This window comes from Poecile atricapillus, chromosome 15 (assembly GCF_030490865.1).
Source record: "Poecile atricapillus isolate bPoeAtr1 chromosome 15, bPoeAtr1.hap1, whole genome shotgun sequence".
Taxonomy (NCBI): Eukaryota; Metazoa; Chordata; class Aves; order Passeriformes; family Paridae; genus Poecile; species Poecile atricapillus.
In genome coordinates this window covers 8,560,346-8,819,051 of record NC_081263.1, presented here as the reverse complement: position 1 = coordinate 8,819,051, position 258,706 = coordinate 8,560,346, and the positions used below count along the sequence as shown (strand labels likewise).

Sequence of the window (258,706 nt, the reverse complement as noted above, 5' to 3'; positions counted from 1 at the left end):
CTCGGCCTTCCTGGACTTCAGCTGGCAATTAACGTTTAATTCGTTTGTTTTCTTGTAAACTCCATCTCTACCAGCCCCATTTCCAGTGCCAGCAGCAGCTGCCCTGCCTGTGCCTTCCCTGTGCCCCACAGCCATCATTGGGGTCATTACTGAAAGTAAGTTTAGTTTATTGGCAAAAGAAAGGTGTTGTGAAGTGCCCAAAGGGACCACTGTGGGACAGAGTTTGTGCTTGGGGCAGGGAGGAGCTTTATTTATCTGTAGTGACCCTCACGGAGTGAACCCTGGGTTACCAATGAGCTTTTATGCTTTTATTGCACTGACTTGGTTTTCTATCAGCAGTGATGGGAGAAGGGAGTTGCAAAAGGTTATCTGTTCTGCATCTTGCAGAAAACTGGAAAATATCAATTTCCTGCAGACATCAAGTCCTAGACTATAAAAATGTATAGTTTTTTATAGTAAAGTTCACTGAAAAAAGCTACACCATCTCTCTTGTATGCACAGTATTTAATATACACACAGTAACTGCCATCACAGAGCAGCCACTGCCCAAAAATCATGGCAACAGCATTCCCAGATTTTTCAACAGTGTCACCGTCCCTGCTCCTTGCTTGTATGTTTTTTGTTCATGTTTCTTTTTCTTTCCTCTTAGTGCTCGTCTAGGTCTCCAACTCACATTTATTTCAAAAAATTCCCTTAGTTCAGTTCTGCCCTCATGGCATCAGTGGGCAAAACAGAACTTGGTCTTATTGCCAAGCTCAAGTCAGGCTGGTTGCCAGGAGCTCCCCACTCCCACCACAGAAATCACTGATGATGTGAGATACCAAAATAAACAGAAAAGACAACTGCATCAATAATCTGCAGTTCCTTCAGAAAGAGTACACTGCACTTTCTGCTAATAAAATGCCTCTATTTCCATTTCATTTGTCTTTCCCTCTTTCCTTTCATTCCTCTTTCCACATCTTATCTGCACCTCCTTGTATTCATGGCATTTTTGAGTGATATCCAGGTATAGACCAAGATCAAGCAGGTGCTGGAAAGCCTCTGGAAATGAAGCTGTTTCCAGCAGGCCTGGAGCTGATGCCCTGAGACAACAATTCATTCTTAAAAGCAAAAAAAAATCAAGCAGTAGAAAGACCCAGAGTGATCAGCTGTACATCCAGCACACAGCTGTAAATACATCGTGCTCCAAGGTTTTCCCTGAACTCACAGATTGTCCTGGTGCTGGTGATGGTGGCAGAGAGACCCCCAGTGGCTTCATGCACCACCAGCCACCACTTGTGGCATCCCACAATCTCGGGGTCCCCCCAACAGGCAAGCAAGAAGGTTTTGGAGGGGCTGAAGGACAACACAGCCTTTGGGGGAACAGCCCCTCTGGGTAGGACAGGGTAGGACATCACCACTTCTGCCAGCATGGGTTATAAGGACTTTACAAAGTCAGGCCAAACTCTGAGAGAATATTGCTGGCTCAAAAGTGGATTTGCAGCAGATAAACTACAGGAGTCCTATTTACCTTTCAAGAATGCACATGCACTGGACATAACGCCTGAGTGTTAACAATGCAAGGGTAAATTATTTTAATAACAATAATAATAGTAATTCAGCGTTGCTCATGACCACAGAGGTGCACAGAAAGCTGACACAGCAGCATGTCAAGCTATTGCCAGCCAACAAAAACTGGAACCTCCACCTGCCCTGTGAACCAGTGCTTTTCATCCAAGGAACTGCTGCTGCAGACGCAACTCATCCCAGAATCATGGAGTGAGTAGGAAGGGATGCCCAAGGATCATTGAGTCCAGATCCTGATGGATTGATACAGCTGAGGCTGCAAGAAGTGTGGGTGGACACTTTGCAGGTCCAGACTGCCCTTTTTGCTGGACATGCACCTGCTGAGATTTTTCCACCTTCAAACAGCAACAGTTCAGCATTCCCTACAGCAATCCATATGACACACCAGGCTGATCAAGAGGCAATATCAACAAGCCCTAACACAGATGTGCAGAAAGTGACACTTATATAACAAGGAGGGGTTTATCATGCAGTGAAAAAACAAAACATTTTGCTTTTCATGACCAGTAATGTCCTGCTTTGTTTTGAAGCTCGGTCGCAGAGCTGATTTCAGCAGAGCCGGTTCAGGAGCCCCTGTTGGAAGGGCAGTCCCTGCAGCAGCTCCCCGGGAGGACTGGCCTGACCACGGGCTGCCGACCCCGGCTCAGGGCACCGCGCCGGCCCTGAAACCCTCCCGTGGATCAGCTTTGTTTCTGCTCCGCTGTCCCGCGGGGAGAGCCGCATTTTAACAAACACCACCATAGCTGGAAACAGACTTCTTCAAAGGGCTTTGCAAACAGAACTCAATCCTGGCATCACCGGGAGACGGGAGAGCGCTGTTTGTACAGATGGGGGACGGCGGGCAAGATGGGGTCAGGCTGCTGCCTGCCCTCAGCGGGGCCGCAGTGCAGTCTTCGGGGCTCCGATCCCTCCGTAGCTCACTCCCACCTGCTCCCACAGCTCCAGCAGCGCTCCCGGGCAGCACCGAGCAAGCGCCCGTGTGCGCTCGGGCAGCGCCGTCGCTCTCCGGGCAGGGAGAAGGTGCAGCAGCAGCAGCTCCTCCGCAGAGGATGAAAACAAAACAGCAGGACAAGGGGTGCCGCTCCCGCAGAGAGCGAGGGGCCAAAGCTGTAGCTGGGCGGTGGAACCCGGGGCCCCACACGCCGGGGTCGGGCACTCGCCCAGAACGGCTCCTCTGGCAAGGAGTGAAATGCGCACCGGGCACGGGCAGCCCGCCGCGCTAGGACACTTGCGGGACGCGAACCGGCCACCTCCGCGCCCAGGGGCGGCAGCGCTGCGCCGGCGCCACCGCGCGGAGTGAGACTGCGGCGGCGGAGGCGCCTTGTGGTTCTCGGCGCCGCCTGCGCGGGGTCCGCCCGCCCCGTCCCCGCTGCTGGAAGCGGCGAAGGAAAAGCGCTCATCCCTCCTGCCCTGCCCGGCAGAGCAACTGCTCACAGCTGCCTTCTCCCCGCAGCGGATCCATTTGTCCGTGTGTCCCCAGGATCCGTACGGGACACGTCCGTGGCCGTGCAGAGGTGAGGGACTCCGATCCTCTTTTTTATGAGCAGTTTCAGAGCACAAGGGACTGCACAAGAGAACAGAGGATCTTCCCGATGGATAAAGGCTGCCCAGCACAGCACATCGCTCAGCAAGTTCACCGTTTCTCTCTGTCATTACCCGAAGACTCTGATGCTCCTGCATTCACCCAGCTCACATCCCAACCTGCTCACAAAGCTGATATCTTCTAACCCACCCACTGCAAGGTGTGCAAGATTTTCCTCTGGCACATCTTCCATTCTATTAGATACAATAAGCCAGAAAAATGAAGTAATCTAGAGAAAACATTACAAGAAAAAGAGTATCACCATCTACTTCTGCCAACCGCCTACCTGGCCAGGCAATGGCAATACCAGCAGTCCCCCTCATAAAGCTCCAAAAAATTAAATTTACAGCAAACTTCTTTCTTAAAGTGCAAGTTTCTCAGTAGAAAACTATTCTGGATTAACAAATTTTATATTTCCTTAAGACTGTACTATTGATTGAGAGTAAAAATCCCAAAATTTACTAGTGGATGAAAAAAAAAAAATGGTTTATGTTTAGTGCGGTATTTCAGCATTACCCATGTTCCAGAATTCAGTTCTGAAAATTTTCAGGATGTGTTGAGTCATTTATAATAGACTGAAACCCTTTGTTGTAAAGTCTTCTGAGAAAAGCAACATACTCGTTCTTCTCAGTTACCTTTTGTAGATGCTGTTTTGTAGTCTCTGAAGAACCTCCCACAAATTTATGGGCTACAGGCCAAGAAAGATTGTTCTGAATGATTCTAACCACACAAAGATGGGTAGAATGACACTGTAAACTACTTTGTATTAGAAATATTTAACATTTAGGGAAGAAGTGAACTCTAGTTGTTTCTCTCTTGCTGTGCCCCAATTTCACAATTACTTCAGTTACTTTATGACACTTAAAACTCTTTCAAGTTTATTTATTTGAAGACACAGTTATCAAAATAGTGATCTGTGAAATAAAACCAACTAGAAATATAAATAACCCTATCTGCAAAACCTACTATTTCTCCATCCCTAAACCCATTCTCTTCTACCCAATCATGGACCTCTTCCTTCCCCTTAGCCGAACCTCATCCAACTTTTTGATCACAGGACCAGATTTTTTAGACGTGGCTGCATAGGCCTTTAGCAGAGCTTGGAACATTGTTTCAGTATCTGGATGTGTGCTGATGAAGGCTTTTTCCAGAACATACAAATCAACTCCTTTATCCTCTGGAAGACCTGAAATAAAACTGAGTCCAAAGTCTATCAACACCAAGTCCAGCTTCTCCATGGGTGGCCGCAGGAGGAGATTGGCAGTTGTAAGGTCCCCATGGATAATATCCTCATCGTGCATCCTTGCTAACAGCTCACCCATCTTCTCTGCTAACTTATGGAGGCCACTGGTATCATTTCCACTCTTTTGTACAGAATAAATATGATCCTGAACAGTAATCGAGTCTACAATATCTTCAAGATAGATGGAGTTGGTGACATAATCCACGAAGTAGACCACTGGAGCTGGAATCCCTATTAAAAAGAACAAATCAAATGCCAGCAGTTAATTTACATGATTCCCAGCTTTATTTTAAGAACAAAACACAACTGAAAAAAGCCTTAAGCAAAAAAGCCAGTTGAAATCACACCCAGCCACTGATGATCCACCCCTTGGAATGGCCCGGCTAACATTCACTTCCAAGCCATCTGCGCTGCCCTGCGGTCTTACACGGAGCTGGCAGCTCAAACCAGTCCCTCCTGGGGCGAGCCTCGCCGATAAAACACGTTCTGGGACACAGCGAGGGCAAGCTGAGCTTCAGGGGCACTCTGGAAGAGCAGAGCGTCTCGCCTCGGGCTCTGAAGAAGCCCCCGCATCCTTCAGGATGGCGCAGGAAGGCGCCAAGCGCCCCAGATCTCTCAGCGACCTGAAGAGCCGGGGCGATGGGGCTCACACCGCCATGGGGTGTCTGTCCGTGTGTCCTGCCGGGGCTGCCCCGCTCACCGCGCCCCGGGATGTGTGTGTCTGTCTGCCTGTCCGTCCGTCCGTCCTGCCAGGCAGCCCCGGCCCGGTCCGCCCGCCCCCGTGCCCACCTGCCCGCCGGCACCGCAGCAGCGACCGCGCCTCCTGGGCCATGCGCCGCCGGCTCAGCCGCTCCTCCAGCGCCGGGTGGCGGTACCGCTTCGGGACGCGGAGCTTCGCCACGGCCGCCCTGCCGAGGAAGAGCCCGCGGTACACGTGCGCCTCAGCGCCCTGCTGCACCAGCCGCAGCCCCGGCAGCGCCGGCGGCGCCGGCGGCTCCTCCGCCACCGTGCCGGCGCCCGCCCCGCTCTCGGGACCGTCCCCGGCGGGGCCCGCGGCCTCCAGATCGCCCATGGCGGAGCCCACGGGCCCCGCGTCGCCCATCGCAGGGCCCGCGGCCCCGGCCATGACCGAACGCGCACCGCCCGCCTCCGCCTGGGCCGCCGCCATCACTGCGACCCACACAGCGCATGCGCGCGGCGCCTGCTCGGCAAGACTCGGTACTCTCCGGCCATCCTCGGCAACGCTCGGCGGGCCGTGACGGAAAGGCACGAAGTGCCGAAGTCCCGGCCGGCTGTAGCGCTCCGCTGGCCTCGCTATAACGCGCCCGGTGCCGCTCTGCTCCTGGGGCTGCGGGCGCTGCTCCCTCCAAACCCCCCCGTGCTCCCCTCCCGCAAATCCTGCTGCCCTCTGCTTCTCTCTGCCGTGGCGGGGATACTGGGTAACTGCAGCGTGCTGGGGCTTGAGCATCATTCCCGAGCCGGAGCGTGCTCCCCTGGTTTTGCCGGTGCAAGAGCGAGACCCGCAGCTATCCCAGGGCTTGCAAGGGAAATGCTGGATGCGCGTTTTCCGGAGGTGCCAAGTGGGAGCTCGTGGAAGCCCCACCTCCAGGGCATCATCCCCGGGACACCACTGCCACGGCGTCACCATGGGGACTCTGTCTCATCACCACCAGGATGGTCCATCACTGGCTCTTACTCCTTCGTGTGCCAAGAGCCTCTGCTGGAGCCTGTGCAGACCCACTGCAGCTGCCCAGTTTTGGGTGGGAAGGAGAAGGGATTTTCCCGTAAGTGCAGGGATCAGCAGCCTGCAGCAGGGCATGGTGTGCTCTCGGGTCCCCACACTGGGCACCACCAAAGCTTCTACCCCAGGTCTGTCATGGGCCACTCATGCCGTGAGTTCCCCTTCCTCGAGCAGCCAAGTCCCACATTGCCGTCTTATTACGAGATGGATAAACCTCATCATCCTCACAAACCTCATTGGAGCAATATTTGGGTTTTTCTGGCACCCTGAAAACCCACTGCCTTACTGGGTGATCTGTGCATGCTTCAACTATGTTCCTCAGAAAATACAAGAGAATTCAGTCCAGTCCATGTAAATGTTTTCAATTGTTGCTTTTGCGGGTGCCTCAAGTCCATTTTGTCTTTGTTTTCTCACCCACAACATTTGTTTCCTTTTCAGAACATTTATATTTTATTACCACATTCCACACAGCTTTCATGTCATTGCACGGTGGGATCATGCCTGGCAAATATTTATCTTGCTTCACTGACAACTTTTAAACAACGTTCCCAAGTTTTCAATGATACAGATAATCCATCCTGCGATTCTGCCCACCTGTGGCACCCTCCTGCAGCAGGAGCCCAGCAACTTGCCCAGGGAATGGGGTAAATCCATGATCTTTGTAGCTGGAATTTGCAAATGTCTCACTTAAATAAAGCAAAAGTTTTTCTTGTGTTGTGAACAGATTTTATCAGAGCATCTGTGCACAGATACCCCCACAGACACACATATACAACCTACAAGCAAGTGCACACACATAGCCTGCGGTTCATTATTCTGGCAAACATGATGGTTTTCTCTCATGCTGGCCAAAAACCTCCTCCAGAGCTTTCAAAATATGAAAGAAAATATTTTTGCTTTATTTTCCCATTTATTTTATTTATTTAAATTTTATCTTCCCCGTGATTTCACTTATTCTTTTCTCTGTTAATGCAATAAACAGTTGACATAGCCCTTGGAAACTAACTAGAGCCATTTACAATATTTATGGTATCACCCAGTATTTTTATTGGAATATTGACTCACCCCAGAGAACTGCTCTGAAGCCACAGACTGGTAAATGGTTTCATTATGTAACTTTGTGCTCCTGGTGACAAGCATTTACAAACTCTCACAAACAATGTAATGAAGTTAAAAACTGCAGTACAGCAAACCAAGCTAATGGGAACCAAGGCAGGTCTCATGGGCTCGTCCCTGTTGCCCTACAGATCTCTTGGCATCAGGCAGGATGCAGCCCTGGAAGAAGCTCTCCCATCCTTGCCCAGCTTATTTAGGGATGGAGGCTGCCATCCTTAGAGCTGGACAGATGGGAAAAGGGATGAATTTGAGTTGTTGCAGAGTGCCATGCTGGAGGCATCCCTAAAATGTGCAAGGAAACAAGATTCCTGCTGGGACCAACACTGCTGACCAGCATTGTCAGGGAACCCCCCTGCTTTAGGACAATTGTAGCCTGGCATGAGGAGGAGAAATCTCTCTGGGATATGAATGAATGTGCAATAAATGCAGGTTGCTCCATCCCTGCCAGCTGTGACACTTCTGCCTGCCCAGGGACCATCACTTCATCAATAACTGAATTGAGTTTGGCCACTTTGGTCCCCCAAGCCCCTTCCTAAGGGTCAATCAAAATAGAAGAAAATACGCTTCAGGGTGTGATGAGGATTCCTGAACACCATGCCTTCCTTTTTCCAGGATGGACTTCTTTCTGCTCTTGTATTTGTATTTCATTTTGTGATTTTAAAGCCTCCTTCAGCTGCTCCAGCTCAGAGGTAGAGGGTAACATTTCCAGTAATCACAGGCGGGTTGTGTTACCAAACACAGGCTGCCATTCCCAGGGCGGAGCTCTCCAGGAGCACATTCCTGCGGCTCAGCCCTGGGGATGTGCTGTTTGGCAGCCGGGCAGGAACGCGCCCCGCAAGCCCGGCAGCCAGGAGAGAGATAAGGATCGGATGGGGAAACGGCACTGCCAAGACACACGGACTGGAGAGGAGGAGGAGGAAGGCATCGCAGGAGGGAGCAAGGTCAGGAACGTGCCTGCAGGCATGAAGCATTGGTGCATCCAAACCCCTCAGACCTTCTCATGTGAAGCTTAGGGACAAAGGTGCTGCTTTCAGCATACCCCCTGCCTACAAAAGCTGGGATAGGAAACCTGTACTTTAAGGACCCCAAAGAAAGATTTCCCCCCCACCCCCCCACCCCCCCACCCCAAATTATCCCTGCTGTACATCATGGCAGGTTTTCACCCTTTTTTCCAGAGGACAATAACCCACAGCCTCCAGTGTCGATGTAACAGCTGCATTTCTGTACAGACTGACATCATCTTTTTGGCCGCCTTTGGTAAACACACCATAAAGTTCTTCCTGTCCTCCCCAAGACCTCACCTTCTTATTGTCAGTGCTAATAATATTTCTTGCCCTGCCAGAGACCAAGAAGCCTCCAGAAAATGTTCAGATGGCAGAAAAATAAATGCTGAGTGACCATAGAGAAAAATATAATTTCTTCCTTCTCACACTGAAATAATTTCAGAAGGAAGGAATTGTTCAGGCAAATTTGAGCTCATGTAGCCAAGAGTGAGTTTTCCCTGAGGCTGATGAGGACTCTAGGTTCTCTCTGGCTCTCTGCCTGGTGTGGTGGGGGAAAATGCATGGGAGACATCTTTAGTTCCTAACACAGCTCAGCCAAAATGCCTTGGCTTGAGCTCTGGGGGCCAGAGGTCATGGGCAAGATGACACTGTGTCCCCTGCATCCCCCTGTGCTCCCAAATGTGGAACATCAGCCTAGACACAGAGATGTGGTCTTTGCTGTCTGCCATGAACTGGTCTCGTGTGGGTGTTGGGGAAGAGAGAAAATTGGAGTAATTTCTCCCACTGCATATGACAAGAGTTGGTTGTGATTTCAGAGCTCTTTAAACTGATCTGATATGAAATGCAAATGCTATTGAAAAGCTCTTCCCATGAACACCATGGGTTTCTGTTGGCTGGTGTTTGAAGCAATTCTTCACCAAGTTTGTGATCCCCGTTGCAGCTGTCAGGCTGTATCAGATACAAGGTTTTAGAAAAGGTGTTTTCACATCCTGTATTCCCACTAAAATTACAGCATATGAATGGGAAGCTTTTATTTACTCTGTAAACCAGGTACATGATTTGACACACTTTTCGTATTCTCTATGACTTTGAGAAGAAACAAAACCAAAACATTTGCTCAACTGCTGCTCCTGTTGCAGCCAGATATCCAACAGACTAAAGCTGAAAGGATGTACATGATCCAATATGGTCCATCTCGAGCATCCCAAAACTATGAGTTGGAATGAGTTGGTACCACTGCTCTACAGAGCAGAGACATGAACTGTATCCCCATACTTGGAAAAATAACCATTTTTAAACACTTCTCTTAAATTTCCTAATAAGTTAACATGGGGGATGACTGAAAAGGCTGTTTAAAAAAAAAAAAAATCACGTACTTACATGTTCTTTACTCTTCACCCAGCTTGTTATTTTTTGCCTGTGTCAGAGGCACAATGGTCACTGATGCAGACCTTCCCCAGCTCAATTCTCTACTGGGGCAAGAAGCTTTACCAGCACAGGCTCCACAGAGTGCTGTTCTGGAGCTTGTGTAGTTATGACATACTAAATGTTAAAATTCAATATAGATTTTTAATGAAGTATTACCTGCAATCACATGCCAGCTCACAAAGCAGGTTTGTGATCATCTGCACTTACCCTTCAGTGGCAGTGTCTGCTGCAAGGCTCTGGGCAGGCTGTGCATGTCTTCCCACCTGTGACACCACCTCTCTTCCTCACAGCTCCCTTTGCTCCATCACAGCAAACTCCTGAACATCTCGTGTACTTCAGCACAGCTCAACCTGCCCAGCAGCTGCCATTCACATGAACAGCACCAAGGGCCAATGCCTGCCTCATGTTAAAGAGGTTTGGAAACACTTTGAGGTGTATCATGCTTTGAAAAATCTTTGTCTAACAAACTAGACTTTGGGACACGTGAAATTAGCCTCAGAAAATAATCTTGTATCCAAGTGCAAGTCCCAGTGTCTTTTATGCAGGACGGCAGGAAGGTTCCTGTTCCACTCAGCAGGAAAAAAAAAAAAAATGTTAATTGCAAAGGAAGCTGAATACTGAGTATTTTGTCTGATGGAATACTGTGTCAGAGGAAGGAGATAAGCTTGAGAGACTGATTCTTTCTGTCCCGCAGCCATGAAAAAGGGCAAACTCAGACACAGAATCACAGAATCATAGACTCAAACAATATGGTGAAATGGAAAGAGGCCACTAGGATAACAGAGTCCAACTCCTGGCCCTGCACAGGACTCCCCAACAATCCCATCAGGTGCCTGAGAGCATTGTCCAAACACTTTTTGAACTGTCATGCTTAGTGCTGTGATCACTGCCCTGGGGAGCCTGTTCAGTGCCCACTGCTCTGTATGAAAACCCTTTTCCTGATATCCAACCCAAACCTCCCCCGCTGCTCTCTTTGTTTTCAGCTTTCAAGCGGCCACCCCTTTCTTAGCAGGTTTCTGTGGCTGTCCAGCCGAGCTACCTAAAAACATTAACAAACTGTCAAGCTCTTGTGGGCTTTCTGGAGGCTTTCTCGTCTAGAGAGGTGAAGCTCTGCACAAGAGCAGCTCTGCAGGCAGTGAGATTTCTGTTCCTCAAGTGACACAGACTGCGGACAGAGCTGACATTCCAGCCACCAGACCCGCATCCTCGTTTCTGGACCCACTCGTAGCTCCGTATCGTGTCCCCGGCCACGCCGCAGCCGCCGGCTCCCGGTTCTCACCCATGGGCTCACCCATCCCCCGGGATCCGGCTCCGCATCGCTCCCGGGGCGCTGCAGCTCCCCTCGCCCGGGACCCCCGCCCCCGAGAGGGGCGGGCAGGGCGACTACAAGCCCCAGGCTACCCGGCCGGGGGCAGGGCAGCAGCGACGTGGCGCGGCCCCGCTCCGGCCCCCGGCCCCGCTCCGCCCCGCTCCGCCCGCCGCGCTCCGCTCCGCGCCCGCCGGGCTCAGCCCCGCCATGGGTGAGTGAGTGCCCGGGGGGAGCGGGGGGCTGCGAGCGCCCTGCCCGCGGGGCAGCCGGCTGGAACGGGCACGTCCTGCCCCGGGGAGAAGTTTCCAAAAGAAAAAGAAAGAAAAGAAGAAAGATTGGAACTTTTCCTAAAGGCTGGGGGTGCGTCCCCCGCCCCTTCCTTTCTTTCTGTTCCTTTTTTAGCGGTCCCAGCAGCGCGTACAGCGAATATAAGAGCCAAGGAATTTCCTGCGGCTCGGGGCCGGGGCTGTCCCCGGGGAGGGGAGCGGGGGTTCGGGGAGACTGGAGGGAGCTGGGTTTGCTCTGGAGTGGGAATCGCTGCAGGAGCGGAGCGGCGCCCGTCGGCCTCGGCGTTGGTGTGAGCAGAGTCCGGGGTCGCTGCCCTGTCCTGGAGCACGGCCCCGAGCGGTTTGCTGTAGGCAGGGAATCGCCTGGCACAGCTCCTTGCTCCACCAAACCTTCTGTCCTCATGTGGAGATCTGAAGAGTTATCAAATTCCCCAGATACATCAGAATAGACGATACACAAATTGGATTTCAGTCAAAGTTCATAAGCCATGACTGCTTATTAGGATAACAAGAAATGCAGCAAAACCTGCCGAAATCAGCCATGGTATTTATAGTGGGGCTGTCTGTGTCTAAGAGAATTTGTGGTTTGAAGCTAATGGGATGGCCACTTATGCCTTATGTTCGCAGCAGATTTTTTTTTTAATTATCTGCATAACATGTGCAAGGAGTGTTAAAAGCAGCACAGACGGTCATACAGAGCATGGTGCAAGGGACTGGGATAGCTGGGATGGCATAAGTAACAAATGAAACACAGAAGGTTGCAGAATAAATAAAAACAATTGTATTTACTAACAGCCATCACTGAGAAATTCCTTTTATTGACAGCTGTAATTAAAGGCCAAGCAGAGACACTTCCCATTAAACACAGCTTGTGACAGGAAAAAAGTCCTTCAGCAGGGTGAGAAAAGTTTCCAGTCTGGTGGTTGTGCCCACATTTTTTCCATGTACAGTCTACCAAAATTGTGAGTATTTCTAATTAAACAGAAGAATGCAGGTAGTATTACATGCTGCAGAACAGCACAAACGCCAGAACTAGTGAACTTTACCTATGCTTCAAAAGTGTAACTGGAGGGGAGGTCACTGTCCCTTCTGTTCCCAGAGGTCCCCACATCAGTGCTGGCTCTTGCCCAGTGCAATCCCTGCTGGTCTAACCCTGCTCATGGCTCACACGTGGTCACCCTTTCATCCCCTCCCCATGGTGAGAAGCTTGTGCAGCCAGCACCTTGGTTTTGTGGGGTTCTTTGGGGCAAGTTGGTTTGAGTTGCTTTTGGTGCTGTTTTTGTCTTATTTTAGCTAAGCTCACGTCCTTAGGAAGCTGGCACACTCAGCGCTGTGGGAAGGGTAAGGTCAAAGAGTCTCTTCTTGTATTTGAGAGTGACAACAGTTTCAGCTCACAATGAAGGTTGTCCTGTGGTCCTGGACCAGCCTGAGGAGGCTGCGATTGACTTGGAGATCCTGGGAGCTGTGGGCTGCAGAAGGAGAGATGAAGAAATCAGGGCCAGCCCACAAAGTCATGCTGAGAGTACAAGATTAACTAAAGGAGAAAATGAAGGAAAAATAAACTTTTGTTAGCAGGGCTTTTAATGGCAAGATAGGAAGTGAGAATGGAAAACCTGCAGGGAGAGCATGCACTGAAATGTGAAAATGATAATGCAGAACAGTTCAGAACCAGAAAGCAGAAGCTGCATTTCCTGCTCAGAACAAATTTTGTAATTACAATCAAGAGATACCACAGAGGATCCCACTGTACAACTCCAGGAACTACAAATCACTGTCCTGCACTTAAAAACAAGCCTTAACTCTGTTAAAAAGTCCTGATTTCAAAGTTCTGCACCCCAAATGAGTACCCCTGCAGTTAGTTAGTGGAAGTCTGGTGGTTGTGTGACTGTCTGCAAGTGCCTCTATACACGTGACCTAGTGACCTATGGGCGAATTCCACACCATGAATTTGTAGATGGGAAGCTACAAAGTGTAGCTTTGGTGTCCTGGGAGAGCTTTTTCCAGCCTGTGCATGCTGATAGCTTGTCTTACAGTATCAGAAAACTGAACCTAGCTCTGCTTGCTTGTCTTCCAGGTCGTACACTGCTGGTCCTCCTCTTGTCTGCAACAGTGTCTCTCCTAGGCGGGCTGATATTTGGATATGAGCTGGGGATAATCTCTGGAGCATTGCTGCAGCTGCAGACAGATTTCCAGCTCAGCTGCTTCAAGCAAGAAGTTCTGGTGAGCGCCGTCCTTATCGGAGCACTCCTCGCCTCCCTGGCTGGGGGGATCCTCATCGACCGCCATGGCCGGAGGAGAGCGATCCTGGTCAGCAACTTGGTCCTCTTGGTGGGCAGCCTCACCCTCACTCTGGCGAGGTCATTCACCGTGCTGGTCATCGGGCGCATGACCGTGGGCTTTGCCATCTCTGTCTCATCCATGGCCTGCTGCATCTACGTCTCAGAGATGGTGGCTGCTCACCAGCGAGGGCTGCTGGTGTCTCTCTACGAGGCGGGAATCACCGTGGGCATCCTGCTGTCCTATGCACTGAATTACATCTTTGCAGATGTGGATGAGGGGTGGAGGTACATGTTTGGACTGGCCATTGCCCCGACGGCCATGCAGTTCCTCAGCATCCTCTTTCTCCCAGTGAACCCTGTTAAATTAAGCTCATGGGACTCAGACTGCCAGAAGGGCCTCATCCCATTGCAGGACACCGAGGACAGAGCAGCAGCCAAGCGGGAGCCCTGTCAGGAGAGGCATTACTCATTTCTTGATCTTTTCAGGACCAGAGACAACATGAGAAGGCGGACTCTGGTGGGCCTGGGACTGGTGCTCTTCCAGCAGTTCACTGGGCAGCCCAATGTGCTGGGCTATGCCTCCAAAATCTTCCACTCGGTGGGGTTCCAGAGCAACTCCTCGGCGATCCTGGCCTCAGTCGGGCTGGGAGCAATAAAGGTGGTGGCCACGCTGGTGGCCATGGCCTTGGCAGACAAGGCAGGCAGGAGAGTGCTGCTCATGGCTGGCTGTGTGGTGATGGCCTTCTCCGTCACCACCATCGGCCTCACCAGCCGCATGGCTCCGCTGGCCATGGCCAGGGACTGCAAAGCTGCCACAGGTCCCAATGCATCCCACAGCCTCAGCCAGCACCCCCTGGCACCTGTGCTCCCCCAGTCTGCGGTGTCACCCGTCCCACCAGCGGCAGGTGCTGTCAAAAATCAGGCAGGCCCCGGTTTTGCTGCCACAAGGAGCCTTACAAACGTTTTTGCCAGCATTCAAAGCAAAGAGGTTGTTCCTAATTCTTCCCTTGCTCAGAAAAGGGACTTGGTGGGTCAGTCCAAGAAAGGAATGCTGGAAAGCACAGGCCCTCCTCTCGGTCCTGCTCCCTGGGCACAGCATACAGTCTTAAATTGGATTACACTGCTGAGCATGATGGCTTTTGTGAGTGCCTTCTCAATTGGATTTGGGCCAAGTAAGTGTGGTGTTTATCCTTGTACTAACCCAGAGAATAAAACTAGGGCTGATCTGCAAGCTGTCTGCTTGAACCATTCCTTATGTATCTGCTGTGCTGAGCAGCTGAGTGTCTGGGAACTGGAAATATGTCCCCTCCTGCCCCCTGAATCATTTTCTAGCACTGCAGCTCTGTCAGCTACAGCACTAGAGTAACTTTCTCTTCTATGCTATTCACTAATTTTGTAAAGCTTTTTTTTTCTCTGAAGTTCGGTGGAAAATCAGATCATCCTACAAGCCCTACAAAATCTTCCTTTCACCTGGGTGGGGAGGAAAATACAGGGCTGAGGACAAAGGGACTGAGGGGCTTTGCTGTGGGATTATGAAAGTCAGTGAAGAACTGCAAGTTGAACCTATTTTGAAGTTTCTCAATATCAATTGGGGTATTTTTTATTCTATTTATTATTATTTATTTTTCATCAGATGAGATTAAAGATTAGTTCTTGCTTCCATGTGAGTTCTACAGTATTCTGTCATTTAAATGCCTTGATGGCAAAAAACAGCATTTAACTCAAGAAAAGAATGTTAAGTGGGCAAGTCGCATGGGTTTGACAGACACCCTGCAATTTATTTCAAACAAAATAACCCCAGGATAAGAGAGACTTAAAGATATATATTGCTTTAACTCTGATTTTAGCCCAAATGCAATGTTGTCTCCCTAATTCCACCCTTTTCTCATTTCTTTATAAAGAGCATGACCTGACAGCAGGCCTGTCAGATCTCTTCATATCCTGTGAATGGAATGACCAGCTACCCTGCTTTCTTCTTTCTTCCCTGGGCCTGTTTATTGCTATTTCATTCCTCCATGAAGCCTTGAACACAGGAGGTTTGAAGTGTTCTGCTGTGATCTGTCTCTGAGATCGATGAATGTTTGACACCACCAGCAGCAGGTGCTGGGTGAAGCCAGAGTTTAAACCCCCTGCTGAAATCTCCCTTGCCCATTTCCCAAACAAATTGCTTAACTCCGCACTGTCTTTGTGATCTCTCTAATCTGTGCAGTGACCTGGCTGGTCCTGAGTGAGATTTACCCTGCTGGGATAAGAGGAAGAGCCTTTGCTTTCTGTAACAGCTTTAACTGGGCTGCTAATTTACTGATCAGCCTCTCCTTCCTGGACCTTATTGGTAAGTAGCCCCTTCCCCTCCCTCCACCTCCCACAGCTGGTTAGGGAAGGTGGCCACCACGAGCCATTTGGAGATTAAGTGGCATTCTGAACCCGGAGGACTTGAGGCTGGAATAGATGTGACCCCGTTGCCCCTGAGAGCAGGAAAGCCAGGCACCAGCAGCTCTGGTCAGAGCCTCTCTGTCACTCGTTTATAAAAATCACCCATTGCCCACTGGGCTGCACTGTAGCACCACAGTATCGGGAAACAGAGTCTGCAGCTTCCATCCCGGCAGCTTCACCGCCTTCTCAGCAGGCACTGCTGGCCCTGCACCGCCCCTGCCTTCTTCCCCCGGAGCTGGCAAAGCCTGGCATGCAGCAGCCTTTCTCTTTGCCAATTCCTAGGCCAGGCCTTGCAGATAAGAAGTTTCCCAGTCCTCTTGAAGGTGCCCCTGTCAGGCACCAATGACCCCCTCAGAGCAACCAGTTTCCTTTGTACCCTCACAGGGGGTGGTTCACACCCATCCTCTACATTCACACATTTAAATCTCTGCAGATGCCATTGGGTTCTCTTGGATGTTTCTTCTCTATGGGCTGGTGGGAGTGATGGCTGTTGTATTCATTTACCTTTTTGTGCCGGAAACAAAAGGACAGTCCCTGGAGGAGATAGACCAGCAGTTCTCCAGGAAAAGGTACATGTGCTGTTGTCCCAGCAGGAGCGCTGGGGGCTTCCCACTGCCAGCCCCCCAGGTCTGTGGCACTGGGCTGATGTGAAGTTTGGGCTGATGTGAAGTCTGGTCAATGCTATTGCGAAAATAGAAAATGTCAAGTTTGTGGCAGAGCTATGGGACAGAGTGGGAGAGCTGCAGCACCTTCATCAGCAGGTCACTGCTGTGCTGCTGGAGGGCAGCAGTCACACTCCAGAAAATTGGCTAAAAACTAGGGCTTGTGGTCAAGGACAGGAGACCAGGACCACAACATGGCACAGGAAGGTCAGGACTGGGAAGAGAGAGGAGGGGATGATAGTCCTGTCTTTTCACCTTAGAACATTCCCAGGCTGATCCTTCTCCTCCGTGGCAGAGATATCTCCTGGAGCATGAGCTCCCACCTGGTAATTTTCACACAAAGCTTGTAATGGGCTAGGGAAGATAAAAATGTAGTTTTGCCGTCCTGGGTGTGATGGAGATGGCAGGGCAGGCACTGCTGGAGCAGGAATGATTGTGCTGCCTCAGGCTGATGGCAAGGGGAGGGAGCACACACCCCTTGGGGGGCAGGAGGGGTGACTGCTGTGAGCCCCTGCCTGACTCCCTGGTGCTGCAGCTGCCGCTCCTGACCTTCATCACTGCCTTGCAGGGTGTGGGAAGGAAATGTGTTCAAGCAGAGACGAGGAAGAGGAGCGAGCTGCACACACGCACAGTACCAGAGAGTGGAGCACGCCAGCAGCATGTGAAACCAGTGACCTGCCTGCAGCGTCGTGTGTGAGGAGTTCCACCAGCAGAGGAGCAGCCTGGGCCATCAGGACACTTCTTCTCTAGGGCCTTTAAGTGGTGACCTCTGGTCAGTGACAGTTCTCCCTGCAGTGCCTTAGATCTGGGAACACCCCACCAGCGTGTCCTTTGGGTCCTTGGAGAATCACGGTTCCCAGACAGGGAATACATCCTTCCTTTGATAGCTTTTAATTTTTCATCATTTATGTCTCCTAGCATTTAAGAGATTAATGGTTTTATACGCAGGAATTAAAGCACAGTTTTTGCTGACAATTTCTCCATCCCTGAGGCTCATTTGTGAGCAAGATGTGTTATGTTCCAGGTCTCGGGAACACCGGGATGGGGCCGGGGAGGATGCACGGTGCCGGACCTGCCGCCAGTGGGCGGCCGGCACCGCCCGTTCTTGGCCCTGCGGTCAGACCCCGCAGTCCCCAAAATCCGAGCCCCCCGCACCCTTCAGAGCCCCTCTCCTGCCTCCCCGCACTGTGCCCGGGGCCTGAAGGGGCTGGGCAGGAGGGATATTCCAAAGGGAATTCGGGGTACCCCGCGTGGGGATGAGAGACTGCAGGGCTGTGCTGGGCAGAGGATGGGGATGCTGGGGTGTCACAGGGATCCAGGTCAGGAGCAACGAGCAGGGGTGGGAGAACACCCAAATTAGCTGAGGGGCCAGGAGACAGGGCTAGGGACAGTGCCAGGGGCTGGGGTGACGGTACAGAAAGATGTGAGACAGCTCATGGTAAAAGGGGTCATTGAGCCCAGGGTGAAGGACTGCCAATTCCACTTTATAAAAAAAAACACGGTGCACTTCCCAAACCCAGCAGCTTCAGCCTCCCAGGAGAAGGAATCTGTGAGAGGTGCCCAGCTTGTCACACCTTGCACAGGGTTTGGGTGTCTGTGCTCGCACAGCCTGCAGGGCCACCAGAGACAGAGGAGGGGTGGGAGAGCCCTGGGGCTGCAGGGCAAGGTCCCAGCTCTGCCCTTGCCATGAGGGATGCATGTTCCCGGGAAGGGAAACAGCTCTGGAGCTGCCAGCTGCTGTCACAGGGCCTGGCTCCTCCATGGCAGCAGAGCTGGGCAGGTGACGCTGCAAGATGGAAAAGCTGTAAAGGAGTGTTCAAATGAAAAGCTGAAGGAAGGTCAGTGGCTGTAGAAATTCAGACTGGCATCCTGGTGAGGAGGAGATGGTCTGTATCCAGGGTGAGAGCAGTAGGGAAATAAAGGAAGCAGCTGCAGTAAATAAGGTGTATTTGGCCATGCATTGGACCAACAGACTCACAGGAACATTATATGTCACTATACCAGAAGCTTAAAAAATAAGTTAATTCCAGGCTTTCCAATCCTGACTAACAATCCCAGAACCAGTATAGATTTCTTGAGATAGGAAATCACAGATTCCAGTTAAAAAATAATGTAGAGCCAGTACTGTGTTAGTGAGCCCTGATAAGGGTAAAGGTAATGAAAAGCAAATATAAAATGAGATTAGAGAAGTTAGTCGGCTGGGTGATCCATCAGGAAGGAATAAAAAGTGGGTTTGGGTACAATAAAGGGTCTCCAGGACCAAGCAGCGCTGGAAGTGTGAGGAGGGCTGCTGCTCTGGGTTTGGTGGGGAGCGGTGCACAGGACCGGCTTCACAAGGTGTTTGTGGGAGAGCTGGTCTCTGCTAGTGACCACAAAACAACCTTTAATGCTGTAGTGGGAGAGTGCACACCAAATAAATCCAGCCTGGAGCTCTACAATTTCAAAAAAGGGAACTATGAAAAAATAAGGTGATTAGTCAATAACAACAAACCAAAAAGGAGCAGGCAGAAAGCAAGGAGCCTGCAAGCAGTCTGGAGGTGATTAAAAAATGCTCTGTTAAAGCCTAAGCAAAACATGTGCCACAACTCAAAAATAACTAAGAGGTCCTAAAAAACACCCTGCCTGACTCGCTGCTAAGGTTAAGGAGGTATCACAGGGAGAAGGTCAGTAAGTGAAAAGGTTTCCCACATGAGGAGAAAAGGAAAATCCATAAAACATGGCAAGCAAAGAGTAGACAGAAAAGAGAGCTAAAAAAAAGCATGAAGATCTTGCAAGTATCTTCTAAAAATATTTATTTAACTATATCAAAAGGAAGAAACTGGCTGGGGAGCCATTGCTCAATACAAAGATGCAACAGGGTGCCAGGGAGGATAAGATATGACAACTTGGGCACAACTGAGTGTTGGTCTCCACTGCTGCCACTATTTGGAAGAACCTCACACCCAGTAAATTAGAGGAACTGGTTCAATGTGACGTTCCAAATGGCTGCTGTACCAGAGGGGTGGCAGGTTGCTAGTGCAGCTCCCAGCTACAAACCCAGCAATGGAAGGGGACCCTGAGAGCTGCAGGGGTGAGTGTCACCTCTGTCCCTGCTGGGGTGGTGGCGTCTGCACCAGCAGCAAGCACGTGTGCAGCAGGGAAAGAGCCAGCAGACATGGATGCCTGAGAGAGAAAGCTTCCCTTTCCAGCATACTGGGGCTTTAGGAATATATCAAGTATTCATATGGATATGGAGGGCCCAACAGACAGAACAGATGAAAGATTTTGTCAAAATTATTTTAAAAAACATTTACATTGCCATGGGATTGAAGCAATATTTCTTTTATGTATTGAAACCTCTTTAAGGATATTCCTGTCTTGTTGGTAGTAAAGTGCAGGGTTTAACAGGCAGTTTTTGAAGATAAATGAGATTCAGCAGCCAGATTGCCCAGGAATCTCTGTTGGGTCTGGTTTTATTCAGCACCTTCAGTGTCAGCAAGGGAATGGACAGCAAAATCTCCATGTTTGTGGATGATACTAAGCTCTTTTAGGAATGCACACATTTTGCCATTGAAATGGGCTCCATAAAACCCTTACAAATGGGAATGAGCGGGCAAAAAGGGCAGCTGGGTTGGGTTGCTGGGCCAGAGGCCCCTGAAGGCTGGCTGGGGTCAGCATGGATGGGAGGAGTGCTTGGCTGGGTGAGTTGGCTCCCTCCATCATCGTCCAACTGGACAAATGTGTCCCTACTCCAAATTCTGACCCATTAACATAGCAACAGGCTGTTTCTCTTCTTCTCTCCCCTGAGGCTGAGACCTCATAAGAATAGAGGATACAGAAATGCCTGAGGCAGTGATAAATCTTCTTTAGTGGGCTTTTATTTCCTTTTCTTTCACAATATTTTCTTTAGTTTCCTAGCCAATTTTTTTCTAAGGAAAGATTTCTGACTTCCTTTGAGCCACAGCTCAACATCTGTCCACATTGGGGGCTGAAGTAATACACTGTTAAGGGGTTTTGATGTCAAGCCCAAAACCCCACCAGGGATTTATGCAGCTCTCCCCTTTCCTCCCTCCTCCTCTTCAAACAGCCTTTCATTTGCTCTCACTAATTGTGCTGTCATGCCTTTCTTTTTCCCCGGGTTGTGCAGACAGCCTTTCATGCAGACAGGTTTCGGTGACAGATGCCTGTGCCATGAGCCGGGCTGCGGAGCGTGCGCACGGTCGGGGCGCTCGGAGCCGCGCTGAAATGATCCAGGCACGCATCCAGCCCGGCACGGATTAGCCAGGGGCTTCCCTGCCTCCCCCCGAGGTGCTGCTGGATAATCACTGCCGGTCGGGAGAGTCCCGCCAGGCCCAGCCCACCCACAGACACCACTTGCTCCTCAAAGTGGGCAGGAAAAGAGCAGCAGAGCATCTCTCGGAAAACTGGAGAGGGAAGACTTCAGGAGGATTCGGGCTGGGCGCAGGGACACTGCAAAGCCTGGTGCTCCAGGGAAGGAGGCTGTCGGGGCAGATCTTTAAAAAGCACCAACAAGCCACCCCCCACTCTTACACGTGCTGCTCTAATGTGCCTTAATCAAAATCTGAATCATGTGAAAAATAAGTACAAACCTTGACTGAGTTCAGGAACCAGCTTGTAGAGAGGTGATGTAAAGTGCCAGTGGCAGCATGTACCATCCTTGAGCCTGTAAATCTCAGCTGTGGTAACGTGATCTAGGTGACAGACTGAAAGCAGAGCAAGGTGTGAGTCCCTGCTGTAAATATTCCCACAACTCGGCAGAGAAATGTGGGATGTGAGTCCATATCCCTTTTGTGCATGTGAAGGCAGCAAGCTCAAGGACTGGATCCTGCTTAGTCTCTGCTCAGGGGGGATAGAGAGCTGGCTGAAAGAAGCCAGAATGCATGAAACACGATAACTGGAAAAAATACAAACCAGAAGATGGGCTGTTTAATGCACTACAGATCCAGCAAAGCAACCAGAGCTGAACAAAAAACATTCCTTGTATAGGAAGAAAGATACCAGTTCAACCCAGGAAAAACCTGGAAGGAGATGGGTGTGTTGTGTTTTGTTAGCTTGTGTGTCTCCAGGCACAAAGCCTAAAACATGGTGGGTGCTTCCTCCTTTTCTTGCATCTGTCCTCTCTGAAGTGCTGCTGCCAGCACCAGCACCTCCAAGCTCCCCAGGTTTGGTATCTATGGCCTGTGCCTTTGTTCCTCCTGCTCCATCTGGCCTTCTTCCTGCTGCTCCTGGTCCCAGCTCCCCCAGCCCTGAGGTCTACTAATTCAATAAGCAGAGGGAAGAAGGAGAGTTGCTGTCACTTTCAATCACAGCAGCAAAGCAGAGACACAAAGATAAGGTCTCCACCCGGCTGCTGATGGCTTGCAGAATGAGCTGCTCTGACAGGTCACCCACCCAGAAGAGCCTGTTGTCTGCAGAGAGGGAGCTGATATCTTTGGCTGGGCTGGTGTGAGACCTCAGGTGCAGCAGGAGCAACATCAAGACCATTTCTCTTCCCCTGGACGTACCAGGAGAAATTCATATTCCAGATAAGCAGGAATCATCAGTGCCTTTACTGGGAAGTTTTCTATTTTTCTTCAGATACTTTTCAGCCACTGTCACCACTGGGAATCCTCCTCTCCTTGCCACAACGACAAGAGTTGCAAGGATCCATTTCCCTTGTAATGTCCTCTTCTAAAGGGTCTGGGGGAAATCGTCAGGTTCAAGTGCCACAGTCCCAGAGTGACAATCCTGGCACCACACCCGTGGCAGTGTCCCAACTCACTCGCAGCTCCCGGGGGTCACAGCCATCCTTTTGTTCTCACTCAAACTCACAGCTGAGTGCTGGTGCACGATGTGACCTCCTGCAGCAACACAAACAAAATGTCAGCACTATGACTATTAATAATGTTTCTATTCCTGCTGCAGTTACGATGGCTTTTGCTACTATTAGCAATAATATTTACATATGCAAAACCACAGATGCAAAACAGATGTTTTGGTTGGGATCTCTGAAAAAAACTTGTCTCTGCCACATATATTTATGACAAAGATGGAGGGTTCACCACACAGAGTGCCATATAGAGAACAAATAGATGGGGAAAAAGAATGAAATAATTCCTTCCATATTCCTAACGGAGGCCAAAACTTATCCATTCCCTCTCTCTGCTTCTCTCCTTTCCAGCATTTGAGACTTTTCCGATACCAGGCCAGGGATGGTTTCCATATTTGTTCAGGCTTGTCTAGTTTTATTTTCCAGTTCAGCTATTTTTTCAGATGCAGCTTTTCCTTATGGATGGAAAATACAAAAGGAATTGCTCATCTGCTCCTTGCAAGCTTTTTCCTGACCACTGGGAAGCTCAGGCACTATTCCAGCCCTGGACTAAACCTTGCCTTGTGGAGAAAACTTGATCCTTGTTTGCTGAGTTCACACGTCTGGGAATAATTTAAGCTAAGGGGAAAAGTAAAAGTGAGAAAGAGTAGCACTGTCTCTGAGCCCACCTCATTCCCCCCAGCATGCAGCCTCGCCTGGGAGGATGGCTGTGGCCATGAACGAGGAATGATCACATCTCCACAGCTGGCCAATACTGGAAAGCAAGAGAGTGGCAGCTCAGGGCAGGTCAAGAGTTTTGGCACTTTCACCCAAGCTTGTTTCACAGAAACAGAAAATAATAATGTCTGCCAGCACCAGGGGATCTCCCTCTGCTTTTGGCAGTGGCTGGCATAGGACTCAGGGACACAGCCAGGAGGATGAGGAAAAGCAGGACAAGGCTGAAACAAGTACCTCTCTTAAATGCATTGATGAGTAGCTTTGCCCTGGAATTATGCAGAGCCCCACCAGCACAAACAGCTTCCCTGTGAGCATGCTTTGGCCTCTTATCCATGTATTTACAGTTGTGTGAACACCAGACATTCCCCTGCATCCACCGGTCTCATGTTTGTGGCCAACTACCTAACTTTGGTCCTTTTCTACTGACAAGCACCCTCGAGGACACCTTAATATCCCCAGGCAGCCCCAGGTCCAGCTGTTTCTTCCATGAACAGGAGGAGGAAGAGGAGGAGAAGGAAGGCTCTATCTGCCCTGCAACAACACAGCAATGCTCGAACAGAGAAAGCCAGCAGACAGCAAAAGAGTGCAGCGTCCCTGAGCACTCGTGAGTAATAAAGTGCCCCACAAACTAAAGAGCCCCCAAGTGCTACTGAGGTCTAAGTAGTCCCTGAATACTCACATCTCTCTCAGGTCAAATTCCACTCTTTAAACCAATCCCCATTACGTTTTACACATCGGGCTGTAGAAGGCCTCGGAGGGGCTGTTAGAGTCTATTGTAGGGGAATAAAGAAAGTGTCAAAAAGACTTTTAATGCCCAGTTAAAAGTGGCCAAAATACAGTCTGCAGTTACCTGATAAGCTGCAGGGTCTCTATTGGGAGAAGTATTTTGTTTTTTCAATTGTCTCAACCCCAGCATACTTGCAAGAGGCCGGCCTTAGCTCTAAACCAAAGCTTTGTCGAGTACATTAAAACATTATTAAAAGCCTGGCTTTTGTTCCAGAAAGACTTTTAATGCTTGCTGGTTTGGTTTTGGTTTTTTTCCTTTATAATGCTTAAGACCAGTAATTACTGAAGATACCAGAGCAGTGAGGATTGCTGCAGCCTCTCTGTGGTTTGCAGCATCAGTACTTTTTCCAGCACAGTGGCTGTCCTGCCACTGCCCACTGCAGGTGTGGGAATCAAAGTGCTAGGAGGGGATTAACAACTCCAGAGATTAATAACGGGGCAGTGCCAGAGCCAGAGGACAATGCCTGAGTCCCGTTCATGGACTCTACTTATTGCAGAAGAAAATATTCACAGTCCTCTCTTGGTGCTGATTACCCTCTTTAAAGAGAAACCTGGGAGATCTCACCTACTTACTGGTTCAGTTACCCTTTTTCATGAGCAACTACCTAATGGCTATGGACTACACCTGGTCTATGGCTCTGGTGGTATTTTTTATGTAGATATTTGGACATCAAAAAGTTAGGTATTTGAACAGCTAGAGTTTTTGGTTTGTTTTTTTTAAACAGATCTGTAATTCATTCAGAGATTCAGTCTCAGAGTGTCAACAGACAAGAGCTGCCAAGCTGCTGAAAACAGGGTGGTTTTCACCATCCCATGTTTGTTCCTCTGCACTGTGAGGGCTCTCTGGGATGGACAAGCCCCATGGTGCTGTTTTGCTGCTATTGCTGTGCTTTGGGTAGGGTGTTTGCATGGTAACAAGCAAGGCCAGCACACAAAATTGATGACATTTGAAGTTCAGTGCAAGCCTTGACTGTCAGGAATGCAGCACTGAAAACAAAACTTTAAGCTTCCATATTGCAAAACCTATTAACTGCTTTACCGTTTTTGCAGTCGTGCCAGCTCACTCCTACTGGAGCTTTTACCAAGGCATGACAGCTCATTTGTTTAGCTTGGGCCAGGCTTAAAGTTCTGATGAAGCCTAATCTTGTGACCTGTATTTATTTTGGCCAGGGATGTTTTTTGCACAGACGACTTCCTATCCTCCCTAATCTTTCCCGCAGGAAAGGAGCTGGGAGTTACGAGTCAGGGGAAGAAGGCAAAGCCAACCAGACATGCAGTGAGAGAGAAACAAGCGCTGCACATGTTGGTGAAGTGGTCCAGGTTCAGGGACCCTGTCTGTTAGGGGAAGGAATTAAAGGGGGAGTCAGCACCTCCGCTGTCATCGTTTGAGATGTGTCAAATCCATTATGGTTTCTGTGGAATTTTACCCATCTGGAAATATGGCTGTCTGTAACTTGGACAGCTTCACAACTTAAGGATGGAAATGTCTCTTCTTGGCTTGAACTTACCACACATCCCACTGAAACAGAGAAGAATTTGTGGGTATAAACCCCCAGCAACCCCATGGGATGTGTCACAGGTTCCCTACGGCTGTCAGTCCCCCATGGAGTGAGCTGGCCCTCAGCAAAGTGCCTGTGGGAGGAGTTGCTCTCTCTTGTGTGAGGGAAGACAGACCCGTGTCAGGCAGCCCAGCTGGATGACAGCAGTTCCACAATGTGAAATCCCCCTCTCCTCACTTCCATTTCTTCTAAAACTAACTCAGAGAAACACATTTAAGTACCTGCCTTGGGCATCGGGCTTTCACCACCCCTCTAAAATCTGCATCTTCACATCCCCTGCAACCACAGTCCACTTGAACACCATGTGCCCATTTACTTGAAATTCTCTGAAAGAAATCAGGGAAGGTGGAACAGGTTCCAAGTTTCACCCTCTGCTTTAACAAGCAGGACAACACCAAAGTCTGTGGAGAAGCCCCATCAGGACCTTTCTGGTACCCTTACAGCTTGAGCTACACCAGAGAACACCCAGCCTTCCCCTTGGCCTCACCTTCAGTTCCCTAAACAGTAGCTGAGATATTAAAGACAGGGAAAAAAAGAGAGAAAACCTCAGCACACCCTTCTGCTTGTTTTCCAAAAGAAAGCAAGAACCCCATGGTGGCATTTGCTCAGCTTTGAAGGCACAAGTCACCTGGGACATGACACCATTTTTCCACTGGAAGCCAGATGCTTGAAGTACCAAACTTCTTTCTAAAAACGTCTTTCCTATCAAGTTGTGAAGTAATGTGGTAGCACAAACCTGCCTTTCTAATGCAGAAGTGAGACTGCATTGTGCTGGCACTAGAAATGCTGGTGACCTTCACAAAACCCCTACTTTATATTCAGAAATAGGGCTCTGAGTGCAGAGCTGTAACAATGGGGCAGAGGGGTTTTTGGAAAGAAAATGCCAGTCGGGTTTGGTTTCTGCTTGATATCTTGAGTTTGACCAATTCGCATGAGTTGAAATAAAAAAATTCTGAGTAGCTGGAAATATTCCCCAGTTTTGTTCTCATGGAAGAAAAGTGCTTAAAAGCATTCGATGGTTAAAGGGAACATGATGAAAGAGACATTTTTGTAGAGCAGCATTTTGAGTATATGCCTACTTTAAATACATTTTCCAAGCATTAAAGCAGAAAAATTTGGGATGGAGTTCAAATCCCTCTCAAACCTCTGGAAACTGGGGGGCAATGAACCAATCTATTGCACTGCTGCAAGGATGCTCCTGTTCAGGGCTTAAAGGTTCTGCAGCAGCTGTGCTGGGAATCAGCACCCACATGAGCAAATCCCCTACTGACTGGGAAACAGAGCACCCAGTGTGCTCTGATAAAAGCCCTGAAACCCAGCCCAGCCACATACAAGTTGTGTGCACTCTGCGTGCAGGGATTTCTCTGGGAATGACACCTTCCCAAGGCTGCCTGACACTTTTTTCCCTCAGAGGGGAAAGTGTCATCCTAAAGCTTTCCTAATTAAGTAACTGGGGAGCATGTGAACATTCTGCACACCTAATTCCCATCTAACTGGGGATTTGGGAGGATGGTGGAGTTGATCAGTAGTGGGGTGGCACTTGCCTCCCAGTGTCAAGCAGCCTGTCCCAGAGGTGTTTTATAAGCCCAGAGGTGCACAGGAGCCCAGAAGACATTGATTACTAAATCAGGGATGACTCTCCCTCCCATCTACTCCAAAGGGGCTGGGATTTGCAGAGCGGGTCACAGCAGCTGTGACCTATGCAAAGGTTGCATATTTGGTAGCCTATGTGGTAGCTGTGACTGCATACAAAGGTTGGTAAAGCAATTACACATATATCAAGTTAATTAACTGTGTCACCATTTAAACAAAAGAGAAACATGAGCATAATAAATAGTTTAATAATTAATTAATTTTTTGGTTCTGTGGTTTACAAATATACTGACATTGCACTAAAGTGGTTGGAAATGTTTTGATAAGAATGTCAAACCCACAAGCAATGTTAGGAGAGAGTCTGAATAGGCCACTGGTTTTTTAAGTACTTGAGAGCTGCTTAATGTGCACTGTGCATTGAGTTTAGGCCTACAACAACTGCCTTGCAAGGTTACCTCTCATAACCATAAACCTTAAAAAGGCTTCACCATCGATGCACATTTCAAACCCTAGGGATGTGCTTTATGCAGAACACCCATGGACAAGTCTCACAGGTAATTTGCTGAATCAGGACAATAAAGTGGGAGCTATTTTCTAAGCCTTGTGCTTTTCTAAGGCACTGAATTTTAAATGCCCTGCCAAAGAGGAACACTGATCTCGCCACTGATGTGCTCTTGTCCCCTCTGCTCCAGTGCCACCCTGCCTGGATGTGTCGCAGCCCAGAGGTGAGGGCCCAACAGATCAAATCGATTGAACACTCCCAAATTAGAGATGTTAGCAACAAGCTCCTTGTGACCCCTCACCTTTCTGCCACAATATTGGGAGACTTATTTCCTCCAAGAAATTAAGAGATTAAGTTAATACTGCTTAAAAGATGTTTCCAGTTTAGGACATGGAGAAGGAAGTACAAAGAGCAGCAGTTTCCCATGGCAGGACAGCACTCGGCTGAGGAGCAGGCCTCAGCGCAGGAGCTCCCTTTGCGGTGCAGGTAAACAGTTGTGCAAACCAAGAGCCAAGTCCTCAAGAACTGTCAGGCTGAGGACAGAAGTTTTGCATTTCTGTTGATTTATTTAAGTGCCACAGAAGGCTCTGGGAAGAAGGATGAAAAAAAAGGAGGGTGGATACGGGGATGGAGTGCCCAGCTGAGTTAGTGAGCAGCAATCGGAGCACAGCAAAGCAAACAGGGGGCTGCCTGTGGGCAGTGGGGCTGGGAGGCTGTGCTGCCCTTCCTGTTTGTGTTTGCAGGACACAGCCCCTGCCAGCCCTGTGCACTTGCAGTGATGGATGGCTTCTGCAGAGCCCCTTTGTGCTGCTGGGCCATGGACAGCCCGAGGCAGCACCCACTGCCCTTCTGTGCCCCGTGTTCAGACCCTGCACAGGGCCAGCTTGTGCCCGTGCGTGTCTGGACAATTACACACCAGCAGCTCCCTCCACGGGAGAGAAACGAGATGCAGAGAGGTGAAAGGCACAAGGAGGAGGCAAGGGGTGCTTTATCAATTCCCTGTGGCTCACTGATTCTGCGCCTGTGTAGAGCACATGTGTAAAAAGACAAGCATCATCTTGCAGTTTAGCAGCATTCCCAGCATGTGTTTTTAGGAAGCCACGATGATGTTGAGGCATTGGATCACCCTTGAAGGCCCCCAGCCATCACTGTGGCCCGTGATGTCAGCCCTGAGCAGCGCTGGTGCTGGGAGAGTCTCCAGACGACAAGCAGCACCTTGCAGATACATGGCCTCACATGCCATGTGTCTGAGAAAGGGCAGGAAAAGGATTAGAATAGCTGTGTTCAGGCATTCATTACCAAACCATCTTAACACAGGGAAGTGAAGAGGCAATCTACCCCCAATGCCAGCACCCACAGCCACCTCCCCTCGGAGACCCTCTCAGCTCGTCCCCTGTGACGAGCAGGCCCTCGACAGTCGGTCTCCAGCTGCAGCCAGCACGGTTGGCTCTGCATGATCTTTAATTTATCATCACCCCTGGCCTGCATCACATCCTGCAGAGAGTACCAAGGTGTGTGACCCCAGCCTGGCCTAATCCCTCAGCCCCGGGGCTCCTGCCGAGGGCGGTGGGAGCTCTCTGCACCGAGCAGCCCCAGCCCGAGCCCTCAGCACTCCAACTTGCCAGGGAGTTTGCAGAGCAGAGCGTGTCATACTTCTAAAGAGTGACAAATTACCAGGAAGGGCCCCCCCTGCACCCCGGCTCTGCTATGCACAGCCGAATTCCCCCGTGCCGCATTAACAGCTAATAAAACAATAGAGCTTTTAGTGGGGAACTTCAAAGGGTTCCCAGGCAGATGAATGAATTTCGCATTTCTTCACTTACTGTCAGCACTAAGGGAGAGAAGGGCAGGCTGAGGTCGAAGGCTTCAGCAGGAAGCAGCAAACAAATACAGCCTGGTATTGGGGCTACTGCAGAAAATGGAGTGGGAAATCAGCTAAGCACTTAGCAAGTACCAGGATTTTCTTCCACTCAGCTCATCCATTTCAACTGCCCTATTTTCTTTCTTGTTTTTCTTTAAAAAAGCCAAAAAAACTATAAAAATTAAATAAACCTCTGCAGTTACATCTAAACTATAGGCTGAGACAGCAACAGCTCATTTCAGTGTGGAGAATCTTTAGGCAACCTGGCCCAAACTCAAGCAAACATAATTATTTTCAACAACACAATTGCATTTGGTAAATGTGCCTGGAGGTCCCACAGCAAAGTCACAACTATGTGTCCACCTACAGAACACATTCTACAAACCATCAGCTCATTGTGCAGCCACAATGAGCACCTACATGAATTAAGCTACAAATTGAGTGACTAAGAGTGGGTTAATACTGCTTAAAAGATGTTTCCAGTTTAGGACATGGAGAAGGAAGTAGAAAAAAGCAGGAAAAATGGAGAGAGCAATATTGCATACCTCAAATCATAGAATAACAGAATTGTTTGGGTGGAATGGATTTGAGAGCTTATCTCATTCAAGCCCCCTGCTACGGGCTGGGACACCTTCTACTATCCCAGGTTGCTCAGATCTCTGTTCAGCCCAGCCTTGAACACTTCCAGGGATGAGGCAGCCACATCTTCTCTGGGTAACCTGTGCCAGGGCCTCACCACCCTCATAGGGAAGAATTTCTTCCTTATATCTAATCTAAATCTTCTATCTTTCAGATTAATACCACTCCTCCCTTGTCCTAGCACTATCTGCCTGTGTAAAAAACATACCTCACTGGCCATGTAGATAAAGATTCTCCTGCAGGTTGATCTCACATGGAGTGAGGAAAACCCAGAGCTCAGAACCATAAATTGCACCTACAACAGGGGTACTCACTGGTGGAGGATACAGTCAAAGCCACCAGCAGGACTGCCAGCCAAACCTTCACTAGGGGTGGAGCCTAGAGGGCAGTTTGGAAGGAAATAGGGATGGAAAAGATTTAAACAGATGAAGCATCATTTCATAAAACTGCCACAAGCAGCACGGCTCTTACATTTCTCCTCTCTTTTCTGACCAGCTTTTGTTAAGTCACAGCCTTTACCCCCACACAGTATCTGAGGAAGAAAAGAAAAATCTGATTGTTCTTTGCATGGCTTTTTTTTAATAAATCCTTATGTAGTACATGATACCCAAACCAACAGGAATAAATTATTTTAGTTTTCAGAGCTGGCATGTTTTAGCCTCTTGAATACCATTATCTATATTCTACATCACTTCCAAGTACGGCCCAAATGGCTTGTTCTGCAAAACAACTTTAAAGGTTGCAATCATTTATGTGGCACTCAAATTTGCTGCCAAATTTTCAAAGCATTCTGCATTTGGTTGTCCTACCAGCCACGCCTGCATCGGACACTTTTCCAAGGGCTCCCCGTGGCCGTGCAGGGACAGCATTTGCAGGCTGGGCTCCTGGGGAGCCGCGGCAGCGCTCAAAAGCAGCCGGCTCCCAAGAGGGGAGGGAGGCTGTCTCCTGATAACTGAGCTGACAATTTCTAGGTTCTCTAAAACCAGACCCTTCCAAGAATGCCCTTTGTTCAGCAGTTGCTCCATTCAGTCTCTCTCCCTGTTTGCTTGTAATTTATTCCTTCTAAAAGCCTTGCCCTAGGCTAGCAGAAAATGAAAACAAGGAGCCAGATTTTCTTTTTTTTTTCCTCACTTTTGCTCTTTCATCAAGAACAGTGAAAATTTGGCACAGTCAAATATTTTGTTCAGTTCTTTCTTTCAGTCTTTGAAGTCCCCTAAAGCCTTGGTAGGAGTCTAGGCTTCCACTCACATCTGCTTTCCATGAAGCCATTTACCGCACTTTATTTGTGCCATATTAGATTTTTCAGGACAGGGACAGAACTAACGAAGCATTTACATTCTTGGGAAAGTGGCATAGATACAACTACCACATTACTCTGATAGAAACAAACTATAACTGACATATTTCAAGTTCTCAAGCAAGGAGCCATTTCATGCCACAGGCAGCAAAGGCTCCTGAGCCGTGGTTTACCTCATTTCTTCCAAATGCTCATTTAATATCAAACACCCTAATTGCAACTTTCATTTACACAGCTATTGAGGGATGCTCTAGTACCTGTAGGAAAATGAAGGCAAATGTCCTGCAAAAGGGAGAGCTTAGATGAAAGCTTAGTGAAAGCAAATTTCATCTGAACAGAAGCTGCATCAGAGACAGTATCAATGACACAGAGCACTGTCAACAAGATAATGGCATCACGCTGCTGATGAACTGCTAAAGCATTTCTTTTACAAGCAGAAGACTAATCCCCTGACAATGTTCCATTCCAAGTCCTCTATTGCTATTAGATCAGGGAAAGGGTGTTGACTGAATCTCTATCAGGAGGATCCTGGCAAAGCCGAACGGAATATTGATTATCCTGCTGTTTTCTATTTTGCACTTCTCTCTTCAATAACCAAACCCCTCCCCTAAGAAATATTTGCCTACTTCTCATAGAGAGTGTTACTGAGAGAGTTCTAAGTCAGAAGTGATAAAGTAGCAACTGAGAAAAAAATGCCTTGGAGAAGGCAAGATCAAGAGCCTAGCAAGCTCATCCTTTGAACACGATCTGGAATGGTCTTCTGAGCTTAACCAGGGGGAATTTGTTAAAAAGCCAACTGGAACATGGAAAGTTCATCACAGGATTGCCTATCCAAGCTCAGCACAGCTCCAGTCACTGAAGCTCATGGAAGAAACATTTTTTGGAATCCAGCCCTTTGCCATCCAGGCAAAGGACCAAGTCACAGTCAAATGGCAAAGTATGAAACGTGCTTGGATTCATTCAGGCTTGGGAAGAAAAAGTCACTGGTTGAGCTTGATCACAGGGGCTGTGCATCAGTGGGTGAAAATCTTCATAATATTGCTTAACATTACTTAGGGCAGAAATAGCTGGGTCAGGCTCTTGCATTGGCTTTGAGCAGGAAAATGCCAATTTTTTTGTCTAAACAGATGTGGAAATCACACCCCATGTACAGCTGTGAACAGCTGCAAGGAAGGTGACAGCACAGCCTCTTACCTGTTTTTCTCTGTGTTTGAAAGTGAGAGAACAAGGTGTTGAGAATGGAAGTTATTCACTACATCCTGACACTGAGAGGTAGGACCCTGGATACAGGAGGGTTATCCTGGGTTTGATGGAAAGCATGAAGAGGGTGTACATCCCCCATTTTTATAAAGCCCCATTCAGTTTTCCCCACCTTGAGTTGGACACTGCTGGTCCCCTCCCTTCTGATACATCTTTCTTCCTAACACTTTCTGCTTCTTCATCTCTTTCATGGAGAATGTTTTCAAGGATGGAGGGTATTGAATAGACCCACAAGATAACCACTGCAGTTCCCAGAAGATGACAGCCCTGCACCTCCTCCTTTGCAAGAGGTGTCACATTCCTGTAGGACACCTCACTGCTGCCATGGGTTTTGCTGCTGAATTGCACAGCCCTTACAAAAATATTGAGACATGATTCAGGTGTTTAAAAGTAGCTTGGACCCCAAAGGGGATCAGGTGCCCCATCAGTGTTCAGGTGTCCTCTGTCCAGAGACCCAGCTCTTGCTGGGAGGTGCTTGCAATCACTGGAGCAGGGGCTGAGTTGGATGTTGGGAGGTAGGGGCCCAAGAGAGGGATGCTTTCCCCTGCTGCCCTAGCAATTCAAATTATTTCATGATGGCAGAATATTAGGAGAGGAAAAAAACCACAGCAATATGTTAAAAAAAAAAAAGAAAAGAAAAACACTATTGAAAAAAATGCTGTGCCAGGTAAAACTCCTCTGCTTTGTTATTATGAGAGTTCCCAGCACTGATAATTTCTCCTACTTGCTGGTTTGTAAGTTACTTCTGAGTAGAAAATTCAATTACATGGGCCAAGTCAACAATAATGTTTTTCCTGGCAATGGTTCATTTTGCCAGTGGAAACATTTTCCCCCCCTCCCTTTTCTGGATTCAGCTCTGCAAAGTTGCTAAATTTTTCCAGATCTCTGGTCTGATGTGATCATAAATATCCTGATTGTATTCGACTGATTGACAGACTGGGGATGGATTAAGTGGGGATTACAGCCTGGAATGATCAAAATGTGCTTTCATGGTCAGTAACTCTGCAATAAGTCATAGTTCCAATGTACATTAACTATATAATCTAATTAACATAGCTGTTTATGTATTTAATATTATTCTTAAAACTTTTTAATAAAAGAGGTTTTAAGGAGAATTAAATGTTGTTTAAAATATAAGAACCTGTTCCTTGAATGAACAGTAGTTTGGGGTTTGCTCTGTCATTAAGATGACTAATAAAACTTTCTTACTATTAAAATGAGATTTGAGCAGTATGATGGGCCTAATCCTGCCCTAACAGGTGTGTAAACTCAGGTTTTCTCTGTTTTATTTAAAGTTACTTCAGGTGTAGTAATTCAGGGCAGAATTTAGTCCTAATTAGGATTAGAAAACTACTTTTTAATCAACTGAGAATGTTAGCATTGGAGAACACACATAATCACAGATTGATTATATGCAGGTTCTTTATTGAAGCACACGGGAACTAGGGGTATCAGCAGCCCAAATCTAGCTCCATTGTCTTTGTCTAAAGTGCACATATTTATACAATTTCAGCTGTAGCAGTAATCACAATAACAACCTTATCAATATTGCTTCATTAATATTGCTTCATTAACTTTATAGATATTGCTCCATGAGAGTTAGCTCATCCTTGTATGAACATGTACAAATCTTATCTCTGGGTGGGTATCTTGGAGACCCCAAGTACCAGTTCCTGTTACCATAAACATTTCAGCTTGCTAGACCATCCCTAATACCAAACATTCTTGTGGCCTACCTCTACATGATTTTAAGAAACATTTTCAGAAACATTTAACCCCATAGTAACAAGAATATTAAATATAGGTTCATAGAGGTAAATAAGAAAAGGTATTCTAAGGTGCTCAGCACTCACAGATCTCACAGCTGTCATTATTTACTGAGCAGGAGGAGCAGTAATTAGTTTTATGGGTATAAATCTTAAATGTTTTACTGAACAGGTAAACACCCCCCATACGTACCTAATGATATCAAACTGAACGGAACAATTCATCAAGGCAAAACTTCCAACTACAGCAATGTGTTCAGCAGCTGCACTTGTGAGTATATAAAGAACTGGCTACTTGATGGCAAGGGTAAGGAATTACACTGGAGATGTTATGCAGTTGTCCATAAAAAATGAAATCTGAAACGAGTAAATATTTTGCACATTGGGTTCTCTGCTGTCTCTAATGCACCAGTGTCAAAGTCAGCTTCTCAGGGCTGTGGATCATATTGCTCTGCAGCTACAGTGCTCTTCCAACACCCTTTTTAAGTTCTCAGATTTTGCATTTTCACTTGAGAGGTTCCCAAGGCAGTTTAAGATGGTGTGTAAGTAGTGCTGGGCCATGTCCGTGAAGTCAGGGTGAGAGGGAGCCCTTCTGCCCTGCTTTCTCTCACACCCACATTGGTCTCCTCCCTCCACTACATGGCCATCCTCTCACCTGCATTCTTACAGCTTTTTTCTGACCTGAGACCTTCTGAAAAAGGAACTGAAAAATTTCAGCATGTCCAGCTGTTGGCTTCTGATGTCTCTCTCTGCTGCCCTCCTGGTCAGAGGATGTGCCCAAGGGACAGCTTGTCCTGGTGTGTGGCCATTGCTAAACCAGGGTCAGGATGGACACAACTGACCCCAACCTGACCTGGACATCAGAGGAGGGATCAGCCCTCTGCACACCCCAAACCTGGGGTCCAGGCACAGATCACAGCTCCACTGGCTGTCACCAGAGATCAGGGACGGCTTGCCTTGAGACTGACCTTGCACAAATCAGTCCATCAACACCAGGATGAAACCCACTTCATTGCACTGCTGATCCTCCAAGCCACACAGAAAGCTCTGCCCAAAGTCCCTTAAATGAAGCAGGAATGTTTCAATTTAAAGGAATTAAAAGCATTTTTAAAATGTGATGGTTCCCATCCTACCAAGTCCCTGCACAGTGCACTGCCCGACAAGCCTGATTATTCTCCAGCCAGCCAGGGGCTTAGAAAGTATGTCGAGCACTCAAACCATTTTAGATCCCACTGCACTGTACATACCCAGAATTCGAGCAGAGTTCACATTTGAGGGCTTATAAAAACTTGAACACACTCCAATAACTTAAATCACTCAGTGAGGTTTATAGTGATTTAAAGCCATTGGAACTCTCCACGTTTGGTGCGCAAGGGCTCCAGCTTGGAAAAGAATCAAGGCATGTTCCAGCATGGCAGCTCCAGGCATATTGAATCAATTTCAGCATGTAAAAATAATTAACAATGATAAAAATACATTAATAATACTGTAATTATAAGGCCAGACCAAAGTTTCAAGCCTGAAGGAAAAAAAAAAGAAGAAATTCAGCAAGGTTCATGAACGGCTTGGACTGGGAGTAATGAGGGATTTCAGTGACAGGATAATGAATGGAGGCAAATCAAGGGTAAGGAGCAAAGGAAGAACACATTTGTCAGTAGTTTAAAAAGTTATACTGGCCTGAGCTGCAGGACTTGCTAAATTCTGCCCTGGAGGTGTGCCAGCACAGCACTGCTAGGCCAAGGCATCAGAAACAATCCAAGGTCCAAGTTGTTGCAAGCCATCAGGACAGGACAGGGATCAAATGCTATATATCATGGAGCTGGCTCATAAATCTCCACTTTCTAGTAGCTTAGAGTAGGGAGGCCAAAAGTAGCACCTGTCTGGAAAGGATGCCACACTGTCTGAAGGATGCTTTTCCAGAACCAGCTCAGTCCCTGTAGGGTGATGTCAATCCCCCAGGGCACAATAGGGCTTTGGCTGTTTCTGCATGAACTTTCCAGCACCTGGTACAGTGGCTTCAGCTTGGACCAGCACCAGGAAATGCCTGAGGCTACAGGAATAAATACTGCCAGGGACATTAACCACCAAATGGTTTAGTCACATCAAACAACTGATTTGTTTTGGTCAGCAGTCCAGGATGATTCTTATTTCATCAAGGCTGATTCACCCATCCCATTTGTTCTGTACTCAGCCATCATGCAGGTGCATCCTTGAGCCTTCCAATAATAACCCAGAAGAAAATTTTGTAAAATAAACTAACAGCACAATGTCTGTCCAAAGGCTGTGAGAAAAAAAATAAATTAAAAAATGAAAATTTCTAGTGCACATGTTTAAGAGAAAAAGGTTGGGCATAAACAGGTGACGTCACCTTTATGTAGGGGAAAGACATGCTAATTTGAATTCCCCTGGCAGAAGTATTTTCTCATTGTTCATGTTAAGGTGAGTTTCTGCACACAGAAGATAGCGACTCTGTTCCCAAAGCCACCAGAAAAAAAATAAATAAATCCTTATCATATGCCATTATATCCCCAGTTCTACTGCAGTTTCGAAATTAACCTTTTACTTTGCCACAAATTCCCACCTCATTTTCTGTGAAACACAGCAGAGCTCAGGACAAATGCAACCAGGAGAGATTTCTATGGAGGGAAAAAAAAAACCACCTGTAAATCCTTTACTATCTTTAATCATGAAAATAATTCAGTTGCTGCAAACCTGATATTCATGGCCAGGGCCCAAGGACCTTGCAATTCACAAAAGCACTGAAGGGATCCATAAAAAGTGGCTGGTCATGAGGAATTTACACTTGTTTTTTAAAGGGAGTAAAAATGTAGCTGTAGCAATTTAGTAGAGTTTATATATTCTGGCCTCAGAGAGGTTTAAACCACTGTTAAGAAAGATGCATTGGTGCATTAGTGAGCCTTCAGGCAGCACAAAAGGCCAGAAGCAATTATATCACAGAAGCATTTTTGGGCAGAGAGTGCTCTGAAATCTTGCTCTGCTCACACTCAGATCATCCTCCCAAGCTCCCCCATGTCCCTTCCACCCCTCCCAGCACCAGTCAGGGCCCCTCACACCCAGCTCAGACCCCCGGCTCCCCTGGAGCAGCCCCTCTCATCATCCTCCCTCTCCCAGAGCCTGGGAGGTCCCCTGGTCCCCAGGGATGGGCAGGAGCCTTTGGCCAACAGAAACATCCAGGGCAGGGAGGCCCAGGAAGAAAAGTGCTTTCAGAGGGCTCAAGATAAGATGTGGTCTTTGGGAGATAATGACAATCCCCAGCCTCACAGCATGCAGGACTAATTGCAAAGCCCATCTCCCTGACCCAGGTTTCCTACTCTAAGCCCTCCTCTGTTTCTCATATTCACTTGCTAATTCTGCTCAAGCATTTTAATCCCACCTACTTCCAGGACAGAAAAATAAGAAGTTACTGTTTGGAAACCAAGCTAGTAAAAATACAAGAGTGCAGTGAAGGAAGAGTGATCTCTGGTTTTGCAGGATCTCAGGGCCCTGACCTGGGTGCCCCACATTGCCCTCAGGTGCCTGAGGGAGCTGCTGCCCATCTGCAGCGTGGCTTCAACACCCCAGCTGCTCAGGCTGCCTTCCAGTGTCCCACAGCTCTGACAATAAATGCCATCAGACACTGCTCCCTCTGACAAAGGTTTTCTGGCAGACCGCAAGAATTCAGGTGTGACATTTCTGCTGCTCCCAGGGGAGGTGACTCAGCAGCAGAGCTCCTTGATCCTGCAGCTACACCAGACCTGGAGCTGGAGAAATGAGGAAAAAACACCTGGTGCTGAGATGTTTAACCAAGGACAGCTCTGACAAAAGCACCTGGCTCTCAAGTGGCACAAGCTTCACAGCTCAAGGGGCCAAAATTTCACCTCTGCATCTCCCAAAGCTGCCATCCTAGGAAACACCCAGTTGACTTTGTTGGCTGCTCACAACCCCTGGTCTTGGGAACAAGTATGGGGAAAGGCACTTCTCTTGTTCAGCTTTGGTTGTGTGTTTTATTTGCCTTGCTTTGGTGCCCTCAGGGTGGTTGTTGGCTGTAGTAGATGGTGGGTTTTATTTTCCTGGATGGTTGTACCCCTCTTGAGAGAAGTTGTTACAGTTGTAGTTGTATTTTTCCAGCTTTTCCAAGCTTACCAGCTCCCCAGGGCGCTGTTTGCCTGAGTGGTTTGGTACAGTTTTATTTTTTCAATAACTATTACACTTTTAAATTTTATTTTTGTATGTTAATTAAATACTTTTTAATCACAGTGCAGACGTAGTTGCAGGGGCCAAGAAAAATACATAAACAAGAAGAGAATCCAAACATATATCTGCCCAGCATGGTACAAAAAAGCTTTCCAAACCCAAGTTCAGCCTAGCCCAGTCCTGGATCTCTGCATTAAAAGTTTAACAGCAGAACCCAGCCACCAGTGCTCTTCAGTTCATGGCAAAGCTTTTCCTTGCATTGTGGAGCAGGAAGGTAAAATGCCCAGAGAGAAGCCATTGGCACATGAAAAATGCTGACCTGAGACACCAAATGTGCCCACCCCAGTCTTAAATCAGAGAAAAAATATCCTCAAGTTCTCAGAAATAGTGTTTGTCAGATCATGCTGAAGAAATGCTGAAATTGTACAGCAAATGTGACTTGTTTCTCACCCCTAGAGCTGGGCACCTGTTGGGTTGGCCAGCTCAATCAGCTGTCCCATACATTTTCTCCTATTCCAGTGCTTGCCCCAGTAAATTCCACAGGGAATCAGCTTTCCCACCTATGCAAATGCAGGAGAAAGGCAGCAAAGAGTCCGTGGACATCTGGAGAGGCATGTCTACGCCTACAGCATGGTCAAAGCCACCCCTTTAAAGCACAAGTGCTGTAAAATTCTTGCCATGCCTGAGAAATAAAATGTGAGGTTTAATTTAAAATGAGAGATATTAGAATGGTGAGCTGCAGGTGATGAGGTGATGGCATTTCCTTGGCTCGGGGCCAGGAGGGTAGGAAAAGAAAACAAGTGAGATGCATTATATCCTACATACCTTGGCAACTCAACAAAGTGACACTCATGTAGGGCTCATGAGCAAGGCAATTAATGACAGGGAAGTGGCAGAAAGAGCACTGTAAGAAATTAGAGCTGAAGTTCAAAAGCACAGGAGAGACAAGACCAATAAGAAAAATAAAAATCCAGCAGCAGTGTGTATGTGAAAAGTCAGTGCAGTAGGTGTGCAGTGAAAGTGGAAAAGGTATTTGTTCTTGAGAACCTGTGTGTGATCCTTGCATACCTGTCACCTCCTTTTTATTAAATATTTGACTAAGTGGTGATTTCTTTAATATCTCCATGTATCTTAATCATGCAGGTGAACACAGTGGTGCTGGGTTAACAGCTGGACCCAATGACCTCAGAGGTCTTTTCCAACCCTAATGATTCTGTGAAAGACTGGCAATGGTACATGTTGGAACAGCTGAGAATGAGGACCCCTTGTCCTCAAAAACAGGTTTTCTACAATACTCTCAAATTTACCTGATGAAAATCACCACAGTGGAGTTATCTGGATTTGTAAGAAAGGTAAATAATAATATTTCAGGTGGACATACATGCATTTCTATTGCCAGCACAGTGGGTGAGCCACCAGGCCACCTCAGTGTGGAGTGAGCCCTGCTGGACACAGGGTGACTGTTCTCCCACTTTGCCTTTCCCATTGCTGGCATGACCAGTGGCTCTGGTCCCTAGGCTGAGCAGGAAATTTTACTGCTCTCTGTATCTTTGTGGCCCCAAAGACCCTTCCAATCACTTGGAGAATTTTTGAGGCTAAGCCACATTAAAAGGATGTTTTCCTCTTATAAATTATTATTACTACCTACTACTAAAACTACTTCTACTCTTTAGCTTGAAAAACCAATTCTAAAATAATGTCCAATCTCTCCATTTAAAGGTGGGCAGAAAAATCAAAGCAGTTTAACCTCATAAAACAGGTTTTGACTAAAATAAATTATTTCATGATATTACAAAGAATATTTGAAAGACAACATTTTCTTGGAAACATCTAGTTTTAGTTATTTCCCACAATTAAGTTTATTCTAAGTTTTTTCTCCTTTTCTTCCTGTGCTTCCCTTCAGCTGAAACTGTGCAGTATGCCTGGCATGTGATGAACTTATCAAATCTGCTGTAAAAATCTGTAAATAATTTTTTAGTAATTTATAGCAAACTGATTAGAACTTTTCTGAACAGGCAACAGCTCTTCCACTTATGATTTGTCCAAAAAGACAACAACAAGGCTCAGCTGCTTGGCTGCCAAGCAGAAAGGTCAAATTTCTGACCTCCATTTTGGGATATCAGTTACAGCCACCTCAGCACTCCCCACTGCCTGCTGCAGTTGTCTTCTAAATATAGCTACTCTCACTTGCAGGATATTCTCTCCTTGTACACAATGGCAATATGGTTCATCACTCCCCCAAAAAGCCCATCACAGGATTCTGGCAGTACTTATAATTAAAAGCTACAGACTCTCTGCTGTCCTATTTATTGAGTGTTGACAGAGACTTTGGTGCTGCTGGTACACCCAAGTTAAGACAGCACTGTTTGAACAGTTTGAGCTTAAACCAGCAAAGCTGGGCTGTGTAAGTTGGCCCAAATAAAGTCAGATGAGTGGCTCCACAAAATTTCAAGTCATTTTGCACAGAAAAAAATAGCTCAATAGATATATTCTACACTGAAGATTATTTTACATTTCTTTCAATCACAGGAATGAACACAAGGTGACCTGCAACTCATGATTCAGACAGACCAGTCAAAGAAATGCAGGATTGGGAAATAAGACCTGAACAAGTCCCCATGGAAGCAACTCAGCTGCCCATGAACCTCCTTTCATCTCCAGCACAACAGATGGTGGGGACAAAGCCAAGCCTAGAGCTGCATTCTGGCTTGGCCTAATTTTAGACACAAATGTGTTATTCATAAGAAAGTCTTGGGGTGTCTGTTGGTTTGGGAAGTCACAACACAACAGTAGGAGACTGATCCATCTTTCTTCAGGGAAAACCCAGTGGTGTTTGCCAGCATGCCACAGCCTGGGGCAACCAGGGACTGAGCAACACATTCCTTCATAGTGGCCTCTCTTTTTTTCCTGCTACAGTAACATAAATATATAAAACTTCTGTCCCTAGAGGACCTTTTCCTTTGACTAATAACTGCAGGGACCCCTTAGTACCAACAGTTACCTGCAGAGCTCACCCTGCAAGGATAAACACCAAGTGATTTCACTGCCCATCATCTGGGACCAAGGGTGGACTTGGGGGACAAAGAAAAAAGTCTCTCCAAATATGCAAGGGATAAGTGAGTGAGTTTGGCTTGTGCAAGGCATTTCTGACATTCCCACATCTCAAATGTCCACAGCTTAAACACAAACAAAATCAGTGGAGATTTAAAGAACTTTGACCCTATATTCTTCTTGCCTTTCATTTCAAAAGGAGAAGCCAAACGTCCCTCATGCACACTTGCAGGCATAGGCTGAGCACCCTGGCTCAGGCCATCTTTCCATCTCTTCCAGGGGGATGAAACTCCCCACTGGAGCCTGGCCAGGCTGTCCAGGGCACGTTGTTCTTGTTTTCATATCTGCAGTCTCAGCAGAGCAGTGAATAAGTGCTGTCAGGAGTGTTGAACAAACACTGTACTTGACTTTTCACTGGGCTCATATGGGCTCAGAACAAAAGCCTGGATCTGAACACACAGAAATTTTGGGTCAAGTCAAATCTGAATCCAGATCTGAAATTTGTGGTTGGATTTCCACCTCTAGGGTTTCAGTTAGAGTTCAGTTCATAAACACTTCTGCCATGGCCTTTTTCTACTTTATTCCATCATGAATCAAGAGTTACTGCCATGAAATTAAGTTAGACCTGACCACAAGTGGGAATAGAGCAAAGTTTACTCATATCACCAGCCATACCTTTTTGCTCTTTCATTTCTGCAATATATCTATCTTATATATATTATATAATACAGTCATGGAGAGTGGCTCATATGTACACAGATTGTGAGCACAGCCCTGGGCTAAAGCATGGTGAGATGATGCTAGGAGGAAGTGAGATTAAACAGAACAAAGGCTCAGCAGAAGCACAAAAAGTATTCAAAAGTGGTTATAAAAATTCATCTACCTCCTCTGTCAAATGCTCTGCACACACTGCAGACCCCACTGACTGTTCAAGCCTTGCACACATCCACCAACAAAGTGTTCTCACTCAGGAGCTCCTCACCAAAATTTCAGCTCCTGAGTTTTGCTTGCCATTCAGAGCAGGCAGGAGTCACATGTTTGAGATTTCACCAGGCAAAGTGATTCACTGAAATAATAAACATTTTCACATAAATTAAGAAAAGCTGCCTATGGGATTGTAACAGTAGAACTCCAAACCTGCACACCCTGTCTCCAAGCATATTGCTTAAGAACCACTGTAAAGCTTTTCTGCTCCCTTCCCATGGAGGGGAGAATCTGAACTGAAAGATGCTCCCCAATCTGCTCTGGGGAGCTCAGAGTACCAACACACTGTCTCATCACACAAGGTGACACTATCATGCTTCTTTCTCCCCCTCATTTTTGGATGCTAGTGGTCCCATTCCTGCATTACAAATTCTCCACTCACTCTGTGGCAGAAGGTCTAACAAGGAGTTTTATTCTTTGCTGGCCATTTTCACAGCATGATATCTTTTTAAAGCTAAAATCTGTTAGGCAGATACTTCCCACAGTTGATGTAACCTGCTTGTGCCTTTCCTCTAGGATCCAATAGCTTCTCTGCTTGCCTTGCTGTGACTGTCCATTACCTCCAGTGCACAGGATTATTTTCTATTTGCAGAAGGAAAAAAGAAAATGAGCTAGTGGTGGGGGGAGCAACCAGATATAAACCATCATCCAGTTCATCAGAAAACTTTTCACTAACCCTTTGCATATTCAGTGCTTCAGGGGTTAATAAAGTCTCTTAGAAAGCAAAAGGTTTCCATCTGTAATTGGATCCTTTGTATGTGCTTTCCGCTGTAGGAATCAACTTAGCATTGACATCCTCGTAAAAATTTCCATTAGATCGAGCACTGAATGCCCACTAAGGCTCTGTGTGGTTTTGCAATTGATTCACTGAATGAAATCTTATCTAAAATCTTTTTATTTTATGCTATTATGGGCACAAGGGAAAATAGTGATGTAAAAATTTTCACTGCTTAGTTAATGCACAGTGCCTCTTGGAAATGGCCTTCAGGTTAGCTAAAAAGATTGCCATTTCTATTTCCCACTATTTTGTTTCATATTACCAGTAATTGAAAAATGTTTCATTTCTTACTGAGTTACATATTGACACTTCGAATTGAATTCAGAACCTTTATCTTTAATCTTCTCATTAGATCTCTTCAGACAGCAGCTCATGCTTTTGAGGGCAGGAAGACACAGCTCATCTGTTGCATTTTTTTCAGCAATAGATAATTTTCACAAGACAAATGTAAAGTTGTTCTTGTGCTTTAAAGATGTAAAGAGCAGCCTGGCCACACGGAAGCTACAAACCAGACCTTGTATTTCCAGTGTCCCTTCAGTGGTGGTGCTCCCCAGAGAAAGGTGGATGAAAATATTGTTTACAAAGGATGTCAAATCTTTCATTCTTTAAAATTATATCAAATCAAGAACAGGGAGAACTGAAGGGAAAGAACATCTTGTTTTTAAGATCTGCAGGTATATATAGATTATCCACTACATCTTTTCCGTCTTTACAAGTTTATGAAGAATAATCACACAAACCAAATTCAGAAGTTGAAGCCAGAATGAAGGTTGAACTGAAAAATTATCAGGATTCTTTGCAATGACTTTTTATGTTCTCTCAGCCAAGCAGATTGGACATTCCCATCCATCCACCACAGCCACAAAGAGAAGCAGATGCTCACAGGCTGTACTCAGAGTGCACCCAGCCATATCCTCGTGACCACCCACCCAACCCGGGGCAGAATCACTTGTACAACACCTGCACACTCACACCCAGTGCACAACTGCTCAGATATGTCCAGTGCAAGCACAAATACCTGCACTCAGACACAGCACATGGACACATGGTCTGCACATGGCTCCTGTGCACAGTCTGTATCTGAAACTAACAGGTTTATTTTCCTTTTCTCTGGTTCTGGCCTGGGAACATCTCATGTCCCAACAGCTGTTGCAGCATCCCTTACTCCAAGGTGGAAGACATTTATGTTAATGAGTAACACCATCCCAATTTAAACAGGAGATCCTCATTGTCTGCTCTTAGGCACCTCACAAAGCAACAATAGCAACAACAATAATACGTTTGCCTCTGCCTTCCTGCCTCTCTTTTCAGTTGCTGGAGGTCTTTGCAGTGCTTAGAAGTGAAAACACAACAATCCTTGCCCTGCTGCTGGAGGGAAGGCAGTGGAGCACTAGAGCAGCCAGGAGCAGTGTGAGGCTGTTCCAGCCTGGAAGAAACTTCTCATCCCAGGGTGCAGAACGTGCCCTGTCCCTTGGACTGGAAGCAGCTGAGGGAAGAGGAGCAGCCTCAAGCCATGTTCATGATGTCTGAATGATCCCTGCCGGCCCAAGTTTCTCCACAGGAGGAATCTCCACTTTCTATGCTATATGGTTCTCTACACAACATTTAATGATAATTGGAAAATATCCTAGCAATGACAACCTAGCAATGCTGTGTTGTCAAGTTACAAACATCTATTTCAAGTTGAGCTGGCTGATATTTTTCTAAATTTTTTTCTCTGAGAAAGCTACCTTCCTAATATTTTTCAGATAACCTTAAATTTTTCTTTTAAATCAATCTCAGATTTCAAAATTAAATTGTAGAGCTTTTTCTCCAAGTGTGATGAGAGCTCTGCCCTTTCCTCTGCCTTCCCTCACCTCCTGAGTGCAAAAACATGAGAAAGTAGAACAAGATAGCAGGAAAGAAATGATACAAAACCAAACAAAGTTAGAACTAAAACCAAAATTTCAAAATAATTTTTCTTGTTCTCATGAGTTTTCTACTGAAAATACCAAACCCAGTTCTTTTTCACAAAACAATTTTTAAAATAATATTAATGCAAACAGTCATTTTTCCTAACAACTCACATCTGGCCTGAGTAATCCTGAAGGCACCTGGCATTAGATGAGCCATGGGACCGTAGGCTCAGCAGTGATATTTGTCATTAGTCCAGCAAGAAACCTCAAACTGGCAGAATTTTCATTCTCTGCATACACGAACACACACAGTGTGACCACAGCCTGGAAACTCCCCAAGACGACAAATGAGCTGAATCCCAGATTTCATTTCAAAGCCAACCTCAGAATTTCCATGGTGCGTTGAGCCCTCCAGCCTTCCATCCAGAAATCAATGAGGTGACATTGGCATGGAATAAAAATAATGTAGTGATGAAACAGGGCCCTAAAGTGCTTCACAGTGACATTTTAAAAACTGAATGCCATGTGAAAAAAATGAAGTCAAATGCCCTTTAATCTCCATAACTCTGTAGTGTCAGTCTAATTAAACCCTCAGCCTTCTGCTGACTTAGAGCTACACCCACTGAAAAAGGATGCCCTGTGATAGACATTATTAGGTGACCTCCTCCACCCCAACATCTGTATAAGTGCCCTTAGCTCTAATGAATGCACGTGCTGGAAGAATGACGGGATTTCCTACAAGCTCAAATTCACCCCATAAACTGCAGAGCATTGCTAATGTTTCTGTCTGTCCTGCTCAAATCCCATCCCTGGATCAGACAGGCAGAAGGAATGAGCTGGACCCCTCGGCTGAAGCTCTGTGCAGTTTCCCTTAATATAAATCTAATACAGGAATAATGGCAATTTATAACCCAGGCAGCCAGAAAGCAGTGAAATGGAGCAAGCAGCCAGTTCAGAGCCTCAGCAGTGCTTCTGAGACTGAAATGCAATTTCTGGCCCCAGAGGGTGGTTTTGGGAGAGCGATTCCACCTTGCTCACATTCCTGCTGGACACCATTCCTGCCCCCAGCACACAGACCTGCATTCCGAGCAGGAAAATCTTTCCTTTGGCCTTGGCCTCTTCCCCATCCACGTGAGCAAACCAGGCACAAGGATAGAGCCACAGAGCTACCATGCTGCTAAAATTCCTGATTAAATGCCCACTGGTTTTAATGGGCATAATACCTGTAGGAATTACCTGTAGGAAACAAACCTGCTTGTTACAGGGAGAAAAGGACAGATTTGTCCTTCGCTCATGTACTTACCACTGGATATTTCTATTACTCTTCATTCTCACTTCCCTTCCAGACCACAAATGCCCCACATTGAGCTAGGCACAATTCAAATTCTTTGCATAGAAACTTTAGAAAGAGTAAACAATAATAAAATTGTGTTTTAACACACCCCTACTTGCAGGAGAGATCCATAATCATAGACCACCCCAAGACAAAGTTTTCACAACCCAGTTTGAAACATTCCCCAGGTTACCCAGCAAATCCAGGATGGATTAGAGAAGATTCACCTCCTCCAAGTCAGGTCTGCTACAACTACCTGCCCTTCCCAAGGCCAAGCTGCCTTTCCCAGGAGATGAACACACCCATCTAGACCGTGATGCTGTCAAAAGTCACTCTCGCTGCATCTTTTGGAGGAAGGTCCAGACTGCAGCAAGCAAAGCCAGGGGCTACAAGGCAGCAAAGAGGGAGCAGGGGGGAAAGCTGGCTGGAGATACAGATGGGACCATCAATGGGATCATTCACTGGTGGGCACACCAAAAGCATCCTTATCCTGTGAATATTTCAGGGTGCAGATGGATTTTCAAAGCTGTTTCAGAGGCTTGAGACCCAAGTTTGCTCTTTACAGTGAACCTCCACTCCTGGCTTGGCAAAATGAATGCTTCCCAGCCTCCTTCCCTGTGCACCTCCTGGGGAAAGCAGACACTGAGGGGCTGCAGAAGGAAGGAACAGCCTACAACACCCAGCCAAGTCATTTCTAGGAGAAGGGCCCTGGCACTGTGCACCAGGGCTGGCAAAGAAGGAACCTGTAGCAAGAAAGCAGCAAAGAGCCAATTTCTGTGCTGGCACCACTTGAGCAAGAAGAGAACATGTATCCACAGGCAACAGTGCTCATGATTTACACCGACTTGAGTAAGATCAGAACCAGGCCCTGGTGCTTTGTTACAACAGTAAGAGCGACAGGGAGCTTTGCCTCTCCTCCTCAGGGTATACCCCTATGCCTTTGTGGTACCAGCACAATAAATAATGCATTCCTGGAAGAGGAGATCCAAGGAGCTTTCCATAAACAATTCAGGGTTTCTCCTTTAAAAACCTCTGAAATATATTCTTAATGCCCGAGCCATGTAAGTCATTAGGTTTCTGTCAGTGTGCTCAATACATATGTATGTGCCAGAGACCAGAATCCTAGCGGAGTCTGTACTGCAGGACATCTATAAAAGAAAATTGCAGTTAAAGTGTCCAAAACAATGATCTGTGGGTGGTCCTCTGGTTAGCAGATGGGTTTCTACAGAGCACATATAGCTACGAGCGACAAACACCTCCTTGTTTTTGTCTCAGTAGCCTCTGCATGTAAAGAAGAGCTAGAGGATTCAGTGCCTGCAGATTAGCAGTTCATGTGTCTTTATGGGACAGCGTGCAATCCTATCTAGGCAGGTCTGAGAGCTCTAATTGCATTCTCACTCAGAATGGAGCTACTTACAGACATTCATCAGCATAAAATAACAGTGTCTGACACACGTGTTCTCACATGGCATAATGTCTTCCAGGGGAAGCCAAACCAGAGCAGGTAGGGTGAAAAAGTAAATTAAAACCTCTTTTCCTTAGATTCATGGAGACACCCATACAGCCAGTGGGATGTTGCCTGTTTGATCTACCTGCTTTGACCACAGACCCAGTGCAGAGCCTCCTCAGTCCGAGGTTTCTTTCAAACAGACCATGAAGTGTCACCTTGAGCATCCCAGTTTAACCTAAACAGAAGTGTTGCTCTTCTGATTTGGGAAGAACTGTTGCATCAAGATAATTGAGGTGGAGAGAAGAGTGAGGGCAAGGGTTGTCAGGAAGGTCAGAAACCTTTTAAACAGAGCCTATGAAGGCTCACACGTGCCAGGGAGTGCACGAGGGAGGGAGAAGGGTTTAACCCACACGTGCTCCCAGCTACACAGCAGACAAGTGGCCATAGCATCCCCCAAATCCTCTGCACACCTGGGAACTGCCCAGACCTTTCTGTATGTGATGAGAAGATAGGGCAGGTTCACATAAGTGCAGTTCTGCATTTCCACATAAAAATGTCGCCTTTCACAGGGCATTAGAAAATCCAGCTGAAATGACCAGCTGGCCTCTTGGAACTTCCTTTCCTGCCTCCTTAGGTCTTTGGAGAGTAAAAGTTACCTGTGTAAAAATGAACTGATTCTAGTTTACAGTTCACTGTATAGACAGAGGTTACTTTAATCCTCTTGGCTTTAGCCCTTATTTAGTCCACAAGGACCATTGCTGGAATGGGACAGTTTGGCCAAAAAAACACTGAAATTGTGAATGTTCTAAAACATTCACTCCAAAGTGAATTAGTTCATAAGCTCTTCCAGAGCACATGATGTGTCATACTGCAGAGCATGTCTTAAATTTTCCATCTGGGTGTAAATCTTGGAAGAAGATGTCACCAGTCAATTCTGAGAAGTGAGAGTGTCATTAGCATGTTGCTTTAATTGTGTTTTAAATATTATATTAAACAATTTTTTGTACATTTCCTAAGAAGAGTCTTCTTTCATGAGGTTTCCCAAGTCTCATGTCAACTTACTGTGGCTCAGATGTGTACATCAAATCAAATTAGCACATTCCAAACTTCATTTCCACTGAAACACAATCAATTGTAACTTATTTTTGAATACGCTGCTTTCTCTAATTGTTAGCTCCAGCCTCTGCTGAATAGGTGGTTAAGCAAATTATTCCATCTCACATATGAAAATTGTGCTATTTATGCTGGCAGCTTTCACAGTTACTGATGAGGTTTCTTGAGCTAATGAAATAATGAAAACACAAAACAGATTTAGCTTTCTTAATAAGGAAAAAGATAATGAACTAAAATTAAAATTGAAACTCTCACTATACACAGAGTTACTGTAATATCATTTCTTTTTTAAATTAATGCCCATGCTTTTTTATTTTATTTTTTACATGCCAGTGACAAAGCTAGTTAAAAATCCGCTTCAACCATGGTAATGTAAAGATGCTATTACTTTATTGCATTTTTTGTGATGTAATTATGGGACATATAGTTTTGGTGACTTCTCTGTGTGATTAGTCATACATTAAAGGGCATCACTTTGATTAGACACTGTGCTTGGCTTCATGGAAGGGGAAAGGTGAAGATGAAAGAAAATTACTTTTGGTCACCTTTACATCCTTCTATCCATGCCTTGATGCTGGGCTGGCACCTCCTGGTGCAGATCTGCTGGGATTTGCCTTGCTGGAACCCTGCAATGCCAGCCAGTTTTCTCATTCACCACAGAGGCAGAGATCTGGCTCGTGAGGAAGTCTTGCCAGGGAGAAAGCACAGCCACACCATGCTAAAAAACTCCATCTTCTCTCCCTACAGCCAAAGCGGGGAGGAAAACTCGGTGTGCTCATGTGACCTGTAGGGCAAAGCCTTCTTGCTTCCTCTGGTTTACACATTTTGAGTTTGAAAGGGCCTTGCAATACTGTTTTACTCTCTCCTTCATGGTCCCCACACTGAGGCCAAGGACCAGGGCTGTGGAGTCCAGCTAAGGCTGAGCTGGTGCTCCAGGGGCCCAGCTGGGTTGCCGGGGCTGCAGCAGGAGACACCCCCTGGCACCACTTCAGAGCTGGAATCCTATCAGTATGTGGTCCCTCTGGTTTTGAAATATGTGATTCTAGAGCTTAGCACTGTTGGTTTTCATTGCAGAGAGATTTTGGCTGAGAATACAAAATCTGAGAAATTTGATACAGGGCAACTGTCAGGATATATCGGTGTTTCTGTCAAATAACCTGCACAGCAGGTCCAGAAGATGCTTCATGTGTCTGTGACATGTCTTTGGAGTTTTGCAGGGTTACCAGCTGGATCCTGAATTCATTCCTCAAACCCTGTCACTGATGTTTTCTTGAGGAAGAACAAGGAAAAGGAGCAACAGCAGGGCCCAGTGCCAAGGGTTCTGGCTGCCTGAGGATCCCAGTGCTGGCACATCACGCACTGCCCCTGCTTTGCTGCATTAGGAAATTGCTGCTAAAGCCCCTCAGGCTCCCACTCCCTTGCTGAACTCTCCGTTCACACATCCCTTCTCGATGCTGCAGCACCCAGTTTTGTCCTTAACCTAAAACAATTACACATTCCTGTCAATAAATACCATACCATGAATTAGCAGGCTTGCTGGCTCTGTGCCTGCCAGTGCAGGAGGAAATGGCCTCATAAATATTTGTGCAAGACATCAATAAATTTGAAGTGTTGACTCGAGTACTCAGCTTCCCTATCTGAGACCTGGAGCAGAGCTTCCGGAGTTCACATGTTCCTGCCGCGAGAGGCCAGCGCTGGAGGCCAGCGATATCCCCAAGATGCTGAAACTGGAGATGCAGAGAGAAACCCCATATCAACCCCTTAGCAAAGTCCCTTCATGCTACTGGTCCAGGTGGAAATGGTCCTTGCAATACAGGCAGGGGAGGTTTTAAGAAAGATGGTGTTCCCTTGCCCACTGCTGCTCCTCACTGTTTTTTGATTTCCCAGTTTTTACTGTTTATTACTACAGAAAAGCCATTGTTGTAGAACTTCATGTGGCCAGTGAGCTGGGCAGCCCTCTCCAGCAAAGCTGTTTTAGGTTGTACAGAAGACCCTGAGGAGGATGGGTCACTATGAACTTGCATCATGCTGTATGGCTTCAGAACACCAGGACACCGGTGTGGGGAGCCCCCCACGTGCTTCTGAGATCAGAATAATTTAATCTGGGTTAAAAATAGTATTTTGAGCTGCTCTTCTTTCATAATCTTAAATGGCATCACTTTCAGAGCGTGGGCTGTTTTGCTGCCATTGGGGTACTACTCCCCAGCCTGCCATATTCGGAAGCCTTTTGACGTCACTACCAACTTGCCCAGGTTTGCAAGCTTTATTTTAGGAAGAATTACTCCTTTTTGCAACACCCCCACACTTGCATTAATGCTGGATGCTCTTCTCCAGATAAACACAGTTTTCACAAAGAGCAGAAAATGGGAACAAAGCATTGCATGGCTTTGTTTCTCTCTCTGCTCTGTGCTCATATATGGACTGATCCAAGGAGCTTGGCCTCAGGAACAGCTCCCTTCCCTCCTCAGGAGATGGCCCAAGTGGTTTACTGAGCCTTTCAGGTCTTGTAAATCAAATATGTGGGAGCCTTGTTTAGAAGTGCTCTCTTGCTAGTTATGAGTGTTAGAGGGAAAAAAGGCTCTGAGGATGTAAGGAGAAAAGGTGAAGGTCAGGGGGTTTCCCCAGCTCTGTGTGGAACTCCCCCCTTCTACCCCAGGAGATGAGCAGCAGCCAACAGCTCCATTCTAATGAAACAGTGTTGACTGGAAAGACAGGTGTGATTTTTATTTTTTCTTCCTATACAGGCAACAGGCTCTCCTGTATTCTCAGTCTGTGAGGTCTAAGATTGTGACAACTAATTAGAAATGGCTGTGAAAAAAGCACATGTGCAGAACTTGGATTAGAGGGTGGAGCAGATGTACCAGGAGGGTGCTCTCTGCCTCACTTTCTCTGGTGTTCCCAGCTCACTGTCTAGACTCAGCTCTCCTGGGGAGAAAGAAGGCAAGAAGGCTCAAGGAAGAAAAAGAAAAAATGAAACTCAAGCTAGCAATTGTCAGATCTGCGATAATGCTAAATTCCATCATTATTATCCAGGCTACTCAGGAAACCATTTTACAAGGCTTAGAAGACATCTGGGGCTGAAGTCAGATATATTTATTGAGCCACTCATACCCAGGTTTGCTAAAGCAATTGCTTTATCTCTTAATTTCCCATGTGTTCAGATGGTTACTGGAACACAGACCTGGAGAGACTCTCCTCAAGCACCCCAGCCCATGGATCAGCAGTGGCACAGCCAGACCTCATCCAAGGCACCTCCTGGGGACCAGGGCTCAGCCCACGGTGCCCCTTGGCTGCTCCAGCAGCTGCTACTGGTGCTGCTCCCACCAGCACACAGCCACTGCTGCTGCCAACACACAATTCCCGTGTAGGGGGGTTCCCAGTCACACACAGCTCCGTGCTCACACATCTTTCACAGCCTGGGGTTGTCCCAGGTCCAGCCTGGCATCCCCAGCTCCTGCACTGGAATTTGCCATTTGGCTGTAGCCACGAGCTTGGCATTATGATCCTTCTTCCCCGTTGGGGCCTGGCTGCAGATTATTCTTTCCTTGTCCTTTTCAACACAAGAAAAAGCACTTTTTCCCTCACCCTGCTGGAGGGAAACCAAGAAGCAGGGCAAGAATTCTTCTAAGTTTTGGGGGGTCTTTTTACTTTTTTGCAAGAGGACAAGGGCTGGCATGCAGCAACTGGGCTTTTCCCCCAAGTTCTGCTTCATAAAATGGATGTTTTAGAGAAAATAAAAAGCACTGGTGGTGCACTAATATGAAGAGGCTGTAGAGCTGCTGTTTGAGTAGGTGTGCGTACATACCTTGGGTTCACCTCAGCAACCTCATTCTCAGCATTTCCCCATCTTCATCAGTAAAAGATTCAAGCTCAACCCCACCAGTCAGTCCTCCTGGCTTTAAAACATGAGTCTTTATGTTTCTCATCCAGATAAACATTACAAAAAATTTGAAATCTACACCAAAATTACTACTGTGATAAAATCAACTTTAATACAACTTTAATACAACTACTGAAACACTGGCTACAAAGAAAGATGGCAAGGGAGTACTCCCAAAAATAGTTTGCTTTGAATCTGCAAACAGCCATCAAGCATCATCAAACTATTCAGAGAAGATGGCAAGAAGATAGCATTTGTTTTGTTTGCTGTCACATCTGCTTGTCCTGGTTACCATTTACTACCTTCCTTACACTGGTTTTCTTTCTCTTGTTAAATATTTTTATTCTGTTTTCCTAAGAAAAGCAATGTTTCAGAACAGAAACATCGGTAACATTCATGTATGGAGGGAGAATTGCTGACTAAGGGGATTTATGCTGGCAATCTTACACACAAAAGTTATTTCTCAAAGGGAAAAATATATGCCACACTTTCTTGGCCATTAGAGATCACTCTTCAGACAGAGAATCTGTTCAGCTGAGCTGATGGCAAAGACTCATTTCCAGCTTGGAGTTACTGGCACCGCACCTGCAGCACTTTCTGGAGCTCACCACTTGGAGCCCGGCGCCAGACCACAGAAAAAGGCAGAAAAGGCAAAGAGCAGCCAGATATTATGTGCAACTATCGTGACTCACTAGGGCTCCTATTCTCAATTTGCTGTGACATTTAGAGAAATGGAGCTGATACTGAGCAAACAATGCAGCTGGCCGCTCTCTGGGAAGCCCCAGCTCGTGCCCTGTGCCCCTCTCGGAGCAGTTTGTGGCAGCCACACACAGCACCTGGCCCGGCTGGAGGGGCTGGGATGACGCACCAACTCATTTTCATCTGTGGCACCTCCCTGAGTAAGATGTGCAAAATAAAGACAGATGGCAGTGGATAAACTCCAGCGACTGGGAGGCTGCAATTAGCAATAGCTGCCACACCGTGTGGAGTGCCCTCAAATGAACTTCCCTGCGGCCCCAAGCCCCTGGTAACACACAGAGATACTGCAGCCCATCTTATAGAAAGAACTTCTTTGCCTTTTTACCGTTTTACCATCTTGTTTTGCTTTACATTTTTTTCCCCAATGTCCTGACTTCCCTTTTAAAAGCCTCCATCTTCACACAGCTGTTCCTGCAGCCATCACTGTCTGAGTTAGTGGTGGTGCCTTGGCCAAGCAGGGAGGTCTCACCTCCAGGGTCTCTGTGGGAAAGCTCCTTCGAAATCCAGGCTTCAAACAGCCACGGGAGCTGCAACGTTTTCCATGTGTTCCCATCACAAAGTGCTAAAATGCTAATTCCTCAAAATCATTTTCTCCCAGGATTTTTGCAGCATCACCAAATGATGCTGAAGCTCAGCAGGAGGATCCAGGTGATAATCCAGGCACCTTTCTGCCCTGGGGGCAATTTGGCTTCCCTCTTTATTCTTCATGTTACTTCCTAGTTCAGATGCCTGAGGTCTGCAGTTGACATGAAAATGTTATTTCATCTTAAATAAATGCAGGCACATTAGTGTTTTCTGATACTTTTTTTTCCATTTAGATATCTCAATAGAAGTTGACCACTGATGGTCTTTTCCAGAAATGAAATTAAGAGGCAAAAATAACCAAAAGCAAAAGCCATTATAGGGAGCATTTTTATAAGGGACCTCTGTGGTTTGGGAGCCTACCTGTTATTTTTAGTAGTAATTTTTTCTACCATGGATTCAGGTCAGTTTTGAAGAAGAATCCTACCTTGCTCATATGCCTTTGCAATTGCTCTTTTCAGCCTTCTAAGACCATCTCATCCCCAGGTATCCAGCAAGGAGAAAACTGGGGTGGTTTCATGTGAATTATAAAACCTGAACCTTTTATAGAAAAAAAAATGGAAATAAATGATACAATGAGAACAATAACCTTTGTGGGGTTTAGTCTGACTATTACTAGTGTGGAAAACATGATAGAAGAAATCCCACACATTTCCAATGGAGAACAATCTGGGTCTGCCCAAGTTAGCTCCCCAGCCCAGCAGAGGCTCAGTTAAAGCCTCTGATAGCCTCACCAGCAGATTTCCAAGTCACTCTGGTGAAAGCAAAGAATTTCCTCATATGTGCAAACATACCTGACGATTGGCATAATCCCAATGAACACACATTAGGTAAGTAAAAATATTCCAGTGTATTGATATTAATTCCACAACTCAGACCCAAGATCAAGTTCTCATTTGTCTGAATAACAGAGCATTTAAATATTTAGTTCAAATATAAAGACTTTCGGCTTATATGCAGGAGTGGGGGGGAAATCCAAGGAACAAAAGTTTTCCTTGTAGCGTGCACAGTGCTGATTTCCAGTCCTTGGCAGCCACAGCACGACACAGCCATGGCAAATGTCTGGCCAAAACAAATCCATAAAATTTGCACTGTACATGCACCCCCTCCATGCATGAAGGTCTAATAAGCCCAGATACTTTCTGCCTCTCCAAACAGTTGAGCTAAAGAGGTTTCCCCACGGATTCTAGCTGGGCCAGGAGCATGGAGACTTTATTATGTAACAACCCACATTATTTAGTGAAAATCTGGAATGCGCTTTATTAGTTGGGCCTTTGTTTGTTCAGGAAATACCTCCAGACAAATGTGATGACACAGGCATTTTTAATTTGCCACTTCACGTTCACATCAAATTAGGTGATTTTACGTGTTATTCCCTCCATTAAAAGCGACAGGCTGCAAGGTTAGCAGTTTCCCTCAGAAGCTCTTGATGACATTACAGACACACATAGAAAGCACGAGCCCATCAGAATGAATTAAGATCACCTCTCTTTGCCTATAATCTGAAAGACTCCATGTGGTCTCTCTTAGCACCAGTCCCAAATGCCAACCCTCTGGAACAGCACGTGCAAGTGGTTGGAGGTAAGGGGAGGAGAGGTCAAATTCTGTGTGCTCCATACGATCAAATTTGTGGTATTAAACCAACAATTACCAGTGAAGTGGTGAGTGAAAAACAAACGTCCTATCTATTACCCAATTTCAAATGCCAGTGCGATGCCCGCAGGAGTCTCAGACCTCAGTTATTTTTTTGACGTACTTGGTAACGTGTCAAATCTTAATACCTGCTTTCAAATGGAGCTGGGTTTTTCCATTTGTGAGCTCAAAGTCATTTTCATTTCTGAGCAGACTTAAAAAAAGATCAGTTAGACTGCTGCTAGTATAGTTTGAGGATATATTCCTCAGTGGATTACACTTCTGCTTAGGATAAGTAGGAAAAAATGTAGGAGAAATTATGTTAAATGCAAAATATTTGGTCTTGACTGAATATCACTGAAGCAGCTCAATGAAGACCCAAAGGAAACACTGGTAGAGAAAGAGAAAAGAGGGGGAAAAAAGCAGTCCTAGTTTTCTTACAGTGAGGATCAGGAACTGAAGTGTGGCCAGTGTAGGAACATACACTTCTGCTGGACTTCAGTCCAGGTAATAAAAGAAAAAATGGAGATTATGTGGAGCTGGGTAATAAAAGAGGTAGCGGTGTGAGTCTGCAGCAGCAGGTTTTTTGGCTGGCAGTTTAATGACTGGGGCTGAAGCTCTGCCAAACGGGGCTGAGCGGGTCTGATGCAGCTCCTGGGGTCTGCCTGCAGAGGGGATGCAGCAGGGGAGGTCTGCAGGCTGGGAGGGCACCAGGGTGGGAGCCCTGTGCTGGAGCTGCTGCTCCATCCATCAGTGGGACACTGACACCTTCCCGAGCCCCGGGTGTTTGTGCCGGCTGCAGGGCGCCCTGTGAGCCCTCCCCAGCTGCACTGGGCTCTTCCATGGCCAGGGAATGAGGCAGGGCTGGGATTTTGAGGAATAATAGCAGGTGTGTGCTGGAGAAGCAGATTTCCATGGAAAAGCCTGTGGCCCCTGTGCCTGGCTGGCCAGGTGGGTGGCCTTGGCCTGGCATCCCAGGAGAGCAGGTGACTGCCCTGAGCAGCCACCTCAGCCAAATGCCAGCAAGAGCCGTGGGTGTGATGTGCAGGGAGTGAGGAAGGAGGAGGAAGGGGCACATTGAAGCTGTCTCCCAAAACCAGGAGCTGCAGACTTTAATCTCTTCCCACCTCTTAATGAGGCTCAGAACTTACATATGATTTTTTCTCCAAAATTCTCTGAAGCTGGGCACCTAAAACTGTCAGTGAAACTCAGGTTTCAGCACAGGAGGAATAATCTGGCTGCTCTCTGCACACATACCTGAGAAGTGCTCCCACAGCCAGGTACATTTCTGCACAGTGGCTTTGTGTGCTGTTATTGCAAACACCTCAATGGGGACTGGACAGAAACTTTGTTCCTTCAGGTCAAGTGAATTCAGGCTGTGTTTGCAATGCAGTTTCCAGGTGTTGGATGGTCACTGGCCTTGGAAGGCACATCCTTTCAGAATTCTTTCCAATCTCAAAGAGATAATCCCACTATGAAAACATCCCCTCACTAGCAAGGCACACTTCCTTGGAAGCCACCTGAGCAGGTGAGACAGGGGTGGTTTGCAGGTCCTTGTCTTCAATTTCAGAAGGTGCAGGGTCTGGAGGTCAGCCAGTTCAGCCAGGTGTGAGTGTGGCAGTGAGCATCTGCTCCTCTGCCTTCTGCTACTCAAGGCTAAAATGCAGGAAATCCCATTCTTGCTTAATTTTTCCAGCATCAGATGAATAATCTTTATTTTTGAAGCAAGAAGCACCAGGTGTATCTCCATACCTGCTTTACTGTTGTTTGCCTCACCCTCTTGCCACCACCAGCGTGCAGTGAGCTCTCTCTGTTGACTTTGTCTTCCCTGATGTGTTTTAAGCCCATGTTTAATTGCTGAGAAACCCTCTCTACTGAAGAGTTAGAGGAGAGTCTTTCTTTGTGTTTCTTTTTGCTCAGAAGGGGCTGAAGCAGCAATCTTGACTTAAAGGCTGACTCTGATTGGAAAATAAACAACTATAAAGTACAATAAATCCCATTGAAGAGCCCAGTCAAAACATCCCAATGAACAGCTAATGCTCCACTAACCAGCTCCAGATGTCACAGCCTTGTCTGGCACTAATTGGTCGACTGGAGAGTCAGTAACTGTGTAACCTGGAGGAAATCTCTACTTCTTGCATTTGAGATGAGTTGCTAAGACAGAAAATGGTTTTGTTTTCTTGTGTTTCCTAATTTCCAAACTACAGAGGAGTCACAGGTTCCTGCTGATATCTGCCCAATGGCAGGGCACTGTTCAATTTTAGGGTCCCTAAGGCACCTCACAAAATTTTCTCAAGAGCATGAAGCTGCCTTGGATATTTGATGTTACTCCATTCCCAAGATTTTCTGGGTTTATTTGTTTAACCAGAGGACATGCCCTAGCAGATTGCAGCTAAATTCTTAGATAAAGGTAGTTGCAAATTCCATCTAGAAGTGTCTGAAGCAGCAAAAACCAACCCCCCCCCCTCAATCCCTCAATCAAAACCAAACTAAAACCAAACAAACAAAATCCCAAAGAAAGCAATCACTTCCAATTATAATTAAAACACATAGAATCAGAAAATTGGAGATGTATTTGGAAACAGAAAATATCTTTTTTAAAAATAAGATGAACCTGATGCATCCCAACTCCTACAGGCTGAAAATTCATGTCTGCCTGCATGACTGCATTGGCCAGGGACATACAAAGTGGCTAACCAGGATTTTCCTGGGCTTTTTTAGGGATATTTGACAAGATCATATTGTCTATTCTGTGTAATATTGCAAAGCAATGTGTGCCTGCAGGTATCTTCTCTGTTTTACCAGAATACTTCCCAGTGCCATGACTCTGCACACACTTGTGTTGTCTACCTTCAAGCAAAGATATCCCACTGGCTTCTGAAACTTCCATGATATTAATAATTGCTATTCATAATTCATTCTTGGGGTTCCAGTCATATCCTGAGCACACAGGAGGAGGTTCTATGGAAGAATTTCCTAGAAAGTTACTTAATAAGTTTCTATTTAAAAGCTACTGTTCATATTCCTTATTATTTTAGATTAATTTGCAAAAATAATTTTATTTTAAATTTAAAAAAATTCAAATGGTTTACATGAATTTCAACAAACATTTCTCTTAGTGTCTCTGACATGTTCTTTGTACTTTGTAAGAGCATTTTAGAACTACATAAATTTGCACACCAAAATCTGATGTTGAGCTTCTGCTCACTTACATACAACTGATTTTTTTTTAGTGCTTGTGAAAATACCCAAAAAACCAGTCTATAACCTGTTTCTCAAGTGTCAAAACCATTTTTTCTGCAGAGTACTGTGCAACAGAGCATCTGTTTGGACACATCCAGCCATATCTTTCACTCCTGATCTGCAAGGGAATAACACAGGATTTGAAATACAGTAGACACTTGTGCAGAGCATGAACAATGAAAATTACATCCAGCCCTTAATCCAGGGGATTCTGGGCTGAGCTCAGCCTCTGTGGGTATACATATCCATTCTGCATTTAGTTCCACATATTCCAAGACTGGATGTTTCCCTATAAGAGTCACATGGGAGCAAAAGTGGGATTAAGTGGTTTTCTCTCCATGTTTTGCTATTACCATTACACATGTAATATGCAGGCACATGAGCAACTGTGCTGCACAATGGTCAGCGATGAAATTAATTTCTTCCAAGTTGCTAGAAGGTTTCATATTTCAGGTATCATCTTTATTTTGTTCATAGCCTTGGGAGAGAATGGATGGAAAAGAAGCAGGAGGTTAATCATACCCCATACACTGAGATTTGGAAAAACGTCGCTAAATCTTCCTCCTTCAAGCCTGAGTGAAGGACTGGTTCCTGCCAACAGGGAGTGCAAAGCTGGGTTCTTCACCAAAAGTCTCCTTTTGTGCTTTTAAATCTGCCAGAAGCTGCCCTGACTTTGGCAATGGTGACACAAGAGAGGATTCCTCTGGGTGCTCTCTGGCTGCTGAATTTGTATCGACATAAATAATACACCCCCTCCTTGGTGGTACAAAGGTTGGGTGCAAGGAGCCCCTCACCTACCTGGTCTATAATGTGCTGGTCTATAATTTGCTGGTGCCTCTTACCAGCAGGAGTTAGATCTGTAGCCTCAATATCAACAGAAATTTAAAAAAAATGCAATGCATGAAAGTACAAAATTTAAGTAGATGGATATTGAACTGTTCACTATAGGGAGAGGGGATTGAATTTTCTGTTCTGTTCAAAAGTTCCTACAAAGAAATTGTGGGACATAAGGAAGGAAATGCCCATGGAAGTTAAATTTCTGTTTCTATTGAGCTAAGTAGATAGAAATTCTCAAACAGGTTTTTATATAAGTGCAGAGCATCGATGCTTTTTGACAGTCAACATTAAATATCTCTGTTTATCACTAACCACTTTAGAACACTAAAGCACATCTTTTAAAACCAGCCTTTGACTCTGGCAGCAAAGTTGTCTGTTAAAAGAAACTGTTAACATTAAGTTGAGTGGCATTTGGAAGAGAACTAGCAAAGTAAACTCAAGGGTTAATGAAAGTAAATGAGATAATCCTCATTGATCCCCCATAATCCCCATGGTCTGAGTGCAACTGTCAATCACCAGGAGAGACTTTTTCCTAATCTATCCCTCTGTGAATAAGTCATTCCAAACTGAACATACTTTATACACAGACATGTATTCAAAACTGCAAACACACACTCTGAACACATAACAAAAAATTTAGCACGGTAAATTCCAAAATGAAGGGGAAAATAAAGCATAGCTAAAAATATGGTGCACAAATTTAAAAAAGAGAAAGTTTCTTTTTCTAGCTGAAACATATTCCAGCTGTCCTTACTAACTCACTGTTTCCCATGTAAGCTGGTAGCAACTAATGAATCTGTTAAATCCCTCCTCTGTAAAAGAGGAAAGACTGTTCCCATAAAATTAAAACTTACTGTTTAACAGATTGACCTAAGCCAAATATGGTCTGGAGCATAGAAGAAATTATTTCAGTACTTTTCAGAGAACTGCTGATATGAATAATGTATTAAATCAAGTTATGCCGTGTCAGAGGCTCAGGGGACGTTGCAGGAGGAGCAGGGTGTGTGAGGGATGGGACAGAGAACTGTGCCCATGACTTGTCCTGGCTGCTTTCAGGCACTGCTGTGGCCCTTCCTCAGCAATGCCAACCCCACCGAACTTGTCTGTTCTTTTGGGAACCACATCACTGCAGGGCTACTCCACATTCCTATGGGGTCTGGACACCAGTGGCGTCTGCAGAGCCCGAGCCCATCAACTCACTCTTCCCAGGACTGCACTGAGTTCAAAGACAGTCAGAGGCACCAGTCTCCTGCCTTAACTCTTCTTTCACTTTGGTCCTTAAACACCTGAGCAGTTCTGTGCCTCTCCTGCATGGGCACAAGGGAGGGATGCACATGGACAGGCACCAGGTGCGCACTCCCAGAGCTGGAGAAGGATCTGGCTCGGGAGGCAGTGTGACCTGGGGAGGTGAACACATCTGGGGAATCAGCTCTCTAGTCCAGATTTGCCTCAAAAGCTCAGTTCTAAATTCGTGCTTGATTTTGTGAGAAATTCTTCCAAGATGCCCAGTGCACAGACAATGTTAATTGCAGCATTTATAAGTACCTACTTACTCTGGGAAATCTCCCTCTAATACTTTGCATCTGGAATTCTTGATAATGCAGACATGGCACCTAGGGACATGGTTTAGTGGTGGACTTGGCAGTGCTACATTTACAGTTGGACTCAATATTAAAGGTCTTTTCCTACCTAAATGATTCTGTGCTTCTATACTGGAGTCACTTACAGAGAAACTCTGGCATTTAGAAGAAAGACAATCCTTCTACAGATTGTTCAGACCCACCTGTAATAATGTTACTGCATTCTGCAGAGGAAAAGGAAACTGTCTGTCAAAGGTTTGAGATGGAAATGCTTCACACCGCCCAAAGGTACTTCTTGATAACACAGTGCAACACCCATTTTCCTCCTGTAAACACTCAGAGCCACCACCTCTAACCTGAGGCTGAGTTGGAAATAAATGCCCCACTCTCAGGTTTAAAGAAAAACCAGCTTGGTAGCCACTTGGCCTGCAGCCAGGATTAAAGTGTTAACTCAATGTCTGTCAACCTGTCACTTAAACATTTACAAAACTACTGACCACTTCTATTAAAAGACCATTAAACCAGGATTAAGCTTTTCCAGGGTTAAGCTGATGTAAAAATGCAAGGAATGTCACACCAAGGGCAGCTCATTTTATTTGTATTGTAAACATGAAGAAGTTGGAGGATAAAATGTTACATGTGTATTAAATATGAGGATACACCCCTGCTTTGCATTTCCCCTTCTTTCAGCTTCCTAAACACAGATCCCATTACTCAGTGCTCTGATAGCTGCAGAGCACAGCACAGTGAACATGGAAACCTCCAACTGCCTCAAAACCAGCCCTGGATGCCTCAGAACAGGTTGGGGTAGCTATGCTTGGAGGGGGGATGTGGCACAGAGTCTGGCCATAGTGCTGGGAACAGCCATGGATATAACACGGCATTTAGTTAATGTGTCACATTGTAATCAGATTGTCAAATTGTTAAAAAGGGAGTCTTATCAAAAGCAGGAGCCCATTTTAAGCATCCTGTGGATTTATTTTGTAAAAACAATATAATCTCCACCAAGGGTTACCAAGAAGCTCAGTGGAACTCCCTGCAAGCTTAGCTGGCCAGGAGCTGTGATGGGACACTGAGATTGCTCTGGTTTCTTACCATTTCTTACCCCTTGCCAGCCCTTGGCAGAGACAGGGTGCAAGGCTGGATGGGCTGATGGCCTGATCTGCTCTGTTTGCATCTGCCATGTCATTAGCTCTGAATAAAAGCATGCTGGCCAGTCTGAGCATCAGTGCAGAGACTTGACTCACAGAACCATTGGTCTTTATTTATTCACTACTATCATGGAAAATTTCAAAATATATAAGCCATTGAGCAAGTCTGCCTTACATAAATATTACAGAATTGGCCATCCCTGAAGAGGGAGGTGCACACATTAAATGAGATTTCTCTCCTTCCCCATGGCTCTCCCTTCATCTAGCCTGTTATCTTTATTAAATATAATTTTTCTTTCAGGAAGTATCTATGACACTTCCATCTGAAGCAGCGCTTCCAGTATTTACAGATATCAAAGAACTGGTCTTAATTTCATCTGATACTTTAAAAAGCCTTTTATTCTAAAATAAATTATTGAAATGTGGTATTGGTAAAATGGGTTGCTCCAGTAATGGATTTACTGTGATGGTTCAATCAATTTCAGAGATTGGATTTCAGGATAGAAACTATTCATCACTCTCCATGTCAAGGCAAGGTTTACCTTCACACTGCGGTCACCCGCTGCAGCTTTTGGATACCAAGGGCAGAGGAGGATCCATTGGAGGAAAACACTTTCTGTTGCTTTTTTTCCATTGTTGCTGAGGTCAGAGTTTGGAGTTTTGAGAGTTCCAGAGCATCCTGGTGCCACTCAGGGGGTGCAGAGGGACTCACCTATGCAACTGCAGATGTGCTTAAATATCCTGTTTACCTGTTCTGCCATGACTCAGTGCAGGCTTTGCTATATCAGTTTTCCAGCTTCTCTGTTTTATTTCAGGATCAGCAGAGCTTCTTAGGTAGAGGCCTTCAGGGATAGGGAATATAATATTTTTAATAGGAATGATGGGCAGAGACCTGCATTGGTACAAATTCTTCCCATCCTGTAACACTGAGAGCTCAGCACACAAGTGATGCTGATGAGGGGAAAGAGGAGCTGTGACATGAACCAGTCCCCTTATGCCTGCACTGACCCTCTCTGTCACATCTCAGGTTTTTCACAAGCTGAAGACCCCAACAGCTGCAGGTACACCTGCCCTGCTGTAGCTGGAAATGGATCTCCTGGACCTCTGCAGCAAAGGAGGAGGTTGAGAACAGAAGCAGTTCAGTCCTGGGGGTCAGTAAAGACAGGATTTTTCTCTGTTTATTTTTGCTCCATAGAGGCCCATGTGCCTCTGTTAGCATAAATACATATTCACAGTCTCATTAGGACCTCCTCTTGCTCTCTGCCTGGTAGAGCTTCTTCAAGCCTGAAGGGGCCTCAGCCCAGAGAGGCTCTGCAAAGCACCACAAAACACAAATTGTCTGGGGTGTCCTGACCTACCACTGGCAGGAACAATTGGCATATCTAAGCTTTGGGACACAAAAGAAATGAAAACTTTTTTCCCATCCTCATGTCTATGTAATCTTGCTCTTCATTCCTAGAAAGCAAAGTCAGCTCCATAAATCAAGAAGTCTGTGGATTTGGGGTTTTGCATTAACACCTTCAATTCATGCTTTGCTGTGACCTCTTGGATGGGGGTGAACTATTCTACTGTGCTGGGAAATGACATCTCCAGAGCCAATTTTAGCACTTAGAAAATTTCCCTTGGCTCCCAGATGCCTTAATTTTAAATGTGACCCCCTCCTCAAAGACAAAGTCATGTTTACTTTTGATTTCAGGTGTTACATACAATAATTTAAGAAGTTATATGGGGACCCAGCAATTCTCTGACTATGGAGGGGGTTGGAAAATATTATTTGGAGCCAGAATTTCAGCTTTCTTGGCTATGGTCTATCTGCCAACCTCAGCTCTGCATTTAGTCTTTCACCGAGTTTTTTAAGCACTACAAATGATGGAGTTTTGCTCAGCTGGAGAATCACCATCAATAAATACAGCTGGATTGGAATAATTAATGAAGGGTGAAAAACTAGGCTTGTTATAGTTATTTATAATGCCTCTTAAGACAGTTAAAAGTAACTGAAAATTCTCTGGTGTTTTAAATCTTTCTACTCACTCCACTTCACTACTCACACTCCTTTTCCTGTTTTTCTGTATGAAATATGGCCTATCCTGGAAGTTTATTTTAAAAATCAAAACTCTGAAGAAACTCACAAAAGGCACTCTGCAATGGCTAAGACAGAGTGAGCCTTGGCAAGAAAACTGCTGCTGATGCCCCTGTGAAGCCTGCAGAGGAAGGGCTCCTGGAAGGGCACAGATGCCAGGGAGAGCCAGCTCTAGCTTGGGTCACAACCAAGCAGGTGCTTAAGGCTCCTCTTCATGCTGCATTTAAATGCACCAATCCTGCATTTAAATGCACAAATCCTTCCATCCCTGGCTGAGCCTCTGCCTGGCCTGGCAGTCTCAGCGAGTCTGTAAGAAAGATAACTCAATTCTCACCTTCTCTGTCCTCCTGCCTCTGTTTAGAGCTTTTGATTTTGCTCAGGGGTGAGATGAGGCTGCTCTGCCTGTGCCAGGGACTCAGTGTTTCCCACCTGTGGTAACCACACGTGGAACACTGTGATAAACAGGCTCCTGGGGTGCTGCACCCTCTGCAATCCAGCACTGACCTGAGCAGATCTACACAACTCAGCGCTCACCAACACCAGTGCCTCTCCTTTGGGAGTGCTTAGGGAAGGGAAGTGATGGAAAAGTTCAGGAAGAAGCAGCAACACTGAAGGGGGGTGAGCTATACTGTAAATTAGATTTTAACTCCATATTTCCAAATTTTGAATTTTGTGTTTTCAAACCAGCAGTAACTGCAGTGATGAATGAAGAATTGCTTTATTAATGATCCAGCACTCCTCACTTCTCAAATAAGATGCAAGAAATCCAAATACACTAAATAAAAAAACAAATTCCCAACTATTCCCAAGTCTAATCATCTATAAAAACTATAACTATAAACACTAACTATAAAAACCTGGTTTTTTAGGAATATTATTACTTTGTGAAATTATTTTGTGTTTCTTATCTTAGGAATATCAATGGACTGGAAATAAATTAAACACAGAATACTGTTGCAACCTTCTTAATCCACTGCAAAAAGGGAAAAAAAAAAGATACAACCAGATTCAGCAATAACCTGTAGAAAACCTAGTTAATGACAGCTGGAGTGCAGGACATTCTGAAGCTAGCAGTGCTGTATTAGATATATCATAGCAAAGCAGAATCAATCACTCTCCAAGGAAGCTCTAAGAGCCATGGATCTGAAATTACAATCTGACTCTGGTATTCCTCGGGATCTCACAGCCCTTCTACCTGGCTCATCCATACAGAGATGAGATCTCAGATCCTCCCTCGATGAGCCAGCAGTGCCTCCTGCTGTACTCCAGCCTGTATTTATCTCCAGACTCCCAACTCTGACAGGTTTCAGCTACCAATGAAGCTACTGCTGGCATTTTGAGAGCTGTGATGAGTAAAGGGAGATGTGTTTAACTGGCTCCAACACCTCTGGAAACATCAGTCCGTGTCAGGGGAACACACCCTGCCCGGTCCAGCGTGGGACAACAGGGAGCTGTGCAGTCTGTGAGGCAGCCTGAAACACCCCAGAGATGTTTTGCTCATAAACCAGCTTTTAACACATTTCTGAGTGTGTTTGAGTATCACAGCACACCAGGGCTAATCTGTGGAACCCAGAGGGTTTCAGCCTGCTCAGCCATGCCCCCTCCTCTTGCTTTTACACATTTCAGCACTAATCTGCAGGAAGCCCTGCTGCAGTTCCACGACCTTCTGCTGAACAGGCTTTCGCTTGTGCTGACCCATGACAAACCATCACAGTTGGGGAATGCTGACTGTATCACAGCCCACGTGAATGCCAAGTCTGGCTTAATCCAAAAACATCAGAAAAAGGAACTTGGGGTCAATCTCACTTAAGGAATGTGCCAAACTTCCTGGAGGTCACAGCGAGAGAACAAGCCCAATGTTTCACCTCTGAAGCTGAGAAATGGAGGGGTTTTAAATCCTTTTGAGTCTTCAGCCTGCAAAGCAGGTAACTGGTGAAATAAAAGAGGGGCTTGTCTCTTCTCTGGGTTGTAACTGAAGTCTTTCATTGGAGAGGGTTCTTCCTCCCCCTCGGGGTGGTTTTCTGCATATCAGGTAGAAAATCTCTTTGAAAAACAGCAAGTCAAATCTTTCAAAACAATCATTATGACAACAAAGAAGAATAAGACTTCTCTGCTGCCACAGCTTTTACCCAAAAAGTTTCTGCAGGCTTTGCAGAAGCTGTTTATTGAACCTCAGTGGCTCTGGGGAGGAGCATCAACATCAATCTCCCCCACATCTTGCTGTAGTCATTCCTCTCTCAACTGCTGTTGAGAGGGCTCTGCCAGTGAGATGGCTCCAACTGGAGAATGTGGCAGCAGCCCCCCACCCTTCCCTCCCCAGGGCTATGCTAATCCTAAAAACATGCTCCCACTAATTGATATCAGTTCAGATGATGGCACTGCTGAAAAGGATGTCTGTCTGTCTGTCTGTCCCACTCTCACAGAGTTTGTATCAGTCCTATTTGCTGACCTCCAGACACTGGCACCAGGTAACATCTGCAAAGTAGTCCAAGATCTTGGATTCGAGGATACCACGAGTGCAAAGTAATCTCTTTTTATTCCCAGGCAAGCTTTAGACTACAACTAATTTTCACAGCACAGCTGCACACTTCCACATTTTATATTCAGAGAAACCGAGGCAGAAAGTCACATGGTTTCTAAGAATGACCAAATGAAACTGTGGGAGTGCCAGACAACCCTTCAATAACCTGTTCCATTACAAAAATCCCTTTTCTATTAATTTCCAATTAAGGACTGAGAAATATCCTAATACTCCAGTATATGAAAGTAGAGAAGGACATTTATACCCGAAACAGGTTTAATCAGGGAATTGGGTTACTAAACAACCTTCCTTATGCAAGTTAAGTGACTTGCATGGTAGGAGGGGACAGTGGACCTGGAAACTGTGACACCTCCCTTGCCAGGACCACAGTGCTCCTGCCAGCCTGGCTCTGGAGGTTTGTGCCAAGTCCATCTTTGCTGCAGTAATCCCCTATCAGCAGCATAGCCAGGAAAAATGTGGTCTGCAAGCCCTGGTGCCAGCAATGCTGGAACGCTGAGCCCTAGGAAGGAGTGCCAGGGCAGCTAGAGGCTCAATGAGCTGAGGTGCAAAGCCATGCAAGGATGGCCTCAGCTGAGGAGAAGGTTCAAAAAGCAAGGATGGGATGGTTTGGAGGCAAGAGGGGGCCTGTGGATACTGATAGAGTTACTCCAGGCTTATTCTGGGATAAATGAGGGGAAAATCTTGATCTTGTGCATGCACAGCCAAAAGTGAATGTATACAAAACCTGAGTAATGTGAGTGAGGTATTTCTACTCATTTCTTCCCCCTATAAGCATTTCCCCTATAACTATTTCATACCTCTTTTCTTCTTCCTCCTTCCAGAGGAAAAGCCTGATCCATCAACAGATGGGCAATCCACTCATCATTTCAAATTTTCTTGAAACTCTTCAAAGAAACACTTTTCCTTAGAAATTATCTGCTCCCTCTGCAGACCAAAGAGAGCATCATCTTCTGAGCATCTATGCAAACCAAAACAAATCTCTAAATTGTTGGCAATTCACATCTCACAATTCAAGACAGAGCATCAAACTGAGAGATTTCACTATTCCACAGCTTCTATTGAATTCTTAGAACAGAACAAGCACTGCATTTGAGCAGTCATGCAAAAATATTCATTTGCATTATTAAGACTGTTTTCTTTAGCTTCATTGACGGCTTTCCAAAATTGTTCTTGAGAGTGAGGTTGATCAGAACAGTAATCCTTCTGACATTAATGGGAACGTGAGCATGTGCCACACTTTCTGAAATGAAATAGTTGATACTCACTGTCAGCCAGAGGAAGGAAGATGTGACCACAGCATCTCTCTGCATCCTTATCACAGACATTTTGTGCACAGCAGCAAGAAATGCTCAGAGTCAGAGTTTTTATAAGGGAAGGGGAAGAGGCTTCTTGACTTCACACACTAAGATCTGGCAAAGAATATTTGCAGAAAGGAAATTTAGAATTCATTTAGGGAGAACTTAAGAAGAAAATACAATATTAAAAGCTGAGTTCTTCAAAGACTGAGGTCCTCTATCAATTTCCCAGTGCCAACCTGCAAATTCACAAATGAATTACACTCACAACTAATAGAAGGAATGGGCTTGCACCAGGCTGATGCATGACAGTTCAAGAGTACAACTTAGAATATGTTAATTGCTGTTAATTTTGGGATCTGCTTTAGCTGTTCCACCCTTTTTGATTAATTGTTTTTCACTTGATTATCTGTTGGATTTAAGCATCCCAGCTCCATTTCCCAGGGTGCCACTTAAAGGGACTGATGGGAGTAGGTCCCTTAATTTTGTCCAGACAGGACCAGGTACAATTGCAGGCCTCCATTTATACTGCCCAGACAGCAATTAAACCTGACGAACTTTCTGGCTGCCACAAATCTTCTGGAGCCTCCCCATCTTAGCAGAAGAGCAGCTTCTCAACTAAGCTGAGAAGACAGACAGCCAGGAACTCATATTTTCTATCATATTTTGTGATTTTTTATTTTTCTTTTTTTCATGAACTAGTCTGATGTTGTCCTTCTCTGCAGAAACAAGACCTTTTCTAAGTCTTTTTCTTTAACTCATATTCACATCCTTATACCAGTGAGACTCTAAGCCAAAGCTGTCAGTCAGTCTCAGACAGAATAATCTCTTCTCACAGTGTACATAAGTACTTTTTGGACTGGTTTCCTTTCTCTCAGGCATTTATAGGTGATTATCCAGAGGCAAATGCCATATTCTTCCTTTGTCTGACAGGCCTTTTTTTTTCTTGTCTCTTTAATTTCTGAACAGTAATTAAAAAGCTGGCATTTCTGGGGGACATCCCAAATTTCTGACCAAACTTGCCACGGGGCTGCATTCCAGCATAAAATCCCAGCCATTTCCTATTTTTCTGTTGCAACTAGAAAACAAGGACCACAAAAGATCAGCACATATCATATAGAGAAAAGATCAGCAAAGAATCATATAGAGAGGAGCTGTGGGTAGTCTGCTGGCAAATGACTGCAGTTAAGTACAATTTTATATTTATGAAGAACACTCTTCTCATGAAAAAAGACAGAGATATTTTTCCTATTTACTATACACTTGAGAATGATGTCTAGCTGAGCATTTTATTACAGTTTGATAACCAGAAATATCCTTGGGGGCATACAATTACCTGGTACAATCCCTATGAAGAGCCTGGCAATTAGAAGCAATTAGGATCCCTGTTAGCTTTTCATAGCTTCCACCCAGCTGCTTCCTTCGACCTCCTGAACATCTTCCTGCCCCTTCACTGGCCTCCCTTCCATTTATTTTTGTCTTGAACATGAGAGCCCAGAACCAGCCTTTCACTCCAAGAGGGGTCACAATGCTGTGAGGCAGAGAGGAATCATTATTTTCTCCAAACTACTGACTGTGCTTTTATTAAAACATCCCCATGTGACTTCATCACATCACATTCCTTGTTCCCTCCCTCTCCTTGCTTTCTCTGCAAGGACATGAACAGATTCTTTCAATCAAAGGTGATTTTAATCACCAAAGGTGTCCTTTACCTTCACATTGTGCAAAAATAGAAGGAGGTGTTATTGATTTTGCAGTAACCTCACAGATTAGGGAAAAATTCAGTCTTAATTTTGCCTACTTAGTGCATATATTCTAGGTGTAGGAAAGCCTGAAGGACTTGAAATGGGGCCCAAAACTGAGGGCTTGAGCAAATGTTTGACAGCTGCATGCATCTTTCTGAAGTAAAACAGATACTGAATGTAACTGCTTGGAAATGAAGATTTTCTGCTTCTGCTATGCTTGTCATCCTACAAGTTCTTCTTGTTTCATTTATCAGTTTGGATGCACCTGACCTTGTCTGTTCCATCTTGAAAACGTCCTTGTGCAGAAACAGCAGCTGGGCACTCGTCCCACTCACAGCTCTGGGCAAAACAGCCAAATGACCCAAAAAGTCTGTCCATCTGTTTGTTTTATATATTGTTTAGCAAAAAAGGAGGGGGGAACTCAGCGAGGTTCACCAACCCTCACCAGGAGAGACGCAGAAGGAAATCCCTCTGGGTTCTCAGCTCGCTGCCATTGCTGTCCTGTGGCTCCCTCTGAGCTGACCACCTTGTCTCCTTCCTCCCAGCTGTCCTTACCCTGATAGAGAATAAACTCATCTGGGGAAAAAAAACACCCTGGAGGAGCAAGGAAAAAGTCGCTCTTTGTACAAATTTCTCTCCTGTTGGTGAAAATGTAAAATGAAAAGTATCTCCTCTTCAGTCATGGGATGGTGTCAAGCACTGTCTCTTCTCCCTGTCCTGCTCCCTGCAGTGTCTGTGGGGTGATTTGGGGAGATCTCCCTCCACCCAGGCCAGGCAATGTGGGATCCTGAAGGAGCTGTGCCTACACACCCCAGCCCTACCCTGGAGAGCCCTGTCACTGCTGCCAAATGCTCACCAGGGGACTTGGTGTCCCTTCAGCCTCCCTTCAGGGACTGACATGCATCTTCATTCTCTTCAGCTGAGACCAAGAAGAGAGCCCCTTGTATCCAAACTTCCCCAAGCTGCTGAGGAGTGCTGGCCTGGCTCTTCCCTCTGCTCGTGTTCTCTGGGCTGGTGACACCTGTGAGTTGTACCATGAGAGATCCTGGCCTTGTGCACTGCCTTCTACATGAACTTGGATGGTGATATTAGAGAACTTTATTTCATCTGAAAGAGAAAGGGTTGGTGCCCTGGGCAAATGCAGAGGTCAGCCAAAGGCAGAGGCTCCTGGCCCTCAGCCCTCATGATGGAGATCTGGCTCCACTCAGGGCCTCTGGCCTTGTAAAGATTGGAAACTGAGGTTGGACACCCTCCCTTGCTGTCCTGTCCCCTGAAGCAGCGTGGCCGGTGAGTGAGGGAGCAGAGTCATCCCAGCCTGGCCCAGCCAGAGGTGCTGGGAGTGGAGCCTGGCCTCAGCCACAGCTCCAGCCCTGTGCTCTGCAGGAACCACAGCTGAAAATCTCCTGTCTGCCACCACGGGACAGCATCGCTGGGGCCGCTTCTCACCTGCCCTGCCTGTGGGATTTAACACCAGGGAAAGGGCCTGCAAAATTTATTTAAAGCAGAATAACAACAGCCCACATCTACCATACAACAGGGACGTGAAAATGTGGGCATTGAAGAAGCCAAGGATCAGTCCTCTCCTGCACAGTAAACAACTTTCCCATCTTCAGGATAATTTCTTGGCTCCTCTCTCTTTAAATCATCAGTGTCACAGTGGAAAAACCAGAAGGATGCAGTCCCTTAAAGCTCTTTCCTCTTTTTGCCTGTTGTTTAATTAAATTATCCTATAATGAAATCTTTCCCTAATGAGTCAGTGTTTAATAATTTATTAGGCACTGAAGCCCTGCTTGGAGTCTCATCAATTATGTATCACAGCACAAGGCACTTTCAATCTCTCTTTTTTCATTTCTCATTCACTTCATTAAAAGCCCAAGCCTTGCTGCTTCAATTCACTTGCTTGGACAGAGAGGTCAGTTCACTGATACCAGTTTTGCCCGGTGCCCACTGTCAGATGTGTGTGCACGTGCTGCTGGTCTAAAATTACAGCTGGCATCTGGGTCCAGGTCTGTGCACACATGTGATGGAGGTGGGTACCTGCCTTTCTGCCTGGGAGCAACAATGATCATTTATCTCAGATTTACAGAGATTGTCATCTGGATGCACATGTAAATATGTTTGGGGATGTATAAAATCTGTTAGCACTTGTGCAGCTCCATTGATAAGGTCATATTTGCTCACGTATCTGTGAGGAATGTATCAATACTGGCATTCCCACCTAGGTCAGTGTGTCAGCACACTCCTCTAATTGCAGGCAATTCATTTGCCTTATTCTGCCATCTTGTTTTATTTTCGGTGTCCTTAAAAAAAATGCACAGATAACCCCTAGGAATCAGTCAGGAAATATACATGAAAGAGAAGGAGTTCATATCTACTGAAGAGATTGGGAAGGGATTACCAAGCACACATTGCTGCAGTACTGACTGTCACCCATGGGGCAGTTTGGGGAGGAGGAGTTGGCTTTTTAATGAGATTTCCTGTCCCATTCACTATCAGCCTTCTGCACTAATCTTCTATATGGACCAAGCTCCTCCAGTAACATGCAGGTAATTCTGGAGTCTAGTTGACTGTTTATCCTGGATGCATTTTTCTGTGAAGAATTGTATAAAATACACTGCCAATAAAAAACTACTCCAGGGGAAGTTTTCCTAAAGTATTGTTGGCCTTGGAAGAGTTATTGTAAAACATTCCCCTTTTGCTCCAGCTTGTTTCTGTGCCAGATTTTTTCATTTAGCAGAAAAACATAATTACTTTAATCTCCAGTTTGGGAGTGGAGAGTCATGCTCAGTTGTGTTAACTCATGCAGTGTCCTTGGTAACCCTGGTGTGTTGGACGGATGGGGCAGGAGAAGCACCTGGCTCCACCTGTGCTGGGAGCCCAGTTCAGTGGCACTGGCAGTAGAAGAGCAGATTTGCTGTTCAACTCACACTGTCCTGCAGAGGCAGAGAATTCTCTTGTTTCTTTTCCTGAGCAAAACCTTGCTTAGCCCTACATGGATCTGAGCACATGGAATTTATCCACTGATTTATCCTGGTGTTTTATATCCCCCTGAAACTCTGGGTCGAGATTCTCCAACTGCAGCAGGTCTGAAGCTTTGGGTTCAGAATTATGTTTTTCACAGTAGCCACTTTGAGGAGAAAAGCAGAGGAGCCATGGTGCTGGCTGCCTTCCACTGGAGTCAGGTTCTGACTTTGTCCAACTTCCCAGCTATGCCAAGAGAGAACAGACCCACACCACGGGCACTGGGTCACCACATGATCCCAGTGATCAGGCTCCAGCTGACCAGGAGGAGCCCAGGGCAGAGGGGATCCCTTCTCCTCCTGACAGCCAGCACAGCTTGGCTCTGCTTCACCTCACTGCCCCTGGTAGATCAGGCCTGCTGCTCCAGTCCCCTGTGACATGGGATGGGGTGTACATGCTGATCCCACAGTGTTCCCAGTGATGGGAAAATCACAATCACTCACATGTACATGCATTTGCATTTTAAATACCTAACTAGACAGCTGTTCATGGGAAGGATTTTTTGATCAATTTATACCCTCAAGCACAAAATTTGATTTTCTTCTTAATTATCTTATCAAGCATTTCTAGAAGAGCTGTTAGCTGTAACAATCTCACCGGGCCATTTAAAAAATCTACGGTGATTACAGAGGGTCTTTCTTTACCTCAAATTGTTTCTTTCCAAGTGGACACTTCCCCATGACCATTGCAAAAGAATCGGTAACAAACACCAATGAAATGCATTTTACTAATTAAATCTTTGTTTTTTAAAGAAAAAAGGGATGCAGCCCTCCAAAAACAACCCTGTATTGGTGTCATTGGAACGCTGTGTTGCTCGTCAGTAAATATTCTGTGTCAATAGGCCATTAACTATTAATTCCAGTGCTAGCCATTTGAGAACTTTACATCAACACTCTTGTTATTTTACACATTGCTTCTCATCTTATTAAATGACTTGTGCATATGGACAAGGGCACAGGCTCTCAAATGAGCCCACATCAATAACGCACGGGACACCGCCTCCGATAAGGAACAGAGAGAATCCCAAGAAAATGAATATGTCTGGGGCTATCACGAGTATTTATTTACACTGCGAAGAAAGAGAACCCATTCTTGAAGAGCTTATTGTATTACCTAAGCTGAACTTCCAACATATGTTCACTCTCAACCACATCCTGGCTTCATTTTTTTTTTTATCCTTAAAGCATATTTGGTGTTAGTGAAAGATGCCAGACTGACAGGCAGAGTTCCCTGCTCGCCGTGCAGGCTGCTGCCCAAATGTGCTCCTCTCCTGCTCAGCTCCCTGCTGCTACCTGATGCAGAGAGATGATTGCCAGGGTGAGAAATGAGCTTGCTGATCCAGTCCTACACTACTACCAAGGACTGTTACCTCTGGGAATGTTCTCCAGGATAAGAGAGACAACAAGGGGAGAGTTGAATTGCTTTGATTCTCACCCTTTTCTTCAACAGTATCTTGCAGCTTAAATGCATTAAATACAAAAAGCAGGAGCAACGCTTTAATAATGAACAATGATGCATTAATAAACAGTGGGTTTTCAAATTATTTCAGTATGCTGGACATTGTTCCTCCCTACAAATTCTCTCCAGGCACCTAATTTACGATCTCAAATCAAACCATGGCCTGCTGATTTTAACCTGACTCTTCTCTAAGTCACCCTAAAAATATTTTGATTCCCCAACTGGCTTTTCACTTCCTTCCAAGTAAGAGTCATGCAAGTCCACAAAGCTACTCCAAGCAATTATTCAACTGGACAAACTAAGAAATACAATATCCTGTATCCAGCTACTAGAGATGTCCCTACAGTATTCCTCAGGCTGTTACAGAAGGTGACTGACAAAAGTTTTGAAAAGTCCTATTAGTGACATATGTAGTGAGACTGAAGGGGAAAAAATACTTACTTCTGGTTTTCTCTCTAGCAGAGAAATGGAAGTGAGGGATAAGTGAGGAACAGAGATTTGCAGTAGGTGTCAAGAGCATGCAGCAACGTGGCAGCCGGGCAAACGTGCACACATGCACGGAATCGAAAAATATTGACATGGCAATTGCTGCTCTGTGATTGCATGGCTCTAATTCCTGCCATTTAGCTGGTCAGAACTCAGCAGGAATTGGTGTGTCTTCAACAGAGAGAGATGATGACATTGCAACAGCTGTTCTCTCCAGTAAAATCTGTAATGATACTCATGTTTTATGGCTCTCTGGTTTGATTCCCAATAGCAGCTCTCCCATTATCCGTGGTCGAGACAGGTTAGCACCTGCTAAAAGCAATTTCTCATAAATTAGTCTGTGTCAGCTCTTGAGTGGCTGCTGCCGAGGCCGAGGCCTGTCCATCCCGCGGTGGCTCCGCAGCACAGATGGCTGTCCCCACACAGCTGTGCTGGAACAATCGGGCCCTGTGAGAGCCCTGCCAGGTTGTGCTGCTGCGTGTGGGGACACACACCTGTGCTGGGCAGGTGGTGCTTGTGCCCCTTCCCTCTGGGGGCTGCAGAGGAGGAGCACACAGGGTGTGCATGGAGCGCTGGGTGTCCCAGCAGCCGCGTTTCGGAGGGGTCCGGAGGGCCTGGCTCACCACAGGAGGCAGAGCCCACGCTGTGCATGGGGTCCCTGAGCAGCCCAAGGGAATTGTTTGTGTCTGGCTCTGGGAAATGGGTCATCTGGCAGGAGTCAGCAGGCCCTTGGCTCAGACTCCACTGGCACAGAAAGTGGGCCCCACCCATCCACACTAGATTCTTGCTGAACATTAGTCATTACTTTTACATATTTCCAACCCAACACTTGACGGCAGATCCTTTACCAAGTATCCGAAGCCAAACTCAGCCCTAAGTTTGTTGTGCTGTGAAGGGTTAAGAGCAAAATTTGAATCACTCAGCTGTGGAAATGCAGGTGTACCCCCAGCTCCCCCTGTCCTTTGGCTGCTAGAGACCAACATGTGCTTCATGCTCTCTGCACAGACCCAGACATGTCTATTTGTGCCCACTTCATGTGCAAATCCAGAGATGGCATCATGGAACTTGACCCACAAGCAGCAGCTTTGTGGGCTGAGCTGCCGGTGTTGACCTTGGTGGGGACGAGGCGTTTGCAGGACAGCACAGATGGAACATTTCCTTGACACTGATATTACACAGAGTCCAGTAGGTCACTGTAAGTGCTTTGGATCAATGAGGCATCTCGCAAGAGCCCATGCAGGCCCCCAGACTGGGATGAAATCTGATCTCATGGCTCAATGTGTTAGAACAATTTTTCAACTGCATTGAAAACAAAAGGCTACAGGGCAAGCAGTTGTCTCTCTTGAGGAAATAGCAAGGAAAGGATGAGGTTTACATGAGGCATGTTCAGGATCACCAAACAAAAAGTAACACTTGTGAACAGGGGGAAGCGACAAAACGTGATGCCAGTCAGTTTATCTGGCAGTGGTCAGAGCACGAATGATCAGCACAACCTGCCAGTGTTGGCCATTTCATTGGCCTGGCATCATGGAGCAGAATTTCCTGCAGATGCCACAATTATCACCTTGCAGACCATGGAGCCTTGTTTTCACCTGTCCTGCTGGGCTCCAGACCTTCCTTGCCCCTGGCCAAAGTCCCTTGCAGGCAGTGGCCGCTGCAGGAAGCTGGCAGAGCCTTCCCAAAGGAGGCACAGGGATACTGGGGTGCACCACCTTTCCCCACTTCCATTTCCACACTTGTTTTTACTCATTTCATAACTCTAGACTTCATTTTATGTTTCTCACAGTTTTGTTGCTTTTTATTTTTTTTTTTAATTTCCAGGGGATAATTTTAGTTTTTCATTTCTTCCCATGTGTCTATCCCTCCTACACAGTGTTTCTTGTTTTTCTTTTCCACTCAGTCCTACCATCTCCTCTGCTGTTGAAACTGTACATTTCCACAACTCCTTCTTCCTCTTTGTTTGTGGACAGCTTTTGTTTTTAACTCAGCAATATCTTTAGCTTTTGGACAATGTACTAAACCCTACCAGAGATTTAGAATTCTATCCCGAGGGAGGCTGAGCAGACTTTTCACCCTTCTTTGGGGGTAGTGATGGCATGACACACTTTTCAGAAAGACCATGGATATAAGCAGTTTTGAATTTACATTAGCTAACAACTAAACTGGCTGGCACACCTCCATTCACAGTCACAACTCTTGAGAAAAACATTAAATGTCATTTTACCTCCTAAACAGTGACCACAAAGCAGACCTGAGCCCTGTTTCGGTAGTGTGGATATGCACAGGTGTAGAGCCCTAGGCAAACATCCCTCCTACAAAACCATATTTCCAATACATCCAATTTCTCAACTGTTGAAACACAGCAACAGCGAAAACTAGAAAACAGACAGCACGTATGCTCCAGAGTTAAATAGTCACAGGGACACCCATCACCCAGGACAGCCCTTGCCATGTCCCTGAACAGCAAAAAGCTACATGGAAAGTTGGAAAAAGCCAGGAAAGTCAATACAGGAAAGTCATGGTCAGCAGGAGCACAAAGACCTCGGTTTACAGCACCAGACAGGGGGGGAAAAAGAAAAAAACTCACCAGAGTCAACTTCATCTGTCATAGGCAGGCTGCAATCAATAGACACTTAATGGTCCCTGAGTCCCATCTGGGCAATTAGCAATAGCATTAAGCAAGCAAAGACGTATTGTAAGTCTGTTTCTTCAGTGGAAGTGACAGAAAAGAGAAATAAGAAACCAAATTACATCTTTAGATCCAAATTCTTCTCTCATTAATACTGCATGAAACCTCTGTCACGGTCAAAAATGGAACAAAACTCAGTTTTGTTTTCTTCCTGCAATTTTCTGGTGGGTTTTTTTTTTGTTGGTGGGGGGAGTTTTTTTTAAATTCAAAAAATTTAATCTCAGTTTCAAACTTCAATAAAATCTACTGAAGCTGGGAGATAAGTATGAATGCCAGTGAAAGAAAGAGTGGCCTTTGGAGTATTTATTTTACTAACAAATAAAAAATAATTATTTTGAATGCCCCAAATTTCACTGAAATCAATGAGAAGGACTTGTATTTTCACTATTTCAACCCTAAAATGCAGCAGGCACCCTTCCAGGCCTTCTGAGGATAAAAAACAGCACTAGCAATAACTGGAAAAAGCAAAGTTTTCTGTAAATCTTTTATTTTGTTCATGACAAACACTGAAGAATAACTTATTAATCAGGCAGAAGTATTTAGTGTGCTTTCAGTTTTATTAAATATGACACTGATGCACTATAGATGACAAAATTACATACTACAAGTCATGTAACTAAATAACTGTCTCCACTGTGATCTCAAGACACTTTTCCTGAGAAATGGAGCAGATCCAGTATCCTGCACAAATTTAGTTGATTATTCCAAAATTTTCTCCAGCAATTCAGCTGACCTGCTATTGTGCAAAATTTGACCTGTGATTTCATAGAAAATAAAGACTAAGATTGTTGTTGGAGTGGGATAAAACTTCCTATTGTAAGTTGTATCCTTTTATTGTCGATCTATCCAAATCTTCCAAAAATAACACAGCAAGTCAGTTAAGAGTACGGGAAGTTCCTGTGTGAGATGTGCTTAGTATTGCACAAGCAAAATGGAAATCTGTGCACACAACCAACAAACTGGGTGCACTCCTGCATTACAATTAATTACCTTGTGTGCCATCAGTGAACTTACACAGATGACACAAATTATCATACAAAAGTCAAGTCTGTAATGAAAAAAAAATAATTTTGAAAGCTTTTTCTCAGCTCAAGGCTTTGGAAAGTCTGTCAGAGTTAGACTGGAGTGGTAGACTCCATAAATTTTGGCAAGTTATTAGCACCTTTCTGTATCCAAGCAGGGCTCCTAGGATCAAATTTGCAGCAGATGCTTTTAACTTCATCTGTGGAATTTTGCAGACAAAACAGACAAATTACAGAAACGTATGTCAATTTGCCAATGGAAAGTCATATGTTGTCTCTATGTAAGTTCTGTGGAGCAATTAAAAAGAACTGGTGGGATATGCATTCCTTATGCTTTGCTTTGTGGCACAGCTATGAACTGAAAATGGGAATCTCAAAATGGTCGAGCAGGAAAATTCCCCAGCTCTGAGCACGCTGACCCTGCACTGTGATAACTTTCTGCATCGCTTACCCGTGTAACAGAGACTCCTTTGAGCTCAGTGCTGCCCCTCTAAGAATCAAATTACATTTTAAACCTGCAGTGCTACTATTTTTCTTATCTTTGACCTACTGTAGGAAGCAACTTTAAATCTGCCCTGAGTGGACCTGTTTTCAACACACTTTTTAACTTTTGCACTGGTGGTGAGCTCTGAAGTCCAACAGCAACTTACTTGTAAATACTTAGTAAATCACTATGTGAAATGCCAGTGAGATGGAGGCTGTGTTTCTCTGCAAAGTCTTATCTAAAAAAGGGTTCTTTATAAATGCTTTATTAAATACTGCAGGAGTGACAGACATAATAACTGAGCCACAACCAGATGCCAAAAGTCTGGCTGTGGTAGCAATTATATTTGGCAAGATAGGTTGCTGAAATGCTTCTGGTCATTGAATTTCTTCTTTCAAACCCCTTCCTTTCCTCTGCAATAATGAGTTTTGCAAACATATATAAAAGATGGCATCGAGACAGCTTGTAACATATTGACTGGGTTAACTAGGTCTGCCTAGAAGGGTTTTCAGTAGGAAAGTGATACTGAAAGCAGTCCTGAATCCTGGCTGCTTGTTCCTAATTGATTTACATAAATGTTTATGTGACTCCGATTTCATAAACATTACATGCAACCTTAAGGGATTTGTAGGACAGATTTTTACAGTTTTCCATTTGGTCTCCATTTATCAGCAGAGATCAAACTGAGAAGGGCCAGAGGAGAGGCAGAGGAGGACCAGGAGATCTGGTGTCAGAGGTACTATACATGAGATTAAGTTAATAATTTCTAATGGGCTGTTATTAAATGTTTCTGGGCTCCCCAGTACAACAGAGACATGGAGTGGAGTGAGTCCAGCAAAGAGCAAGAACGATGATTAAGGGACTGGAGCATCTGAAGAGAAGCTTAAAGCCAGAACTGTTCAGCCTGGAGAAGAGGAGCCTCCTGGGGAGCCTTATGAATGTGTACAAATATCTGATGGGAACCGGATGAGAAAACAGATCAGTGATACTCAGTGGCAGGACAAGAGCAATGGGCACAGAAATAAACACAAAAAATACCATTTAAACAAATGAAAAGCTTTTTCTCTGGTGAGAGGGATCAGGCCCTGGACCGGGTTGTCTGGGGAGGTTGTGCTGATATCCAAAACCGTGGCCAGAGAAACCTGCTCTGGCTGACCCTGTCTTGAGCTGGGGGCTGGACGTCAAGGGATCCCTCCCACCTTCAGCACCTTTGGGTTCTGCTGTATGGATGGGGCTGAGTAGCAACATTACCTTGACTTACACCATTTGAAACGCTGGATCTGTAGCAAGACACTGAAGGAAAAAGTGATTTTTATTACATTCTTGGTCCTGTAGATTCATTTGGTGGCATGCAAAATATGTAAGAATTTATCATTTATTACTGTCAAACACAGTGGCAGCACTGCAGATAAATATATTTTTTCTGAATATGCTGCGGGTATCTGTATGTTAATGACAATATCCTGCACCTGGGTATAATTGTCATTATTAATACTGATGTAAATGAAATGTTAATTCTTGCTAATACATCAAACGATGAAATGCTTTAAGAGCAGAATTGCCATAATAAAAGCAATTGGGCTGTTTCTTTGTAATTTGAGGGCCCACAGAAGTGCAGAAACATGTCTTATGGCTTTACAAATCTGTGATAATTTCCTTCAACTTTTCCTTTTATTGCCTTGTCATTAAATTCTCATTGAGTTCTTAAAATAAAAATGCTTAAAACAGATGTGGCTGTTAAAGTTACAATATGAATTTTACAACCTTAAATTTTATGACACTGAAAGAAATTTTAGCCACCAGTGACAAGAATGGAAGCAGGAGGCAGCTCTAAGGGTGACAAATTTCCATAATTGCCAAAAACTTAAGTTAATATAATGCACACATTACAGTCTAATCATGTAAGTCAGTATTCAGAATGAAAATTATCCAAAACCACATGAATTATCAGAACTGAATAGCAAAGAAACAAGAAAATAAAAATTAAAAAAAAAGAAAAGGTGGGGAGATAAAAAGAAAATAAGGGGAAAAAATTAAAGAAGAAATTCTTAGTTCCACTTCTGTCCTTTATTAGTTTCCTCCATGGATCTAATTTATTTGACCTAAATAGTTCACAGTGATGCACATAGAATTCTTCAAAAAATCCTAGGGCAAAGATTCACTTTTTTAAAATTAGTAATTTTCATGATATTTTGGAAAGGAAATTCAACTTCCATTTAATCTGTCTGTAAAAACCCTGATATCTGATTTCACCAAATGTCTCACTACGGGTGGACAGACAGACAGAAATGCAGACATGGTCTCTTTATGTCTTAAAATAATTCCCAACAAGTGTAGGAATGACCCCTCGCAGTATATTATCCCACACAATGTGTTTTCTAACTTTCATGTGAATTGTTCCATGCTAATTCCTCATTTCCTGGATTTAAGTCTGGATGCCACAACCCTTCACCAGTGTGTGCATGTTTTCTTTGCTCCCTTTCAGCAAGAAACATCTTCCCATATTGAATATTCCTTCATGTTGAATATTCTCAGTCAGTTCAGCAGGATTATGTCATGACTAACCCAAGTGAGAAAGGTAAAATCTGATTTCAGCCATTTTATTTTATCTTTTTGTCAATTTTTTTGGCCTTCCCAGCTCTATGGATGTCTAAGGCTTTGATCCTCCTAGCAACTGCATTTTTATTCCTTTCCAAGGCAATTCATATTAATGGTCATCTGCTAAATCTTTCAAATTAAAGTCACATATTTCAGATATGGACTGGCTAACTCTCCTTACAATGAAACACCTATAATTTGGTTTAAAACCTGTCTTCCTTTTGCTGTTTATTAAGTTATATGCACCTCAGCATTGTAATCAATTAAATAGTTTTAGTGAGGGTTTTAATCCTATGCTCAGGGAAAGTGAAAATTCAGCCCCAAATAATCTTTAGTGAGACTGTATCATCTCCCTGTGTGCTGCGAGAACAACTGCGAAGTTTTCCTGTTGGGTTTCAGTGGGATGTGTATTTAAGTAAAGGCTGGTATCATCTAATTAACCCATGTAATCAAGTTGCTACAAAGACTGGTTTATTTATATAACCCCCAAGTTTATTGGCTCAGTTTTGTTTGTTAACTCCTGTCAGCAGCAGTGTCCCTGCACCACACTGCTCAGTATTTCCTCTCTCCAACTCTCCTGCAATGAGCCCTGCAGATCTTTCCTGTTCCCTGACTCCTGTTCTTGCTTATGTTTTACTCAGGACTGAGCAGAGGCTTTCCAGCTTTGTTGTGGTCCTTGATTTACTGCTTTTCCTCCCGTGCACTTCACAGTGACTTCCCCATGCTCATTATTCCCACAGTATCAAGCACGTTCTAGAAAAGGCAGCTTTGTCAGTCAGCCACATGATGACGTACACTTTTGGCTTCAGCAGAGAAAAAACCTTCACCTCTTCTCTTGCAGTCGGTCCCAGCTCCAGCCCCTCTTCCCCAGCAGCCACATTACCTCACGGTTTCGGCAGCCCTCCCTCTGATCTCCCCTTCTCCCGTGACTGATCTCAACGCTGGCCAGGTAACTTTCCATATTAGCAGCTAATCTCTCTGCTCCCATATGGCTGGGGTCAGTCATCATTTCCATGACTTATTTGTTTCAATATCCGTACAAAGTGAGGAAGTCCTTGGCATCAAGTAGCTTTAAATGATGTCAGGGGTCAACTGTGTCTTGGTTCCTGCACCGTGAATGTTCCCTGTGGCTGTGCTCACCTCTGAGCACTGCCCTGCAGTGAGCAAGGGGTAACACAGGTACCCTCCCATCTCATTTAATTTACTGCAGACATTATTATATTATATCTGTAGTAGTTCAGTTATTAATAATATGGTCCCTTTTCTATCAGCCAAGCATGAGAAACATCTGTTAAGAAGGTAAGTCTAGGGCTTACAGGGAAATCTGATAAAATACTGTCTCACTTCCAGAATCACCACATCAGTGAGACTCAAATCTGTCTCAAAACCTGTATCATCCATGCAAGGTCACAAAGGCAAAAGAGGGGAAAATAGATATACAGAATGATCTTTAAAAACTCAGAGATCTGAGTTGCCAGAAAGCAGAAGCTCCATTGCTAAGGGATGATGTAGCTTGGTTTGACAGTCCAATTTACTCAGGCCTATGAAACTTCACCTATTTCTAAATTATTTTCTTATGATTCCTTACCCATTGATGTATAAGATCTGTGAGACCTATATATGCCTTTACAAATAAAGCATATATATCTGCCAGCATCTTGGCTCCTCGGTCATCTAGACATGTTCAGAGAGGGATTTAATATCTCTGATTAATGCAAATGCTTGATTAGTGAACTAATGCTCTCATGGATGGTAGCAAGCCACCACACAGAGAAAATGCTGCATGAAACATTTAGAGACTGGCATGAGAAGATGATCTAATAGGCCTCTTAGCATTTGATTTTATTATTTATTGCAGCTAATTCATGTGCAATTTGCATGCTACAGTGTTAACATTATTTGAAAAGTCATAAATTTCTTTGATATTAAGAGACTCATGCACACATATACAGAACTTTTTAACTTCTCTCCAGACATCATTTACAACTTAGCTACTGCACGTAGCTTCAGAAAAGGCTTTTTTTTTTTTTTTACTGGAAGTATCACTGTCAGTTCCCATGCACAAATAGTTTGGACATGATATAACGACGACAGTGCTTCAGCCCAGGCAGCCCCCAGATTTCACAGATGTGGTGTGTAACTGGCTGCCACCCAAGTGGTGATCCACTCCTGTCAGAGCAGTGCAAAGAGATTTCACCCAGACAGCCAGGCCAGCTTTTCCCTCAGACTGCAGCGTGCGGGCTGTGTTTGTCAGCACTGACCTGCATGTCTTCAGCAGCAGCAAAAGCAGATGGGGCATCATCCACAAGTAGTACCAGCTGGGGGATCCTCTGAGACAGAACTGTTTCCTTTGGTCCTTAGGGAAAAAGAAATACACAAAGAAACTATGGGAATAAATTCCACCTGCCGTTTAAGGACATGTTCAAGAGCTAATTAAGGCTCTTCTAGTCACAAGCCAGAAGGAATCAGACAGGAGGAGGAGCTGAGGGTCTGTGTAAGGTTTTCATCACATTAGGAAGCTCCAAGTGCTGCTATTCAGATCCTGACATCCTGACTCTCGTGGTTGATGTCTCCAAAACTCAGAAACACTGTAAAAATAACAACCTCACACACATTTCACTGAGAAGGTTTTGCCTCCTCCCTTCTTTTCAGCAAGGGCTTGACATTTGCTGGTGTGGGAATGTATGTGGTGCCTGGATGTTTTGCAGTCCCCAGTGTGACTACAGCTCTGCCTGTGTCTAAGTCATGCAGTTCAGAATTGTTGCTCTGCAAACACTCATCAGAGCTTGTGGAAGCTGAGTAGCTGTCTTCTCTGCTTAGCTGTAAAAGGGGGCTAATAACAGGATCGACTACTGCAGCATTGATGTAAAGGTGAAGAAATTGATTTTGAGAATTGATTCAGATATAATGGTGATACCACCGTGGAAATGTACACAACTAAATTCACTTTCATATTCCAGCAGCACTGGAATAATGAGCAGTACAAAACATCTGGGACCATGTATTAAAAGGGGATAAAAAGTCCTGAATACCCAGTGAGGGATGAAGCAGGACAGGATGATGCAGTTACGATTTAACAGAATCAAGCATACAGAAAAAAAAAGTCTGTTAAAGTCACAACATTAATTCTTAACTATTTCAGTTTTTGAGTGCTTGAATGAACAATTTCAATATATTTTAAGTAAAGTAATGTAACCAATTTTGTGCATACCTTAATGACTTCAGTGGACATGCATGTAGGTTTGACTAGGCAGTGTAAAATAGCCCTGACACTTTTCTCTTAGTTACACCATAGCTGAGAAAGTAGAGATACATGTGAAATAGATACAAACAGGCATCCATTTCACTTTCCAGCTCTGGCATTTAGAAGTACTTTGGATCTCAGCTCTGCTTCAAAGTTCCTGTGGAGGAGCTTCCCAGCTTTTTGCAACTTCCCTTATAAATGCACTCACAGAAAATACCAGTAAGAAAACTTGATATTAGTGAAACTAATCTGGTTTCACATTCTGTCAAAGCCTCCAGACCAAGTACCTCCCAGCTGAAAGATTTGTGTACCTGTGACCCATTCTTGTGTTGCCATGAAAACTGAGCAAAGACAGGAACAGATGCTTTAGACACACAAATGAGATGATTACAACAGTTTAAGCTAAGCTTAACCTCTGGATTTGGGCCTCATAGAAAGCAGCTGAGTGATAGCCAGAGCAGACACTCTCTCATACATATAAACTGGGAAACATTTCTGCAGGGTCCTGGGAAACGAGATACAGAGCTGTAACTGGAGTCTTCTCAGCTCTTTCTCAATATGGAGATAACATCCCCAATGCCAAACAGTGCATAAAGACTGTCAAACCAGGCTTTGGGATGTGTCCCCCCAAACAGACCCTTTAGGCTGCTGAAATAGCCTGGACTTTCATTATGAGCATGCAAAAATGGATTCACAGTTACAGAAATTTTATTCTCACACATTCCTCCGGCCTCACTCCCCCATGAAGATGGTCACTGACCCCTGCACAAGCCCCTGCACATGAGCAGCTCAGCAGGCAGTGAAGATGGTGAGCAAAGGGATCATTCACTGATGTGTACATGGCAGCACTGGCAAACAGCATTCTTGTAATTCACTCTTGGCTATGGCAGAGAAAGCATCTCCCTGCTGCGTGTTCCTGATGGTGCCTTCTCCCGCCATCCCATGTCACACCTGGGGACAAACACACCACGTTCCTTCACACATGCAGCAGCCCAGCCTGGGCCAGAGCTGAAACACTTTGATGGGGAAGATTAATTTTTTAGTTAATTTTCACTTCCTGTGGGGTGTGCACATGAGAACCCATCAGTGTGACAGTGGAGGCAGAACTAGTTTGGTTCAGTTTGGCTCTAAAAACACCATCAAGGATTATTTGCTCCTTCTCACTTTGCTTTCCATATAAAAACATATGTAATATACAAGTAAATACTGTAATAATATTTGTATCATCAAGACCATAATCTGGTTTGTTGAGTTCCTTCAGCCCTTTACCTTCATCATACATTACTTTGTTGGTTAAATTAGAATCTCATTAATATTTATGGTAGCCCACTTCCTTAATGAGTTTAAACAGGTAAATTTGGTGAACTTGGATTTGTATCATTCAATCTCAGTTTGCTGACCCTCCATTGGTTTTTGTTCTTTCAGGTTAAAAAAGTAAAATTCAGTAAAAACTTATTTTTGGCACTAGAGACAGTGGATCTGACTGAATACAGAAAAACAGGAGATTGACTGAAATGGTTCCATTATTACATGGTCATTTTGAATGTTGAACTTCACTTCAAGCCAAAGAACATGCTAAAGAAAATAAAGCTTGAATATATTGTTCCCACATTTGCAAACCACTAACATAGGAATATTTTTGAGCATCTTAAATATTCACCATTTTTGGCTATGGCTTTATCTCAGTCACCATCTCCAATGCCAAGTTTATTTTTAAAGAGCAGTCTAGTTCCTGCTCCTTCAGGTTTCTGCAGACAGCTGTTTTGTTTTGCTCTTCCCATGCTATGAAAAATCTGTCATTCAGTATTTAATTCTAGCACCTAACTGCCTCTCTTGAGACAACAGAGGAGCCTCCAACAACTATGAACCCATCAAGATCCCCAACTAGGATAAAAAACCCCAAAGTGAAGGTTAAAGCAAAACAGCAGGTCAGGAAGCTCAAAGGCTTGTAGTGTTGATTTCTTTGGCACACAAACCACTGGGTTAGTCCAGTCTGTCCTCTGATTTGAAAGGAATTATCCTGAGGTAAAAATAAAGGAATGCAGTGGTGAATCGGGCTCATTGTCTGGATTTAGCACGAAGCTGAGATGAAGGCGCTGGGCTGCGTGTGCTGCAAGGTGTAAATGAACAACACGCGCAAGCAAGGCTTGATCTGTTCCTTATGGCGTGTGCAAAACTCCTCTCAGGTATTCGTCTGCACAGCTCCTCAGGCCACACAAAACTCATCTGTTTTCTAATAAAAATATTGAGCTGATACATCAAGACCTTAAAAAGCCATTGGAGCCAAATGGTGCAATGAGACTCCACCATTTCTCTGTCAAAATATGGAATAAGCCACTTTTAATTTGTGAGGGTTTAAGGCTGCAAGCTCACGTTTGTCAATATGAACTTGGAAGTGATTTGTTGTCCTTCTTTTACTCCTTTCCTGTGGCTGCCTAATAACTGCCCTTGATTTTTTCACCCCTTTTGAAGGTTTAAGGGCTGCTTCTCCTGCTGCTGATTCACTTCTCCAAAGCAATTGCTGTTATGTGCCCTGAATAACCTGCAGAAAGCAATGCTTTGGCTGGCTATTCACACAGACAGCAAAGGTTCAGGTGGGGAGAGGCTGGTGGGGAGAAACCAGGCAGGGTAAGAGCCAAGTTCATAAAGTTCTTAACATGGTTTTCAACAAATATTGCTCTCCTGTGGTTTATATCCCTCAGGAAAGCTGTTGGCAGGTGACACAGCCTGACTCAGGCTGTTTTAAACTCTGCTCTCTGTGCATCAGACAGGAGCAAGGGGCTTGTCAGACCCCCTGGGTGTCCTGGAACAGGACAGTTGCACCCTCACGGCATCAAAGCTTGTCAATTTGACCGGCATTTTTGTGAATTGCCTCACAAAATGAGCGTTTTTTTCAGAGGGGCCCACAAGAAAGAGATAACCACAGAAACACCCACTGGAATACACAGTTTTTTCCCAAGCATTGCAGTGCTTGGAGCTGTTTTTAAAGCACCAGGCCTAATGGTATGGCTCTAGATAATGAGATCTGCCTTCATTTAAAATACATGGAGTGCATCGAACATCATCACAGCTATGAGGACAATCTAAACCCCCAAAAGCTCAAAGAGCACATCACAATTATTTTAAGCATCAACTGAGCTTTCCTTACACTGGTGAGGGAACCTCCCTGTGATGCTGGAGCTGTGGGATGAGCAGCACAGTCTGACTGGCAGGGACCATGACCTGGCTGTACCCAAGACTCTCAGAGAAGCAGTGACACTTCTATAAGCAGCTTCCTGCCTTTACAGAATACCTCTTCCGGAGATTTTCATATCTCACTATAATCTGCTGAATTTTAAACAGAAACTTAGGTGAAAAGGGGCTTCTCACTGTGTTTCACAATACCTGGCACTGGTTGTTCCAACAGTGAGCACAAACGCCCTAAGAAAAACACTAGTTCAGCCATAATTTCCTGTCTTTCTGTTTCTGCTTTTCGGGGTTATGCATACCATTACCCAGGGCTTAGCAGTGTTGTGAAAGACACTAACCAAGTGTAATGACTTGGGGAATTCAGCTCACTTTAGAGTTTCCAGAAATCTTTCTCCCCCAAGAAGATTTTCCAACTATTTTATAGGCAGCAGAAGGAAAAACAGTTTGCCCAGACAGCAGCAGTGTGAGCTATCTTTGGATCCACGGTGTCAAAAGCAGAAGGCATTTGCTGGGCAACTCTCAAAGTGTGCATACCACAAGATTTAATCAAGGAAACGCAAGTTCATGTCCTATTTTGCAAGAGGTATATTCCCCAAAAAGGCTGGGCATGCCTCCAGAGAAAACTCATCACTGCTTTGGAGCAGAATTGAGATGGCAAATACTTTAAGGTTGGAAACACCCATGTGCTGCTCCTGCATTGCCTGGTGACCACTGACCTGCAGAGCTCAGACCACAAACTGTGCCTGGGCTTTTGCAAACTGTGGGGCACTGGCACTGCGCTCAGCATTGTGCTCCTGGGAGCAGCCCATGCAAAGTCCCTTGGTGGATCATTTAAAACTCAAGAAGGCCATTCGGAAAACTTGTGACAAGTGCTTTTTCCCTTTGTTAGGCAGATAACTTTGATTTTGAAATGTCTTTTTAACTAGGAGACAGACTAATTTGGGAAGCCCATTCTGTCCCACAAATGACATTAGGGTTATACCAGTCCAACTAGAAAAACTTTCAACAACCAAGACAGAGAACAACAGGCAGGTCCTGTTATCTTTGTTCACCTAAACTAACAGTTCCATCAAATCAATCCCACAGAAGCAGACAGTTATTGAACAAGGAAAAGATCAGTATTAAAATAATATTCATATAGCATGAGAATCGCTCTTTTAGAATATCAAAAATTAATATCAAGTGTGATAATGATCAAAACTAAAAAGTGTAAAATAGGCTTTTTTTTAAAGGGAAAACATCAGTTCTGCTTTGTTTTTTCCCTGATCACTGTGAAAATAGTAGGTTTTGCCTCAGGAGGTAGAAAAGGTTTCACTCCTCTAGCAATGCCTTCATTTTTCTTCTGACCCCTTGGATCATTTAATTGGGCTCCTTTTAAAGCCAGTCTGTAGGTAAGCTGCATGCAGAATTAGCCAGCTGCGTCCCCTGCCAAGTGTGTGTCATTTAGTATCTGTGAGTGCCAGCAGGGTCAGGCATGCCACATGGTGCAGCTCTGAAAAGCAAACAGCCTTCAGGTCCTGTCCATAAAACAGGGAACACGTTCAGGGCTGTATCGGGCTCTTTCAGCAGTTTCTCATGCATGACCAGAGGTGTGGATTTTATGTGCAACTCATAAAGAAAACTCTCCAATTTACACGCCACAAGCACTAGCAGGTGATGGCTCAGGGTAGCAGAGGAGGTGAAAAAAACCTTTGGCAAAGACATTAAACTGTGTCTGCATGTAAAAAATATTCTTTTCCATTTAGTGCAGGCAGCAGTTGCCATGTGATGGTTTAAGCAGCTAAGCAGCAAGTTAGAAATAGCTTTGTGAATCACTTCTTTGTATCCCAGCAGGACTAGCTCAGACCCTTTGGAAGGTGAAATTCTAGGAATCTACCTGTAAGTGCATTTTAATTTTAATGAAATGCTCTGGCAGGACCCACCCTTTGCTTTCAGTGCAAAAGTGGTGCTTTGCATGGCTGGCAGAGAGCTAATGGTGCCTTGGCCATGTGGTGGCCCACCCTGGGTGGATTTTGGAGAAGGTTGTGTGTAAACTGAGCTCCAGGCATCTCTGCAGCCTCTTGGAAAGCTCTTGTAGCACCAGAGCTGCATTACACGGTGCTGGGTGTTCCCTGTGACTGTAGGGTCTGCAGCCATGAGACACAGAGATCTATCTGGATTTGATGAACAGAGAAACAGTTTCCTGACCACAGGAGAGTAATCTCAGCATTACTATACCACCACTTCCATCAAGTCGCTCTTCCCTGAAGTATCTGCCTTGCCATCCCTTCATTTCCTTCCAAAATCCAAGTGAGATCCACCCAGGTGCTGAAGTGTTACCTGCTTGCACACAGTGTGGAGCCATCAGACATCACCTATGTCAAGAGGTTCCCACTCTCATCAGTCACCTCTGTTCTTCCCCTGGGTCAGCTGTGACTCTGCCACTGAAGAGTTATCCATTCCTTGAGGGTGCATTGCCAAGTCCTTTGTTGCTAAATTAATGCATGTTTTGATGAGGAGAACTTTCACACTTCATGCAGGACACTGAACTTGGAAATCACTCCTAAAACCAGTGATTAAGATACGTAGTGACATTCTTACCTTGCTCAGGACAGATCCAAAGGCAAGCCCCAGATGTGGATCCCAGCAGTTCTTTACTTAAGCCCTCCCATTGTGCCCCTTCCCTGCCTTGCAGCAGCTCTGTAAAACACCCACCCAACACCTGTGGGATTCCAAAGAGCCACAGGTAAAGGATGAGCAGGGAATTCTTGAAGTATGCCAGGATCCCAGGATGCCCACACCACATCTTACAATTCTTTATTGTGTTCATAGGCCACTGCTTTTATTTTCTGAGGGACGGGCAAACTTGCAGATTCAAAATATAAAGATCTGCCAGATCTGCCAAATCAGGAACTGTTTCTTCTTTGTATTTTACTATTTGAATTGTTCAGCCTCATTTCTGAGCTTTTCTCCACAAGTAGCAACACCAGTAGCTCGTCTGTGGGTTTGCTTATGTAAAATACATGGAAATGCTGACAAATTCATTGATTCCAGAAGCTGGAGATTTAAGAAAAACACCCGGTATTGCAAGACTCTCAACAGTCATAAGACTTTGATGTTTTGAATGATGGAGTTTCCACCACTTCCACTGGAGACTAGTCCAAACCAGGTCCCTGTATACTCATGTTGCTGTTACTCAGCAGTTTTTGTATTTTCACTACAAAACCACTTCTTTCATATCATTCTTGACATCCCATACAGAGGAAATCCAGAGAATGGAGGTTTTTCAATTCTACATAACACTTAGGAATATGAGGTTAATACATTCATGTGGTCCACTTAAGGTTATCATGATTGTCTTCAGGAAATGAAAGGGGCCAGAGCTTTTGCACATTTTTGAGCATATATAAAAATAACTATTGAAAAAAAAAAAACCTCTCCAATTTTCTTGTTTAACAAAGAAGATATTGTTTGGAAGATAGAAAATAAATTAATTTTCTACTATGACCTCATTAAGATTGGATTTAAGTTCCAACCCAAAAGAATTTTAGAACAACATTAGTCTCCTGCCCTTAAATCTCCATCTATTGAAACTGGTCTATTTATTAATTTCCCTGCTGGAGAGCATATTTTGACTGGCCTGCGAGCTGAGCAGACAGACTCTCCCCAAAAGCTCACACACAAGGGCCATTTCCTTATTCATTTCTTCTCAGTATAAAGGGTGTTTCCAGCCATATCATTTTTAATCACAGCACTCTTGAATCAGACACAATTGTTCACATTGATGGACAGATGGGGATTTGATCCAGACCCAAGAAAACAAAAAAGCAGAAAGGGCAGTGCCTCTCTTATCTTCAGTGAATGAACAAGATTAACCATAACCTGTTCTCTTCTCACCATACAACAAATCCAGTGTGTGCTCCCAGCACAGCCACAGATTCACATCTTGTAATTTTTAATACAAGACATATACAGCCTGAGGGAACAAATTACTCTTCTGTATTCAACATGCTTCAGTGCCTTCAGAGGACTGTGCTTGAGAAATACAGTTACTTGGCTTGGCAGAAAAAGCCTTTGAAAACAAAGGAGAGAGCTCTCTGCGATGAAAGTCAAGTTCATCCCAAAAGCAACAAAAGAAAGCAGTTTGGGAGGTTGGACAGGCTCTGGTGGAAAATTGTCCAGACACGAGTTCACTTTCTAAGTGGCACTGTGCAGCAAATTGGTTTTCTGTGCAATCCCAAAGCATGACTGTCTTTAAAAAACCCCAACCAAAACACAAAAACCACAGTTCAAAATGGGCAAGGCTCTGTATCCCAGTTTTCCTGTCGGGAACCCAGAGCCGAGCTGATGGAATGAGGGAGCCCTTCTCTTCCTTCTCCCCTCTTCCGCCTGTCTTAAAATCTCAGCTCATCAGGAGAGGCAGTGTTTTCTCATGTGAAAGTGCAGGAAGGCTGGGGTCTTAAATGCTACTGAAATAAAAATACCAAAGGGAGATGAAAAGCGTGTGGGTCTCTATAAATAAGCCCGAGTGGGCTCGTTGTCTGATCCCCTCGGCAGCTGTGCCACCCCTGTGGGCACTAAATCACAGCACTGCTGCATCCACACCCACACTGTGACACTCACTCAAGAATCAGGAGGTTTTAAAAGGTACAGAGTTTGAGGGACCTCATTTGTTTCATTCACCATGAGCTGGTTTGAGCTTATGAAAGCCATGAAAACTAGAAATTTACTCTGTCTCATCAATGAACAAACAAACAAAAAAAGGAAAAAAAATAAAAATAAAAAACCCCAAAACAAAACAAAACAAATAAAGAAACAAGCAAAATAAAGAAAAGAGATTTGTCTGTGGCCCAACTTCAAAAACAAAAACCCACAAACATCAATTTTATTTTTACTGAGCAAGGAAATGGGAGCCTCTTTTATATTGAATATTTGACCAATCACATCAGATGCTCTGTTTGAATTTTTTCCCCACAGGCTTTTCCACATGAAGATTTCTATAGGACTGCAAATGTCAAATACAGAAAATGTTTCTATTTCTCTCCCTGCAGTACTCCTCACTGACCCATCTACAGTACTTCTTTTTTGTAACTGCTCTTCATAAGAACCTTTTTTCAAGAAAAATTCAATTACAAAGACTTCAGCTTTTCTGTTTCCAGAACTGTTTTCAAATATGATATAATTCTATTTCCATTCTAAATGGTCCAACTGAAAATATCAAAATATTTCTGCATTATGTTCAGAACATAATTCCAGGTTTTGGCAACTGAATTTTTTTTTGTTTTCCACCTCTGCTGGCAGGGCAGGAGGGTTTCCAGTTTACTAACTTTCTCCCTCTCTACAAACAAAAACACAACCCAACCAGTAGAGCTTGTAAGAGGCATGAAAAAAAGAAGTAAAAAGGTTAAATAAAAGAAAGAGTGCTATTGCTTTGCCTAGGGGATGCAAATGGTGTTTATCTACCCTCTTTGTCTCCAAAATGTTCATAAGATTTAATTAGAATGCCATTTTCTTTGACACAGCCTTTTTTATTATTGAATTGAGATTTTCTTATGCATTCAAGTCCAACATTCAAGACCAAATTACAGTCCAATTTTCTCTTTAAAATGTTGCTAGTTCTAGACATGTCTCTTCTTAAGCAATTCCATGGGTTTGGGAACAATGCAGGTTGTATTTTCCAGTTTACAAGTAATAAAGTGTAACTTCCAGGAAGGAAACTCAGGATAAAGTATCCTGTCATCTCTCTGTACAGTGTCTGGTATATTCATTTGCAGAACAAAGTATGCAAAAATATAGAGAGACGAAATCAAATGTCATTTTAGTGCAGACACAATTGCATAGGTAATGATAATACCTTGTTGTTAGCTTGTGGATGTGTTTCTTTTTCTCTAAGTGCTATGTTTTTTTCAGTCCACTCTGAAAATCTGAATTCACATACAGCCAAAATGTATTGGGTATCTTCATTGCTAATAATGGTTGTAACAACAAAGAAAAGACAGATGCAAGAATTTACATGTACAGAGCCTACTAACACAGACTCAAAAAAGAAATCTTGCAAAACTGTATATGTGCTCCCTGCAGTGGATTTGATTTTGTCTGGCCTGTAACTAAGGTCCCTTGATACTCCAATTTTATGAGGGTGTGATGTAGTGGTAAATCAGGGCCATACTGATGATCTAAATCAGAATAACCAGCATGTTTTTCATTTCAGAAGGGAAAAAAAAAAAAAAAAAAAAGTTTGTGAGAGAAAGTTTGCCAGTTTCAGCACTTCCTGGCCGCCAAGAACATTTACTGAAAATCAATGGTCTGTCCAAAACCTAATGTGAGCAGGAGTCGTAGTGCAGCTGTTCAGAATCTATACTGCTTCCTAGGCAAAGTTTCTAAGCCCTTTCAGTCCTTTAGAATAATAAAAATGATTAATGGTCTCAAACACTGTGAACCAAGTGTTTTGAAGTGTAACCTGCTACTTGTAATGCACTCAATATTTCTGATCTGTATTGTACTGGCACATGGCGCCTCTGGAAGTTAATGTTAAAATGGGCAATGTTTGAAATGAATGAAGAGAGGCTCACGAAGCCTGGTGGCAAAATCATTTTCTCCCAAACCAAGATATTGTTTCCCATCGGCTCATAAATGCAAAAAGAAAAACAAAAAAGTGACAATAAATATATATAAATACCTATTATTTTCTATAAATGTGTTCTAAGAGAGCAATGTGGATGCCTCACAATGCAGAAGGAAAATGATCCATCTCATTCAGTGCTCTAAAGAGACATCAACTTGTTTTGGAGAAAAGCAAGTTGGCTTTTCTCACAGACTGCATGCAGCAGAAAGAGGCAAGAAAACTTCATGGAACAACTTCCTCCATCTGGGCCTTCCCTATTCCTGGCCCAGGTGGGCACAGCTCTTGCCACAAGCCAAGCCTTAGGGCCAGTTTGGTCTATGCCATGAGAGTCACATAAATAACAGAACCCAGCAGGGCCCAGCAAATCGCTGGTGGCCAGAGACAGCCCGTGCCTGCAGAGCAGTCACACAGGTCACCATGGGCACCCTGCTGGCCACCATGGGCACCCTGCTGGCCACCAAGCCCATCTCCAGCTGTCCCACACCTGACTGCCAGCTCTGCCTGCCCCAAGGCTGCGGTTGCACAAGAACCTCCCTCGGAAGGGTTGGACTCCAGCCCAAGCTGTCGCTTTGGCGCCCTGGTTATCCCGGCCTGTTTGCTCATGCCCCGCACCAAACTCAAGCAAACAAATAGATTCATTTGGACCACAGCAATTTCCAGGTATTGGCAGCACCCTGGATGTATCGAGTCCTTAACTGCTCTGAGCAGCCTCACCTGGGCTCCCATGGCCCAGGAGTTTAGGCTCAGCCCCAGCCCCTGTCCGGGCTAGAGGCGTTTGTGTGTCCACCCAGTGTGTCCTGGATGAACTCTGGTCCTGTGCTGTAGGTGATTTATCTCTGGGCTCCTCTTTGCCCCCTCCTGTCCCTACCTGAGTGGGCTCCCAGGATGGACACTTTGCTCCTCACGTCTGGGCCCTGTTGCTGGCACCCATCACTGCCCGTGCTGCAGCCACACTTGGCTCCTGGGCCCCTTCCCTCAGCAATATATTGACATCTGCTGCTCCCTGAAAAACAACATTTAAGTGAACAGTTGTTAGAGGTGGGAAAATATCTACCAGATACAGTGGAACAGGAGAAAGCTTGTCCACTGCATTGGCACTTCATCCTGGCTACCTGTACTCCCCTGACTTCTTGCTGGGTGCAGTAGAAGCTTGGGAAAGCATTTTAAGGAACACTCGGTTAATGTTTACAGAGAGGTAATGTGCCAAGTTCTTTTATAAAACTTTCAACTCTAAATTTACAGGCCTTATATGCAATATTATTTTGGGGACAGCATATTGTATTCATTAGATATTTAAAATGGTATAAACAAGGCAGTAGAAGTACTCAAATTGCTGCAAGCCAGACGGAGATCTTATCATAATACCTCCCACAATTCAGAATAACCTCTTTTTGAAATTTTCTCTGCTCACAGGCAAGCAGAGGAGTGAATCTCGTGGGTCAGTACTGATCTGGGCTGTGTAGGGCAGAGAGCTGCCTGTCTCCTCTCTGCCAAGGAAGGACATGAAGTGCTGCTCCTCTGCACTAGTGCACAGGAGCAGAAGGGGCATGTAGGCTTAAGCAAAAACTAAGCAAAAATCAGATCATGCAAAGTCACATTTTTGGAGCATAAGGGAACATTTTACTCCAATTATCTTCTTGAGCACAGAAAGAAAAGGAAACATTTTACCAGAGTTAGTTTTTAAAAGAATTATCCTGGGTAAATTGATCTGCAGAGAATTGCTCCCAAAACTATAAATCATATTGATTTCCCTGCTTTACACTCCTAAAGGGTGACCAATGAGGTATTGGAAGGATGCATGGAGCTCTTGGCCTCACAGACTGAGGATGGGGCTTATTCCTGCCTGTAATATGGATTAGCAAGATACAAATGATCTCTGTCATAATAAACAAGAAGGGAATTATTGTATGCATGACCAAAATATTGAGTATACACTATTAGTGATTTCCCAGCACTGACTGAATAGATCTGATTTTCTTGAATTTCACTGTATTTGCATAAGAATTAGGAAAGAGCACTCAGTCTTTTAATTTGGGGTGGATCTTGACAATTTGTAATCCCAAGCAATATTAAATGTAGTACAAATTGCTCTCTGGAAGTACATCTCCTATGGTACATTCAGCTTCTTTCAGCATCTGCCCCTTCATTAGTTTGTCAAACAAATTTAAAAGTCCAGCGACTACTAATGATGGGAAACTGGGAAAATGCTCTTAAGCATCTATTGTGTTCTGAGATTGTTTCAAAATACTTAACAGCCATAGTTTAGAGCAATTTTTAAAATATTGTGTTAAATTTCTAATTAAAGTTTTGTGGCAGCCAGATTGGCTTATCTGAACAAAGCGATTGGCTTGGCAGAATTGACTCATGGTCATTCTACCTGACAGCATTCCCTTTTGTGGGAATGTAACTCTTACTGTGAAAATGTTCTACTAAGCAAACCTTAGTTCCGCTCGTAAATCAGTTCGATGAAAGGTTTGAAAGCCTGTTTCTATGGTGCAGTTAAATTACATTCAAAGTACAACTGAATTTGTCCCTACTTTTCCATCAAGCATAATGTGGTTTAAAGAAAGGTGCTTTAAAGATAGAGAACAGTTCAGAAAGCCAGATGAGAATTCCTGAATGAAAGTAGATAGAATTTAGGTAAACATTCTCCAAGTTTAAAATAACAGGCTGAAGCATTTGTCTTTGATTATCAATTTTAATGTACATAATAATGAGACTCATTCCCACTAGGACAGGCATGCTAAAGAAGTTTTGGAGTGCTTGCGTTCTGATCCCTAAAATCAAACTCTTCCTTGCAGTCAAAATCCTACATAAAACTGGAAGAGGAAGGGCTTTTGATTCCAGTGTGAATGAAGTTTTAAAATACTCACAGTTCTACAAGATAAATTAAATGAAAGATTTCTGGGAGACTACTTAGGCTCTCTGTACCAGAAATGCTGCTGAGTTGCTGCTGCAGCTGCAGCCAGAGCACTTTGATGCTGTTGCATCTAAAGCCAACCAGTGCCTAATTTGGAGCCCACCCAAAATTCAGCTTTTTTTGGCTTACTGAAACACCAGCCGACTTCATAGAGAGAGATACAACTTTATATGGGTCAGAGGCAACTTCAGTGACGGCCCCAAATTATGTTTTGCTTCATGCACACTGCTCTAGTCATAATGAAACAGAGCCAGAAGTTGTAATTCATGAGTAGGTTTGCCAGCTTATGGAATTCATAAGTCTTCCCTGAGGAGGAAGCTGATATCTACAAAATGTTTCACCTGAAGTGTAAAGAAAAAAATTTTTAAAAGCCAAGGACCCATGAGAAAATAACTGCACAATCCCTTCCGTTTTCACTCACAGCCACAGGAGTGGACCATGTGTCTTCCTTTTGGATCACCAACACATACTAGTTTCAAAGGGAATGGGCTTTTATTAAAAGATAATATAGGTTTTATTACTCTGGCTTTTGATTCACACATTGATTAGAACTGAAAATTGGTCATTTCTCAGCTCTGCTCTAGTGTAAAAAAATCCCCCCAATCCTGCAATGCCTCTCCAGATGGATCAATGTCAAAATTCTTCCTAGTGTTTTTTTTTTTTTTTTTTATTGCTGGCAATTGAAATAACATCAAACCTTAACTTTAAAATATTGCTTTCGCTCAGCATCAGGTTTTCAAATCTCTCCTGCAGACCATCATTCCTTCCACCAGCACAGCCACGGCATTTCCCATATCCAGATCTGGGTTCACAGCTGCGCGTGGCAAAGTGAGTCAGCAGGAACCATGCATTTGCATATAATGCTCCATGCAGGCAGCACAACACAAGAATTTTATTATCTCATAATAATATCTCATATTATTTTATTAAAAGAGGTTTTGGAAAAAAGCTCATGAAGAAAAAGACCAAAATGGTCATAATACTTATTTCTCATTTTAATACCTTTCCATGCAAACTTATTGCTTTTCACCTGTGCTCAAAGATGAAATTTGGGTTACTCCTATTGTTAGAGATGCCTTCAGTAAGAGTGGCAGGATCCCAGCCTGAAACAAATCACACCTTTTCCGGCAAAAGATGTTTTATTTGTGAAATTGCATTGTCTGTATAGTACAAAACATTTTTCTGCTAAAGCATGAGGAAACAGGAAGGATGGAGTAGAGGGATCTACTGTTTCTACAGGAGAAATTCCAAGCAAAATAGTGGGAGAGTATTTAAAAAAAAAAAAAAAAGGAAAATATTCTGGTTTTTTTCATTTCAATCCAGTAGTGGAAATTGATTAATGAAGCCCGTCTGCAGCCAGTACAAAGGGCCAGATCTTCAGCTAATATTAAATAGCAAGCTTCTACTTTTGAAAACCATAAAGAGGAAAGGGACATAAAACTAAAAAACAAACAGGCATATTTGATCATTTAGTGGTGAATAGATCAGGCACTCCTCAGTTGCTGGGTTTTATTTTTGTGCATTGTGTCAATGATTGGAAACCATATGTTTTAAGACCAGCTTCAATAGTATCAGTAGCTACAGTCCTGCTCTCAGATTACTTTTTACTGCCTGCCTAATTTTGAGCTTTAATAGCTAACATGCACTTTGTTTATCAGTTACAAATGTTCTGAATGTTGATGAATAAACATATTGGCTTATCATCAATACCAAAGACTGAGATAAAATGTGTTTATTGTTGTGGCCTGTGACTTTGCAAACAAGGAGTTCTCAGAAATAAGAAGAATAATCTCAAAATTGATGACTCTGGTTCTGAATGGGAGATGTTAGCACTCAGATCCTGACACAGCCCCTGTTACCCACAGAAAAATTCATCCTACATGGAGCAGAGCTTTTTGGCACCAAAAATGCAACCAAGCACAGCACGGTTAAGCCCCCTCAGATGGCACAGTCCCATCCAAAATGCTTTATTGCACTGGGGGTAGTCTGGTGGTATTCAAATTAAATATATTTAGAGTATTTCCAGAATCAGACCCTTGGTATCTTGCAGACCTGAGCACTAATACATGAAATAGGTAATTTTTACATAATCCTGTTGAGCTGTGCAGCAAAGAAATTTAAAATAGTGTCTAGATTTGTGTTATTTATCTTCTAATTACTTGAGGACAGAGTACCTCTCCTGTTTTTAAATTACTGCATAAATTAACAATGTTCTAACAATAACAGCAGCAGCAATTCAGGACATTTTACCAGAGAGAAAGCAACCATTAGCCTTGAGAATGAAATTTCACTGGAATCCACAAAATAATGTGTTAGGAAATATTATGGTTGCCAACTTTCGCAATTTTGTTGAAAGTCTTCTAAAATGTGAGGGTTGGGGTGTTTGGGGTTTGTTTTTGTTTTTTTTCCCCACAAAGCCTGAGCTCTGGCATCATGTGAAAACATGAAAATGTGAGATTCTCAGTTTTAATTTTAGAAGACAACTAAGTTACTCAGCATTGTGGTTGCAAAGAGAAATTGAAAACATGAACCCAAGGGCCAGAGAACAATTAGGAAGAGCCCAAAATGCATTACTTTTCAATTCTTACACTTTGGAAAGCGACTTCTGACTTGGGCTGTTTCTATGCTCAGGGTCAACCATATTCAGAACCCCAGTAAATCCTCTGTATCCTTTTTGAGGACTCCTCACCTTGGTTTATGACAGAGGTTGACATCACATCTTAATTGTCAGGGAGGGTGCTGAAGTTCAATACTGGCTCATTTCTTGTTTTTAAAAACAAGTTGTTTGTAGCAATGTAGCTCTTCATTTTGACAATGAGGTCAACAGCAGAAACTGGGAATATTTCCTCAAGGGAAATACATTTCCACAGTAAGTAAAACTTGGGATCTAGCTGTTCACCTTCTCCTCAGAGAGGCTGAGGTGTGGCTGTCCCACACTGTGGAATAAACCCTCTGGATCCCAGGGTCTGGCAGAAGACAGCTCCCCATGTTCCCTAAGAACAGGGCATTGTCTGGCTGCTCAGGGGCCAAAAGAGGATCGTTATCTCTTAAATCTGTGCAGGACACTGGCACCCAGCCCAATGAATAAGAGCATTTCCATTTAGTGACTATGTGGAGATTTCTGGACTGTTTCCATTTAGTCTTTGAGTTTATGAGATGTGGGAATGAGCACAGAGCAATAAGTCAAGCAAACCACCTTCTAAACCTGCCTTGGTTTTTGATAAAAAAAAAATAAAATTCCACTGGTCTGAGAAACCCCTGGTATTGCATGGCTGATGATGCCCCAGCTTGATGAAATGGAGACTTGTTATCAATCCAGCAGCAAGGACTGGCTCCTTGTCTCTCATCTTGCAGCCTGTACCCCATGCAGCTGTCTGACCCATGCACACCAACCCACAGATGGGGCAGAAGCCATATTATTTATTCCCTTGCCTTTCTAAATGGCTTTTAAGATCTATAGGCATTTTCCTGGACACTAACAATGATGGAAATACTTAAAATTCCTAATTGAAAAACAACCCCAACCCTTTATCTTCCTCTTTGCCCTCCCTTTTCCCACTGTGCCTTTATTACTTTTCTAAATATTGCATACAATGTTTTTGGTAAATAAGAAGGATATTAGAGTAGACAAATAATGTTTACTCACCAGCTCAAGAAAGGTGTTTCTGGCACCGATTCACAAGTTACTCACAACTCACAAAAATTACTTATACTGAAAGGGACAAGGAGTGTCTTTTTGTGTGCAGGGTGCTGAACAAACAATGAGGTCCTGGTCCCTGCCTGGCTTGCCGTGGCATTACCACAAACAATACTAATTCTTAAATACCTGCCTGACTTTAAGCACTTAGGTAAATAATTGTATTGATTGTTGTAGGCCTATTCACATGCATAAAACTAAGCATATATTCAAATATGTTGTGAAATCAGGGGTTGGAAGAATTTTGCAAGCAAGGCATTTTTAGATATGAATTCACTTGTTAAAACCGGCTTCAAAAGGAGCTAATGTGGCAATCAGGCTTTTGGGCACGGCAGGGGGAGGAAGGAAAAGATTTATTTTCAAGATGGATCCAAGGACTTTCTTGTACTTCAGAGACTCCTCACCAGAACCACAATTACAGGTGAGAAAGGCAGCAAGGAAGTCCCCCCCAGCCAGTGATTACTCAGAGTTTAATGTGAGAGCAGCGTAAACTCAGAACTGCAGATAATCCATGGGGAAATCAGGGGGTTAGTGTCGAGAACTGATGGGGAATAACAACTGAAAGAGCTTTGGTTTTTCTAGGCTGGCGGGAGGTAGCTCATGCTAGGAAGCCTGCCAGCTCCAAACTGATGCTGGGAGCTTTGTCTCCTTTGGATTGTAGGAGCACACTTTGCAGTCAAACTGATCTGAGAGATTTTGATAGTAAAAACAGCTGTCTCGTTGCAATGATGTTTTTGTTCCATTGTCAAAATTTTGAGTTAAATCCATGAGTGGGCTGCAGCTTGTTCAAACCCTGAACTCAACACCCTTTGTGCTCCTTTGGCTTTTCCACTGCGGTTCATGGGATATCTCCTTCCTGAGGAAAGGGCTAGGTGTAATAAAAACCGTCGGGACAAGGAATTGCAGGTCTCCTCCGATGCCTCCCCAGTGCTGGAGAGACAGAACTGGAGAACTACAGTCTGTCCCAGGCTGGTGAGAAGGGGAAATAAGGAGGAAGAGCAGGGTGTGGAAATGAAACACTGCAATGCTGCCGTGGCCAGACTGCATCCCCAGCGAGCAGGTATGCCGGTGGAAGGGGGAAACTGGTACCTGAGCAGGGACAAGGCCAGCATGGGCAAGGGGAAGCTGTTTGTGGGATGAAAACACAAAGGGATTCAGGGAAGGGGCATGGGTGGGATGTCTCATCCCCATCTTCCCAGCATAAACCGTCTGAAGGCGTCTCCTGCCCCTCTCTTTTATGTGCAAAGGAGCAGATGAGGTGCCTGGTTGAGGCATCCAGCACACCAGGCAGGAGCACAAGGGGCACACGACAGACTGCCTCTGGTTTTGTTCTGACATGAGAGATGGGGCAGCACCTCTGTACAGCCACAGATCCGTTCTGTGTCGCTCGAGGTGATGGGAACTATGGGCAGGCTTTCGCCCTCTGGAGAGCCAGGAGCCGTGTGATGCTCTGTGAGTGCAGAAGGATGGCTTGTGCAAGTGACGCTGTTTCTGCAGGTCTGCAGGACCCACGGCTCTGTGGCACTGTGCGTGTAAGACAAAACAGATGTCAACAAAAGCCCTTCCTTTTAAACTGGTATTTAAAAATTGTCGCTAGAGATCCGTAACACAAGCACTGTAGTGGAAGCGACTGCTTTCATGGCAACAGAGGCTACAGACAAGGTGGTATTCACACGGTATTCAAGGGTCCAAGTTCTACGGGACCAATTTCCTCCAAGGACTTGCAGCTCGATGAACGCTGATAGCACCAGCATTAACCGTAGCCACGGGCAGGATCGAGCGCGGTCGGCGCGTACCTGCCGCCGGTGAGAGCGCTGCCCGGCCCGCGCCCGGGAGCGGCGGCTCCGCGCTCCCTGCGGCCCGAGCAGCTCCGTGACAGTAGCGGGGGGCTGCGGGGGGCCCGGGGAGCCGCGGGAGGCTCCTCCTCCGGCCCGGCACCGCGGGCAGCGCGGCGCTGCGGGCGCCGGGACGCGCTTGGCCCCACGCGTGCGGTAGGTGCGCCCCGACGGCGGCGGCGGCGGCGGCGGCGTGAGGGCAGCCCCGGGGCGCTGCGAGGGGCCGGCGGCCCCGGGGTCGGGCCGCGGCGGGGGGCGGAGGGCCGGGTGTGCCGGGCGAGCAACAGGTCAGAGGAGCGCAGGGCGAAGCTCCGCGCCGTGCCGCGGTGCGGCCGCGCCCCGCGCAGCCCCCGGGCGGCTCCGGCGGGAGGCGCGGCGGGGAGGGGGCGGGTGGGCGCGCCCGGGGCGCAGCGCGGGGCGCGGAGCCGCCGCCCCGCTCCGCTGCGCTCCCTTCCGCGGGCATGCGCGCCTGCCTCGCACATGCTCACTGCGCCCGCGGCGGGCGCGCACACTCCGCAGCGCCGCGGCTCCGCGCTGCACCGCCGGTGAGTGGGGCTCGGGCTCCGCGGGCGCGGGGCGGGGGGCGCGGAGCCCCGGAGCCCGTCGGGGCGCGGGGAGCGCGGAGCGGCTCCGGGAGCGCGGGTCCCGAGCCGCCACCGAGAAGCAGCGCGGGGAGTTAATTGGTGCGCAGCGTGCGGTTCGATTTCACCGCCGGGCGAACCCCGCTTATTAATTATTTTAAAAGCTGGATCGTGCGCTTAAATAAAATGAGCCGCTGCACTTCGCCGCGGCTGCTTCTATGAGGAAAACTTGTATGTGATTTATGCAGTTTAAGTAAACTTTTCTGAGTGTTAAATTGTGCTTGAGGCCAGTGAATGGCCTCTGAAGGAAATTATTCATGGTATACAGCTACTGTTGTTCAGAGATTTCGAATGATGATATATTCTGTTGTATAAAGTTGCGATTGTTAAAATACATGTAGTGAACCAATAAACAGTTTATTGGTCTGTATCAAATATTAACAGAATTTTTGCCCGGCGCAGTATGAAATTCACGCATCCCTGAGCGCCGTTAAAGGCAGTGGCAGCTATGGTTTGTTGTTTAGTCTCTCTTGTGGACTTCATTAATTTACTGAGAATTTCTTATCTCTGCAATGCCATCCGTGGATGGGTCCCTCCCCTTCCTCTCCCCCAATTTATTGAGAAAACATGTCTCAATTTCTTCATGCTAGTCCACATCTGTGTGTATTAGGGCAATCTGGTCCACAAAAGATGGCATACATTTAGACTGGTAATTCTGTGTCTAAATTAATGCTTCTTAGATAGTTTCATACATTTAGCATTGCACTGTTCTCTTACTTGTTGCTTCAGATGGGCTAAATTCTTTCTTATTATCCTTTTTTACATGGGAAAACTGTTTCTATTCCTTAATAAAGCTGAATTTTTATTCCTGCTTTGAAATTGAAGGAATCGTGTTGCCTCAGATGTAACACAAGCAAGTAGGAAAGACTTGCACTACAAATGCCTTGAAAATGATAAGTACTCATAGCTTTGGAGGCATTCCAGAAACTTTTTAAGCATATTTTGAAAATTCACTTGAAATGGTACAGCAGCTAATAACTCAATTGTTCTAACTTAAAACTCTTAATTAAAAAAAAAAAATAAAATCTAAATGTATGGTATAAAATTGAATTGTGAATTTACAGAGTCAAATTGTCCACGTAATTCTTGTGCCTCTTCTACTCACCCACCAACAGGTCAAAACATTTGGCTAAATAACAAGTGGTGTATGCTTTTGGTTTTACACTCATCGATTTGTTTTGCTTTACTTTGTTTAGCCCACTCCCCTCAGCTCATTTTCTTTTAAAACGGTACGTGGAGACTCGATTCCCATGACTCGCTAATCTTATCACCATTATTTGGTTGAAATTTTTGAAACGGGTTCCTGTTTCAAATACCTCACAACATTGGCAGTCTTAGATTCCATTAGAAAAGCTTCATTAGAGAGAAATAAAAATGTTGATAACTCCCCCTCCAACAATAAGCCATATATTCAACTCCACGGTGAGTGCGGCTATGCCTTGAATTATAAGAAGGAATTAAACTCAGGTATTCACACAAAGAACTTGATCTCAGAATATCACTTAAAGAGTCTCGTGTGTTGCTGTGTTGTTATGCATTGCTGGTTAATATGCTTTTTTTTTTTCCTGAAAATTTAATAATTTAGCTATTAATGCTGCAAATATTAGTTGCATTTTTAACTTCAAGCCTGCAAGGCGTCGGGCTGAAGTCTGCGTGGCTGTGTTTGTGTGTCAGTGTGTATGTGTACACACTGCTGACAAAGAAAACAATTAAAGACGTTAGTAATTTTCTGCTGTCTTCCCAACTGTTATTTATGATGTGTAATAGTACAACAGCTATTCTGAAATCGGCTATAATTCTCTTCAGAAAGATTTGTTTCTTCTGTGCCAAATTTTGCAGTAACCAGATGGTCTTAAGGTGTCTTCAGCCGGAGAACAAGCATGAGCAGTGCTGAAGACTAATTATTCCTTGCAGTAAATTCCTTCTGCAATAAATTCACAGGTTGTTAGACCTAATCTGTGGAAATGATTGTTAAGATTACTTATGCAGTGAAAAATGCTTTCATAAATATGTGAAAACTAGCAGAAGTTCTTAGAATGCTAAGAAAATATATTTTAGCTATTTTTGCCTGGCTGGAATAACTTTTATTCGGGACAAACTGTTAAATGAAATTGCAAATTCAAATCCTTTTCATAAGCCATGGAACACTGCATTAATGTAAAGATTTTAAATGTATCCTGTAAGTGGAGGGGTCATTTGGTAGACCATGTAAGGAAATCTCATAGTGCCGTTCCCAGGGTATATAGTTAGTTACCCTGTATCTGTGTATTTTTCACAACAGTAGCAATATATATTTGATTAGTGTATGGAGAAGTCTCCTGGAATAACAGTCACGTTATTTTCATTAAATTTCACATTGTACTGCACAGGAGAGAAAATTAGTTAGGAACAAAAAGTATATTCAGAGTTATAAACAATGGTATATACTAAAGTAAAGCCATTCAGACTGAAATGCATCCTCCTTTTTGGTGTCTTAATTTAGTAAAAAATTCAAGATTTATTTTTTTTGTTTTAGTATGAGTCTACAAAAAAGTAAAGTAAGTACTCAAACCTCTTGCCATTTTGCTCATTTTGATATGCATAGGGAGAACTTGTCAAATCTTTCCCTTCCTTTTCTGCTCCAAAGCCAGAGAGACCATCGTGGTCGTGGTGGGGACTGTTCATTAAGAGATCCCATCAGAAAGCAATTGTTTCATGGCAGTCGAATTCTTAAAACAATACTTCATCTTTATTTGCAGATCTTAACTCAAGTAATGATGTTTAACAAACACCTTGTTTTAATCAGGTGAGGATAAGCCCTTCAATTAGCATGCAAATAATTGCTCCTCTTGGTTGGGTCACTGGGGGCCTGGAGGTGCTGCCATTTGCAGGTAGATTTGGTGCTACCCAGGGTTTGAAGCAGGAGAGAGGAGAAAGCAGGAGTAAGGATTTAGGTCTTGTGCAAAATATTTTTTATTGCAGCATTCAAAACTCAATCCAGCTTCTTTCCTTGTCAGGCTGTTCGGTTGATCTTGATTTAGTGCTGCAAGAGGTGTGAGAGGAAAATTGGATCCAAAATAGTGTTCACTGTAGGGATGGTTCCAGTGAGTGTGTCACAGAATGAATGTTTAATTAAAAATACTCAAACCTCTTTTCACTCAGTCTTTCTGCTTGTGCTTTAATGATGTACTTTAATTATTTCAAAGATGTGTAAAATGAGATGAGAAAGATTACACAGGCATAATCCTTCCCATTTAAAATTATTTGTCTGCAGCTGCTTAAGTCCTGGCTTTAGGAGTCACATATAAACATGTTTATTTAACATCAGCGTTATCTGTTAGATTGTACATGGTTCATTAACATGGAGAGAATACTTTTTGTTTAATAGTGTGTGGAAGCTGCCAGAGGTCAGAAGAGGTTGTTTGCCTGAAGTCGAGATGGCATCTTGGCTTTGCTCTCATTCTGTTTGTCACCTCTGCTGTGTCCGGAAAATGCTTCTTTAGTGCCGTGCTGAGGTATTTCCCCTGGTGTTTAGGTACAGAGGCTCTGTGGAAAGCCAGAAGTCTGCTGCAGGGTTGTGGTAAGGTTTGTGGGGAATTTCAGGGGAGGTTTGTTGTAATTTGTGGAGGATTGTTTTAGTTGGGGTTTGATTAGCAAAAGTGGAGGGGACAGCATTGCTGTGCTGCCCACAGGGTGCGTGGCTGTCAGGGAGGGATTTTACAGCTTTGGGGAGATGGCTGGGGAGTTGGAGAGTGTTTTGTGTGCCACTGAACAAGGTTTTGCTGGTGTAGGGGGTCAGAGCTGGGCTCAGGACAGCTGTACCTGTGGTGGGGCTGAGCCACAAGAGGTGGCACCTCCTCTGCAGGGACAGCGCAGGATGGGGCCCTTCTCTCTGCACAGAGCTTGTGGGGGGCTCTCCACTCTTTTTACTGCTGATTAGAAACATGCTGGGATATAAAAAGCCGTATCAGGGACTCCAGAAATACAGAAGTACCTCAAGTTTAAAAAGGCCAATTAAAATGTTTTACCGTGACTTCTGTATACAAGGTAACAGCCATGCACTGCATGCAGTGTTGGGAGAGAGATGTGCACACCCATCTCTAGGCACAATTTTAATTTTCATTTCAGCTGCTTGAAAATGTTTCTGAATGTTTCCTACAAGGCAGTGAATTTCTCCAGCCTCATTTGGATGATGGGGGCTCTTTGGGCTTTTTTGTGCCTTGGAGGGAGAAGATAATTTAAATTTCCATTAGAAAAAGGTAGAAAATTGCCTTCTTTGATTTTTATCAAGCAAGGATCCCCGGTAGATAATAACCAAAAGGCGTTGAATAAAACGAGCATTATTGTAGAATTTAAAGTGCTGTGGAAGATTCAATGTGACTGAAGCATACTGCAAATGTGCAGTTTTTTAAAAGCATAACAGTAAAAATAGAAGGGCTTAAAAAAATAAGCTGAACTACTGTGTTGATTATAAGTTGTAGCTGAATCACTCTTAAGGCCTGGATATTGTTTTTAAAAAGCCAGCAAAACATCTATTTCGAAAAAAATAGCAAGTTCCCTCAGAAAGGGAGAGAGAGAGAACAAAAATAAGTGCTATCTTGGAGAAGGGAATGTCTGGGGCAGGGTTTTTTTCCTTTGAATTATTTTCAACAAGTACTTACTCTGTTCTGTATTTTTAAGAAATTATGTGGACATCAATTTTGTTGCTTTACCAAGGCAGTGAAAACACCAAGAATCCTTTTTATAATTTGGAAAGAATGTCAAAAGAATGAAGTAGTTAAACCTAAGTGTATTAGATCATACGCCTTAAATGCATAAATAAGCATAGCTGCAATCACAGAAACCAATGTTAAAACCACCAGGAAAACTCACCCACAAACCATAATGACTTAAAGGGAATGACCTCAGCCATTGTGAAATTTGTGCCTATTTGTTGACTGACATTTATTTGGTTGAAGCAGGGTGCGTGTTTTGTTGGGGTGTGGGATTTTGTTATTTGCAAGACTGCTGGGGTTGTTTTTTTTTTGTTGTTGTTGCTGCCAGGTTTGAATACAAAGAGTGAAAATGGGCTCGGGGCTGTGAGAGCCTGAATATGATTTGGGCCTTTGCAATTTGAAAAGCAGGTGAAAGGTTTGTTATTGATGCACAGAGACTGGTGGAACTGAAGTTTGTTGTTCAGATGTTAGAAACTTCCTTGATGATAGCCCACTTCTAACTTATTCCCAGCTGGTTTCCTGTTAAGGAAATGAATGTTTAAAGTATTTAGTTACAAACCTGAGATTTCTTCACGTCCATGTCTTTGCGTGAGTGCTGCATGAAATGCTGGTGTCATTCATCTCCCCTCTGCTTTTTGGAGAGGAAATTGATGCATGGTAGAACCTCAGCTTGCCTTTGCTGCAACACCACTTAATAATTCAGGGAAATGGAAGTCTTGAATTATTTTAACTATGGTAGACTTATTCGGGAATGTTTTTACATAAATCAGCATTACAGACTTCAAGCTTGACCAGAGCCATGTCTCTCTGCAAACAGGGTTTCTCTCTGCTGCCTACTTTTATGGGTTGCAGTAATCAAAGAAGTTCCAGGTTTAATTGCCCCTTCTTAGATGTGCAGAGAGGTTTGAGAAAGTGGGTAAGTTTGTGCCGTTGGCTTGAACATCTAACTGTAGACGTTCAGTCTCCTCGTGCAGAAATTCTGATTTGCCATCCCTGCTTTTGAGAAGGAAAGCAGCCCAGCTAAATAAAAAAAAAATAATCCTAAATAAAATTATTTCATACTGGTCAGCCCAGGTATTAATTGGTGAACCCATGGAGAGTTGATGCCTGTGTCTATCCTGGAAAGAACAGACTTAACAGAGAAACTCATCCAGAGCATCGCAGCCAGGTACTACCAAAGACGGGGGAAATGTTCTTTAAACCCAGCAAATGCCTTAAAAACTGGACATGCCTCTGGGATTACTCAGTCACCCACAAGAAACAGTGAGGGGAAAGTGGGGCAGGCATCTGAAATATTTTTGTTTTTTAAATAGGTTGAGTAAGCAAAGCAGTCTGGGGGCCCCAGTTATTTACAGCTCTGTCTGTGCACCATGCAGAGAGGCTCATCAGCTGTCTTAAAGACAAGTTTTCCATCTACTGCAAATCGTCTTTTGATGACACATTTGATTTGGCTGTTTGCTGTGTAATTGTCCTACAGCTACTTTGGAAATAACTTTGATCAGTTTTGAATATAGATCTGTATCACTCGTTTTCATTCCCCATGCGACTGCTTTTCTGTGCTCAGTTACCATCCTTAGAGTTTAATTGCGACTATTTGACAATTCTTTGATTATAAGACAAGTCAAAATGTATTTAGAAAATACTTTACCCTCAGTAAATGTTGACAGTGTGTACTTCATTTTTGTAAGCTATGTAAATTTATTATTTTTCCCCACTACTGTGGGTGAAACAAGACAGAATCTTGTCTAAAATTGAGCAATACTTTTTATTTGAAAAAGAGATATTGTTTTTTCCAACCCTTAACAAACTAAAAAGCACCATTTTTTTCTGAAAGACGACACTTTTTAAAGTAAAACATGTGAATGTTATTTTCACTGATCCAAATTTTCCTTTTTATTATTTTTTTGTAGGCTGACTTTAGTTTTGAATTTATAAACCCATGTTTTTTGCTAGCTTACAGTTGGTAAGTGCTGTGTTGCCACTACTTCACTGAGACAGAGTTAGGAGTAAGTCAGCTTTAATGCTTGTAGCAAAATACATAAATTTTTTCCTTCCTTGTGTTCAGCTATGCATAAATGTATTAGATCCAGTTGTGCTCTTACTGCAGTTCCCAATCATTTCACTCAAATAAGGGTTGAGCCCTTATTGAGTGGGAGCAGTTTTAAGCTTTCTGTATTTGTTGCAAAAATGCATATTTAGACTTTTTTTTTTTTTAAATCCCATTGTAACTGCTACCAGTGCAAGTCCAGCTAACTTCTTCAGTGCCTGAGCCTTGCAGAATGGGAGTGAGAATCAATATCTTTCTGTGCTGTCCACACTCAGTGGCCTTTTGCAAATCAGCAAATGTTTCCAGCAGCAGTTAAAAAAGCTGATAAATCTGAGTTGGGTGGAGAGAGGGAGGTGCCACAGTTACTGCCCCAGTGGTTGTAACCTTGTGCACCAAAAGTTTGCAGTGATATGACTTAGTCCGTGGTATCACATCTCTTCTGGGCTGGTGCTCCTAAGTGTGTTGGTGGAGCAGCAGGAAAATAAGGCAGACACTGTTTTTCTTTAATTTATTGAAATAAAGTTATGGGATCCCTATTCTGTTTAGCCTTGGTGGCCTGTTGTGTAAATACCTGTGTTAGAGGAATGTTGTTTTTAATAAAATCCATTGTTCTCTGAATAAGAGGCAAGCTTAGGTCTCTGAGCAGAAATACATAATCATTCAGCAATGCTGTAAATGTGTGTAACCCTGTACAAGGCAATGGAATATTATGTTCTTTACAGCCACTTTCACAGACCTTTGCTGTCTTTGCCTCTTCAGTGCCTCTTCACCTGAAAACTCTTAAGTTGTGGTTTGAAGGAAGGCGTATTCTGCCTGTTATATATGATTTCATTTTGTTTGTTTGGCAGCCATCCTTCCTGTTCACTGCAGCAGATTAATATAATTTGGGGAGGAGAACTAGATGGGGAAGGGGCTGAAGAAGCCAAGTGAGTCTGCTGTAAAATATTTGAGATGCAACAAAACTTCTGGACTAAATTAGTTTTGGAGCATCACTTATGCCCCCCTGCAAATTAGGGGTGTGGAGACAAATGCTTGGTTTCTAGTTGAGTGTAATAAAGGATGCTGCTGCTAAAACTCAGATGTGTTGATGCTGGAGCTTGATGCTTTCCTTCTTAAATAAAGCCCAGGGCTTCTCCTTCCTCCAGCCCCCTGCCACAAATCAGGATTATTCAATCACAGCAGTGGTTTAACCATGTCTGTGGTGGAGCAGGATGGTTACTGAGCAATGCACAGAAGCATTGTGCCCTGGTTTAGGACAGGAAGTGGAAAATGAATATTGTTTTGAACTTGAACTCTGTGAGCAGACAAGGTAATTATTGGAGCTGGAACTCCCCCGGGAGAAGCGGGGGAGTGATGCACTGCACTTGAAAGAAACACTGGGGGATCTTAAATATCTAGTAGTGTTTAATGCTTTGGTTTTACATTTCTGCTTTTTAATTGATCTTCTGCTCTTCTCTTTCCTTGGCAAATAGAGGAAGAAACAATTGGATGTAGACTTAGTGTGCTGTATTTATTGATAGACACACTCCTGCCCTCCCTTTGCTGGTGGGGCACAACTCTTAAATTTCAGTCTTGGTGTTACTTTCTGTTGTAAAATGAACTCTTTGCTGCTGAATTACTTAATGGACCTATTATAATTTGAAAAATTAATTGACGATTAAGAGCGCATAAATGTATGTGAAGCCATTTCAGAAGCTGTAAGTCACTTGTGTAGTATTTAGCTTTAATTATAAACTAGAAATTTATCTGTCTTATAGAGTAGAAAACCCCACTGTAATGACACAGAATCTGTGTGGTTGTAAAATAAACATTTTGAGTATCAATTTTTAATAATATATTACTACTAAAATAGTAGTAGCCTTCTAGGAAAAAAAAAAGGTAAATCTCTGCCTTCACTGAATATTTTGCTGTATTTCAGTGGCCTGTGGCTTCAGCGATCTACCTAAGTGTTTTTACAGTTTTTTTCTCTCTGTTTTGGCTGTTACTTTACAAGTTCTTCAACAAAGAATAGTGAGTGCAGTATTTCTCCCTTTCTTACAGACTGTGTGTGATCTTCTGGAGATTTTTTTTAATACTGTTCCTTGTTAGATAATTAAACAAAGAAGGAAAATATTTTTCTGCTATTTTCTACCTATGGTAGTACATGGGTTTTCTTCTCAGAAAGGAATAATTCCATATTTTAAAAGCACTATTTAAAGCATGAAAGTGAAATTGCATTACTTTTCAAGGTATCATTAAATACATACATGTTTATGATAAAAGTCTCCCTGACCAAGTTCAGAAGACTATTTTAACGGTGATGAAGTTTTAGAGGCAGTAAAATTAAGTCACTTTAAAAGAAAATTGTGCGATGATTTATTGTAGCAGAGTAGGTGAAATTCCTCTAGAGATTTTAATATCTTCCACCTGGTATAGAAATGAAAAGAAAATATTCTTTAGCTGGTGACTAATTTGTCACTAATACCCAGGGGTTCCTTCATTACAATGCAGAGATGTCAGTTTTAAGAGAAAAGTACGGTGAAAAAACCAAGTGCAACTTCCTGTTGGAGACAGTTACAAAAAGAAGGAAAAATAAAGGTCTGGAAAGCAGCCGAAGTCGTGTGAAGGAAGGCTCTAAAGCTATCAATCAGGGCAAAATGCTTGGGGAAGGATTTTACCTGCAGGCTTCAGTGGAATTCATTAGGACGTGTTTGAGGAGGAAAGTCACTCGATAGGACTCCAGAGGAGGAGCTCTGACACGCAGCAATACCCAGGCTGACACTCAGTTCTCCCAACTTCACTCCTGCATCCTGGTGATTGTTGGAGGAGGAACTGGATTGCTAAAAAAAAAAGAGCCACACTCTGCTTACTGATGGCTTTTGTTCTTTATCACAGTGTTAAATGAATCGAATCCAAGACTTGGATGAAAAAGCTGCTAGAGAGTATCTGCAGCAACAGAGAGCATGGTGTTTCTGCCCCATCGGTGTCTTGACAAGTCGTTTTTCCCAGCAGAAAGTTATTCCAGCGTTCAGAGGCTGGTGTGGTGTCCTCACTTTGCCTTTTGCTGCAGTAACAAAATTTTATCTCTGCTCTTGTCCTTCCAGTGCTGCCATTTCCAACAGCTTGGTGTGAGGGGGAGCATGAGCCATCGCAGTCCCAGGAGAGAGAAGGAAGGATTTCAGTCTCTCTCCCTTGAGAAACAAGCTGCTGACCCTGCAGCAGCACTCTTGCTTTTTGAGGGCTTTCTGGTTTACTCTTCCCCTGTGTTTACTCCAACCCAAAAAGTTGTTCAGGAAGAGTGTTTGCAGTAGATGTCCATGATTCAGTGGTAGGACTGCAGTGGTGTTAGAGATTTGGGAAGGAGAAGTGAGTACTGCACCAAACAACATGAGTGTTGGAAACAAGGTGCCCAACAACTTTGTGGTGAAGGTGTTTATGTCACAGGGAGCCCTGGCGTGTCCTGCAGACTCCAGGCTGTGGTAACACAGTTCTGTTTCTCACTAGGAAGATTTCATCTCAGCTGTTCTATGGTTAGCAGGAGAAATGGAAGATTTTATGTTCTGTCAGAAGGAGATTATTGGAAAGGAAATCTGTGGGATTTGCTACATTTCTTCCTGTTTTAGTGCATTCTTCAGTCAGAGCACTGAGGTGAATAAGGAACACTCTTGCATGTGTGGTGGGCTGACCGCAGCCAGACATCCACCTGGCTCCTCACCCGCTCCCCATCCTCAACAGGTGAGGGGAGAAAATAAGATAAAAACAGCTCGTGGCTCAAGATAAAGACAGGGAGATCACTTACTATCTCCCATCACAGGCAAAACTGACTCAGCTTGGGGAATGTTAATTTATTTCCAATTACAATAGCGTTGGCTGGTGAGAAGCAAAGGCAAGAACTAAAACAGTCCTGCCCATCTCCTTTGCCAGGCTCAACTTGGCTCCCACATTCCGGGATGCTCTAACTCACCCAGGGGGATGGGGAGTGGGAGACTGCAGTCAGAGTGTGCATTTCCTTTTTACCACTCCTTCCTCACGCTTCTCCCTTGCTCCAGTGTGGGCTCTGCAGGCTACAGTTCCTGCCTGTCAGGAGAACAAGGTCCAGCCTCTTTTCTCCAAGAGCTGTGGCTGTTTCTTTTACATTTTTCCTTCCTGTCATGCTGGATTTTGCCTTTTGACAGAGGTGCCACCAGCCTCAGACAGGTCCTGCTGTGGGTCTGTGGTGGAGCTGGATGGAAGCAGCCCAGGACAGACCTTCACCTTCCCTCAGCCCCCCAGCAATGCCTGGCGCAGACACCTGGCAGAGCCTGACAAAATCAGCACTTATTAAATTCACATCAGACTGTGGAGGGATGGCACATCCCATCCAGCAGGAATTCCTGCCAGCTTTAGAGTGTTGTATGACAGGGAAGGGTGACAGAGAAGGTCAGCCAGCCTTGCTTGTCCTGCCTCCTGCCTGAGGTAAGAGACCTGAGTGCTACAATTAGATCCACCTCTTCAGAAGTCTCTGAGTTGGTGCACAGAGACTGTTTGGGCATCTTGTGGACACAAGTGATCCTGGATGAGAAAATGAGCTTGTGTTTCACTCATGTTTAAGGACTGATTTTGATTGAAAATGTAGTTGTACTTGCATGGTAACATGCTGGCTGTGAAATGTGTTGTCTTTTACATGAATTCCTGAACTAGGGACACATTTTTTGAACATTCGGGATCTTACATTTCCTAGATATGTTTTCTTAAGAGTGTTTTTTGATTTTAAGTTGCCAGAAGATTTGTAACTGCTCTGAAGACTGCAAAGGCTCCTGCAGGGGACTTCTCCACTTCTCTGCCTCTCCAGAGGCCAAATTTTCTTTAATGTTTGGGGGTTTTTGCCTGTAATCTATTAACATTCATATCTAAAGTGTAGAAACAAGGGAGATGGTCTTGCCATCAAATGGTGGCCATCCTCTTGATTTTAATCATGTATCCTGGGCTTAAATAAAATAAGATTTTCTTGATATGTTTGGCTTCAGGGCTTTTCAGCCATTAACTTTAAGCTTGTATGGCATCATTTTCTTTCCTTGTTTATGCTCCAAAGGGAGGCATGTTCAGTTCCTTATGAGCCACTTGCCATTCCTGGTGATGGTGATGGCAGCTCTGCCCCTAGGAAGAGCTTGGAGAGTGCAGGGGAGAGTTTGTCTAAGGAGGGTAAATGATCCTGCTGTTCTCAGTGGAATTAGGTTTACTTTGAGAGGGATCTTGCTGAAGATTTGCCTGTAGCTGCTAACAAAGTGGTAATGAACGTGTGCTGTTGGTGTTAGTGCACATAGTAATGTGCCAGCTGCTCTAGCAAACTAACATTTTGTTGTGTTTCTTCTCCTCAAGATAGCCTTACATTTATGTTCTCATCCTGGGAAGCAGGTCATTTGAACAGCAGTGAGCTCAGGAGAGACAGCTCTGTGTAAGCATTTTTGTGTTTAACCTGACAAGCCGAAGTCTAGCCCCAAAATATTGTCTGCTACTCGACAAAGAAGCTGTCAGCCCTTCGTTAATCATTTAGTGGTCCTTTAACTGCACAGTAAACAAAACCCACCAGGCCTGTGTTGTCCTGCTTGCAGCCAATTCTCTTTTGCTCAACACCTCATGGAGAACTTGGTTTGAAACCCAATCTAGCGAGGTACAGCCTTCCCCAGCAGACTGCTATTAATGGCCCAGATGTCTCCTTAATGAAAGGGTTTTGTTGTGCCAACACGATGCTCTCTGTCTTTCCTCAAGTGGATGCTCTCATTGTTGATGCAAATACCATTACCTGAAGAACTAGAATGGAACCTGCAATGTTGTAGTCTCTGGAACTCAAAATTCTGTAATTACTCTTGGCATATGCTCTTAAAAGTTCTTTCATACAGGAGTTTTTCAGCATCACTGAAGAGCAAGCTCCAAATTTTGTTGTGGTCTTTGTTTCGTTTTGTTGGTTTTTTTGTAGTGCCTGAAGTGGCTGATACACCCTTGTGACTTTTGGAACTGTAATTTGGATTGTATTCCGCAAATTAAATGTTAGTAAAGAAGAAATAGCTGGGATGTGATTTGTTGATGTGTTTTTCACATGGTCCCCTGACAGTGAACAGTCGAGTGCTTAGATGTTGGTGTGTTACTTATGCAAAAGGAAGTTAGAGTTTAGTTGCCAAAATTTGATTTCTTTAACTTGTGAGTTGACGGAATATAGGTATGCTTTGCCCTGAAGCCTGAGCCTAGAAGTTACACACGGTAAATTTGAAGATCTCCAGGCACACTTAAGTGCTGTCAGCCAAGGCTTGTGTTCAGTCTTAAGCATTTTTCGCTTCACTTAGGAGAGCCCAAAATAATCAGTGCTTGGAAAGGAAGCTGTGTTATCCTGACATGAGTTTAAAAGAAATATTACTCCCAGATTGCATGTGTCTAAAATACACTTCTCAAATTTGTTCTGCTGAATGTTAACTTACAATGGTGAAGGTAAGTGACTGTGAAGATAATTTTCATGTTTAATTAGTTGTGTGCATGATTCATATGTGTTTTATTCTCATTTCAGTTTCTTGCCAGCCTTGTATTTTTATATTGCTATAAATCTGAGTGTGTATTTGAAGGCAGTATTTGTGGAGTGATGGACACCAGCTCTCATCTTTTTGAATGTACTAAGTGCGTTTTTAGTCTGAGGATTTTAACTCTAGATACTGACAAGTTAGATTTATTTTTTCTAATACAAAAGAGATACAATCCAGTTGTCTTTAACAATGCATGTAATCTCAGAAGAGTAAACCCCAATGCTTATCCCATAAAAAACTTCTCAGAGAAAGAATTGCTTGGAGGGAAGAACCTGCTGAGCTTTCTTTGGCTTAAAAATACTTGCAAGTACCATGAGGCCAGCCACTGTGTTCGCTGATACTAAACATCAGTGAGCAACCTCCCACCCATTCCTAAATGCAATTTAATTTTCTAGTTCTCTAGTTGAACTTTTTGGCTCTGTTTTTAACTGCTGTGGATGGCTGTAAAGCTGCAAACCCCCAAAGTGCTGCAGATACCTAAAGCAGATATCAAGTAAGAATTGCTGGAAATTCTGTGCATGAGTATAATTTATGGATTAGGTGGTGTGGGCACAGTCCTCAAAGCCATTAAATTAATCTCTTTGTCAGTTAGCATTATAATAGTAAAAGTGGTGCCAACTTCAGCTGTGTTGGAGTATTTAATTGTAATCCTGTGTTTACAGGGAAGTGCAGGTAGCTGTCACCTGAACAGGGGAGCAGTTTGGGTGTGTCTTACGTGGCACTGAAGTACAACCACCCCGCAGGCAGCGACCCTCCTGAAGCAATAGTGTTGAAGGATCACAAGTGTGGTTTCCAGACTGGATTATCTGAGAGCTGTGTCCTGCTCAGTCTGGCTGCAGGTTCCTGTCTCCTCCTCGCTGATGGTGCTGCTGGATGTGCTGCAGGCTGGATCTCAACTTGCTGATCCAGCTGAGTAGCAAAACAGTAAAAGATGAGTTTGTTGGTCAGGCTTGGGGTTGATTCTTCTCAGATGACATGCAGTGTTAACAACAACTGGATTGTATCTCTTTTGTATTAGAAAAGAATAAATGACTTGTCAGTATCTAGAGTTAAAATCCTCAGACTAAAAATGCACTTAGTACGTTCAAGGAGGAGGTTGTGGCTGGCCCAGGGGCAGGGTTGTATCTTTGGTCAGTAGTAAAGTCTCTGAATGTTTACAATCATTAGGAGCTAATCAAATCCCAGGATAGGTGATGATACAGTTTTGCAATTGATAACTGAACTTCCCAGGCAACAATTTGGGAAATAAGTCAATTTGTGAGTAGTCTTTGTAACAGTTGAGGATTGATCAGCTTAATACTTCAGTTTAGGTGTTTTTTTTCGTGCTCTCTTTTATTCACCTAATTTATAAATTTTCAACCCTTACCTGGCTTGAACTTCCAGCAGCATGTGCCAAGTCCTGTCCTGTTCATTCACCTGTTTCCCAAGAGCAGTTTTAGGTAGGTATTTTTGAAATGTGCATCTTAAACACATTCCAGAGGAGGTTCAGAGGAAGATGTGCTGCTTTCTTTTGTAACAGCCAGAGAAGTTGGAGGAGAATCATGGTTATGTACTGAATGACAGGAGTGCTTGCCCCAATCATAAGCCCAGGACAATTTCCTCCAGGTGCAGGCTGTGTGTGAGACATCCTCAGTGTGCAATAATAACACACTGATCCTTATTTAATTCACATTTGGAATTTTGTCAGAAGTGACTTGCCCAAAATCTAACACTGTGTTAGTAGGACAGCGATGAAAACCAGGTATCCTTAATTTCTGCAGTCATTGGTGCATTACCTACTTAAAGACCTCTCTGAAATGAGCTGTAGCAATCCCAGTTTTTTGGTTGCAATTTGTAAATTGAATTTAAAAATAGCATTATCTCTTCCTTCGGGGGGTTGATGGGATTGACTGACAAACTATTTTAATTACTGCATATATACAAGAAAAAACTTCTCTCTGACAAAAACATATTGTATCTTGGCTCTTGGTACTAACCAGCTCAACTTAAATTTCACATCTTGCTGCCAGCAGCTGCCTTACTAAGACACAGTGCTCATAATAAATGAAATTTCATGAAAAAGAAAAATGAAAACTTTGTTCCAGCTGGATTGTAAAGGCTGTTGGAGCATTTCTATCATGCATATAAAGCTGCCATCCACATAAACATTGCAAATTAGTTTTTCATTTTTAATAATCAGGATCAGACCTTTTCCTATTATTGAGGCAAATGCAAGCTATTAGAACCATACAATTTCATTCAATGTCCATTAGCTGTTGAATCCTGTCCAAAGTTAAGTGTTAGAGTGTTTGGGGAGAAACTCACCTTTTAGTTTGAGGTTTTCAGGTTTCTGACAACCTACTTGGAAGAAGACCCTGAAATGAGCGGGCTGCTCTGGCCCTGCTTGGTAGCACTCAGAGGGGTGTTAGTTACATCATTTGTTCTTGGAGCTGTTGCTGTGCATTGTTGAAAGCCCTGCAGCTGGTGAGTGCTTGCCCAGACTACCAACAGGAATCTCAGCTGAATTATCACACACCCTCTCTGCACATGGAAGAGATTAATTCTTATAGCCACAAACAGAATGAACGCTTTGTACTTAGTACCATAATGTAAGTTCACGCTGAAATACAGTGCCAGTAACCATCTCTTTAATCAATAAAATCACAGTTCTAATAACCATGTGTTTTTACAGCATCCTCATCCCAAAGGATCAAAGAAACATTGATTTATTTAGCTTTGGGTCCCATCCCCTGTTGTTCTCACTCCTTGCCCTTGCTCTCCATGAGCTCAAAAGGGCCATATATGAGCTGAAATCCAACTGTTGGTGTGTAGTCCACAGCAGGGAAGGACACTCTGCAAAACCACACAAGAGAACATTTTAGCCAGTAGAAGTGACAAGCAGTGTTGTGGGCAAACAGAACACAAACACGAGAGCCTGCTTTGGCCAGGGGTCGATATCCGCATGTCCAAACTGCTGTAAAATTCGTTATTGACAATAAATGGATTAAAAGTTTTTAAATTCAGCCTTTCAAAAAATTACATTGCATGTGATGTACAGCTTTGCCTCTGTATAGAAGAGTTTGTTGAAGACAGAGCTGATCTCCCCAAACCCTGGTTGAGGATGCCACAAGGTCCAAGACACTGGAGTGGAGAAGTGTTGGTGTGGGTGCCTGAGGAAGCAGGTATACATTGTGCAGCTGAAGTGCCAGCAGCAGAATTTTGTCCTTTAGTTAGGAGAAGGTGAATAAAGCTGTCAAGGAGCTTTACCACCCCATGGCTGAGCTATTGGTAATGTGATCATGTCCCCATCTTGCTGTAAGGGCCCCTGGTCCTGGTACAAGTGTGTGCTGAGACATGGTGTAACATCTCTCCTAAGTAGTCCCTGGGGGGCTGTCAGGATTTTTTTACCTCAGGGGTTTCCACAGTTGCAGGAATGGTGGAAGTTCCTTATCAAAAGGCAAACTCAGTACAAGATAGTTTCTGAAAAATCGAGTTGACAGAACTATTTAACATGCATTACTAAGTCTATGTTACAAAAAGTTTTGTGGTTCACTGTGTGGTGGTTGTTGATTACAGCAGCAGGTAGAGGTCCAAGGCCTACTGTGAATGTAGATGTAATTAAAATGTTTCTTGCTTCAGAGTATTTATTTCTTATGATCAGAGAAGAAAAACAATGTGGGCACAAGATACAAATTACCATGACCAGATTGCTATTTTGTTGAGAAATAAACCAAAAATTTGGGGTTTGCCTCTGAATTATAGAACTTTAGAAAAGCTTAATAATTCCTAATGGCTGAACATTCTACTTCTAAGCCTAAAAATTCCGCTTCCAATAAAAAAAAAAAAATACAACTTTATTTTGAAAAAGAACCTGTGGCTGAACAGCTACAACTTTCACTGTTTTAAATGCTTTTCCATCCCATCTTAGATGAGTGCATGAAATAGGCTGTGTGCTGGCCTATGGGTCTACCAGAACTAGCAGCTTGTCAGGAAAAAAGAAATTGATACACTGCACAAAAACCCTGTCAGCAACTGGAGAGCAGTCCTATTGTGGCATAATTCTTACTCCAAGGTATTTCTGCTGCTGAGGAATATTTGTCACCTTGAGCTGTGCCTTGTTTGCATGTTTGCTGCTGCCTGGGGTCTGTAAAGTAGAGGCTGCAGCCAGTACTTGAAGCAGCATCAATTTTTGTTACCAGCAAGAGTCTGATAATGTTGTTGGGAGAGAGGGAAATACTGCGCTTTTCTCTGCTCAAAACTCTGTTTCTTAGGTGTTTATGGGAAGAGAAGGTCCAAAAATGTTTGCTGTAAAAGTGTCGCTACTTTGTGTCTTTGTATTTGAGGATGGCAGAATTACTTACATATGTCTGTTTCTAGGGAGAGAATAATTGTTGGGAGTATTTAAAAATGAGAATGATTGAGTATCTAAAACTGTTCCTAACACAAAGTACAAATCTTTTCTTGACATTTGATCTATACTGTTCATAGATCTTTTATATACACAGAGGGATTTACTGCTTTGTAATCAAGCTGCTGAAGAAAAACGTTGTCCTTTTATTCGCTGGGGATGACTGTAACAAATTAAAATGGTTTCCCATTAGCCTTCCCTACTTAGCTGAACCACTTAAAATTACTTGGGACTTTGCCCTTTTCCGACCTCCTCACCTTTGCTCAAGCATTTCTGCTTCCAGGAGTGCAGCAGTGTTGGTCCCACAGCCTCACCTCTGTGCCTGGAGTTACAATTCATTTTGGGCTGCAAGCAGAGAACCAAGACTGAGTGAAAATCAAAGTTTAGTTGTAAAAGCCTCATGCACGGCAGGTGATCTCTGCACTGGAGGTTGCTGATGGTGTCAGGAGCTAATTGCAGCTTGAGTGCATGTGTGTTTTTCAGTCAGACTCTGCATGCATATGAAGATTGGTTGTTTTGATTTTAGGTTTTTGTGGGCTCTTGGGTTTGCTTGTTTGTTTGTTTGTTAGTTTTACTGCTCCTGTGAGGTTTCTGTGGCAATAATGGTTTTACCAGCTTGTGGGCAGAACTGTTGAGCTGACACAACCAACCTCTGAGGCTTGTCTGAGTACAGAAGTACATTTGAACCAGTATATATAAAATTTTCTCTCATATTTATTAAATACAACCAGAGTTATACTGATTTACAGAACAAACTTCAGATTTGAAACGGCTTTTTTGTTAAATGTACAAGTTTTATTTTATAACTGACAGTGCCCTAAAGTTAAATGCACACACATTAATCAGTTTTTATGACAAAGCAAAAAGTAAACCACAACAATTGGGCAGTATATATGCAGTTCAATTCCAGATAGCTCCAGTTATTACAGGAATGGAGAACTGGATTTCATAACAAATTCTCAAATCTTGTTGCTCCTGCCTGTTACTTCTCGTTGTACCCAAATTCTAAGCTCAGGTTTTGTATCTCTCACTAGCTTGCAGTAGCAACTTGGAGGTGATGTGAAGTTGTCTTAGTGCAATGTCATAATCTGGAGAGCCTTAGAGAAGATTCTACACTTGGAACAGGGCAGAGAAATACATGGCATTACTGAAATATTTCAGTGATACAAATGTGCATGAGGAATAGCGATAAGACTGTGAAATTTTTTTACCAAATAAAAATCACTTTTTTATTCATAGAAGCCTGACCAGATTGACTTGTTTCTGTGCCAGGAAAGAATGCAGGGCAGGCCTGGAGTGACCCCAAGTTTGTGCAGTGCAAGGTGGTTCAAACATCTGACTTTGGAGGCACCGCGAGTAGAAAATCCCCCTGGCTAGCCCTGGGCATTCACACCCTGAGGGATGGCATGCTGATTAATGCCTACAAATTAATGTCTTGTTTTAGAGACAGCAGAGCTGGATAGAGCTCCAGCTATGTCTCAGCACACCCATACTGGAGACAAGTAAGTGCACTGGGGAGAGAGGCAACCGCACCCTTTGGAACCACAGCACGCTTGTGGGAAGGCAGCAGCGGGAAAACAAATGCACTCAGCAGAGGTGTCTTGTGGTATCCTGCTGTTACAGGAATTAGTGTCCAATGTCAGTCCTTAAGATTCAGGGAAAGTTCCATAACTGTCCTATCAACCCCAGCTATTCCAGTTTTGAAGTGTTTTTGTCAGAACAAAAAGAGCAGCTGTAGGATTCTTGGCTGGTCGTAGTGAAGATCTCATATCTTAAATATTTTCAGCTATCTGTGGTTATTCCACATAGGTAAAAATAACTTACAGGCTGCATAAATGTGGAGAATGAACACAAGGAAACACAAGCTGACTGCAAATGTTGCTTGTAAAAGAAAAACATAATCTGTATGTCATTGATCAAAGGAATAAAATCATAGCTGAGGGCAGGTGAGTATCGCTAGTGTCTTCTGGTCAAGAAGATGCTGGGATCTGAGGAACTCTTGGGGTGTTGCGGGTTTCAGGTGAGTTGTACAGCATAGGCAGTGTCTGGCAAAGAAATGTGAAAATCTACTGGAGTTTCTGAGACTGTATTTAGATTCACTATTCTTGTATCTTGGGCCATTGGGGTGCCAAGGACAATATTTTGAGCCGTTGAGAAAAGGAAACGTTCCCTAATTTTGCAATTTCTTGTGAGTACTTGCATCCTGGGAGGAGAACAGCCCAAACAGAGTGTTTGCCTAGTGAGACTTGTCTCTGCTCCAAAGCACACTCTGGGCTTTTTACATATGGAAGTATGCAAGAATTCATAAGCTGACCCTCTATTTTATTTGTGTGTATACATAACCTGCAGTTCATTACAGAAATCCTTGCTGCAGCTCTGCCCCTGCCCTGCCTGGGAGTGATGTGGAGTCGAGAATGGCCTTAGAAATTGCAAGAGGTTTCATACAAAACCACGAGCTTGAAAGAGATTTTCGCTGGTGAGAGAATGATCATTTCATAAATCATCAGCAGGACTAACGTGCTGTTTGGAGATTTGTATCATTAGCAAATTAATCATGTTCAGGAACACTGGGGTAGCAATGTTGGATGAGACTCTGCAACGCTTCTCTGCCAAATAAACTGCGGGGAGAAGGGCCTGGGGATGGGAGGTGGAGAGGAGAAGCCAGGCTCGGCTTTCACATTACCTCAGTGTTGTCCTTGATAGCAGTCTTTAAAAACTCTTAAACAAAATGACAGTGAAAAGCTTCTTAGCAACCTGCCTTGCTATTGGCAGAATATGGAGTGATTTCTGCTTCTGATAGTTTCAGTGTCAGTTCTCACAAGAATTATCCACAGGAGGTTTTTCAGTTGCCTCCCAAGTCTGTAACATCTGAGCTGTCCTCCAGCCCTGGAGAACACATGGTCATCAGGAATAGTGGAGGTGTTAGGAGGTGCCACAGGAAAACCTCTTTTCAGAGTGAAGTTCCCCTGGAATTCCACCCACCTGAGTACTCATGTCAAAAACCATAGAGCTTTTCTTGGCATGAACCCAAAGTTTTGGTGTAACCAAGGGTAGTTTTGCCAGCCTTTCTAGAATTTCATTTATATGCTCAGTTATTAATAGGTTCTGTTGGTATTCATGCAACTGGTTTTCCTTTGAATTCACCAAACTTGACATTTGAATTCTAACCCAATTAGCAGTATTTGCCATACACTGCAGTCTCAAATGCACACTCAGATGTAGATTTCCATACAGCTAAGGATGCTGTTCATCCCAATGCTTCTCTGGTGTTACCTCCTTTTCCCTTTAAAAAATAAATACAAATCTATACCAGGAACCAAAAATGGTGTTGGCCTGTTAAATCATGCCAATTTTTCAATTGCTGTGTGCAGCCTGCAAATTCATTTCTGTAGCAATTCAGAAGGCTAATAAACCCATTCTGTATACAGATATTTGATAAACTGACTTATATATCGCCTTTATTTGTTTTTTTTTTTCTTTGCCTCCAGTTTTTTATTAACCAGACTGGAATGCTTCCACTGAGAAACAAAGCAATTAATTTCAGCATCCTGGAGCCAGGACTGTATTTTGGAGGTTGCCATACGATGCATTAATCTAGAGACCACCACTGCTCATTCAGTGTTCTGGTACAAGTCAGATAACTACAGTTAATGACTAAACCCTCGGTATAAATCTGCAGTGTTTCCAGACAGCTGTTAGATTAGTTCTCTCAATTCTTTTGCTGTGCCAGTGGATGCCAGCAAGTTCCAGATTTAAATGCTTCTTAATGCTTTGTGCAGCACTGGACACATTTTATAGAGCTGAGTAGGAGATATGCTATATTGTGCTTAATAAACTATTCTTTAAAATATCCATGATTCAGCTGCTTGCATGGAAAAATGTATGCTTAGCTTTGAGAAGAATCTTAACTCTTACAGCTTTCACTGTCAGGCTGTTTTTCTTATTTCCTGGACTTTTGCTTAAGGTGTGTGTACGTGCTTTTCAAATTATTTGTCCCTTGTATTGACTGGTAAAATGGTATGTGGCAGGACAAGGAAAATGTTGCCTTTTTCAATCAGATGTTGTTAACTTCTCTCTAAAAGCCAGAAACTCGAGTTCTTGTGGGCAGTCCACAAGAATTAGAGGGAAATAGATGGAGTGTAATTCTAGCAGAAACTTGTTTTGTTTGTTTAGAAATTTCACTGAAGGTTTTTGTGGGTTTTGTTTGGGTTGTTTGGGTTTTTTTATCCAGTGCACAGAAAGGTTTCAGAAATTGTTTTTCCGTAGTACTCCATAACATTTCAAAAGGCTTTTCTCAAGCCCACATCCCAGGAGCTTTTTACTTCTGTGTCACACATCTTTCTTATTTTGTGATATTTTCTTAATGATTTTTTTTCTTTCTTAGCTTTCACCCCAGTGGTACATGAACACTAAGGAGGTAGTTCCTAGATGGATTTAGGAGGTGGAGGTTGTGGCACGTATTGAGACCCTGCAGTTTGGAATCTTTGCACCCATTTACTTTGCAATGCCTATTGCTGAAGATGCACCCTTATGAACCTTCAGGAACTGTGTTTAAAGTGCAGGATGCAGGATTTTAAGACATGAGATGATTCCCCCGTGCTGGTTTGTGATTGGAAGCTGAACTTAGCAAGGCCGGTTCTCTTAATTGTGGCATTTCAATTCCATGCTTAAATTTACAGCTAAACTGAAAAAATTCAGTTGCTGGGCTCCTGAAGAATCAAAGACAAAGTCTTTGTGATGACAGCCTGTAAAACCAGCAGCTGCCCAGGGGTGAGCACATTGGTCGTGTTCCCCGTGAAGAGCAGCTGGATGTGCGTGAGCAGGAGATGCACAAACCCAGCACCCCTCGCTCCTGCTAGGAACATTCCAGCTGCAGTGAAATGACTGGGATAGAGGAGTTAAGCAGCCAGATGGGATTAAAGGGAGAGTTTAACCGTGCAGAAGTTGGGTGCTGGAATGAGGAGGGATATTATGTGGTCTAGGAGGGAATAGGAATGTGAGACTTAGGCTTCTGTTTGGTTCTGACATCGGCAGGCGGTGCCTGCTCCCTGCTCGGGCACAAGAGAAAGGTTCTGAAGTGGTAAGCAGAAGTCAGAAATATACTGGTTTCAAGAATTGAAAAACCAGTTTTTCATAGGTGTAGGGCTGCTTTTCTCTCTTTGGTGTTCATATATTTTTCTTCCTCATATCCATGTGCTGATTTACCTGAGTGCAGCCTGTTGTCTTTGTAATTTTGAGCCCAGCATGCTCAGAAGTGGAAAAATGCAGAAACCCCTGTTTTACAGAGAAGGGGAAGAGAGGCAAGCAGGCGAAATAGAAATTGGCTCTGTAAACTACGCTGCTAACAGGAAACCTGTGGCTGACACAGGGCTGAGTCCAAGCCTCCCTTATGAGAGCCTTGGCCACTGGATCATGGCATCAAATTTGCCATTTCTGACAGTTCCACTCGAGAGAAACAAAGTGAATTGTTTTTCAAATAGAGTTCTATTTGTGTTAGTATTTTAAGGTGGCTCTCTAATTAGTGATTGAGGGAAATTAATGTAGAACTGTAACTTGCTTGAGCTCAGATACCTTTGCTCCAATTTTTGTATTACTCTTGTATATGCACTAAATAAAAAACAAAGCAAAACAAAACACAATCTGAAATTTTAGGCACAGTCTCCTTTTTCCTTGTTTTTTACTAGAGTTATCAGATTTTTTGTGAAGGAAAAAAGGAGGTGAGCTGCTGTTTTTCTTTTGGAAGCCGAGCACTGCATTAATATATTATGCACTGTTGATTTTATTTTTTTATTTTCTGGTAGCTCATTTCTGCAAACAGTTGGAGTCAGCAAGAGCATCTTTGCGTGCTGCTTTGAGTGAATTGGACATATCTGTGCCATCCTGTAGTAGCTGGAGGCAGGAAATGACTCTGATTCTTTTGTCTGTGGTAGAAGTTACTCCATAAAAGTGTCAGAGAGAAGCTACACCGAAGGTGATGAGCTGAAGTTAATCCAATGTCAGGAAACACATCCACTGTTGAACCAGGCTGTCAGGCTGCTCTTCTGGGCTGTAAAAAGGTGAGGGCCTTTGAAGTCCCATGTGTGTGAGTGAAATTTGCCTTTAAGCAAGGGAAATTGCAGATCAAATCTGAGTTTTAAGTCTAAGGCAGTCACCTTCTCCATGGCACGTGTGAGCTTGTTCTCAAATATCCAAGCAGTGAAAGTTGGCTTTTACTTGCAGCTGGATTTTTTAATCTGTACAGATGATAAAACTCTTTCCTTAGATTATCTGAAAGACCTTTAGGAGCTGCCATTTTCTGTACCTGCAAGGAATTATGTGGGGCTGCCCTCAGTCCTGTGAGGGACACAGCTGCCCCTTGCTGCTTTGGATCCCTCTTGTTCCCAGCAGTCCCAAACTGGGCTTGAGTGGTTGCTGACAGGTGGCCTGGGAGGTGATGAGCTGTGGCACAGAGTAGCTTCTTGAGAGTTCAGCTGCTGCTCCCAAGGGTAAGTGGTGTTTAATATAGGAGGAAAGTGCTTATTAGAGAAACAAAGTGGGCTTTAAGATGCTAATTTTGTCACTGGGGCTGTAAACAGCTAATAGAAGATACCATACTTTGTGGTCATTGAAGGTTGCCCTTTGTTTTTTGATTTGATAGGATTTTTGAAGAATTTGAAACCATAAGAAAATAAGTTAGGTCATAGTAATCAAACTCTATTTTTTCATTGTGTTAGAGATTTGGGAGTGAGGGGAAAAGTGCATTTTCACCTTAAAACAAAGCTGCAAAAGGAGTCTGTAACTTCTGTGTGCCTTCCTACAAACACCAGTGGCTATCCCATTAGGAGTGCTTGTTGGTACTATTAATGAAGGTTAATGCTTGAAATCTGCCTTGAGTGTCCTTATGTGTTTTAGTGCTAACCAAGTGGCAAAAAGCTGTTACAGCACCACATGCTTCTGAATTTTATCTGACAGGTGAAGGTGGTGCCATATTTTCAAGTTGGTGCTTAAAGAATTTTTAAATATAGTGAAATTTGGGATGGGATATGGAGTTTTTCTGCTAGGTAATGAGGGTTTTTTTTTTTTTTTAAATGAAGTAACAACTGAAAGATGCTGCTATTACATGGCTTTGTAGTTGTCTGTGTGAAATAAGCTGGTGGCATCTGTCCAGTTGCAGGCAGATGGCCACATCACAAATCATCAGACTCCTTTTATAGAGCAGAGAAAATCAGCCCACGCTCTTTCAGTTCAAGCCAGGAGGGATACAGTGAGGAAACCTTGCATTTCTCCTCTGTTCCATCTGCATTTAAAGAAGAAAAACACACATTTGTGTCTCTTTCCAGAGAACTGTTCCAGCATCACGGAATAGGAGCAAATGTCCTCCCGGGAAAGCATAACTGAAAAGTACTGGAAAGAGAAAATTTGTTGAGACAGATGTGCTCTTGTATAGATTAAGTATTTTTCTTTGAATAATCTGGTGGAATTTGCAGTTGTGCATGTTAATTCTCCTGGCTGACAGGTAGCTGGCTGGTGGGTTTTGTAGGCTCAGTTTGGTGTGATGGACAGATGAAAGGCACTGTTATGTTACACTTTGGTCCCTGCTACTGCTGCTAATTTTGACATGCCATTGTAAAACTCTTTACTTTTCATATATGAGAAGGTGTTAGATTAAGTGGTTGGCTAATGGGCATCTTTATTTCAGTTACAAACTTGGGGTCTCTTTCAGCACTTTTCCATTTACTGCTCTGACTGCTGTTTATGGCAGCAGTGGCAAGAGCTACAGCTGCCAAATTCATTTTAAAGATCATGGTGTTTGGTGCCAACCCTAATCTCTCTTGGTGCCAAACTTGGCTCCAGCAGCAGTAGCTCTACATTGTTATTCTTGTGCAACACTTGCATTACATCATGATGAAAGGAGGAAAAGAGATTTTAAAAATTTCAGTTATTCAAATGCAATATTCGCAGTGGGGAAAAACAAGACAGGAAGCAAAACTCCTGCAGTTGGAATGTCAGTGTCCCTCTGTTCTTTGTTAAGTGATTTGAGACCTGTTTAATATCATTAAATGGCACTTCCAGGAAGTGTTTTTCATTATCAGATCAGGCCTTGCAAAGGAAAACAGGGACATTTGTGTGCATAGCATTGGGTTGGTGTATTTGTTTTAATTGGGGTTTTCACTGCCATGCTGTCCTGCATCAGTGACTGGATGGCAGGATCTCCGTGACTCCTCTTCGTTAATATCCTCTGGTTATCCCTGCAAAAATTCCTTCCCTCTGTCTTGAAAATAAACCTAACAGCCAACAACTTTGGGATCTTGGGCCTGGGTTAACTTTCACCTGGGCTTAAAGAAAAAGCTTCAGCCTATTGTCCCAGGAAAATTCATGGGAAATCAGACCTTTACCCCCCTGAACATACGAAGTGAATCATGTCCTGCTTGTTATTCCCATCTTGTTATTTTAGCCTGACTTTCAAATACCCACAGAAACAAATTATTAATGGATTTAATATCAAGGAAAACATTGTGAGCATTTGCTCTGAGTAGATTCCTTTTCCCCTTGGCTGTTTGCACACTATTAATTGGTATGAGTAACAAAGCATAGTTTGCTCAAACATTGCTTTTGATTGTTGTCCTTTTTTCTTCTTACACCTCCAAGATGAATAGCAATTACTTTGCTCACTGCTGTTGTGCTGTAGCTCTTTAAAATGAGAAATCTGCTATACTTTTATCTATAAACTGCCATTGTCAGCCAACCTCTTGGTTCAGAGTGTCTCTTTTGAGCCTTCCAGTTTTAGATACAGGAACAAAAAAAATTACTGGTGAGGTAACCAACTTTTACTACAGAATTATTATTCATAATGACAATTGATTTTTATTTTATTAAGAGTCAAAAACGGAGGGAAAAGGTGGCTTTAGTTACATCTGTGAAGAAGAGGAGGGAAGGATAACTTCGGAGTGACAGCCTCTCTTCCAAGACTCTGGTCTTCTCAAAGAGGAAGGATTGTGACTAAGGGAATGTGAAAAGTTTGTGAATTTGATTTATGTAACTACGTATTTGCTAAATCCAGACTAGTAACCTGATTTACTTGGTATCTAAACAGGGAAGGTGTATTAGAGTACAGTTGTATTTACTCATTCAGGCCGTGCATTTGGGAAGCAGCTTCAGGGTTAAATGGCATTGAGTGAGCGCCTGCATTTGCAGTGCCCTTTACAGCAGCTGCAGTTGTGCTGGAAGAGCTTTGCCTACAGCATTTGTGGACAAGAGTGAGTTAAGCAGCATCAAAAGAAGGAGAGCAGCTCTTGTTATGTTCTAAGGATTAACTGGTTTGGCTCAATATATTTGAAGATGACCCGGCCAGAAACCTACTGTTGATCACAGAATGTTCTAAACTCTATCAACCTGGTATTTCCATAAATTCTGTTCTGTTCAAAAGTGCCATAGTCATATCACCATCACTGCTCCTCTGTTGATAAGGAAAACAAGGCAATCAGAGATCCTTCCAGCCTTCTACACACATAACAGCTCTTTGCTGTCTTCTCTGCTCGGAGAAAGTCTGACTTGAGGGATTTAACCAAGGAGAGAGTACGTCATTCTCACTCCAGCCTCACCTGTACTGTTATGCTAGACTTTTCCCTCACATCCAAAGTCCTTTTGCTAACTTACATTTCGTAGTTCTTTTCCCATAGCTCTTTCTGAATTATTATTCCCCAAGTGCTCCTCCTTTACAGGCTGAGAACAGAGGTGCTGACACAGGCCTGTTATAAAGGGGCAGCCCTACCTTTCTCAGTGGGTTCCTGGAGCCATTGCAGAACTCTGAGACTCTGATAGGTTTGAGAAGTAAATCAAAATGGTGAAGAAATTCTCATAGTCTGGGAATGGAGAGATTTTGGACCAAAAATGAGTGAGGGAACAGGCCCTGAAGGACAGGTCTCGTGCCTCGCCTCCTTCTTGGCTGTCTCATGTTCACGTTGGTCATTATTCATTGGCATGGATATCAATATTCCAGCAGTGTAACAGATTCCACCTAAAGATTTCAGAGCACTTTCCAGCCCCTAAAAAGAGCTTAATTGGCAATTTATACTGTAGTTCCCAGTTTTACAGAGGCCTTAACGTAGTCCTGAGAGACTTGCATAGCGATTGGAAGAACTCAGTAGTGTTACTTCAAGGTAAACTGCAGCCCTAGGGAAAATGATGTGTATATATCTCTATCTATATCTTTTGTTACTTCAGTTTATTTAACACTGCAGTACCTGGGGGTCTCACAGAGAGAAGGACACCATTGCACTGGTGAATGCTGCACATGCATAGAAGAGCAACTCTTGTCCTGCAGCTTCTCTGGGGAAGACACACAAAGGTCAGGAAGCACAGTGGTGGCACAAAGGACTCACCCAGGGATCAGCTGAGTTACCAGGGGCAGAGCAGGGAGAAAAACCCAGCTTTTCTGAGTCTCAGACCAGGGTTTGATCTGCTGTTTCTCTATGGCAGTATTAATCTCATTCTGTCCTCTGTGAGAACTGTTTCCTGTCAACTGTGAGGGAGCACCATTTTTTCTTCCACACAGTTACTTGTTGATTTTAATAAGAGTATTACTTCTCAAGTGGCATGAGCAAGTGTTTTCTAATACATTGATTTTTCTGTGGGACCTTCATGGAATCATAGAATGGCTTGGGTTGGAAGAGACCTTAAAGATCATCTTGTGCCATGGGGCTGGGACACCTTGGCTAGACTGAGTTGCTCTCACTCTGAGAGAGTGGGGCAGCTTTGTGAATGGTGCATCACTGCCTTGTGAATGAGGAGTTTTTTGTTAGGATGTGGGTGGTATAAATGTTCTAAACTCTCTGGAAAATGTTTTCCCTTGGCACTCGTTCCAGCTAATGGCCAGCTTTCACTGCTTTAAACTGTGCAGTGATAGAATTCCTGTTGCCCTGCAGCTCCAGCTGTGTGAGGTGCTTTCCCTCCCAAGCCTTCTGCAGCTTGTGATGATTTGTCCTGTCCTGCTGCATTAAATAGAGTTTTAGGGAAATTATTACTTGCCTCATTGAGTAGTTAGTTTTACAAAAATGATTGCCTAGAAGTAGTTTCTCTCATGCCACTGGAGTCTGGGCAGGTGTGCCCAAGACAGGTAAGCAAGGAAAGCTCTGCTATTTGTGATTTTCCACTACTTTTTGAAGCAGATGGTTTTTTTCTGTGATGTTTAGTGTTTTATTGTCTCTGCTTCATCCTGGTATGGTACAGCTGAAGTAGTTCTGGTTGCTTAATTTTGCTTATGTAATTGCTTTATGTTACATTGTATTGATGATTCAAATGTTTTACAAAATAAAAACACACACACACACAAACACTCACACCCCAGAATGAGTTTTTCCTGGTAAAACCAGAGTTGCATGCCCCAACATAGATGCTGCTCTTTACTCACTATGACATGTGAGGAGAAAGCAAAAACCTGAGTGAGAGGAATAAACTCTGATTTTCTATTTCTGTTTCTATGTGTTTTTAGCCCTTGTGATTCTGAGGAGAAGGACTAAAAAATGTGGTTCTTCAAAGTGGAAAGAGGTGCCTAAATAGTGAAAAGTGTCACGAGCTGGACTCTGTAGCCCTTGTGTTGGGTTTGGGAAGCCCTGACTCTGGAAGCAGTTATATGCATTAAGGGCCCCAGTTCTGCAGCTGGAGCTGCTGGAGTGGTTTTCTGCAGTCACATGCAGCCCCTTGCATGCCTGGGGGATCTGAATAGGAAGAGGTGTGATGAAATTAAAAAGCTTGTGAATGTCAAAAAGGAATGTGGAAGCTGAAAGAGATTATTTATATACATTTGTATGTATGCATACACATACAATTTTATATTTCAAATCACTGTAGGCTGTAAGCTCATAGTGTTTCTTTATCAGTGTATCCTGTTCTGTGTGGTACTTGCTTGCTCACAGTAAGAGAGATGAGTAATTTTATGCTTTGGAAAATAATATATTTTCAAGGGTTGTTCCACTTAGCAAATAAATCCAACAGACCAAAAAAAGGCATTGTGAAAAATTCTGCTTTCTCATTTTGACTTAGAACAAGTGAAATACTGTTGTTGAAATGAATTTTAAAAGACCCAATGACTCCAGCCAGTGTTGATGTATTTCTGGTCAGGCTGCCAGGTTGAAGGTGTGTGCTGTGAACCCCTCCAGGAGCTCACTCCAGTTTTCAGGCTGCCCCTCAGAGTGTGCTTTCAGAACAAATGGTGAAGGTGCCTTGTCTTGTGTGGTTTTATGTGCACGGAACCCCCTTTACTGTGGACTGCTCAGACAGAAAATGCTGCTGCTCCCCCTGCTCTGTCTTCCTTCAATCTCTTCCCCTGTTAATCCCAGGAAATGCAGGGGAATCCCAGCCAAGCTCATCCCTCTTTTTTATCTCAGTGTGCTCCGTGTCTGCAGGGGGGCATCAGGAAAACAGCACCTGGAGAAGGCAGTGGTGAAGCCCATTTATTTATGAAGAACATTTATTTATATGGAGACACCCTGCTTCTTTTTTTTTTTTCTTTTTTTCTTTTTTTTTTTTTTTAATTAACAGGTCTGAGCCAAAAAAGAAATAGCGTATTTAAAGAAAAATCAATGAAAAGCAGACTGGAATAGCAGGTGATGAAGCCTGGTGAAGCAAGTCAATGCTTCTGGAAATTCAGGACTTCCAGGGAAACAAGGCATGCAATTATTTGTGCCAGTTCCAAGCACTGAAAAATCTTAAGGCTGACTTTCCTTCCAAAAAAAAGTTTAAAAAAAAAGTGAATGAGGCTCAAAAAATTCATGAGACAGGAATTTTCATCTGTTTTTCACTGTCTGGTCTATGGGTTACAGCAAGACAGAAAACTTCCAGTGAAAGTAAAATTTTGATAAAAAAGACTGTCTCATTTTAAGAAAAAAAGACAAAACACAGAAACCATGTGGGGAAAGATTTTAAAACTGATGGAATACTTTGGTTATTTTTAGACAGTAGTGGTTTCAGAAGTGTGAAAGAATTGGTCAGTTGTTTTTTTCTCAGTTATTTTTCTTAAACTTGTTTACAATTAACACTTTAAAAAAAAAAAATGGAATTTGAAAATCTTAATGTTAACCCAAACCATTTTTTCCCTTACCTATAACGTAATTTTCATCTTGTTTCTCTTGGTTTCACCCTTAGCCTGGGATAATTGGTGCTGGAGTCTAATGCAGCTCTGTACCCCCAGCCCAGGGCTGTGCTACAGCCACAGTGAGGAGTCCTCTTTGTGTCTGAAACAGGCTGGGCAATGATAAATCCAGGCTGCTTTTATTGTGCAGGTACATCAGTAAAAAGCAGCTCTCAGGAATATAAACAGCCCCAGGCATGTGTCCTGCAGGTCACCTTGAAAGGATATCTTGTCATCGAGGCTGTGCTGTCAGTTTGGGACATGAGCATTCATGCCAGCCCAGGTTTAACTTTGTGCCTGTTCAGGCTTTTCCTGCATGCATCTATCAGATGTACTTGGGGATGAACTAAGACTCATTATAAAAGAGAAAATAGGGTTGTGGCTTTCACCTGCTGAAGCATTTTTGAGTTTTTGAAATGGAACAAAGAATCTATTATGGATCCAGAGAAGAACGTCCAAACGTGTGGGGAGGAATGTACTGACAGAGGAAATGAAATTACTTTCCTCTGCTTTTGAAATGTGTAGATAGAAGTAGCCAAAATCTTCAGTGTGAGATTCCCTATGATTATACCATGTGGAAGGTGGCTGCAAGATAATACTGTTTTCTTTGCTTATGAATGATTCCTTTATTTTTGTACAGGAGCAAAGTAAAATTTGGAGCAGAATTTTGCTACCAAAAGTCCTGGCAATGCTGCCTATGCTACTATGCTTCCCATGGAGTTCAAACAGTAGAAGTTTTAATTCCCAATGAAAATTAATGAGGCGTAGCAGGTGCTTTTGAAAATTTTATTCGTATGGGGAAAAAAATTCAATCTTGTATTTCCTAGGAATTAATCAAACCCAAACTTTTTAAAACTGGGATGGGTTTTGTTTTTCTCTTAATCAGAGAGTGAGAAAGCCATCTTCAGATTTTTTTGCGTGTGATTCACTTCTGAAATAAACTGGGGAATCAGCCTGTCATCTTTTTAATGATGAGTACCACTGGAGTCATAAAGTATTTCGTAGCAATCTGCACCATTTTTTGGAAGAGCAGAAAGATGAAAGTGGTTGATCAACTAATTAAAACCAGATAAAGTCAGGGAAGCAAGGCAAAAATGTTACTCTTGCAATTTGGTTGCAATCTCTGTCTCTACTCCTCCCCTTCCCAGCAGAGCTAAAAGCAGAGGACTTGGCTTGTACCACTCCTGCCTAGGGCTCTGTGTTGGCATATGCATATGTTTAGGAAGATCTAGTGGTTTAAGCTTGTATTTGGCCTCCATCCAGATACAAGTTAAATTTTTTGAGAAGATCATGGCATGGGATTTTTGCAGGGAGCATAATTTCTGTATTTATCTCTCCCCTCATGGACAAACTGTGCAGTTTCTCACTCCCTTGAGGTACTTGTCTTTTCCACTGTAGGATCTGGCAGGTTTTTCCCAAGGGAAGGAGTTCTGTCTTTTTCACCTGCAGAGTTCCTAACCCTTCGTTTCCTTCACTGATGACAGATGCAGAGCTCTTCTGCTTTTTCCCCACACCCATGCCAGCTTTCCCCTTTTCCCCTCACTAGTGTCTTTTATTCCTGACCATCATTTTTGTTGTTTAAATGCCCTCGTTTTGGGGTAAGTGCCCTGCTCTTCCTTGCTGATCTTCCCTCTGAAATCTCTTTATCACTTGGCCATTGAGTTTACCCTGGTACTTCATTCTACCCAGGAGTCTTATTTGCTGAAAATGCCCTGAAAGTTCTCCTTTGAACGTTTTTTTCTACCATTCAGGTATATTTTGAAGGCAGAATTCCATCTTCTCCCCCCAGAAATGGAGCAGAGATGAGATGATAGTGCAGACTCCCAGGCACAAGTCCAGTGCCTCCGAGGGAGGATGGAAGTGCCCGTGGTCCTGAGCTGCCTTTGGTGTGTTGTGGGGAGGATGTTAATAACAAGTGGGAGAAGACTGAGAGAGGATTTAAGTTCTGCCTGAGCAGCAGAGCTCCCAGCTCTGGAAGGAGACTCCTTGATCTGTTGCTGGTGCCTTCTGGCTTGCCAGCTGTGCTGGGCAGAGCTGTGGTGAGGTTCCATCTGCCCACAATGCCATGGTGGCTTCCTTTGGAAATATGATCCCTGGAGTTTTCTTCACCTCTCAGACCCAGTCTGCACACCAGGGCCCTCCGTGGCACTGGACACCCATCCTTGAGCACTTTGCTGCAGAGAGATGAGATCCCTTGGGAGTTTGATCTTCAGCACACATTTGACTGTCTTGACTTGGGGTCTGGACTCACCCGCCTTCAAAACATCACTGTAAAAAAATATGGGATTTGCCAGTTGCCCCAACACCTCAGTCAAAAATCTGAAACCCTAAATTGTTTAATCTGGCATTCCTAGCTTCATAATGACTGAAAAAAATACCTCTGTTTCTATTTTTTCCTTCCTAAATGTTAGAAGAAGTTTCTGTTTTTGGCAGAGATTTTGTGGGCTAAATTTCAGGACAAAATACTGGGGTTTGAGTAGGGGATTCTAATGGAAAAGCTGAGCAACAAATTCACACAAGGTTCTTCTTAATTATAGAAGCCAAAAGCTCTTCCAGATGTCTGTCAGATGCTAGATGCTGCCATCACTGGTTTTAATAAAAGCTCGTATTCAGCAAACTTTATTACTGATTTACTGTACACTGCTTAAGCCAGAAAATGTTTTTTCTCTAAAAAGAAAACAAAGACCTGATATTTTCATCAGTTGCACTCCAGCATGTCATTTACTGTGTTAAATACCAGCCCTGTTCCATTATTTGACTATTTTCTCTAGCTTGCCATCATTAAAACTGGAATTTCAGAAACTCTTGTCAAGAAGTCCATAGGCAAGAAATGCACGTGAATAAATCAGTAAATGGTGCGTGCAAAACAGGCAAAGCCACTAACAGCACTCATACGTGACATGCACAACCAGACAGGCAGTTCTATGAAAAGTTACCTGTTTGTACATGCAACTAATACATACTCTAAACTAAAATGAGAGCTGAAAAAAACACAGAAAAATGTTATGGAATAAATACAGGAAAATATAATGTGACTTTGTGAATACAAAAGTGAACAGAGCAAAACCAGTAGAAAAATCATCAGGCAGAGAGTAGCTAATGAAATCTCTGAGCAATGATGTAATTAAAGTGCATTAATCACTATAAAAGATCATTTTCCTTTAAACATCTGCTTCTGTTCACTTGGCAACAGCCTGTGCAGTGTCATGAATGATGGGGGTTTGGATTATGCTGAAGGGCATGTGTTATCTGAGAAACAAGGTGGAACAGCCTCAGCTTGACAGGATCTGGGGCAGCAGCGCTTTCCCTCGGTGCAGGGATAGGATAAGGAAGGAAGGGGAAAAGAAGTGAGATGTGCTTAGAGTGGAAAGGAGAAGCTTGTATAAAATGGAACCCCACCTTCTCAGCCACGCATGCAAAAATTTAATTTGGTGCCAGTGGATTTGAATAAACTAATTCCTCTGGGAAAAATGCCCCTGCCCACCCTGCTGTTTTTCAGAGAGCTCCAGGAGCCATAGCTTGGACCTTGTTCCACCCCCCTGAGAAGCATCACGAAATTCTTCCTGAGCCCTTTCTCTGAGGCAGCCTGGCTGTGCCAGAAAGAGAGTGGGATGAGACATTTCTGGAGAAAAGCTCTGGCAGGAGTTCAGTGTGCAGAAGAAGGGTTGTGCCCATCCCTTAGTGCCCTGCAGTCTGTGCGTCGGTACCAGATGGAGCAGAACGGCCTGCGGTGCTGTGAGGGCTGAGGGAAGCCTCTCATGAGCTGTGTTCTGAGTTGAGTGGGGAGTCATGGATTGTTGTTTCAGCTCTGTCATTGGGCTGTGTCCCTTGGGTAGGATTTTTTACACCTGGGGACTGTTTTTTGTTTCCTTGCCTGCATCTGGCTCCTTGTTGCATTTCCACGCTGCTGGTGGCACAGGCCCTGGCTGTGGACACAACTGCTGGCCCTGTGCATCTGCATTTTCAATTTGCCAGTATCTAAGGCAGGGAGAGGGAGCCAGTTGTGCTCCTCTTGCAAGGACACATCTGAAGGTGGAACCCTTTGAGACCCACTAGCAACAACGATGCAGCTGCAGAGCAAGGCTGATTTTTATCCTGCTCTTGTTTCCTTAGCAAATCTGTAGCAGGTAGCACTTGGGGACAAAGGGGTGACACGAGTGTTGGACCCAAAGTACTGCATTTCTACCACACTGCTCGTTCATAAGATCTTCTTCATTTCACATATTTGGGAAGCCTTTACCAGCCTCTGGAATTGAGGCTGCATTGGTGATGAGATATCCACATGGATTTCCAAGGGAGGCAGACAGATCCCACCTGGAGAGAGGAGGATTTGGGTTGTGGACACTGTACATGTGTAATGGTTATGCCTCTTCATGCCTGTTTTTCGTAGTTCTGTGAATTCACAGTGTTCATGTTTTTTTTTGTCTGGACAGACAGTGAAAATGAATTTACCTTTGGTCTTTGCTGTTTAGTTACAAGTGAAATGATCTGGTTTGTGCTTGTTCTTAACAATACTTGCCCTCCCTCACAGGGACTCGCTGGCTTTATAAAAGGGATTGGGGAGGTTGGGGAGGTTCAGATAAAAAGTACGTGATTTTCTGTTTCTCAGAGCTGGTAAAGCCATACAGGGGTATTTAAACAGAAAATCAAAACAAACCTCTTGGCTTCTCCCAGAAGCACATAGATTGTTATTGCAGAAGCCTGAAGGTTTCACTTTATGTGCTGCTTTCTTTAGCTTTGGGATGTTTTAGCTGTGCTGTGGATTGTTACCAGGCAGGTGCTGCCGTGCCACCTGCTGCCTGCATAGGCCAGTGCAGGGATGTGCCAGCCTGGGAGCAGGGATGTGCCAGCCTGGGACAGAGATGTGCCAGCCTGGGAGCAGGGATGTGCCAGCCTGGGAGCAGGGATGTGCCAGCTGCCTTGGCAGGCAGTGATGAGGAAAGGGAAGCTTGAGCAAGCTGCAGCCAGGATCCACTCAGCACCTCTGCCCCATCAGCTCTTGCTCAGGCCCTGCTCTGTCCAAGAGCACAGTTATGTTTTCCCCTAATAGCCCTAATTCCCCCCCAGTGACTTCCAGGGAACTGAACTAAGGCTCTGTGCTCTGTGTGGCCGTGGAAAGCAAAGAACGACATAGAATCTTTGAGTTCTCTGTTCATCATCTGTTCTGGGCTTCAACCAAAAGCTGCAACTTTAGTCTTGGGGAAATTCAAATAAGTTTTCATTGCATTGTGTGTATTTAAAAAGAAATAAAGACAATTAATTGAGAAATTTAGCTCCAGGTGTTCCTTGCCCGGTGGGTTCTTCTAGACACAGGCATTAGTTGCACAGGGAACAAGGGGAGAACATTATGGGAGTAAAGGTTTCAAGGAAACCTGCCTTGCATAAAAGGAGCTTTGCAGGTATCAAATGTAACAGACCTTATTGTCCTCACCCCATTGTCTTCACCAAAACTTGCAAACATAGGTGTGTAAATCTGTGCCCTTAATGACATATTTTGTACCCATCCAAAACATTCCAAGGGAAGCAAGCAGCTGAAAAGGTCTAGAGCTGCAGGTAGGCACATGAATTGAAAATGGTGGTGTGTGCATGAGTAGACCTATTGATTTTATACATAAGGTCAGAAATGATGATTTAGTCCTGGTTTTGGACTGTTTATGTAATGCAGAGGTTTTTAGCTTTCATGGTGGTGTAGGGCATGTGCTCACATGAAGAATTATGTTTTTCTTTAGAGGTGTAAGTCCTAGATGTCATTAATTTGAGATTTTTGGTTGCATCAGATAAGGTTTCTCATGTGAAAGGGACTGTCCTTGTATCACTGCCACCTAATGGCCAGGACATTGTAGTTGGGTGCCTGGTTTGGGTGTCCCCTGGAAAACTGATCCTGTCACCAGGAATAACTTTATTACCTTGTAAGACTCGATAATGATCTTAACTGCCCTCAGCTTCATTTTCATCCTGTTACAATCTGTTCTGCAGCCTCACTGGACACTGGTGTGTGTATTCTTGCTTTGATGGCATATGAGAAGTCAGGAATTTAGTTTTTGTATGGCAAAATCCGGGAAGAAAGGGGAATCATTAATCAGATTGGTGTAATCTCCAAGGAAGCAAGTACTGCATTTTAATTCAGCATTTCCCTTTGATGAAAACTTTAGTGAACGTTATTATGTGGAATTTATATGAAGCCTGGGTTTAGGTAATCAGCTTTAATATTTATACTCTTAGGGAAAAAAAATTGAATCATTAGTAAGCATGCATAATTAATGAATAAATTGTATTTTTCCTTTGTTTTCCTTCAGGTATAAGGAAATGCTAGATCTAGTGATATCACCCAGTCTGACTGTAAATAAAGAGTGCCCTGACAGACTGAAGCTTAACCTTTCTCATATTTATGCCACGGCTCCAGATGACATAGAAGGTAGGCTGCTCTTCTGCTTGCTGTTTGCTGCTTTAACATTACATACATGACAATATGTAACCAACAGGAGCTGGCCACTGCAAGGCCTCTGCTTCTGGCAATTAGTTCTACAGTATAGTGAGCAACTGAGATTTTTGAGGATTTTTTTCTTTTTCATAGACTCGCCAGCTGTGGTTGAATCCTTTAGTTCCACAATGGCTTGAATGAAAATGGGATAGAAATATTTCATTTGTGTATATATATATATATATATCTGTGTATAGTTGGTGCCTGCATTTCCCCACCTGCATGTGTACATTTTTGTTCCACTGGAAGAATTGCAGGTGTAAACCATATTTTGTGTCGACTTGATAGTTTTTGCTAAAGTCCCAGTGATAGTGTGAACGTGAGCCCTGGGCTTTGGTGGCTGTGCTGCTGCTGCTGTTAAAGTGGGGGCTCCCAGGCCCAGAAATATACTGAGCAGCCTGAAAACCTCTTGCCAAAGCAGCTCTGTGCCCCAGTTTGCATCGCTCTGAGACCATTGATGCCATCCCCAAATGGTTAGCCCTGCTGGCCTCTGCGCTGGAGTTTCACATTTGGCAGGTACCAGGGAGAAATTCTTTCAGTGGTTGAGGCTCTGATGGAAATTTATCTGCTCTCCTCCTTCTCCCCCCCTGCCCCATCATACTGTTCAAGTGAAGGAAACAGAAGAATGTTAAATCTGCTAAAAAAATTATTGGCAAGTGATGCAGCTGAACTAGTTCTTGCTAGTACAATCCCAGCTATTGTTTGCTGCGGTCAGGATCTGTCAGCCTTCCTGTTAGAGGGGAGTTAGGAAAAGGCACTGGCTATTATGTTTTAGTAGTATGTTTAACCCTTCATTTATAGGCTCTTAGAAACCCAGGAGATGTTTTGTTTGCATGTTTGCTCAGGCATTAGGAATTGCGTGGTTAAATCACGCCCAGCCCATCGTGACTGCCTATGTACAAGAGCAGTAGAAGGAATAACAGCCTAAAGGAAACACCCTTTTAAATGTCCATGTTTGCAGAAAAGATTAGAGCTAGAAATGATTTTTAGGTACATCATTTTATAAACATCTTGGTGCAGGAACTTTTTTTTTTGATATATATGATATAAATGAGCCAACACAGGAGTTGTACTGTTGGACACCAGTTTGCCAGTGTCAGCTCATATTGATTTGTTTCTTGTAGAAATATTACGGTGTTTTTTCTACAGAATGATCCCCTGTGCTACCAAGATTGTGCTCTTTCCCTTGAAAATACTTCTGGCTAATTTGAAGAACAGGAAAACACTTGTGTGTTTGACAATTCTCACTGACAGAGCTCTTAATGTAATAAACGCACACAAATTTATGCTCTGTATTGCACATAAAGTATTAAATTTAGCAAGTCTAGTCATTGTACTTACTCATTTAGATATCCATGTAACTGTCTGGCCTTTCATTTCCATGGGTGCTTGTCATGAGATATGCAGTTACATCAATATAACTTTCAAGTGCACATTTTGCCTGTAGGATCAACTTTGCCTTTTCTTGTTGGTGACAATAGCATATTGCATATTCACACACAGTAAATTCCTACTTGGCATTCTTGACTAACTTATTTACTCTGTACCAAAATAAAACATTTGAAGCTGTGGTATTTTTCAAAGAGAAAAAAAAAATCAGCTTGTGCTCAAACTGTTCTTCTGTTTTTTTGATGTAAAAGCCATTAAAAATTAAATAAATGAATTGTAAAATGTCTGTTTCTTCAGTGCAGTTTTGTAATGAGAGACAGACAGAAATGGTGTGGTTCTTGTTTTCACAGTCTGAAAATCTAATTGTCTAAACTGTTATCTTTCAGGTAAGTCAAAGCAAATTTTTCATAGTGAGTTTGAAGGTGACTCAGGTAAGTCCAGTTTTGGATTTAAACTTATTCTTTTATCTGTGGATGTGTAAGTGAATAGACACATGTGTATAACATTATCCTTTGTCAGTAATACGTACATTTGTATAACACTGTCTTTTGTCAGTATTTTTAACTAAACCTCTCTGCCTGTTGCTTGGGAAATAGATTACTGTACCACATTTTATAGGTGCAGAAAGCAAGGTAGGGTTCAGGTGGGTTTTACTTTTCTAAGGTTTGAAGAAAGAATCTGGTTTTGTTTCTGTCAGTGATTAGGGCAATCCTGTTAGTGATTAGGCTTGTATAGGTTTCACCATTAATTACATAAACTAACATTCTAAAAATGTAATGATACCTAGTAGTTGATATTTTTAGTAAGAACTCATGATGATGCAATTTTTATTAAAATTTAGTATAAAAAGTTACCAGATGAAATGGCAATGTTTTTAAAAATAGTTTGGTGTAATCTCCATGTTAGAGTGTAAAATGATCAAGCCATGTAAAACGTTGTGAAAAAGGGTTGTATGTGAAAGAAAAATTTCAAGAGATCTAAATCAGGGTGAACAAACATTTCAGATGTGAGCATGCTGGATCTTTTTGGTCATTCTGTCCATGTTTACAGCACAAGTTACCCAAACCTCTTGGATTGTTTGCATTTATTTAGACTTTATCTCTACTTGCATATTTCATTAAATGAAAAGTGGTTTAAATGTTTAATTTGCCAGCTGACCAATGTCTGAACAAAGGAAGTTGTTCTGTTTTGGTCACTGAAAGTGAATGGAGAAGCCATGTGCAGTGAGTCTGGTGTGTGCATTAATGCAGCCAGGAGACACAGAGGCTGAATCAGTTGTGCCTCGTCATTATTGATGATTGTGAGAGTGTTTTGGCATTTTTAGTGCTGAATTAATGACAGCTCCAGCCAGGAACCGAGAAGCAAAGTTTGGATGGCACTGTGGAGGCAACCTGCAAAATGTACATGGTGGTATTTTGGTATGGTGTTTTCAGTTCAACATCCAGGTTTTAATTTAGCTTTCTTTATTTGTTTGGTTTTGGCTTTTTAGTTTTTAATTAGGTAAGTGTAAATTTATCTCTGAATAAAGCTGGTGGCACATTTTTCTTTAGTAGTGTTACAGCACACAACAATTTGGTCCATTAGAAGACAGCTTGCACATAACACTTTTATGATAGGTTTCCTACTGATTTAAGTTTTTGATTGCTGGTAGTTCAATAAGGTATGCTATAGTTAAGTCAAAAAATTCAAATTAAGGAGATTTATGATGTTGTATTTTTAATATTCACTATTATTTGATATGTTTTTATGGACATTAAAGAAAGTGAGTCATGGTCTAGGAGAGTACCAAAAAAAGAAAAAGATCAAAATGTGCAGTGAGCTTAAATCACTTCAGCAATCATAGTATTGGCTTTTATAGCCTTTAGCATATGAGTCATTGCTTCAAAGCCCAGTTTCATGAGTGGTATCAGTCCCATGAGAAGAAGAAACTGGTAGTTTAATCAACTGGTATCACCCTCAATTAAAAACTAAATCTGTATTTGTTGTTAAGCAGAGAATATCTTTCTTACCTACCTCAGTTTGGGAATATTAACTAAAAAATAAAAAGTCTTTTGATTCCTGTATATTTTTCTCCCACCAGCAGTGGTAAAAACAATTGTATCTGCTTGGCCATAGAACAGAACACGTTGAAAATCTAAGACTCTTTAATTTTGTTTTCCAGGCAGCAGCAAAGCAGCACCACAGTGTCCTCTCCATCTGTACACCACAAAGTGAGTGCTCCTGCCAAGTGCTGTAATTTAAAATCCATGTCTTGCTGAACAGCCATTTTATGCAGGCTTCTGTCACCTTAAAAAACATCTGCCCTAAGCCCATCCACCTGTTCCCCCGCACGTCTCTGGCACAGTGAAGTAGCTGGTTCTTAATCTTCTCGGATATGGAGTGAAATAAGGTTTGAGGTACTGTGAAGTGTGTTTTTTTACCCCTGGGTATCCAAATCTTATCAGTTTGAATATTGTCGTGTTTAGAGTGACCACAGAGGGGATGTGTCGAAATGTCTGAGGTTTCCCATTGCACCCACTTGTTCAGCAAACTCAAAATGAAACATGAAAAATCAGTGTTGATTTTATTTTATTTTTTTAACTCGCATATACTTTACACTGTTTTAAAATCACTGTGCATTTAGGTGACTTAATCTGATTCTCCATAAAACAAACTTCTGTTTCAGTCCAGTCAATTCCAAATTCCCAAAATACTCAGCATCCTCTGTTGAATGTTATTTTAGCAAGACGTCTAAAGCTGTTGTGCTTGTGCTCTAGAAGCTCATGTACAGTAACTATTATTGCCATAAACCCTTCTGTTTTCTTGTTCTGAATAGACATTATCCCCACATAGTGACAGTCCCGTCCTTCCCCACGATGGCAGCGTATGGACAGGCTCAGTACAGCACAGGAATCCAGCAGGCTGCTGCCTACTCTGCCTATCCTCCCCCGGGGCAGCCCTATGGAATCCCCTCCTACAGTGAGTACTCCTCAGTCCTGGGGCCTGTGAGGACATCACCTCCTGCTGCTGGCAAAACAGATTGGAAATCTTTAAGCCTTGGAGTGAAGTGGTCATTTATGTCTCAGCACCGTTGTCTTCTTAGGCTTAGAGGAAGGTCTGACTTGAAAAACGTGAAGTTTACTTTGAGCTATATCAGCTTTCAGCCTATCAGCTCTTCATATCATGGGTTGTTTTTGCAAACTAGCTAAGTTTGGAGCCAGTCAGTTGTAGACTATGAGAAGTTCAGGTTCAGTAGGATGTGACACTTAGGAGTAGTAGCTCGTGAGTGTTCCCAGTGTCAGGACAAAGTACAGTAAATACGATGTTTATGAAAACTACTCTTCATCCTTGATTCTTCCTGAAGTTTCAATAACACAAGCTACTTTGAGAAAATTTTTGTGTATATTTTTACAGAAGAACCAAAATGCAGAGCAGAATAAGACATGGGTGAGATGTTAGAGCACTCTGGTTTTGGAAGAGTTTGTGTTTAAGTGAACAGTTATTGGCTATATGTGCAGTCAACATTTCTAACCCCTAACAGTCAGCTTTATTCCCTGCTTTTCTGCACAGCCTTACCAACAGCTGTGGGGGGACAGTGCTGGGCAGGAGCAGCTGGGGGATTTGCACAGGGAACTAATTAAACCAGCACTCCTGACAGAGGAATGCTTGGTAAACCAAGCCTTGAGTGTCCTTAAGTTCTGCATGGGAATACCAAGCTCTTGAGGAGCCTGAAAGTTCTTTCTACTCCTAAAGACCAAAGAGATATTGCTCTTGTTTAGCTACAGCTCTTTACCAGAAAGCTTTGGGCTTCTTACTTCTGACTGCTCCCATGAGGGCTGAGTCTTGCACCATTAAAATGGATTCGTAGTTTTGTTTCCACTCCTGTTTTCTTTTGTGCTCTTAAACACCTTTGTGTTTACTTGGCAAATACAGTATCTCTTCCCAACAAGAAGTTTTTATACAGACAGAGCTTTTACTGAAGGGAAATTTAGTGCAGCACTCTGGAGGGCTGGGGAAGTGGCTTTGGCAGAGCCAAAGCTCTACCAGGATGATGAGAGGAATGTTTCGAGACCCTTCCTGGAGCTATTTGTGTGTTTGCATCAGCTGGCTGACTTCCAAGGAAAACTCTGAACAGTTGTCCTGTTAGAGCAGGTGAAAGTAGAGCCATTTGCTACTGCCTAGAGGCTTTAGAGCATACATGTGTCAGGCCCATATGCTGCTTATAAATCCTGTGGGTGACCTCTTAGCATCCTTGAGCCGTGGTTTCCCTCCCTCAGCCCCTACACCCTCTCTAAGATACTCAGCACAGCATATGAAAAACTCCACCTGGCTGACAACCAAGAACAATGAAGCAGTATTGTTTTTAGGCACAAAAAATAAAACTCGGCCAGTTTCTAGACAAAACAAAACATTATGTGGAAATTAATTTGGTGCTAAGTTATTTTGCTGTCTGACAACAATTTTTAGGCTTCCAGAGAGGCCCGTTTGCTGAGGATTAATTGTAACTGGGCTGGGTAGGTTGAATGCTGGCCTGTGGAGTGCTGGTGGAATAGGAAAGCACGGGATGTTGGGAAGAGAAGCTTCTCTGCACACACTTCTCTTCCCCAGCAGTGATGAAACCACACACTTGCACCAGCACTTGTCCCCTCACTGTCCAAATAAACTCCTGCCTTTCACAGTCATCTTGTTATGAGCTTGTGCTCAAACTGCCTGGCAGTTCTCACCTAAAGCTATAAGTAATTTTTATTGGAGAAAACATTGTCTGGGAGAACTTATTCCAAACCTGAGCAAGCACAGACTTGCTGCTTGTAGTTAAACTAGAAAGGAGCATGGCTGGGGAAAGGCACCTGAATTCAACTTGTCTACAAGTTTCCCTGCAAGTGCTAAAAGATGACAACAGCATGGAGAGTGTGTAAATCCAAGGCCCAAACATCAGCAGGGTCTTTGTTTAATCCCAGCACCCAGGGAGTATCCAATGGCCATTTTCTGTTGTGCAAATAGGATGCAAAGGAGGGAAGGATCACGCCCAAAGGGTTCATAATATGTTGCACCTTTGAGCTGTTTATTTTAATAATACAGCTGTACAATCTCAGCAGCATCTCAGAATAAAATATCAACTCCTTTCATTACCAGAAAAGGTTTCATCTTGCAATGTTTAATTCAGCTATTGCTGTTCCCCCTGTAAATTGTCAGCTTAATTGCCTGGTTTTAGAAATGAAAAGATTTTTGTGGTTTCAGGGGTTACCTATTGTTCCTGAACTGTATGTTATATCCAGCTGAGTAGATGATAACCCTCCTGTAGGACTTGCCAATAAATGTTTTGGTATCAAGGCTGAAAATACAATGCAAGTAAAAAATGAGTCTTTTGAGAACAAAAATGTTGAGGTTATTTTGCTGAAGGTGCTGTTGTGTTGTTAATCATTGCTTGCATCTGATAACTCTTCAGGAAGTTTATGTGTCAGTGAGTTTCTTCAATTCTGTAACAAAACTATATGTTCAGAAGTTGTTTTTGAAAGCAATATTATTCATGCTTATTTAACCGTCTTAGCAGAAGTGCACTTGGGTGTGGATATAGGATGGAGCTGACTCAAATTTGTGATGAATTTGTTTGGCTGTCAGGAGACCTATTTGGGTAATGCAAACAATTAAACACATAGCTTTATATATGTGTGTGTGTGTGTAAATGAAAGTGTAAAAAAAGTTTACTAGGTTAAAATCCAGCCGAAAAATTGTTAATTCCTATGCTTGCTTTTTTCACATCTTCTTATGACAAGCACTCATGTCTTGCTCTTGGTTCCCACTGTGCTCCCCAAAGGCATTAAAACAGAGGACAGCCTGAGCCACTCTCCAGGACAGAGTGGATTTCTCAGCTACGGCTCCAGCTTCAGCGCGCCGGCGGCGGGACAGGCGCCCTACACGTACCAGATGCACGGTGAGTGCAGCTCAGCCTGGCAGTGCCAGCTCTGGGCACTGGCAGTGCCACAGCCCCACTTCTCCCCCTGCACTTGCTGTGGAAAGCTCGTAGGTGCAGGCTCTCAGGCCAGGGAAGGAGGTGAGTCTCTGCTCGAGCTGTCTCGCTCACCACGGCGTTGATTTCTGGCTGAGGCACTGGATTTAACAGCATTATGTGCTAGCAGAATTTCACCTATGGTCAATATAAGCTTTGTCTTTCTGCAGAAACCGTGTTTTCTTTTTCTTAATTAGTTCTGTGACTGCATACCTGGGATTGTTGTGTTGGTGTGAATTCCTGCATTCTGATGGAAGCAAAACAAAGGTGGTTTTACACTTCATGCAAACAGTCCTGTCAGTAGTATGCTTCTTTCTGCCTTATGCTGCCCTGAACAAACTGCTGTGTGCTTAAAACTCTTCTATATTCTCCCTGCTATTATTTTTTTAACAGCTGATACTTCGATATTAAGAAAAATGGGAGTGACTGCTTGAGGAGAGATGAATGCACATGAGGATAAAGCTCTGCATTGGCTTTGTCCATCCCTCTCAGATTTTCCAAAGGTTGGAAAACCAAAGAGGAATTGCAAACTCTTGTAGAAGCTGTGGAAGGGGAGAGAGATCAATTCTATCACTTAGCTTTTTGATATTGTTGAGGGTTTTATGCAAAAGGCCATTTTGTAACATTATACTTAGCTGTCACCTTTGTAAAATGGTCTTTTAATTCTCTTCATTCTTCTCATTAAAGTGAGAAGAATTCCTTTCAAGAAAGTGAAAGGTGAACAAACGCATCCACTTTTATTTTAAGTGTGTGAGCAACTAAAATCCTAAACAGTTGTGAAAACAGGGAAAACAAAGTAAAATCTGCTTTATTCTATATATTATCTAAGAAAGCTAAGAAGACTAAGAGTTGACCTTTGGCTGAGACTTCACCTGCTAGTTTTGTCAGGGCACACTATCTCTAACACTAAGGTGATTTTTGGGGCTTAAATATCTCATAGTACATGCTGAAAGCACCTGTGTTGGATGTGACACCAAAGGAAAAAAGAAAAAGAAAAAGGAAGCCTGTGGCTTTGGGGTTTTTTGTCACCTGGACTTCTACAGGTTTCATCTGTCGTACTTCCACATGTGTTTTTTGAGAAGGCAGACTCTTGACTTTCTTAAGACTGAGATTTTTAAGGTGCCCCCCTTATTCAATCAGGAGGTTTAGACAAGCAAATTTTGGGCATCAGTGCTTGAAAATGTTACACTTGCAAGCAGCAGTGGCACAGTCATGAGTTGTACCAAAACAGGCTGAGCAGAGCTGTGTGTGTGAGCACAAATGTGCTCCTAGGGCGATGCTGTGCTGGTAGGCAAAATCACTTCTTTTCAGATATTTATTCCAGGAAGATCATTTCACACAGCTCAGTAAGCCTTTAACGCAAAAGAAAACAGGGGGAAACAGTTTCTGCAAGTGGCAGGTGCTTACTCCAAGGCACAGGGAGCGGGAGTAAATGTGTCTTCCTGTAAACAAATATTTCCACCCTTCTCCTGGCTTGTGAGAGGAACAGTCTGAAGCTCCCTGACTGCATGGTTTATTTACCTTGCTGAGTGTTAGTGAAAGGTTTGAGTGAGGAGGCAGGAGCCTTCCTGTGCTGAGTGCTGCTGAGGAATGTGGGCTCAGGGCTTTCCCACGCCACAGCACTTGGGGGTGGGGAGGTGATGGCTCCCTGTGCCACCCATTCCCAGGACCACTGGGACTTTGCTGGTGATGGGCTAAGCCAGATGAAAAGGGCAAACTTTTATCAATATATTTTTATAGAAAGTTCAGAGGGGGCTTTAAGAGTCAAGCTTCTAACTCCCGCTTCAAGGGCAAGATGTTTTTTGCATCATGTGGCAAGAGAGATTATGAAGAGAGTGATGGTCAGGGGAGAGAAGGTATCTCCAACTGCCGCTGTTTTCTATTATAAAGTGCAAGGGGAAAAAAAAAAAATCTTTTTTAACCTGTTCTCTGCAAGTACTGTAAGGTGTTAATAGCTCAGGTATATAAGTGAAATAAGTTTGTTTTGTTTGCCTCCACTGAGGACCAGCTCCCAGAGCAGCATAATGATCTCATCTGTGGGTAAGGGTGGGTGGTCAGATTGTTCATCCCTCGTGATTCCTCCTCACTGTCCCCACAGATACGAGTTACAGCAGCAGTTAAGTGCCCTCTGTATGTGTTACAGCACTCACCAAGGAATAAATGACCTCTTGGGTAGCAGTTTTTTGTCTCACAGGGCTCTAGGACAAGTGCTGTCCTTCAGTGAGTACCAGCATGGTTGGTGCTGGTTTGTTCCCTCTGGTGTTTGTTTGGCAGCAGCACTGGCAGGCTGGGCTGGCTGTGAGGCTGTGAGCAGTGAATGGTACTTGAGGGCAGATTCTGCTCTCTGTTCACGTCTGTTTGTTTGCAGTACAAACACAGGTGATGCAGGTGTAAAGGGTTTTCAGCTTTTCATCCTCAGCTCCAGCTGTCAATTGTATCCTGGTTCTTGAGCAAGAACAGGATCCACTGAAAGCAAAAATGGAGATTTAACAGCCTTTTGGTCAGTAAGTGGTAAAGAAAAAGAGCTATTTTACAGCCAGCCAGAAGGGGAAATCTATTTTCATGCTTCCCTAGCATGAAACAGAATTGATTGTGGAAGAGTTTGTTAGCCAAATAAAGTGTCACACACATATACAAATATAGAAGATGAGATTAGCAAGTTCCATAGCTCATAAAAATGACACAAAACCATATTGCAAAGGTAGTGTGGATTGAAATAAAGATTTTAATTACCAAGTAACAATGGGTATCATCAGGCTTCAAGTAGCATTCAGACTGAAATCTGGTATTCACATATTTGCTCTGAAGGAGTGGTTTTTTCCCTCTCTTCTTTTTCTTTTTAACAAGTGCTGTGTAGAGGGCTGCTCCATGTCACTATTACATTTAGAAAATTTTTTTGTTTCATCATGAAGGGATCTGAAATATGCATGTGGCCAGTCTAGGGATGGCACTCACTTTTAGAGTCATGAATCTGGAGAGGAGCTAACAGCTTGCATTAGATTTTTGCCTTTAAAGTGGTAAATTTGTCATGCTGAGAAAGAAATGTTTCTTCAAGGTCCATTTAATTTCTTAATCAATCCTCATGTAAGTGTTCAGTTACAGCACCAAATCACCAAACACCCTGGGCTTGGTATTAGAAATAGATATTTCTTTTTAGCACACATTTTTCTAAGTTTACATTTTGTGATAATTTAGCAGTTCAGTGATTTGCTCAGACTTCTGGTAAAATTATTATTTGATGATAGAAATTGAACATTAGACACAAAGATCACCTCCCAGTTCTGCCCCCAAAAACTTACTGGCAGCTGAGGAAACTGCTGAGGGTGGGGGAGATATCTTTGGAATATAAGAAACTTAGCATTTAGTGAGCTATGTAAAATACAAAGAGAAAATTGTGCCAGCACATTAGCTGACCCAGAAACCCATCAGCTCTGCAGAGAGTGCAATAACAGCCAGCTTACAGAGCATTTCCTGTGGTTGCAAGAGCATGTGCTACCCCTTGATTGCACATTAGGCCATCTCTTCTCAGCTTGTCATTAATTCCTAGACAATGCCTTGCTCTTCAGTTATAATTGCTGAAATGACAGCTGGTATGAAACTATGAAGTTGCACAACAGTTAAAACTCTGGCCAAAGACCACTGTGGATGCTGTTGTTGGGCAGGAAAAGATTCGACTGCTTTTTTGGGGTTTTTTAATATCCAAATCTATCTACCCACAAAATACTTTTTACATTACAAAGGAAAAATCAGTTATGTAACTGGGATAGCTTCCCTTTGCCAAGGAATTGCAGAGCAGTGTTGAGCTTGGGACAGACATAAATTTGGGACCAAAGACCTATGCAGTGAAATTCTTTGCTACTGCTGAACATTTGTTTTCTTTGTAAAGCCTTTCTGATGAGCTGTGAAGTAGTGAATGAATAGAAATTAGCATTTCTTTTGTGCAGCACTGATTTAAAATGGATTAATTATATATATGTTGCTTATGTTTGTGGAAGGACTTGGTTATCAATTGTTCTCCTGGCCCGAGAACAAGTAAAATCTGAATAATTAACCAATTAAAATGTTTTCTTACGCTGAAAACATTTTGACCCTTGTTGATATCTGGATAATCTAGACAATTTTTTTTCCAAGAGATGCCAGAATTTCTTGCAATTGTGTGCCAATTTCAGTGTTAAAAATTTAGTACAAGATCATAAATACCAATTTGGCTTGAACAGTTACCTCTGCCTGCATGAATTTTGCAAAGAAAGTCCATGTTTAGATTTAAATTTGATTCTTGAAGTACTTGGTGATGAAGATAGTGATGAAATTTCAATCTACACCTGAGAAAGCGGATCACACTTTGGCACCAGATAGTGAATCCATGTGAAGTCCCAAAAATAAGGGAAAACGAGAGCATGTTCTCAGCAAACTGTCGCTCAGATAGATGCCTTAGATTGATAAAATTAAAACCTCAGGAGAAAACGAGCAGCCTCTTTCAAAAGCTTCTGCTTCGCAGCTGGTTTGCATTAATTGCAGTCTAAAACCGTGGCAGTAAAGTTGTGCTCCACTCCGTGGTGGGTTCAGCAGGGAGAGGCCTCTCTTCAGGAGGGGTCAGACCTCACTTTCTGCAGTGTAAATACAAGGTTCCTCAGAATAACAGCACAGCCTCCCTTTCAAAGATTTTTAAACACCAGGGGCTGACTGTGCTCCATTTACTTTGTTTTAAAATGAGCTGACTTCTAGGAGAGGGAAGTCTGTGGGAGAGGCAAAGGTGTTGACAGTGATGCACTGTAGGCTGCAAGGATCTGTGCTACTGCTACCCAAGGGGAAAGCTCTGCTCTAACTCCTGTCATTTAATGGAAATTAAATATTAACTGGTACAGTCAAAACAGGAATCTTCTCTGAGGTAGGGGGTTTATTTTGGAGGTATCCTTGTGTCTGCTTGAGAGTTTTATGTGACTTTGTCATCAGGCTTGCAGAGGTGGCACTGGGGAGATGGGAGCAGCTGTGACAGTTGAGTCAGAGAGGAGCAGTAAGGCAGGGGCAATAGTAAAGGGACTGGATAAGGAAAATAGAGAGAAAAGTTTGTGTGGTGAGAAAGGGGGAATCTACAGAGAAGAAAGAAGTGATGTTTCCCTACCATGCTGCTTGAATGTCTTGGGAGCATTGGTGGAGGTCAGATAGAAATCTCAAATCGTGGGTTAATGAGCAAAATCAGCACAGAAAACAGTCACAGAGATGTGTGGATGTCACAGAGACTTCTCTTTGTGGATTTTATTTTCATTGCTTCTGTAGGCTATAAAAAAACCCAAAAACATAGGATGGTAACAGCTTGGGAAATCATGAACTTGGCCTTGATTATTCAGCTTACAGTGCACTTGGCAAAGAATATGCTAAAATGGTATGGAAGCTTCACTGAATAATTGATTCAGTATACCTAATGATTTTGAAAATGTCTAGAAGGCAATAGAAGAGCTAATGTAAAATTACATATAAAAATCTGTATCAAGAAACATCATACCTGAATAGCCAAGCATTTGAAAGTTAGGAAACATCAGATTTCTATGTGTTACTGTACTGTGCAGTACTGGTACTGCTTTTGTTGTATCTCGTCTCCAAGCACTGTGTGAGGGAATGCTGTGGTGGAGAAAACAGAATTCAGCCGTAGGATGAGAGTCTGGGATGAAGTTTGGGGACAAGTTCAGCCTGACCCTGCTTCAGTCAGCACAGGCTGTTTCAGGAGTTTCTGAACTGCTCTGCTGGCAGTGAACAACCCTCTTGCATGGGCCTTTTTATAAGTAGTTTGGATGCCCATTCTGTTTATATTGGCAGGGTTTAAACACTGACAATTCTGCACTGCAGTACTGTGACCTCTGGAACTATGAGAATACCTGCACTGTCTGAAGAGGAGCTATCACAGATAAAAAGAGGAGGATAAAAATTTGACTTAGAAAGTCTGTAACTGGCAGATTGACACTGACAAGTCATTACCAGGGCAAAGATCACTACTGTTGTCAAATTTCTTACATTTTTCTCCATTGTGGCTCTTCTCCTGGAGTCCCTGCAGTACTGAGGCAGTGCAAGGAGGCTGAAAAAGCCTCAAGACAGATGCCTGGATCAAGAGTACTCAGTTGAGACTTACAGGGATCCTAATGGGTCAAAGAGTGGAGATGTGCTGACCAGCTCCCTCTTTTCCACTGATATTTGGAGATTTACTTCGCTCAAGAGACAGAGAATTGCTAAATAACAGCTGTGCTGACAGGGCAAGTTTTTAGGCCAGTGGCATGGCAGTAGATGTGACAAGGCTGCTTAGGTTTGAGTGCTGACCTGGGAACTGGAGGTTCATGGCCACTAATTAGTATAGGAGTATCCAGCTTTCCTTTATCATGTCTTGTTATCCATCAGTGAAGGATTGTGTCCAGGATGAAACTGCGCCTGCAGGAATCTTTATTCTTTGGTGTCCATGGAGCCACCCAAATAAAGTCAGTTTGCTGGTTGTTTTTTTCAACAAGGTATTGCATAGAAACAGTCTGTACCCTTGCTGTAAGGATGTTCACTTTTTGGCCCAAAACATTTCTTTGTGTTTTGTTTTTGAAGACAGTCCAGTGTGATATCCCTCTTTAGCTGTGGCATTGTTAGAAGTGGTTAAAAACACTTTCTCAAAGTACAGTAAAACCTAACTGCTTTCCAGTGGTTCAAATCCTCAGAGTAACTATAAACCATCCCAGCACTTTCAACACCATTGTTGATCTGGATTGAGCTATACAGATGACCAAGCTCAAAAGGGTGGTAAAAGCCAGGCTCTTAAAGCTGCTCTGGTCATCACTTATTAAAGCTCTTTGAGGCTCTGTGGGTTGAGTACTCCCAGGAGCAGGGGAAGAGCCTTGAGTCATAAAAGCTGAACCATGAAATGTGTTTTATATCACCATTCAGAGTGCCCTCAAACACCTGGTCAGGCTGACAGGACTGCATGGGATTGTGGTGGGAGACAAATGGACTTTGAATGGGTTTTGTATCTGAGAGTATCATCTGCAGGAGGTGTTCGTATGCTTTTGGGAGCAACGTCCTTTACCAGACACTGCTGATGTCAAGTGGTGTAACACTGTAGAATGATGCTTTTCATCTAGGTTAATGCAGTGTGCTCTTCCCTGCATTGAGACCTTCCAGACAGAAATACAAGACATTTCAGGGAAGGGTCCATTACACCTAATGGCAAACAGTTGAGCAATCTGCTGCAAAGTACATATGGGTTGAGTTTTTCTTCTCCTTTAACAGGTCAGATAGTCTTGAAATGCTTCCACAGCTGACAACCATGCAAGGTTTTATGAGTCTTCTTGCCCAGTAAATGCAGGCAGATGTTGTAGGATTTGGAACCTTACAAGGCACTAGAGTATAGCTGGTGGGAGGTAGTTTTGATGAGTGCTTAACCTCTCACTAAAAATGTAGCAGCTTGGAGAAAGCAGTATTTACTGCAGGAAACATTAGCTTGTCAGAGAGCTAAAGCACTGCAAAGAACCTCTCTGAATGACCATGGAAGCCTTCAGGCAGATGTTCATAGCACAGAGCAGTGCACACTGTGCAGGGAGGTGGGCTGGGGCCTTTGCCTGCATCACTCACAGTCAGCAGTGCTTCCTCCAGGAGAGCAGCCTGATGATGCCAGAATGCACAAGCCATTTTATGCAGGCTTGTAAAATACCATGCAATTCAGCTGACCCCTGCAGGCATTTATTTTATTAGTCCTAAATGGTCAAATAATCCTTTGAGAGAACTCTCTGTGGAACCATTGTGCGTGTCATCTACAAGTTAGAGGAAATGCTTAGGTCTAAGCTTCATCATTCTGTTTTTTGGGAGTTAAATCACGACACAAACATACTCAGAAATGCCCATGGTAGCCACCCTCAGTGTTGCATCTTTTTTTAAGTGTTCCTGGGCTCAGAGTTGCTGCTGGCTGCCCAGGACCTGTGATAAACACTGAAACTGCCCACCTGTGTTGAACCTGGCCATCTCCTCCTCTGACTGTTGGGTGTTTCACTGAATGTTGAAAGTGCAAACCATCTATTCTTCTAAATATAGCAGCTTATTCTCTTTTAAGCAGTACAGCAGTCTTGGAGAACACCTCCCTGTTGTCAGGGCTCCTCTGACCTGTGAAAGACAAGGACACAAACCTGATTTTCAAAGCTTGTTGTGATTTTGATCTGAACTACACCACAGGCCCATCCTGTCTTCGTAATCACCACTCCCTAATACACCAACATTCCTGTATTATACATAACATTCATAAGCTGAAAAAAAACTTTTTTTTTTTTAGCAATGCCAGAGCTGGGTTCTGAATACTCTGAAAATACCGATGAATATTCCTTTCTTTTCTTTACTTGCTCATACCTGGTAAGGAGGGGAAGAAATGCAGCCTGATAATGCAGTGACTGAAAGACAGATGTAGAGGGTGAGAAGCTGGCATGAAAGCTTTTGCAGGAGTAAAGGCCAGATCACGCACCATTGAAATTATCATTGACCATGGCATGGGTTTTTTAGAATGCTTGAATTAAAAAGTGAGTGAAGGGAAAATAGCAAATGAAATCCATCTGTTTGAGAGCAGGAATAGAACATTAATCAGCTCACAAAGAGTTTTTCTGTACATGCTGGCCTTGGACACTCATATAGAGAAGGGCCACATCTATTTACCAGGGAAGAATCGTGGCACTGGCTCTGCCTGGCATGTGGATGCCTTTCCATGTGAGTGTGTTTGTGATAGAAATACTTTACAGGGACACTTAGAGTACCACACATCTGAAGAGCTGTTCTACTTCAGAGTTCAGATTGTTTTATTATGAGCTAAATGTTCTTTAAGCTACCTGTGAATGAGGGCATTGTGACATTTAGCAACTGGCTTGATTGAACACAGATGTGAGCCATATTCCATATGGAGAAGATCCAGAGGGGGAGATCCTAGGCTTGTTTCTGATTTGCAGAGAGTTTGAATGCAATTACTTGGCATTGAGCTACCAAGATAGATGGAAACAAATCGCTTGCTCCCACCTCTACAGCATTGCAAATGTAAAACCAGCCTCAGTTTGAGAGTGTTGTCTTCAGAGGTCCATGGAAAAAAGCCAATATATGTGAAGGCAAAGTGATATAGAAATAGGCAGAAGTGGGAGGGGGCCAGGCATTCATGTATATTGCTTACTGAGGGGCTTCCTAGGAGTTCCCCATTCCACATAGCACCACTTTCAAACTTCATTCTAGTCCTTTTCTGAATATTACAAGGAGTGCTATTACATGGGAAAGTGTTTGTGGGGAAAAATGGTTACATGGGAAATAGGGCTAAATTGCAATATCTGTTGATAATTTTCCAGTTTTTTGAGTGTAACATTTACTGACACAAAACTGAAATTGCACCTGGCAGAATTCGTTTGTTATGGAAGTGTTTATTTCCTACCAACAACTTACGGAGGAAAAGCAAACATTTGGGGCTGGTTCTGGTATGTGTTCTGAACTGCTGAACTCTACAAGGCTGCTCACAGAAATGGTGACCAGCAGGCCTCATTCTCTGTTTATGGAGAGAGGGGGTTTATCTTTGTCTCCATTGCCTGTGGAACTTGTTTGTTTTCCTGCCATTTGAACTGAGGGTCCATCATTGAAAACATGGTTTCTCCATTCTGGCCTGTGCAGTGGAACAGGGTCTGAGCTATAATAGTTCCCAAGACAAATATTGCTGAACCTGAATCTTTAACAACTTTCTTTTCCATGCAGGTAATTGATTTTTTTTTTTCTTCCCCAGCTTTTCATCCTTGTTCAGCTGGGAAGAAATTCCAAGTGTTTACTGACTTTGGTTGTTCCCAGTGTCCTTATCTGCAGTTATTCTGCTGTAACACTGAGTTGCCAAGACACACTGAGCTTAGCAGCTCTCAAGGGGTACTGCAGGGAGGGGGTTCAAATCTCTGAATGCACTGCTGGAGGGCAAGGAAAAGGCTTGTGTTTGATCTCAGTTTAGACAAACAGTGCTGAGATGGTAGTCCTCCTTGGTCAGGATACAATGACAGAAGCCAAAAGAAGAGAAAAACCTGAGTTGCCAGGTTGAACTTCAGTTTATAGGGAATACCAGTCTTCAGCACTTTCACAAATATTTAAGTATGTAAGCAAAAAATCTGTCCCTTTGGAAAATCCCCTGGGCAGAGGGAGCCAGCCTGCAGTGGCCTGCAGGGACACCTGAACTTGGGTAGCTCAGCCAAAGTGACAAAAATATATTTTACAAAACCAGTGTAAAATCCACCCCACTGGGTGCAGTCTCAGTGCACTGTGGGAAGCTGTGGAGCACGAGCCATTCCCCATCCTCTCATCCCTGCATCCCTGCCCTATTCTCCCTGCTCACTCACTCTCACTCTTCACAGCTGGAACAAAGTTCTGAGTAAGTTTAATCCAACTGTGTGAATCCCTCCTTTTCCTCACTGTCTCTGTTTGGAAACCAGGAAGCTCCAGTATCATGTGCAGGTAGCACAGCAATAAACATGTTCTCATCACAATTTACACATAAAGCGTGAGTCCCTCGAGGTAACTCATCCTCCTCTTGACAGCTTTAATAAAGGATGATGGATTGTTTCTAAATGACAGTTTAGGAAAATCAAAAATTCCCCCCTGTATTGTTTCGAGCTCTGGTGTACAAGAGCTGTTTTGTCTTCTGTGAAAGTTGTTTTTGCCTGTAAGCACTGGGGCTCTATTACTCTCCTTCACAGTGGTGAGAAATGCTGTTACCACAGGAATATATTCATACTGCTGCATAGCTGTGACTTTTGGAAAACCTGCAGAAGCCTGTGACGGGTGGGAAGCGGGGAAATGCCAAGAGCTGAGTGTGATGCTGCTCTGGCAGTCTCCCCATATGGGTTGTTGGAAGCAGGAGGGACTGATCCACCCAGAGCTGCCTCCAAGGCAGGAATGCCAGGAGGAGGCATCACCCAAGCCCACCTGCACTGGCTCAGCTCCCAGCCAGCACTTGGGGCCTTGAGGACACTCCAGTCACCTGCACTCTTTTCTTCCTCCCTGCTGTTTTCTTTTTAAAGACCACATGTGGCAACAAATTAGTTCTGGAGGGCAGAGTCCTCTCTCTTGGTTCTTTTTGGCTTGAGATTTATTTCTTAGTGCCTGTGCTTTGTAGCTGCACTTGGCAGAGTGGAGTTTGTTCAGCTGTCCATTCCCCAGCTAATCTGGTGTCCTAAAATAAAAACAAGCAAGTGGAACTTGGGAGGATGGTTGCCACGTGAGGACGTGCAGGGTGTCAGTGGTTAAAGCAGCACTGCTCGAAGTCATTCACACAGTGAGATGCCAGATGAGTAAAAAAGGGCAAAGGCCTGATGAGGGCTCACTCTGATGGTACATGGAGGTGACAGAATGAAACCAAGATAAGTCCAGTGCAACCAGACAGCACCAAAATCATACCTCTTTCACATACCATGTGAAATGAGAAATACTGAAATCAAAACCAGCATGGAGTGAGGTTTAATCAAGGCTAGGACTTGAGAGGGGAGGAAAGCTTGTGGCTCTGCTACCACTGGCCTGAAGGGAGGCAAAGACAGATCATTCCTGATTTTACCTGAACATTTACTTCTCCAAACAAAATCTTTGTGGTAGTGCTTCCTGCAGCTGAGGGAGCCTGGCTGAACACCAGCTGCTTTGCTTGGGACAGAACCATGTCCATCCTTTCTCTTCCTAATATCCCAGGACAAAGAAATATATTTTCTCCTTGCTGTCAAAGAAGTCTCAGCAATATTGTTCTCACATTAGAAATATCAACACCAGGGAACAAACTTTCCTTCTGAAAACTCTTGGGTGCCTGATCTGTTAGGATGGATGCCAGGATACCCATGCTTGAAAGAGTGCATGTGGGAGGATGTTTATGTGACCTGAGGGGTTTTTCTACAGGAGGAGAAGATAAAAAATAATATTCCATTACTTATTGTAAAAAGAAGTAACTGAATTTCAAATCTGGGCTGAATCCTTGTGTTCCAGCTGCTTCCCAGCTCAATAATCAATGTTTTAGTGTATGTAATGAGTGCCTTTCAGTCAGTAAACCCCACTAACAGCCCAGAGATTTTACAGCCTCCGATTTGTGCCATAATTTTTTTGTAGTGAGCTGGTATTTTGCTTCCTGTTGGAAATTATTTGAATTAACATAGCACTGTTACTTTGATTGCTGATGTATTTTATGACTGTGACACTCCTCCCCTCAGGCACCACAGGGATTTACCAGGGAGCCAACGGCCTGACAAATTCTGCGGGATTCAGTGCTGTGCATCAGGTATGGTTCAGCATCTACTGCTGGCAACCTTGCCACTTATTTTAAACCACTTGGAAGGCTTATAGATCAGAGAGATTATTTTAGTGTTCACATATATTTAGGGAAGGAATTGCTTTGTTTTGCTGAACACCATTCTGCACTACTCCTTGGACCTGTCCAGTTGCTGGGCTTCAAGATACCTTGGTTAATTTGAAGTTGTGTCTTAGTACACGTGCACAGAGTGCAGTCCTTGCAGGAGGAGGGTGCCCTGGCAGCCTCTGACCTGCTGCTGTAGCAGTGCCAAAAGTTTCCTCATTCTTCTGCCGTCTCACAACTTTCAGATACATTGTGCATCCTCTCCAGAGGGGATGGCTTCTAGAATCCTGTCTGCTGTCTTGGCACTGTGCAGTAAATGAGAACAATCTGAGAAAGGCATTGGCAGGCCCTGGTGGATGTTGGGCCATCTGAGCTGTCTGTGCACTTCCCTCTGTGAGAACACACCTGTCCGTGGGCTCCATGCCTCAGACACCTTGATAAATGTCTGTGTATAGATAAACAGCAGGCACATAGACACCAGACAGATGTTTTTCAGTAGAAAAGAACTCCTTTTGTTTGGACCAAACAAATGAGTACACTGTCCCATAAAATGTGTTTTGGTTGGCCAGTAAATTTCAGTTGGTAGGGTGATTGTTGACTTGTATTTTTAATGACAACAGTGGGCAGTTTCTTTGTTGCTTCAGTTTGGGCTTAAAACATCATCATTACTGATAGAAGGGCATTTGATTCAAGTATGGAGGGTACCTAAACAGGGAGGAAAAGCTGGGCTTTTTTTCATTATTTTGTAATTTTCTGTAGGAGAAAACAATGAAATTATCTCATTTCTTCTTCAGTCTAATTGTTCTTCTGACAATTTGAATCTTTGTTCTTCAGAGCTCCCTGGTGACTGAAAGTTAATGAAATAGCTGTCACAGACAAAGATGTAAGCTGTTAAGGAGGAAAGTGCTTTTAGTCTTTCCAAAGACTATTTATTATTTAATTTTATTTAATACCAGAGACTAATTATAATTTCTGAGGAAATAAAAGCCTTCTGCTCGAAGACAATGCCCAGAGCATGAACACAGTTCTCTATGTGGAAAGGCAAATTCAGTGGACAAGGAAAGGAGTTGCAATTAAAACAAAAAGAAAAAAAATTAAACCTTTTATGCTTTGATTGTTCAGAGACATATTTTATAATGTTTTCCAGTGTCCTGCTTTTCACAATACACCCACCAAACATGCAAGGATAATGGTGTGGGGTTTCTTTGGGAGCCTTAAAATCAAGACAAAGAGTTTTGTGATACCTCAGCTCCCCAAGGTCACTTGCACCTCATATTTTTAGTTCATCTTTCTGTAGGTAGACAAGATCACTCAGGCATTTATTTGTTGCTGAGATAGTTGGGCAGACTGTTGTGAGCATTGCTGCAAAAAATTGCTATTTTCTTTTCATTTTTTTAGCCTAGCAGCTGATCGGAAGATGTTGGTGATCATGGGAAGCTGCAGCCTGTTCTGCTACTTCCTTCACCCAGTTATTCATTCTGTTCTTGCAATTTCTTAGATGTTTTGTCGTTTACAAAGATCATGTGTTCCATCATGGCCCTTTTCAAAAAGACACCCTACTTCACTCTTACATAAAATTGTTAAACTCTAATTGTAATATAAAATGTGTCAGTGCTGATAAGTAAAATCCTATTTAAAAAAACCCCAGAACCTGCCAGATTTCTGACCTCTTGTTGGTTAGTCCATCATAATAAAACAGGGGTGTATTTGGGAGAAGCAGAAATGTAATTTCCTAAGTGAATGAAATGTAGTTCTTCAGTGAAATATTCCTGAGCCGTGATTTGCTGCGTGCACAAGTAACGCAGCTTTTGCGGTGGCTTACCTGTTTGTAAGATAAAACCAGACACATGTGAGTTAGATGTTTCTCTTTTTCCCTCCAAGGAGTATTCCTCGTATCCCAGCTTCCCTCAGAGCCAGTACTCTCAGTATTACAGCTCGTCCTACAACTCCCCGTACGTGTCTGCCAACAGCATCAGCCCCTCGGCCATCCCCACCTCCACCTACTCCCTGCAGGAGTCTTCCCACAACATCACCAGCCAGAGCACAGAATCACTCTCTGGTAGGTGCCTCTCTTGTTTTCCCAGCCTGCCAGCCTCAGCCATCTGGAGGCATCAACACTATCATCTTCTTGTTGGAGTTTTTTAAAGTAGATGTTGGTAGCTCAGATTGTCTAGCACTAAACAGTTCTTACACAGGGCTTTGGGAGCAGATTGGAATATCCGAGCTCTCTAAAACCATTCTGTGATGTTTCTTTGAGTATATGAGGTTTTATCTCCTCTAAGGTAGTACAGAAAGATAAGACAATAACATACCAGCCCCAGATCAGTACTGAGGGCTGACATGGAGAGCAATGGATTCAAAACAAACAGCCATGCTCTGAGAAATTCTCAGTCTCCTCAATGTCTGATGACTTTTTAGCCCATATCTTTGTCAAGGATTATATTCACCTCTTACAACAACATGTAATACTGTGCATTCATCAACAACTACATCAAGAGAAAGTCCCTCTTTAAAAAATCCACACAAACTGTGTGTCTAATATGAAAGTTCAAGACGAATTCCACGCCAGAAAAAAGCTTCGATAGTTGTGTCCTCTCTTTGAATGAGATTTTTAAAGTTTCAAAGCTTAAGTAGTTTATGGAATTACTGGTGGATTATGATCCCCCAGTGTCCTGTTCAAGAGCAGTCTTCAGATATCACTTCCCTACTAGTTTTCATTGGCATGCAGTAACATTTATATAGAACACCACACCATTTGTGGATGATCACAGTGCACACCCACTGAAGGTCTGCTGACTTACCAAACAAATCTGAACATCTGTGGTTGCTCTATAAGAAAAATAAACTAGTGTTGTTTTTTAAAAAGAAGTGATCACAGACTGCTCTAAAAGCAGTTGGAGGATTTCCCGTTGCTTAGATCTTATCTCAGCCTTTTTGAGAAAGGATGGTTTCAAAGAGGCTTCTTAGGCACAATCCCAGCTTCTCTGAAGAAGAGTGTGGTTATTCTAGGAAGTTGCAGAGGCCACAACTTAGCAAGGTGTAAAGAAAAATATGTTTGAAAAGGATTTGTAATGTAAGGTGAGTGAAACCCAGACAGGTCTGTGAAACTCAAGCCAATCAAAACAGATACTTTATATATGGGAAGTTTACTTTTAACTGTCTCTTCTCAGATATTTCTAAAATACTATCCTCTGAGAAATGGGGTAAGGCTCAACAGGCTAGTTCTGTATTTTTAAATAAAAGTTGATGTTGAAAGTATATTTTCAATCATTAGCATGCATCACATTTAAAAAAATTCTAAAACCAAAAAGATTTGAAAAAAAAATTCAGAAGTGTAATTGGCCTTGGATTCTGTTTCTATTGCCTAATTTCTATCTTTGAAAAGAATGGGGGGAATAAAATTCCAAAAGTTTTTTCTTTCCAATGAAAATTTTGGTAAGGTTTTTTGAAGTGGCAGGATTTTCTCATGGTGTTTTCACAATATTTCTGTTGCTTTTCAATAAAAGGTTTCATGCTCTAATTACAGTGACACAATGCAAAATTTAAGTTTACAATGGAATTTCTTTCTCCTAATAGGGGAATATTCAACAACACCAGCAAAAGATATAGAGACAGACAGACATCACAGAGGGTCAGATGGCAAAGTACGAGCCCGGTCAAAAAGAAGCAACGATCCTTCCCCTACTGCAGACAGTGAGATTGAGGTAATAACTTTAATTTATATTCCTTTGGTACATCCAGCAAAGATGAACAGTTGCCTGTGTTAGCAAATCTTAGAGACAGAAGAAAATTAGTAATGCAACTGGAACCTGCAGGCAGGAGTAGTCAAAACAATTGCTCAATTTCTGTGTTATCAACATCTCAAACTATTCTTCATATGTACCCTTTTGTCTTCCTTTGGGCTTTTTGTAAGTCTGATGTTTTGTTCCCCTGACTTGATAGGCAACAGGGGATTTCTGTGGTTGTTAGGAGAGCAGGCTCTTGGGATGGCCAGCACACACATAATTCCAAAATTCCTGATGTTTCATTTTGCCTGCTTTCACAAAACATCCACAGTCAGTGCTCCAAATGGCTTGAGATCTTAAAAAATCTCTAGTCCAACAGGACATATTTCCTGACTGAACCTGTTCTTGCAGTTGCTTAATATGTAACTATATTTCTTTTTTCCACCCCATCTGTCATCACAGCGTGTGTTTGTGTGGGATTTGGATGAGACGATAATTATTTTTCACTCCTTACTCACGGGAACCTTTGCATCCAGATATGGGAAGGTAAAATTTAATTTTTTTAGCATTACTGCTTGTCCAGCCAAATTGCGTCGGGAACTGTGGGGGCAGCTAATGAGACAGCTTTTCAAGCAGATGCTGCCAGTTTTATTCAGACATATTTGTATAAAGGTGTCCTGTGGTATTTCCTCTGAACATGTGAAAATTTAATTTACCTCCCTTTCATGTTGCAAGTAGCCCCTTGTTTTTCCAAAGTTTGTGTTGTCCAGCTGCTGCTTGCTGGGATGTTCTTCCAGTGTCTGTCTCCCGCAAGGGAGAGCATCCAGCAGCCAGCCTCCATTAACTCCAGCCTCAATAAGCTAGCACTTTTTCTGTTAGACCAGTGTTTTCTTACGAATTTCAGACAATTTTTTGGGAGAGATTTTGTGTTCCTCAGTTTAGGTTGCCATGAAGAACTGGCTGTGCTTCCCACAGAGCTGCCAAAGCTCAGATTTCCAAGGGGGTTTCAGAAACATATGTATCTGACCATGCTTTAGATACCCTTTTTGAAATACAGGCAATTCCATTTTTTGAGATAACTGTGGCTGGGCAGCCTGAACTTGGCTGCTAAGGAGAAAACACTGGCTTTTGGACTTAGTACCACGTGCTTTAGTTTCTTCCTAAGGCAGCTTTTTATGATAAACACCTAAGTCACTTTGAATTACAGGATGTCAAACTCTTTTAAATGGGTAGGAAAAAAGACAATATCATTACCTAATTAAAGGTGGATGACCTAGTTGGCAGCTGTTTCCACACATGGCTTTGAGCACTCAGCTTCATCAGGAGACTGGAAAATAACCCAACTTCTCTCCAGAAAGCAGAAATATGATTTGACATCATTTCATGGCTTTACCAGCTGCACTTTTTTACGATGGTTGTAACAAGCTGAATGTGTAATTAGTGAGATAGATTTATTGTTCACTGTTAGATGTGCACAGTTGTAAGGGATATAAAATGGTGTTTGTGGTGTGGAAGTCTACTGCAGCACTTGGAATGCTGCTAACACTTCTAACAGCACCCTCTGAAAACCAAGCACGTGTTTCCAAGCAGGGATTTACCCAGAGCCATGTTGTACAAGGTAATTGAAGTGGTTACTTTTCCCAGAGAACATAATGAACGAGGTGTACATGTGTAAGCTCAGACTTACTGCCTACAAACACCAGAAGGAATTAGGCAGGATCAGGAAACAAACTTGGGGTGTGCAGATCTGCTCTGTGGTCGAGCTTAGCCTTGGGTAGGGGCTGATGTTTCCATGTGGAGAATTCCCTTAATGGGCTGGCTTTGTTCTAGCACAGAACCTCTAAAGCAGATGCCTTCACCTGCTGCCTCCTGCACATGTTTAGAGGGTGTAGAGTTGGAATTGTGTGGGGGTGTCTGTTGGCTGTTTCCTTTATACAAATTTAAAGAATGATATAAACAGGAATATTTTTTTAAAAGAATGAATCACCTTTTCTATTAAGTTATGATGGCTTCCTTGAGAAACTTCTCTAGAAGGACTTTTTTCTTTGCAGCTCTTCATTTGTTTCATCAGTATTAAATTCCTCAAGACTCTTCTGTAAGGGAAATGGTTGTATTATAAAAGTATTACAGGCTGGTGGCTTGATCCAAAGACAACTCTTGGGAACAGACTTTAAACCAAGAGGGAAATACAGCACACTCAGGCTGTCCTGGAAACTATTAAATAGCAGCACAATTCAAAACTATCAAGTACAGGTGAAGCAGCCAGAGGCTAATAGTTTCAGAATCCCTTACTTCAGTAGCGTAGGAAGTGTTAATCTCAAAGTAAATTAAGTATCAAAACCAAAATTCTCCATAAAAAATTCACATGCCTGTAATTAGACATGCATATGCTTATGATTAAATCTCACACATGGAGATCTTGCTTCATTATGTCTTCCTCCAGAAAAGGTGTCAGTTTATGTGATCCTGACCATTTTCCTGGCCAACATTTATCTCCCAGTGTCACCCTGTCTGTTGCACTGGTGGAGCTGCAGGTGCTCAAAGAATTAGTCTATAAAGTTGTTCAAGCTGAAGAATTAACACCTCTCTCTGGGGTGGTTTTTCTTGAAAGATGGGAAGAGGAGCACCAACCACAGCTTCTGAGGTTTGAGTCTAAATTCCTGTGTTCTTTAGCTACTTAATCACAAATGGTTGTGTGTTTGCCCCTTCCTTGGTGATGGCAGCAACAGGGAGCTGTCCAAAAAATGAGGGGGACAAAAAAAAAGAGGAGAAAGAACTCAAAAAATGTTATCAATGGTTAATGCTTCAATGCATATTTTCTGGCCTGACTTAATATGAAAGTTCTCCTTGTTTTCTCTGTGTCTCTTAACATAGACAGGGCCGTCTCAGGTCATTGGGAGTTAATCTCAGGTGTTTAGAAAATACTTTCTCCACAGCATCAATAGCAGTTCAAATGCAAAATTTACTGAAAGTTGGAGCATGAATGAATAGCCCAGTCTAGGCTGCTCCTTTTTTTGTTCTCTCTTCCCAAACCCATTGCTGGAGCCCATGGATTCCAGAGTCATCAGAAATTCAGTCTTAATGTCTTTGCCATAGAGTGACAAAAAAAGGCAACCCCCCCAAAAGTTCCAGAGGCAGGTAACCCTGGATGTTATGATTCAGGAGGGTTTATAAAACCTGTTCTGCAGGTTTCTGATCACTGTATGGATGCAGAATATTTACCATGTGCCTACAGACCACAGCAGATGCAGACCCTTGTGGGATATTGTGGTGTCCATACAGCCTTTTAAATCCCCAAGGTGTGTGTGCTAGAGCTCCAGGTCCACAGAGAGATGGCTGCAGGCCTTGCCAAGCCAGCAAATCATTGTCTAAACACAGTGGTGAAAAATGGCTCAAAATCCGTAACAGTGCTGCTGGGCTTTCACAGGAGTTAGATAAAAGTCAAGGGATTTGTTAGACACAGCAAGGTGAGCACAGAAAGACTCTTTGGTGGTAGTAATTCAGAAACAATATGAGGGGACTGCATGCAGTCCTGTGCCAAAATTAATAATAGCTCTATTCCTCTTTCCCCAGCTGGAATATTTGCAAGCTTATCTATAGCCTGTGTTGTCTAAACCTTAAAATTTCTCAGACTGAAAGAGATGCAGAAATTTTTGTTCAAGTATTTCATTTTGTTCAAGTGCAGTTTCATTCTCATGCTTTTCAAAGGACTGGTATCAAGAAAAAAAGGGAGCAGTGTGTGTGCTTTTCCTAACCTGAGGGAGCTCTGTGAAGCCTTTACGTTCTAGAAGTATTTTGTATTGTACCAAGAATGTGTATTCTTGTTCTGTGTTCCATCACTTCTTGGGATTGAAGTGTCCAAATGACTTCTGAGTAAAGTAAGAACTGGAGTTAAAATTCATCTTTACATGCAAGATACTCCAAAATCCTGGAAGCAAATGACAAGGATTTTGTTTTAGTCTGGACTTAGAGATTTGAGCACATAGGACAGTCTAAATTCTTGAATTGTGTTGGATCTTCATCGTCTGCTGATACCTGGGAGTCCAAATCTGTAAAATTCCCTGCAAGGGCCACACCATTCCTGAGATAGTTCAGCATTTGGAATTAGCTCAAATTAGGAAACCATCATATTGCAAAAATTTGTAAAGCACATTATGTCGTGGTTTTAAATCAGAGTGATGCAAAGTCATGCTCTAGATGTTGAAGTCTCAGTGGGAGGTGTTCAGCTGCCCTGTGTGGCTCTGAGCCCCGGGGCTGTGTGCTGGCTTTACGTGGAGCAGCCACTCTGCATTCAGTGAGGGCTTGCAGTGTGCCTCAGAGTCGCTTGTTTGAAGCAGAGGCTGGTTTTCTGTGATAGCTGCATTTTTTAATGCTTTTGTGTTTCAGAAGTGGCAGCAGGAGGTTTGCTGAAGCCGTGAGCAGACAGGCGTGGGTGAGACAGGACGTGCACTCAGCTTTCAGCCTGTGCAAACATGGGCTTGGCCTCTCTGATGAGAGACTTGCAGTGACCCAGGAGAGGGTCCACCAATCATAGAAGCAGCTTTTGGACAGAGTAGCAAAAGTTTCTGTTTGGCCCAGTTGAGGACAGGACATAAATATGATTTTCTAGCATTGAAACAAATGTTGTAGCTGCTGTATGCTGTGAACTGGACTGTCTTGTTCTCACCAGAAATTATGTTGTAGATCTAAGAAACCTTATTCCTCAAAAGTTTCACTGGCTGTTACATGTTCTTATAAAAAGTTTTCCTTTAAATGAATTATAATTTCCAATTAAAAAAAAAAAAATCATTGAAAAGTTCCTCCTTGGCTCTACTCGAGATCCTTGTAAAACCCTGAGTTTGCTTTTTAATTTCTTTTTTTTTTCCCCCTTCCCTGCTTTCACTGAATGCTTCAAGTAGCTTGTGCTTTTCCCTGCTTTGTTCTCTCACAGGACCCTAAAGCCAGGACCTGATTGAAACACCATGGGGATTTAATCAAATCTGCTGGTGATTCATGCTCCTAATGGCTGAGTCTGTCCTTTACTACTTTACAAACTGAGAAGGAATAAAACCCCATTTTATTGCTCGGCTGTTAAAAACTATTTGTAGAAGTTGCTAAGGTTCAAATCAAAAGCGGCCTCCCTTGAGAACTATTAGTTAATTCTAAGTGCCAGGGCATCGCTTTTTTTCCTCTTCTCTCGCTTGAGATGTGGCCTTATATCATGACTGCTGCTCAAACATCTGAGAGTTTTCCATTCCTTTGACAAACATGAGCCAAAGTGCTTAAGGACATCTGTTTATTTTATTTCTTTAATGAGAAAACCTTCCAATTTCTTACTGGCTCAGCTGTGTTTATTTACATTTTGTTAGTCATATGTGTGGGGCACCTTGGGACGTTAAAAACCTGCAGAGGCCTATGCTGAGGGCTGCTAGCAGGCATCCTGGTCAGAAAGGCAGAATAAGCCCTTCCTAAGGAAAACACAGCCCTTGGAACTCCATAAAATAGATTTTCAAAACAAATAGAGCCTAATTCACTCAGTAGATCATGGATTAAGTCAAGATGAATACAATTTGGAAAGGATTTTCTGAGGAAGTTGGAGATTTTTTTACCCACTGGAGGCTAAACCTTGTGTTTAATGCCTTTTTAAGTTAAATTAAAAAAGCATTCAATCACTGCAGGTAATAAAGAAGTCTGTTACTTTAGACATGCTGCTATATCAATTATTTAGCTCATTATTGGAGAGAAGGGAGTAAATAATTCCAGCCATTTGATTATTTCAGATGTGTATTTCGGGAGCAAACATCTGTGTTTATCATCTGTGCTGGTTGATGAGAAGCAGCAGCAGCAGGAGCAGATCCCAGCAGGCTGGAGGAGGGCACGGGAGATGCTCTGAGCTCCTGTGGATGTAACCCCTTGTTCTGGAGCTTAGGGCAGCACGAGGGGTTCTGAGCAAACAGCACACGTGGCATCTGGGGCTATTAAAGGATTCTTTTTAACATAAAATATACATCAGAACAATGCTGGGTTATTGAACAACCTCGAGGAAAGGGAACCTGCTTTCCAGCATGGCTGAATTGGGACTGAAGTTTTAAGGGGAAAAGTTCAAAAAACCAAGGGGATTTATGACTTCTTTTAGGAAGCTGCATGTGCAAAATATGTCATTGTGCTGAGGATTGCACTCCATGATGTGTTTCCACCAAGCTTTCCAGAAATTTTGTATTTTTCACTGGGCTATCAAGGGCCTTCATATCCAGTGACTTTCCTGTGTTGAGGGGAAGGAAATGAAGATTAATTTGGTTTAAATTCCACTCCCTTTTTCTGAAATGCATGCCACATACAGTAAAAAGAAATTATTTGTAGGTTTTTGGTCATGAACCTTTTGTATTATTAAGTAAAAATAATTCCCATTTATCCTCAAGCATCGTGGCTCAGCTTTTAACCTGTGTTTAGGTACAGTATTCCCACAGGACTGGAATTCACTTCAGACTTGATGGGTTCAGACCCTGGATAAATCAGTGTGGTTGTTGCTGCCTGTCCCTAAGCATGGTTCCTTTGGAGAGGCAGGAGAGCCTTTTCAACCTCTGTGTGCCCCTAAATGTGAGGATTTTGTGACCTGTGTGCCCATTTGGTTATTGGAATAATTTCCAATCATATGTGAGGAGATACCACAATGAAAAGGAGTCGTTAAATAAACAGTAAGAACACTTAGAAGTGCCCCTTAAATCACAGGAAGGGTGAATATGAAAAGGTATCTCAAAGAAAAGGGATTCAGTTCTATTTGCTCTCCATCTATCTCAGACTTCCCACAAGGTCCCACTGTCCTGTCTGTTGACTTTATTCATTTAAGTTCAGTAGATTGTCTAATAAACCTGAATGTATCAATGTTTTCATAAGCAATGTCTTTATTTTGGTGGGAATAAGTTTGGACCCTGGAAAATGGAGAGGTTCTATTTGTAAAGGGATGGTCATTTTCAAAAAAGCCTGAAGTGTAGTCCCTTAAGTAAATCACTTCTGAAAATGGCTTTTAGGTCCTCAACTACTTTCATTACTTTAAACAGCTTTTCTCACAAATGCTCACTCTGACTGGGAAAGCTCTGAGAGGACCATTCTGGCTGTAGTCTGTGTTATTGAAGAGATAAAACAGCAAGCTAAGCTACTTAGGTGTAGTTGGTAAAAGAGTGAAATGTGGTTTTTCCTGAAAAAGACATGAATTTACTTGAACTCATACACATGGTTAATTTCCCATTATTCTGGGAAAGTCTTGTTCGTGTCTCAAATTTTGATCAAGGTATAAAATGTTACAACGAAAGGATGATTATTCTCACAGACTTTTTTTGTTCAAACATGTGGCCCTGGTATTTGTATCTTTGAATTTTTTTGATTATTATTTTTTTTATGCTACAACCAAGCTGGTCCATTTTCCAGGCGTTTCCAAGTAATTAAACCCAATTAAAACTATTAAATTCTTTCTTTTGGTGACAACTTTGTTATTAACAGATAACCACAAGGAGGAGATTTAACTTGGAAGGCTCTTGATTGTATACTAATCCGTCTCTCACCTCTGGCTGACACCTGTGGCAGATAAACCCTATAGAATAGGAGTCTGATGAATACTCTTAATTAATACTTTCTTCCTTGTAGAAAAGTAATTCTTTGCTCACGGCATAAATAGGTATTTGGCAGGGATTTAAAAGGACTGATTAGTTTTAAATACTAGGGCTTTATTTTGGTGGGGTTTTTAAGGGAGGTGATGGTGTCTGAATCCAAGATCCACGCTCGGAATGACTTTGTCCTAACAATTCGAATGTCGAGTTAATTGTCACGTTGCTGAAGAGAAGCAGAGTCAGACAACAAGCAGATTTGTTATCTGTCTCAAAGGAGCCAGCTTTGCCCCTTTGCTAATGGCCTGCAAGTCTGAACAGGGTACCTGCAAGGCAGAGGCTTGGAGAGGGCTTTGGATCCAGGGTTGGAGGCATGAGTGACTTGCACTTGAGAGATTGCCAGAGATAAATCTGCTTCCCTCTTCCTTTCAGAATTAGGGTGTACAGGAAGGGAGAGCTGGCTGTGGACAAGCAGCTGGGATTAGCTGCAGGTGTTAACAAATACGTGTCTTTTCTCTAGGGCAAGTAGAAGCAGCGTATGAAAAGCCCATCTCCGTGTTGCAGGGGGTCTGTGGCAAGGTGCTTCGAGCACAGAGCCTTTGGGGAGGGTGACCCAGTGTGGAGCCAGAGCCAGAACCTCTGGCAGTGAAAGCTTCTGTGCTCCTGGAGAGGGTCTGGCACCAGCACAGCGCACATTGCAAAATCCTGGCAGCAGTTTGCACCCACACTAAAGCTAATTTGGTGCGTGCACATTCTGCATTTCCTTTGCTCTGCTAAAATACAGAGTAGTGGGAGTTTCATGTGGTGTGAGCAGATCTACCTGCCCACTGCTGTCATAGGGAAATATTTGTTCTTTGCTCACCTCCAGCTTTCATGGAAGTTGTCTTCAAGCCAAAGCTGTTCAACAAGCTCCTTTTGCAATCTTCTGTCATACTGTTATTTGAAATGAAGGTTAAAAATGAAAACTGAAACAAACTAATTTTGGGCGAGGTATTAGTAGCTCAGAAGGACAGAACTACTCAGAACTGAACTCAAATTGTAACTTTTAAAACACAATTCACTTCAGATGTAGAGAGCTAGTTCAAAGGTTATAAACAGTTCATGCAAGTGGCCAAACTAAGAGCAACACTGGCAGCAAATGTGTGAGCTTGTGCCACTGGGGTATGAAAGAAAATGCACTCCTTGCTAAGTGGGTGCTTTTGTCTTCCTTTACAACATGTTCCACAGGCTGCTGCTGCCCATGTTTTCCTCTAGTAGGAATATGTGCTGAGCAGGCAGCAAAAGCACCCCAGAGCAAGTGGATGTGGAGCTGGGCAGTGCCCACTGACAGTGGGAATTGCCTCTCTCACAAGGTGTGGCCACTGGCCTTGCCTGAAAGTCACAGGGATGACAGAAGCAGCAGGAACATGTCCAAGGATGATCTTCAGGGAAAACATTTCTTATCAAGAATGTTGGAAAAGGACTTACTCTTTGTATGTTTTGATCACTTGTTGTTTCTGAAGCAGTAGTAGGGAAATGGGGGCATTTTTCCTCTCAGTTCCCTCAAGGTGTGCACTAAGGAGAAATGGGCAACTCTGAAACTGTGACTGAGTCTGTTCTTCAGAAGTGGGAGTGAAGGGTGTGTTGAGAAGGGTGTATTAAGGAATGAATAATTTAGAATGATCACTTCCCTCCTGATTCTTGTCTCCCCCAAGCTTCCATGAGAGGAAGCTGTTCAGGTTGTGCATGGGAGGATCAGGAATGCTTGGTCTGCCATGTCTGAGCACCAGGGGTTTGCACTAAAAGTAATTTGTGGGGCTGTTTAATTTTGACCCCAAAGGAAACTCCACCAATGGAGCATGGCAGAGATGAGGCATGTGGGGATACACTGTGCTGCTGCAAGTTTTATTTACAAAAGGAGTTTATTGCCTGTTTTCCACCCCTGCCTCTCATTGTCCTTGTTTGTGAAAGCATGACTTGTAGATTAGCAGAGGGAGGACCTCACTCTTCTAAAGTTACTAAACAAGCACTGAGGGTTGAGTTTTTAGATTAATCTGTTTTCACTGCAAAAAGTGGTTCCTGGAGGAGATTTGATTTCAAGCTGTCTGTGGTCCTTGGGCTTCACATGCATCAGGAAACATTGGCTGGATGTGTTGGTCAGGGAGTTCATTCCCAGGGCTTCTGGGCACACTTTTCCTACAGAAGGACATTGGCAGGGATCACTGGGAACTTCACATTGCCCTGCTGAGCTCACACTGCTCCAGCACAGGCACTCACAGCCCACCAGGGCACCACTGGCAGCACAGGGATGTCCTTTAGTGGCACAGACTATGTGCTTTTTTTACACAAGCTGTGCCTTTCCTCAAGGTGGGCACAACCTCTGGCACAGTGGGGTTCAATTCTGGGACTAGTGCTTTGAGATGCTGCAGTAATGCAAATAAATAACTGCTGGAGGCCTCGTGCCTCTAGACACCTCTGTCATACTGGGAGTGCTGGATGGCCTTAGAGCAGCCTCCTCAAGACTTGGAAGTGTGCCTTGCTGTGGAGGAAATGTCCATTCTGTGGAAGCAGTGGTGCCAAATCATTTCCCCAAACAACTTCCCCTCTGGGTGGTAAAGTGCATTTTTCTGTTTTGTTTTCATTCCATCATATTCTGTATCTCAAGAGAATTTTTTTTTTTTTTCCCCACCGCCCCTCTCATCTACAGTTTGGTTTCCATATTGTTTAGTTAAAGAGAAGGTAACTTCATACACTGTGGAAATGTTTCCTACTCCCCATTAGTGATTAATACCAATAAAGCTAAAACGAAACTTAGAGGATAAATGACAGATAGCAACCAATGAGATTTCCTGAAAGAGTTTTAAAGGCTAATGATCCTTGAAATGTATAAAAATAAATTGCTTCATTAAAAACCATTTTACAAAATAATTTCTTCCCAGCAGCATATTTTCTTCAATACAGTTCCCCCGTGTAACTACACCTGGGTAGTAAAATTTGATTCAGTGCAGTTCCTATGGGGCCACAGTCAAATGCCCTGATTAGGCCTGTGTCCCTGTGCCTCATCAGGGGAGAAGGTTTGGGGCTGAAAATGAGAGACATGTTGAAGGCAAGTCTGTTGAAGTTTTTACTTTTCACCCAGAGACATTTCCCTTGTTTCTGGGACAGCAGCAGGCGTGTTTAAACGTGAGTGACAGAGCTTCTCTGTAATGGGACAGTGCATGTGAGTCACACACATGGCTGAAACCACAGCCATTCTGCTCTAATTAAAGAGAACTTCACTAAGAATGTGTAATAATTAGCTTGGTGTGTAGTACACCATCCATGTCAACAGCGTCTGCCACAAAGGTTGATTGAAATGTGCTCACCCTCCCATCATTGTGCTCCCTGTTAGAGCTCCTCAGTCAGTTCATTACTGTCCTGTCATACAATAACAGGACTGCACAGAAATCTGCAGAAAATTAGAGCAGAGACTCTGTTTAAGTGGGTGGGTTTCCTCTGCTGAACTCACACACCATGCTAAAGCAAGGCAGATTTGTACATCAGGATGAGAGCCTGACTTACTGAAGATGAATTAACAACAAAAAGAAAGTTCTGTTGTGGGAATGTAGGCTTTTTCCAAGTTGTCTGTTGCTGTTCAGTTTGAACAGGCACAAGGCTTTTGTGCTATGACTGTTTATCAAATTAAACACAGATTATTTTTGCTTCTGTTTTTGAAGTATTTTATGAATAAGAAAATGCACTTCTGGTAACTTTGTTTGCATTGATATGTTTCTGTGCTCTTGCTGTGGATTTAGGAAAAAGGTTAGCTTTTTTGGGGCAGGAGGGGTGGTTGGTTTGCTGACTCGGTGAGGCAGTGAAATGATAGCCCTTTCACAGGCTCAGATGGGAAAAATACTAATTTTCTAGGATGAATTAACCAAACTCAAATAGAGCTGCAGGTAGCATCATCCTAATCCAGGGGAATTCACTGAAGGTGTTGTCACTGATGTTGGCAGGAGCAGGATCTGGGTGTGAGAAAGTTCACATGTGCTTATGAAGGTGCAGAAGATATTTTAGAGCTACCAGCACGTGCATCTTCATATTCAGTCATTAAAAAAGCGTGGTTTAAAAATGCTACAGGCAGCCAGAGCTTCTGCACCGTGTCCTTCCCTTTCAGGAAGCAGTTTGGGACCCTCTTGGGGATGGGCTGAACCAGACCCACACGTGGTTGGGCTGGGAGCTGCTGGGCCAGGAAAATCACAGTGAGCAAATGGGCAGAGTCAGGGGCACTGGGTGCATTCCTAACACCAGCTGGAGTGGCAGATGAACCTGCCCTGAATTTGTGCTGTGTCTTGTCTGTTTGGGCTTTTTTTGAATTTTAATTTATTTGGGTTTTTTTAAGCACTGTTGTTATTTGGGTGGAGCTGCCATTGGGGCCTGTCCTGAGCAGCAATAGTCATATTGGACAAGGATTTTATCGTGTTCTAATTGGGTTTACGTGGTAGGATTGGGCTGTTTTGACTCTGCTGGTGCTGGTAAATAAGTGGGCAGCTTCAGTGGGAATGGAATTGCTGGTTTGAAGGACAGGTTAGGAAAGAATCACCCTCTGCATGTCGTGTTGCTGGGCAACTATCCCCAAACTATTTGTAATGATGCAATTGGAAATCAGTCTTTTATCTAACCTACTGAAACAATTCTTACATAGTTTCAGGTGTGTAAAGGATCTTTATATCATCTGAAGTGTGTGGGCTGTTAGTGGTCAGGGTGAGTCACAGACATCCTTCGAAGAACAGAATTTGTTTATCTAAAAGAGCAAAAGAAAGGATGGGAAAATCATGTTAGTGTTAAAATATGCTTGGGAAGTAAAATTACTTTAATAAATACATCTTAAGAAATAAGAATGTGTAGATCCCGAGTTTGGTCTAAGATCTCCCACCCCCCACACCTATTCCCAAAAAAGAAAATCAAAGTGAATGGGAAAAACCTGATTTTCCCCCGACAGGACACCACAACGTCTGTGCGGATAGGTCTCATGATGGAAGAAATGATCTTCAACCTTGCAGATACACATCTGTTCTTCAATGACCTGGAGGTATGGAGCTGCTTATTTTATTGAACATCTTTCTCTGTAATCATTTGCATGTGGTTTACAAACTTGGGGGGGTTTGGCCAAGAAACTTTTTATTTTTGACCCCAGACAAATGGACTTTAGTTGGCATATTGGAAGCATGCCTTTGACACCTCCATTCTGTTCAGGAATTTATTTTCTAAATATTCAGTTAACAGTGATGGCTTTTTGCAGGTTTAATAAATGTAATAATGAGGACATTGCTGCTGCTTCTCCTAAAATTTGCTATTTAATAATTTTATTAAGCTAAATTAGCATCGATCCTATGGGGGCAGGCAGCAATTAGCTGTGAGCCAGAGCAGAGGTTTTGAGAATGTTGCTCTGTTCCTGAGGAAAGTTTTGCACAGACAGAGCAGAAGCTCAAGCCCAGGAATACTGCAGGATGAAACTATGGGAGTTTCAATGTAACAGACCAAGAGGAAGAATTTTTCCTGCTGGTGACATGGTTAGACCTGACTGTCTCTCATACAAAGCAAAAATCCTTTTGAGTCTGTGTTAAAATGCAGTCAAAGCGCTGCTGGCAGGATGCTGAGGAGCAGCTGTGCAGCAGTGATGAAAATGTGTTGGCATTTGCAGTCAGAACACTCAGTCTGAAAGGATCATGTACAGAGAGATAAGGTGGGGTTTGTGCTCTGGGCACCTTGGAATCAAAACACTGCTTGGAGGCATTTGGAGAAGGAAAAACCTGGCATCCCTGGGCGGACTTCTGATTTTTCTTTTTTCCCCCCCCTTCCCTTGAAAAATAAGGAATTTGTTGCTGTGCCAGATGAAAGGAGAAAATTTTTTCTGTGCCTGAGGAGTTCAGTGGGAATTTCTGGTTCCTTCACTGCTTGATTGCGCTGTGGTCCCCTGTGTTAGGGGAGGCACAGCCTTTCCTGCCACCTGGCTCCTTGCAGTCTTGAGGTTTCACTTGCTGAGAATTCCTATTTCCTTTCAAAGGCAAGCACCTAAACTGACAGATTTTTCCTCTTTCAACTTTTATCACAGAGGGAGTTTGTGATGAGGGCACAGCAAGTACAAAGTAAAATCTTTCTCTTAGGAAAAAAAAAAAAAGAGAGCTCCTCTTTGGGAGCCCAGGACACTGTTTAGGTAGTGATAATATTTAATACAGAACCATCACCTTTCACTCATCAGAGCTCAATATGTGATACAACAAAGCTCCATGTCGTGCACAGTTGACCCTCCAAAACCCCTCTGCCTTTCTAGACTTCTGCAAGAATTACCAGATTTAAAATAAGTTTTCTGCTTTTTCCACTAACTGCTCTAAAATTTTAAATGAAGCAGCAAATTGTCTGGCCTTCGTCAAATTGTGCACATTTGTCAGTCAGTAACTGCTCTGGGCACTGGTGGTTTGGTTTTAGCTGAGCTTTTGCAATGAAAAAATTGATGGATGATGGAGAACTAAAGAAAAGTAAATGTGCCTTACAGAATTTTACTTTCCAAAAAAGTCATGTCAGTTTAGAAGAATTTGCAGCAGCAGAGTCATCCAGAGTTACCCACCCTACTCCTTAATTTAGGATGATAAATAAAAGTCCCCTTTGTGTATTCACAGAGTGGTATTTAAGGATCATACATCACTGAGGACCGGGCTTTAAAAAGTGCAGTGAATGACATCCTGAAAAACGACAAAAAGAATTTGTAAAGAGCAGCACAGGAACAGATTCAGTGCAGAGCCACAAACATTAGCACAGACATTAGCACCATCATGTGGTGCAGTGCTGGCCTGCACAAAACAAAATGAGCTGGAGCTGCACAGGGCAGAAACCTCCTCTGACCATGCAGAGGGCAGGGGACTGTAGCTGAGGGAGCAAGGGGTGAGTTACCCATTTGAAACCAAAGCAGGAATTCTCTTAAACACAGCAAAATGTTTCTCTGGCACAAATCTGAGTTCAGCCATTCTGGGGGGGTCCAGCAGACTGGACTAACCAGAGCATGGCTGGCCTCAGTCATGGCCATGAATAAGGGGAAAGAGTGGAGAAAATGTCACCCATCCTCTCCAGAGAGGCAGGTTGGACAAGGAAATCAATTCCCTTGCTTTAGCACAGGGGAATGATTAATTCTGCTGGCTGCAGTTTGCAGTGCTGTGCAGAGGAGAAGGTACTGCCAGGGTTTAAAGCCCTTCTGAAGCATTCCCAGGAAGTACCTGAGGAGGACAAAAACATTTGTCCGTAGATACAGGAGGGTTTGCACAGCCCTTGGTAGCATTTGTGTGATCCTCCTTAGTCTGGCAAGGATGTGATATCACATCATAGCAAAAAACTGGCTTCAAAATATAAGGGAGGAGCCTGAACTGGGGAGTGGGGAGAAAGGATAAAAGGATTCTGAAACTCTGGTCAGCCAGGGCTTTATCTTTTCTTAGGATCTACCCAGAAGGGATTCAGGTAATTGTTTCCTGGATGCATTAGCTGAATGCACTTTGACTATGCAGTTCCATTCAGATGGATCTATTCAATCCATCCTGCTTTAGCCCATCCTCTCGTAGTGCTGCAGTCCAGTAGACAGGCCAGGTTCCCCAGATTCACCCCAAACCTCAGGGTAGTTGTGTGGAAGGAGGCTGATCACTGGTTCCCAGGGCAGGGGGGTGACTGGAGAAGTCTTAGGCTCCTACTAAAATCTTTCTGTCTTTTTGCAGCAAGGGATTCTCTGTCTGCAAGTTAAGTCTTACAGGCAGGTGAAATCCCTACAGTCTGCCAGTGTGAGCCATGCAAGGTGTTGTGCACAAAGGGCTCTGATCACGCTGCAGAATATATCAGCAAATATTCACCTGACAGGAGATATTCTCCATCTCTGCTCCTCTCTTTAGGGCAATCAGGGAGAAGAGAACTTACCCAAGGTTACAAATCACAGTGAAATTAAAATACAAACTCTGGGCTTTCCAGGGTTGCGCTTTTTTTCCCAGATGCCTTTTGTTCACAAGTACAATGCTGGCTAAAGAATAGCACCTTCCACCCCCAATCCCTCTGGGGATGCTATTGTCCAGCTCTCTGGAAAACAGGTATTAAGGACAGGAGGACTGACAAGGGACCAGGAATTAACAAACAAGGGGATTATTGTGTTTACAAGTTGCTGCCTTTCGGAGCCATCCCCAGAGGTTTTGTGTTCTGGGAACTGTTAACTTGATGAGGATGCAAGCTCCACTGATCAGTGAATCCATGAGATTTTTAAAACTCTCTAGCACAGTCCTGATGCACAATTAGACCGTGTGTACCTTTTTAAGATGTTTTTATACCTTGAGAGTATTTAGAGGGAATGTGAGGGATAACAGAAGGAGCTCCTCAGGAGCCCTGTATCTCACAAGGAGGCAGCAGAGGCTTTCTCCAAGCCAGCAGTGCCATTTAAAACAGCTCAGGCTCCTCTAAATGTGGCTGTTCCACCTGGAGGCTGGTTGTACAGCACCCAGAGATATGCCAGGAGTAAAACCATAGCTGCAAGGGGTGGCTGAGATCTTAAACGTTTGGCTGAGGTATAGCTGTGTGTGCCACACATCACCCCCCTGAGATCCCAGTGTAGCAGCTTAAAAATCAGCAGATGTGAAACCCGGGCCACATCCCCATCACAGCCTCGCTGCCATTCCAGCAAACCTCCTCCTTCTCAGCAGCCAAGGTATCCTGCTTTGGTTCCCCACTCACTGAGATTCCAAGGAACTCCTGCAAGGATGAAAAATGAGTCTTTTTAGCCCCGTGGCAGAGCGTGGTGCTCGCTGTGGCTGCAGGCAGCTCCCCGAGTTCCCCGGTAACACGAGAGGCGCAGCCGGCGCTATGAGGTAGCGTCTCACCCCGTGGCAGGGTGTTTTATTAACTTAGAAATGTGATAGCTACTGTTGTCACACTTCAGTGTACAGAACAATCCATTCACAAATGAGAAAAACAGATCCCTCCACAAATGCCTTTCCCCTGACTAATGCCCCGCACGGTGCAGGGGCTGCAGCACCGTGACCCCAGCGTGGTTCACAGCAGCCACTGCCAGGGGCACCTAAAAAAGGCTGGGCTTGGAGGAGAGAGGTGCCAGCAGAGAGAGATCTGCTGTTCAGCTGCTTGGCTGCAGTTATAGACAGCAATATACACTCCAGTGATGGGTTGATGAGAGGGCTGATGAGATGAGAACAAGATGCAATTGTGTGTCTTTCTGAGAATTGTCTGAAATGGTGCAGAAAATCTCATTAATATGAACAAGAACTATCTGTCATGTTTTGTCATTGACAACAAGTTTGGTTACTTGTTTGGGGAATTTTCTTTTCATTTTTTGAAAGGGGATGAATTAAAGTAAAGTAATTCATCAAGTTCATTGTATAAGGAAGGTAAAACAAATTCTGTGGTTTACAGAACACTGAAGTGGTTCTCAGAGTGAACCACTCAGTTCACTGAAGTGGTGGAAGAATTACTTCACCTTGGTAAGCTGCAGTTGTTCTGACTGCAGAGTCCTGTTGGTACCAAGTGTCACAGCTTTTAAACTCTGTTGAAAAATTAACCAAACAAAAGATAGTGTCCATCAGCTTGCAGGCTTTCTGTTTTGTTCTCACTTGTAAGGCTCGTGGAGAAAAGAGTGTTGTGGTGGGGGAAACTTCCCAATTTTTCTCTTTCTAATCGTAATGCTGAGACTGGGAAAGAAACCAAAGGAATAACATTTCTCACATTTTTGAGGCAGGGCCTCCACCATTGGAACAATGAAGAATTTTGGAAGATAAGATCTCGAGCACATACTTCATGCAGGCTGAGCTCCAAGGGTATATTCTGGTTAAATTTCCTGTGCACAGATCTCCTCATAACTGACACACGTTGCTCGTCAGCTCAGTCTGTGGCTGGGGCAGGGAAAGAGGGTTGCCTTCAGTGCTTCAGCCCAGCTTCCCTGCACATCAAAGGAAGCTCAGCCCCCTCAGAACAAACTGGGAAAACACCGGCAGGGCAGGCGTCTCTGGAAATCTCTTTGGGACAGATCTTCTCCCCCTGTAATTATGTGGGCATACACCTCCTGTCCAAAGCAGTATTCTCACAGGGGGAAAGGCTGCCAAGTCTCTGCCTTATCATGCATACAGAGTAGGAAAAACACAGCTTTCCTGGCTAAAACACAAGCATCTCTCTCCCTCCTGTCTGCATAGGAAGGAGTTCCACTCACTGTGCTATTCAAGAGCTGTTGTGCCCTTAGATAACAGCAGATCTCACGTACACTCTGTCTGTTCATATTTTGTGCAAATGCTATGTGATACTTGTTGCTAACAATTAACTGGCTTGACAACAATACTAGCAAGTTGTAAGATTTTATCTCAATATTATATTTAAAGTAATTTTGTGTTATATTATTTCAATATTTTTTTCCTCAACATTGACTCAACTACTGTATTTTTTTTCATCTGCCTCTCAGGACTGTGACCAGATCCACATAGATGATGTATCTTCAGATGATAATGGTCAAGATCTAAGGTATGGGGTCTCCCCAGCTGGCAGCTGCAGGACAGGCTGTCCCCAGCCATTTGGAAATAGCAGGGGGCTGGTCAGTGATTCTCAAACCTGCCCTGACTCCCCTCCTGGCTCCCTGCTATCTGCATTTATCAAGCACACACAAGTACAGAATCCCCTTTCTCACATTATTGTGCCTGTGCCTTCTGTTGGCCCTGACTCTGCTGAGCTGTGAACCATTCCGGGAATAAATCTAAATCAGGTTGAACTCCAGTCAGACCACACCAGTTTCTGATATGATTTAACCAGACAATTGTCACAGCTGTCACCAAAATGCTTCAAAACCAGACTGAAAGGTTTCCCACTGTCCAGTCTGTAGTGAATGGGCTTAGTAGTGAGGAGTTGGACTTTGCTGTGCCAGATCCTCGTTGAAACTTGTCCCCAAACTGCACCAAACATTACCATGACCTATGTAAGTTGGGTCATCATGTTCACAGAAACTATTTCTGTACAATCCATCTGCTTTTCCTGAAGTGTTGCCTGCAGAGCCATGGTAAAAGGAAAAGAATGAAATGTGCAGAACTCATATAGAGCTTTGCAGTTTGTGGTTTTATGGATGATTATTGTGAGACATAGATGTAGGAACAGAACATTTTTCAGATCTGTGCTGGTAATTGTGCTGAAGATGAACTTCAGTTCTGTACAGCATGTCCTGTGTGTGCCTCTGCTGCCACTTGTCTCCACATTTCCTCGCAGTTGTTTCCCCTCCCTGCTGGCACTGTGCAGGCTGTAATTACACTGACCTCTCCCCTTCCCTCCTCCCTCTCCCAGCACATACAACTTCTCTGCCGATGGCTTCCACAGTTCCTCTGCCAGTGCAAACCTGTGTCTGGGCTCGGGGGTGCACGGGGGAGTTGACTGGATGAGGAAATTGGCGTTCCGCTACCGCCGGGTCAAAGAGATGTACAACACCTACAAAAACAATGTGGGGGGTAAGTGCCAGTGGCCAGGCCTTTCATCTTCCCAAGAAGTGCAGGTCCTCAAGGGACATCTCTGGAGGAGGTGTAGGGAGCCTCATGGTGTGAGTGCTTCACAGTGAGCTGAGCCTCCGCAGTCACCCTGAAATGTGGCTCTGTGCAGGATGTGCGGGAGTTGCACTCAAATACCTGCTTTAGTGGTCTGAGAAAGACTCAGGTCCAAGTGTGGGGCTTTATTTTGTAATTTATTTGGCAGGAAAGCAATATTCTCTAATTTTCCAGAACGTTTATCAGGCAAGCAAGCAGTTCAAAACTAAATACTCCCTTTTTTTTCTACACAGCATGTCTTATTGCTGTCTGAAAGCTTTCTTGTATTATAACTGCTTGTTTTTAACTCCCCCGAAACAATACCACCCTGGGTTCCTTCATTTCATCTAGTTCCAAACAGTTCTTCCAAGAGACTCTCAGCTTCCCTTTCAGTACATCAGTGCAGGTTTCCCTCTGACTAGAAAAAGAAAGAAGCAAAACTGAAAGCATCACCACAGCTTATTTGTTGGTTGGAGGACAAGTCTACCCTGCACGCACTGGAACTGGGGCACAGCTTTCCAGGAGAAACAAAACCATCCTGGCCTCAGGTGTCTCTCTGCCCAGGTCTTTACACAGCTCTTCTTGCTGGCTTCCCATGCAAGCTGCATCTCACTCCAAGTGTTCCAGGGAGGTCCTGCCATGTGTGCTCCACTGAACCATTCCACCAGAGAGGAAGGAAGCTGAGCTGCAGCAGCAGAGGATTGTGCTGCAGTTGGGCCTCAGCTCAGGGCAGAGCCCTGGAGTGACACAGCAGTGACAAAGGGAGGCAGTGGCACCAGGGCCAGGAGAGGGGCAGTGGGAGAGTTCAGAGCACAGGCAGGTGCCCTTGGCATTGTGCATACAGAGCCGTGCAATTCCCTTTCTGTGCTGCTGCAAAGACACTTTCCCTGCTTGCAGGTTTAATAGGAGCTCCTAAGAGGGAAACCTGGCTGCAGCTGAGAGCAGAACTGGAAGCGCTGACTGATCTCTGGCTCACACATGCTCTGAAGGCGCTGAATTTGATACATTCCCGGTAAGAACGGCTCCAAGAATTGCCTGTGGGCTTGATCCAGGAGCTCCTTTGCTTCCCTTGTTTTCCCCCTGTAAACAAATCAAGACACATTTACAGGACTTTGCTGGCCAAGCCTGTGGGAGGCCAGTCTGCACATGTTTGCCAGGCTGAATTATCAAGGGTTGGGGTGAGCTTGGGATGGTGAACTGAGAAAACCAGTTCCTTTTCCTGCCTTTCCTTGCCTCCCTCATCCATGGCATCATTTACAAGAGAGGAGAGGGAGGGAAGAGCTCTTCTGTCCTTGAACACTGTCCCTCACAGAACCCAGCATGGACATTACTACATTGTGTTTAAATTCCCACCAAAGAGATCCTGGCAAGCTTGCAGTAAGGCTACATCACTGCTGCTAGTTTGGTTTATGTTTTTTTTCATTCTACTGAGCTGATCAAAAGACATTTCTGGTACTCACATTATCTTCCTCTGGCTGCAAAATCCCCCATTGGCTTGGGAACTTCCAGTGGCAGGAAGGGCTTGCTTCCTACTATCTTTCAGTCCAGGGTGAAAGAGAGAAACCCAGATTTCTAATAACTTCTGTTTCCTAGGCCCAACTGTGTGAATGTGCTGGTCACCACAACTCAGCTTATACCAGCTCTGGCTAAAGTGCTTCTCTATGGATTGGGCACTGTCTTCCCCATTGAAAACATTTACAGTGCAACAAAAACAGGTAAGAGCAAACTGACTGAGGCCTCACCCAAGACAGGCTGAAGTTTTGTCCCTAAGTCATGCAGTGGGCTTTATTTTTAGCTCCATGCTTACAGATGTCTAATTCACATCCTGACTCCCACACTTAGCCTAGTACAGACTGCAGGGGAAAAAAAAAGTCTGAAAAACACTTCTCAAGTGTCTCCATGGGGATTTGAGCCAGATATATAGAAATATACTTACCCTATGGAGAACTGAGAGCTCGTGGGATGTCCAGCTGCACCCAGCTGGAGGGAAGGTCTGGTTGGACCTGTTACAGAAACACTCTTTGGATCCTCTTACTCTTGCAGAGGGGTCAAGTGTGCTGAATGAGCTTTGTGAAGCTTTTTGAGTAATAAGTACTGATAGGGGTTGGCTTGGGGCTTTTTTGTATTCTGTTCTTTCTGGTGTGTTTGAACCTCTGAGGATTGCATTTTCATGTTTTTACTGCAACCAGAATGAACAGAAGAGGGCTCTGGAAACTGAGTGCCACGAGTGTCACATCTGTCTGCCAGCTGGTGGCCTAAGCAGGGCATCACAGTCACAAAGCTCACAGAAAACTGGCAGCATTTGCAAGTCCTTGGCTGACAAAACAAGTGCCATGAGATGGAGGATGTGCCTCAGAATAAGTTCCAGTTTGAAAAGAGGGCAAAGAATGTTGCAGCCAGTTCAGTTAGGGGATAACTCCAGTCCTGTGCCTGTATGTTAGCTCTGCCTGTGGTGTGTGTCCAGATTAAAAAATGTATCTTCTCTTGTGTTCCTCAGGGAAAGAGAGCTGTTTTGAAAGAATAATGCAGAGGTTTGGAAGGAAAGCCGTGTACATTGTAATAGGAGATGGTGTTGAAGAGGAGCAGGGAGCAAAAAAGGTACAGTTTGTGGATGCCATGCTGGATTCTTCCAAGTTTTGATTGCCATGACCCTTTGTTTATTTAAGCATTTAATGAAGCTCCTGCCATTTGAAGCAGCTTAAAATTGGTCTCATTTCTTAATATGCAAAATACTCAACAATAACCTTGTCAGAAATTCCATACTCTAAATCCCCCCGCTTTGGCAGCTGGTACAATATTTCAGTTGGTGCGTTACATGTTCCAAGAATCATTCTTGCTTAATAAAAATGGCTATAAAGACATGAAAAGGGAAAATTCCAGTGTGTGCTCTCAGATGAACAGGCAGAGTGAATTTCTGATCTACACATGCTGCTTTTGTAAATTCTGAATTGTTGGAATTAATTTTTGAGTTACTTACTAGAATATGCCTATATCCATACATGTGTTTGTATTTATGACTCATTGAGATCGTGGAGTGTAACTTCATTATAGCAAATACCAAAGGGACTTGTACAGAGTTGCTGCCTTTATCAATGACTCCTGGATCAATGTGATTAATTTCAAAAGCAAAATGAAATTAAAAAATTGTACTGAATACAAAGAACAGAAACTGCAAAAGCAGTGTGATCAGGAATAATGGGAATTGGAGCAGCCAAAGTTTCAATTTCCTAAACTTTAAAACAGAAACCTGCCTGGAACTTCCATTTATTTGCCTTTACAGGGCCAGGAGTACAGTTTGTTAATGGTAAAGATTATTTGCGTGATGTCTTTGTGCATCCTGGGTCTTGTGCTCCTGACATGACTGGAGAAATGTGATAGAGCTGCTTTTGCTCCAGGAGCATTGCACATGAGTTGAGATGCAGGAACTGGCTGAATGAGCTCCATCTTCTGCAAACCAATTTTTAACAGATACACAAATGACTGGTGTGGCTCAGGTGATGTTGAAAATATTACATCACAGGAGCTCAGATGTACAGCTGAAGTTTGTGCTGGAGGACCTGGTATCTCATTCTGACTGAAGGTCCTGCAAAGACTTTCCAAGCAAATTTGAGCTCTTTGGTTGCACAAGCCCAGGAACAAAGGGATCCCAGCAAATGAGGTGGGGAGCAAGTGTTCTATCCCCAGAACTGTATCTCAGGTTATCTTCAAAGCAGCAGAAGCCCAGGTTTTTTATAGTGTATTTTTCCTGGCCAGTAGAAGCAACAGTATCTCACCCACCTTGGAAAAGTACCTAAAACCACAGATGGTTTTGTAGCTCCCGAAGGGTTAAGGAGCTGTCAGGAAGAGTCCAAAATTCATGACTGGGGCTGAAGTGACAATGGCCTGCTGCTTGTGACAGCTCAGTGCCACACTTCAAAGGCAGTGGGTCAGGGAACAGAAGTGCACCAGAGGCTGCAGGGGCTCCCAGCCTGCATGGGGAGGTGGGGAGGTGCAGAAATCTCCTCTGCTGGGATTTCAAGAGCCTCCTGTCTCCTGGCCTAAGCAGCTCAGCCATTAGTAGAGCCCATTCTTTGCTGGGCTGTCGCCTCCTTTGATTGATGACAATCGTTAATCAAACCTACACACCTGAGCTTTATACAGAAAAAACAAAAAAGGGAGGGGACAGGCAGAGAGCCTTGCGCTGTTCTGCTGACAGCACTGATAACATCTCCAGTTTCGTGGGTCATTTTTCTTCACCTGTCTGATGAGTGATAAATCTGTAAGTGCTGAACAACAGGAGTGGCTGGGAGGCCAAGTTTTCTTCTGGTTTAAGAAAGAAAAACAGATAATTTAATGGAAGAGGTTTATTAGAAACTGGGGGAGGGGGAAGGAAATAACTTTTCCCCTTAAAGTGAAATTGTAGAGCAGTGGATTTCAGTCTGCTGTCTCTACACATACTGATAAACAGCTTGAAGAAAACCTTTGTTTACTGGTAGGGAACAGGCAACAAAGGGAGAAGCTTTAGTTGTATTTAAAGGTTAGAGGAGTGTAGACACTCCGTAGCATAAACATCTGGAACCACTGGAGATTTTTGTACAGAGGTAAGTAAAATTGGAAAAGGAACATCTCCCTTCATCAGAATCTATCTGGGAAGTGTGTGTTCTCTGAGGTTTTGTTGAAGCTGTTTATGCAGGAGCAGCATGGTTACAGGTGAACTCCTGCAGAGATAAAAGACTCTTAGCAGTGTTATGCCCATGCTGGAAGGGACTAAGTGCTGTCAGCTTAGGCTTTCTGTACTTTTATTACTACATTTATGCCACTGACTGTGCAGAGACTGACATTCTGGGAGAAGGCAAAGAAAAACAGAGTCCCAAATGTTACAAAATCACAGTGCAGAAAGGAGCTGTGTCTTTGATTTAACTACTTTGCAGTTTTGGAGAAGAAACAAATCCAATGCAAACCCCGGGCTCGCCAGAACCCACCAAAAAAAATTGTATTTAACATCTAAGAGCATGTTCTAATTATTTTGAGGTTCTCTCTGTGCAAGGAGCCATGGGGATCACAGCTATTGCTGAGGAACTCTGCTGTTCAGGGATGCTTTCAGGGCACTCTGGGGACAGGCAACATTCCAGGTCCCCAATGAAATTTAACTGCACTTGTTTCACAGCACTTAAAAAGTTGACACTTTGTCTTCTTTCAGATGCAAGTCTTGTTTTCCTACAGTATATTCACAACTTTTAGGAGAATGATCAGGATATTATAGAGTAGGTCACAGGTTGCTGACCTTCCAGATTTTGTCCAAATGCTCAGATTTCAAGTTCAGCAGGCTGGTTAAAATTTGGACATGTGTGTACGGCTTCAGATTTATCACAGCAAATGAAAATTCAGAAACAGGGAGGCAGAAGAATATTTTAAAATAATCTCCCATAAATGGGAATTAGGAAAGGTTTTTGGGGACAGGCTGTTTTATTACCCTATTGCACCTTCCCCTGAGGCAACAGTGTTACATTCAATGAATAATTGATCTGAGCAATGATACCAGTTCCTACATTTACAGAAAATGCAGTATGACCTACTATTCCAGTTAATTGGGAAAGTCCATTGTTAGAAAGCATTTTGACTGTGTGGCATTTTATCCCTTTATTTACATTTTTATAAATTTTAATAACCTCCTTTTCCAATAGATGGATTTAATTTGTCTGCCAATCACTGATAACAGCTTTCGCTACTGATGTTCACTTAAAACTGTTTCTAGCAATATTGCAGTTTCAGAAACATTCCTAATTAATTTGTGGGGGGAAAAAAATAGGAGCAAAATTTAGTATCCAGCCCACATCCTCCATCACCTGTAAAGCAGGATACTCCTAAATTGTGGAGGATATCTTCCTGTCTGCATAGGAGAGACACATCAACAAAGAGACACTTCCCACTTTGTCCCTCCCTCCCTAAGTTGAGCCTCCTTGCCTCTGGCACTGCTGGCCGAGTATAAAACTCTGTTCCTGAGGGTACAAGCTAAGAAAGTTGTCTTGATCTCAATATTATACAAAAACAGAAAAAAAAAATTGCACTCTTTTGGTTTCACTCTAGCACAACATGCCCTTCTGGAGAATCTCTTGTCACGCTGACCTGGAAGCTCTGCGGCACGCCTTGGAACTTGAATATTTGTAGCAGACCCCAACATCTTAGCACTGGGAGGGCTTCACTCAGACTCTTACATCGGTTCCACCTATTCCTCAATGTTTTCTTGGTAAAAAAAATCCAACAGCAACTGCAGTTTTTCTTTTTTTTGAAGGAGAACCCTTTCAGTGGAAGCCTTTAAGAACTTGCAGCCAAAGAATATTGTCTCAAGTCCTCCTTCCTTTGGACAGAGGAAAATCCTCCTGATCAGTCGGTGGGATGCTGCAGTTACTGGCTAAGGTGGAGGCACAGAGCTCTAATGGCCTTTTTGCCATCAACAAGGCAAATGCTACAAGTCTGGGTCTCCCTGTCAGCGTTCTTGGTTTTGAAAGGGGAAGAGGACACAGCGAGGAGTCTCTGCACAATCCATCACATCACACAGGACCTTCTGAAAATAGGAGTGAAACTGTTGATTCTTTTTTTTTGGTTGTTTTATTTCTTTTTTTTTTTTTTTTTTTTTTTGTATTTTTTTTAATTTATGAACTAATCTCATTACTCTGGTATTAAGCTCTGTACCTGTGTTTTTCATCTGGCTTTTGGGGGGTGGGGGGGGATGGGGAAAGTCTTACTTTTCTAAATTAATAGCTCATTTCTCCAGAACAAACTCTGGGGACAATCATATTGTGTACATGAGTAGTGAGGACACATGGTACTGCTGGTAAGATCTGTAGCTGTGTTTTTGAACCTTACCAAGATGGTACATGGACTGTGCATGTGTCTACACGGTGCCTTATGCTGCCGTCTTGGGGCTGAGGATGGGGAAAAGGTACCTTGTGATGAGTGAAAGGCATTAAATAAAAACATGTTTACATTGTGGGGGACTGGATGACCTGCCTTCTCTCCCGCCACGCTTGGATCTAAAGGTAGGATGTGGAAGGTGTGCTCCCCATTTCAAGGCTGGCCTGGTAAGCTTGCTGTCAAAATATTTAAATTTTCTGGGCCTGGATGGATTTCTTGCTTTGGAAATGGCTGATTGTTCCTTGCTGTAAGGTCAGAAGGATCAAAGCCTCTCTGGAAGGAGGGGTTTGAGATGCAGCAAGGGCTACAGCCCTCACTTCTCAAAGGGTTACACAAGTGCTACACAAACCAGAGGGATATTCCTAAACTCCAAAAACATTTTGAGAAAACAGTGCTATATCTGAGAGGGGATTTTCTCTCAAGCTAAAGCAGAAAATCTGATCTTAAATTAATCCAAGACAGCAGCCCCACAGCAGCTGTGACACATCAGCCTTTCAGTACACACTGTGGGGCATTTGCAAAGAGCTGCTCTCTGGGCTGAGCACAACTCCATGCAAAATGTCACTTTTCCAGCACAGGCAGTGCTGGTCTCAGGCCTTGCTGAGCAGAATTTTCCCTGCTGTAAGAACGGTTTCCTCTGCTTGTGATAGAACTTCCTATTTGTGACAAAGTCAGTGGAGAATTGATCAATGCTTGCACAGTAAGTGCTCTGGTAAATAAACTTTTGAAAGAGTTGGAATAAATGCCAGGCAGTGGAGATTCCCAGAGAAGCACAACCTCAGCTTTTAATACCCCATCAATCAGCTAATTGATCGTCCCTGAAATTCCAGATTTAACACCTGACTTAAGTCAGTTGTCTGAGCACTGATTTGGTTTGGTTTTTTTCCTTAAAGATTCTGGGAAGATTTTGCTTTCTGTATCTATTTAAAGGTTTGAAAGCCCTTGGTTTTGTTGCTGGCATCCTTAGCAGAGCTTTGAGTGGGACACACCAAGGAACACTTACTTGTGTCACACAGGTGCCACCACTTCCTTCCAGTCACCATGGCACAGTCATCCCTCAGTGCAGCAGGACTATGAGGATTTACTGTTCCAGGCAATTTATCATGGATGGAAGAGAGGATCTACAGCAGTTTTGTACTTGGGAACATCCAAAAAGTCTGGGAACATGCACAGACACATGTACAGATCTTGCTCAGTTCCTGCACCTGTAGTTTTATGTATTTCTACATTTCCTACATACTTTACTAGGATTTGGTCACCTGTTTTTCCAGAGGAAAGAAAACATCTCTTCTGTAGGAAAAAACAATGCTCATTAATTAAAAAAAACTCCACAGTCTGGAACGGGTGCCAGAAAGCAGTGGGGCTTCCTACAACAATTTGTACATCACTTTCTTTTTCCTCTAACACAAGGCCATGTTTCAGCATCCAAATTCCATGGGGAAGGCCAAAACATCATTCAAACTTTCAGGTTTTGTGCTTTTCTGTAAACAGTAGCACTGGGAAGATGAACTGTGGCTGCTTTACAAAAGCACAGAACAAGGTAACTACAGGAGCAGGAACTTCAGACAATATGCAGAGATTTTACAATGTTTCAGAAGCTCCAGATAATTAAGACACACACAGAGAAGTCTTGCCCAATTCATGCCCTCGTGAGGGGCTACAGCTGCACTCAGAGGCCCCATTTCTAACCCACAAATGCCCCCAACACTGATGTGTGTCCGTCCAACCCCGCTCCAACCAGTGGATAAATGTTACACATCAAATTGGACAGGCTTGGATACAAAGGTCCCACACTTCTGAGACAGAAGATGCCAACATAAGTGAGAGTACCTGTGATCTGGAGACTGTGCAGAAGTGAACATTCCTCCAGATTGAGCCAAAACTGGAAATCCAGGAACACAGAACATTTTTCTAAAACAGTTTAATAAAAAAACTGTGACGTTTCCTGAAAAATTGGAGAAACCCAAAGCATATCGTGTGTGTCGCCTGTCTTTAGTCACAAAGAAACACAATTGTCAAAAAAGATATTTAAGTTTAATACAAATTTTATACAAAGAAAATGTGAAAAAATACTTCCATATGCTAAAAGCAATTATGCTTCACAAATAAGGCCAGCTAGGCTAGTTTTGACACAACTGCAATTAATGAATATTTTGTTCTCACTTATTTTTTCTTCTAATACTTTTTTCCTTCTAATCTGGGTACTAGCTGGAGACTGTACAAACCGCATTCTTATATAAACAATGGGAGAAATCAACATGACTAAAATGTACAACAGAATGTACTGGAATGATATCATACAATTAATTTTCTCATATACATACATCACCTTTGTTTTGTTCAATGCTTTCGTTTTACACAACATACAAAATGGGACTACAGCCTCAGTGTAACAGACAGCATCTCCAGGGGTACTTCCTCTCATACTGCACTGCTTCATGCTTACAGAAAAACATAAATTCCATCATATAAATAATACATGCTCTGGCCCAGCATCAAAAGTCCTTTGCCCATGTTTCCCAATTCATGTTTTTCTCCACACCTAGTTCTTGTTCCAAGTCCTTTTGGGAGGATTTTTTTAAAAATAAGAAAACTGTGAAGCATAGCAACAAACTTTACTTTCCTCGATCTTTGATATCAGTAATCAGAAATCCTGCTACAACCAGCTCCTAGCACACTTAGCAAATTTTCTGATCTTAGACTGAATGAAATTTTAAAATAATTTTAACCTGTAAACAACATTAATATTTGTTGTCAGCCTGGTCATTGTGAAAAACAGTATAAATTTTTATGGATTTCTGGTCCACATAATTTGCCTAATAGAGTTAACTGAGAAGAGATATCCTTCATCACTTGGTTGTTCAGAGAAATTCAACAAGAGTTGCAAAGTGCAGAAATATTTTTCACTCCAATGGCAAAAAGTTCTTCGGATTTTCTGTATTACATTATTTGACACAGTTTCCCAAGACCAGTTTTCAGCATTAGGTTGTGGTAAGGCTGTTTTAAACCTTCCTTTTCCAACTTCAAACGCTCTTTATAAGTTAAAGTCAATACAAATATAAAAAGGAGATGGTACTCTAATGACATCCACAAATTGTACATTATTTACAAAAGAAGCATAGATTTAATATGGATCTTACCTGTCCTCAATTATCTAAGCCAGCACTAATGCTTTACATTAATGTAGTGTAATTAATGCTTTGTACACGTACACAAAGCTAAAGTCTGAACCTCTGAGGTTAATCCAAAGAACTGTGTTTATTTGTCACATTTCTATTAGATTTATTTATTCCAACAATTGTTTGAACTTCTTGTTAGCAGTTAGACTCTTCGTACTTGGACTGGCATTGTGGTCTGAACATACTGAACTCCAGTTCTCATTGCCACTGTCCCAGCAGAAGGACTTACCACTACAGGAATGGTCTGTGGATTAAAACCAAGAGAAACAGATTGTTATGTTAAAGGTCACAAACATGACCACAGATATAGAGATATGTTTTCCAGGGGAAATCCAGAACAAGTTCCAATTTTGTGCAAGAACTAATACCTTTATTACCACAGTATTACCTCATTCCAGGGGAGGAGTAGTGCATTACTTCCCTATAGCCAAGAGTCTCAGTGTTCTCATCACTGCTCTAGAATTACAGGGACAGGAGGTGCTATAGGGGCTGCACACACTGCCTGTGCTTGGAGGGTGAGGGTTTCAGAGTTACATCCAGTTATGTATTTTCTGCAAACTAATACATGGGAAGAGGAAAAAGGGCTAAGAAAATCCTTTGTCACTTGAAAAAGTTCTGACAAATCAAACTGGAGTACAAAAATACCCTTGTTTATAAGTATATTCTTGTTACACGTTACTTAAATCTTTTTCCCCAAAAGGAACTTTTCCCCATGCATTCAGTCTACACAGAAGAGAACAAAGAACATCCATTTAAACAAAAAAAAGTACTTAAGTTAACTTCTGCACAAATCAATAGCAAAAACATCAGCATTACTGGGAACTGTCTTACACACCCTGTAAAAATATTAATATAGAATAAACTTTACACTTCCATCATACTGATCATGATTTATACATCTCAACAAATGGAGTTTCAGGACATCTCTATAGGTGGTAATTGATTCTACAGATGCAGAGACAAAGGCACAAGAATGTTAAACAATCTGGTCAAGGTCACATCACTCTGGAGAGCTGTAAGAGGATTTATTGAACCTAAAGTCTGTATCTTAACCTTCCTCCAAAAACGTGAGAAAGTCTAAAAATGTCTCTACCATACAAACTGCAAAGTGTGTTTCGATACAATTCCAGTGATGCACAACTGGTGATCAGACAAACGCATCCATTTCAGTTCACAACATCTTGTGGAAGAAACAGGGAGGGAGATTTTGAGGAACCTGAAAGGGATGCACAGATCTTCCCTCAGTGGTAGTGTGACATTCCAGAGAGGACATGGAAGAATAAATACAAGTTCAGTGAAGCCCAATGTTTCCCCACACCGATTCAAGAAACCACATGAGTGTCTTAATGATATTCCACAAAGACTCTGAGTGTCCCTGCTGAGATGGATTACAGCTCCTTTGTGACTGAGTCTGTGCCTTCCAGAAGCCTACTCATTCCATTCCCTGGAATGCAAAGAAGATGGGTTCATATTTTTACATTATTTTAACTGCAGGAAGAATAAAAAACAAACATGGGACCAATTTGCTAAATAAATTCAAGATTACTGCCATTTTGTAATGATTTCAGATGTGTTTACAAGGTTCAGTGGAAATGGTACCCAGCAGATACAATGGAAGTTGTTCAGCGGAAGAAATTCCTAGTTGGACACAAAGTGCAAACTGAATTCTAAAGAAGCCATTATGTAAGTCACTGTCAGTACTAGAGGTGGGGAAATTAGGGTTGCCACAGTTGCTTTTTAAATATGCACATTTACACACATGGAAATAATTAAGTTTCAGTTCTTAGCACGGTCGGAATATGGAATGTGCGAGACTCCTTAAATGTGTTCAGATCATTCCCTGAGAGGTAAATTTTCCACCTCTGCCAGTTTTACACATATGTACATTTTGCATACATATTAAACATGCACTAAGGTTTAAAATTATTTAAATTGCACGTGCAGTCATTAGAATACAGAGGTGTCTGTAGCTGTGCAAGACTAATGCAAATGTGTACAAAGTTATAAACATGCACAAATAAAGTTGGAAACCTTTCACACCTTCCAATTCTGCTTTACATAACTCAATACACTTTGTGTTACAGAAAACCGATGAGGATAACTGCTATTTTTCTGAATATTACACAAAACCACCGTAGGATCTTACAGCCTCGCAGCTATTCACAAAAGAAGCCTGATGTCTTAGAAGTCTGCTATTGGATTTTAAAACACATACAAAACCTTATTTTTAATGGTAGTTCAGTCCAAGCAACTCGGGGCTAATGCTGCAGAGGTGCACAGTGGTCTCAGCTGAGACCAAGTGGAACTGAAATGCTGTGAGGAACGTGGGAAGCCTCCATCCTCACCAAGAGCTGTGTTTGTGTGGAATCTGAGGGCTGTGAAGCACCGTGCCTGAGCGTGTGTCCAACACACACAGGGTGTCCTGCAGCTGGAGTGTGCACAGGGAAACACAAACAGAGGAACTTCTACAGCACATCAGGCCTCACAGTCACAGTGTGGGGAAGGTACACAGTTTCTAACAGTGTATTTGATTTGTATTTGTAATTGTATTTTCCCTGCTGAACTCAGCACAGAGGCAGAGCATGTGCTGTGACCAGAGCAGCAGCAGCTCAGAAGCTGGCTCTGGCATGAGCACTGCAGAGCACAGCCAGCTGAAATAATGGGCTAAGAGATGGTGTATAAAATACAAAAATCCAACTCACTTTTGTCCCATCTACTGTGACTGACACTAGGGAATTCAGATGTCCTTGGTTAAGCCTTTGATAGTAAAAACCCAGGTCAGATTCCAATGTGATTTCTCATTTCATAATGCTAATGTGCAAGACTGCATGGGAGAGACACTGCTGACAAATGCATATTCTTTTTCACAGGTACTGAGATGTCACAGGAATATCAAGCATAGCTCAGAAATAATTAAATCTCTAAATCTCTTTAGGATACCATAGACAAAATGATACTCAAAAGATATTTTAAATGAATTCTATATATTTACATTGATGATGTGGTCAAGTATATACATGAAATGGACCAAAAATGTGAAATGCCTCTGCCTGTCCTCAGTGCCTTTGCCAGACTAAGATTTTTGAATCCTTGGAATAAAGGGGTGGAATGTTGCACAGCAAAATAAAGCATTTTGCACTGCAAGCTGAAACTATACCAGTGAATTCATCTCTTGATACAACAGCAGACGGTGACAACCCCCCAGAGATACTGAGCAATTTTAATGCCAGGAACAGCATTGCTGCAGACTTTAAATTATGACACTGTACTTACAATTGTGGGTTGAGTAGTTGGAATATAGGTGGTGGTCTGCGGTACCTGGACCAGTTTTATAGGCTGGTTGCTTGTCACACCTGTTGCTATCTGCAGAGACAGCACAGGCAACCTCAGTAGAAGCCTCAGCTTTTACATAAATTCCACCTAGTTGTTACATCATTATTATGATAAGCAATTTGTGTTGGATGTTTTCTTTGTGTTAAAAATTTGCATCTTAATGAATTCACAGCTTACTTCTTTGTTAATAAAACAAAATTCAAATGATGAACATGGTCAATGTATACAGCATGATGCTTCAGGTAGAACATCTATATAAAAGCAATCCCATATCTGTGTAACTGGAATATTCCCTGGCAGGTTTTAGGTCTCACATTCCCTATTTCCCCAGTAATACAAAGCTTGGGCTGCCATAACAATGAATACGAACATTAAGTGAGTGAGCCAGAGTTTAACCAACTTCATCAAAACATTTAAGTGAAACAGCACCTCTTTTTTCCCCCTCTTCAAATCTGTTCCCCAAGTTACTCCCTTAGATGACATTTCAAGCCCAGAGATCTAACACCAGACGGTAGCAAAAGTGTCAAGAAATGAACACAGCTCTCTAGATTACTATGCTTCCCAATTCTACAGGACTATCTTGATGAGACATCATGCTGGAATCACAATACTACAAAATTAGTTTGCTTTTAATATTTTAAAATACAACAAGGCTCCTACTGATGTGGAGGATCATGTGTAAGGGTTTGAAGGATCAGCCCCACCCTCCCCCCCCCGCTAAAATTTTTCATTTCATAAATCTTGCAAGGGCAGAAAAAAAATGATGCCAAAATTGCTAATAGTCAAGCCCTACCTATAAAGCAGAATCTTCTCTATAAACATTTTCTATATATGCAATGATAAGTCCCTTTTTTTTAGAGCATTTGCTCATCCTTGCCTACTGAAAACTATCAGAGTAGATGCTATGGAGGATTTCAAAACTGCTCCGTTAACCGTAGATCCAGGTGAAGTGTTGTATCAGTGTTATGGAACATTGTGGTACCCTAATGGCAGTCTGTGGTGAGAAAGTAACTTGGTTTGAATGCAGGTCTTGAGCTTGGCCTCTGAACCCCCAGGCAAGAAGGGCTTGGAAGTGCTGCAGTCAGTATTGCTTATCAGAAGGCAACTTGTATCGAAAGATCCAGACCAGAAGCTACACTGATGGGTCCTGGAGAGAGAGAGAGAAAGAGGTCCAGTCCCCCTTGGCTGGAAGGATGAGTCAAGCCAACACAAGGTTCTATTGGGAATAAGCGAAGGGGAAGGGGTGTTCCCAGAGGAGAGAAGGAGGTTTTTTTACAAGATGAAGAACGAAAACCACAACTCTCTATCACTCCCCAAAACACACTCTTTGAAATATTCAAATGGTTATAAATTCCTGGCTTATCCAGGGAAGCCTTTAGGGGTAGGTTTCAGAGAAATCTTACACATTATTTTTGTTTGAAGTGATGATACTCACTGTAACACTCTCTTTGCTCTTATCAGCTGAGCCTTCCTTTTCCTTAGGAGTGCTGGCTGTTTCTGTGGGTGTAGACTGCACGCTTGAACTGGGCTGGGATGATTTATTTAGTGTTTCTGTGCTAATTTCAGTATCTGCTTCTTGCTGTGTCGCAGTAGCTAAAATTAAGGAAAAAAGAGAATGAGGCAACCACTCATGGGAGCCAGTCCACAGTCCCTCCTCAGAGCCACATCTGCACATGAAGAACTGAGTCACTGTGGATCCATCCACCCACCCAAACCCCCCCAGCTGTGTAAGAGGCACCATTACCTGACTGTGTGCAAGATTTCATATGCTCAGGCCAGTGAGCTTGTTGGCAGGGGTAGTCGCAGTAGCTGGTGTTCCAACAGCAATAAAAGATGGCCTCTTTCTTGCAGTTGGCACACCATTGCTTCTTCTTGGTCTCATCCACTGCTTGTTGCTTTTCCAGTTCCAGCTGCTTCTTCACCTCAGCAATCAAACGATCTCGTTCCTGCTCCAGGCTCTGACGCATTTCAGCCATTGTCAGTTCTACTCAAAATCCAGAGAAAGAGGGGTTTGCACTGTCTACCCCCCAACAGCAAGGAGCAAAACACATATTCAATATAATATTAATTATATTATATTTAGTTACTATTTAATATTAACAAGTTTAAAGACAACATGAAATTAAAAGTAGCAGTCGAAGTGTTCCCTGAGTTTGGGCATCTGTTTCATACCTACTTGACAAATGCAAGTCTTCCATCTTCTTTTCTTACTCTGGCACCATGATTTTTAACCATTACTTTCCATTTGTCTAACAGTTTAGTTCTGAATGTCCCACAAAGGACCAGAATACAGCATAAGCAGAAAAAGGACAAATGCTGCTGCTTCTAACATGCTTTGTCTTTGCAAGCCCAAACTTTTGTTCAGCTCCAATATTCAGAAAATACAGAGGATTCCATCTCTTCTCTCATCTCATTTGTTCATGGAATCTTGGTTTCTTTACAAAGCAAAATGTGGTAGTTCCAAGAGGGACAATGTGCAGCACCATGTGATGAAGGTAACACACTACAAGTATTTCCATTTCCTATGTAGGACAATACCTTACACGCTGTTTTGGACTGTCAATTTCATACCTAGATTGTGTTTCATTTCTGAAAGTTCCTGTTGATGTAACCATTGAAGCTTTTCTATCTCAATCCTCAAACGCCGAATCTAAATATTAAAAATTTAATAGTTAGTAATAACAAACAGGGCGTGGTGTTTAATACATAATTATTATATAAAAAAACATGCCCAAAGCAATGAGCCATCATTTACATCAAGGCTCCTTCATATTAACATGAGGACAAGACAATTGTAAACCAACCCCAAACCAAAGTGTGAAGTAATCTAATTATCTGTTTGCTAAATTTGCTCACCAGAAAGAGCACAGGACTCTTTGAAGACAAAAAACTTCTGTTAAACTTACTCTTGATTCCTCCAAAACTGTGAAGTCTTAAATTTCTGAGTGGAATCAAGAACCTATTCCTCAGTGCTGTTTGCATTTATTAGAATAATATTTCATTTATTTTATTTTTAACTAGATGAGGCTTAGAAAAGCAAGATTACACAAGTTTGTTGTTTTTTTACTCTTTCACTAACCTCAGCTATTGTACTTCCAGTAGTATTTTTTGAAAGATCATTATATATTTCAGTCATTGTTCCTTTGATGGCATCCATCATCTGAAAGACAAAAAGAAAAAAATTTCTTTGGTATAGATTTTTAATAGATTTTTTCTTTCAACCCCTCTACTGGGAACCTATATTGCTACTCTTCTTTCTCTCCAAATATATGTAATTTACCTGTTTCTACTTATTTAGAAGGTAGAGCACAACAATTTTGATCAGCACTCTGATTTTTAGGTGTCCTGACCAGTTGAACTGCTTGACCTTCTACTTTTTGAATAAATTATTATTGATATAATTTATGAAAAAAAATATATAACCATGAATTTGGGGAAGAAACACAATGCAAAAATATATAGTATTCATTGATTTTTTAATCTAAATATCTAAGAGAGTATGGAAAGCTCACATCCCCCTTCCCTCAGTGTCACTATGATGAGACCAGCACTACACCACCCTTCTCTGTAACAACCTAGCACCTGTTAAATGCATGAACACACTTCTGTGACAATTTCCAACCTGATGAAACTACAGGGTGTTTGAAAATAAAAGTACAACTCCTTTAAACCTTCCTCCAGAACTTACTTTGCTGGTATATTTAGCAATATCTGCAGCCACATCAGCTGAAGCTGTTGCAATTGGCAAGTCTGTGTTGAGTGAGGAAGAAAGTGTGCTTGCAGATCCAGAGCTGGTAACCATGGAAATGGGCTGAGTGCTTGTGACCAAGGTTATAGTGGATGTGGAAGTGCTCTGGGTGATCTCTTTTTGCTGCACAGCTAAGAAAAGAGAACATTGAGGGGATCAATCACATAAGGAATTATGAAAACAAACTTCTACCTTCAATATCTAACTAAACTGAGTGCATGTAACCATTTCAGATTTATTTATACAAATAAGTGCCATCTAATGATTAATTACACAGTGCCCAGCTACTGAACTTGTACATAATTGTAAGGCTTAGAGGTAATGAAGCAAATATAACTTTGAAACTTATCATTTTAGACTGGCCAGTGCAGAAGACTGTCAGTTCTAACGGTTTATCTGCTGGAGTATTTTTTAAATAGTATTTTTTTAAGAATAAAATGCTTCAAGCTATTTTTACTGATTCATATTATAAAAGAAGTTTTCCTTGCCAATATCCTCAGTAGTGAAATTACTGAAATGTCCATTTATTCATCTTTATGTGCTATATTTTTGTTTATGCCAATTCAGTACATAAGAAATCTATAGATTTTATATTTTTCACATGATAGATTTCTAGACTGCAATATTTAAGATGCAACATTCCCATGATGTGCTCAATAGTAAACAATATTGAGAAAAACTCACGGGCTGAACAGGAAGTTCATCCCATACTATTAAGGTATGTGTTAAAGTATGATTGCATTTAACTTCCAATTTTCACATTTATTTTTCCTCATTGAATATTTCTGTATCAATTTGTGCAGTCTACAAGAAGGAAGATACCACTTCCTCAACACTGCTTAAATAAAAGCAGTTTGGGACCAGAGAAGTGAGCCTCTGTAAATGTCTGTATGTGAACCATCACCTAAACCTCTCTCCTCTATAAAGTCACCTGTGTGCCAGTGGTGTCAGCAGAGAGGAGAATGTCTCCTCATCAGGCACAGCAGTAAACATTCCAGGTTATTAACTTGAAATAACAAATGAAGCTGATTTACATAAAGTTGGTATTAAGTGAAGGGAAGAAGCAACAGCAGCACAGGCTTGTGTTACCCTGCGCCAGCTCTTGGTGAAGGCTCCAGTAAAGGGATGGTGAGAAAACAGTTGTGAAAACATTCTGAAATGCCAGGGCTGTTTGCTCAGTAAACTAGCATCAAAGTCTTGTTAAACAACAGGGATTTCAAAGACAAATCCTGGAGCCTGGGTAATTTCATTGTTGTCAAATTATACTCTGAAAAATCTTCCAGATCCACTGCTTGTCAGATAAAACTGGAAGCAATTTGTAGATACTGAGGTGACACTGGTAAACATGCAAGTGGGATAGTTAATGGTTTTAGCATATGATCCAGAAAATGATTCAGTTCACCCTTCCAAATCTGTTATGGCTATGAAAAGCAAAAATATTTATACAGACACACAGTTTTTTTGTCATTAAAATAAGGAAACATGACTCTAAATACACACCAGAAAGAGCAAGTACAATGAGCCACTTGTATACTGAAGACATTTATTGTCCTAGTTTAGGGCAAATTAGGGAGGAAAAGTCCTCCCTAATTGAAGTGTCCTGTCACCCCAGGACACTTATCAGAGTAGAACCAGAGTTCTGAGATCTTTTTTATACAAAAGAACTCTGGGCACCCTTGGAGCACAGGGATCACTACTGGGGAATTATGGCACCACAGGCACATCGAGTTAGAGAAGTGTGTACCTTTAACTGCTTGTCTTGTCTGGTATCTTGTCCCCTGAGAGGACTGAGGCTGCTGTGACTGAGACTGCTGGCTCTGCTGCTGCTGTCTCTGTACCTTCTGCATGTGCCATTTCTGAGACGATGTCTGGAATTTATTTGAAGAATTCCACACCACCCTCTGCACAGCAGGGGCTGTTTCCTTGGGCAGCAGAGGCCTCTGCTTTTTCACAGGGCTTCCTGTGGCAGCTGAGGGAGCACTGACAGTGGAAGCAGCACTGGTGGTCGCTGTCACGCCGGCTGGGGGGGTCTGCGATGCGGAGCGGGTGAGCACTGGAGTTTCTGGTAGAGGCTGGGTGCTTGCACTGGAGGAAGGTGGAGTTTTACCTACAACTAAACAAGCATAAAAGGTTACACCAGCTTTTCACCAACACATCTGATTCATAATTTTCCATCTAGTTTTTGGAACAGCCATATAGACCTTCCAGTCTGCTTTGAATTATTTTCTTCAAAAGTAATCAATATTCTACAAGTAAAGTCATTTCAGTGTAGTTGAAACTGGTGGCAACTCAGATGCATCAGTAACTAAGCAAAACAAGAAGTACAAAACCAAGAAAAACCAGCCTGACCTCATTCAAAAGGTGTGTGAGAGGTTAGCATTTGTTAGGGTGTTTCTGCATTACCACTTTCACCTGTCATCCCAATTTCTTTCAGGATAGAAAAAAAACATTCTAAAGGATTAATGTCATCAGTTACTAAAGGAACACTATAAACTTTCTAAACAACAGTGAACTGACATTGACAACCAAATGCAGATGACACCACACTGGGCAGGAGTGCTGACCTGCTCGAGGGCAGGAAGGCTCTGCAAAGATTTGACAGATTGAATCAATGGGCTGGGACAACTTAATCAGGTTCAATAAGGCCAAGTGCTGGGTCCTGCCCAACAAAAAATATGTATATTCATAGTTCTACATTGCTGAAAGGAAACAGTAAAACTAATTCTGTTTAAACCAGAAACTATAATGGGCACTCAAAACTTTTTTCATAGGCACAAATGTTGAACAATCACTCCTAAAAATTGTTTTAATACAGCTATTTTTATCTCAATGAAAAAATAAAGGTGGCAATTCTACCTTTGGTAACAGCCCTACAGAACAGAGGGGAAAAAAGGAAATAATTCCATCCTACCATCTTGTTTAGGAGAAGGTTCTTTAGATTCTTTCTTGTTTTTCCTTCCTTCACGAGCACAATGATCATCTCCAAGATCGATGACAAGTTCACTCTCAGAATCAGAGTCCAGTCCTAGATGCACTGTTGGAGAGTCTGTTTCATCTTTACCTTTCAGCTTTTCTTTTGCAGGATGCTGTAAACTCTTTCCCTTTTCAGAAAATTCTTTTTCGGTGTCTGAAACAGCCTTTTCCTTGACCGGTTCTTCTGTTTTCTCCACTTCTGGACTTGTGCTTTTAAGATCCTCCTTGTCTTCATTCTGTGCTGGAGGCTTAGGTTTTTTTTTCAAGCTCAATGATTCTTTGTCACTTCTTGCACCTTCCTTGTCCTCACCATCCTCTTGATCATTCTTTGATTTCTGATCCTCATCACTATATTCACTGTCACTGGTATCAGATTTCTCAGAATCTTCAGAGTCACTGTGTTCTACTGCAGTATAAACAGCTTCAGATATTTCATTTATTCCTAATTGTGGGAAGGAAAGCACATTCCATGCTGACATCAGACTGACTGACATTACCAAGAAAATACTGTATATACAGGAACAAAGTGTACACATAGCATTACCTTAACTGTTAGTCCTTAAGCTACAAAGCTTAGTGCCCTATCCCAGCACCACAATGTATAAGAATGAACTTCTAGATACCCCAATTAATATTTTTATTTCATTAAATGGCCCTCCTTTCACTGCTTTTTCCCAATACCTGCAAGTCTTTTGTTCAACTCAGTGCTGGCAAACAAAAAAAGGAGTTACTCTTATCCACAAGAAGCCACCTTGAAAATAAGCAACACTATTTACAGTCATTCTACATTTTTACATTTGTGCAACTGACACAATTTAGACAGAATTATCTTAATTTTTCAACATGCAAAGCAGGCAAGACTGTAATCCTCTCATACTACATGTATATCTACATCAGAATGGTACAAAAACAGGTTAAAAGATGAAAGCTTTTTGACAAAAATTTGAAGCATCGGCTCTGTGTTCTAAAGCAAACTAGTTCAGTGCATTCTACTTGCCTCAAAGAGTTTGAATATCCCCTACTTTGTTTTAAAACATAAAATACTTATGGTTTAACTACTCAAAAACTTATTTAACCTCCAGTTTAAGTGCATCCTTCCCATGACCACTGTGTTCTTGAGGGACACTCACCCAGTTGTGCTTTACAGCTCTCGATGGTCTTGTCGAGATTGAGCTGGAACCTGCTGCGGATCTGGCGTTTGGGGGAGATGAGCTGCACTGGGGTGCTCTGCTGCTGCACCGACTCGCTCAGCTCCTTCAGATCCATCTCGGCTTTGCTACGATCTGCAAAAACAAACACCAACTAAGAAAAAGATTTTACAACAAGATTCGAGATCACTATCAAGATAAAACACGTTTCACCAAAAAGCAATGCAGACAATCTGGAACATAGTGCACTTTTTTTGTAATTATGGGCTCAATAATGACTTCAGTACAAAAAATGGGCTCTTCCTCTCTTCACACACAAAGCACATGCATCAGTTATGGGGACATTTTCTCCATCAATGTGAATTTATCAAGAAATCCCCATTCAGGTTTGTAAAGCTGTCTGACAGCACCTCTACTAAACTACTGCTGTTATTTACTACTCAGAATACTACCTTCACAGAGAAAATTAAATAGAAATAAAATCTTTATAAGATTTAAAGACACATAAAATCTTCATAGTCATTATTTAAAATCCAAAAGTTAGGTCATGAGAATACATATAAAATGTGGATTATTTCACTGGATAGAATAGTGATTTCAAGATAGAATAATACATTTTTCAGTATATGTCAGCAAAATCTTGAGTTTTCATCCACATGTATAGAATTTTCACTCTGAAATGCACACATCTGTCTGCAAAGAATACATACTACAGTGCTAAGGGCAGAACTGTCTTAGCAACTAAGTTTCACATTTTTGCTTCAATTTTCCAATTCAGAGGCTGTATTTGTACAGCACAGTCCTATCTTTACCCTCTGCCAAGAGTGCTGACATTCCATCAGTGCTCAGGGCACTCAATCAGTTGGAGTTAACTGAGGGAAGAGGAAGGACCCATGAAGAAGGGGGAAAAAAATGAAGAGAAGAATTATGTTTGACCAATTTAGCTCCTTCAACTGTCTCCTAAGTAATCAGAAGAACCAATTCCATAAGCTGAGAAAGACCAGTGGCTATGGAGAAGTCAAAAGGTAACACCAGCACAATGTGCATTTGTGCTTTATTTTCAATTTTCATTCCAGAGTAGTTAAATATGACAGTATTGCCTTATTTTACTATATATATATATATGTGTATTTTTTTTTACAAGACATTTTCTGTTAATGTACAATTTACAGAAAAGTGAAATAAATACAAAGGGCTGAACCACTGATTCCTCTGACCAGACATCCTTTTTAAGTTTGACTTTCATATCACATTCTTATCATTTTTTTATTGGCTCTGTTAACCAAGAGCAGGTCCTATACTATCAGAGACATGGGTTTTTTCTCCAAAATCCCCATATATCTTACTCATTCACACCTTCATTTTTCACATTAGCAAGTCTGCCAGTAGCAACAGATGGTTCATTTCTTATATTTTTCCTTCCTTTTTGCTGAATTGCAGACCACAGAGTCCTCCTAACATTCTGCTGAAGATACAAAGTGTCTTTGTTTTCTGGACTCTCCCTTTTGTTTTTGCAGAGAGAAACCCTGGTCACATCACCCATGACAATGGGACGCAATGAGTTATATTGGAAAAATTCTAACATCCACAGAAGAACCTATGTCTGGCACAGCTGATGCTATTAAATGAAAAAGGGTTTTTATTTTCACTCTCATCAACAAAAAGTATATTTATAAAGGAAGTTTCCTTAAACCTGAAAAAAACCCCAGATATTCTACTTGAGAGCATACAAGCACTTCTTTTCTGGTATTACTCATGGACCATAACATCAGATTTTTCAATTTATGCTATTTATTCAAAGTGCTCCAGCTGATATCTCCCATCTGTGGCTCAACAACTGCAGCATTATGTATTTTTTAACGATTTTCCAAATGCATTGTCACCTCACATGAGGTGACAGCTGCAGTGCAGCAGAAGAAATTAATTCTACAACTATGCCCACACATGTGATCCACTGAAAAACAGACTTGTGAGCTTATATCCAGGATCAGAATATCTGTAAGGCACTGAAGACATGAACTCATTATCTGAACTTAAGCCCCCCTGAAATACCTGCCTAACACCAAGGGGAAAAATCCTGATTTCTCTGTGTAATATCATTTGGAGGTAAAAAGTTGCCTGAACAGAATCAGTATGCTCACAGGAACAAAGCATGACTGAGGAAACTGACTTACATCTGTTTGGCTTGCAGAACTATTTTACCAACTTAGTACTTACCTACTCCATCTTTCAAAATTTCAAAATCCCAAAATTTACTTCTAGGGAGTTTCAAGACTTCAAGAATTCTGCTAATTCCTTTCATCCATCTATCTCCCTAGAGAGGGATGGTCAGTGAGGAGGTGATGTAAAGGCAGCAAGAGAGAAGCCCTAGTAAATCCTAAATCCTAAAGATCACAAGAAAACCTTGCCAGCAATTCACTTGAGAGAGACCGAGTGGTGAAGAGCAGCAATGTTCATGTAATTAGAACCATTAGAAACTTACCTATTGTTTAGACACACTCATTTGTACAGTTCAGCTAAGAAAAAAATTATCCTTTAACTACTTCCTTTCATCAACAAGAAACAATAATGGAAACTTTCTTTTATGAGATGAAAAACCCAGTAAATCTGATGAAACAATAATTGCACGTGTGCCTCATTTAAAGACCTTTGTTCATTTAAAGCCACATACAAGCACATTTGTTCATATTATGCTGCACTGACACCACCATAATTTGTTCAGCTGTAAGAATATTAAGTTTTCAAATGTCAAAACTAACCAAGGTTAAGATTCAGAATGCTTCCTGGAGTGGAAGTTCTTTCTTGCTTAGCCGAAATTGGCGTTGATGCTTGAGGAGAGAAAGGTTTGGGGCTGCCTGACAAGCTCCCTGCTTGACCCGTTCTTGTTGGTGCTGGAGAAGCTGAAAAAGTACAAAATTAATAAAGACAGATTTAAAACCAGAACACCTACTCATGACAAATCTAATTTCTTTTGTATTTATTTCCACTCTCCATTCACTTTAATAGTTACAACTATTTCCTGCTATTTAAATTGAACAGGTTTAGTCACTTTTCAAGATTATTTATTCCTTCTCAATGTGACAGAAAGAACTGTTCTTTCTTATCTGTGATACCGAGAGTTAAATGCATCTCTTTTTTTAGAATTTCTCCATAAACCAAGGAATAATATAGCCTGTCATTAAAAAGTACATGGAAGAAAAGCAGTCAATTTCCAAGGTTCTGTACCCCCTTTTTTTTACCTGTATTTTTCTCAATGAAGTCCATGGATTCTTCACTGGCACTGAAATGACTGGAAGTTGCTTTTTTCTCTGCATCCTGTTCAACATCAGACCCAGTGTGAACTGATGAGTTTGTACTCATTGGTGACCGTGGCATATCTGTCAGTGAAATCCTGCGACCTGTGCTACTGCCCAGCATGGACTTGCTCATCAGAATCTTGGGTGATGCTGTCATATCAAAATTCAGTTTGATTTTCTCTTGTTTGTCTGTCTTTGCAGTTCCAGCAGCTGGGTTTGCAGGGTCTAACAACATTTGGTATTGATTGTTGGGAGTATATGGTGTCCGGAAAGGTGCATAATTAAATACTCCAAATTTTCTACGAATGTTATCAACATAAACCTCCATTTCTTGCATTGCACTATTGAAGATGCTTTTAGTCTTTTTCACAGAAAAAGGAATTTCTTTAGACATGAGGTAGCAATTATTTATTGGAACCCAGGCCCTATATGTAAAACATAAATAAAAGATAATATAACTACATTTCATACTGTGAATTGACATTGCCAACTTTTATGCACATACTAATTTATTTTTGCCTAATCATAAAGATATGAATAGTTCAGATAATTTTAAAGAAGCATCATTACATTCTTTTAATATTTCAGTGCTTAGTTTTGGTAAGTAAGCAAATTGCATGCCTTGGATTATCACTGCCTTATTTTACTTAAGTCATTTTATTTCTACTGGATAAACACTCATCGATTATGACAAAAAAATATTCCTAATTCGAACAGTCTGTGTAACTGCAAGACAACCATTGCAAAACAGTTTGTCATAGCACAAATCATGGCACAAAAATGTAAAGAGCATGTAAGAAATGAATACTTCACTAGCACCTTCTTAGAAACATTTTATACCCCAGGCCAGGTTGGCCAAATTCCTCAGTGGCAGGAAAAGTTCTATCAGCAAGTACTGGACAGTTTTATTTAACATATATAAAACTGCCTCCCAAAATCCTAAGATAGCAGGAACTTTGATTTAATTACTCCATGGCTTTGTCTAGTTGGCTTTTTTACAGCACATGTTATTATAGATTTGTATTTCTAATTCATGACAAATCAACTTGTAATCATCATAGCTGTGTCCATCTAAGCAGAGGATTCACAAATACAGAGAACTCCCTTCAGAGCAAAACTGGAATTTTCAACACAGGTTATATTTCTGTATTTTTCAAACCTACAGGTTTGTGTATATTCCCATTAAGGTTTAGACAACATAAATGACTTCACTGGTTTCTTCCGCTTTTAAGTGGAATCCCACCAGACACAGGAATTAAGCTGCACATTCACCAGATTCTGTAGGTATCTTACAAACACAGCTCATGTTCTACAGACACCATGTAAGGGTTTAAAACTGTGTCTGCTACAGTAATTACACAGTTTATTAGGGTCAAGGTTCTAAAGAAAGGATCCAAAAACTTGTAAGCACATAAAATTACAACACGATTTTTAAAGTACAGTCAGACATCCTTTTGTTCAAGTCCCACCTGTCATGTTGGCCAAAGAAACGGGCATCGACTTGCCCATCTTTATCCCTCAGTGCTTTAGCAGGCCAGAATGGAAAGCCTTTGAGTTTAGCCCAGACCAAAGGGTGGGGATTGCTCTAGAGGAAGAGGCAAAATACACAGGAAGAAAATGTAAGCACTACTACCTTCAAATCTGATAATGAACACGATTTTGTAAAAATTGTATGTATTACTTAGATTCAATAAAGATCCAATGTGCATAAGGCACTTAACAAATACAAGATTCCATTTTACTATGAACATAATAAATTGTGAGAGAACAAAATGATAAAATTATATTAAAAAACTCCCAAAACATAAAACCTTACACATCTTGATTAAACTTAGCATAGTTGCACTTCTTTATTCATTTATTTTTGATTAGTCCCCTCCAAATGTATAGCTTAAGTCAGACTAGAGCCAATCCTTGAAATGCTTTAATTCTTACTTAGGCTTGTGTCTTGGCAGATCATAAGACACTAAAAACTGCTTGACTTGGGGCAAGAACTACTTAGCAACAACCAAAACATCAGTGTGTCATCAACAGTATTCTCATTCTGAATCAAAACCACAGCACTGTTCCAGCTGATAAGAAGAAAAGGAACTCTTATCTCAGCTGAAACCAGAACAGTCCAAGAAAGAACTTGATGGATTACACACTTCTACTTAAGAATTGTAAGGTCTCCCCAAATTCTGTTCACTATTAAACAGGAAACAGACAATCTATCAATAGGTCACGAAAGAAAAATCAAGTCTAAACTGATGCACATTGCAGAAAGAAACATTCACATTTCAGAAATCCTCTGAGCACTGAGGGTACGACAAGCAAGCACTGCTGGCACAAGGCAGTTACCCTGTATTTGAAGACAGAAAACTTGTGAACTGGTTGCTGATAGCCTTTACAATTATTTCCAACTGGACCAATCCTTTTGGGACAACCTGCAATCTTACAGCTAAGACATTTGAGACAGTCTGACTCCACAAGGATGATATGCCAGCCTAAGCTGCTTGGTAAGCTACAGCAGCTTTCCTTGACTCAGCAACCAGGTTTAAAACAAAGAGGGGATAACAGTCAAATGAGAACTGCTAGTTTATGTAGTAGTTAGACTATCATAATTTTTAACTTACACAAGGCTCACAAAACCAATTCTCGCGTTTTTGGCAAGCAGCTAAATAACATTCCGGACATACTTCAATTTCATTCATCTGGAAAGAAAAAGCAAAGTTATTGGAGAGACTAAACAGAGTCCAAAGTGTGGTCATTTGCATTTATTCAGAGGAAAATTGTATTGTTACAGTAAAAGAGCCACAAAAAGTACATCTATGCATCAGAAGATGCTGGTCACTTTTTCCAGCTCCAAATATTCATTAAACAAGACAGGTGCCTTTGAGCAGAATCCATAAATCCATCTTCTCCTCTTCCCTTGCCTTCCCACAAGTCTTAATTATAAATAGTGAATATCCTACTGGAAGATATGTAAGCAATGCCTTTGCCAAATGCCATTCTGTAGGCCATGGATATGCATAGTTAAATGTAAGAAAACCTACAAAACTCTACAATACATATTATGTCACTCACAAATACATGGCATGGAACACTAAACATACAGAACAATTAATTTAATTGGGGCACTCATACCTCATGCTCACAGATTTTGATGATGACTTTTGCTGTTTGTGTCAATTTGTGATTTCCTGAGGAAACAATAAAATGTTTTAACTAAGAAAATAGTTATGGTAGAACTATGATAAAATCAACAGTTTTCAGATATAAAAGTCATCCGTAAAAACAAAAGAGAAGATCTAAAAAGACAATGTAAAAACACATGCATGAACTATATGCTTGTAAAAGCAGAACATCATCACTTTTCTTCTCAGTGTAGCATTTAATAATCTTTAAATGCCCCTTTTTGTAGCCTATTGCACCCTTCCCACCACTGACACACCCTTGCAATGAGGGATGTGCTGTATGATTTTCTCAATCAGGTCTCAATAAAGAGCTGTACAATGCAAAACATTAAAGCACTTTGAGAGTTGGAACTAAATGATGCAGGTTGGATCAGGTCATCTAAGGTCCAATGATCCTATGAACCCAAACCTTTCCATGATTCTACCTTATTTGAAATGTTTTCTCTAAGGTGGAACGAGCAAGTGACAGCACAGGTTGTATAAGGCCCTACAGTTTTATTTATGACTAGTTAAAAAACAAATTGTTGTTTTTAGGTACTGTGGTCATTAACAGGAAGACACTTTCAGTGTAGAAGTCTACAAATTGCTCCATGACTAACTATGTCAAAGTTTCATATCTGAGGATGAAAGTACATATTAATACCTACCCCCATTGTAAATAATGCAGTTGTGCAAAATCCATTTGGCATCAGCCAAAAATGCTTCAGTGCAACCGTACATTTTCTTTTTAACATTCTGTAAAGAAGAAATTAAGAATGTCTCAGGAAACAGAAATCAGTAAAAAGTGACAGCTTCTTCCTGAATGTTCTGTTCTATCAGTCATACAATAAATAAAACTGAGCCCTGGAGGTGTTCAAGGCCAGGCTGGACAGAGCTCTGAGCAACCTGGTCCTGTCAAAGGTGTCCCTGTCCATAGCAGCGGGCTGGAATGAGATCAGCTTTAAAGGTTCTTCCAACCCAAACCAGTCTGGGATTCTATGGTATTTATTTACTGCAGACTTTTGATTCTAAATGCTTAAGAATCTCTCAAATTCTTTTGACTGCCCTAAAAATGTATGAACTGTCTAAATTAAATCTAAACAGTGAAATACTTAGATCAACATCTCAAACATTTCCAAAAAATCATGCTTCCTAACACAGTGTTAGGAACATGATGTTTCTGCAGAAAACAGTCTTTGGTTTCCTCTAATGATGTATTATCACTTCGCAGCAGTTTTAATTTTTACAAGACCCAGAAAAAATACTGGTCACAGTACATTAGACAATATGTTTGATATTACAGTCTACCTAGTGGGTAAATTTGATTAAATAAAATCAGTCCTGTGGTTTTGTTACCATACTTTATACCATAAAGGCATCAACCTCCACTGTAAGGACACAGAGAATGAAAACTTGTCTCTTCACCAGGTCCTGACAGAACAAAGCAATGCTTCAATCTCCATTAAGCAATGGAGAATTTCTTGATTATATGTACTTTCAAATGGCTATTGAACTGAGAATGAGTTTCATTATCCACCTCTTGACTGTTTCTTTTTCTTCTACACCTCAGGTGCAGTGGAGATTACACTATTTGTTGAATGATCAGTAAAATAAGTCTGGAATGACCCCTGGATATGCATCAAATGTTCCCTAATTAATGAACCAACGATGCATAATCATCAAATGAAACAGAATGATCAAATGAAAATCCTGCTTTAAGAAGTGTCTCCTAGAGAGCATTCATGGAATCAGATTAATTTAATAGGGGGAAGTCAGCAGTGTAAGCTTGTCTTTTTCACACTATTTTTTCCTGAGCACTTGTTACTGGCTCAAACAAAACAGTGAAGTTCAGTTAACATATGATTGTTTTTAAGATGTAAATGAACTGACTTTCATAATAACCAAGAAACCACCCCACCCATCAAAATAATTTTAAACATCTTCCCCTGCCATTTTAGAAATGTTACAGATGGCAATCAAACTCAAGAAACCTTCCTCCGTTAGCTTCATACCAACCTTCTCTAATGTACAAAGGTCCATTGGATGAAAGATATATTCTGCATAATCTGGGTGTTGATCCAGTGAAACTGGCTTTTGAAATGGCTCTGTCTGTTAGGGGAAAAAATAACCACACTGGTTACTAGTACCAAACAGTTCATCAATGACACAACACTCATTTTCTAATACTACTTCCAGCTGTGTTATCAGACAAAATTCTTCAAAGGTAATTATAAAATGCTGTGAGGTAATATATTATTAGCAGAACAACAGGAACTAAAATGTCACGATTTTTTGTATAAGGTACTGTTGTGATTTACAAGACACAATGGCACATTTTAGACACACTGAAAGAAATTTCCTCAGCATTTTAGAAGTATGTGATACAACCAATTTCTGTGGTAAGAACACTTGGTAATAACAGAGAGAAGCTACATTTTCAACACATATAATCGATAATGCAACAGTGTCAGTGCCTAGGGCTCCTGTCCATGTAAATATATTGGGAAGAGATCATTTCTCCACATTCCCCTTTTACATCCAATACAGAATTGTCCACTTTCAGACAGTAAGAAACCACTACCTTCCACTGGAAAACCACACTGTATTTTCATTACACCTACTGAAAATACATCCAGAAGTTACATCATAAAACTACATTTTAAATGCACTCCAAAACAGTCTGTACAACCTAATCTGTCTGTGCTAGACAGGTGGCAGACAGAAGAAAAGCTGTCACAGACAATCTGATAAACTAAATATGCATTATCCACTAAAGGAAGCAAACCCCAGATTATGACAAACACATGATCCAAGTATTTAAAGAAGAAAACAAAAATTTCCTTACCCCTGGCTGTTTCATTTTCTGTAGTGCAAACTTCAGTAGATATGATAGCTGTTCGATGGTGAGCATTGTCATTGCTTTACTCTGTGTTTCTATGCATTCTGCAACTGTGATTTTCTAAAAGTTCGGATTAAAAAAACATTTTGTCAGCAAACATTTCTAGATAAATCCTTCTCCACTGAAACATTCTAGCATTCAAATGAAAGATAAGAACTGTTTTATAAAAAACAAAACCTTTTTAATAATGCAGTGTAAGTACTTCAGATGCCTGTTTTACCTGGGTTTTGGCCTGTGTATGCTACCAAAAAAGAAAAAAGGAAAAGACCGGAAAATTATCCAGCACCTTCAAGATCACGCAAAGTGAATACATGAATATGTAAAATTCCCAACTACAATGTGGATTCAGAGCAATGTGAGAGAGACAGGGAGGTCACCTGGGCTCTAGCAAAATAAGTGATCAGAGGAAAACATGCCATAAACCAATTTGTTTTCATTACAGATACTTGAATGCTAAGTATTCTCTCCCCACAAATCACTGGAGAGGAATGATTAAATTCTTCCACAGTAACAAAATACCCACTTGTTTATGTAGACCCTAAAGTGCATTTTTTTTCTGTGCTGTTGAAAATCTGATCAGCCCACCAGAAAAAGCACAAGTTAAACTAGTGAAAACTGCAGAATGATTTCAGAATTACTGGTGCCTGATGAAGAGATCACGCTTTGAAATGGTGTTTCTCTAGAGCTGGAGGCACAAAGGAAGCTGGAGACTCGTGGTAAGAAGGCAAACACAAGCCAGGTAGCACACAGAGAAAAAGTGGTGAAGCAGAGCCATGGATGCCTCCTCTTCTGTACAAATTTTTCTGGTACCTTGACCAAGAGGCAATGTAGGGATAAACCAGAAACATTTCAGAACACAGAAAAAGCTGTTTAAATCTCAAAACCAAGAAAGGAATCCACTCCTTATATCAAACTAACCTCACATTCTGGGCAAAACCAATCCCCCTCTGGTTCGGCTGTCAGTTTCAGACACTTAGCATGATAAACCCGAGGACAGAGCTCACAGCAGAGGACTTGGCCTTCCCGATGACAAACCCAGCAATAGAAATCATTCCGTCCATCCTGTGGTACAACATCAACAGGGTCTGTGGTGAGTGGCTGCTTCATATAGTAAAACGGACCATGTCTTAGCTCTGACTGAAATGTAGGCAAGAAAAACAGGTTTGGTTTCAAAACAAATTTGCATTTTTTCAAATCATAATATTCATAATATATAAGCAAAAAAGCAATTTACAGGGTTTGATTAACATTTAAGCAAGCACAGTATCTTTGTCATTGCACAGAATCATTCATAAAGAAGTTGACTGCTTATTCAGATGTCGAATGACAATTTGCACTCAGGACCAGAAATAAATTTTTTGTGGCAAGTGAGGACATTGAGTGCAAGACATGCAATCCAACAAGAGCAAGCAGACATTTTCAGCTTCAAGAAAGAAGTATTGCTGTAGAAGCTATGAGGCCCTCTAAACTCAGAATTTCACGGGGCCGTGCAAGCTAAATACTGAGATATTTAGTGGTGGCTAAACCTGGGACAACTGAAGAGGTTAGTCCTGAAACAAGGAGTTGAACACCATGCAAATCTGTGCTAGTTTGCAGCAGTTTATAGCTTTGTACCACGAAGCAAGCCAATGCTGATTTTGATTAATATGGCAAACTGTAGAGAAGGACAACAAAGGAGCCAATTCACATCCTGAGCAGCCACTACAGGAGAGATTTCATTCACCACCTAAAGGCATATCACAATTTAAGACTCACATCTCTATTGGTTTGCCTGCACTAGGAAACAGTGTTAACTTTGTAACCTGCATGAACTGGTCTTCCCCATGAGCCTGACATCTCAAAGATGACACAGCTGACACCAAAACACAAGAAGTGAAGAGCCTGGGATGGCTTAAATGGGTCCACAGATACTCAGAGTTTGTTATATCATCTTTGAAGAGTTGCTAACTTTTATTGGAAAACCACTTTCTATTTATTAATGACAAGGGAACTCAAATTCTCTGTTTGGTATTCATTACAGGGGTGGTTTGGTGAGGAGGAAACAGCCTTGAGATTTTAGACAGCTCATTTAATGTGATTTTTTTGTTTGATGTAAAACCACTTGCTCATGACTTCACTTGCAATTATCCAAACACCTGTAGTCTGAAGAACCATTTTGCTTGAATCTCAGGTCATTTTGCAAGTGTCCTACACCATTTACAAATCTGCAGCTTCTGAGACTCTCAATCACACCTATGTGATTCAAAGAAGAGGGGAACCAAACGTGGGTTCTATACCTTTGAGGCATCCTGAACAAAATCAGTCACACAGGGCATAAATATTGTCCCCAGAAAGCACCAGCATGCCACTTTGAACCATGGTATTTACAATGGAGGAGGTCTAATTATTTGCAGGAATAAGAGATCTTCAAGGTAGAAGCAACAACCCACCTGAAGATACTGTATCTCAAAAAAACCCCAGATAATCTAACACTATAAAATATTTTAGGCAAAGAAAAGGTGTTATCCATAAACACTCTGCCACCTAAAGTTTCACATGATTTTGTGCTAGTTTTGGTGGTTTTCATTTTCTATTCTACAGATGATAAAGCCCAAAGAGACACTTGGTTCCCACCACAGAAATGGGCAAAGTGTTACTTCTGTACTCTCTCTATACACACATTTAATGACATGGCAAAAATTTCAGAAGGATGGTTCTATGAGATCTTGTGGAATAAGTTAGACAGCATAAGGGTTTAAGTCCATTTCAAATCAATTACTACAACAAACATTCAAACAAAGAAACCAGAGTGGGGAAGGGAAAGTTGTACTTTCCAGTGCAGAAACATGTTTTGTTTGCAGCTAAATGCACTGCAGCTGTGAGACCAACATCTCAATCTTATATGTGGAAAGGCAGCTATGGGGCACTTCCTCCACTGCAGATAAAGGAAATTACCAGAAGAATTTAATACATATTCTGACTTTGAAGTGGACATAAGTAATAAGTCCACACTAACTTTGTAAGATTCAAAGATTCTGCTTTAAGACAAACATAAAACCTGTGAAACTTCTACAGAAATCATCACATCCAAACTGAAGAGAAGTCAATTTTTGCTGGAACATGAGATGAACTGGCTTGCTGTTCAAGGTTGCTTTTATCATTTAGAAATCTATCACCTTATTTTGCCTAAGTCAACTTTAAGAAACAAAACAAAAATGGGTTTAGAGACTCAAGAGAGACCCAAAGAACAAAACTAAAAAACTGAAAATTAATGATTCAAGTGTATCAAGGGACCTTTTCACTTGTTCTAGTGAGAGCAATAGGTTTTAAGAGTTAAAATTTTAACAGTTATTCAAGTTCAAGCTCAACTAGGTGTTCGCTTGTTTTATAGGCTTTATTGACATTATTAAGACCTGTAGAATGACAGAGAAAACTGAAGAAAACAAATAACAGTATTGTAGTGCTGTTTTGGAGAGAAAAAGATCACTATTTATATTCAGTTTAAATTTAAAAAAATTAAACTAGTAGTAAAACAAGCTGACAACTTCAATTACATTATAACTGACCAATTTAGTGTCAGAAGTTCCTGATTTTTCACCTTAGTTACATTCTACAATTCCTTAATTCTTGGCTTGATTTTCAGCACTTTAAATACTCGATGGCACCATTCTGAAGATCTGTTACTGCACCCACAACATGTAATACAAAGCTTTGTGCAACTGTAATTTTAGTAATGGTATCTTGAAATGTTCAAGTGCTATAAAGCACTTTGTAATGTAGAATATTAAGTTAGAGGTTTCCAGGGAGGTTGTGATACCTCAAAACAGATTTATCAGTCAATCAGAACCACAGCTATCAGCTACATCATACTCAAACTCAGGACTTAAACTAGAACCTGTATGCTCAGCTCACATCTGCTCAGCAGTGAAAGAATCTTTGAAAAAACTCCTGCTACCACAGAGAGCAGAGTTTGAACCTATTTAGACCCAACAATCTTCAGGCATGCCCACTTCAAATTTGACATGCAAGACAACATCAAATGAAAAGCAACTTGTAAAAGCTAAACAGAACTAAACAGATGATATTTTCTTGCTAACTTGTAATAAACACAGCAAAAAAAGCAAGTCTGATAGGTTTTCTTCGTTAGATACACAACTTTATTCTATCCTGTACATTTCAGGTCTGAGATACCTGGAAAACAGAAAAGTATTTACCAAGGGGAATTTATCAAGTTCAACAACTGCAACTACATTTTCACATATATTTTTAAATGCAGGAAAAAAGTGGAAATTAATACCCAAGGATTCAACTCCACTGTTTGCAAGATTATCTCTGCACTGCACAGTAACAAGCTCAGACTTAAGAGGGGCAATATCTGCCCAGAAAATGTCCAAGATGTAAAGGAATAAACCCAGGCTGCAGTGAAGCTCAGCAAATGACAAACTGACCCCAGTGTACCTCCACATGATACAGTTACACTTCCTGATTACCCTGAAATAAAATACAATTTACACTGAGTTTTAAGGCCTGATTTATTCACAGCTTTTGTTCCAGGACAACCGCAGTGAGTAGGAATTTCATTTTCTTTCTTCACCAGTACAATTGTACCAGGATAATATGGATGCTCTTATGCCAGGAGAAAGTGCTTTGAATACTCAGAACTTAATCCTGTGTTTATATGACACTGGCAAAAAGCCCTGTGACACAAAAAAGCACTTTGAAAAACACACAGGCATATCATTAGTACATCAGGTGTGAAGTAATTTCAGTAATGCTGAAGATTGATTTCATGTAATCTACTCCAAGATGATGCAGATGCTTTACAACATTTGCTATTCAACACAATTAATATAATTCTTCTATGTGCATAATACAGTGAATCAGAAATTGTCAAAGTCTTGTGGAGTCAAGTTCTAAGAAGGACAACAAATGCTACCGGTTCAGCACTTAGAAGACAATAAAAATAAGGTTACAAGCATAAAGACTGAAAAGTCAGTGTGACTCTTTGATTTAACTATTTTGGTAAGAGTGTACACAGCCTAGAAATTTTAAGGAAGAGGAGGAAATATACAGAGTACCAAGGTGGAGCTGACTAACGGGCAGTAAGAAAGGGCTGCAAGCAGATGAGGAACTTCACTGACATTATGAGACCTTTCTTAATCTAGGTTATCCTGCTACTGAAAATTTCCTGCTAATGGTTTTAATAAAAAAACAGCTATTGTTGGTTTTGGTATTGTTATTATTCATTATTGTAATTATTCGTAATAATCCTGTTCCAAATTGCATTTATTGGTTATACATCTTGTTACCTTTATGAAATCACTAAGCAGTACACAGATGGTCTTTTTCAACAGATGTAAAACAATAATCAAAGTGCATTCAAATAGAAATTATAATACCAACTCCTATCCCCACTGCATTCAAGAATATCCATTCCTTAAGAGTACAAAAACTGAGCTTCCTTGAAGGAGACTGAGCTCCTGATCAGCTGTCTCTACATCCTTTATTGTTTCATATTCTAGCATAATAACAACTTCTCTTACCTGCTCTTTATTATTACTGTTCAATAAACCAGGCTTCTTTTTCTTTTTTATAGGACTTGTTGATGCATCTTGAGGTGAGTGGCCATTGGAGGAATGTGGAGGGCTGGGAAATTTCCGTTTTTGTGCTGTGCGTTCAGCAGAGCCAGGATCTATGACAGATACAAACAACATGGTTAAAGACTTCAAACTGATGAAAAATGTTCCAACAATGTTATGGTTTGTCATTCACACTCTTCAAAGATTTTTATTTCATCTTTTTAAAACACGAGCATTTGCAACTTCATTCTCTAGGAACAAAATTTCAGCTATCCCTAACGAATATGAAATGCTCAGCTCAATTAAAAGGAACTTACAGATATTTTTCAAAAAAATCAAGTACACAATCATCTGTAAAGGACAGTAATATGATTCTGACAAAATACAAATGGAATTTCAACACAGTTGGGTAAACAAGTTCAATTTTTCCTTAAGCTTCTAATGCATGCAACAAAACAAAATTCTACAGAGAACCACAGGGATCAGAATTCAATAATATCACAAGAGAAACAACTGAACCATCCCCCTAATATTTAACTGCACAGAAAAACATAAAAAACTAGTGATTTTGGCTACTTTCTATACAAATCCATGGAAAATGTAGTGCTATATGATGACTGTGATTAACCAAAGGTTTGGTTAACATGTGTCAAGATAACGTTTCGGGAAACTATAAATAAATATGAAAAACACATGAAAATATAGATGTAAGGACCTATAACTGAAAGAGAGAAAACAAAAGTAGGAGTGTTTGCCCATCCTGTGTTTTACTACTCTAGAACAGCTACACCAGGCTAACAGCATCTGGAATTTCAACAACTTCAACAATTCTAGAAGTGTTTGCCACTAGTCCTGTAGGCACAGAGACTTCAGCAGTGCTGTCCATATTAGTGCCAGCTCTCAGAGAAACTCTTCTGCTGACATAAGCTATAAAATGTAGTAAAGCTGGTTTAAGTAAACAAACAAAAATCTGTCATGTTTTGAGCTTTGACACTGAGACCTGTGACTGACTTCCCTTTGCACACCCCTCCCCTTTTACACGTACTGGCAGCATTTAGCACCAGTTATCTGCCGATATGCCTTGGCTGAAATCAATCAGTACAATGTGTCTGAGGCCATTATTGTTACTTGCTGTGTTTGGATTCAAGCAAATCTGCCTCCTGCTCCATTTAGGTCAAAATTTAGATTGATTTGACAATACAAAGAGCTGCTATGTCACCTATGTGTATGAAAAATACAGTGTCTGCCTCCTCCCCTCCTTAAGCAATTATGACAATAAAAATGCCAACACAGTACAAGTCTGCTGACAGAGACTCTGAGGGTTTGTCAGTTTAGCTGATTATGCACAGAAGGTGGCAGAAGAACTCCTCAGGCTGGGATATGCTTCATATATCCCAAGAGAGCTGTGCTAATCCAGCTATCCTGGAAGAAACTGCAGCATCAGTGTCAGCTAAACCAAAGCCCACAACTAAATCAAAATGAGCAAACCTGAAACCAAACAAGCTCTGAATGCTATGTTTTTCATGAAAGTAGAGTGGAGCTTATTCAGCGTGGGAACTGTTTGCATTCAGAGTGATCCACAAAAAACAGCATCATACCATGTCTTTCCTCATCTTCCCATCATCACATTAAAGTCTTTGTTTCTTTATTATCATTTGCAAGGAATATTCTCAAAGGGGTCTCTATGGCCAAGTTTCTCACCAGCAAATAAAGCCATCTCCATAATTCTCTGAAGAGATTTGGGCTTTTTTTTCCAGACTGTACCTATGCAGGCACACCTTAAACTAGGAGGGGAAATGGACAGTAGAGTTTTCTGCCCTTTGGCTTTATTTCTTACTTCTAGGTACAAAACTGCGACCAGTGGAGCACACCAGATTCACTTCAGCTTTAGAGTCTCACTTGTGAGATTTACAAAGAAGCTGTGACACTGCACGTTGTGTTTCAGTTCCACGTATGAAAATCAGCTGTAAAGTTCCTGCCCCTATAATGTGTTGCTTTTGGCTTTTAAATGCTCTTTATTTCCTAAACTAACTAATTCAGGGTCAGGAAAAGTGTTAAACTGTTATTAGCTAAACCAGAACTGAATGACTATTCAGTCACAGCCAAATCCAAGCTCCAATTCAGCAGAAAAGGTGCTGATTCAATATCAATCTTATGAAATGGTCACACAAACATGTATGTTTGGTTAAGTAATTTCAAAAACTACTTCAAGTGATGTAATCTTCCTTCTTGGTTCAAGAAGCCTGAGTATACTGGGGCTTTTCAAATCAACTAGTGGTGACTCATAGACAACATACAAAAACTGACCTGAAATAAACTTCCTTTTTTTTTTTTTTTTTTAAGCTGGCAAGTTATTCAAATGCACACAGATTTTCTTGAGGCAATTTAACATGAAAAATTAAGGAATAGACAGGAAAACAGCAATGCACAGACATATTTTTTCAGATTTAGTTGTACTAGTGGAATAGGCCAGTGTCTTTAAATACCACGGTATGCTGCCAATTTACCAATCTGTGAGGGACCTGATAATATGAACAATCTTTTGATTCAGTTCAAGTAATAAAACAGTGGTAGTATCTTCTTAAATTGTTTGAGCTATAGTTTCCAGTTCTAATTACGATTTAAAAATCGCATTTTGTGTGAATTTCTTTCAGTGGGAATACCCTGTTTAGCACAAACTGTTGCTTCTCCTTCCCTGGCTCTCCCAGCTGTATGAGCAGAGTTCCTGTAGCTGAGTTGTGAGCCAGATTAAGAAACTGATCCCTGTTAAAACAATCTGTCAGGAGGAAAGTTAATTTTTAATTTTGGATCATTTTCCTAGTATAGAGTTACTTGAAGAAAGTAACAAATCTGGGGGGAAAGAACAAAAGACACCAAATTTAATCAATAAGTTGGTGACTACAACAGTTGTTTAAGGGGTGGACTAAAGTTTCTGCTCCAAAAGGGAACAGCCAGAATTTCTGTGATCTCTTCTATGATAAGTATTTTTCAAAAAGTGTTTAATGAGCAAGAATGGTCTCACCTTGGGAAGGATCTCACCATGCCAGCTGGTCACCATTTGGCACATGATCCTGCAATCTCCCTGCTCCTACTGAACTCTTGTCACACTGAGCTCATCAATCTGAACCAAACTTCTCACTGATAATATTAAAAATATTATTTTTGCCAAGCAACCTTAGTCTACTTATTTCTTGATTTTTTGTGTGATTTTGCTTTCTTAGCACAATTTAAAATGTGCTTCCAGCTCAAGTGAAAAAATAGACACCTGAAATAACTTTTTAAGTTACCTGGTTTTACATCACTAGGTTGGTATTAATTGGTCTGTGATGTTGTCAAGGTTGTCAAGGTTGACAAGGTTGACAATAAGCAGCTCTGAGTGCTCTTGCCAATCATTCACTGGGGAGCAACAAGCTAACCTGAGCTTCACCTGGAGCTTAAATCTTTGTTTCTGTATGCCATCATGTGACTAAAGGATTAGTAACTGCTGCTCCCAGGGGATAGAGTAAAGCATACTTAAACCCTAAAGCAATTTCATTTCACACTTTATGACTGTTTTGTAAGTCCAATTTTACATGATGGCAATGCACTTTGTAAGCAGATAACTACAGTAATGACTTACTATAGTTTAGCTTAAAAAATTACAAAAAACAAACAAAAGTGTATTATTTATATCAGAGGTCTTATCCTGCTGCAGCATATGGAACACAGACCACAACCAAATATTTTTATACTCTGTGTATTGCAAAATGCTGCACTGTAAACACTCCATAGCAGGGATTCCTGACAACTGAGAAGTCTTGCTTTTCTCAATAGAAGCAGGTGCCAACTCAGAAAACCTGTAAAAGTAGGATGTTGTTTTCCTTGCTTTTCCTGTGATATTTAAATGTAATTCTTCTTGAAAATAAGCAACATCAACATGCCTTACTGTAAGAACACAGCATAAACTGCTCAGTACCAAAGACTGACAGTGACACCTCCTTATAACCCTTCTTTTCATACTCCTTTTTTGTTATTTTTTAATTGAAAAACTTCAGCTAAACACAATCAAAGCAATTCCAGACTAAAACATCAGTGAATTAATTTCTAAATATGTGTTTCTAGGTATCTCTTACATTTGGATTATTTTCTCTCCCAATAAAGCCTTAATAAGATCTGAAATCCACACCCAAATCAAGGCTTCACAGCACCCTTCCACAAATAAAATTTGCTCCTTTATTCTTTCTCTAGCCCTGTGGTTTGTTCACCCGGGAAACAAAATGATTTGGAAAACTGATATGGCCTAAATCAAGAAGAACCTTAAAATTTAATTCCAGTTAAATCAGCAGAGCAATAAGTGCCAGAGTTGAATGAGCCAGCATAAGGGAAAAGGATGGAAACGTGATGATGGAGGGATGCTGGTATGGCAAGGCAAATGAGAAAAGCCTGAGTAAATCAGAATTACAATAGACCATGATTTTCAAATTCAACCTCACAAAAAAAGTTAGGCAAACAAAACAAAAACCTTCCCAAAAAGCGTGGAAATTGCAGGATCATATCTTTTACTGTGAGAGAAGAACCATCTTTCTTTGAGATTGTGTGCATGGAAGGCAAAGTTTTGCATTTCAAAATAAAGCACAGACAAAAAAAAACAAAACTTAACTATATCAAGTTTACTTTCAGGAAGAGTATTCCTTATTCAAATTCTGTACCTAATTTTCTTAAATTGTAGATATAAACCCTATGAAAAATGACCTGTTCACTGCTTGAAAAATAAAACTTTTCTGTTCTGGAAATTTTCAGAAAGCAAGAAGAGGGAAACTAAGACACATTTGTTTAAATAGCAACAACAAAAAAATAAAAAAATAAAAAAGTTTTCCAATAGGACTTGTGATGAAGATGGTCAGATAAGCAGTCATCTTGGTTTTCCAGGAGCCAGAAACAGCAATGTACTTTTTCAGTGAAAGCATTATTTAAGCCTCCCAGAAGATATCAGTAAACTGAGACTTAGTTACACCAATGAGTTTTCTGTGATCTAAGCAGGTTTTTGGTATCTCAATGCAAGTGGGTCAAATATGCAAGATTCTGAATAATGTTTCCAACTAGAAACACAACCAAGTGTTCCATGTAAGACACTCAGCAGAAGTGTCACTTAAACAGAGCCAGCTCAAGGCTACTTCTGTTAACCTTGATTCCCAATGCCATGCCATGCCTTTTATTATGGCACAAACAGTTCTGCCAACATTTGCTGAACCAAATCAAGGAATTAAATACAATAAAATGCAACACAAAAAAAATTTACTGAAAACAGCTGCATAAAGAATTAATTTGATGGATTTAAGAAACAGCTGTAAGAAGGCAGTCTGAGAGAAGGTACAAGAAAAGGAAAAAAAAAATCACCTAGACTATCACATCTCTCTTTACTCCTTCTCAAAATCTCTGAATGCCTGTACTTTAACTGGCATGGAGTGTAATCAATGAAGAAATCTAGCAGAAAATGTAGCAATACTAACTTGTCCCATTTGATAGAACAGGTTTCAATTATTAATTTAGACAAATTCCAGAACTGCAAAGCCTTCTAGTTAGATTTATTATCAAAAGATTTCTGATTTTTCAAATCCATTACCTGTCATACTTCAGCAAGGGTAAATATCTTAAAAACTTAATAAAATCATGGATAAATCTGTTAGAATTACACTCAGCTTTGAGGAATTTTAATTTTCTGCCAGAATTTTGAAACATGATGCAGTTGCAACCAACCACTAAAGCCTTGTTTACATTCCAGAAACTTCAACCGACATAATTAACCCAATCCAGTTGCTTAATGTAATAAATAACAGAGGTCAGCCGTGGTTGTGTAAATTCTGATGAACTCCTGCCACGTTACAGTTTTACACAAGTACAAAAATACTCTCTTAGTTGTTTCTTTACTGTAGGAGTTTGAGAGACAAAGAAAAAGAAACACTTCCCATCAACTTGCAAGGTAAGAGTTGAAAGGCAAGGATAACCTGGAGCCTGGCTGTGGGGGATTTGCTGTCCCAAGGCTCTCCTAAGGTGGGACTGCTGATAGCAAGGGCTCTGCTCTAGAGACAAACGCCCAGGGCTGCATTTCTTCCCTGCAGGAGTCTCAGCTTCACACTGGAGTATAAACCCTATCTCTGTGTGATTAAATACTTGGTATGACTACAAAGAAAACTGATAGAGATGTACTACTATGAAATTGTTACAAAATGTATCATGCATTCCAGGAATTCCATTTAATTAGTCATTTTTGTATTTTTATTCATTGTATCTGAACATTTTACCACTGAGAGGAACTCCTAAGACCAAAATCTTTAACACAAACCTGAAAAAAACCCCAAACCTGTAAATGTCAGAATTCTCTCCATTAAGCAGTAAGGCCTCAGTATATGATTTCATGCCAAGCTAGGACCATCTAATGACCAGCTGTCCCTGCTGGGGCAAGGCTGCTCCCAGCAATGTCCAACATCTGCTCAACTCCCCAGTAATCTGGTTCAGTGAGAAAAGCAGGTAGAAAACAACCTCTCCACCCAAGTCCTAAGAGCCAGCAGAGATGCAAAGGCAGTGTAAGAGAGGTATGACTGATGATGGCAAGAAGAGGGTTAAAGAGCTCCTTTTGACTGGGCAGTAAACAGGCAATGGCTCCAGTACCAGATGAAATACATGGAAACCTACATGGAAGTCCATCTGCCACCACAGCTTGCTACTGTTGGCAGCTAAATAAGTTAAACTAGCAGAAAATACTTTTTTAAAAAAAAAAATCTTCCAGGTTAATAGGAAGAAAACACCCAGTGGAGAGTTCATTCTGTCCAAAAGAGAACAAGTACAAGCAAAGACAGAATTTCCTCTGAAACCACAACCTGGAAATGCTAAGACATTTAACCAGAGACCTTACAAGCCCCATCTTGAAATATATAATAAACAAGGGTAAAAAGCAGTCCATAAGGCTGGGACAGAAATATAGCAAGATGTTTCTGCTGGACATGTTAATGTATCTTATACAAAGGACAAAATATAATCATATAATCCATGGCCTCTCTCCTTCACTGAAGAGCAATCCTCTCTTCACTCCATTTTCTGTTTTTGGACTCCTTGCATTCTCTCTAAGCTGTCATTTCCCATTTCCAGTTCTCAGATGCCTTATGCTTTCTTTTTCTTATCAAGAGAGCAGTGCATTTTAAAACCTTGTCTTTAACAAGGCTGCACATACACAGCTTATAAGCAGATCTAAATTATAACTGTTAGAGTAACTCTACTCCTCTTTCCCACCTTACCAGGCATCTGTCCCTGCAACTTTTTAGAGACAGGCGCTTGTGTGTAACAGTAGCAATCGGTTCATGATTCAGGCAAGATCTGGTACTAAAAAAAATTATCAATTTTCTGCTAGAGCAGCTGCTTGACACAGCTGACTGTGCAACAGCAGAAGTATTACAGCCAGCAAAGGAGAAGGGTGGAGAAATGCAGCTGAACATGTAGAGCTTCATGTCTCTGACTCCAGCTACAGACTTGCTTTATCTATCGGAATATAAAGCAAGAAGTGCCAGTGATGGCTTTCAGCTCTGGTTTCATTCCAGCCTAGCCCTGTCTAAATGCTTGCTAACAAAGCTCCACACTTCCTGCACCCAGCTGGTGTATTCCTGCCTTCTCTCTTACACCGGTTCTGGCAGTCCACCAAGCTGTTTCAGCACACTGAGCTAGTAGAAAACTGTTGATGTTTTATGGTTCAGTTAGTTTCCTGCCAGCTATGGTATGGAAGGAAGTGGATAGAACTGCTGCACTGAGCAGTTTGACCAGCTTAGGCTGCTTTGAAACCACCACATTACCTAGACCAATTCAAAGGCTGTGTTCAGACCCGTGTTACAGATTAAACAATGCATGGTTTAGTTTAGCTTCAACTGCAATTGAATTAGAGCAATTAAACTGCTTATACCAAAACAAGAGTGTTCATGAAGAGGTCTGCATCAGGCTAATTGGTTTTAAAGCAATTAAATGTATTTCCCTACAACCTTCCTTAGACACAGCCTCACATGAGCTGTACAAACCATGCAAGGTTTGTAACCAAGCAGGTCACAGATCTGCAGCACATCTGCTGTTCTAGGTCATGTCTGAAGTTATACAGTGCCACAGACTGATCTCCTGCACAGGCTTCTCACACATCAAAAAACCCAAACAAAGCACAAAGAGCTGTGTGCTCCTCTCCAGGTTTGCCTAGATAGGGTAAACTTCATCATCTATATCCTTTCCAAAACACACAAAGCAAAACTCTGCACAAGTTAATTGCTACACGTGGAGACATTGCTGCCACCATCCCACCAGTTGAGAACGTTGCTGCACTTTTTCTGCCTTGCACAGAGCAGAATAACAGTTTTGAAATTCTGGTTTGTGACTTTTCTGCTGGAGAAATACTGCACTGAACTATCAGAGAAGCTTGTTTCAATCCAAGTAACAGGAGTCCAGAAAGATTCATTACACCAGGCCTGTAATGTGGCCAGCTCTTGGAGATGACATTTATGATCCTTTTATTTTCTGCGAGAAACTATATTTTCAACTATTATAAAGTTCTATCACTAATTTACAGATTAGGTTGGGTATACAAGAAAGAGAAATGGTTAACAGGTATAAGTCTAAAGAGTTTTTTATATCCCACATTCTTCACTGGCAAAAATATAAGCCTGTAAGGGCATAGGGTGGGTGGTTGGTATTCATGTCCTTGGAGTGGTGCTGGCAGGGCTTTTATCAACATACATGTTAAATTTAACAAACCAACTAAAGCAAATCAGTATCTAGTTAAATACCAATTCTCTTATTATTGGAGTGATTCAACATTTGCTAAGTTTTATCTCTACTATGGTGATACAGAAGTGCCATTTACATCACTCCCACTGGTATTTAAAGCACTAGGAGAACATCTTTGCATGGACCAGTGGCTCCCACACAATGACAGCTTGGGTCAACCTAAACCAGCGCTGCGGAGAGACTGGCTTTGGCATCAGCTAGTTCAGGGAGCTGCAACAACAGTTAACAGTATGAAAACATGAGTCTTTTTCTGCCAGGTTAAATCCCTCTGAACTGACCAGTTCTAATTAAGAGCCCACAATGCAAGGGAAGCTGCAAGATCATGTGTATGAGAAGACTGGGTAATGACAGTGACCTTTTCAATAACCATGATATTAAATCAGCTCACTGTCCTAAGAAACTCCATCTTAACCCTACCAAACAAAAAGCAAAAAATTTCCTGTGGGCTTAATTCACTGAAACAACATATCCTGAAGTTAGGGCAGCACTAGAACTACCACAAAGAAATGGAAACTTTATGTATGGCCCACACACCTGTTTGTGGCTGATTAAAGCACCAGAACTAAAATGTAAACATCCACATAAGTAGATATAAGATTTTTAAGTGTCTTTTAGACATTAATTACATCAGAGTGACATAAGTAATGATTTAGCTCAGTTAAGGCATGCAGTACCATTAATACTAGAAAGTGGGCCAGTGTTTCTAAGGAGAAATAAAGATGAGATTTCATGGACAGCTAAATGTATCTAATAACTCCCATTGTCTGTTAAACCAAGTTCTTATGTTATCAAACTCTTTCACAAACAAACTGGTCACTACAACAGCAGAAAAATGTTTCAGTTTTTAAGTTGGTTAGCAAGTTCAAGTGGCTGGGATGTGACAAGCACCACAATGGAAGTGGTGGAGTGCAGAGCTGGAAGCTTACCCCAGCCAGTAGCAATCATTAAAGCAAGAAAAACATTTACTTTCTGCTGGTTTAGAAAACTGAAATACAAAGAAGAGTAAATGTTGCGAGCAGTCCAGTGGTGGAGACTGACATACAAGTTCATAAGGAGAGAAGGGAGAAAAAAGACAGGGAGAAGGGACAAAAGGAGCAAGTGTACCTCTTATGAGGTGTCAGATCCCATATAATACCTCACTTAACCATACCATGAGAACTGAAACAAGAAATTTATTATCTGTTAGTACAGATAAGACCTGAATCCAATTTTATAACCATTATCCAGCCAAGATTCCTCATTAAAAAACATGCAGATTATCTGTGCCATGCCTTCAAGACAAACCCACCTGCAGATTCAGAGTTAACCAGACTTGTGAGCCCTGCTATATGAATGTGAAGAGCAAGTGGGTATGTGCAAGAACTTTAAAAGGAAGGTAGTAACTATTGCTGCTGTTTTAGAGAAAAGGCTTTCAGGTAAACTCAGCTGCAAAGTCAGTTGCAAGTACAAAAGGAGATGGACAGGCATGAATGTCCATGAAACACATACTGCTCAGGGGACTAATTTCTGTGGAAACAGAAATGCCACTGTGATTCTTTATTCTTAGGAAAAAAAGAATTTATTGCAGTAGGAAATACTACCTTAACAGTTTTGCTGTTACTACTACTTTCTCCTGTCTTGCCAATCTAGAAGTACTACTTTAAAGGAAGCCATGGTAAGTGATACAACAGGTTGCTGGTTTTTGGTAATTTAGCTTTAGTTATTCAGAAACCTGAAATAAGACTGAAATATTTGTGTGTAGATTTGAAACATAATGAAAACAAAGGAAAAATTAAAACACTTTCTAACATACAGTAGTCATTGAAAAAAATACAGTAAACCTTGAGTCTCCACTTAACAGTAGCTTCATGGTAGATGACACTGCTTCACTATCCTGGTTTACAAATAATTGTGCTGTAGAGCCTAATTGAAATATTCCTCTTACCTTTGGATCGAGTGGAGATGTCCATCCCCTCCACCACCTCCTGCTCTGCCTTTATTTCCTCTTCAGCCAAGCTGCAGAATTCAAAAAGGTGAATTAGAATACTTTATGGACTGTGTTAATCCCATGACTAACTTCTATCCATTAAGTTCAACCCAACACTGTCAAACACAACTACATCAAAATTTCTGATGGAATGAAAGGTTTGCTGTTTGCCAGAGCATTGATCAAACCACAGCAAGAAACAATCCAGGTACACACATATGCTGCAAGTTACCAAGCACAAAAGTTACATTTTTGTACCAAAGACAGTCTTGTAACATGTACTGAAGATTATGGCAATGTATGTATGAACTGTATGCATGTGACAGACAAACAGGAATTCTGTTCCTTGCAGCTTCTAATATCAGATAAACCATGTGGACAGATGCCTGCCAACATTTAAATGTTCATCAGCCTTTGTGAACAGATTAGCTGAAGTAACAGACTTACCAACACAGAACAACTTGCAAAATTAGAAGGTAAAATGTAATTTTAAAAAAATTAAATAAATAATTTTAAGGATTTTGAAACTAGACTGTATAACGGAAAACTGAATATTTATCATTTATTGGCAACATAATTCCAACTCTTACACAGTCAGTTTCCGTTTGCTCCAGGCAGGATTAAATTATTACAAAGTACATCTGACTTTCTGATATTCTACTTGTGATATGCTATAGTGATGCCATTCAAGAAAACAACTCAATCAATTTGGCTTTTTAAGTCACTTTGGGGAAAGAAGATGGAAAAGACAGGATAAGTGAACAAGAATGAACACAGAGTTAAAGAGCAGTTTTGGAGATGTTACTATCCTAGATGAAAGGTAAAAGAAAACACACAATGTTGAAGCAAACCCAAATTCAAAATGATGGACAAATGGGGCTCTGGAGCATCAGGCAGGTATTGCAGTGTCTACCAGAGTACAACAGCCATGAGGGATGTAGATCCTCTGCTCTACAGGGACCATTCACCGTTCAGTCTGTTAATGGAAGCTGTTGCTGATACCAGCTTGCACTGATATGGCAGATTATGAATTTCTGCTGTTGTGGAGCTCGCTGAGGTTCCATTCGCCACCCCAGCTCCAGGGACAGGGCCAAGAGGGCAGCTGGAGACCTTTACTTTAGCTACTGTGTATAAATCTGCCTGAGACATCTCATCAGAGCTGGGAAACAAGTGAGGACTTGGTTACATTTAAACCAGAGAAACTCTTCAGCCTGACAAAACAGTTTATATTAGCAGGAGTTTTGTTAGGGGTATAAGTTAAAAGAGATTTCAAAACAAAGTAAAACTTAACAGCAGAAGGATTTTTCAGTTTGCTAATTGACAAAACTGCTCTTAATCCACTATGAACTACTGGGTTGCAATTCGTTTCGCAGTTCTAAACAGTACAGTTATGTCAGCAGAAATTTCACATACAAATTAACCAAGCTCAATGTATGGAAAACCCAAAGCTGAGAAGTTCCATGAATGCCAGAAGTCATTGTTCTTTGTCATCTGGATATAGAAATAATTTACAAAATAAGCTCTTTAAAGTCACAAGACACTGAAGGGAAGTTCTATTCTACCAGCATCTACCTCCCAGCTCATGGACTATTCTGATAATTTCAGGAGCAAGGCAAGGCACCCATGTGACCACAATTATGGTAAATGTGTAGCATAGTTGACTGTAAAACAATGCTTCTCAGATTTATTTTGCAAGGGCAGATTAAATGCACAACACAGCCAACCATACTACAATGCTCACACATTTACTATGCATGGGCAGATCAATTATCCTGCACATTTGTTACACCCTTTCCCAGGGGCCTCAGCAAAGAGGAGCTGGCAGTGGCCTGCAGACACCAAAACATTTCATGCACCACTTGCCTTTGCCTGTTCCTCTCCTAAGCAAAGGAAAGGGATGGGCTCATGGGATGGGCTCATTGTTCCCTTCCAATGCTGCACTGGAGTTTTTTTCTTTCCCTCCCTCTTTATAAAATCCTATTCCAAAATCACCAAACTGTAACACACCCCATATTTCTTAAACATCATGTATATACAATAAATAACGCATACAGTTAAATATGTATTCATACCCAGTAATTCAGTAAGACTGGAGTAATCTGGCAGGGCACATTACCTGCTTCTAAAATACAGCTCCAGTTCTAGACACAGACTGGGACACACAAGGCTTTACAAGACTCAGGTTGAACACTTATGCTCACTTTACATGGGCTGCTACTAAAAGGAATGGTTTCCCCAGTCCTTAACTTCTTGTTCCAGAAATCATGTCCATTTTACCCAAATCAGCTCTGGAATGTAACTCACTGTGCAGCTGGACATGCAGAAAATGGGAGAGAACCACACAGGGAGAAAAGGGATCCACTCTCTTAGCAGCTCACATTTAAGTTACATTAAAGAAACCATAATATTCCACACTCATCCAAATCTATGAAGTCATTTTGTTTAAAAAACACACTTCAGGGGAACATGGTACAACATCAAAGATACAGGAGTTGGTACAAATCAGTATTACAATCCAGAGAGTTGTGCATGAATCCTGGTTGAAAAATGGGAGTGATGGATCAATCATCAGCAAGACCATAGCAGGAACTGTTCCTACTTCTGTGACCAAAGCACCAGGAGATGTTTCAGACTGACTGAGGATGTTCTGTGCCCCTGGGCCCAAACCCAGCAGTGCAGCAGGTTACAGGGCAGGACTCCCACCTATTAGTTACAGCCTAGCAGGGTTTTTCAGCTCAGAATGTGTCCCACTCATGTAATGAGCTGAATTTAGGAAACTGAGTCAGTTTCCTCCATCATCCTTTAAAGTGTTCTTGCAACAGCGCTATAAACAAGAAAAAGATTCTTCAGAAACATTTGTAAAGTGAACAAAGTATCTTGCAAAATCTTGATACAAAGAATCATAAAATGATAGGATGGCTTGCCTTGGACAGGCCCCTAAAGATGATCCAGTTCAGTGGACAGGGATGCAAATAGCACCTAAAGGATGCCTGAAAACAGCCTTCCCAAAGATTTTAAGTATAAATGAGCAGTCAAAAATACATTCTCTACTTGATACCAAGGTTCTCCACTTTCCTCAGCAATGGAGGAGCATATTCCCTATACACACATGTGCACAGTGTGCATCACTCACACAAAATCCAGCAATTACCTCCTGCACTGTGAAATCTGAACCTCAGAGGAACAGAGACATCTCCACGTTCTCTGCAATTAATTAATCTTTTAAGGGCACAAACATTTAGGTATATAAGAAAACCACAGAGACTCTTAAAAAAAAAAAATCACAATGTTGGTGGGGAACAGTTAAATAAAAGTGTGTTACACAGCTGTAAAATACACTGAACATTCAAGGCTCTTCGAAAGCATCTCCCATTGCTTTATTTGCCATAATGTATAATGACTTCTACAACATGTCATTGTTTGAATGTTGGCAGTAATGACTGCAGTGGTCATCTTTGAGATTCAAGTTTATAAATACATACCAGCAACCCATAGCAAGTTTACAGTAACTTTTCTAAAGCTGACATCTTTTCAATTTTGCACCCTCCATCAATACAAGGAAAATTCTGAAATGCTTTATAAAGCACAAACTTCCAAATGCAGATATTAGCAAAAGATTTCCAATTAAATAATTCAAGAAAACAAGTTCTTAACCAGTTACCTTACTATTACCCACAACAAAATAAAAGGAAAATTAAGACCAGCAGCAAAATAATTAAAAACAAGTATCTCGTTCCATGGAAACAATAACTGTGTGGTCAAGCTGACTACTCTAGAGAGTTTTATTTTGAGAATTCATTTTTGTAGGGCTCAGAGCAGCTATTTCAGCCAGCATGTATTACTGTCATGCATGTATGAATGGGATTCTCTGAGGCTGCAGATCAGAAATGATACTGAAATATACTCAATTTAGTACCTTAATGAATACAACAAATAGCTTATGTAATTCTGAAAGCTACTCTTATTTCCTCATTAAGATGAATGAACACAGAGGACCACATCTTAAGAACACTACTGAAATTTAAGCTTTGCTAGTTTCCCTGTCAAATGACCAGAAAACCAATTAATCATTTAAAACTTCCCTACTCATATTGACAAAACTTGCAACAACAACAACAACAACAGAAGTTTGTTTTCTAAAATGTTAAGCTAATTTGTTTCATACAAACTAGTTTAGCATGTCTGAATGAGGGAAGAAGGGGTGGAGATTATTTCTTTGGGGAGAGTTGGGCACAGAAAGAAAAAAAAATAAGGATTGCAAACATACAAGATTTATTGATACTTAGGTAAAAATGGAAAAATAACTTAGCTGCCTAATTTTTAAACATGTTCTCTATCAAACTGAAGAGAGGGTGGGGTTTTTTTAATATAAAATTCAGGTTTTCAAATTTCACATCCCTGAACTATATATACTGACTTCTCTGTTTAGGAAAATCATTCCTTCACTAATAGTAGTACTTACCTGAGAAAATGTACATATACAAGAATATATAACACTGCTCTAATCCACAGTAACTACAAAGAGCAATTAAAAGTTGCAGATGAACTACTGCACCTTGACATTTAACCAAGAAAAACTGACAGATATGGAAAACCACTCGAAACAGCTAATGCCCACATACACAATCTAGATCTACATTAGGGAATAACACATGAATTTCAGATCAAGAACTACATATTTCTGGAATTCATTTTTCCTTTTAATTAACAGAAAGCAAAACAAAACAAAAAAAAAAAAAATGGTTAAAGACTATAAGCACTAAAACTGAATTTCATCTTTAAGATAATTCCTGCCTCCCATGCATCACATTTGTGAGCAGCAATTCTAAATAAAGATTCCAAAAAACTGCATTCAATAAAAATTTAAAACCAAAAACCACTATTTGCATGCCATTGCTGAATAAATAGCAGCTTTGTATGAGCACTCACCTATAACAGTCTCTTACTCATCGGTAGCTATGCTATTTATGCAGGGCTCTTAAAATGGCGTCTGCCAGCACTGCACTGCCTCACTCCTGCTCTGGAGCTAAAATGGTAGCACTTTGTTCAATACCAGCAGCTCCTGTTTACACAGCAGGGCAAGATTCAAAGCCAGCGTCTAAATATCAGAAATGGTAAAGAAGGACCAAAGGACACCTGACATCCGAACGTTTAACTAAAAAGGCACAAGATAGGGAGATTTGTGAAGTCATAGGTTACTAAGGAAATCACTCAATTTTAGCTTCACCCTCCAGTGTGAGCACCTCGTATTTTACATTTCCTTTTGCAGAATTCCCTGCAAAATGCTCCATGTGTATTAAGCAAACAACACTTTGTATTAAGTAATTAACATACACAAAAGGCTCGTTCAGATATCTATGTACAGCAGTGTTTAAGCTGGTTACCTGTGATAAAAAGCAAAGTAACTATTTTTCATTTAAAATACATTTCAGTTCTTTTTAAAACATTACTCTTATTCAGTGTCCATTTAAAATAGCTGCAGAAAAGAGAAAAATCAGGGGAGGAAGGGGGATCCTTGGTGTTACATAGTCATCTTTAAGTCTATTATCTACACAGCTGAGGCCCAAGCAAGGCAACCAAATAGCTGCAGATTTCAGATGGTAAAAATATAATTTGAGAACAATCATGCTTGAAATTAAAGGTTTATATCAGGTGAATTAAGAATGCTAACATCCTGTTACAGGATGGTTTTAATCTCAGTGTGAAACTCAGATGCTCTGACAACAGGCAATAAAGGGTTAACATGAGAATGACAGACAACTACCAAATACATGAAACTCACTTCTTATGTAGCTATGGCTAAATGAGTCTTTAACCCATGAATACAAGACATGTTTATTAACAAATGTATTTAAATTACTTTCTAAATGCAATTTAAAGGGCCAAGCTGGATGGCCTACTGTGATGGTTTCCAGATTGCAGACCCCTCAAAGCCAGTGTACTACCACAAAGGGGTTTGCAGACAATAACCAAGTAAATCAAACCTAGTCTAACAGGCTTAAAGTCACCCTAATGGGATTCATGTGCCCATGGGAAAAATACTGGGGATCCACAAATATACAAAATTTGAAAATTGCTGTCTACTCCATTTTACATGGGCAAAGATTTTGTTCAACCTTCAAGATATTTAGGAAATTCAAATTAATACCCAGAATTTCAGACAGAGGAGAGCTTTTACTGAGATTTATCTCCCTTTAACCAATTATGCTGGAGTAGTACCATCACTATGGAAAACTGACCACCAGCTATCACTTTTCACAGGGATCACAGGGAGGGCCAGTAGCTAAAAAGTGATATAATACAATACAAGGATTACAAGGAAAACAAGGCAGAACAGGAAAAACAAAACAACAAAGCCAGAAACAAAACAACAAAAAGCTCAAGCACAAGTGATATCACAAAATGGAAGACAGCTCAGGAAGACAAGCCAGTTGAAGTTTGTGGACATGATATGAAGGGCTAAATTTGTAATGTAAACTATCTATTTCTGCTCTTTAAGCATGAAGTTCCTTTTATTACATGCTCCCTTAGTAGGAACGTAGGTTTTCTGTAACATTTCAATACTCCTACCTACTGGGGGGGGGATTGACTGTTACATTTGGAGTAGTTTATACTCTGTATTTTTTTCATTCCCAATATGTTAAGTAGTGTCATTTGTTTAAAGAAATTACTCAGCTTTTCCCTAGCACTATTTAGCTTCCAAGTAAAACAGTTTGCCTGCAAAGAATGAAAAAGGCATGTAGCTTTTAAAAAGCTACTGTTTTCACCATGATTTATAATCCAGATCGCTCCTTTGTTCCCCCCCCCTCTTTGTCCAGTTAATTACAAAAGTAACTGGATGTTGGCACTAAATAATAATGGCTAATCATATTCATCCTGGGCAATTCAAATTACTCTCTAGTAACCAGAAAACTTACAGTGCAATTATACGATTAACTGCTAGTTATAATCAGAATAATGGCCATTTGCTCCAAGCTGAATAAACCTCAGCTGCATTGCTTCATACATGTCCTGTTTAATTGTGATTGTAACAAGATCCAGGCCAGTAAAATCTTGAGGAGAAAGCATACATGCTTTTTCCCTGCATCTGTCACTTACACAAAACCCCACATTCCATCTGTCCTGAACAGAAAAAAAACAGCAGAGTGGTGCTTATTATGCAACCTAGGGAAGTGAGGGTACCTTGACTAAGCACCAAAAAAAAAAATAAAAAAAATTATATATTAAATTCTTCAGCTTGGCTGAATTTGCTTTACTTAGATGGAACAAAGATGGCAGAAATTTCCAGAAGGCCTTTCTCAGCCTTGCCACTGCAATTGTCAATCTTTAACCTGCCTGCTGCGGCAATTGGCTCCGGCGCTGGCGGAGCAGCGCCATTGGGCTGAGCCGAGGCACAACGCTGCTGTCTCTACCTTGCCTCAGACATCTTGCTGCAATGCAGACATTTGTTTTTTGTGAACTATAAAAGAATTATACTCGAGTGATTGAAAATAGTGAACTTTAACAGACTCACGATGCTCCGTTTCATTACATGCACGAGGGCAGCTCACACAAACGCACTTCACTGTCAGCAGCGTGTCTGGAGGTGCAGATTTGAAACAGATCCTGGTTTAACAAAACCTGTGGGAGCCATTTTAATACAAGCTTTCTGATTGCAGATCACTTACCCCTGCTTCCTCATATTAAACAAATATTATGTTGTTCACTCTTAAAGGCTGAAAGTAAACTACTAACATGGATAAACTACTACTAGGAAAATTGTGCCCACTGCTAACATGTATAAACTACTACTAGGAAAATTGTGTCCAAATTTCTGGTTTTTAGCAACTGAAGGACAAAAACCAGAGTGACTTCTTAGCTGTGTCAGCAATTTCGTGTATGCTGAAAAATGCATTAAAATTGCACACAGAAATACTATCACATGAAATCCAGTGGTACCCCAGCAGTGTTTCAGGTTTCAAATTGAACCAGACATTCTTATAATCTAATCCTAGGGGATTGGGATGGGGGGGGGGGGGGGGGTGAACGGAGAGGAGGGAAGGGAAGCTTTTAACCAAAGCGAGACATTCAACATAAGATACACTGGTAAACAAATAACCAGAGGTAAATTGCTATGTTAAAGAACACTACCAAATACATGGCAAGGGGCTGTGAAACTTTGCATGCACTGTGCCTCAGCACAGTCATTTGCAAAGCCAGACTAGCTTTCAGTTCTTTCCTAAAATAATGAATGTGTATGGACTGTTAAAAAAAGTGCAAAAATTACATGAAAAGCACAAAAGAGCATCCTTCCTCTGCTTTTGTAACAGCCCTGGTGATCACTGAAAAACAGCTTGTTCAAAAAGCATGCAGGCGCTACAATTAAAATCTTTATAAAGAGCACAAAATGTTTCTAAATTAGTTATAAACCAAGCAAGTTTGTCAGAGGTTACACGTTGTATAGTATCAGAAACATATGCTCATTAAGTGTTATTTACTTTACTTCATAAGGTCACTTCATTGCTGAGCACTAGCACTTTCATCACACCCAAAAAGCCCAAGGAACAGTGAAAACGCACTTTACCCTGCAAACATGGTAATTAATGATCTATGAACAAACAGCAAGTAGAATATTTTTCACTGGCCTAAGGTAAACAGGAAGTAAAAGCTTCAAAATTTAGAGACAAATTATCAGAAAAACAGTGCATTCAAATAGAGCAGTTTACATGTACAAGTCCCTTAAAATGGACGCTAAGTAAATCTGATCTTTTAAGTGACTAAGCACCAACATCACTTCACCTACTGCACTAACTGACCCAGTAAAAATAAAATCTTTGGAAAACTATTAAAAATGTTCAGAGAGTAGCATGCTGCTTACTTACCAACTGTTCAAGCACCCATCTCATTTTTCCAGTTAAGAAGATACAACAGGCTGGCAGATTTGGGAATTGATCAAAAAGGAATTTCTTGAAATAATTACGTAGCATTAAACCAAAAGTTAAAAAAAAAAATAAAAGGGGAAAAAAAACCAAGAACGAACAACATGTACTACTGTCATGAACCACATATGATTTTATATCTTCTGGACTCCACAACACAGAACTGTAGCTGATACAATGTAAAACAAAAAGGCACAGATAAAAGTTACATTAGTTTATTTGAACTATGCAAAACAAGAAAGCTAACAGTTCAGAAACATTTTCCATAAAGCATCAGATTTGTAAACAGATGCACTGCTGCGTTTTACTGAGCAGCACTCCATTCCCAAAATCTGCAGCATAAAAACTCCCTTTTAAAGGAACAAAATATTAACCATACATTGTCCCTCAGAAAGAGAAAAGCGTTGTATTAATTACTCCTGCAAGAAAAAAGGTTCAATAATCATTTCAAGTTAAGATAAGCTGCATAAAAAACATGATGCAACAGCACACCACCACCTAGGCCCAATATCTACAATCTGCCATTAGCACTTTTTGCTGATGCCTAGGTTTTTAAAAATCCCATATTTTCTCAGAGATAACTTATCTTAGCTGTTCCATTCACTGTTTAGAAAGGTAAACTTGCCTGTTCCTCTGTCTGCCATTATCCCTGCTTGACTCCCTGTAGGGCAGTTAAATGCATCTGCTCCCTAGCTTCCATTTTCTCTCCAGCAGGCATGTGACACAACAGACAATAGTGCTGGCAAACTGCTCAGAGACAGAAACCTCCTTTGGAATACCAGGATCTTGATAAACTCTAAAAACACCATCCTCCTGTGAAGAAGTAGGCATGCCAAGGCTTTGCCAGACTGTAAAATAAAGCTGTGGCTAATGGCTACTAACCATGTGACCCAAGAAAGCAAATTTAAACAGTTCCAACTTAATATAAGTGCTGTGGTGTGAGTTTTGCACGAGAAATCACAGAGAATCACACTCTCAACCCACAACTCATAGGTCTTAGAGAAAAAGCAAGGTAAAAAGCAAGGCTTACCTCTGTGGATGCATTGTTAACACAGTGTTATGTCAATACTTATAAAACATGGAGGACAGGCTCTCAGTACTCGGGCAGGGAGGGCTTGGCACTTGGGCTTGATGATCTGTCTTCCCCATGAAAGCCGCCCCCGGATTGGCTGCCCCGGCAAATCCGCATGTACGGCGCCAGGGGATTGGCTGAGACACTTCCTGAGCGATTATCTTTGTGCGGCTCGGGGAGCAGGAGCCATCCCGGGCTCGGAGCAGGCCGGCGCGCTAGGCCCCGCTCCGCTCGCCGCCGCCCTGCCGCCCCGGCCCGCTCTGCCCCGGGCCCGGGCCCGCACCGCCCGCCTCGGGGGAGCGCCCGCACACCGCCTGCCCGAGCAAACGGGCCCCAGCCTGCCGCTTGGTGAAGGCAATCTGTGTGCTCCAAACGCGAAGGAGGCAGAGTTCGCCCGGGTCGCGAGGGCTGTTCTTTTGTTTGCACGGAAAGCGAAATTCGCTTTGCTGCTGCTCTGCTGGCCGAGAGAGCCAGGCCGCAGGCAGAGAGCAAAACTTACCGAGAGGGCACGTGCACAGGAGGGACTGAAATTAATACCTCAGAATTCAGAGAAGGGTTCTCCTGCCCCAGAATTTAAATACATGAGCATGCAGCAGAACAACAATGTACCTACAGCGTGATTTCTTTAGATAGCACGATATAGCTGAGTCTTAACAGCAAAAAGGAGCCTTAAACAGGAACACTCATGTCTCCTTTTCCCAAAAAAAAAAATAAAATAAAAGTATTCCAGAATAGAAATCGCTTTATCACAGAGCGTTGCTGCCACTTGGTGCAGGCCCTCCCTGTGTTTAAAATGCTGCAGAGCAAAACTAAAAATATCCAGGTCACCCCAGCCCCTGAGATCTGCAATCCCCCCCCGGCCCCCACCTTTCGGCCTGCTCGGGCTGTTACACAAAAACTGACTTCCTCAGGAGCGGCTGGAGCTGCAGTTTCCTGGCCGTTAACCCTCTAGCACTTGGTGCTTTTTAAGATGCAGCGCAGGCCCTGAAAGCACACATCTCTCTCTACGTGGCAAGTTATCAGTCTGCCCCCACAAAAGCATTCACGTAGCTTTTCAGATGTTTTTGCTTTACCTTTTTGTCTCCTGTTAAAATGCTGCAAATGAAACAAAATGAGAAAACGGTGTGTAAGCAACCGGTTTGATCTTGGGCCAATTCCCAAGCTTTTGATTAAAAAATGCGATTCCGTTCTTTTCCCTAATGCAGTGAAAGTGGGAGGATTTATCGTTCTGCCAAGAAGGAAGTCTTAACTCCAGATGAAGATCTTAAAGGTTAAATTTTTAGAAAGCCTCCAGCAAGCCTTTATATTATTGTTCAAAATTTTGCATCTGTGTTACATAGCTCTGTATTATCATTCTGTAGCCATGAAGATTGTAATGGAAATTGCAGATGAAAGGGTGATTCTGAAGCATATTGAATATCAAATAATTATTTATTAAACAAAAGCAAAAAAGAGAACAACAAGGGAAGATGTAGAGGGAGACATTGACATTGAAACAATAATTATTAAATAATGAGCTAGAATAACCAAAGAAAAATAAACATTCTTCCAGTACAACATGCAGGATCTCAGATGGTACAAAAACAACTGTAAAAAGCCCTCTTCCATAAATCTACAACAGTTGCAAACAGAATATTCACGTCACGTTTAGTCGAGTGCTAATAATCCCAGAAACAATCACCACAAAAAAACCTAGTGCCCTCCCTTACCTCCATACAGCACCTCTCACGATATAACTACTTTACCACACAAACCTCTCTGCCTGAGAGCCGACGTGACTCACAACTGTGCCACTCAGTAAAATTAGTCATCCTGCTCTGCATTGTCCCATACTGCATTCAGATTATTCCTTGAGATAGCATTGTCACAGGGAGCTGCCACAGCAGCCCATCTCTGTGCTTACACTTCTGTGTCTCTGCATTTCAGGCTGCAACAGAGGCTTAACAGCCCAGAGTATAAATTATCATCTCATAAGGAATTCTGGAGTCCCTGCTGGAAACATTTTCTCTTTTTAGATTTGGCAATGTTTTTCAGGGCAGGGAGCAGGAAGGCTCATGGATACACTGACCGTTTGTTCTGTTTTAGGAATGTAGCAGAAACTGGAGAGAGTGCTTCTATAAAGGGAATCATACAGCCCACTACAGCAGCGGGAACACAGTGGAAATTCATCACATTCAGTGATTACTTGCATCAGTTTCAACAGTTCAAACCATTCAAGATAGATTTCTTTTTAATTGAACACCTAAAGGCCTATGTTGCTCAGAGATATCACCCCCCCAACACAGAAACATCCAAATTTTGATTCCTCTAAGCAGGAAATGTGAGGATTGCCAGTCATTAACATTTATGCTCATTGTGTGACTGCTCTACTCTAATATTATTCTCTTAAAAAAGGAAAAAAAAAAAATCCTAATCCCTATGAAGAACAGCATGAGAACAAAACTAAATACACAGAATTTGTCAGTGCTTTGTGCTAAGCCAGACCCGACTCCGGGAATGTTGTAATGCTGATGGTGCCTGGGAACGCTGCCAAGCTGACACACTTGGGCCTATCAGACAGAACGAGCACACAGTGGAGAGAGGCAACAGCAGCCTTTGGAAAGGCCTAGGGCCCCTCTCCTCTTGATTCAAGGAAGTGGTGGCCCAAATGCAAAAGAAAAAATTTATAAACCTGCAGTCATTAGCGGGAACAAAACCGTAGAAAACACATCAGACACATATAGCATGTATATTCAGCCACTCAGCTACTCTGCTCAAAAAAGACAAAAGAATTCTGTCAGGAATCAAAGGGGAAGCTTGGAATATATTCCTCTTTATTCTCTTGTCTACAAGACAAGATATTTCTCTACATGCTTATTTTGCAGCAGGAGGTACAAGCCTGGTATAACACACAGCTACATCCGGAAAATACAGATTTTTGTCTTAAGTCACCATGATTGTATGTCCTGCTGCAGCTTGACTATTTCTTTTACATAGGAGTAGCGATTTTTTTGTTTGTTTTGTTTTTTGGGTTTTTTTTTGTGTGTGGGGAGGGAAGGAAAGGTAAAAAAACAAAAAAGAAGAGCATGAGAGGGGATGCTAAAAGCTTTGTTAAAGCAGAAAACAGGGCGGAGCTCAGATTAGTTTTTATTTGTCCTTTTCAGCTCTGGAGATACTGAGGGAAAACAGGGCTGTGAGGCAGGGGTTAAAAAGTACTAAAAAGAGAAGCCAAAGGAAAGATTGAAAGCAAATTCAGTCAAAAGGAAATTAAAAGACAATAATGTTAAAAGTACAACCCATTATACAGGTCTTTGCAAAGAACTCTGCCCACTGTACAGCATCTCCAGAAAGCGCACACACCAGGCATCACAGAGTTATAAGGGACTATACTACATAATATATACCAGAGCCTCCAAATTAAAGAAATACCTGTAAGGAAAGTGTCTGCCTGTATGACAGAAACAGGGGTTGATATTTACCCCTCCCTACAGTGGGTGAATCATCACTGACAGAGATGGAACATTAAGTGATGGACAACAGATGGAGCATTTTGAACAGATAGACAAAAGGGGAAGTGTCATATTTTTCATGTATAATAAATAGATAAAAAGAGGAAAGAAAATGCATTAAGAGTGTGTAGCTCAATCCAGGATTTCCAAGTTCTTGGCTGATAACCCTGATTTCTAGAGTAAGAACATAAAATATTGCTATTCAGTGTCCTGGAAAAAAAAAAAATCTTCAACTTTTCCCCTGTTATCCTGAATCTGACAAAATATCAGTAACTGCTTGAAGACCAGTAGACCGCTGTCTGGTACAGAATCCAACAATAAATGTCTGTAAAAACAGTCCCTCAATTTTCAAAAGTAGATTGGATTCTAAAATTAGTGACCTGTCAAAGAAGGTTGGTAATTTCATAAATTATTAGAAACTACAGAAGAAGGTATCTATGCACAGCAGGCCCCTGGCTTCCCTGTGAGCTTGAAAGGCTTTGCATGCACTGGTCCTTCTGAAGAGCAGCTTTCAGTACTCTGGGCTGACAGTACTTGTTCTGGATTAAAATGGTCACTCACTGTCTGCAGAATAAAACCTGGTTCAGTTTTTAACACACACTGAATATCTGGTGCATTATGAAAGTGTCTCTTGACGGCCATTTTTAGTGTGCTTCATGTAAATTTCTTTCCAAAGGAAATCTCCATTCATGTTCAATCATCTGCCAAAATACCTGGGGGGTAAAAAAAAGCATCTTTGAGCCCTTTAACAGCTGTAGCTTTTTAAAAGAAGTGCTACAGCCTATGTTATCTTAAGGCATAAGCCCATTTCATTGCTTTCACCTCCACTTTGAACCAGTCTTTCCACAATTAAACAGCTGGGCTGCTGGATATTCTGTAAAAAAATGGAATTTTCATTATTATGTATTTAAATTTATGTTCTGTGTTAGAGGCCTAACAGATACAATTGCTTTCATATTTTATATGCAGACAAATACTTTTCTAGTTGCCCAGGAGGCAGCTGTGAGACACATGCAGCCATGGTGCACTCAGGCCTGAAGCACACCCACCGTGCAGGTGAACAAGTGGATTTACCAGCCCTGCTCTGTGATGAGTCCAACCCTGCACAGGCAAGCTCTGTGGCCATGGAGATGTAAATACCCTGCATGAGGCCAAAGTACAGAATCTTGAAAGAGGTTTGTGTTTCACCAAGTGATTCTAATGGCCTAGTGTGACACATCTTGTATGTAGCACTTATTCTGGCATAGGGTACTCCTAAAGGAAACAAAAGGAAGTCACTGCTCTTCGAGAGGGATTATTCAGGACTACATAATGCTAAACTCCAATCCTGTTACCATGATTTCTTTCTCGATTTTTTCACATTCAGGAAGCAGTTGGTTAGCAATAATCAGATGACATAACTTCTTTCATGTTTTGGTTTGTTATTACTGTTGTTTTAGTTTGTGTTTTTTTAATTAAATCTGATCATGTCCCAGAAACTAAAGCTCATACCAAAGATGTCAAGTGACAGAATTACAAAGATAAAATTATTACATTATTTTTTCCTGCACAACCCACTGCACATTCAGACAATATCACTTTCACTTTTAATCTCCTTCATGTTCCTCCACACACTTAATTCAGCTTGGCTTCAGCTTCAAGGCTCTGCATATTCACACCTTTCTCTTCTCTATGTGCTATTCCAATTGCTATTTCATCTCAGTTTTGTGGTTTACCTCTCACCAGCAAAAAGTCCTTTCTTTTTCCACCACAGATTTCTTTTCTTTTTCAGTCAGACTTACTGCATCTCACCCTTCCTTCCAGCCACTGCACTCAGCTGCACTTTTAGCAGAACTGTCTGTGACACCAAGAACGGTGAACCAAAGATTTATTGTGTTAACTTCAACCAGGAAAGGCCCCAGTTCACACCAGTTCACAACACTGCTGCAGTAACTGTTGTCATGGCAGGACTGGGAGCAGGCATGAGCAGCTCCAGGTAATCAAAGCCATCACTGTCACCATGAGAAGTTTGTGTGAAACTACGTGATCAAGCACTACATCTATCTTTTCATCACATGTGTGGTATTAACTAGGTTTTCTTCATGTCTTAATGACACTGTAGATCTGACTTTGTCTCTTCAACTCATGAAAGGACAAGAATGAAAAAAGCCTTTGAAATAGAATCATGTCCCTGTAAAGAAGCAACACGCTTTCCAGCTGTGGCTTTGCCTTCTGAAGCCAGGTGAAAGCCTTGCCTGTAATTAGTACACATCACTCACATTAATTAGCGTGTACATAAACTGTTGAATTCATTCTATGACCTTTACAGATTGCTATTTTTCCTGGACTCATAGCCAATGTTTACTGAGTTCCCCTTATCAGGTGACAAAAATGAGGACATTCCTGAGCTAAAGACACTGTAAAGTTGTTTTCAACAGTTGTTTCATTTTGCTTCCTGTAAAGAAATGCACATCCACACGAAAGTAATTCTGAAAGATCAGAATGAATCATGCTCTATTTAATCTACTTGCCTTTAACAATCAAATCCAAGCGTGTGTTAATTATGTACAAAAAGTAAGTCTTTAGTATGTCACTGGTCTGCAAGTTTTGTTATTAAAGGTCACAATATCCTCATATGAATTAGAGTGGACACATGTCACAGTTGAGGGGAGTCAAAAGTGAACCTGTATGCAACATTTCAACCATATAAAGAGCACATTTACATTGGAGCTATTTACATGGGTATGCATTTGTTCAAAGCTTAGATCTTGACAGATAGTGTAGAATACCACCAGCATTTCAAATAACACCCAAAAAATGCCCTTTTTTCTGATGGCCCAAAACCCAGCAAAGGGACTCTGACAAACAAAGGCTACACTGTCTTAAGAGCAGAGCAGCATGTCCTAAGGCAGGGCTCTCAGCAGAAACTTCAAATGCAGCTGCCTGTATAATTTAACATATCAAAAACTGGTCCTCTGTAACTCAATGTATGAAAATTAAAAATTCTCTTTAATATTGCTTCTATTTGCAAACATTTGTAAAGCAAATGCAATTTCTAAATAGCAATGCTTTGAAAAGTCATTCCTGCTTGTTCCGAACTTGTTCTTTTAAATGAAAAATGTTACCTACATCTGGTTTTATATTTTGTTCCTTATTTTAAAAGATGATGAAAGTTTATGTAATTGTCAAACATCTAAATATTCCTATTTTGTACAGTTTTTATAAACACTTGAAAACAATGTAAATTATTTAAAGGAAAAACAAGTCCTAGTGCAGAACAACCAGCTTTTCTCTATAAGAAATTTTAGGCCAACAAATTGTTCTGGTTTTGTTATCAATGGGCAATTTCTAAAATTTGAGTCCTGGACTAAAGATCTCTGTAGATTTGTGTATAGTGTATCTGATATTCTCCACCGACTTCTGTATACAATTTATTGAACTGGAATCATGGTCTTGACTTCGACATTTCTATATGATAGATATTTAAAAATAAACCTCTATACACACATAAAAAGGACATTTATACATAATAGGACAAACAACTAGCAAAGAATTTAAAAAATTATCTACTTCTACTCACTTGGATACTTACTAATAAAATAGCCTTGCTGCATAGAATGACCAAAAGCTTTTTTTCCCTATTTTTTGTGTGGAAAGGAAATAGTAATAAGGCCACTAAATTGGTATTTTCCAAGCCGCAGATGTGAAATTGTGTAGGAGGGTAGCATCCCCTAGCGCTCATTTGTGGGACATTACACGACACCCGGAAAGGCACTTTGTTAGTGAGTTCCCCATGGAACATCTGTCCCAGGATTTGGTGGGAAAGAGGAGCTTCCTAAGGCATGATGTCCTCCTCCATCCACATCAAATACCTCCTGCAATAATTTCATTTTATGAATACAAGCAAATACAAACCATTTGAAATCATTGCTGGTTCTCAGTCCAGATATGTTTTGGCCGTATAAGTCACAGTTTATTATTAAGTATTGTAGCAAATCTTAGTCAGGGTGGCAGAAAAGACACAGGCTAGAAGCAAGTGGGTTCTTTTATGGTGCAGCAGCACACAGAAAATCCTGAATAAACTGGGCTTCGTGCTAGAATGCACAAGGCAGCCACACACACATAACTCCAATATACACTGAAAAAAGCTCACCATATTCATGGTAACACCTCATAGAGTGGGCATATAGGCCCTCAAAATACACCTCTAATTTCATTACAAAATGTTGATACCTTCAAAGTTTTTTCAATACCCAGCGACATTCAGAATGAGTTCTCTTGAACAAAGCACATGATTCCTTTGAGCTTTAATATGGCAGATTAAAATTCAGTTTCCTATTAAGTTCACTAAAAATAAGGAAGGTCTGTCTGAGCTTTTGGAGCTACATTTCATTTACATTCAAGTGAGCTGTTGTAATCAGAATAACATTTTCTGAACAGAATATATTCCCTTATTAGAAAATTGAAAAAAAAAATATTATTTTCAAGTGGTACGAGAATGGCAGAGTTAGAGTTTTAGAAGTTAATTTCAAATGGACATAAGAGCTTAAGTCAGAGTATCTGTGTTTCCTGCAGTAACCCAAAACTGAAAGAGCTAATTTACAATTCTCTTCTCAATTCCCTTCTAAACTTTGTGGTTTATCGCATTTTTGGGGGGTGATAAAGGTCAATGATGGACTAAATTCTTTTTAAGTGTTTCATCCCATTTCAGGAGACTTACTGCATCAACATCCAAGCACTATCAGTGTGATGTGCTCACACAGCCACAAACACACTACCTCAGAAAATACCAAAGAAAGCATAATAAATACTACTCAATATTCACTTATGCAGAGCAACCATCAGATTCCTGAAAAAAAAAAAAAAAAGCCAAACAAGGGGGTCTTATGAACACAGATTAAAGAAAACCTCAAACAATACAAAAGAAAAAAATAAGCTTATTTACAGTTTCATATATTTCCAGTGCTCAGAAAGCAGGGGCAAGGCTGGGGCTGAGGTAAAGGTTCTGCCCTGCTTACAGGGTGGGCTGGGAGAGCTCTGTTTCCCCCCTCAGGTGTGCTCACCTGAGACAGGGGCTCTCACCCTCCTCACAGGGCTGCCCCTCTCTCCGGGCAGCCAAAGGAGCACAGCAGCAAAGGCCACCCGCAGCAAAGCCCCTTCCCTGCACACAGGGAGATTGTGCAGCTCAAAGCCAGCTGGGGCACCCAGAAGGTGCCCTGGGGATGCCAGGAATGCCTTCACCCAGAGGACCACTCGTGCCCCCTGTGCAGCTCCAAGCTGCTGCTCTTCTTTCCCATTCTTGCCTCACCATTCCACTCCTGAGCTCAAATCCACTGCTCCTCCTCTCTTGTCATCCCATGGCTTCTGCCAGTGAAGGATGACACACGTTCCTCCCAGTGACCCTTATGTCCCCCCACAGTGACACATAGGGCACCATCTCTACATGCATTTCCAGATGAAAATTTTACTGTTACAAACATGCATGCACACAGGTGTTAAAGACATTTCTTACTCTAGGTTTCCTTCTGTAGTGTCAGGTATTAAATTTCAGGGGGGAAATAATTTAATAGGTGAGAGGTACAACAACAGCTCAGACTGATGCCTGTGGACACAGACCCTGAACAAAGCAACCCCTGGAGTTTTGTGCCCTTACAGTCTATGTACCTCTCTCCAATGGTGATTTTTGTCTCTGGGGCTCTTCAGAGTCTCTGGATGTTGGACTCTCTCCACCCTGGCTGGAGACACAGATCCTGAGGCCTTTGTTAGGCAAAGGGTGGACACCTGTTCCTGGCTCCAGGTGTTTCCAGGGCACAGCATGCAGCTTGCACTGGTATCTTGCACACCCACCTACCTGCCCTAGGGGGATTTCTCAGCATAGGCATGGTGGAATGCTCTCCTTATACACACACACAGTCTTAACAAAAAAGGAGTTTATTAAGCAGGGCTACATTACTGAAAGTATATTAGAAATAAATCACAAAAAGCTCCATTCAAATGAAGCAAAGCACTGTAAATATGAATTAATCTAGTGTGAGAGCCAACAAACACTGCCCCAAAGTTTCTATGTGTCTTCCTTGTGCAGTGCAATGCATAAGGGTGAGTTTCTTCTAACATTCCTGATAATACTATATTAATTGCTTTTGCTCAGAAATCCATGAGGGAATTTACATTTAAAGCAGTTGAAAGGAGTTATCAGTGACTGAGAGACAGGGACATCCGAGTTGAGATCAGAAGCCAATTTTATTGAGTATACAAGGCATTTATATAGGGTTTTACTTGTATGGCACTTATACACGGTTCTATTTTTGGTAACAATTTCCCATTGGTTATACACTCTTCATGACATCAGTTACCTGGAAATCATTACAAAGTTTCACAACGTATCTCCTGGTCACTTCTACCCCAGGGAGAAATTATCTGTGTCTGTCTCTCCCATGATTTCTGTTTGATTAAGTCTAAGATCCTAGGCTCCTTTATCAGTTCCATTGTGCTCTCTGTTTTATTCCCCATAAAGAGTCAAGAAGAGGGGAAGAAAACAAGCGAGTACAGCCGCATGCATGTCGCTGTATTGAAATGCTTTTGGTGGTAAGGGTGGCCAGTTATGGGGTGAGGGAGTGGGCCAGGACCCCTGGTTGCCCAGCTCTTTCTGGGGCAGCATTTCGGGGATGCTGTGGCGCTCTCTGCCCCAGCCGAGAGCAGCAGGAGGCTCGGACCTTGTGGACACCGGACACAGCGCAACTGGAGCCAGGCGGGGACCGCTCCCTTCTCCCCGGCACAACGAGAGGCCACGGACTGGAGCTGCACCTAGGGAAGTTTAGGTTAGACGTTGGAAAAAAAATTCTTCACTGAAAGAGTGATTGGGCAATGGAATCGTCTGTCCAGAGAGGTGGTGAAGTCACCGTCCCTGGACGTGTTTGAAAAAAGGCTGGACGTGGCACTCAGTGCTGTGGTTTAGTTGATGAGGGGGTGTTAGGTCATAGGTTGGACTTGACGATCTGAAAAGGTTTTTTCCAACCTAGTTCACTCAGTGATTCCGTGATTCTGTGGTTCTGTGATTCTGTCATCCTGTGACTCTGCGCTTCCGTGGGTCTGTGGGCGCCTGCAGTACCGCGCTGGGGCCCACAGGCGGCAGCAGCGCAGCGCGGGGCCCGGGGCTCCCGGGAGGGGACCCCGAGATGGGCTTTGGGGCCTGGGACAGCCCCGAGATGGGCTTTGGGGTCTGGGACAGCCCCGAGCCGGGATTTGGGGTCTGGGACAGCTCCGAGCCGGGCTTTGGGGTCTGGGACAGCCCCGAGCCGGGCTTTGGGGTCTGGGACAGCTCTGAGCCGGGATTTGGGGCCTGGGACAGCCCCGAGCCGGGCTTAGGGCAGCACGGAGATTTGGAGCAAGGCTGGATGATCCTGGGTTTGAAGGTTTGAGTTACAGCTGAAAGCTCCGAGGGCCTTTGAGCTGGGGTTTGTTCACACTCTCCTGGCGGCTCGTGCCTTGGCAGGATGCTTGCAAATGTCTGCAGATACGAGCCTGTAGTTCTTGGTGGCAATGCACGGTCATTCCCTGAAGAGAGCCTACAAGAAAGATGGAGAGAGACTATTTATAAGAACAGTGACAGAGCAAGGGAGGATGGTTTTAAAGTGAAAGAGAATAGGTTTAGATTTGGTACTAGGAAGAAATTCTTTTCTGAGAGGATGGTGAGACACTGGCCCAGGTAGCCCAGTGAAGTTGTTACTCTTCAAGGCCAAGTTCCAGCTCCATTCCAGCCCTTTCCAGTAATTTTCCCTGCAATCTGCTGATACTGACAAAGTTACCTTGCACTGCTGTGAAAATTTAAATTCTTCTAAATGGCTTTAAATGGGAGTTGGGGATAAACAAAGTTTATTTAACAAAAAGCTTTAATCTTTCTTCTAGCTATCTGTCTTCCCATTTCCCCAGTTACAATTCCTGGGGTAGCACTAATTGAGCCTTACTGAAATTGATCTCTGAGCTTTATAATTTGGACAGTTCTCCCACTTCCTCTTCCATAGCCTTGGTCACTTGACAGCCATTTACCTGGGATAATAACTTGGTGCCTTGTAGCTTTTAAAGGATAGTGCCTCATCACACACAATATATGTGCCTCATACTTTGTGTTACAATATACAGACTTGGCAGTATATGTTAGTGAGATTTTCTCCTAATCACCAGAAGAAATTTGGTTTCTCTTGTTTGGAGATGGAGGCAGCTTTGCATCAGATCTATTTGATTTGATGACTTTAGAAACCAAGCATGGCATCTTTCTAGTTTAACAAATGCAGGTAAGTTTACAAACAAGATCACCTGAAAGAAAGCCAAGATAGACAACAAGTAACAACAGTGGCAGAATGCAAGTGGGAGACAAAAATAATCAACTATTATCCTCAGTAGTTATCAGAGTTAAGGAGGATGGACCAATTCCTTGTGTAGGAGATTCAGGTGATACAGGGTTCTGTTTAATATGTTCCCAGATATTTTTTCTGTTGTCTTTTAACATTTGCTCTCATTGGCTGCATCCCTGTAACAAACAGATAAGCTTTACATTTCATTTTAACTGAGATGCTGTTAAAGTTATGTATGTGTTTGTTTTGTTTTGTTTTCTTTAGCATGGTGGTGAGGTTTTTTGCTGTTTTGTTTTCTTTCTCTTAAAGGAAATAATCACTCACCATCATACACTAGAGGGTATCATTATTATCATAAAAATAACAATACATCACTCACCATCATACACTAGAGGGTTAAACTTTTGGGAACATTAGATACAGCACCTGTCACTATTAAACAGGTAAGATCATCATCTTACACTCATCTGCAACATCTTACATAAAATATTTGTTTTATTCTGTCTCAGTGTTATTCTACTGTTGGATATTCTCTCTCAAACCCTCATATAAACATGCTTAACCCCCAGCACTCTCAGTCTTTGACTGCCTACAATGTGGATGACATTTAATGATTTAATGCAGGCCATTATTTAGCCACAACCACATCTGTAGCTGACAGACCAGTGCAGTCCCTCTCAAACAAAGCTACCGGTACCTGAACCCAGCAACTCCTCTTACAAAAGCCTGTACAGCACTGTTTTTATCATTGGGTAACACTCAATGGAGCAATAGTATACAAAAGAGCACTAAAGTATTTACAGTCATCCAGAGGTTTCATCTCACTGTCCTCCTTCCAAAAGTGTTCATAGCACTGAGTTTCATGACTAAAAAGTCAAGAAAAAGTACAATTCATGCTTTAACAAGTGAGTGAGATAGTTTAACACTGGTGGCTCTCCACTGGGAATGAGAGCTGCTCTGTCAGAATGACCAGCACAGAAGTCCCTCCAAGTGTAAATTCATTGTGAGAGGTACAGCCCTTAGACAGGATCCTCTATAGCTTGTCACCTGTTTGAGACACTGTACTTCCCTTGTCAGGAAATAAAACTGAAGACAGGCTTTTCACAGAACAGGAGACAAAAGGACAGACAGCCAATCAATAACATTGCTTAATGACTCACAGACATGGGTCCCTGAAGGGGGCAGTTCCAAAGTCAGCATGTGGTCACACAGCAAACAGAGCCCAGGAAACCTGATGACTCCCAAACTGGCACCCTTTGTCCTCACTTGCACCACAAGTAATCCTGGTTGGACTAGCCAGACATACACATCCTAGTCCTTGTTAAAATGCAGGTATGAAAAACAAGTATGAAAGACTGACTGAATAAAATCTGCAGGAGAATAAGCGTGACTGAAATCAGTTTTGTTTAAAATGAAATCACCTTCCCCTTTTATACAGTCTCACATTTAGCTTTGCTATGTTCATTTTACATTGGTAGATGCTCACAGCTGATTGTTTAAAAATTTCAAGAAAATGTAAAAGTGTGTCCATACAGAAGAATGTCAAAGGAGAGAGAACTATTTAGGGAAGTGAGGACATGGCAGGCTTGAAATGGCTTGTCTTTTTGAGGCAATACTTTTTTCCCCTTTTGCCCAAAGGAAGGGCAATTAACTTAAAATTTCTGCTGTTACACCAATATCTTCTTATTTCACAGTTCACAAAGAAGAAATAACTGTTAAAAAACTAGTTGATTTCTCAAAGCTGGCCCTGAGTGTGAAATTACAGGAAATGTCCTAAACATCTGTGTACAATGACACATGCACTGCTGTACTAATATGGGCAACCTGAACAGAGAGAGAGCCAGGAAAATGAGTATTTCTGTTTACCTGAATATGTGAGGCTTAGAAACACAATTTCAAATACAGAACAGAAACTACAAGGCTTAAAGCCCTCAAGATTTCAAGGCTTCTCAGAAAGTATTTTACATTGAATGGAAAGAATAAAGAATCAATTGCAATAGTCAGTGTTGTTATTACCAACAGCAGTTTAAAGTTGTGAGGTATCTGGTACCAGTGACCAGTTCTTTCTGTGTGTAGCCACTGGGTCATGCCAATGGTAATACTGCTAAATACAAAGGATTAAACTACTGCAGTATCATTTACAAAGTTATTTGCTAAAAAAATTCCAAAGGGAAACAAATTTTTATAGGACAAAAGGTCTGGCAGTATTGTAGTGGGATGGGACATGACACACTACTTACAGTGCTAGATCACAGCACCTTTCTTGCCAGTTTGGCCAGCTGTAAAAAATGAATTCTACTCACTACAGATACAAAGCTTTAGGGAAAAAAATGTTAATAAAAAAGTGTTCAAGGCAAGCTGATAGTGTTATGGATATTCTTACTATGAAATTATTATGTTTGCAAGGACATAAAATGGATAGTATTATAGCCATAGCATGTGACCTATCTATGCCCCTTCCCCTCTTTCACAGTTACGAGTGGCTTCAGACTTTCAGAAGTAAATCCTGTCTAAAATAGTAAGCTTCTGTTGTTGAACCTGCCTCATGGTTCTAAGAGAGCTGCCACCATTCTCTAACAATGGGAAGCACTTGCCCTCTTGTTTGACAAACAAGGCAATGAGACTCACTTAACTCTCTAAAATGAAAATATAGGCTGATCTCTTGCCTTGGAAATAATCCTCAGGAAATGCCTTTGTTTGAGTGTCATGTTTCTGATCTCTCCCCAGATCTTTTTCACTCTTACTCCAGACTAATGGATTGAGTCTAGTGTGGGCCCTAAATGGATTATGCTCTATTTTAGCCATAGTCATGCATTCCACGCTGACCAAATGCTTTCTTCCTGGAGGAGCTCAAAGCAAGCACAGGATGTGCTCATAGCTAAGTAAGATGCCAGGACACTGGTGGCCAGAAATGTCTTCAGTCTGATTTGAAACTGAGCAAAGTTGTGTGGCTGTGAGTAAAGATGAGCTACAGAGGCAATGCACAGTGCTGGGTTCTTCAGAACAGGTTTGGGTAGTTCAGGTTAATTCTATGCCTTTGACTGGGGAGAAAACCTCCCCCAAATCATGACACAGTGTTTGTAGCCCAGTATACTCTGGGCAGGACCTGTTTCTTTGGCACTCATATATTCCAAAGAATTCTCTTTCAGAGTCAGCATTAGGCATAATTATCCACTGTGGAACTGCACAGTGACCTCCTAACTGTCTTGTTACAGCCCTGCCAAATCTGTAAGCCCCTGATTGCCCCTACTGCAAGAAAACAGAATAAGGAAAGGGCTGGAGATGCACAATAGAGCTGCAGGAAGTGCCCAGGAGAAAAGGGACCTGTCAGTGGTGTGACAGAGCTGTGGATGGCAACCACTGCTTCTGGGAGAGTTATTCCCTATCCTACAGTAGTTGCACTCCTGGCAGGGTGTGCCTGCTTGGCAGCAGGAACAATTGTTGGGATTTTCCAATGCTCTGACGCAAAAAAACCCCCAACGGCATCTGCTGACTCCCCAGCAGCCTCTGTCCTTGGCATTTTCCTGCTTTGCAGACTGTTAGAGTCTCAGCAGCCCACTGCCAAGGGAGCTGGAGAATTGTGGAATGTTTCCTAAAACTTCGTAGTTATGCACAGCCTCAGCATGTAGTGCTACCTGATTTCCTGCTGAAGGCAGAGAATGCCTAGCCTTGAGTCAAAGGCTCTGCTGGCAGAGATGCAAGCACTGGGTCCCAGGAGAAGTCTTGCTTTAAATTCTTAGCACAGATTCAGCGTTGCCAAAATTCCACAACTATTCTAGCAGTGCTGCAGCTGTGTCCAAGGTCACACAACAAACAAGATATGAAGGATGGAGCAGTCGCTTATTACACCAGCAGATGCAGTTGGAAAACATAGAAAAGCTTTGGGCATGTTGTGATTTCTTACATGAGGTTTGCTGACTATTTTGGAGTGCATCTTGAATTTCAGTGAAATCACTGAAATACAGTATTTACGCTGATTCTGTACTTTGTTACTCACTATCCCTCTCCCTTTTCTTCCTTGATTTGGTCCTTCATTCTCTTAAAGCTTCCATTTCCTTTATGCAAGATCCTTTTTCCCTCTCATACTCATATCCTCCCCACCATCCCTAGGCTAGGCATTCCCCAATACCTCCTTCTGATGACATTTCCTCAGACTTCATTCTTCTCTTCCTCAGTTTTACTCTTCTTCTACTCTAATAAATACCAAAGCACTATTCTAGTTCAGTTATTTTCCATCTTTAAGTCGCCTTTAATTTCTTTCATTGTTTTCATTGTCTCCACTTGTAGGGAATATTTCTTCCATGAATAAGACACCAGAATGTCTGGTTTTCTTCTTCCCCATAGCCTAACTTTCTATCTTTAATTTCTCTATTTCTCTTTTATCTTAAATGTATCAACTTTTCATCTTCCTCCCCACTGCAGGCTGTGTTTCATCCCAATTCCTGATCTCCTTAATTCTGTTCCTTACTATTTCACAATTGTTTGACTTCTCTCTAATAACAATATTTGCTTGCATCTCAAACAATTGTTTCCTTTGCCTTTCCAGCCATTGCAGCATTTTCCTTGTGGTTACCAGCTCCCTGATCACCCTATTTACAAACCCCATGTCAGCTCATTTGATACACTCCAATCCTCTCCTTTAACATTATGGAATTCACACATCAGCTTCTTGTGCAACCTCTCTTCACACAATTTCCAATACACCCATTTTACCCATCCACACAGCTAAACATCTTGTCCAGGCTTGTTATATCTTCTTATGACATTCCAATTCCTTGAAATGATATAATTCCTTGGAATGACATAATTCCACAGGAAGAGCGAACACTGTCTTGTGGGCTAAGCTGAGCAAATGCTGAACTAACCAATAAAAATGGCATTAATAGAAAATAGATCAGGAAGTACTAAAAATCATTGTCACCAATTTCTTATAGTGTATTTTCCCTGCAGGATGATGGTTCAATTATTTTTCATTTGTATCACGAAGGCATACAGAAGAAACTGAATGAGTTTCAGAAATGCACAACAATTCAAACCATGGTATCAGCATGAAAAGAGACTGGAATGTCTGATATTATGTAATTTGGAGGAATATAATGAGACATGATATTATAGACAAATGCAAAGCACTGAACAATAAAGTGAAGCAAAGCCTTGGGTACCTTTTAATCCTGACGATGTAAAAACCAGTAGATCTTAAATGAAGAAAGGGAATGTTTAGAACATTATTTACACAACTCATAATTAGCATGTGAAACACATTGCTCTAAGGTATGAAAAACCAATGAACTCTAATGGATTCTAAAAAGGAGGTGGCTTTTCTCTGCACACACACACACACACACACAAGGTGTGTCTGTTTTCAGGTCAGTGCTGTAACTTCCCTCTTTTGGGAACAAGTGACCAAGTGACTGAAGGTGGGACAGACTTTTCCTTCACAAGATAATGAAGATTGCTGTGGCGCTTCCAGTGGTGCTTGTGAACTGGCTTACACTGGCAGATGCAATACTGGACAGACACAGTGCTAACCTCCCTCTTTCTATGCAAAATATTTTATCACTCCTTTGACATGAGCAGTTCTTAGGACGAATGTGACACTCAGTCTGCAGGCTCATGTGTCACAGCAGCTGGGGAATTGGTGACCCTTAGGACACAATGTGAGGTGTATTCACTGTGGGCAAGTCAGCCA

At 42.4% G+C, this 258,706-nt stretch overlaps 4 protein-coding genes across 15 annotated transcripts; 2 read left to right on the top strand and 2 right to left on the bottom strand.

The window, feature by feature from the left end:
• Positions 1-4,006: 4,006 nt before the first annotated feature.
• Positions 4,007-5,574, bottom strand: TP53RK (TP53 regulating kinase). The gene is made up of 2 exons (XM_058850515.1): positions 5,181-5,574; positions 4,007-4,622 (listed from the first exon to the last, which is right to left on the bottom strand). The coding sequence occupies exons 1-2, from the start codon at positions 5,557-5,559 to the stop codon at positions 4,144-4,146; spliced, it is 858 nt and encodes a 285-aa protein (XP_058706498.1). The 5' UTR covers positions 5,560-5,574; the 3' UTR covers positions 4,007-4,143.
• A 5,528-nt stretch (positions 5,575-11,102) lies between these two features.
• SLC2A10 (solute carrier family 2 member 10) lies at positions 11,103-17,618 on the top strand. Its single transcript, XM_058850497.1, has 5 exons — positions 11,103-11,200; positions 13,351-14,727; positions 15,765-15,887; positions 16,422-16,557; positions 17,219-17,618. Exons 1-5 carry the CDS (start codon positions 11,197-11,199, stop codon positions 17,313-17,315), a joined length of 1,737 nt encoding a protein of 578 aa, XP_058706480.1. The 5' UTR covers positions 11,103-11,196; the 3' UTR covers positions 17,316-17,618.
• An 84,700-nt stretch (positions 17,619-102,318) lies between these two features.
• On the top strand, positions 102,319-190,930 carry EYA2 (EYA transcriptional coactivator and phosphatase 2). Of its 5 annotated transcripts, none has more exons than XM_058850501.1 (16): positions 102,319-102,396; positions 141,514-141,632; positions 145,249-145,297; positions 145,903-146,045; positions 148,882-148,998; positions 161,277-161,344; positions 163,301-163,478; positions 164,996-165,123; positions 165,607-165,690; positions 177,685-177,774; positions 183,169-183,227; positions 184,035-184,195; positions 185,165-185,279; positions 185,861-185,982; positions 186,765-186,865; positions 190,334-190,930. In XM_058850501.1, the coding sequence occupies exons 2-16, from the start codon at positions 141,524-141,526 to the stop codon at positions 190,412-190,414; spliced, it is 1,605 nt and encodes a 534-aa protein (XP_058706484.1). In that variant the 5' UTR covers positions 102,319-102,396; positions 141,514-141,523; the 3' UTR covers positions 190,415-190,930. The 5 variants fall into 5 exon arrangements, with proteins under 5 accessions (XP_058706484.1, XP_058706485.1, XP_058706483.1 ...); XM_058850502.1 differs by lacking the exon at positions 102,319-102,396 and adding an exon at positions 102,931-103,035; XM_058850500.1 differs by lacking the exon at positions 102,319-102,396 and adding an exon at positions 103,876-103,966.
• Positions 190,931-193,181: 2,251 nt separating this feature from the next.
• On the bottom strand, positions 193,182-241,286 carry ZMYND8 (zinc finger MYND-type containing 8). 8 transcript variants are annotated; one of them, XR_009278823.1, is made up of 23 exons: positions 241,158-241,286; positions 231,168-231,238; positions 220,415-220,563; positions 215,811-216,029; positions 214,839-214,952; positions 214,010-214,102; positions 212,662-212,749; positions 211,965-212,020; positions 211,454-211,531; positions 210,308-210,423; positions 208,782-209,263; positions 208,302-208,442; positions 205,525-205,677; positions 204,333-204,836; positions 203,166-203,534; positions 201,362-201,552; positions 200,753-200,833; positions 200,245-200,323; positions 199,418-199,657; positions 199,109-199,266; positions 198,467-198,820; positions 197,614-197,703; positions 193,182-195,784 (listed from the first exon to the last, which is right to left on the bottom strand). XR_009278823.1 is itself a non-coding variant. In XM_058850461.1 (21 exons), the coding sequence occupies exons 1-21, from the start codon at positions 241,169-241,171 to the stop codon at positions 195,773-195,775; spliced, it is 3,408 nt and encodes a 1,135-aa protein (XP_058706444.1). In that variant the 5' UTR covers positions 241,172-241,286; the 3' UTR covers positions 193,182-195,772. The 8 variants fall into 8 exon arrangements, 5 of the variants coding, with proteins under 5 accessions (XP_058706444.1, XP_058706439.1, XP_058706442.1 ...); XR_009278824.1 differs by having other exon boundaries at positions 194,465-194,584; XR_009278822.1 differs by having other exon boundaries at positions 193,182-197,703.
• Between the last annotated feature and the right edge of the window lie 17,420 nt (positions 241,287-258,706).

Bases quoted from the DNA above. Each gene is read 5' to 3' on its own strand.
- TP53RK (XM_058850515.1), bottom strand. From the start codon at position 5,559: ATGGCGGCGGCCCAGGCGGAGGCGGGCGGTGCGCGTTCGGTCATGGCC. The intron at 4,623-5,180 runs GTGGGCACGGGG...TCTTTTTAATAG, and splicing joins GCTGCGGTGCCGGCGGGCAG to GGATTCCAGCTCCAGTGGTC.
- SLC2A10 (XM_058850497.1), top strand. The intron at 14,728-15,764 runs GTAAGTGTGGTG...TAATCTGTGCAG, and splicing joins CTCAATTGGATTTGGGCCAA to TGACCTGGCTGGTCCTGAGT. The intron at 15,888-16,421 runs GTAAGTAGCCCC...AAATCTCTGCAG, and splicing joins CTCCTTCCTGGACCTTATTG to ATGCCATTGGGTTCTCTTGG.
- EYA2 (XM_058850498.1), top strand. From the start codon at position 104,291: ATGCTCACTGCGCCCGCGGCGGGCGCGCACACTCCGCAGCGCCGCGGC. The intron at 146,046-148,881 runs GTGAGTACTCCT...TGCTCCCCAAAG, and splicing joins CTATGGAATCCCCTCCTACA to GCATTAAAACAGAGGACAGC. The intron at 165,124-165,606 runs GTAATAACTTTA...CTGTCATCACAG, and splicing joins CTGCAGACAGTGAGATTGAG to CGTGTGTTTGTGTGGGATTT.
- ZMYND8 (XM_058850456.1), bottom strand. The intron at 200,834-201,361 runs GTAAGTTCTGGA...TTTGTCTTTCAG, and splicing joins TTGCTAAATATACCAGCAAA to ATGATGGATGCCATCAAAGG. The intron at 199,267-199,417 runs GTAATGGTGCCT...CCTTAATTTTAG, and splicing joins GAAATCTTGCACACAGTCAG to CTACTGCGACACAGCAAGAA.